This window comes from Typopeltis vanoorti, chromosome 3 (genome assembly GCF_054136105.1).
Source record: "Typopeltis vanoorti isolate ZY-2024b chromosome 3, IOZ_Tvanoo_1.0, whole genome shotgun sequence".
Taxonomy (NCBI): Eukaryota; Metazoa; Arthropoda; class Arachnida; order Uropygi; family Thelyphonidae; genus Typopeltis; species Typopeltis vanoorti.
In genome coordinates, this window is record NC_143551.1 from 136,025,649 (window position 1) to 136,280,000 (window position 254,352).

General features: G+C 35.6%; 1 protein-coding gene across 1 annotated transcript; it reads left to right on the forward strand.

Annotated features, from left to right (window-relative positions):
- Positions 1–8,256: 8,256 nt before the first annotated feature.
- LOC150108587 (leucine-rich repeat-containing protein 40-like) lies at positions 8,257–242,664 on the forward strand. The gene is made up of 15 exons (XM_090416034.1): positions 8,257–8,362; positions 30,915–31,094; positions 50,041–50,240; positions 53,613–53,686; positions 76,011–76,140; positions 85,599–85,722; positions 85,882–86,024; positions 146,536–146,708; positions 150,349–150,439; positions 171,099–171,271; positions 183,701–183,808; positions 201,014–201,124; positions 209,019–209,096; positions 217,209–217,394; positions 242,279–242,664. Exons 2-15 carry the CDS (start codon positions 30,917–30,919, stop codon positions 242,382–242,384), a joined length of 1,875 nt encoding a protein of 624 aa, XP_090272160.1. The 5' UTR covers positions 8,257–8,362; positions 30,915–30,916; the 3' UTR covers positions 242,385–242,664.
- The last annotated feature ends 11,688 nt before the right edge of the window (positions 242,665–254,352 follow it).

Here is a 254,352-nt window from a genome sequence, read left to right on the forward strand (position 1 = left end):
ATTTAAACTAATCAACCTAATTAGTTAACTTTTATCATCTCCTAAAAAAAATTATTCCTCAATTGTCGTTACCTAGTGCCTGCAAATTCCATGTGACTGCAGCTTCTCCTGTTTTGGACAAACATACCGATCCGTTTTAAAACGCATTTTAGAATATTAATATCATATTCAATTGATTAAACGGCACAGTTCAATTTATTAAACTAACCTTGCATGATGGGATTAACAACCAACCCTGTCTGCAGGATCCTTTGGAATGATGCAAAGTTACTACACAGAAGCATCTACAAATTCGATCGCCTCTTAAAAGAGATTGCCGAGGTTGTTTTGCATCGTCTCAACTTTAACCTCGATGATGGACTATCTATGTCCAAAATTTGTGAAAATGTGATTAGTAACTGTATGTCTTTAAAAAATAAATAAATAATCTGCATATCTTTAAAAAAAAAAGTAGTGCAATGAATTGCAACCTGGCCGTCATTGTTTACAGCACTAATTATAATCTATTGTATTTTACCGATCCTATTATAACATTCCATATCTCCGGTCTCTTGATTGAGGAGCGAATATGCTGTCAGTAGGTCAATCAGGCTTTTCGAGAAACAAAAAAGAAAAAAAAGAAAAGAAATATATTTCGGTGATTACACCACATTTTTTATTATTCAGTTATACAAAATACTGAAATAATAGTTCCCGACAAGTTTCGTAAATCATAGGATTTACATCTTCAGGGGATAAATAGTATAACTTAAAGTTTAAACAAGAGAATTAATAAATACAAATCATAACCGTATGGCTATTAATAAACTCAAATAACAGAATGCAGATAAAAAACGTTATTGACGTTGAACAATACTGGACGATGTCACGTGTTCTTTTTCTCCTTCATACAGTCCAAGCTCAGATAGAAGTAGATTTTTGATTAGAGCTGACCACACTTGATGGAGAATTAAACGTTGATTTTTATTGCATTGGGTTGGGTTTTTTAGTATATTAGCAGCTTCTTTAAATTTTCTTATATAACTGTTGTTTTCTATGTATGACATTGTGGTTTTTTGCCAGAGTACATTGTGTCCAGTGGAAGTGGTATGGAAAGCAAAACCTGTTTTTTGTTCTTTTTTGTATTGTACGTCTTTTTGGTGTTCAGCCATGCGTATTTTTCCAGATCTTCTGTCCTACGTAGCAAATCCGGCAAGAGAAATCGATTTTGTAGACTTCTGGTTTTTTAAGAGGATGATGGGGTGGTTTTGGTGGATGTAGGAATCTTGAGATTTTTTCCATAGGAAGGAAGGCTACTTTTATGTTGTGTTTGTTCATTAATTTGGCTAGCTTATCTGTAACATTTTTGATATAAGGAAGCGTGATTGCGTTTTTGTAATCCTGTTTTATTGTGTTGTTAGTTGGAGGCATTTTAAGGATTCTCTTGATGGTTTTTGTTTCATATCCATTCTGTTGCAGGATTTGTGTTAAGTATTTTAGTTCTTCATTACATCTTTCTTGTGTGCTGGAGATATTGTATGCTCTGTCTCAAAGAGTTTTAATTAAGATTATTATTATTATTTTTTTGTGAAGGATGGTGGTGTGAGGTTGCATTTAGAAATCTTCCAGTGTTTTTCGGCTTCCTATATACTGAGAAGAAGAGTTTACTTTCTTCATTAACTTCTAATAAAATATCGAGAAAAGGAAGTTTTTTATTTTCTTCTTGTTCTAAAGTGAATTTTATGGTGTTGTGCAAATTGTTGAGATAATCTTTGAAATTGATAAGTTCATCTGTTGTTCCACTGAATATGATGAAAATATCGTCCACATAGCGTAGCCATATTTTTGGTTTTTTATGGTAATTCTTAAGAGCATTGTTTTCAAATTTTTTTATAAATAGGTTTGCTAATACCAGTGATAATGATGAACCCATTGCCAATCCTTCTTTTTGTTCTCAGATTCTGTCTTGATAGGTGAGAAAAGTATTGTTTATACAATGTTTAAAAAGATGTCCGGAGGGAAGATGTCTTCTAGGAGATTCAAAATTTCTTGTCTCGGAACGTTTGTAAACAAGCTGATAATGTCTAAACTTGCTAAGATGTCTGTTGGACCAATATGTATATCTTTCACTTTTTCTATGAAATGTTTACTATTTGTTTATGAAGGAAGATGTTTTCCTATATGTTGTGAGATCATGTTGGTGAGGTATTTCGCCAAGTTGGAAGTCGGTGAATCTCTTCCATCTACTATTGGTCTTAAAGGTATATCCGTCTTATGGATTCAAGATTCCTATATCCACCAAAACCACCTCATCATCTTCTTAAAAAACCAGGAGTCTACAAAATCCATTGCTCTTGCGGGATTTGCTACGTAGGACAGACAGGAAGATCTGGAGAAATACGCATGGCTGAACACCAAAAAAACGTACAGTACAATACAAGAGAACAAAAAACGGGTCTTGCTTTCCATACCACTTCCACTGGACACGTTGTACTCTGGCAAAAAACGACGATGTCATACATAGAAAACAACAGTTATATAAGAAAATTTAAAGAATCTGCTAATATGCTAAAAAACCCAACCCAATGCAATAAAAATCAAGGTTTAATTCTCCATCAAGTGTGGTCAGCTCTAATAAAAAATCTACCTCAATCTGAACTCGGACTGTATGAAGGAGAAAAAGAACACGTGACATCGTCCAGTATTGTTCAACATCAATAACGTTTTTTATCTGCATTCTGTTATTTGAGTTTATTAATAGCCAGACGGTTATGATTTGTATTTATTAATTCTCTTGTTTAAACTTTAAGTTATACTATTCACCCCCTGAAGATGTAAATGCTACGATTTACGAAACTTGTTGGGAACTATTATTTCAGTATTTTGTATAACTGAATAATAAAAAATGTGGTGTAATCACCAAAATATATCTTTTGAAACAATTAGCCACAGAAGTCTACGCCTGCAAAAAAAAAAAAGAAGTTATTGTTTAATGATTTTTGGTTTCTGTACAATGTGCATGTACAAAAATATCGAAGTCATACGAAACGTTAGGTTCCAGACTGTCGTCGTATAGCGAATCACTGCTTTTTATTTATTTATTTATTTATTTTTTACACTTGTAGATGCATGTAATGGTTTAACAACATTTAAAAGCAGGCATATATGTGTGTAAATGACGTAAATAAACCATTTAAGTACGCCATATTTAGAATAATTTTCTCGAGGAAAAAAGTTATTCTGAATAACTCGGCTTAAAGAAATACGTCAACCAGTTTTGTTGTGAAATTACACCATTTAAAGTTTTTGCAGTTGGTACGTTAACGGATGGCTGTAGTATCAACTAGTGTAGCATTGTCACTTCACTATGAACTTTATCCTTGTTTTAAATAACTGTAACCACAGACGTCGTGAGGAAGTTTTGGCGCCTATGGCCAGGAAAGAAAATTGCGCCGTTCTAAAAAAAAAAAACTTTAAAAATCTGAATTTTTGCGTCTGTGTAAAATTATCGCCTATGGCCGGGGCCACATTGGCCATAGCCTCACTACGCCTCTGGTAACAGCAGTAGAGGAGGTAAGTTTAGTCTGAGGCCACTCTCAGTGCTCAGTACACTATCGTCACTAAATTTGATAATTTTAATCTTAGTATGTAATGTTTATTGGCTTACGCATTTTCTTTTCACTGGAAGCAACAACATCCTTACAAATATATTATTAACAACAATAAAATAAAATAAAATAAAATAGTTTATAATCCACAGTGAAACACCAAAAACACAGAGAAATCTAGCGAGCCAACTGCCCATCCGTTTTTTCAAGGCAGCATCATGTTGCTAAAACCCATCGTATGAACGGATCATCGAAAAGCAGAGTATTACTCCAACTGTACACAAATTATTCCAGATTGATTCTGGTTATACTATGGAACATTCTAATTTTTGTTTTTATCTGACGACTTGCAGCAGCATAATGGAGTAAAACGTGTCAAAATTATGTATTGCAACAACTGTATTCTCGATGGATAAAATTTGGGGTTTAAGGTATACACAAGAATAGTACCACGAGATTCAATCTCGGAGTATTTTTATTGGCAAAATGATTGTAACCGATATAAATAATTCCTTATACTGTTCAATCACGTAATATTGTAAATTTTGACACACACGTCGTATTCTTTTTTTAAAAAGTTTATAATTCTGTTTCTGCTGGTAAATATTTAACATACTGATAATATTTTTTAACTGTAATTAGACCATTTTAATACCAAAAGTGGGTAAAAGAAAATTCTTTATATGTACATATTTCAAAAAATCTACTCTGAAGCCCAGCTGTTCTGATAATTCATGATGTCATTGTATACTGATGAGATTATGAAACTCACCGTTTTATGAGTGCACGTGTTTCAATGTTGACACTCTAGGGAACACTTGCACGTTCAGAGAGAGAGAGAGAGAGAGAGAGACTTCCTATTGCCTTACTTTAGAAATTGATAATTCAAATTCAAATTATAACTTATAATTTGAATATATGAATATGAATAATATGAATATATAGAACTGATAAATAATTCAAATTCATTTGGTGATTATATATATATATAGAGAGTTCAAAGGTCTTCCTCAGCCAGAGCCAAGTTAGCCAGTCTTGGGCGTGGACAATGGTGTTTTTTATCCCGCAAAGCAGACAAACCAGCCTTGAGAACTCAACACTACGGACATAGGATACACCGGGGCGTAGTGCTGACCACCTTATCCTGTGAACGAAAAAAACACTAGAAAACACTAGTGTTTTTTCCTTTTTCTTTGGGGGAAGGGCCCCTTGTCCCCACCCCTCTGGGTGCGCCACTGGTGTTAATAATCTGTTTCAGTACAACTTATTTGACAAAACGATATCGTTCGCTAACGACACATTAATTTATTTGACTGGGAATGACGATGAGTCTTTAGAAAATTGCATTAATCATAATAACATGAAACTAAATAACTGCCTAAATAACTGATATTAAAATTAACACAGATAAAAATTAACAGAGATAACATAGATAAAAATCAAATATATATACAAAATGTATACTACTCTTCAACTTGACAGATAAAATAGATCACTATATAGGTAAAATCTGTAAGTACCTCTGTAGCGCTGTTGTAAGAAAGATGGAACATGGCACTATTCGCTTGGAAACGACCGATTTTCGATTCTTGTCAAGATGAGAGAAAACTTTATATCGACTTTTTCAGTTGAAGATAAGTTAGCAAATCTCATATGGAGGTAGTAGTATTTTTTTTATTTGTGTGTTTTTTATCCAGCATATCGGCAAATCCCAGAGAATGCACACAACTAAGTCAAGATTACATAGATTTGAGTGTGGGTTGTGTGGTGTTTTTCTTTGCGGGGGGGGGGCGCCAGCGCCACTGAAAGTTATGCACTTTAACATGACGCGATTTCCATCGGCATATTCTATTAGTGGGGAATGTGCTATCAGAAAATGATCAGGTTACGGATCTTCACGTTATGCGGGATAGGATTTTGAAGGTGAAAGATTGATATATACAACTTAGAATACAACGTAGAAGATAATTGCAATGTTGAAACGAACTTTAACATGACGATAAGAAGGTCATTTTTGCCTCTTTAAAGGTCTGATAAGTGCATCTGGATTGCCTTGTGCAGATTTAGTCTCCTGGGTTCCAAAGGAATAAAGAAGCTGTGGAAAGAGTGCAAAGAAGAGTTATAAAGCTTATATTGGGAGTATGTAAACTACAGACCCTGGTTAACAGGAGAGAGAGAGAGAGAGAGAGAAAACGGTGATATGATGAAGGTCTATAAACTTCTGAATGGGTGTTATAGAATATCGTCTGATGAAATGTTTCGTTGTATGGAAAGTGGGAAGAGAACACGGGGATCCATGGAAGTGATGTTTGTTTGCTGTTAAGAAAGAGGTGATATCTAGATTTTCCTCTCAAAGAGCAGTGAGTGAGTGGAAAATAGTATGCCTCTTGAAGGTGAACGCATCCGGTGTGAATGAATTTAAAAGAAGGTATGACAGCTGGTCTGGGTGATGTATAGTCTCCCTTGACGAGTCCTTAACTTCCTGAATTGTAATTTAAGAAAATCGACAGTAGAACTCACTTATCCCAAACAACAATATGAATCTTATAGTTTTAGACCACAAGATGGCGCAGTTGCCAATCCTACTTGATAGATGTGAGTTCAGTTATTGATGAATAAGGAAAGAGACTGGCTGTCAACTGATTTCTGATTAACTTTTAGGAAATTAATAAGCAACTACGTGTACTCCCTTGAGAAATATTAGGAATTAGAGGAGTTATTCAGCTAACTCTTTTTATTCCTTATAGGGCCAAGGCCTTTTAACCATGTCTAGCTTTTGGAGACCGAGTAGGCAGTTCATTCTCCACTGGAAGCCAATCAGAAATAGCTGGTCTAAGACTATCACTAATTATAAGTAGTAACCTATGAAGAGACTTGCAAACAAGTGCTGCCAACTATTGACACCTAAACCTAAGATGATATATTATTGTCTGAAATAGCATGGGTTTTATGGCCAATTTTCTTGAGTTTACAGGGTAAAAAATACAAGTTTTGGTGGGGGGAAGAAGGTCCTGGTCCACGGAACGACTAACTCGGGAACTGCTAGAGGAAATGCTTAGAAAAAGTTCCTTCAGTCTGTGACTAGACTTAAAGTTAAGTCTATCTCTGGGCACCCTATCGCAGAGGATGCAAACGTCACTTCGACGGAGCTACACAGGCCTTAGAGGATTTATTTAATTAATTTATTTATACAGTGCAATAATCCTTACTCTATTGTATTCATCACAGTGCTTGTGTAGTCCTGTGGAAGTGGCGTCTGCACGCAAAAGGGTTAAATTTTTTCAGGTAATGTCTGACAATATCTTGTAAGGAAGCCAATGAAATAATGTGGCCTATTGAAGAAACTTTTCTCAGTTCGATAACTAGTGCAACTTTTCCTAAATCTCTCTTCGACCGGTTTCTGAGTTAGTCGATCTCGGGCATGGGTAAGAAGTACAGGACGAAAAACTCAAATTTTTCGTCCTCTAAACTCAAGAAAATGGTCCATAAAACCTACACTACATCAAACAATAACATATCTTGTTAACGTTAGGTACCAAGAGATGGCAGCACTTCTTGCCAATCTCTTCATTGTTTGCCGCTTTTATTTAGTCATTGTCTAGGGCTGGCTATCTCTGATTGGCTACCAGTGAAAGTTGAACTGCTTCCTCAATTTTCAAAACCGACTTAAAACGGCCTCACCCATCCCTACAGGGGATGAAAAATATTAGCGGACATTTTAAAAGTTTTCGTAACACGAATACTAAAGAAGTACTAAATACTGAAGACCATAAATTGTTGAAACGATTCAAATAACTACCCAATGTTCTAAAGAAACACTAAATATACCTTATCACAATGTTCTAAAGAAACACTAAATGTACCTTATCAGTATTCAATAACATGAATACTGATAAGGTACAAATAATTAAATAGATATGTCATTACATCTTTTATAACAAAAAAAGACGTTGATAATTCACTGAAGTTGAACATCAGTGCTATCACTAGTTCAGAATATGACTCCTCACTGAATAAACTGAAGATGCAGCCTACAGTCTGCAGAAGCTGCTAACATTCAAGATATCGTCAATGCCTATTTCGAGCCACTGCATATCAATAACTGTCAGCACCATATGTGAAAAGATCACTCCAGAAGGTTGGCAAGCGAAGCGAACAGAGGAAGTAACTCTTCTACTGAAATATGAGCAATAATAATGATATTAATGAATAAGAATATTAATTATGCAATTCAGTTGGTAATTCTAATTACTTCTAATTATGAGATGGAAAAGAAGTACCTCTGTAGCTCAGTTGGAAGAACTAGATATGCAACTGTCAATCGGAAAAAGACTTGGGTTCGATTTTCTTCATGACGAGAGTAATCTTTATATGGGATTTTTCACTAAGTAGAGAATGATAGCAGTCTCAAACAATATAACTAGTTTTTTTTTTTTTTTCATCATGTAAATTTCGTTTTTTATTACACAAAACTATCAGAAAACACATATGCCATTATTACTGTGTAGTAGGGTGGACCATGTGGTGTGGTGTAGAGCGGCCTTTTGGATCATGAATCTTGGAAGTGTCATATGCGAAATATAATAATTTATTTTGTCATATTTGAACCACACTTGAAATGGACGCCCTCTTGTGCCTGAATATTTACAATGTTGAATGGCTGGAGACTAGAGATTTGATTAAGTTTTAGCCGAAGAAGATATCTTGCAATAGAGAGCGAGCGAAATAGATGATTACTTCTTAAACTAATAAAAACGTTTCCTTCCCCTTTTCTGGTGTGTATAAGTCTTTAAGGCATTTATAAGTTGAAAGTTGAAGAACTTGAACTGTTTTTCTCCCCCCCCCCCCCAAATCACTTTCGCCATCACATAATGATCTTTCTTTTTCAGTTGGCGATAATCAGTTTGCAGTTATAACCTTTATCAGAATCAACTGAAACAGATGGTAGATAATTTAAATAATATGGAATGCATTTAAACCAGTGCCACACCTTGGCGTTAACATGTTTTAACTGAATAGCATTTTCGCTTGCGATATTTCTGCATCCAGAAATGTAACTTTTCCGGTGCATTGACCTTTAATCATGTATTTCAGAGCCACGATGTTATTGTATATGAAGAACGATTCTTTGAGGAAATATAATTGGGAAAATCATATAGTACTGTTGAATCGGTGGGCCTCCCATGATGAGTCTGACTCCATGGAGGTGAGATGTTAATAATTGTGCACGTCCGGCAAAAGGAAATTCTGCTTCTTCCTTGAGAGTTATTTCTTTAAAAAACTTGCTAATCGTGAACACATTATTTCATTGGTTTCCTTACACGATCATGTTAGACATTACCTGAAAAATTTTAACCCTTTCGCGCGTGGGAATAGAGTAGGGGGAGATGTACCCATGGTTGCACCTAGTTATTTATGTGACCACAAGACATTTTTAAACCCATCATAAAACCTTAATTTGTGCAGTACTCCAGTGGACCAGCTTTTACTTAATTAATTTTTATTTTATTCAAAAATAGTGTTTTTGAACTGCATTCAAAATTGCATTCAAAAAATTAATAAATAACTAAAATAAAAATATTTTTAAACTCGGTTTTTATATATGTTTTCTGCCTTTGATTTTGTTCTTATTATTATTACATTGCACCTCTGGGGAGTCCAAAGACTCATCCAGAGAGGGTACCTACTCTACAACTCTGTCTCCACCCAGATCAGTTTGCCATTAGCCTTGCTGCAGTTATTGCACTGGGTCACCTGCCAGACTATGAAATAGAATGATTTTGTTGCATTCCTGCTTAGTTATGGGAAAATTGAGGATATCAGGATAATAATTGTAACATTATCCTGAAAATAATAACTACCCTTTGTTGTTCCTTGGAATATCCAGTATTTTGTTCCTACAACCATCCTTGCTAGTGCATTCCATATCTCCATTGCATTAGATGAATCTTGCAATGTTGTTCTTTCCATTGGGTGGTTGGAAATAGCTGCATTTGATTCCTATGGAACATGTGGAATGTTATCTAGGGTTTTCACTAGAGACTGAATTGTCAATCCCAAATGGAATAGGTTTTTCTCCTGCAAAACAAACTCATTAGAGAACACATGGTTAGCTTACAAAATACACTGATGTAACAAGCCTGACCTTAGTTGTCCAGGTTCTAGTTGGTCCATGTAAGAAACCATTTCTAACCCTCTTTATGAATTTCCTGTATAATTATGCTCATCATATTTCCAAACAGTAAATGCTGTATACTTGCAATTTAAATGAAAAAAGCAAGAATATAGGTATAGAGAGAAATGGTAAGAGTATTTACATATAATAGGAAGATATCAGTTACCAGAAGAAAAAAAGAGGAGTGGGTGGGAGAAGATCAATTGCAAGATGAAAAGACTGGTGATGCCAGAACAGGCAAATACCTACTCTTTGATGAAAAGAAGAAATGTAATGTAATCCCCCCCTCCTTTTATTTATATAAATAAACTAATATATGAGATATATGTTCTTGATATTATTTTGATAGCCTTTGAATATACCAGGGAAGTAACCAGAGGAAATTGCTGTCTTCTCCTTTAACATTAAAAACTACAAAAAATAATATTACTTTTACTGTTTTTAAATGATAATTGGTATATTGCTGTTTGAATCAGTAGATGGTTCAGTACATGGTTCTCATGTTCAGCATGCTTTAAAAAAATTCCATCCAACTTCCTTTTGCATATTCTGCACTGTTTCTTTATTTTTTGAAGTGGATAGAGAGAGGAGTATCATTAACTATTGTGTGAGGTTATTACTCATTCTCACACTCAGCATTTATAATAGGTAAAGTTTACAGAAATAATAATTAAATATCACTGTATAATAAATATTTGCTTTAAAAAAAAAAATTATGCAGTTTTCCATTTCATAATCCATTGGTCTGAATTATAAATGCAGTATTAAATTTATGCTTTTGTATTGTCATTTATGTCTTTTATTTTTATATCAAATATATTAATTCGTGTTTTATTAACATATTAATTGTTTCTTAATGATTATTATTATTATTAATACATTCATGTGATATTTGCATATTCAGTTTTGAGTGGATAATTCACAACTGAATATTGAATAAAAAAATGTTATCCATTTTAGGCTGGATGCTTTGGTACCTTTTTTTTTGTTACTATACTTTCGTTGAACAATCAAGTCAGAGGCATCCATGAATTCTTAGCACGTCATTTTGTCTCATTGCCTTATTCACATTAGATTTACTCGATATTTCTTATACCTCCAACTCACTAACTCAGTTCTCAGTACCTAACTTCTTTCCATTCTTGTGCTTTGACCAAATGACTCATATATAATATATCATTTAAAGATACTTGTTAATACGTTCATATTCGACTTTCTCTTTCTTATTTTATTTTTTTAGTCACTTTTCTAGCATGTACTTTAAGCTGATCCCTGTGGCATCATTCACCTGTTCCAGCTTCTGCATGGAAGGCTATTGCAGATCCCTGTCATATTAGAAATAGTGTGCACTACATGCCTCCTTTTGCCCATGGACCATCAGAAGAATCTTAATAACCCAAATACCATAATGTTTTCTTGACCTAATAGTGTCACCCCAGTTTTACTAACTGAAATTCATCCTGTATTGTCTGTTTTATTTTTTTTAACTTTTTTTTAATTCAGCTTGATATTTAGCCCATGGCACGGAAAGTAAAGCCTATATTCAATCCATTCCAAAAAAAGGAGATGAAAGTCTTCCATAGACTACTGACTCATTGTTTTCATCTCAGTGCTGTAAAATAATAGAGAAAGTCATCAACAGTCACCTTCTTTGATACCTGGAGACTCACTAGGTAATCAGTGACCACAATAAAAATAAAAATAAATAATTTATTGAGTTACTAATATATTGCTGGATTTCAAACCAGCATTTTCAGAGCATGCATTACAAGAATACAGCACTCGATTAGATTGTTGTAGACACAATTCAGATTGTAACTAAAAAGAACTAATGTCCTATCAAGGCACTCTCTAGAGTCTAGAGGCTGGATAAAAAATGAAGTTCAGAGAAGTCAAGCTAAATGTGATCTGAAATGATCTCCTAGATCTTAGACAAATTAATGCAGTCATACTTAATGAAATTAGGGTAGTATTTTATAGCTGATGCTAATTCTGAAAATAGTCTCTCAGATCCTTAGCAGCTTCAGTAGCACAGTAATCTTCTTTCATTTAATCCTGTGTGAAGTTTACCTAGAGCATGGTCTGCCAGTCCTGAATTGCTATACAGATGATCATGAAGTATTCATTAATGTTCTTCCAGGCAGATGTTAATAGATCTAATGGTGTGTACATAGTAGTTTAAGTTGCAGATTTGGAAGTAGATAATATAATATAGAAAGCTTAAATGGTGAGGAGTCAGTTGAGCAAATTGATATGAGATATGAAAAAAAATTAGCCAGAATGCCAAACTAGCAGCATAATAAGACAGTGTTGAAACCAATTTTTATTTGGGGATTTGGGAGTTGAGTTAAAAATAAAGAACTCGATCAAAGACTGGTGACCAAAAGAAAGTAATGAGAAAAAATAGCATCAGGGACAGGAAAATATGAAGCTATTAGGAAGGAACTTGATTCAAGAATGTGTAAGTAGAGTTAGTCTAAGGTGGTGTGGTTATTTAAAATAGGAGAGGAAACACTAACAAAACAGATATTTGATGCAGGTATTGCAGCAAAAAGATTGAGGAGATGACCCAGAACAAGATGCATTCATGAAGTTAGTAATTTTGGATTTGAGTATGTTGAACACTTAAGAAATAACTGATAAATTTGAGGAAAATTGTTGATAAGAAAATAGATATAATGCAGTTTTTTTTGTTTTTTTTTTTGGCTTGGTTATAAAGTAAATTATACTAAAAAGTTGTTATTTGGTCCTTTTTATTAAAATTGAAACAAACTATTTGATTTTTAAGACCATGGATTTAATAAGCATTTATACAAATCGTCTACTAGTTTTGCTGGTAGACTAGTAATGAGATGATTTGTATAAATGTTTATTAAATCTATGGTCTTAAAAATCAGAGTAGGAAATGATTGTCAGACATACAAAAATACAAAAAATAATACAAAAATACAAAAATATTTTGGGAAAATTTGGAGAAAAGAGCAAAGCTAATAATAATGGCACATACTTGTTGGATTTTCTGCTCAGGACATGGACTGGTTATTACTAACACCATGTTCCAACATAAAAATGTGCACAAATTCACATGGAGAGAAGAGGCAAGGAATAAGAAAAGTCTCATTGATTATGTTATTGATGCTAGTGATGTTTTCTCCCTGGTGCAGGACACCAGATTGTACAGAGGATTTGAAATTGGAAGCGATCACTATTTAATCTTGACAGGATAAAATTGAATTTCATATTGAAAAGAATAACATATAAGAAAGTTTTAAAGCGAATAAAAGTTGAACAGTTCTCAGATGTGAACTATAGACTAAAATACAGAAAGATTATTGAAAAAAAAATGAAAGAGTTTGAAAACAAGAACCAAACCTTGGAGATTCAGTGGCAAGCCTTGAAGAAAACCCTGATTGATTCAGCCACAGAGGCATGTGGTGAGGTTGTCTGCAAGGATAGAAAAATCAGAACTCCATAGTGGACACAGGAAGTTAAAGAAGCAGTGAAGGAAAAGAAGAAAGCATATCAAAAGTTCCTGGCAAATAAGTCAGCTTGTGCTGTTAGAGAATACAGAGACAAATATAAGAAAGCGAAACACTGTAAAACTAGCTAAACAAAAGTCATGGGAGGACTTTGGCAAGAATATAGCAAATAAATATCAAGAAGGTGGTAAGTTCTGGAGGGTTGTTGAAGAAGCTTAGAAATGGAGGAAAGAGTGCTGTAAAAGGAGTTAGAGATGATAAAGGTGACATGAAAACAGGAGAAAAAGATATCCTTGAAGTATGGAGTAATTACTTCGAAAAATTGCTAAATGAAACAAGCAGTGATAGCACAGTGGTAAAAACACTCAACAGGCATACAGTCAGGAATACATATCCATACTTGAAGTAGAAAAAGCCATCAAAGGCTTGAAATGTGGAAAGGCAGCAGGAGTAGATGATATTCTACCAGAAATGCTGAAGTATGGTGGTATAAAAGTCTTACAGTGGCTGCACTGCATAGTTCAGAAAGCCTGGACAGAGGGACGAATTCCCGATGATTGGAGTAGAGCTTTAATTGTACCCATATATAAAAAGGGAAATAAAGCTGAATGTGCGAATTACAGAGGTATTTCCCTACTGGGTGTTCCATGCAAGAGCTATGTAAGTATACTTGAGAAACGGTTGAGAAGAATTGTGGAAGAACAAGCTGGAATCAGGCCAAATAGAGGCTGTCAGGATCAGATCTTCACTTTACGACAAATAGTCGAGAAAGCATGAGAATATAACAAAGATCTGTAGTTGAGTTGTAAGTCGGCAGTTAGAATTGAAGGATGTACAGGAAGATGGCTTAATGTTAAATCTGGTGTGAGACAAGGATGTACATTATCCCCTCTTTTATTCATTATCTATATGGATCACATTATGAAAAGTGGTATTAAACATGATATCAGAATTGGAGATGTTAATGTCAGCTCTTTGCGTTATGCGGACGATGTTATACTTCTAAATGAATCTGCTACACATTTGCAAGATTCTCTGACTAAATTGAATAACTGTTGTAATAGATACGGTATGAAGGTCAGCATTAAAAAGACAATGAAAATAGATAAAATTGTTGAAAATGTCAACTGTGTTGTGAATGGGGAATCTGTGGAACAAGTAAGACATTTCAGCTACTTAGGCACGATTTTTATTGAAGATGGTAAATTAAATATGGAAATAGACAGCAGAATCAAGAAAGCTGGTATGGTAGGCAGTCAATTGAATAAATTCATATGGAATAAGAGAGAAATTAGTTTGAACACTAAATTACAGCTAAACTAGTCTTGACCAAAGACTAAACTAGTCTTTGGTCAAGTGTTCAAACCAATTTTAACTTATGGATATGAGAGCTGGGTCAGAAGTAAAACACTTGACCAAAGACTAGATACCGCAGATATGAGCATCTGAGAATTAGAGGCGTGAACAGATGGCATCAATGGCAATATCATATTAAAAATGAGGATATTAGGAAAGAACTTGACATTGTCAGCATCCAGGAAGGCGTTAGTAGAGTTAATCTCAGGTGGTATGGTCACTCAAACAGAATGGGTGAGGAAAGATTATCAAAACACGTGTTCTCTGCGAGGTTTTCAGGCAAACGACCCAGAGGAAGACCAAGATATAGGTGGATTGATACGGTACAAAGTGCCTTAGACAACAGAAATATATATTGGAAGAAAATTGTAGATAGGAAGTTAGTAATGATGTAAATTTTTCATGTAGTACTGTCATATCCTGTACACCCATTGAAGGTACATGTCAGGAATTTGATGATGATGATGGTCTTAAAAATCAAATAGTTTGTTTCAATTTTAAATTATACTTGATTAGAATGATATTGTTTTAATACTTTACCCAGGCATAAGTAAAACGTTTTCAATCAAAGAATCTTCACAACTTGGCTACCATAGTTAGTAGTTTAATCATGAAGATATTTTACATGCACACTTTGCTTATGCATGGGTGAAGGATTAAAGCAAGAATATAATTTATTTAATCACGTAGCATTCTCATAGTATCCTATATACCTGGAGAGGGTACATATCAGGAATTTGATGATTATTATGGAACTCCTTATTTTATGTCAGTACTTGTATTAAAAAAAAAAAATCTAATTGGAGAAGATGATTTTCGACAATGGTGAAGTGTACAAGCAGAGAAGGGAAGGACAGGTGAACCAGTATATCTCTCTTCCTTGCCTGTGCTCTTTTCATACACCTTTTAGGAATAGCCTTTTGTTTTATTCCTAACCTAGTGTTTTCCTCTCTCTGAATAATCTCTTTTGTATTAATTTATTAGACAACAAATGACCACTTTTCCTTTTTTTTTCAGAGACACTGAAGATAATATATCCCCATAGTCAGCATCCTAGTTTAAACATTACCTTAAAACACTTCTCTATGGCCTTGTCTAAAGTTTTTTTATCTCACTAAACTAGTTAACCAAATCTGTCAAAGTAGTGTTCTGACTAAGGTGTTCATACAGGCAGTGTTACTTAAAACATTCAAACTGCCACAGAATTGCATACTATAAGTGACATCGATATAATAAGAAAAAAAAAATGCTATATGAATAATTTTTCATAAGTTACAGAACAACTACACAATCCATGCTGAAATATCCACCACATTTTGCCTCTGCTGTTAGTCTTGAACAGAGTTTCTATTTTCTAGAATTTAGATATGGGATTGACAGTCATTAAGGTTAGAGCAGAATATCTTTACAATTTCTGTCTATTCTGTATTATTATTATTAACATCTGACCTCCATGGTGTTACAGACTCATCCTGGGAGGTATACACTAACACACACAAACTTGTCCAATTGTGTCTTAAATTGATTTAGTGTGTCTACATTCACAACACAGGCAATGCATTCCACTCACCAACTAGTCTCCATGCAAAGAACCGGCTCCTAACTACTCTTCTCACACCCTCCGTATATGGTTTCCAAGAATGGCCTGTAATTCTACCCCTTCTCCCATTCTATGAAAAATCTCTTCCATGTTAACCTGATAACAACCCTGACTAACTTTTATGTCTCGATCATATCTCCCCCCTTCTATTTATGAAGCTTTGTAGTTTACATTCTCTCAATCTGTCATTGTACTCCACATTCCAAGACCACTGACCACCTTTGTAAATCTTCTCTGGACCTTTCTAACATATCCTCATCACCATGAAAACCCATTGACCAAATCTGTATAAGGCCTGATCAGGGCCTTATACACTGGCATCATAAACTCTTTATTTCTGCATCCTCTGCATCATTGCCATTATCTGATGTGACATTTTCACAACTTTGTGCAATGTGGCCCCTGAATTTCAGGTTCTTGTCCACCACCACCATTCCCAGATCTTTCATCTTCTCTGCCTCTTTTAAAGTTTCCCCATGAAGTGTATACTTTGCGTCCCATCGTTGCTTACTAAATTTCAAAATCTTACTTTGCAATGTTGAATTGATAGTTCCACTTACCTGCCCATTCAAGTCCTCCTATAAGGCCACAACATCTCCTTGACTCTGCATTGCTCTCCCTAATTTTGCATCATCTTCAAACATTTGCATATTGCCAGTTAAACCCATCCCAATATCATTAATATACAAATTGAACAACAATGGCCCCCAATACAGATCCTTATGGCACACCACTAATAACTTTCCTCTTTTGGAATACTGCACCTCCATATACAGCTTTCTGATACCTATCTGACAGCCAGTCACAGATCCAACTTGTTAGCATATTATCCAATCCCATCCATCCATTTCAGTTTATTTAAATTTAACAGCTTGTGTGGCAGTCTATCAAAATCTTTTTCAAAATCTAAGTATACCACTGTATATGCATCTCCCTTGTCCAAGACATTTGTCACCATGTTATAGTACATAAGTAAGTTGATAAAATATGATCTACTTTAACAAACACATGCTGACAACTATAGAGAAGAATACTGTTATCAACCCATTTCTGTATTCTAGTTCTCACCAATCTTCTAGTACCTTGCCCATAAATCCAGATATATAGATTGTAAGTCTGGTTGGCTGAGCGGTTAGCATATCTGCTCTCCAGCCAAAAGGCCGTGTGTTTGAATCCCGTCGTGGGCATGAATGTTTGTGATTGTCTGTGGAAATACTAGTGGTGTAGTTGCAGTTAGTTGTAGTTGGTGGATTGAGTAGTGGAGACAGAGTTGTAGAGTGGGTGCCCTCCCTCGATGAGTCTTTGGACTCCCTCCCTGTGATGTCACATAATAATAATAATAATAGATTGGCTTATAATTTGTAGCCACAGCCTTATCATCACCTTTATGCAGTGGAACAAATTTACCTTCTTTCCACTATCTTGGAACCTCTGCTGTTGTAAGACTTATTTAACAGGCAAGCCAATTCTACTGCTCATTTCCTGGAATATTCCCTTAAGATACGTGATGATATGTCATCAAATCCTATCACCTTATTGACGTCAAGCTTAATTTTCTCATATACTTTCTACTCACTCACAAGTAAGCCATCCTCTCCTGTTTCCTCTACACTTGAACTTCTCATGATTTTGCCCTGGTGAGGATGAAATACCCATAACTGAATATCTTCTGCAGCAGTTACCATTCTACCATTTTCATCATTAACATTACTATACCATAATCATTCTTCCTTATACTTGCCAGATATATGAAAAACTCTATAGAAATTTTCTTGGCCTGATTTACTAATTTCTGCTCATGCTGTTCTTACCAACTAAGTCATCTTTCCGGTCTGCTCTTTATACTCCTCATGCAATTGATTACTAACATTATCCATCTTGTGCTGCTTCACAGTATTCTCTTCTTCCAAATTTCACACTTAAACCCTTTCTTCATCATTATTATTCTTGCAAGTTTTTGCTCTCCCTGATTTACAACAGCTATTTTTCAAAATCATCTTGAAAATATTTTGTATAGTTGAAAAATCACTTACCCAGACGTCTGCTTTGTGTATTCATTATTATTATTAACATTTGACCTCCATAGAGTCAGAGACTGATTGTGGGAGGTCACACTAATGCACTCAGTGCTCATCCAACACACGCTATTGCACACAATGCTCATCCAACCATGCCTTAAACTGATTCAATGTGTCTACACCCACAACACACTCAGGCAATGCATTCCACTTACCAACCACCCTCCATGCAAAGAACTTACTCCTTGCTCCTCTGTTCACATCCTCCTTTTGTAGTTTCCAGTGATGGCCCCTTGTTCTACTCCCCTCTCCCATTCTATGAAAAATTTCTTCCATGTCGACCTGATAACAACCTCTGACTAGCTTATATGTCTTAATAATATCTCACCCCTTCTTCCTCCAATTCACGAGGCTCTGCAACTTATATTCTCTCAGTCTGTCCTCATACTCCACATTCCAAAGACCGCTGACTACCCTTTGTGAATCTTCTCTGGACCCTTTCCAACACATCCTCGTCACTATGAAAACTCAGTGACCAAATCTGAGCAGAATAATCCATATCAGGCCTGATCAAGGCCTTATACAAAGGAATCATAACCTCTCTATTTCTGCATGTCAGGTTCCTCCACATCACTGCCATTATCCGATGTGATGTCTTCACTACTTGTGCAATGCAGTCCCTGAATTTCAAGTCCTTGACCGCCATCACTCCTAGATCTCTCATCTCCTCTACTTCCGTTAAAGTTTCTCCACCAAGTGTATACTTTGCATCCCATCATTGCTTACCAAATCTCAAAACCTTACGCTTTACAACATTGAACTGAAGTTCCACCTGCCTGCCCAATCATGCAATCTATCCAAGTCCTCTTGTAAGGCAATAACATCTGCTTGACTCTGCATTGCTCTCCCTAGTTTTGCATCATCTGCAAACAGCTGGATATCACTAGTTAAACCCAACCCAATATAATTAAAATACAAGTCGAACAACAATGGCCCCAAAACTGACCCCTGCAGCACACCGCTACTTGCCTTTCTCTTTCAGGATACTGCACCCTCATACACAACTTTCTGATACCTTTCTGACAGCCAGTCACTGAACGAACTCAGAAGTCTGTTATTCAATTCCATTTGTTTCAATTTATATAAGAGCTTATCGTGTGGCAGTCTATCAAAAGCCTTTGCAAAAATTTAAGTACACCACTGTATATGCATCTCCCCTGTCCAAGGTATTTGTTACTTTGTTATAGTGCATAAGTAAGTTAGTGAAACATGATCTCCCCTTAACAAACCCATGCTGATAATCACAGAGAATACTGCTGTTATCAACCCATTTCTGTATCCTACTTCTCACCAATCTCTCCATGACCTTCACCACAACTCCAGATATACAGCCCAGCCTATAATTCGAAGCTGAAGCCTTATCACAACCTTTCTGCTGTGGAACAATTTTACCCTGCTTCCACTCCCTTGAAACTTGTGCTGTTGTAAGACTCTTATTAAACAAGCATGCCAATGCTATTGCCAATTCCCTGGAACATTCCCTTAAGTTCCCTTAAGATGCATGGTGATATGTCAACAAATCCTGTTGCCTTATTGACATCAAGTTTATTTATTTCCTCAAATACCTCTTGCTCACTCAGTTAAGTCATCCTTTCCTATGTCCTCTACACTTAAGTTCCTCATGATTCTGCCCTGATCAGGATGAAATACCCTTATTTCATTCTGATTTGATATATTTCATCACTGAATACCTCAACAATGTCTTCTGCAGCAGTGATCATTCTACCACTTTCATCCTTTAACTTCATCTTACCATAATCATTCTTTCTTCTACTTGCCACATATCTTCTTTTTCCAGATTTTATGTTTAAGCTCCACATTCATCCATTTTACACATACCTTATTCAACCTCTTGGTCTTCGGAATATAGTCGTACATTGATGCTGTTATGTATATCTTTGTCAGTTCCCAAACAGCATTTATTTCCTTACCACTCAACTCCTCATTCCATGTTATAGCTCCAAGCTGTCTCCTAAGCTTGTCATAATCACCAGCCTTATAATTCCACATATATCCTTTCCTCTCAAAAGTCTGCATATGACTAGCCACAACACATGTCATTACTTCATGATTACTTTCACCAACTGGAGGAAAATGTGAAACCTCTCTAACAATTACATCATCTGATGAAATGATGGGATCGGACTCTTGATCCTCGTGTGCCCTTCTTTACATGCTTCCTGAGATAGTTATCTCTCAAGAACTTGTGAAATTCATTTTCCTTAATTCCCACATACTATCTCTTCATTCCAATCTATACCACCATAATTAAAATCACCCATAATAATTATCTTTCCTTTTTTCACTAATCCAAGTTGTTTATACATTTCTTCATCACCACGTTCCCAGGTCTATAACAACATCCAACTAAATATGTCTTCCTCTCAACCTCCACGTTACACCACACTGCCTCATAACCCTTTGCCACCATTTTCCCCCTTTCATATCTACCTCATGTGCACTTAATTCCCTTGCTATCATCAGCAGCAGCACTCCCCTTCCATTTTCCCCCTTTCTATCCTCGAGAAAAATACTGTACCTTCCATCTCTATTCCCGTTATGATATCATCTTCATTCAAACATGTTTCACTTATTCCAATGATTTGAGGACGAATAAACTCAATCACTGAAACCATTTCATCCCCTTTATTCCTGATACTTCTGGCATATTCTGGTATTCATGTTACACCATTTTTTTAAATACACATAAACAACCTTAACTGGAAATTTCATTCCTTTCCTTGACTGTTACACAGTGTTAAGCATTCTTTATGGAAAAATTACCATGTGGAGTAATCACTTTAATTTAAGAAAAAAGAAACTCAATAAGTAGATTTAACCTTCATATTAAGGTTATCATCTAGAGCCATGTTTTTCTACCTGTGGTCCGTGGACTGGTGCCAGTCCTTGGAAATTTCCTGGTGGCCCGCCAAAAATCCCCCCCCCCCCCAATCATGTAGCAGCTACATGATTTGGGCACTACATTGTTGCAGGGCAAGCGAGACGCTGCATGCGACAATGTAGTGCCCAAAGTATAGGCAAAGCATGTGGCCTTCAAATGCCAGTATTGCATCAGCTCGCCTGTCGACGATATGTCACAAAAATTCTTATTTTATTGCGCTCGTTTGTTTTGTTTTTGAATATTGTGTGTTGTGGTATTTCAGAAAACAAGTTATTTCTTTCGTAAAATTTGAAACCCTACAAAATGGAGACAAAAAAAAAAGTCAAACAGCAAAACCTTTTAACTTTCTTTAGTAGAGGCAAGGACAATATTCAGGAGAAAAGTAGTGATGGTACCGAAAGTATGCCAAGTACTAGTACTTCAAGTTTGGAAGAAACAAAGAAAAAGAAATATGTTGATACTTTGGAATGTGCAGTACAAACCAAAAAATGAAAACGAAACTTTGTTAGGTGTTTCGACAAGGACTATTTAAAGCTTTGTTTCATTGTAGCCCCTGGCAGTGAACTATCGCCACGGCCTTTGTGTGTAGTATGTTCCGAAATTCCATCAAATGATGCTAGGAAACCTTCCAAACTTGCTCGTCATTTGCATTCGAAGCATAGAGATTTTATTGATATGCCACTGGACTTTTTTCAAAGATTACGTGACCAGATGAAAAGTGAAATGAAAATGATGATGACTAGTGACAAGTTGCAGCTTTGAGCATCTTATTTAATTGCTCTTCGAATAGCTAAAACGAAAAAACCGTTTACTATTGGTGAGGAGTTAGTAAATCCTTGCATCTTAGATGTCATACAAGAAATTTTGAGTCCTCAAGCCACTAAAAAACTGGAGGCTATATCGCTTTCGGACACCACCATTCAGAGGAGAATTATTGATATGGCCACCAATATTGAAAAGCAAGTTGTGGAGGGGATAAAAAAATCGAGATGTTTTGCGATTCAACTTGATGAATCAATTGACATGAGTAACCATGCTATCCTACTTTGCTTTGTGAGGTATAGTGAAGACGAAGACTTAAGGGAAGAACTTCTTTGTTGCCTTGACTTACTTGGACGGACCACTAGTTCAGAGATATTTAATGCTCTTGATGGATATTTTCAAACACAGGGCTTAGACTGGAGCAGATGTGTTGGAATGTGTACGGACGGTGCTGCGAGCATGACTGGATGTCGCTCAGGAGTAGTTGCAAAAATAAAGGAAGTCGTGCACCCAGAAGTTTTGTCCACTCACTGTATGATCCACTGGGAGCACCTAGCTGCAAATAAGCTTTCTACTGAACTAAACACTGTGATGAATGACGCAGTGAAGATCATTAACGAAATTTGTAGTCGAGCTATGAACTCCAGGCTGTTCACGACACTGTGTGAGAGTATGGACTCACACCACCAACATCTCCATGCAGAAGTGAGTTGATTGTTGAGAGGAAGGATTCTTGCATGCCTTTTCGAACTGAGGGAAGAAGTAAAGCAGTTTCTGCAAGAGCGAAAATCTGACCTAGTAGAACGTTTGTTGAATGAGGAATGGATATGGATGGCTAAGTTTGCATATATGGTGGACATATTTAGCCTTCTTAATGAACTTAATATTTCTCTTCAGCAGTCTTGTACAAATATTTTTACACTGAGAAATAAAATGGAGGCGTTCAAAAAGAAGCTGGCTCTTTGGGATAGTCACGTTACAAGAGGAAGATATAGAAATGTTTCCACTTTTGGGAGAATTTTTGATTGCTGCTGATGTCAACAAGAAAGTCATAATCAACATAAGAAGTCAACATTTAAGGACGTTAGCTGAAAACTTTCATAATCATTTCCCTGAAAATGAGGATCCTTGTAAAGGTAACCTCTGGATTAATAATTCCTTCTTGGAAGATATAAAATCATGCGCACTTGATCCTCATGAAAAAGAAAAGCTGATTGAGTTGTCTTCTGATATCACTTTGGTGTCCAGACATAAAATGCAATCATTGTCTCAATTTTGGATATCAATCGAAAAAGAATATCTATCTCTGAGTTATAAAGCTATAAAGCTAAATTATTGGTCATTTTTTCGACTTCCTATTTGTGTGAAAAGACTTTTTCAGCCATGTCAGTAATAAACCAAACAGAGAAATCGAATGGATGTTATTGCAGTGTTTCGTCTCTCAGAAACAACACTCCAGCCACATATATCAAATTTTCTAACCTCTAAGCAGCAGCAGCAGATGTTGCACTAGCTAAAAATTGTAATTTTATAACAATGGATTTAATAAATAAAATACTATCTACATTGGCTTATGTTTCTGTCTTAGCCGTCAGCCAGTCTGCGAAATATTTCTCCTATTTTCCACGGTCCGCAGGTGTAAAAAGGACGAAGAACGCCCATCTAAAGCACACATATATGTATTATATTACACAGGAATGCATGCTGAATTAAATTTCATCACATATATATGTGATGACTATATATATATATATATATATATAGTCATCACACACACATATATATATATATGTTAAAGATACCAAGCTATTTTAAACCTGGTTTTACTCCATTTCCCAAGTAAGCAAACAGACAAACAAGTCAAGTTTGCGCCTGCAAGTGTTGCAAGTCTAGCTGATCCTACACGTAGTGCAAGACCAAGTCAACTCACTGTAAAAATAGAATAAGCTCTGATCGTTAATCTTAATATTTACCCTTAATGCAAAGCACATCTCCTGGAGGAGATGTATGATGCTTTGTATTAAAGGCAAGGGGGCCACTACCCAGCTTATTCTACTTTTACCATGAGTTGCCTTGGTCTTGCACTACATGTAGGATCAGCTAGACTTGCAACACTTGCAGGCGCAAACTTGACATGTCTGTTTGCTTACTTGGGAAATGGAGTAAAACCAGGTTTAAAATAGCTTGATATCTTTAACTATTATACCCAAGGTAAAATACTTTCTACTTTTATATCTCCTCCTGAGATTTTTATTTAATAAGGTTAAAACACCTTATGGTAACTTGTTCTGGTAAAATACTTATAAGCTCTGTGTTACTAAAATCTTGGTATTTTTCTAGCCTGGCTCCCACTGATGAGACCTCAATAAAGGTCGAAACCGGTCTGGGTAGTGACCCCCTTGCCATTAATACAAAACATCATACATCTCCTCCAGGAGATGTGCTTTGCATTAAGGGTAAATATTAAGATTAGTGATCAGAGCTTATTCTACTTTTACCATGAGTTGCCTTGGGCTTGCACTATGTGTAGGATCAGCTAGACTTGCAACACTTGCAGGCACAAACTTGACTTGTTTGTCTGTTTGCTTATTTGGGAAATGGAGTAAAACCAGGTTTAAAATAGCTTGGTATCTTTAACATTTATTATACCCAAGGTAAAATACTTTCTACTTACATATATATATATATATATATATATATATATATATATGTATATATATACATATATATATGTATATATATACACACACCACAGGATTAATAATTTTGTCTGCTGCTGACCATAGCCTGATCTCTGTTGAGAAAAAGATATTATATCATTAACTGAAATTCATTAGGATTAATTACTTGGACTCCTGGAATTTTATTATCAGCGAGTTCAGGTTTTGAAGGATACTGATTTAATGATGTTAGCATTTCTTTAGTTTGAAGTAGCCTATAATGATATTTTTATTTTGATATATGTACCTATTATATTGGTTTGAGAACTACCATAGTGGTGTCTGAGTACTGAACTTAAAGATTGCTGAGGATCTAAAGCCCTCATTTCCCTTAGCTGCAAATTGATTAACATAGAGTTCTTTCATTAATTATGGGATTGAGAACTCTTGTTTGGCATTTTCATAACTGTTGGTTGATCTAGGGTGCTTTCTTTTGATAAATTGTACTATCTGACTGGATCTCTTTGGAATTATATGGATTGATCATGTTTTGGAGATCTTGAGGCTATCATTTCTTTTGAAGTTAGGGTAGAAGATTAGCACGAGTTTGTACTGTGTAACGTTATTAGCAAGTTTTTGTACCGTGTAACAATTGAGGCTCTTTCAAGTCAGTCCTATTACTAATTTGATTTAAAGGAATATACTGAGCACATAATCTGAAAACTTGATCTTCAAAATTTATTAAATATGGTGTTTTTTTTTTTTTTTTTTGCCAAACAAGACAAGTTACAAATGTAGTGGATTTGGTACCCCCCCCCCCCCTTCTCCTCTGAGTCACTCAGAGGGGAAAAAGGGGATTAAGCTTTTAATTTTTTTTTTTTTAGGTGGGAGGTTTAACACAAAACACTAACGCAAAAACTCGGTGGTGATAGCTCCCTTTAATAATCAGCAAAACATTTTTTATTAATGGCTAAAAAACAAAAACCAGGCAATAACATTCTCAACAAAACATACACCCCTAAAAACATAATAAGGTCATAGCTGTTCTATATAAAAGGGATATCTTAAAGAATAAGAAAAATGTTTTACAAATGCAATCTTAATGTTATCTTTCACTCCTCCACAGAATTAAAAGGCTTATTCTAGGACTCCAAGGATACCTTTTCTCCCTTATTCCCTGGGGGATGTACCTGATCCAGTGCATTTATAATCTACCTTACATAGGTTACACAGGATGCTTAGTGGCAGTATAAACAGAAGCATACACAAATGACATATGATATTTAAGAAATATAGGAAATCTGGAGTTTTCATATTTTAAACTTAAGGAAGATGCTAATCAAATAACCCCCCCTCTCTTCCACCTCATTGGAAATTATGATCTGAAGATTTCCAGAATATGATCAGCCATGTTTTCAATCCAATAACCTCAATGAAACATCCAAATAATAGGACATTTTATCCCAATGTGATGCCATACCTGACTGTTTTGAAGACACCAAACAATAGTTTGCAATTTATATAGTTAATAGGACTGGAGATCAATCAGTTTACAATTAGAAGAGAGGACTTGAAGCACCAAATAGAGCAGTTCTCAAACTATATGGTGGATACAGATACCAGAATAAGGGTAAAGCTATAAGCTCTCACTGCTGTTTAATATCTCAGAACCTCTTGCCTCAGAACTTCTCCAGTTGAGAAGATCTGAGGCAGGATTTGAATCTGAAATCTGATTTTCTGATTAGTTGGCTATTGATTTTTTTTATGTAACTCCCACCCACGAAAGGTTATAAACCTATTATACAACATATCAGCATCATAGGTGGGCTTAGGATTTCTGTTTATTTTTATTAATTTTATATACTTTTTTGTATTTTTAAGATTTTTTTTTGCATAATCTTGAAATCCTACTGAAGAATCCAAATATGGAACTATTTCAAGTCATTTTAGTCCTCACCTTCCCAATGAGCAGAATAACAGTCTTATACCAAGTGACAAAATGAATCACCCATCTAAAGATAATCCAAAATATCCATGACCATGGCAGGATTTAAACCCATAGCATGTTAGTTGGAGAGTGGATACACTAACCATATCTGCTCTCCAGTTCAGCTGATTTAGAATTAGGTTGACAACAACATTTTATTTGATGGACAGCATGGATTTGCTAATGGAAAATAGTGTTTCAGCAGCCTAGTCACTTATAACAAGGTAACAGATGCATTGGACAAAGGAAATACATACACAATGATATGTTTAGATTTTGCTAAAGCCTTTGATAGAATGCCACATGACAAGCTGGTAATTAAACTGGAATAGAATGGGGTTGGATAGTAGATTAGAGTACTGGATTGGAGATTATTAGATCACTAGTGGTGTTTCCCAAGGGTCTGTTTTGAGATTATTGCTATTTAATTTGTATCTAAATGATATTGGGAAGGACTTGAATGGTGATATATAATTGTTTTGCAGATAATGCAAAGTTGGGAAGAACTATGAAGAGTAGAATGGGGTTGGATAGTAGATTAGAGTACTGGATTGGAGATTATTAGATCACTAGTGGTGTTTCCCAAGGGTCTGTTTTGAGATTATTGCTATTTAATTTGTATCTAAATGATATTGGGAAGGACTTGAATGGTGATATATAATTGTTTTGCAGATAATGCAAAGTTGGGAAGAACTATGAAGAGTAGAATGAATATTGTAGCCTTTCAAGTGTACTTGAATAGACTTTATGAATGGGTAAATGAATGGGACTACCAGTTCAACATTGGGGAGCATGTTTTTTAAGTTTGGGAAGCATAGATGGAATGCAGAGTATAAGATTGGTGGGGAATATCTTAGAGAAAATGAGGGATCTGGGATGTTGTTGGATAGGGACCTGAAATTTTGGGGACATTTTGCTAAAATTGTGAGGACAACACAGTGCATTATGGTTATGATGTGTAGATGATGCTTTGATCAGACCATGTATGGATTACTGTGCATAGATTTGGTCACCAGGTTTTTAACCGAATGAAGAGATGTCAGAAAGCATTCAGAGATGATTGATTATGGTGGTTTGCATTCTTTGGAACATTGTGTATGAAGACAGATTGAGAGAATGCAAATTGTAATCTAGTGAATAGAAGGAAGGGGGGGGGTGACATGATCAAGACATATAAGTTAGTAAAGATAACTGGTAATTAATTTACGGAATTAACAACGCATATAAAGTAAATTAATTAAAGATAACTTTAATGAATCACTTCTATATTTCGACAATGTCACATTGTCATCTTCAGGAACATAAAGATATGGTATGCGCACTACAGGAACTAACAAAGCAAATGAGGAAGAAATTAAGACACTAATTTTGTTCCTAAAGTCCTAATGGTGCCCTCTTGCGGGCTAATTTGGTAGTCTTGGCCGTTGGGCTGAAGTTCTCATAATGAAAGTCTCCCAAATTTGGGGCAGTTTCATGCACCCAAATTTGTTGAGGTTAGGAACGTTTTTTAGAGCTGCTGAAGATTCTTTGAATAATCTTTCGTATTTAAACTTGCTGCGATGGATTATTTTTGTCTTCTTCCAACGAATTTTATGGTGGGTATCTAAGGCATGGTCTGCCAGCCCAGAGCGGCTGTACTGGTGAAAACGGATGTAGTCTTGGTGTTCTGATATCCTGATATTTGTTGTTCTGCCTGTTTGGCCAAAGTAGGACAATTTGCAGCTGCAAGGGACCTGGTATACACCAGGTAGGTCTAGGGGAAGTGGTTGGTCTTTGGTAGAGCGGATAAGGGATGCCAACTTTTTATATGGTCTGTAACAGGAAGTAAGGTCATATTTCTTGAGGATATTAGTTATTTTTTCAGAGGTGCCCTGGATGTAGGGGATAGTGATGGACTTGGTGTAGTCTTTATTGTTGAGGGGGGGAGGGGGGTTGTGGTTTTCAGGTTTTAGTATTTTTTGGATTTTTTTGGGGTTATAGCCATTGGCTAAGAAAGTGTTGAGGATGTGGTTTAGTTCCATAGTCAGGGCCTTGTCATCTGAGCAGATTAATTTTGCCCTGTTATATAGTGTTTTTATCACCCCATATTGTTGTGAGGGGGGGTGGTGGGATTGCTGGTGAATGTATCTGCCAGTGTGGGTGGGTTTTCTGTAAACAGAGAAAACCAAAGATCCATCAAGCTGGCGGGTGATTAAAGTGTCTAGGAAGGGGAGGGTGTTGTTTTCCTCTTTTTCTAAGGTGAACTGGACTCTGAGATGTTGGTTGTTTAAGTGTGTTAGGAAGGAGTGGAGTGAGTCTGAGCCATGTGGCCAAATAGCAAACACATCATCCACATAACGAAGCCAAATAGTGGGTTTTTGTGGGGCGGAGTTTAAGGCTTTTTCTTCAAATGTCTCCATAAAGAAATTGGCCAAGGGTGAGGAAAGTGGTGAACCCATGGCTGTCCCCTCTATCTGTTTGTAGAACTTTCCTTGCCAAACGAAATAGCCTGAGTTCATTGTGAACTGAAATAGGGCTGAGATAGACCTTACTTCCTGTTACAGACCATATAAAAAGTTGGCATCCCTTATCCGCTCTACCAAAGACCAACCACTTCCCCTAGACCTACCTGGTGTATACCAGGTCCCTTGCAGCTGCAAATTGTCCTACTTTGGCCAAACAGGCAGAACAACAAATATCAGGATATCAGAACACCAAGACTACATCCGTTTTCACCAGTACAGCCGCTCTGGGCTGGCAGACCATGCCTTAGATACCCACCATAAAATTCGTTGGAAGAAGACAAAAATAATCCATCGCAGCAAGTTTAAATACGAAAGATTATTCAAAGAATCTTCAGCAGCTCTAAAAAACGTTCCTAACCTCAACAAATTTGGGTGCATGAAACTGCCCCAAATTTGGGAGACTTTCATTATGAGAACTTCAGCCCAACGGCCAAGACTACCAAATTAGGCCGCAAGAGGGCACCATTAGGACTTTAGGAACAAAATTAGTGTCTTAATTTCTTCCTCATTTGCTTTGTTAGTTCCTGTAGTGCGCATACCATATCTTTATGTTCCTGAAGATGACAATGTGACATTGTCGAAATATAGAAGTGATTCATTAAAGTTATCTTTAATTAATTTACTTTATATGCGTTGTTAATTCCGTAAATTAATTACCAGTTATGTCTAACCAACGTATAAGTCTTACCACTAGAAGTTAGTAAAGAGTTATTACCAGATTAATACGGAGGAGAAGATTTTTCATAGAATGTGTGAAGACAGTGGGGAGAACAAGAGGCTAATCCTAGAAGCTGTATAAGGAGGATGGGAGCAAGGGAGTGAGGAGTAGGGTTTTTGCATGGAGAGTTAGTTGGAGTGCTCCACCTGGAAGTGTGGAGGCAGTGAATGCCTTCAAGTTACATTATGATGAACTGTGATAGAGGACCTCCTGCATTGAGTCATTTGACTCCATGGAGGTCTGATAATAATATCCTGTAAACTATTTAGAGTACATATATCAGAAAATTTGATATATATATATATATATATATATATTTTTTTTTTTTTTTTTTTTTTTTTTTTCCCAATATAGAGTAATCAATAAATGCCATGTTCATTTTGTATTTGGAAATTTCATGACATGTATTTGATCTAACCAAATACAAGTAGGTCTGTAGTACAGTCTATCCCATAAGTCCCCATACCCCTAGATAATAATCAAGAAAATAAAATTCAGGTTCTTTTTATTATTATTATTATTATTATGTGACACCTCTAGTGAGTCCAAAGACTCATCAAGGGAGGGTACCTACTCTACAACTCTGTCCCCACCGCTCAGTTCACCAACATCATCACCACTAATATTTCTAGACAATCATAAACATCCATGCCCAAGGCAGGATTCGAACCTGCAGCCTTTTGCCTGGACAGCGGATACGCTAACCACTCAGCCAACCAGGCCAGCTTTTAATTAAATATTTACAAAACATATATTAAACAACAACAGGAACTGAAGCCATTCAACCACAGATATTAAGAAAAATTAATCATGAAACCTGGTAACATATTATAACATATGTTCTTGGTGCTACGTGCCAAGAACAGTGGTGTCCTTCCCAATGTTAATGACATTTGAGTTGTTATGAAATTGTGATATGATCGTGTAAATACTTTATTATAATAACCTGATTAAACTTCATATGCTTTTATTATGATTACCTGGGAGGGGCTTATGGGACAGATTGTATATGTTAATATATATATATATATATATCAAATTTTATTTATAATTAAAACTACACCAATTTTTAATAAACTGTTTCATTTGTTGTAATTTTGTGAAAGAAATGTCAAGAAAGCAAAGAAGTAGAATACCAGTTAATCAGGGTCAAAGGGGATTCATGTTCATTAACACCGAAGCCTGTTTTCATCATCAAAAGAAAGAACCACCTCTTCATCCTCATATAATTAAACAGGCACGAGCATCTGGACAGTTAAATCTTGTTAACAAAGGCCTGATTGAAGGTATGGTTATTGTTATATTTCCATATGCATGATTATTGTCATCATTATGATTATTGTTAGGATGTATCTAATGTATATATATATCTTCTGACCCAGTGTCAGAAACTTATTAGGTATCAATCTGCATACTAAATGAATCAGAGGTCTAACAGTTTGGAACGTAGCTAAATAAGTCATTCTATATCTGCATAAACCATACATACATAATGGTGAAAAAACATAATCATATATCATGCTAGGTGGGGGAGCATTGCTTAATTATACATAGTTCTTGTTTTTTTTCTTGGAGCAGCCAGGGTTAACAGTGATAAGTTAGGTTCTAGAACAGCCTCAGAACAGAATTGAAGATAAGAACAGTCACTATAAACAGGAGATATGTTAACATAATTTGTGTTTATCAAGACAAAAAAAAAAGGGGAGATGCTTCTGATAATAATATCTGTAAGATGATTTATTCAGTCTGTGATGATTAAGAAAAAGAAACAGTTACTATAATAATTCACTGCTAAACAAGATGATAAATTTCTTGAATGGCAGGCATTTCAGTTAAAGTAATTATATTTCAAAGGGGAGACAAAATTAGACAACATATTTATAATAGACTCACTGAAGTATATTAGCACAGCAATTCTTTAGACATGAGAGCGGAGTAGGCAGAAAACAAAGAAAAACTAGTTCTTGGCAGAAACTGTGAAACATTGGTGTAGGAATGGACATGAACCAGAAATTTGAAGAACAGGCAAAGTTAATTGGAATAGTAAATGCCTGTTGGATTTCTACTAAGGAATGGACTAGTCATTACTAACATGAGGAATGCTGCTGATGATAGCAGGGGAATTATATCCACATAAGGTTGACATGAAAGAGGGAAATATTGACAGTTGTTAGGAAGCAGTGTGGTGTGAGGTGGTGGTTGACAGGAACACATTTAATTGAAGAATGGAATTATACAGGCATGATGGATTACATTTAAATTGCTTTGGAATGAGTGAACTGGAGAAAGTATTACTAGATGGAAGTGCAATGTGTGATGCAAGCAAGAGATCAGAAGTAAGGGATGAAGTGAAAGGTCAGGAGATTGGTATTGAAGAGGCAGAAGTGCTTGGTAGTGGAAACAGTAATAGCATGAGCAATGAAGAGAGAACAGAATGCAAGACGAACAGGGAAACGTGTGGAGCCTGGGTGAACAGGGGAGACATGGCATAGAGAGAGAGTGGATGTTGAAAGTAGCAGTGAATGTGTGTATGGAGACAGAGTATATTGCAATGTGGGTGGGAAAGTTGAGACTGAATGGATATATGTGGTAAGTGGTGATAAAGGTGATTGGGCAAGGGTAGGTGAGGAAATCACAGCCAACAGGTGGCTTAGATAGGACTGGTTATAGACCTAAAAATGAATTGCTGTGTTTGTTTATAAATACCAGAAGTATCAAAAATAAGGGAGATGAAATGGTTTCACTGATTGAGTTTATTTGCCCCAAAATCATTGGAATAAGTGAAACATGGTTAAATGAAGATAATATCGTAACGGTAATAGAAATGGAAGGATATAGTCTATCCTTCCATTTTGAGGATAGAAAGCACAAGAAAGGAGGAGGAGTGCCGCATGCTAGCAGGGGAATTATGTCCACATAAGGTTGACATCAAAGAGGGAAATAGTGGCAGTGTGGCGTAACGTGAATGTTGAGAGGAAGACATTTAGTTAGATGTTGCAATAGGCCTGGGAACGTGGAAGGTGGTGATAAAGAAATGTATAAACAACTTGGATTAGTGAACAAAGGAAGGGTAATTATTATGGGTGATTTTAATTATGGTGGTATAGATTGGAATGAAGAGATAGCATGTGGGAATAAGGAAAATTAATTTCTCAAGATTTTGAGAGATAACTATCTCAGGAAGCATGTAAAGAATGGTACACGAGGATTAAGAGTTCTAGATCTCATAATTTTATCAGAGGATGTAATTGTTAGAGGGGGTTTCACATTTTCCTCCAGTTGGTGAAAGTGATCATGAAGTAATCACCTGTGTTGTGGCTAGTCATATGCAGACTTTTGTGATGAATGGATATATGTGAAATTATAAGGCTGGTGATTACGAGAAGCTTAGGAGACAGCTTGGAGCTATAATGTGGAATGAGGAGTTGAGTGGTAAGGAAATAAATGCTGCTTGGGAACTGACAAAGATATACATAACAGTATCAGTGTGTGAATGTATTCAGAAGGCCAAAATCTGAATAAGGTATATGTAAAATGAATAAATGAGAGGCTGAAGCATGAAATCTGGAACAAGAATAATGGTAATAATCAGTTACATGAAGAGTATAAAGAACAAGCCAGGCGAGTGACTCAGTTAGTAAGGAAAACAAAAGTGGAGTATGAGCAGAAATTGGCAAATCAGCCAAAGAAAAATCCTAGAGAGTTTTTTTTTTAGTTATGTGGCAAGTAGAAGGAAGAATGATTATACTAAAATGAGGTTAATGGATGAAAATGGAAGAATGGTAACTATTGCAGAAGACATTGTTGAGGTATTAAGTGAGTGATCAATTTATAAGGGTGTTTCATTCTGATCAGGGTGGAATCATGAGGAACTTAAGTGTAGAGGATATAGGAGAGGATAACTTAATTGTGAGTGAGCAGAAAGTATATGAGAAAATAAATAAGCTTGATGTCAATAAAGCAATAGGATTTGATGACATCACCACATGTCTTAAGGGAATGTTCCAGGGAATTGGCAGTAGCATTGGCATGCTTGTTTAATAAGAGTCTTACAACAGCACAAGTTTCAAGGAAGTGGAAGGAGGGTAAAATTGTTCCACAGCAGAAAGGTTGTGATAAGGCTGTAGCTTCGAATTATAGGGCTGTATATCTGGAGTTGTGGTGAAGGTCCTGGAGAGATTGGTGAGAAGTAGGATACAGAAATGGGTTGATAACAGCATTATTCTCTGTTGTTATCAGCATTGGTTTGTTAAAGGGAGATCATGTTTTACTCACTTTGTGCTATAGCAAGGTGACAAATACCTTGGACATGGGAGGCATATATCATCTTACGATATCATCAGTGGTGTACTTGGATTTTGCAAAAGCTTTTGATAGACTGCTACATGGTAAGCTGTTAAATAAATTGAAACAGATTGGATTGGATAACAGACTTCTGAGTTGGATCAGTGACTGGCTTGTGAGATAGGTATCAGAAAGTTGTATATGGCAGTGCAGTTTCTCAAAAGAGGAAAGTTACTAGTGGTGTACCATAGGGGTCTGATTTGGGGCCATTGTTGTTCAGTTTGTATATTAATGATATTGGGAAGGGTTATAAAACTAGTGATATGCAACTGTTTGCAGATAATGCAAAATTAGGAAAAGCGCTGCAGAGTCAAGAAGATGTTATGGCCTTACAGGAGGACTTGAATAGATTGCATGAATTGGCAAGTAAGTGGAACTGTCAGTTCAGTGTTGCAAAGTGTATGGTTTTGAAATTTGGTAAGCAGTGATGGGATGCAAGGTATATACTTAGTGGGGAAACTTTAAAGGTGTTAGAGGAGATGATCTGGGAGTGGTGGTGGACAAAGACCTGAAATTCAGGGGCCACATTGCACAAGTTGTGAAAGCATCACATTGGATCATGGCAATGATGCAGGGGACCCTGACAATCAGACACAAAGATTTCATGATACTATTGTATAAGGCCTTGAGTGGGGAGATTTGTCTCCCAAAGGAAACAAATCTCCCCCGTTTTATTTTTTTAAATTTATTTTTATTAATTTATTATTTTTTTTATGGTAACTCTGAATAAAGCGAAGATCATTTGATAGGGGTAGGTGAGCTCATAGCTCTAGTTATAATTCTAGATTTAAGGTAGTTTTAAGGGAGAGATTTAAGGTACTTTTATGAGAGATTCAAGGTACTTTTACAATATTTATGGTACTTTTAAGAGATATTTATGGTACTTTTTAAGAGAGATTTAAGTTAGGTTTTAGTTAGCATGTAAGCTAGTAAAATGAGGAATAATTTAGGGAAAGAAGAAATAAGTGGAGAGAAATTTAACAAAAGTCTAAATAATATAAGATAGGTATTGATTTTGCATTGGCGAGTATGACTAATAGTCATACTGTGGTAACTGCATGAACTGAATGACTTTAGGTTCATGTACCATGGAGCATTAAGGACTGAACGCCTTTAGGTCTTTAATGTGAGACAGGGGCACATTGCCAAGAGAGTCTAACCTGAGAATAAAGATAATTAAGTGAGGTTGAAAATAAAGATGGCAGGTTAGTTTTACCCTACTGATGACTAGTCGTTGCGATAGTAATCCTGCTCAGTATGAGAGAAACCGGAGGTTCGGACACTTGGTACGTGTTTGGTCGAGTGACCAGTCGTGCAAAGCTGCCATCTGTGGGATTATGACTGAATGCCTCTAAGTCAGAATTCCGTCTAGAAACTGCAACGATGCTGTTCGTGCCTTATGCGTTAAAAGGCAGCGCTAGCTGGACTAAAGAGAGAAGTTACTAGAGGGAGCCTAGTGAGTGCATAAAGCACACTTGATAATTCCTGGAGACAGCTCACTCCATACCAGGTTCGGCTGGCCTCACAGAGAGGTCCTGAAGGTGTATGCTCGAAGAGCAGCACTAACGTGGAGAAATGGCCTCAAAACGGTGTGCCTATGCTCACAAGTTTAAATGATGTCTTGAAGAGACATTATCTGGACATCACATGTCATTGGACACTCCAATGACATGAACCACAAGTCATTGGAGTGAGCCCATTGATAGCTGCTGGAAGTTTTTTTTTTAGTTTTTTATAATTCCTGCTAGAATGCTTATGCCAAAGCCAGGTCTGGCTGGCCTCATTTGGTGAGGAGTTGAAGGCAGTTGCTTGAGTCCTCTGCTATTAACTGGGAAATTTGCCACCCCCACCATTCACCTACGCACACGAGCTTTTTTGTAGGGAATTTTGGCTATCTGACTTTGCGGATTGTGGATCTCGCGAAGCATGATTCCTTGATAGGATTAGGTGAGCTCATAGTTATAGATTTAAATTGGATTTAAGGTAGTTTTAAGAGAGATTTAAGGTAGTTTTAAGAGGGATTTAAGGTACTTTTAAATCAGATTTAAGGTACTTTAAAGAGAGATTGACTCTCAATAGATTGCAGTAGAGTGGGTGCTCTTCTAAGTGTGACACCCAGACCAGTGGCAAGTCCAGCTAGCACTGCCTTTTAACGTGCGAGGCACGAACTGTATCGTTGCAGTGGCTAGACGGGATTCTGACTTAGAGGCGTTCAGTCATAATCCCACGGATGGTAGCTTCGCACCACTGGTCACTCAACCAAGCACATGTACCAAGTGTCTGAAATTGCGGTTCCTCTCATACTGAGCAGGATTACTATCGTAACGACTAGTCATCAGTAGGGTAAAACTAACCTGTCATCTTTATTATCAAACTCACTTAATTATCTTTATTCTCAGGTTAGAATCTCTTGGCAATGTGCCCCTGTCTCACATTAAAGACCTAAAGGCGTTCAGTCTTTAATGCTTTGTGGTACATGAACCTAAAGTCGTTCAGTTCATGCAGTTACCACAGTATCACTATTAGCCACACTCGCCAATGCAAAATCAATAGCTGTCTCGGGTTTTCATGGTGATGAGAATATGTTAGAAATGATCCAGAGAAGATTCACAAATTGGTCAGTGGTCTTTGGAATGTGGAGTATGAGGACAGATAGAGAGAATGTAAATTGCAAACCTCATGAAATAGAGGAGGAGGAGATTTTATATAGAGGAGATTTTTCATAGAATGGGAGGGGGGGTGTAGAACAAGAGGCCATCGCTGGAAATTGTATAAGGAAGGTGTGAGCAGAAGAGTGAGGATCAAGTTCTTTGCATAGAGAATGGTTCATAAGTGAAATGCATTGCCTGAGTGTGTTGTGAATGTAGACATATTGAATCAGTTTAAGGCCCAGTAGGATGAGCATTGTGTGCGATAGTGCATACCTTCCATGATGAGTCTCAGACTCCTTGGAGATCAGATATTAATAATAATAATAATAATATATGCAAATGATGAGATGCACAAGAAATAAGAAACATCTTTCTAATAGAAAAGCCTAGGCATTGAATGTTATTCATAACTTATTTGAATGGTATTACAGGGTGCTGAATTGTCATGAAATACCTCCTTCTGGTATGCCTGGGCGACGTCTTTGGCAGGTAAACTTTCACGACTATTGGGAGCTGAACCTGTCATTTTTTTGACCTCCTGGCTAATGTGTGCAAAATGAAAGGAAAGGTTAACAGGAAGAAACAAAGTAGACCATCGCGCAAAGGTTCCAAAACTGACCAAAAAATAAGGGAAACAGGATTCACCCCTACGGATGCTGCAAATTAATATAGAGGGTGCCTCCGAGCCAGAAGTGAACTACTTGTAAAAATCTGCAGGACAAATAACTTTGATGTAAACCCTGTCCAGGAACTACATATCAGCAAAGAAGATGAGATTACCACAAGAGCTAATATCACTGACTACAGGTCACTGGGCTATATCCTGTCACCAATATATGTTTCTGCCATCTACGTGTGAGAGAACATGGAAAACTGCAAAATAATATTTTTTTTTCTAATCATAATAACATCGAGATCATCACAGCAAAGGCAGCTGGCACAGCCATAGTGTCAGTTTACAAACTGCCAAAACAAATTTGGTCTACACCAGTTCTTCCTGCTCACCAACATCCAGCAGTCTATATAGGAGATTTTAACAGTCAGTATTACTCCAGGGGCTATTGTAGAAATGATATCGACAGTACGAGACTGATGGAATGGGCTGAAAGTCTTGGACTATCACTGGTTTTTGATGCAAAAGACTCTGGAACTTTTAAATCAGGTAAATGGAAGAAAGAGACTCAAACTCTTACCTTTGCTTTGTCACTTGCAACACTGAGGATAATCCTTTACCTACTGATAGGAAAGTACTTGAAACTTTCCATGATCTCAGCATAGACCTGTTATAGTCACTATAGGAACATAAATCCTGATTATCTGTGGAAAGACCAAGATGGAATATTTGCAAAGCTGACTGGGAACAGTACTCCAATCTAACATCCGTTGGGTCCAACCTGATGTAAAAAATTCCAAACGTTTTGTAGAAGTGCTGATAGGTGCTGCAAAACTATGTATACTAAGAGGATTCAGGAAACAGTACACCCCATGCTGGTCTCCTCAAACTGAGGAACTATTCAAAAAATACAAAAAAGATCCAGATCCTGATATTGGAAAAAGAATTTTAAAAATGCTTAATGAACAATGACAACAATGTTGAAAGACCACAACTGAAAATTTAGACTTCACCCACTCTTGCTGCAAGGCCTTGCTCCAAAAACTCGGAACTGCATCAGTTTCTAAGCAGAAAGTCACACAGATCACTCCTAAAGATATAGCAACTAGAATCCACCAAATATCTAACGACGTAAAGATTAGTGCATCCTATTCTAAAGAAATTAGGACCAAATATATCCATGTTTCTAGAAGTGTCAAACAAAATAACCACCTCGCAGTGCCATTCACTGAAAATGAACTGATTCAAGTATTTAAATCACTGAAAAATAACAAAGCAAGCCTGGATGGTATATGCCCTGAGTTCATTAAACATCTTGGAAGTGGCTTTTGCAGTTTTTCTGTAAAATTCTAGAAAAGCAGGAACATCCCAAAAGAATTCCTGAGAAGCAAAATTATAGCCATCTTTAAAACCTGGAAAACATCCTACTGATGCATCAAACTATTGACCAATATCTTTACTAAGTGTTACCTATAAACATTTTGAACGATTACTCTATAATCGAATTTATCCATTGATTAATGCCATGGTTCCAAATTAACAAGCCAAATTCAGAGACTCTCGCAGCTGCCAACCAAGTACTTACCCTTATATACATATAGAAGCTGGTTTCCAAAAAGGCCTTAAAACCTTTTTGGCCTTTTCAGTAGCATTCATAGATCTATCCACTACATACAACACAGTTTGGGTGAATGGGCTCATACTGAAATTTGCAACTGTAATACAAGACTCCAAGATGATTAAGATTCTAAAGTGCATGACATCAAAACGCAAATTCAAGGTAAAACTGAATGGTAAAAATAGATCCTTCATCATCATCATCATCAAATTCCTGCCATGTACCCTCAAGGGGTGTACAGGATATGACAGTACTACATGAAAAAATTACATCATTACTAACTTCCTATCTAGAATTTTCCTCCAAATCAGTCTGTTACTTGTCAAGACTCCAACATTATCAGATCTTATATTTCTATCGTCTAAGGCACTTTGTACCGTATCAATCCACCTATATCTTGGTCTTCCTCTGGGTCGTTTTCCTGCCAACCTGGCAGAGAACACTTGTTTTGCTAATCTTTCCTCTCCCATTCTATTTAAGTGACCATACCATCTGAGATTAGCTCTGCTAACGCATTCCTGGATGCTGACAATGTCAAGTTCTTTCCTAATATCCTCATTTTTAATATGATATTGCCATTGATGCCATCTGTTCATGCCTCTAATCTTTCTCAGGACTCTCATATCTGCGGTCTCTATTCTTTGGTCAAGTGTTTTACTTCTGACCCAGCTCTCAGATCCATAAGTTAAAACTGGTTTGAACACTGTCTTGTATACAGCTAATTTAGTGTTCCGACTAATTTCTCTCTTATTAAAAAATTTCTCTCTTATTAAATAGATCCTTTAAAGTACTAAAACATGGACCACCGCAGGGCTCTATGTTAGTTCTGCTCCTCTTTAATTTATACATTAGTGACATGCCACAAACCTTCTCCTGAAAGTTCATGTATGTAGATGATCTGGTGTTGGCAACTCAGACTAAACACCCGAAAGAGGCCAAACTGTGCTTAGTTCTGACCTTGAAGTTCTGTACACCTATTACACCAAATGCCGTCTTTGCTCAAATCCCTCTAAGACTGAAGTTTGCACATTTCACTTGAAGAATCATCAGCTGATAAACGGCTGAAAGTCTCATTCAGAGGGGAGACTTTGAAGCACAACCCCAACCCAAAATATGTCGGAGTCACCTTAGATCGCTCTTTAACCTTCAAGAAAGGTTAAAACCTGAAAAAAGGCTGCCGAAATCTAAAAACTAGGAATAATATCATCAGGAAGTTTGTGTGTTCGGGGGGGGGGGCTGGAGGAAGGAGCCAACACTTTAAAATCTCCTGTCCATGCCCTAGTGTATTCTTGTGCAGAACACTGTGTCCAGTGTGGTATTCGAGTCATCATGTCAGCAAGGTCGACATACAACTTAACAATACCATGAGAATCATCACGGGTTGCATAAAGTCTACACCTCTTGAGTGGCTACCAACACTCTCTAACATCATACCACCAAACATAAGGAGGAAAGCTGCTGCTAACAGAGAGTGGATAAAAATGTATGGGAAATAAGTTGCCCATCCATGAGGATCTTCAAAATCTACCACCTATTTGCTTAAAGTTCTACAACCTGATCTGGAAAAATCAGCAATCAGATACATATTCTCCTGAAACTGAATGAAAGAATCGCTAGCTTACTTTAACAATAAAAAATGGATACCTCATTACAGACCTCATAGCAGAAGCCCCCGACTTTGACCTGCCCAGATGTCAATGGAACACACTCAACTGCCTGAGGACAGACCATGACAGATGTGCTAACATGATGTGCAAGTGGGGCCTGTGTCAATCCCCAACATGTGGTGCTGATCAACAGACCATCAATCATATTATTCAGAACTGTGCACTGTGGAGTTTTCAGGGCACATTGACAGACCTGTTCCTGGCTACCCCGGAATGCAGTTCAATGGATTAGAGACAATTTGAACTTAAATTTGTGATTTATAGCATATAGTTTTAGTATACAGGCAGTCCCTGGGTTACAGATGAGATATATTCCTGAGAACATCTTTAAGTTGGATTTGTATGCAACTCGGATCCCTGATGAACAGCACATATATGAGGGTTGAAAAGTTTGGTAAAAAAATAAATTAAACACAATTTTTTGGAAAAAATCACCTTTATTTTTCAGCATAGTCTCCATCGAGGTCTACACATTTGGTCCAGTGAGTTTCCAATTTTTTTATCCCATCTAAAAAGCAGCATTTGTCAAATTATTCAAAATAGTCATTGTAAACCTTGATGACATCCTCATTCGAAGAAAATTTTTTCCCACATGGGCATTTTTGATGCAATAAGGTCATCATCATCAAGTCTTTCTGTGCCTAAGGCTGCAATGCTGGTTTTCCATCTTCCCCTGTCCCTTGCAGCTGCTCTTGCTTCTTCCCAACTCGCCCATCTTACCTCCTTCATTTCAGATTCCACCATTCTTCTCCAAGTTAATTTTGGGTGACCTCTAGAGCATCTCCCTTCTTGAGCTCAACTCAGTGCTACTTGGGGAATTCTGTTTATTCCCATGCGAAGAACATGTCTGGTCCATTTCCATGTGAATCTTCATCTATTGACTTGGAGAAGGTTTTCTTTAAAAGTTCCTTGTCAGTGATTGTATTTGGCCAAAAGCTTTTTAAAATTCTTCTTTGTTTCCAAAACATTTGTTTTCGAAAATGTCCAATTTATTATTTTGTGCTTTGGTAAGTTTCCAAGTTTCAGAGCCATATAGCAGTACTGCTCGCACAATAGATTTATAGATATTAATTTTCACTATAACTGTAATATTTGATGCTTTCCATAATTTATTTAATGACCTGAAACAATTTTGTGCTTTCGCAATTCTTTGTAAAATGTCTTCGTTGGTGCCTCCTTGTTTATTTATTACTGATCCAAGGTATGTAAAAGTATCAACATCTTCAATTGTTTCATTTTTTAACTTCATTTCTTGATTTGATTTTTCATTTATTCGCATGACCTTGGTTTTCTTCTTGCTTATATGAAGACCCACGGTTTCTGCACAGTGAGCAAAGTCATCAGTTTTTAGATGTAAGTCATTTAATTTGGAGGACAGAGCACTATGTCATCAGCAAAATCAAAGTCTTCCAGTGTGGATGTAAAGTTCCAACGTATGGGATGTAAAGTCCCAATGTTGATGATTGAGTTTTTCATAATCCAATCAATTAAAATTATAATAGACCAGATAGAACACAGCCCTGCCTAACTCCAGTTTCAATGATAAAGAAGTTCGTAAGTTTTCCATCTACTCCCACACAAGATTTGCTGCCATTATACATATTCTTAATAAACTTGAGAAATTTATTGGTATTCTGTATTCTTCTGATATTTCCCAAAGTTTCTCTCTATTTACCGAGTCAAATGCTTTACTAAAATCAATGAAGTTTAGGTCAAGCTGGGCTTGAAATTTTATATTGTTCAATTATATTTCTAAGAGTGAATATTTGTTGGATGGTTCCGCAACCAGGTCAGAAACTTGCCTGTTCTTCTCTTAATAAATTTTTGATTTATTTTTTTTAATCTATTAAAAATTTTTGTAGGAATTGAAAGCAAACTTATGCCTCTCCAATTTTCACACTTGGTCAAATCTCCTTTTTTGGGGATTTTTACAATTACTGCTTCTTCCATTGTTGAGGAATTTTTTCTGTCTTCCATATTTCGTTGTATAACCTTTGTAATAGTTGTGTTAAGATCAGCTTTTAACATTTCAGCATTGATATTATCATTTCTGCATGCTTTGTTACATTTTAGTGCCTTCAGGACATCTTTGACTTCACTCAATGAAATCTCGTTTTTGGAAATGTTCATAGTGGGTATTACACTAGTTGTAATATTGTGCACCTGTTGAGATCTTGTATCTACCTTTACATTGAAAGTTCCATCAATTCTCTCCATCTTGCTTCGATTTTGGAGTCAGTTGTCAATAACTTTCTTTGTTTGTCTCTAATGGAGGAAGGGATTGCTTTTTTTTTGTTACTATTGATTCATTTTATAATCTGATAAAGTTGTCTAATTTGTCATTTTCTACAGCATGTCGTTGTTGCTTCTTTTGCTAATTCATCAATATATTTTCTTTTGTCGGCTCTTGCAGCTCTCTCTTTATGTTTTTATTTAGTTCATTATAGTGATTTATGCTTTTATTTAGTTCATTATAGTGATTGCTATGTACTTTATATAATCGTTCTGAATTTGTATTGTTCATTAATGATTTAATATTTTTTCTCTCTTCAATGATCTTCCAAGTTTCTGCAGTTAACCATTCTTTATTTTACTTTTTTCTTCGTTTACCAATTACAACTTCATTGTAGGTATTCCTGAAGTTTTTCCAATATTCTTCATTGTTGTTTTCTACTGTTACATCTTAATTTTCCTCTATTTCTAATATATCGAATCTGTTATCTCCAAAGCAAACTTTTCTCTTGTTTCTTTATTTTTTAATTTTTCAATATCAAATGCAGTTCTTGAACTTTCTTAAGAAAGTTCAAGAAAAAAGTGTATTAAGACGTGAACTTGTTGACGGACAACAAGTCACGTCTTAATACACTTTGAAGTTTTAATTTCAACTTCATCGCTAACAAGAAGTGGTCAGAACCAATATTTGTGCCACCATGTTTGACTCTCACATCAAGCATGGATCTTACGAATTTACTATTGATAACAACATAATCAATTTGGTTTCTTGTACTGCCATTTGGTGCGATCCAAGTCAATTTATGTATTTTTTTATGCTTGAATTTACTTCTTCCAATAACAAAGTTGTTCATTTCACAAAAGGATACAAACATCATGCCATTTTCATTTCTGTCTCCCCAAGCCTCGAAACGTAAGGAGTTTTCTTCTGCACATGACGTTTTACCTGCTTTTGCATTAAGATTGCCAGTGAGTATTATCATATCATGTTTTGGAATAAAATTTATTACCTTTTGGAGTTGTTCATAAAAACATTCTTTTATTTCTTCATCTCATCATTAGTAGGTGCATAAACCTGCACAACAGAAAGTTTAATAAATTTGGAATAGAACCTGGCTTTTATAATTCTCTCATTTACTGGTTCCCATTCCATCACGATTTTAGTTACTTTTGGGTTCAATATTAGTGCAACTCCTTTTTCATGCTTCTCCTCTAATCCAGAGTACAATATTGTCTTGTTGTCTTTAGTTATGTGTGCCAAAACCAGTCCATCTGAGTTCACTGATGCCTAAAATGTCTAATTTGTAATTGTCCATTTCATTTGTTACCTGCCTAATTTTTCCTGGTACAGTGTTCTGACATTCCATGATCCAATTTTTAAAATTTTTTGTGGCTTCATAAGTGACTCTCTTAACAACAAGGCTTCCGAAAGGCTTTCCCCTTGGTATGTTATATACATTATCCACATCAGAGCAGGCTAGATAACCATCTTCTGGGTCTCGCAAGTCATGTCTGTCGCCAGGAGCATTTGTTCATCTAGATTTGCAGTTTCCATTATCAGATAATTTTTACAGGGAGTGGTGATTAGCCCTTTTCCCAACCCTCGAAGTGGACCCTGCTATATTTCTGGGGACTGGGTCTCCATTTATTGCCTCTTACGATACACAGGGGTGCAGCTGGGGTATTCTACTACCCACCCCAACACGGGGATGATGCAGTAAGGTAGGCTAACATTAATTGGAAGATGATGATGGAGATAGCTGTAGTTCAGATTGATTGAGAGAGAGGATCAAGTTTTTCCACGAACTGTTGAGAATTATACCCTGATTTCTGTTGAGGTTTCCGCCGGTTATTAGTACTATTGTGGCTTCCTTAAATACACAATGCCTGTAGTCGTCATCGAGATATGGCATGGAGCTATTTTGCCAATCTATCGTGTGGTTAGACGTGCAGAAATGATGTGCTAAGCCAGAAGAAATGCTTCTGTTGTGGTTTACATCACCAACATGTTCTTTTTGTCTAATTTCTAAACTTCGTGAAGTTTGTCCAATGTAGGCAAGACCACAGGAGCAGGGAATGTAATATACTCCTGGATATTTGTAGAACGGAACTTTATCTTTTGGAGATCCTAAAACTTGTCTGATGTTGGTGGTTGGTTTGAAGACCACTCTGATGTTGTTGGCTCTTAGTATTCTTGCTATTTGATAAGAAATTGACTTGATGAAAGGTATCACTACAGTAGAAACGTGCTGACGGTGGGATTCTTCTTGTCTGGGGTTGTTATTGTATAGATATTTTTTGATGATGTTTTGAGGGTATCCATTTTGTGATAATGTGTTGGCTATTAGTGAGAGTTCATTCTGTGTATCCTCCTCTTCTGATATAAACTTTTTGGCTCTATGTTTCAACATGTGGATAATACTCAGTTTGTGTGACTTGTGATGGTTTGAAGTATAGTGAAGATATCTTCCAGTATCTGTGGGCTTTCTGTAAATGGATAATTTGACACTGTTAGGTTGTTTTTTTATCAAAATATCTAAAAAATGCAGTTGGTTGTTGTTTTCTACTTCCAGAGTGAATTTTATCTTGCTATGTATTGAGTTGATTTTATCCACAAACGATTTAAGGTTGTCTAAGCTGTCTTGCCATATGATGAATATATCATCCACATATCTCCACCATGTAGATGGTTTCGGAGAGATTGCAGAGAGAATTTCTTTTTCAAGTTTTTCCATGAAAAGGTCTGCACAAGATGGTGATAGTGGGCTTCCCATTGCTAGGCCTTCTAATTGTTGGTATATGGTGTTGTTAACTTTGAAGAAATTAGATTGAAGGCAGTGTCTAAACATCTGTGTGATGTCTAGAGGAAAGAGGTCTTGGATGATGTTTATTACCTCTTCTACTGGAACATTGGTGAAAAGGGATACAACATCTAGGCTGGCTAGCATGTCAGTTGGTGCAATCGTAATGGAAGAGAAGCATTTCTTCCGGCTTAGCCCATCATTTCTGCACGTCTAACCACACGATAGATTGGCAAAACAGCTCCATGCCATATCTCGATGACGACTACAGGCATTGTGTATTTAAGGAAGCCACAATAGTACTAATAACCGGCGGAAACCTCAAAGAAATCAGGGTATAATTCTCAACAGTTCGTGGAAAAACTCGATCCTCTCTCTCAATCAATCTGAACTACAGCTAGCCAGTAATCACATTACAAGTCTACAACAAACACGCATGCGTGATAATGAATAAGAACAATAAGCCATCTTTGTCACGCGAAACGTGTAACCATAGATACTAGTTTGGTTTACAACGTTTTTTATGTTCCTTTTAATTTGCATTTACTTTCATATCTCCGTAATACCTTGAAAAAGCCAGACAGTTTGCTGGCGAAACTGGTAGGTTTTAATAAATGTTTATTTGTAAAATACTGGTCTGTATTAATAAAAGTGTATTTCTATCTATAAAAACGACCAAAAATGTATACCTTGAATCTTCAGAGCATGTTACATATTTCAATTAACACATGACAATGAAGAAGTGAAACAATTCAAATTGTAGCAGTCAATAGATCTAAAGTCCTATTCTGATGATCTCTAATGTTGTAAAAAAGAAGTATTACATCTATGTTGGGATTGATCTTAACATAACAGTCTCCCAAATTTTTAGCAAATTAATGACCATACTTGTTCAGGTTCGGAGAATGCTTTATAGTCATGGCTAACTAAAAATAATCTTTTTGACCTGTAATGACATCTGTAGAGCACATCAGTTTTCTTTTCCATCTAATCCTGTGTGAAGGAGGTCCAAAGCATGGTCTGCCAGTTCAGAGGTAGGAAATATATTTATTATGTTCTCTAAGGCAGATTTTAACAGATCTTCCTGTCTATTTCATAGTAGGCCAAGTCACAGTCACATAGAACTTCATTCACTCTAGTATATGCCCGGGGATAAAGTTTATTCTTAGGAGAGCAGATCAGAGTTGCTAACTTAAGGTTATTTTATTAGTACTTTGGCCATCTTTTCAGATGTGCCTCAGACATAAGGAATAGGAATAATGGTGTTGAGTTCTTGTATGTTTGAGGAGGGAGAAGTAAGATGGCCATGTAATATTTTATCTGTTTTGTAGGAGCTGTAGCCATTGGCTGTTTTATTATTACTTTGGCCATCTTTTTAGATGTACCTCAGACATATGGAATAAGAATAGTGGTGTTGAGTTCTTGTGTGTTTGAGGAAGGGGAAGTAAGAGTGTCATGTAATATTTTATCTGTTTTGTAGCAGCTGTAGCCATTGACAGGAAAGTATGGCAAAGATATTTAAGTTTAATGGAAAGAGCTGCATCATTAGAACAAATAGCCCTAGCTCTGTGAATACCATAGAATCCCATACTGTTGGCCGGTATTTTTTTTGTGCAGATCCAGTTTGTGTAGATATCTTCCTTGGTGGAATATATCTACAGAAACTAAAAGAGATTATATGGAATATCTACAGTACAGTATTAGTTTATTTATATCACTGGTTTTATAGTCCTGCTTTTACTTTTATGTCAGATTTATTAAAGATGACATAAATTGTAGTTAAATATGTGAGTATTAATTACATTATATAAAAAGTAAAACACTTCAATAAACATCTTCCAGTAGAACTCTGCTATTCAATTTTTATATGCATGATGTCAAATATAAACATTATTGTTGATTTTGCTGACAGTCATCTCACATATTCCATCATAACAACAGAACAGTGACAGAAAATATCCATGAACAATGCAGCCATGATTACGTTTCAGTATTGGAGACAGAAAAAACTGTGAGAAAAGCTGAGCCATGGGAAGGCAGCTAGAGTAGATTATCGTATTCAGTCAGAAATACTTGAATATGGAGGTGTAAATTTTTACGGTGGCTATACTACATAATTCTGAGGTCCTTGCCAAAAAAATTCAAGATGAATTCAGCCCAAGAAAACTGTTAAAGAAACACTTGAAAAAAAACAAGCTGGGTTCAAACTATATTGGGGTTATCAAGGTCATGTTTTTACATTGTTGCATATTCTCCCCCCCCCCCATTTTATTTTTCTGACAGAGCTGCTGCTACATGGGTGTAGACTCTATAAGACCTTTGCAAGTTGCAGGAGATATGCTGTATTACATCTGAATTGTTTCTCATAGATCTTGATAGAGTTATACTGGAAGAAGTGGAGGAGGGAAGGGATCTTGCGATGATTGTAGATAGAAATTTGAGGTTCGGAGGACATATTTCAAAGATTGTGAGACAATCTCAGAGAATTGTTGCAATATTGAACAGACTTGACCATCCATGAAAGATCAATAGTTGTGGGCCCATTGTATAAAGCTTTGATTAGACTACATCTGGATTTCTTTTCGTAGAGGGTACAGCATTCAATAATAAAATTATATCAGAACTGTACAGTGTTGGTTTTGTAGATAGACGGCATGCAGACTGCAGAGTTTAAGGTTATCATCAGATTAATACTGCAAAGGCTTTTCATATGGTAGAATGAGGGGAAGGGACAAGGAGCCATCCTGGGAAGTTACAAAAGGAAGTAGTGAGCAAAAGGGTAAGAAGTAAGTTTTTTTGAATGGAGTAGTAAGAGAATGGTATGCATTTCCTGAGATGCGGGTGAAAGTGCAAACAGTGGGTGAGTTTAAGGAGTGGTACGATAGACTTTGTATTGACTAGCATTGGCCTCCCACAATGATTCTTGTGACTCTGTGGAGATCAAGAAAAGAATATTGATAATCTATGAGTGTTTGGGGAAGAGGTTATGAACACCGGATCTTTCAATGCGTATAATCCGAAAGATGTTCTGTAGGATTCAAATTTGGTTTATTTGGTGTCCATGGTAACACACCTGGAATCTACTGTCATGTTCATCAGAGTACTTTCTCTCATGTTCCATCAGGATAATGTGCTGTCCCATATTGCTGGTATCACCTGCCATGCTATCATGACATACCACTGTCATGATGGCATAGAGGTGTTCCATGGGGAGGCAGTCACCATGAGGTTGACTATAATGACCCACAGTCAGCCATAGTGGATAGATAATGAATGTTAGGGCCCCCAAGAAATTCCCATTTACATCTTTCTAAGAAAGAAAGATGTAAATGATAACATTATAGGTTTAGATTGCATTCTGAATACAGACTGATCTAGTCTGGCTACCCATAACTTCTAATTGCGAAAACAAAATATATCTGCTATGGTTGTCCAGAGTCAGCATAGGACACAAAAATGCTATTCTTCATAAAACCCCAGAACTTAATTTGCTTTGCTCAAACAAGCTTATAATACAGTTTAATGGAATAACTAGAGCACGAAGAAAATATGTCTCTGTTACAGAGACATCATCAGGAATACAATGTTAAAATTGCTGTTACACACACACATATACAAGAAACAATAAGTGGAAGAAATGAAATTAGATTATATAAAGACTAAAGTCTTATGAGGGGCACCCTCTATGAGTGCTGTTGGACAGGAGGCCTAAAAATGTTAGCAGATTCTCTCATTCTGTCCATAATATGATAGATCGCAAGAATAAGAAACCTTGTAAACACATGGAACAAAGAGAGGAGGAAGTGGATCCTTAGGAGAATTCCTGAAGATGTCTCTATGACAGAGACAAAATATTGAAACAATTAAGCATGCTGTTTAATTATTTCTCTTTGTGCTATAGTGATTCGATTAAACTGTATTATTAGATTAAATTGTATTACTGAAGCCTAAATACTTGCTCAAACAAGCTGTTTGTGTTATTTTATTTTTATTTATTTATTTATTAATTTTTTTTATTGCATGCAGTGCAGAATTCTGTTAAAAATACTCTTAAGCCATCACTAATCAATTTCTGTTCTTTCCCTTCATTATTTTCTAGCTCTACTCTTTTATATATGATATTCATATTGTTAGTTAATTATATATAGTTTTATTCTATCCCTGATGAAGTGCTTAATATTCACATGGGAGCTCTCAGCTAAATTATTTTATTAAATATTTTTCTCATGTTCCATATACTGTGCTTAAAATAATTTATACAGTAGTAATAATTATCTTGAATTATAGTGTGATTTCTTCCTTTTAGTTCCAGAAGTGGTATGGAACTTAAACAGCTTAGCGCCTGAAGAGATTCAGTCATTGAGTTTATCAATGGATACATCAGAGGATGATGATGACGATCGATGGTGGGATCAGGTCGATCTTACCAAACTTGTACTGGCATCTAATCAGTTAACATCGATTTCTCGTGATATACAAAATCATCGTGCACTGACAACATTAGATGTAAGTATAAGCAATGTATATGTACTCCAATCCATCTTTCCTCATTCTGTAGATCTTTTTTTTTTAAAAAAAAAAAATTGCAAGTATTGCATGCTAATAAATGCCATCTGCATTTTAAAAACATCTTTATTTTTAAGAGAAACTATGATTTAAGTTCCAGGGATTATAGATGATATATTTCTTAGAACGTTTCAGTTTTGAAAATAGAAACCATCAGCATAAAGGAAATCAAACTTGCAGAAGAACTGGGAAAAGTACCATGTAGACAAAATTAATGTTACTGAGACAAAGATTTAAACAGGAGACTTATTCAGAACCTACTGAATAATAAATATAAGACGTTATATTTGGGCATTGTATACCAAGGAAAGGAAGGAAAAATGATAGCATTCAACATCCCAAAGATGTAGATAAATTTCTTGATTCAAAGGAAATTTCAAGTTGAGTTATGTGGATAACCTTTGAAATGGGGAAATGGATGATGAAACTTATATGTGCCTATGGTCCCAGAAAAAGTTTATCATAAGAAAGAAATGGAAGTATTTTTTGTCATTAGAGAAGTTAGCTCACATTAAGAACAAACAAACACAAAAAGCTGGTTATTGTTAGAGATTTAAGCAGAAGAGTAGGAAATGAATCTCACTAGGTATATAGAAGAGTTTTGGAAAAATTTGGAGGAAGTGGCAAGGTAATAATAATGGTTAGTTCCCACTGGATTCCTTTTCAGGATTACAGACCATTCACATGATGTTCCAACATAAAGATATGCACAAGTTCACAATGGAGAGAAGACATAAGAAATAAGAAAATTTCATTGTCTGTGTTATCGATGATAGCAATATTTGTTAGTAATGCTTCAGATTGAAAGTGATCATCAATTTTAAATATGATAAAAATGAATATCACATTGAAAAGAACAATATGTAAGAAGTGGCTTTTCAGGTGAACTGTAGACTCAGATATACAACCATTATTCAAGAAATAATGAAACAGTTTGAAAACAAGAAGCAGACCTTGGAGTCTCAGCAGCAAACTACTCTGAAGAAAACATTGATTGATTCAGCTAGGGATGCATATGGGGGGAAGTTGTTTAGAAGGACAGAAAAAGAACATAAGAGCACCAAGAAGTTAAAGATGCATCAGAAAAGAAGAAAGCATGCTGAAAATTTCTGGTAAATAAGTTGGAGATATCTTAAAAGAATATAGAGAAAAATGTAAGACAGCTAAACTATGTGTGAAAGTAACTAAACATAAGTTTGGTAAGAATATAGAAGATTCATGTGAGGAAGGTGGCAAAATGAAAAAATTTTGCTATTGAAAAAAAGCTTAGAAATGGAGGAAAGAGCACTGTAAAAAGAAATCAAAAGTGATGGAGGCATTAGGAAAACTGAAGATAAAAATATTCTAGATGTCTGGAATAATTACTTTGAAAGATTGCTAAATGAAACATGCAGTGACAGCATGATTTTAGAAAGAACTCAACAGGAATGCAGTCAGGAATACATATCAATACTTAGAGTAGGAAAAGCCATCAAAAACCTGAAATGTGGAAATGCAGCTGGAATAGATGACATTTGACCAGAAATGCTCAAATACAGAGGTATAAAGTTTTTGCAGTGGCTGCATTGCATAGCTCAAAAAGCCTGGTGAGAAGCTCAAATTCCAGATGTTTGGAATAGAGCTCTCTAGTTCTTATACATAAAAAAAGGGAAATAAAACTGAATGAGAATTACAGAGGAATTTTTCTACTAAGTTTTCTAGGTAAGATTTCAGTAAAGCCAAGGCAAGTATACTTGAAAAAAGGTTGAGAAAGATTGTGGAAGAGAAACTTGATGAAGAGCAAACTGGGTTCAGACTAAATAGAGGTCAAGATCAGATTTTCACTGTAAGGCAAATTGTTGAGAAATCATGAGAATATGACAAGGATCTGTACTTGAGTTTTGTAGACTTGGAAAAGGCATACACTAAGGTGTCCATAGGATAGCTTGTCAAAATGCTACAGTTATATGGGTAAATTGAGCATTGTACAGATCAGTAAATAGCCTCTATTTAAGTTCTATGTCAACTGTTAGAATTGAAGGAAACACAAGAATAGTTTGATGTAAAATCAGGTTGGATTGCATTATGAAAAAAAGTGGCATTAAACCTTATATTATAATCAGAGATATCAAACTTAACTCTCTGCTTTAGATGTACTACTAAACAAATCCATTGCAGGCCTCTAGGTTATTCTAACTAAATCAAATAACAACTATAACATATTTGGCATGAAAATCACCAATAAAAAGTCCAAAACTATGAAAATGGGCAGGAACTTAGAAAACTTCAACTGTCTTCTCAATGGAGAACTTATAGAACAAGTAAAATATTTCAGCTATTTTTTTTTAGTAATGATGGCAAAATAAATATGGAATAGACAACAGAATAAGCAAAGCTGGGATGGTGAGCTTGAATAAATTTATATGGAATAAGGGAGAAATTAGCAGGAAAAAAAAACAACTAAACTAGCAGTGTAGAAGGCAATGTTCAAATAATTTTTAAGTTATGAATCTTCTCTGAGCCTTCTGAGCAATCAGAGAAATTCCATCAGGACTGTGGGACTTATGGGTATACAGACTAGATGTGTCTAATTGACTTCTTCTTCTGCTGAAAAAAAAAAATCAAAAGTAGTAACGATTGCTATTTATTTGGAATGATAGAACATTTATCTAGATGATCAGAAGCAGTAATAGAAGGAAATGTAAAAAATGTCAGATCTGACTGTAATAATGGGTAAACATGGAAAATAAAAATCATTTGAAATTAAAAGTAAACAAATTTTGAAATGGGAGTCATTTTGTGCAATTGTATTCATTTTCTAACCCTTTACAGAATGACAACATTTCACATAATCAGTAACATATTCTGAAAAGGCTGACTTTTTCATTATTTGTATAAACAAATATTTTTTTCTCATCATGATTAAATGATCTCTAACTACAATAGGTAATTCAAAATTCTTAAAAACTTCCAATTTCAGAATTCTGAGTAAACACTGTATTATCTAGTTACAGATCATTTGTTCATGATTAAAAAAAAAATAAAATTAATCAGCCAACAAATTTTCAGAATTTTTGCTGGTTCTTTGAATTGCTTTTACTTTCTACCACTTCACACAATGTAAACATTTCTTAGAGCCACCAACAAATTTTTAAAAATGTTTGGCTGATTTTTTGCTTTTTTTCTTATCACAGACAAATAATCTCTAACTAGATAATTCAAAGTTTTAAAATCATTATCGTTATTATTAATTTATTATCGTCTTTATTAATTATTTTAGTGATGAACTATCCTGCTTATTATTAATAATTCACAAAAAAAAATGTTTTTCAGTTGCATGATAATCAGCTGACAACTTTGCCAGAAACTATCAAAGAGCTGTGTCTTCTTGTGAAATTAAACTTGAGGTTTGTTTTCATTTCATTTGTGTTTATTTCAACTTAATTGTTGAAAGAAATAATGTATATGTGTAGATATGTGTGTGTATATATCATCATCATCATCAAATTCCTGACATGTACCCTTAAGAGGTGTACAGGATATGATAGTACTACATGAAAACTTTACATCATTACTAATTCCTATCTACAATTTTCCTCCAGATCAGTCTGTTACTTATCAAGACTCCAATATTATCAGATCCTATATTTCTGTCGTCTAAGGCAATTTGTACCGTATCAATCCACCTATATCTTGGTCTTCCTCTGGATCGTTTTCCGGCCAACCTAGCAGAGAACACTTGTTTTGCCAATCTTTCCTCGCCTATTCTGTTTAAACGACCATACCACCTGAGATTAGCTCTGCTAACGCATTCCTGGATGCTGACAATGTCAAGTTCTTTCCTGTTATCCTCGTTTTTAATATGATATTGCCATTGATGCCATCTGTTCACGCCTCTAATCTTTCCCAGGACTCTCATATCTGCGGTCTAGTCTTTGGTCAAGTGTTTTACTTCTGACCTACCTCTCAGATCCATAAGTTAAAAATGGTTTGAACACTGTCTTGTATACAGCTAATTTAGTGTTCAAACTAATTTCTCTCTTATTCCATATGAATTTATTCAATTGACTTCCTACCATACCAGCTTTGTTGATTCTGTTGTCTATTTCCATATTTAATTTACCATCTTCACTAAAAATCGTGCCTAAGTAGCTGAAATGTTTTGCTTGTTCCACAGGTTCCCCGTTCACAACACAATTGATATTTTCAACAATTCTACCTATTATGTTTGTCTTTATAATGCTGACCTTCATACCATATCTATTACAACAGTTATTCAATTTAGTCAGGGATTCTTGCAAACTTGTAGCAGATTTATTTAGAAGTATAACATCGTCTGCATAAAGCAAAGAGCTGGCATTAACATCTCCAATTCTAGTATCATGTTTAATACCACTTTCCTTCATAATGTGATCCATATAGATAATGAATAACAGAGAGGATAATGTACATCCTTTGTAATATACACTGGATTTAACATTAAACCATCTTCCTGTACATCCTTCAATTCTAACTGCCTTACAACTCAAATACAGACTAAGTATTGCTTGATATAATGCCCCATTGACACCATATAACTGTAGTGTATTGAATAGCTTCTCTCTTGGCACCTTGTCATATGCCTTTTCCAGATCAACAAAAGTTAAATATAGATCTTTGTTATATTCTCATGCTTTCTCGACTATTTGTTGTAAAGTGAAGATCTGATCCTGACAGCCTTTATTTGACCTGAATCCAGCTTGTTCTTCACCAAGCTTTTCTTCCACGATTCTTCTCAACCGTTTCTCAAGTATACTTGCATAGATCTTGCCAGGAACACTCAGTAGGGAAATACCTCCATAATTCTCACATTCAGTTTTATTTCCCTTTTTATATGTGAGCACTATTAGAGCTCTACTCCAATCATCGGGAATTCATCATTCTGTAAAGGCTTTCTGAACTATGCAGTGCATCCACTGTAAGACTTTTATACCACCATACTTCAGCATTTCTGGTCTAATGTCATCTACTCCTGCAGCCTTTCCACATTTCAAGCCTTTGATGGCTATTTCTACTTCAAGTATGGATATGTATTCCTGACTGTATGCCTGTTGAGTGTTTTTTACCACTGTGCTATCACTGCTTGTTTCATTTAGCAATTTTTCGAAGTAATTACTCCATATTTCACGGATATCTTTTTGTTCTGTTTTCAAGTCACCTTTATCATCTGTAACTCCTTTTACAGTACTCTTTCTTCCATTTCTAAAGTTCTTCAACAACCTCCAGAATATCTTACCCTTCTTGATATTTATTTTCTATGTTCTTGCCAAAGTCCTCCCATGACTAGTTTTACACAGTGTTTTGCTTTCTTACATTTGTCTCTGTATTTTCTAAGAGCAAAAGCTGACTTGTTTGCAAGGAACTTTTGATATGATTTTTTCTTTTCCTTCACTGCCTCTTTAACTTCCTGTGTCCACCATGGAGTTCTGATTTTTCTATCCTTATAGACAACCTCACCACATGCCTCTCTGGCTGAATCAATCAGGTTTTCTTTAAGGCTTGCCACTGAATCACCAAGGTTTGGTTCCTATTCTCAAACTCTTTCAATTTTTCTTCTATAATCTTTGTGTATGTTAGTCTACAGTTCACATCTAAGAGCTGCTCAACTTTTATTCACTTTAAAACTTGCTTACATGTTATTCTTTTCAATATGTAATTCACTTTTATCCTGCTCAAGACTAAATAGAGGTCGCTTCCAATTTCAAATCCTCTGTATACTCTGGTGTCCTGCACCATGGAAAAAACATCACTATCAACAATAACATAGTCAATGAGACTTTTCTTATTTGTTGCCTCTTCTCTCCATGTGAATTTGTGCACATTTTTATGTTGGAACATGGTGTTAGTAATAACCAGTCCATGACCTGAGCAGAAATCCAACAAATATTTGCCATTATTATTAGTTTTGCTCTTTTCTCCAAATTTTCCCAATATATTTTTGTATGTCTGACAATCATTTCCCATTCTGTTATTCAGATCCCCAACAAAGACCAACTTTTCCTTTTTCATTGTTTCAGCTGCTTTTTCTAAAGCATCAAAAAATTCCTCCACTTCTACCTTAGTAGAACCTTCTGTGGGACCATAGGCACAAATAAGTCTCATTGTCCAGTTCCCCATTCTCATATTTTCCCACATCACTCTACTTGAGACTGACTGCCATTCAAGAAGATTAGTCTCGTATTTTGTGTTGAATACTATGGCTACTCCTTCTTTTCCTTGATTGTCATTGCCTGAATATAACATTTTGTATTTATTGCTCAGAAAGATCTCACCAGTTTTTGTTTTTTTTTTGTTTCAGTCACCCCTATTATGTTGATCTGGTACTTATCTAATTCCTCAGCCAACTCCATTTCTTTACCATTCAAACTTCTTATGTTGATAGTACCGATCTTTAACTCTGGTGATGTTGAGTTGGGGTGTGTTTTCAGATTTGTTCCAGTATCTGACTTTTCGCTGTTCGCCCTGGTTCCCTTGCGAAAACAACGGAGGCTTTGTTTAACCAGGAGACACCCCAGCAGGCATGAAATTTTGTGATGCTGTACTATCATTTTTTATTTTGGTTTATCTAATAAGAATACAATTTGGTCGGCTAAATCCCAAATTGCCAGCCCATCCTCGTTTGTTCAGTATCCAGGTAGATACCCAACAGGGTGCACCATGAGAAGTTGAGGATTGGACATTAGGTCAGAAGCCCTGGTCGGTTCTTTGCATTCCTTTAAAGGCTATGTGGAAATTTCCTCTCAGTTATACAGCTTTGATCCTTAAGCACCCCATGTGTGTGTGTGTGTGTGTGTGTGTGTGTGTGTGTGTATATATATATACACCGTGTGTGTGTGGGTGGGTGGGTGGGTGGAAGAGTTCATTTATCCTTTTTGAATAAAGGAATACTGCACATTAAACTTGATGAAAATATAATTAAAATACTTAGTACATTAAAGATTGATGTTATTTTAATCTGTACATCAGTAGTACAATAGGTAGAGTGAGTGTGGAAAATGAATGCATTGATTGATTTTGTATTGACATTACTTCCTCCTCCTCCTTCACCTTCTTTTGATCATCATATCTTAATTGGCAATGTTATTTGACTACTATAAGTGCATGACATAATTCTCCTCCTTTCTCCTTGCAAAATTTACTGAAATATTTCTATAATTCACCAAATGTATGAACTCATATATTAATGATCATTTTAATTATCCATGTTATTTTTCTTTATCATGTGTTAAATTATGGTTACCAATATGAGAGTCTCTCAAATGTAGCAAATGAAGAATAGGTGTCTTGAGTTACCTTACCTTATAGAACGAAGTTTAAAACTGGTAGCCGTTATGTGGCAATTATATCCAGGAGTAGGCCTAACTGAGTAGCTTTGTCAACAATCAACAAGTATAGACACAAAGATTAGTATAGAAATTGAATATTCACATCTTTTTAGTTATGAAGCTTGTCATTATAGCATGATGCATCATTTTCCCATGTGAAAGGAGTAGTACCATTAATGTGGAATTGCTGTTCCACGTTCAATACATGCTTATCTGTGGTCTCAGTGTTTAAGACTATACATCTGCTATATGATGCATGTCTATTTTAGGACTGCTGTTAAATTTGTAACATTTCCATAGTGCATTTGGAAGAATTATGAGACCTACACCCTTCAACTGTAATAGAATCTTTATATCTACTTTTTCAGTTGAAGGTGAATTAAACAGTCTCATATGGAAGGGAAGAGTTTATCCCTTCCAGAAAGTTGGATGTTTTTCATCTTAAATAACAAATAAATCACCAGGAGAACACACACAATTAACAGTCAAAAATGCTATATAGTGTAGAGGTAATGGACTATGATTATTGTGTAATTGTAGACTTGTGTAGAGTAGCCTTGCTTGATAAATCTTTGGATTCTGTGGAGATGTCTTGTAAAAATAATGATAATATTTCATTTGAAAGGATGTTCAAAGTGTGGTGCAGTAATTGCCAATAAATTAATATCATTTTCAGATCATACTGACTAATTATTATAAAAAACATGGAAATCTCGGACTTCATCATTCTCAAAATTTTTAACCTGCTTACTGCAGAGATGCATAGTTGACACTTGTTATTAAGATTGTATCTCTGGGAACTCATATTCTTTATATCACTGTTTCCCCAGTTGTGTTCCATGGAGCTGTAAAGTTCTGTATGGGGTTCTGTGAGCAAAAATTTTAATGCATGCTAATGATTGGGGATTCATTCATACAAGTTATGATCAGAGAAAACATACGATGCTCTATATGAAAATGGGTGTGCATTTATGTATGCAATGCTTCTTTTTTCATTATTTCATATTTTATTTTGTAATTCTAATAAATCCAGTTATCTGGTCTTTTATTTTCTTTCCATTACATATTTCAAATATTGTTCTTCAGATGGCTTATTTCTGCATTGGTCTGGTATAATATCAGTAGTCTTTAAATGTTTGTTTTTCAGCTGCTGCTCTGGTTCATTGTTATTGTATTTACTTTGCGCATTGTTAAATTGTGAATGAAGATATTTGAGAATTATAATAATTCATTCACATTTAACATAATCTACCATAACTTAAGCAACATTTGTAAATATTAGACATATGAAGAGCCAAAGGCTTCAATTCTGCGACATATAACTTGTTTAAGTTTAGGGAATGTATATCCCATATCGTTTCTTAGCCGAATGAGAAACTCGAGGATTTTCATGCCGAATATAGTAGAAACTATAAAAAGTTCGGCGATTTCAAGCGTAAGCAAATACCTGGATACTGCAGCAACTGACCCTTAAGATAGTGCAAGCTGAGGCAACTCATGTCTAAGGTGGAGCAAGCTCTGATCACTATTCTTGATATTTTCCCATAATGTGAACTTAGTTCCTAGGAGCTGTATTACTGTTCAACATTATGAGAGAAGGTCACTACCCAAGACTGGTTTCAACCTTTATTGAGGTCTCATCAGAGTAGGTAGACCTAATTAATATCAAGTTTGTAGCAAACAGAACTTACCACCCTTCTATGAGTATTGCCGAGAGGTGTCCTAATAAATTATTAGACATATGAAGAGCCAAAGGCTTCAATTCGGCAACATATAACTTGTTTCAGTTTAGGGAATATATATCCCATATCGTTTCTTAGCCGAATAAGAAACTCATGGAGTTTCATGCCGAATATAGTAGAAACTATATAAAGTTTGGCGATTCCTAAGCAAATACCTGGATACTGCAGCAACTGACCCTTAAGGTAGTGCAAGCTGAGGCAACTCATGTCTAAGGTGGAGCAAGCTCCGATCACTATTCTTGATATTTTCCCATAATGTGAACTTAGTTCCTAGGAGCTGTATTACTGTTCAACATTATGAGAGAAGGTCGCTACCAAGACTGGTTTCAACCTTTATTGAGGTCTCATCAGTGAGTAGGTAGACCTAGTTAATATCAAGTTTGTAGCGAACAGAACTTATCACCCTTCTATGAGTATTGCCGAGAGGTGTCCTAATAAATTATTAGACATATGAAGAGCCAAAGCTTCAATTTGGTGACATATAACTTGTTTAAGTTAAGGGAATATATATCTCATATCGTTTCTTAGCCGAATAAGAAACTCAAGGAGTTTCATGCCGATTATAGTAGAAACTATATAAAGATCGGCGATTCCAAGCGTAAGCAAATACTTGGATACTGCAGCAACTGACCCTTAGTCCAAGGTGGAGCTTGCTCCACCTTAGACATGAGTTGCCTCAGCTTGCACTAGAAACATGAGTTGCCTCAGCTTGCACTCAGCTTGCCTGGATACTGCAGCAACTGACCCTTAAGGGTCAGTTGCTACAGTATCCAGGTATTTGCTTACGCTTGGAATCGCCGAACTTTATATAGTTTCTACTATATTCGGCATGAAACTCCTTGAGTTTCTTATTCGGCTAAGAAACGATATGGGATATATATTCCCTAAACTTAAACAAGTTATATGTTGCCGAATTGAAGCCTTTGGCTTTTCATATGTCTAATAATTTATTAGGATACCTCTCGGCAATACTCATAGAAGGGTGGTAAGTTCTGTTCGCTACAAACCTGATATTAACTAGGTCTACCTACTCACTGATGAGACCTCAATAAAGGTGGAAACCAGTCTGGGTAGTGACCTTCTCTCATAATGTTGAACAGTAATACAGCTCCTAGGAGCTAAGTTCACATTATGGGAAAATATCAAGAATAGTGATCGGAGCTTGCTCCACCTTAGACATGAGTTGCCTCAGCCTGCACTACCTTAAGGGTCAGTTGCTGCAGTATCCAGGTATTTGCTTACGCTTGGTATCGCCGAACTTTATATAGTTTCTACTATATTCGGCTAAGAAATGATATGGGATATATATTCCCTAAACTTAAACAAATTTGTAAATATTGTTTGATGTTAATAATCTCTTGCTCGTAAATTAATATTCATATAATTACTTTGAGTTTGTTTATTATTATTTAATTATATAATTTTGGGATTTGTATTGCTAATGAAAAGACTCTGTATCAATATGTGATTCAGTTTATTTTATTTATTCCTATTAATATTATAAGAAGCTGTGTGTATGTGTGTGTGTGTATATATATATATATATATATATATATATATATATATTATAAGAATTTGCATTTATCATATTTAAATGTATTTTATATGAACTATGGATTATTTCTTTATTAGTTATTTCTGAAGGAGAATGTAAATATGTGGAATTCTGCTGATATGATTTCATGTAATTCTTCTGATTGAATCTGATTAGCTAGCAAAGGAGAAATGGAGTTGTTTTTAGTTAGCACGTGCTTACAACATGAATGGCTATGAAATGGAGAGAAGCCTGTAGATGTAAGCTGAACTGGCTAGAACCGGATTTTGGGTGGGAAGAATAAACGCAGTTAATTGGAAAACGAAAGTAAACAAGGAGAAAGCTTGGGGACAGTGAAGAGACTGGAAATGTAACGAAAGGCGAGTGGCGATATGCGGAAAAATCGACAAGGAAAGGACCGGGAATAAATAGGCATTAAAAACTACCTCTATGGAATTTTGATATTATAATAGATTCCTAATGATTAGAGGAAGAAAGTTGCAGAGCTGAAGTCAATACATAGTGTAAGATAAGGAATTAATACATGATGTAAATCTAATGTGTCAAGACTTATGTAGCTCAGTGTTTAATATTTCAGTTAACATAGTGAAGATTTCTTTGAATTTTGTTTTCTCACGATAATTAGGCACATTTTAAAATTCCTGTTAACTAAGTGAATTCAATGTGCTGAAGTTGTAACCCAGTAAGACTAATCCTGTTTACATCCAGTGTGAAGCAAATGTAAATTAGTTCCGCCTAATATATCTTAACCCTAGCTGTGGCATTTAACTTTAAATAGTCGAAAGAATGAAGCACTAAAGTGTTTCCCCCTTGAATTGATAACTGTCTTGTGATTCAATTAAGTGTTTATAGACTAGAAGTGAATTAGAGAACCGCAACTATAAAAATATTTATTGGAATTCTGGAACTTTGAATTGTGAGAACTATTTTCTATTAATTGGCAGAATATAGAGAACTGAGAGTTGAATGTTTGACACCTAATGCATTGTATCTATTCTAAGCACTAGAACTAAATTAATATGTAGATGATATGATTTGTCTCATAGAATAGAGACAGGTTGTGATAGAAATACTTATGTCATGAATAATAAGATCTAAGATTTTTGGCTTTAATCTTTAAACCTAACTGAATAGCTACCTGTATCTCAGAGATATTTTGGATTTGTTCAATTGCATTATCTTGTTTTGAAAATTATACTTAGATGTACATGTTATATAACTCTGCATTAAATGTTGAATTCAATTTGATGTTTGCCTGATTTTCTTTCATTGCACCGCTCATAAAAATTTATCGGACCTTGTGGAAGCCTTAAATGATAATATTAACCTCGGCACTTAGAAAAGTGAGATTGCAAACGTTAGTTGATGATTGATTCCTCTATATTATATAGACTAATCCGAATATAAGGTGGCGCAGGATAATATAAATTTCTTTATATTCGGATCAGTATCAATCAACATCTGACAAATAAAAAATGGAATTTAAACAAGTAAGGATAAGTTCAGCTAACCATCATTATTAGATCAGTAAGCAAGATAGGACGACACAACAAAATGGTGCACTTACCGGGTTACAACTTCAACACATTGAATTCACTTAGGCACATTTTAAAATTCCTGTTAACTAATTATCGTGAGGTAACAAAATTCAAAGAAATCTTCACTATGTTAACTGAAATATTAAACACTGAGCTACATAAGTCTTGACACATTAGATTTACATCATGTATTAATTCCTTATCTTACACTATGTATTGACTTCAGCTCTGCATCTTTCTTCCTCTAATCATTAGGAATCTATTATAATATCAAAATTCCATAGAGGTAGTTTTTAATGCCTTTTATTCCTGGTCCTTTCCTTGTCAATTTTTCCTCATATCTCCACTCGCCTTTCGTTACACACGTCCAGTCTCTTCACTGTCCCCAAGCTTTCTCCTTGTTTACTTTCGTTTTCCAATTAATGTGTTTATTCTTCCCGCCCAGAATCCGGTTCTAGCCAGTTCAGTTTACATCTACAGGCTTCTCTCCATATCATAGCCATTCACGTTCTAAGCACACACTAACTAAAAACAACTCCGTTTCTCCTTTACTAGCCAGTCAGATTCAATCAGAAGAATTACATAAAATCATATCAGCAGAATCCCACATATTTGCATTCTCTTTCAGAAATAACTAATAAAGAAATAATCCGTAGTTCACATAAAATACATTTAAATATGATAAATACAAATTCTTATAATATATATATATACACAGCTTCTTATAATATTAATGCAGAAATAAATAAAATAAATTGAATGACATATTGATAGTCTTTTCATTACCAATACAAATCCCAAAATTATATAATTAAACAATAATAAACAAACTCAAAGTAATTATATGAATATTAATTTACAAGCAAGAGATTAACATCAAACAATATTTACAAATGTTGCTTAAGTTATGGTAGATTATGTTAAATGTGAATGAAGTATTATAATTCTCAAATATCATCATTCACAATTTAACACCTGGCTTGTTTGTGAGAGCATAAAACTTGTGCTAAACTTTCTTTTGCCATTTTCACTCTCTCTCTCTCCCTTGCTACTAGAGTATGTCTAATAAGAGTTTTTGTGAATTTTTGATTTTTGTTCCTGCAATGCAGGGGAGCAGTAGGTGGGAAATAGAACATTTGCTGATAGCAGCAACATAGCTGCAAAACTGAAGCAAGAATCAAAATTATATATTAAATGTGAACAAAACCAGAAATAAAAATATGGAAAATGTCAGTGGTAATTGCATTTATATAAGTATTTCTGATTTTGAGTTTGTGAAGTAAATTTGCTAGTTTTGGTTGCTTTTCTTTATTAAGTTTTTCACATGCAGATGTCAACATGCTCCAGATTTTAAGGTCTTGTCGATGTAAATTTTTTCAGGTACATAAATAGTATGATTAGTTATCTAGATAATTTCCATGAAAGTATCTCTGTTTAGTATTTTCTTAGGTCTTTCTCTGAATAGAAGGAGGGTGTAACTTTTTTTTTATATAGCTGCTGACAACCAAGCTGGCCTGGTTGGCTGAGTGGTTAGCATGTCCGCTCTCCAGCCAAAAGGCTGAAGGTTCGAATCCTGCCACGGGCATGGATGTTTGTGATTATCTGTGAAAATACTAGTGGTGGACGGTAGATGGCGTTAGTGTAGTTGTGGTTCGTTGTAGTTGGTGGAGACAGAGTAGCTGTAGAGTAGGTGCCCTCCTTTGATAAGTCTTTGGACTTCCTGGAGGTGGCATGCAATAATAATAATAATAATAATTTTTCACTATATTGCGGTAATTTTCTGATTTCCTCTGTCAGTGTTGTCTATAATTTGTGGCTTGTAGAAAATCTGTGTTATAAAACATTTTCTCTGATAAAATAACTAAAATTTTATCTATTTGTAGTTGTTTTGGTATTTTCAGTGCTAATCAATATTACATATACATTAAAGTCAAACTAAATTAAAGTAAAATAGGCAGGTCACAAATTATCTTGTTATTTTACAGTATAACTTACTGTTCTAATCCAGTTCACATCCAGGAGTTAAGTCTTTAGTTGCAAGACACATATCATTATCTAATCAGCTTATTGAATGCCTAAGTGGCTTGAAAAGTTTTCTGTTTAGTCTCAAGAGCAGACATAGAACTCTTAGCTCACTTATGATACTAAAAATGTATGATTGGTTATGACCTTTTATAAGTCAGATTAATATTAAAAAATAAAAAAAAAATGAGGTATATATAGTTTTCTTAGAATGTTGTGCATTTCTATCACAATAAAAAAAAGAAGTTGTTTTCGTTAGATTTGAATCTGATCTGGGAGATGATTTTATAAGAGAAGTTCAGTTGTTTCACATAGAGATGACACAATTCTTCCCTCCCAGACACGTATTTTTACTCCTGCAAAACAGACAAACCAGCCAAAGAACACCTGCTGTTGATGGACATAATACAAGTGGTTCGTGTTATTAGTTGCCTCATCATAATAGTGCAATACAGTCGTCTATAGTTTTCTACAGTTTTATAGTATGACTAGCATCTTTTTTATCAGTGACAGAATGACTAAAACTCAACAGCCCTTATGGGAACTAACCCTCTTACACAATACCAGAGGGCCTCTCCTCTGTAAAAGAAGATCTTATTGCAAAAATGTGTAAAAAACAAAAATGTGATATTTTATGTCTACAGGAGATACACAGAGGACCTCAACAAGTCAGACCTAAAATTGCTGGAATGAAGCTCATAAAAGAAATACCACATAAAAAGTATGGAAGTGCTATCTTCGCTTGGCAGAAGCTCCAGGTTACAGGATGCCTAATCACAAACCAAAATAACATAGAAATCCTTGGAATAGACTTGGATAACATCAGTGTTTTTTCAGTATATAAACCACCTAGTATAACCTTTGCTTTTGAAATGTCCCAGTACTTGACACAAAGGAAATCTGCTATTATTATAGGCGACTTTAACAGTCATAGCACACAGTGGGGTTATAGTGAAACAAATGAGGATGGAGAGTTAGTTGAACAGTGGGCTGTTAATAATCAAATGAATCTTATACATGATCCTAAACAGCCATCATCATTTAACAGTGGAAGATGTAAAAGAGGTTATAACCCAGACCTTGGATTTGTTAGTAATAGAATAGCTAATTTGTACACTAAACAGGGTATACTTGCACCAATCCAAAGTTCACAACATAGACCAATAATGCTACAAGTTTTCCCACCAGTCCGACTTAAGGAGATCCCACTTAGAAGTGACGGCTGAACTGAATAGGGGTAATGGGTTTACAGTGATACTACTGGACCTTGCCAAGGCCTTTGATAGGATACCACATGGAACCCTAATCAGTAAACTGGAGCAGATGGGTATAGATATAGGGTTGGTGAGATGGATAAGAGGGTGGTTGAAGGAGAGATATCAAAGAGTGGTTTATTCAGGAGTGGAGTCTAAAAGACGTCTTGTGACTAGTGGAGTGCCACAGGGCTCTGTTCTTGGACCACTGCTTTTCAATTTGTTCATCAATGATATTGGAAAGGATCTGAGAGGAAGTGTTCACTTGTTTGCTGATGATGCAAAGTTGGGTAGAGCAATTGTGAGTGCACAGGATGTCAAAATTTTACAGGATGATTTGGATAGTTTGCAGGACTGGGCTAGGAAAAATGGATGTCAATTTAATGTGGCAAAGTGTAAGGTTATGCACTTTGGGGTGAAAAGAATAGCAGCAGTATATCGCATTGGTGGAACCATACTCCAGGAGATTGATGAGGCCAGGGATTTGGGAGTGTTGGTGGATAGGGAGTTGAAGTTTAGGGGGCACATTGCAAAAGTAACTAAAACAGCTCACCAAATCACTTGGCTTCTGAAAAATACTTTAACATGCAGAGACGAACAAGTTGTTGTTCCTCTGTATCGAGCCTTGATAAGACCCCATCTGGACTTCTGTGCCCAGCTATGGGCACCAGGGTTTCTTCGTGATGGGGAGGAAGTGGAGAGGGTCCAGAGACGAGTGACCAAGATGATAGCAGGTCTGTGGAATGAACCTTATGAGAATAGGTTGAAGATTTGTGGGTTGCAGAAATTGGACGATAGGCGAAGGAGGGGTGATATGATTGAGACATTCAAATTACTGAAGGGTTTTTATAAGATTGATCCAGAAGATATTTTTGAAAATATGACTGATGGTGGGAGGACTAGGGGCCATGCATGGAAGCTGGGCAAGAGCGTGGTTGACAAGGGTGTTAGAGCTAGGTTCTTTACTTGGAGAGTGGTAAATGAGTGGAATAAGCTTCCAGAGTCTGTTGTGGGTGCTACGACCGTGAATGAGTTTAAGGCAAGGTATGATAGATACTGTGTGAATGTTGAATAGTTCTTGACATGATGTTAGGGCCTCCCTCGATGAGTCTGTCGACTCCTTGGAGTTTCCCGGAACAATAATAATAATAATTTTAAAAAAAGCTAACTGGGAACAGTTCTCAAGAGAATTAGATATAACCTGACCAACATTTCACCCAGACCAGAAAATTATGGAAAGTTCATCAAAGCTATTAGACGATCTACTACCAGGCACATCCCAAGAAGTTGTAGAACATGTTTCATTCCAGGTTTTACAGAACACAACGTGGAAATATATGAAAGATATTGTGACCTATATGATAAAGATCCATTTTCATCAAAACATTTGATGCAGGAGAGGAACTTATAGCAGCACTGTCTGAAAAAAGAAGTCAACAATGGGCAGAGAAAATTAAAAGCTTAGATATGAAACACGGTAGCAGGAAAGCCTGGCTCTTACTCAAAAAATTATTGTGATCTCACAACAGCAGCAACCGAAGTTTATATAAATGCAAACCAAATTGCAACTCAGCTATCTCTGAATGGCAAACCAAGTACTGAAGGAAAAATACCTAAAGATTATATTAAAAAAGTTAGAGATTCAGAAATTAATCTCTTCAAAACACCATTTACCAAAGAGGAACTAGAAAATGCCCTAAAAGCCTTAAAACCAGGAAAAGCTACCAGTATAGGTGATATCAGAAACAAGATACTAAGGAATCTTGTAGAAAAGGCAACAGAGTGATTGTTAGAATTTTCAACTTTTGTTGGAAATTTGCTAAAATACCCAGCATATGGAGGCAAACGAAAGTAATACCTATCATGAAACCGGGTAAACCTGCCAAGGATCCAAAGAGCTACAGGCCTATAGCTCTCTTATGCACAAAAATGAAGCTGTATAAGAGGTTAATCTTGAACAGACAAAGTCCAGAAATAGAGAAAGTGCTGATAAAAGAACAGGCAGGATTTAGACCAGGAAGATCATGCACTGGACAAGTATTAAATTTAACACAGTTTATTGAAGATGGCTTTGAAAGGGGGGTTAACAACAGGAGCTGTATTTTATAGATTTGACAGCAGCAGATGACACACTAAATCTTAGAAAGCTTATAGTCAAAATTTACAGCATGACAAACAGCTATCAGTTAGTGGAGATATTTAGGTCGCTGCTGTTCAGCAGGAGATTTTTTTTTGATTTTCAAGGAAAAAAGTGCTAATGGTCTATCTCAGGGAAGTGTGAAAGTAATCCCCTCCTCTTCAATATATATACTTATGACGAACCTATAAATCCATGGTCAAGAACCTTCTTATATGCAGATGACCGGGCAATAGCTTATCAAGCAAAATCCTTTGATAACATTAAGAAGCAGCTCACACAAGAGCTAGAAACCCTTACAGTTTACTATAAGGAAAACCAACTGAAACCAAATCCCAGTAAAACCCAAATGTGTCTTTTCCATCTCAATAATAGGAAGGCAAGGAGAGAGTTAAATATAGAATGGAATGGTGGGAAACTGGCCAATTATCCAAATCCAACTTACCTAGGTGTTACACTAGATAGGACCCTAAATTATAAACAACACATAGAGAAGACAGCAGCTAAACCTCAAACACCTATTAATATTCTGCACCGATTAACATCATCATCATCGGCAATTAACATCTGCACACCTCTGCACTGGCACTTTGCTTTTTGACAGCCGAGTATGCTAGCCCTTTTTGGGAAAGATCATCACATTCAAAATTATTGATAAGGTTCTTAATGAAACATGTCGGTACATTACCGGCTGACTTAAGCCTACAAAAATTGACCATCTGTACTCACTGTCTGGTTATTGCACCTCCTCACATCAGGACTACACAGAGTAGATATGAGCGAAAACAACAACTAAATGATGAATGGCCCTTTGTATGGACATGTTGTCAAGATGTAAGCTGGAAGGAATAGATGGAAGACATTGAATATACTTCGTTCCGGAATAGGCAGAATCAAAGCAGAATATGGCCAGATGGGGCTACAGACAGTGACAGCTGCTCATGTGGTGAAACGCAAACCATGGATCATCTTCTGCAATGCTGCTTAATAGACATTAATAATATATGTGCCTGAGAAGATTTAATGCAGTGTAATGAAACAACTTTAAAAGTATATTAGTCACTGAATGAGTGAAATTTGACATTTTATGTTTTTATTTAATATTTCATGCAAGTGGCATTTTTGTCTTTTAATGTATGCTTTAAATTCCAATTCTTTTAATGTCTATTTCTTTAAATGTATGCTTTTAATCATTTATATGTATGCTTTTACATTTTCTGTAGTTCACACACGAAATAAATCAATCAATAAATCACCTTATGCAAGCCCTCTCTCCTACTTTCTTGGAAGAAGCAAAAGCCCCATATTTGATTTTTAGATTGTGATTTTCAGACTATTTAGTTATTGATTTGCTGATTTCATGAGTGGGATTGTCTTCAAACCTGCAGCCTACTAGTTGGAGAGTGGGTATGCTAACCACTCAGCTGCAGGTTTGAAGCTTGCCATGAACAATGATATTTGTGATCATCTTTAGGTGGGAGATGAATATCATCAGCTGGTGTGGGTCCACTTCCCCACTTATTGGAGACTTGAAGTGGCTTGAAAAAGTTCCATCAATTTTTATATTTTTTTGCATTTGTAATTTATTTTCTACATAGTCTGAAATCCTGCTGTAGAGACCAAACATCGAAATTTTTCAAGACACTTCAGGCCTCCAATAATTGGGGCAGTAGCTTCACACTGGGTGATGAAATTCATCTCCCACCTAAAGACAATCGCAAACATTCCTACCCATGCCAGGATTTGAACCTGCAAGGACTGAAGTTCTAAAGATGAGTGCTTCCAAGATTTGAGGTACAACCAAATTTGTTGATGTGCAGATAGTTCCTTAAGGCTGAGGCAGATTGTAGGAAAAGCCTTTCATACTTAAATTTGCACCTGTGTCGTAAGGTGGCCATTTTTCCATGTATATTGTAGTGGGTATTCAAGGCTTGGTCAGTAAGCCCTGAGTGGCTGTGGTAGCGGAACCAAGTGAAGTCCTTTTGTTCGACAATTCTGATGTTGGCTGTCCCAGTTTAGCCAAAACAAATAGCTTACAACTACAAGTAGCATATAGTTTTAAGATGTCCCTACTATGGCTAAACAGTGAATTGCTGTTTAGCCACAATAGGGACATCATCCAATTCCGCTGCTACAGCCACTGAGGACTTGGATAATGCCTTGAACACCTGCCCCAAGATATATTGAAAATAACACTACCTTACTCCATAGGAGAAAATTTAAATATGAAAGGCTTTTCCTGAAATCTGCCTTGGCATTAAAGAGCTACCTGAACCTCAACAAATTTGGTTATATGCCTCAAATCTGGGAGGCACTTATCCTTAGTACTTCGTGCTAGCACAACAGCTAAGAACACCCATCTCAGCCCTCTGTGGGATGGCACTGTTTAAGACTTTAGGCTTACCATTGTTCAGCTTCAGTCACACTTTTTCTATGTAATGTTTGCATGCACATATCAATTTGTGTTCATTGTGCTCCAATGATAGCAATTTGACTTTGCTGAAAAAAAATACTTAAGCTGTGTAAAAATAACTGTGAGTCATGAAATAGTTACTAAATAATAATTCTTGGAAGGTATAAAACTACACGTGTACAGCGTAACGCTGGTGGCAGTAGCATACATGGAACGTACTTTGACGCGAATTCTGTGAAAGTAAGAGCATAACAGCGTCAGGAGAGCAAGGGATGAACCCAAGGGGAGAAAAGAGATGGGTCGTGTGCAAAGGGGACTCCGAAAAAAAAGGGCACTCTATCGAAGAATATAAGGGGACAAGTGCCGTATTGGGATCTCTCTTGTCGTATCGTTTTCCTGTTTGGTGGCTCAGAAGTTAGCAGGAGTTTGCGTAAAAGGGGGGGGATGAAGCGTCTCTGCTAAGATAAGATATCGGACAGCAGGCTTTCTTGAAAATGGAGAAGGATTCTATGCAGAGCTGAAGGTAAAAATTTCCAGTCCTAGCAGAATCAAGCCGTCGCTGAGAAGTCCCATTGAGTTGTTCCTGAAACGCAAAGATTTTAGTCTGTTTTTGGCAGAAATAATGAAGATAGCATAACCCCTACGTTGGCATATGGACAGCCAATAGACAAGAAGTAACCAGACGTACACGTGGTGCTGAAAGACGCAGAAAAAGTTCGGTAAGGTAAAATTACTCTATTTTGTGTATAAAATTCATTAGAAGAGAGAAGATTGTTTGCGAATGTGAAATTAAGAACAGTATTCTAAAGAACTCTGTGGACAGTCTCTAATTACAAAGTTAACCTCCTTTGACAGAGTAAGAAGAATTGTTTGGAAGAGATCTTTTGTAATTGTATGCGATAGGATTAACTTAATGAGATCAGAATTGTGGATTTTAGTAACTGAGTAACATTAGAATGTTTGTTTATATTATGTTATGAATAGCATTACAGAAAGGAATTTTAGTTTAACTTCATATCATTTGCTATCTATTCCAATATGCAGTTATTGTGTTATGCATATATATCTTACCAGGAAACTCAATAGGGAAATACCTCTGTAATTCTCACACTCAGTTTTATTTCCAAAATATAGAATGATGGTACAACATGACAAAATTTCATGCCGGCTGGGGCATCGCCCGGTTAAACAAGGCCCCCGTTGTTTTCGCCAGGGAACCAGGGCGAACAGCGAAAAGTCAGCTACTGGAACAAATCTGAAAACACACCCCAACTCAACATCACCAGAGTTAAAGATAGGTACTATCAACGTAAGAAACCTGAATGGCAAAGAAATGGAGCTAGCTGAGGAATTAGATAAGTACCAGATCGACATAATAGGGGTGACTGAAACAAAAAAGACCAAAACTGGTGAGATCTTTCTGAGCAATAAATACAAAATGTTATATTCAGGCAATGACAATCAAGGAAAAGAAGGAGTAGCCATAGTATTCAACACAAAATACGAGTCTAATCTTCTTGAGTGGCAGTCAGTCTCAAGTAGAGTAATGTGGGCAAATATGAGAATGGGGAACTGGACAATGAGACTTATTTGTGCCTATGGTCCCACAGAAGGTTCTACTAAGGTAGAAGTGGAGGTATTTTTTGAGGCTTTAGAAAAAAGCAACTGACTCAATGAAAAATGAAAAGTTGGTCCTTGTTGGGGATCTAAATAGCAGAGTAGGAAATGATTGTGAGACATACAAAAATATTTTGGGAAAATTTGGAGAAAAGAGCAAAGCTAATAATAATGGCAAATATCTGTTGGATTTCTGCTCAGGACATGGACTGGTTATTACTAACACCATGTTCCAACATAAAAATGTGCACAAATTCACATGGAGAGAAGAGGCTAGGAATGAGAAAAGTCTCATTGACTATGTTATTGTTGATAGTGATGTTTTCTCCCCGGTGCAGGACACCAGAGTGTACAGAGGATTTGAAATTGGAAGTGATCACTATTTAGTCTTGAGCAGGATAAAATTGAATTTCATATTGAAAAGAAAAACATGTAAGAAAGTTTTAAAGCGAATAAAAGTTGAGCAGCTCTCAGATGTGAACTGTAGGCTAAAATACACAAAGATTATTGAAGAAAAAAAAAATGAAAGGGTTTGAGAACAGGACTCAAACCTTGGAGATTCAGTGGCAAACTCTGAAGAAAACATTGATTGATTCTGCCAGAGAGCCATGTGGTGAGGTTATCTGTAAGGATAAAAAAATCAGAACTCCCTGGTGGACACAGGAAGTTAAAGAGGAAGTGAAGGAAAAGAAGAAAGCATACCAAAAGTTCCTGTCAAATAAGTCAGCTTGTGCTCTTAGAGAATATAGAGACAAATGCAAGAATGCTAAACACTGTGTAAAACTAGCTAAACAAAAGTCATGGGAGGACTTTGGCAAGAATATAGAAAATAAATATCAAGAAGGTGGCAAAATATTCTGGAGGTTGTTGAAGAAGCTTAAGAATGGAGGAAAGAGTGCTGTAAAAGGAATTAGAGATGATAAAAGTGACATGAAAATGGGAGAAAAATATATCCTTGAAGTATGGAGTTATTACTTTGAAAAACTGCTAAATGAAACAAGCAGTGATAACAGCACAGTGGTAAAAAACACTGACCAGGCATGCAGTCAGGAATACATATCCATATTAGAAGTAGAAAAAGCCATCAAAGGCTTGAAATGTGGAAAGGCAGCAGGAGTAGATGATATACGACCAGAAATGCTGAAGTATGATGGTATAAAAGTCTTACAGTGGCTGCACTGCATAGTTCAGAAAGCCTGGACAGAGGAACGAATTCCTGATGATTGGAGTAGAGCTCTCATAGTACCCATATATAAAAAGGGAAATAAAACTGCCTGTGAGAATTACAGAGGTATTTCCCTACTGAGTGTTCCTGGCAAGATCTATGCAAGTATACTTGAGAAACGGTTGAGAAGAATTGTGGAAGAAAAGCTTGGTGAAGAACAAGCTGGATCCAAATAGAGGCTGTCAGGATCAGATCTTCACTTTACGACAAATAGTCGAGAAAGCATGGGAATATAACAAACATCTGTATTTAAGTTTTGTCGATCTGGAAAAGGCATATGACAAGGTGCCAAGAGAGAAGCTATTCAATACGCTTCAGTTATATGGTGTCAATGGAGCATTATATCAAGCAATACTTAGTCTTTATTTGAGTTGTAAGTCAGCAGTTAGAATTGAAGGAAGTACAGGAAGATGGTTTAATGTTAAATTTGGTGTGAGACAAGGATGTACATTATCCCCTCTGTTATTCATCATCTATATGGATCACATTATGAAGGAAAGTGGAATTAAACATGATATCAAAATTGGAGATGTTAATGTCAGCTCTTTGCTTTATGCGGATGATGTTATACTTCTAAATAAATCTGCTATAAGTCTGCAAGATTCTCTGACTAAATTGAATAGCTGTTGTAATAGATATGGTATGAAGGTCAGCAATAAAAAGACAAAGACAATGAAAATAGGCAGAATCATTGAAAATGTCAACTGTGTTGTGAATGCAGAACCTGTGGAACAAATAAAACATTTCAGCTATTTAGGCACGATTTTTACTGAAGATGGTAAATTAAATATAGAAATAGACAACAGAATCAGTTAAGCTGGTATGGTGGGAAGTCAATTGAATAAATTCATATGGAATAAGAGAGAAATCAGTCGGAACACTAAATTAGCTGTGTACAAGACAGTGTTCAAACCAGTTTTAACTTATGGATCTGAGAGCTGGGTCAGAAGTAAAACACTTGACCAAAGACTAGAGACCACAGATATGAGAGTCCTGAGAAAGATTATAGGCATGAACAGATGGCATCAATGGCAATATCATATTAAAAACGAGGATATTAGGAAAGAATTTGACATTCTCAGCATCCAGGAATGCGTTAGCAGAGCTAATCTTAGGTGGTATGGTCACTTAAACAGAATGGGCGAGGAAAGATTAGCAAAACAAATGTTCTCTGTCAGTTTGGCAGCAAAACGAACCAGAGGAAGACCAAGATATAGGTGGATTGATACCGTACAAAATGCTTTAGACGATAGAAATATAAGATCTGATAATGTTGGAGTCTTGACAAGTAACAGACTGATTTGGAGGAAAATTGTAGATAGGAAATTAATAATGATGTAATTTTTTTCATGTAGTACTATCATATCCTGTACACCCCTTGAGGGTACATGGCAGGAATTTGATGATGAGTTTTATTTCCCTTTTTATATATGGTACTATGAGAGCTCTACTCCAATCATTGGAAATTTGTCCTTTTGTCCAGGCCTTGTGAACTATGCAGTGCAGCCACTGCAAGACCTTTATACCACCATACTTCAGCATTTCTGGTCGAATATCATCTACTGCTGCTACCTTTCCACATTTTAAGCCTTTCATGGCTTTTTCTACTTCAAGTATGGATATGTATTCCTGAATGTATGCCTGTTGAGTGTTTTTTACCACTGTGCTATCACTGCTTGTTTCATTTAGCAATTTTTCGAAGTAATTACTCCATATTTCACGGATATCTTTTTGTTCTGTTTTTCATGTCACCTTTATCATCTGTAACTCCCTTTACAGTACTCTTTCCTCCATTTCTAAACTTCTTCAACAATCTCCAAAATATTTTGCCACCTTCTTGATATTTATTTTCTATGTTCTTGCCAAAGTCCACTCATGACTTTTGTTTAGCTAGTTTTACACAGTGTTTAGCTTTCTTACATTTGCCTCTGTATTCTCTAAGAGCACAAGCTGACTTATTTGCCAGGAACATTTGATATGCTTTCTTCTTTTCCTTCACTGCCTCTTTAACTTCCTGTGTCCACCATGGAGTTCTGATTTTTCTATCCTTGCAGACAACCTCACCACATGCCTCTCTGGCTGAATCAATCAAGGTTTTCTTCTAATCTTGCCACTGAATTTCTAAAGTTTGGTTCTTGTTCTCAAACTCTTTCATTTTTTCTTCAATAATTTTTGTGTATTTTAGTCTACAGTTCACATCTGAGAGCTGCTCAACTTTTATTCGTTTTAAATCTTTCTTAATTGTTATTCTTTTCAATATGAAATTCGATTTTATCCTACTTAAGACTGAATAGTGATCGCTTCCAATTTCAAATCCTCTTTACACTCTGGTGTCCTGCATCAGGGAGAAAGCATGACTATCAACAATAACATAGTCAATGAGACTTTTCTTATTTCTTGCCTCTTCTCTCTGTGTGAATTTGTGCACATTTTTATGTTGGAACATGGTGTTAGTAATAACCAGTCCATGTCCTGAGCAGAAATCCAACAGGTATTTGTCATTATTATTAGCTTTGCTCTTTTCTCCCAATTTTCCCAATATATTTTTGTATGTCTGACAATCTGAAATAAATACTGTAAATATTAATTAAAAGTTTTTCTAATGAATATATAGCATATGTTGTAATTTCTGTAAATAATATCATTATAAAAATCCAATTTATATGCCTTACCAGAATTACAATACTATATAATTCTCTAAAGTCCCCCCCTTCCCCCACCTTTATAGAGATTTTTTTCTAGTTTGAGTGTATTTTCATTGTATGATCAGTGTATTTTCTAGTTTGAGTTTAATTTTCTTTTATTAATGCCACATTAAAGTGTTGGCTTAAAATTTAGTTTGATAATTAATTCTGTTATTCACAGCCATAATAAGTTTGAGCAGATACCACCAAGCATTTTCGAATTGAAAGAATTGCATCAACTTTTAATGCACCACAATAAACTTACAGAACTGAGTGATGAAGTAGGAAATCTTTCTGTGCTTGAAGAATTGGTAAGTTTCACAAGACCATTCTAGTTTAAAAACTATATGACCTTAGAGCAGGAGTGTTCAACCCGTCGATCTCGGAGCAATTTTTGGTCGATATCTTGTGTATTCCTCCTTACTTACAAATTTAATTAAAACTGAAAACATAATATTTTATTTATCATTATTTTGTATTATTTTTAATTCGCTCTAAGTGTATTGCTATTGTTTATTTATTTTTCGTTAAAATTGTCAAATCAATAATTCAAAAAATCAATGAATTAATTTGGATCAGTGGAAGTCAAACAGCGAGTCCAATGAATATGATTATAAGCATAGTGTAAAAACTCGATTGTAGCTTAAGTATTAAATATTCCAAAGCACATTACATCGATTTTTTACTTAGGTTAAGTCCCATGTGAATATTGTAAAAAAATAAACTTTGTTTGTCTCGGTATAGTTTGTATTAGGTGATTTGTAAATAACTCTTTTGAAGCTAATGCATTTTTGGAAATTATGGAGACAACTACCGTGTTTGAATAAAAACTTTAGTTTACTATTACTAAAATTTTACAATTCGACGTTTTGACCTTTATGTCAAGGTCATCTTCTGGAGCGTACAAATATACACAAGAAACAAGCTATACTACAATCATACTGGTTCGTTAAAGACACTGACTAACTGCTACCACAATTGTTGGCCTGACCTCTGGTGAAAAAAAAAAAAAAAAAAAAAAAAATTATACATCAACGCTAGAGTCCTATTATTTGTGTTGTATACTATATACATATATTAACATCATTCCAGCCAGTTTGAGTGGAATGGTTTCTAATACTAGCAGATTGGCTAAAGTCCTGACTTATGTTGAATCTTTCATATTAGGTTGGCTGAATGTGTGCCATCCAGATCCTTGGAATTTTCATACCATCTTTATTGTTGATATTTGGGTGGTTTATCAGGATTTCGCAGGATTCTTTAAATTTTCTTTTGTACCATGTTTTTGTGCGGTGTAAGGAGCAGGTGCTTTTCCAGTTGATTTGGTGTAAGGTGTTAAGTGCATGGTCTGAGAGGCCTGCTTCACCATAATGGTTATATTTAATGTGTCTAATGTGTTCTTTCTTGCGTACGCAAGAAAGAACACATTAAATATAACCATTTAATGTGTCTAATGTTTTCTTTCTTGCTTACGCAAGAAAGAACACATTAAATATAACCATTATGGTGAAGCAGGCCTCTCAGACCATGCACTTAACACCTTACACCAAATCAACTGGAAAAGCACCTGCTCCTTACACTGCACAAAAACATGGTACGAAAGAAAATTTAAAGAATCCTGCGAAATCCTGATAAACCACCCAAATATCAACAATAAAGATGGTATGAAAATTCCAAGGATCTGGATGGCACACATTCAGCCAACCTAATATGAAAGATTCAACATAAGTCAGGACTTTAGCCAATCCGCTAGTATTAGAAACCATTCCACTCAAACTGGCTGGAACGATGTTAATATATGTATATAGTAGACAACACAAATAATAGGACTCTAGCATTGATGTATAATTTTTATTTTTTATTTTTTCACCAGAGGTCAGGCCAACAATTGTGGTAGCGGTTAGTCAGTGTCTTTAACGAACCAGTATGATTGTAGTATAGCTTGTTTCTTGTGTATATTTGTACGCTCCAGAAGATGACCTTGACAAGCTTCCGCTTTTAAACTTGTGTCTATTACTACTGATGGTGCTCCTGCAATGATAGGTAATAAATCAGGCTTCATTTCATTATGTAAAAACGATGACAAATATCCAGATTTTTTAACGTACCACTGTATTATTCACCAACAAGTACTGTGTAGTAAAAGATTAAACACAAAAGATGTTTTGGATATTACATTTAAAATTGTAAATTCTGTTCGAGGAAAAGCTCTACAACGGCAGTTATTTAAATTACAGCCAGATGATGATCGGGAACTTCTGTTGTACAATAACGTTCACTGGCTCAACAGAAGTTGATTTTTAGAAAGGTTTCTTGTATTAATTAATGATATAAAAAATTTTCTTGATGAAAAGGGAGATATTTATCCACAATTGAGTGATAAAAGATGGTTGTTACACTTATCATTATTAGTAGATTTCTGTACGAAATTAAGCAACTTAAATTTAGAGTTACAAGGTAGAGATAAAAATTTAATTGACATGTTAAGTTCTAAAGGGTCAAAGCTGTATAACTAAAAGGAGACATCCACATAACCTTTAAAGGAATGCGGAGAACCGACCAGGGTTTATGACCTAATGTCCAGTCCTCACCTTCTCGTGGTGCACCCTCTTGGGTATCTACCTGGATACTGCACAAACGAGGATGGGCTGGCAATTTGGGATTTAGCCGACCAAATTGTATTCTTATTGGCTTAAACCAATATAGAAAATGATGGTACAACATGACAAATTTTCATGCCGGCTGGGGCATCGCCCAGTTAAACAAGGGCCCCCGTTGTTTTTGTCAGGGAACCAGGGTGAACAGTGAAAAGTCAGCTACTGGAAAAAATCTGAAAGTACACCCCAACTCAACATCACCAGAGTTAAAGCTCGGTACTATCAACATAAGAAGCCTGAATGGCAAAGAAATGGAGCTAGCTGATGAATTAGATAAGTACCAGATGGACATGATAGGGGTGACTGAAACAAAAACGACAAAAACTGGTGAGATCTTTCTGAACAATAAATACAGAATGTCATATTCAGGAAATGACAATCAAGAAAAAGGAGTAGCCATAGTATTCAACACAAAATACTAGGCTAATCTTTTTGAATGGCAGGCAGTCACAAGTAGAGTGATGTGGGCAAATATCAGAATGGGGAATTGGACATGAGACTTATTTGTGCCTATGGTCCCACAGAAGATTCTACTAAGGTAGAAGTGGAGGAAATTTTTGAGGCTTTAGAAAAAGCAACTGACACAATGAAAAAGGAAAAGTTGGTCCTTGTTGGGGATCTAAATAGCAGAGTAGGAAATGATTGTGAGACATACAAAAATATTTTGGGAAAATTTGGAGAAAAGAGCAAAGCTAATAATAATGGCAAATATCTGTTGGATTTCTGCTCAGGACATGGACTGATTATTACTAACACCATGTTCCAACATTAAAATGTGCACAAATTCACATGGAGAGAAGAGGCTAGGAATAAGAAGTCTCATTGACTACATTGACTATGTTATTGTTGATAGTGATGTTTTCTCCCTGGTGCAGGACACCAGAGTGTACAGAGGATTTGAAATTGGAAGTGATCACTATTTAGTCTTAAGCAGGATAAAATTGAATTTCATATTGAAAAGAATAACATGTAAGAAAGTTTTAAAGCGAATAAAAGTTGAGCAGCTCTCAGATGTGAACTGTAGACTAAAATACACAAAGATTATTGAAGAAAAAATGAAAGAGTTTCAGAACAGGAATCAAACTTTGGAGATTCAGTGGCAAGCTGTGAAGAAAACCCTGATTGATTCAGCCAGAGAAGCATGTGGTGAGGTTCTCTGCAAGGATAGAAAAATCAGAACTCCATGGTGGATACAGGAAGTTAAAGAAGCAGTGAAGGAAAAGAAGAAAGCATATCAAAAGTTCCAGGCAAATAAGTCAGCTTGTGCTCTTAGAGAATATAGAGACAAATGTAAGAAAGCTAAACAGTGTGTAAAACTAGCTAAACAAAAGTCATGGGAGTAATTTGGCAAGAACATAGAAAATAAATATCAAGAAGGTGGTAAGATATTCTGGAGGTTGTTGAAGAAGCTTAGAAATGGAGGAAAGAGTGCTGTAAAAGGAGTTAAAGATGATCAAGGTGACATGAAAACAGTAGAAAAAGATATCCTTGAAGTATGGAGTAATTACTTCGAGAAATTGCTAAATGAAACAAGCAGTGATAGCACAGTGGTAAAAAACACTCAACAGGCATACAGTCAGGAATACATATCCATACTTGAGGTAGAAAAAGCCATCAAAGGGTTGAAATGTGGAAAGCCAGCAGGAGTAGATGATATTCGATCAGAAATGCTGAAGTATGGTGGTAGTCTTGCAGTGGCTGCACTGCATAGTTCAGAAAGCCTGGACAGTGGGATGAATTCCCGATGATTAGAGTAGAGCTCTAACAGTACCCATATATAAAAAGGGAAATAAAACTGAATGTGAGAATTACAGAGGTATTTCCCTACTGAGTGTACCCGGCAAGATCTATGCAAGCATACTTGAGAAACAGTTGAGAAGAATTGTGGAAGAAAAGCTTGGTGAAGAACGAGCTGGATTCAGGTCAAATAGAGGCTCTCAGGATCAGATCTTCACTTGACGACAAATAGTTGAAAAAGCATGGGAATATAACAAAGATCTGTATTTAAGTTTTGTCGATCTGGAAAAGACATATGACTTTTCCAGATCGACAAACGAGGAAAGATTAGCAAAACAAGTGTTCTTTGCCAGGTTGGCAGGAAAACGACCCAGAGGAAGACCAGGATATAGGTGGATTGATACTGTACAAATAAAATTCTGTCATGTTTCGGATCGACATACTTGTCAGAATCCACATATTTCAAATATGACTTTCGTAAAAAATCAATTATTAAACCAAATTACAAATGATCATTTGGATGATTGTCTGCGATTGACCACTTCTTCATATCAACTTGACTATGAAAATATTGCAAGCTCCAAACAGTGCCAAATTTCACATTAACTTTTTTTTTTTTTTTTTTTTTAATCAACCAGCATTTCCTGTAACTTGTGAGTTTGTAATCAATCTGTTGTTTTTTCTAACTTTGGTTTTCCAAAATAGAGAAATAAATATTTTATTCCGATATATTTGTTTTTTTTTTTGTTATATTAAAATAATTAAAGTGATAAATAAATTTTTAAATACACAAATAAAGTTTTTAGTTATGTATTTTTTTTTTTAGTTGTTTATATGTGCATAATCAGATATCAGGTTGGGGGAATGTGATCTATATAAGAGAGTAGATCGCCGAATAACTTTTTATAGAAAAGTAGCTTGCTTAGTAAAAAAGGTTGAACACCACTGCCTTAGAGCATAAATATCATTATCATGACTGCTTTTCTGTTTATGATATGACCAATCTCCAGTTATATAAAATTTATATAACCTCCAGTTGTATAAATTTGATTTTGTTAAGAATATTTTCATGTATTAGAAGCCAGTAATTCTAGCTACCTGTCTTCAGGAGGAAGTGAAACAGTTAATTCTTTATATAAAACACAAATACACGTTTGAAAAATAGAACTGGTATTAAAAGTCCATTACTGGATAGTTTACCTTCTTCTCTACTGTCCACCATGGACGTGGCAGTCAGCTAAATCATTGACTATACAATAATATAATAACATGGGTAAGAAATATTGGATATCATTTATCTCCAGTGTGAGGTATTATAATTCTGCATCCTCAAGAGAATACTTGATTTGATTGACTCACATTCAGTGACCAAAGAGTAAGTTTTACTAAAATCAAGAAATACATAGTGCCATACAATATGGGGTAGCTCTAATTTTAAATAGACATATTAGATAGGCTAAATGTATACAAGATACAGTATTTTTATATTTCTAGTCCTTTAATTTATAATTATATTTATTGTTGATGGCAGGAAAAATAAGACAGAAAAAAACATTGTTAATCAAAAACTTTGGACAAGATGATTACTTTCCTGAAACAGTTATGTTATAAATTAATTGTATATATTCAAGTCTTTTAAAAAAAAAAAAAGTTCACCATTTGTTCTGAATTCACTTTTGTTTATTCAAACAATGTTTATAATTTTTGTATTTTTTTCTTTATAGGAAACAAAATGCTTATAAATTAAATTAAAGATACCAAGTTTGTGCCTAAACTATTTTCAGGACTTGGGCAACTCTTATAAAGAATCTAATGACTTCACATCACTTGCCTTAGTATTCCATAATTCAAAGCACATCTCCTTGCACACATGTATAATGCTATGCATTATGGGAGGGACCACTACCCAGACCGGTTTTGACCTTTATTGAGGTCTCATCAGTGTCAGCCAGACCCAGAAGTGATACCAAAGTGGAAATAATGCAGAAGTCATATTTCCATATACAAGTAGTCAAAAGGTGTCACACCTTATTATTATTATTACCCTAAAACCCCATGTAGTCAGACTAAAGGACCTCCTAGACTCATCTAGGAGGTCCTTTTGTCATAGACACAGCTTATCATACCACACCTTAAACACTCAAATTCTCTGCAGATACATACCACCTGGGCATTCCAATCATTCACAACTCTGCATGCAAAGAACCTATTTCTGATTCCCCCCATTCAACTTCCTCCTTAAACAGCTTCCATGGATGACCTCTGGTTCTCTCCTGATCTCCCACCATTTTCTGTTTTCTTGTAGGTCTCTATCATATCACCCCTCTTCCTCCTATCCACTAGATTCTGTAAATTGTATCTTCTCAACTTTTCCTCATATTCGACATTCAAGTGATGAGAAACTACCTTAGTCAGTCACCTCTTGACCATTTTCAACATCTTTTTCATTCTTTATCCAAGTGTAAGCAAACAAAGCAAACAAAGTTTGCATGTGAAGTAATTTCATGACTGGGCTACTCGTATATAGAGGCTAATGACTTCACCTCAATTGCCTTAGTATTCCATAAATATGGACATGTATAATGCTATGCATTATGAGAAGGGCCACTACCTACACCAGTTTTGACCTTTATTGAGGTCTCATCAGAGGGAGTCAAACCCAAGTGACTTCATGTGGAGATGCTTCACAAGACCTCAGCAGATGTGCCCCACTTATCATGATGGGCTCTTTGATTGTCAAATCTGTGAAAGTGGGGTAAATTAATGTATTTGTTTTAGGATGTATTTAAACACAGTAAATAAGAAGAGTTCTATATTTGCATGGTATATTTGAATTGTTTAAAAAGTGTAAATATGTGAGCTCTGTGAGAATGGCAAATATAAGGGAGAAAAAGAACAGGTGTAAATAGAAATAGTTTCATTACTGGCAATGAATTATTAATACTTTTCATTAGAGATATTATGTGTGTGTCCTATAAGTTGTTTTGGGGAGTGAATAACATCTGATCCTATAAACTGTAGAAATGCATATATGCATTTATAATGAACATAATAATAATAATAATAAAAGAATAATTTAGGAGGAGAGAGAAACAGATATTTTTGGGAAATACAAATAACAAACAAATAATAAATAGTGCCTATATACATTTGGTAGCTCAGAACTAATCCCCATTTTACGTTGAATTCCAAGAAATCCATGTATAGCTAATTTCCAAGTTAAATTGCAAAATGCTATTTATATAACATTTTTTTGACTGTTTTTATTGATTGATTGATCTTTTTTTTCTCATGCAGTGCAGTGTACAAAAGTATATTATTTGTGTGTTGATCGATATTGATTTTTGATTTAAATTTTTAATCTTTGCAATTAACAAATTTTCCAATTCCCAGATGATTTCATTCTGTTTTTTTTTTTTTTTTTTTTTTTTTTTTTTTTTTTTTTTTTTTAAGTTTGTCTTCAAATCAATGAAATTTGAACTTACAGGATATGAGATGATATACTGGGTAATATGTGGCACATGCACACAAGTGTGTAACAATGTATAGACAGCGGTGTTACATGTATGTACACAGTGGTTTAAAAAAAAAACACATAAAAGTGAATCTGCATAAATCAGCAGGGGGAGTACCTATAAATGCTGGCCTAGTTAGCCAAGTGATTAGCATATCTGCTCTCCAACCTGCAGGTTTGAATCCTGAATTGGGCATGGATGTTTGTGAATTGTCTTTTATTTTACTGCCCTGTTAGTGCTTTGTTTATTGGAGATCTGAAGTGACTTGAAAAAGTTCAATGTTTTGCCTCTAGAGCAGAGTTTTTGCCTACATAAAAAGAAAAAAATAATAATAATAAATAAATAAAAATAGAAAAAAAGCATTTAGCCCACTCACAGTACAAATGTACTATAGGTTTACAAATATCCTTTCGTGGGTGGGAGCCACATAAAAAAATAATAATAATTATAGAGAGGACTAATTCAGTGATTCATCTAGAAGGGCAATGAACACGTGGGTTGATTGAGCAGCAAATCATCTTGTACAATTTGTTGTACTTTTTATATGTATTTATTTCTGTTTTATTTATATTTCACTTGGTGTATACTGATCATCAGTAATATTCACTGATGATCAATACACACTTTTTACACATTCATTATAACTTTTTTTTTCCTTTTGTGTCAGTGACTCAATAATAGCTATCTCATATATTATTCTAGTATTTTGTTGGAGATCAATGGACACATTGGATCCTCAACAGAGACTATACTGCAGAAGCAAAAAAAAACACAAGTAGTTTTATTGGATTACTAATAAGCACAGAGATATTTACAGTCTATGTACTATATTTATCAATAATCAGAGTAATTGGAGACAACTGGAATGATACTTCATAATGGAAAACAGGTACCCTCCCATATATATGCTATATTGCATGCATGCAAGCAAAACAGATTTATTGCAGCACCAAACATAGTATTTCACTAAACACATTCGTGCTAACGTCCTCTTTCAAATTTTCAGTTGCAAAAAATACGTGTAGCAACTTTTTATAATGCAGTCATTGTGTGCAGAAAGGAAACAATTTATGTAAAGCAAATTTTTTAAAGCAAATAAAGATGTATGTGCACATATATAACTTGAAATCAATTCAAAATGCATTTGAGATTTTTTATATCATTACGACAATCACAAATGCAAATTTTACAAATAGAATTTTATCAAAAAGGTTGTAACTAACATGCTGTATAAACTTTGTGAAAATGCCCGATCAGAAGTGACGAACATACAGGAAAGCTAGTTTCTGTGGGTGGTGCTACACCTGCATGCACTGGCATGAATGTGTTAAATAGTACAAACACAAAACATAGAAGGATGTAGCAGTGTGTATATAGTAGTTGTAATAAGTGCTAATGCTAATCTAGTGACTATTTGTAGAACATGCTTTTGATCCAATCTGTACTTTTGGTTAATAGGAAAGAATCATCTTTGTAGGAAGTTTTTTCACTTGGGTTATAAAGTAAATTATACTTGACAAAATTCTTCTGCATTAATTCATCCTTGAAATATAAAAGTTTGGGTAGTGACTCTTTCCATAATGCATAACAGCATATGTGTCTGAAAGGAAGTTTGCTTTCCATTATGAGATACCAAGGCAATTGATGTGAAGTTAACATCCTCTATATACAAGTGACCTAGTTGTGAAGATACTTCATATGCACTTTGTATGCTTACGGGATCAAACAAGAATATAATTTCATGTGAAGTATAATCATCTTTGTCTTTAGATATTAGTCATTTCCTTCCCTCCTTCCTTTTCTCTCTCTCTCTTTGTGTTTATATATATATATATATTTCTTTCTTTTTTCTTTTTTTAGGATCTCTCTCACAACAGTTTACACTATCTACCTCATACCATTGGGTTTCTTTCTCATATTAGGATACTGAATGTATCAGATAATGAAATGATATCTTTGCCACAAGAAATTGGTGATATGGCAGGTGAGCATGTTATATGCATATTAAGACAAATTCAAATTTTAAAATTAAAAAAAAAATCTGTTTTAATTGGTTTTAATATTACAGTAACATAGTGATCATTAATTTCAATTATATTCTGATTTTTTTTCTCTAAATTTATAGTGTAACTTATTAATTTAGCTTTACGAAGACTTGAAGCTGCACATAATAAAATCAAAGAGCTGCCTGAAGAAATAGGAAATTTGAGTCGCTTAGAGCAGTTTTACATCCAGCATAACAAACTTGACAAACTTCCTCTGTTTCAGAACTGTGTATCACTAAAGGTTAGTTCTTAAAATGCATTAGCAGAAACAGTTTGGTATGTAGACTTTTATGACATTCAATAGAAAATATACAACTGGGATGAGAGTTATTTAGAAACTTATTGTCAAGTAAAATTACAAATTTACTTCTTTTTTTTTTGAATTGAAACTATATTTTAATTGAAAGAAATTAGATTTTTTTTAATCTATGAAAAGAAGAATATAATTTCTTGTCAAATATCCCAGAAACTTGATATAACTATCTCTAATCCAGAATATTGTATTAACATGGTCATAACACCATTTTGCTACCTTCACATGGAAATATGAGTTCTATTCTACCATTCTGTTAGTTCTCAGTATTGCCATAAGACTAACTCCCAGTGATAAGACCTCACTTAAAGGTTGAAACCAGCTCAGATAGTAACTCTTCTCATAATGCATTGTAATATATAATACATTGCTATGAAGTAAATGTGCTTTGCATTATGTGATACTAGGACAACTTTACAGTTGCTGCAATAGCCCATGGAATGCAAAGGAAAATGCGAAAACAGAATACATTGGCAAATTACTACAAATGAGTTTGGGGCAAGTAATTATTATCAGGGAGGGATTTCATCAATGGGATAGGAAGGAGGAAAGATCACTTAGAAGTATGGAAGTAAGAAAATGGAATTTATATAGTTATTAAGAGATTATTACTTGAAACAGTACATTGGAGATTACCAGATTGTGCTGGTAATAGCACAATCTGGTAATAGCATTAGAGGTCCATAATATAGTTGCATTGCACCTGATTAGGGAGAATGATCATGTAATCTTGACCTGAAAAGTTGGTAGACATGGACTTTTCATTAAGAAGCGGTATATGTAGAACTACAGAGCAGTTGATTATAACAAACTTAGGCAGCAGCTCAAAGCAGTGCCATGCCATAAGAATCTGCAGAGGAATATTGTTAGTTAGCAGTATACAGGAAGTGGTCAATGGTGTTTGAAGGAACAGTACCAGACTATATACCCAAGGTGAAGAGAATAAATCAGGTAGAAATTAAATGGATGAGTAGCAGGATCTGCAAAAGAAAATGTTGTGGAGGGGTATCAGGAAAGAGGTGATCAGCAGGCTCACAAGAGTATAAAGTGCCAGCAAAAAGCATGACCAGTATGTTTAGGAAGGCCAAATAAGATTATGAGAGGAAATCCCAAAGAGTTCTTTTGCTGTATGGCAAGTAAATGGAAAAATAAATGTAGAAGAATAACTTTAATGAAGACTAATGGTAGGGAGATGACAGAAGCAGATGAATTATTTGAGTTACTGATTGATCACTTTACAAGTTAGGCAGAGATATTGCAGTGTTGGCTCTGACAGGGACTAATATGGAAATGAAAATAGGTGATGTGTGTTGGGGGGGGGGTGCACTTAGGATGTTGCAGAATCATGATATAAATATGACCATCACATTAGATGGAATATTGGCCCTCTACTCTGAGAATGTACAAGTGCATATTCTCATATATAGGGCTGGTATATCAGCCAGAGGCAGTTCCTCTGACTCGGCTATTTAATTTAAGTCTCAACTTTTGTGGCACCAGAGGTTTGGAAAGAAGACGCAATATTTTGCTGTCTCTGTCTTGGAGCTACCTTTATGTAAGAGAACTTTTATGATCTCTTTCCACTCCCTTGGAATCCTACCCAAGAGCCGAGACTTACACAGCTTGGTCAGAAGCACTGCCTCTAACCATACAGAATTCCCAAATTGGTGGATAGGAATATGATACTCTGTGGGAATCTGCACAGTTTTGTGAATGATAGTTCTTGCCTTATTAATTTACTCACTTTATATAATAAGATGACTGTTAATATGGATAAAGGAAATGGTTACATGATGATACTGCTGGACTTAGCAAAAACTTCAAACACCCTCTGACAGGCTATTGCATGAAACTATTGCATAAATTCAAGCAAATGAGGTTGGATAAGAAGCTGGTTTTATGGATAAGGGATAGTTTGTAGTAGGCGATCTGGCTGAGAGGGCCAACTATGAGTTATATATCTCTTAATTGCTGGACTTGCCTTTTTTGTGCAGCTGCAAGTATATTTGTAGTATATAAGCGTAACTAAGGATAATTTGCTTCTGGGAAGAGAACAAAAAATCAAGGCTGGCGTACATGAATTATTTTGTATGTACTGACGGATGTATGTATCTTCCATGCTACAGCATCATTCATTCATCAATACAGATATTTTTATCTGGTACGTAGTTTTGGCACATAATATTATTAAAATGATTCAATATCAGTCTTACGTTGTATAGTCTGTCGGAAGATGGTACTGAGTTATCAGCAAAGTGAAAATAATGCAATAACAACTGGAATCTATTTCGACTCATATATGATCACCAAAACATTATATCATAAAATGGGTTTCTACTCCAGTAATGCTTTATTGTTGGAAAAGAACAAGGGCTCATTTGTAATAAATAAAAGTCCAATAAAAACTTTCATTTCTGCAACACTGATGTCCTTCCATTGTGATGCCCTGTGAGATTTTCTTACTTGTGGAAGTTTTGAAATTTCTTGTTCAGCATATAAATTAGTTTGTTCAACCAGTAATGCAAGAAACTCTTCTGAAAAAAAGTAAGTCCATCAATGTTTGTACTGTAAAATGTACTGTGTCCAATTTCAAACCAACGTTCTCTTGGAAAACAAATTGTTCAAGATCTTGTTGTATTTCGGTCCACAAATTATCATTCATATTTGATATTGTTGCTTGGGAAGTATCAGGATTATCTTCAGGCTCGGGGACAACTTCATTCATAATCGCTACTGTCGTAACCTTCCTCGGCAAAAATATCATTAAATTCTGACTCACTTAGATTAGCATAGTACTCAAGTTCTTCTTGAGTCAGTGGTCTTTATTTATCCATATTGTGGGGTTATAAATATATATTATAATAATAATTATAAAACAAAATACTCAAGAAAGAAGTAAATGTAATGTACTCGACTAAGTTTGATTCACTACTGACGAATTTACACACATATCACTAACTCTACTTTAGCAAAACAATGACAAGTCGAAGCTTGTCTAAGTACGAATTAACTCGTAGTTGGCTACTACAAAAAACTTTCTGTTACATATGCCAACTACGAGATAACTCATGAGACCTTTTAGTAATCACCAAAAATACACATTCTGTATATTTTTTGGTGATTACTATTCATTATAATGAAGCGCCTCCGTAGCGCAGTTGGAAGAACAACGGTACATTGTGCCCTTCAATTGGAATAGGCCTAAGTTCAATTCTCGTCGCGACGGGAGGAATCTTTATCTGGACGATTTCAATCGAAGGTGAGTTAGCCGATCTCATACGGAGGTAGCAGGGTTTTTTCTCCCGAAACTCAGATTTTTCATCCCACATATAGACAAATCAGCCCTTCAGAACATACGCAATTTGCAGACAAAAAATACTAGTTGTGGTAGTGGTGGAGGTGGGCGGTAGATGGCATTGATGGAGATGATTCGTAGTAGAGGTTCGGTGTAGTGGTTGAGACAGTTGTAGGTGTCCTCCCACGATGAGTCTTCGGACTCCTTGGAGGTGTCACGAATAATAATAATTAGGGTTTTGAATAATATGATATGATTAAATCAAGTTGACTTCTGAGACCCAAATCCTGAAAATTGCCATGGCAGTCAACGTGTTAATGAACAGACCTAGTGAAGTAAAGGATAAATAAAATAATAACTAAGAAATATTTTTTTTAAAAAAAAGATTAAAATATTTTAATAAGGAAGTATAATGCTACAACATATACTGATGTATATATACTTAATCATCCTCAAAAAATATAAATAAAAGTAACTGCATATAATATAAAAATTTAAGAATGGTTATTGTGAATTGTTTAATATATGGATTGATTAATCCATATATTAATATATTTATATTAATATATACAATAACAATATATTTAATATATTGTTATTGTTTAGTATATGGGGGAAACAAGTGACCGGCGTTGCGACTCCGTACATTAGTGGCCAAATTACTCTGTTGTATTGGCTGCATTTGTTTAGTTTGTATATTAATGATTTAATAATTGATTTCATGGGCAATATCTAATTGTTTGCTGATGATGTCAGTAGGGAATTGTTAATAAAGATGATTTAATTAGACACTCAAACATCCCCTCTCAGATCTGGAGAAACCCACTCATGGAAAATTTGTGGAAAATCCCATGAACTTTACACCAGAGCAGAGTCGGCAAACCTTGATGCTGTCTGCATCCAAGAACACAAGTGGAGAAAGATTTTGAATGGAATGAAGTCACATCAAGTTGCAAAAAATGGACTTTTATCTACACATCAACCGACAAATTGGTAATTGAGAGATCAGAATCCTATTCAACAAAAGAATCTATAATCACATCTTATCCCTCTCCAAAGTCTCTGAGAGAATAATGGCCATAATTTTAAACTCAAACCCAAAAGCAACAATAACCTGTACCTATGCACTCACCAAGACTTCAGGTGAAAACTCCAAGAATTCTTTCTACATTCAACTCTCACACTTTCTCTACACTGTCCCAACACACAGTCTCCACATCATAGGGGGAGATTTTAATTCACAAATATGATCAGATGTTTCAAGAATCAAAAAATATAAGGCCTTTTATGTACTACAGGACAACAAATAAGAAGAATGAATATCTTCTAGTTAGTTGTCATTCACAGAGCACAAATTTCCACACAAACCTGGAAGAAATTGGACCAGGAAACATCCAAATTGAACAAGATCACAAATTGATCATATTTTAATCAATGAAAAGTTGGTGAGATAAGCTCAGACTTGCAGAGCTTACAATAGTATAGAACTAAATTCCGATCATAGAATCGTAAGTGCACACACAAAATTTTGTCAGTACTCTTAAACCTAAAACAAGAATAACAAATAAATATCACTGGAATGACCTAACTCTTCCTACCATACAAACTCAGCATAAAGTACGACACAAACTGTCGGAATGCTCGATGCCTGAAGAATCATCCCTAAGCTTTGTTCATATTGTGCAATCCATCTTTGGTCACCAAGACTTCTTCATCTTCTCAAAGAAAAATTGGATAACAAAACACCACTGAAGAATTGGTAAAGAAACACAATGATATTAAGCAACAATACAAGAATCAGAGGATGCTCAGTCTATATACTCAGTTAAAAGAACTAAATGATGAAGTATATATATCCTTTTGAAATGACAGTGAAAACCATATCCAGACTATCTGTCAAAAATTAGAACTCTATCAAAATACCCATAAAATAAGAGAAATGCTCCAGGTAGCTAATTTCTTATGCATCAAAGAGCAGAAGCCCAAAAAACTAAGAATAAAAGCTAAACATGGCAAGTTACCTGAAGATAGAAGTGAAGAATTCTTACTCTGGAAGAACCACTTCGAAAAACTATTGAATAATTCATCATTTAACTTCACTACAGATACCTTACCAGAAGTAGTAATCCAAAAATAACTTTCCATTATATGTAACAATTTTACAATGCAAGAATTTCAAACTGCATTAAAAACCCAGAAGAATGAGAAAGCACCTGGATTAAATGGTATAATTGCAGAAACTATTAAACATGGCAGAAAAGATCTTTGGAAACAACTTAAATATTTGTAATACAGCTCTAGCTACATACAACATTCTATTACAATGGAGAGAAGGCCTAATAATATCAGTACCCAAGAAAGGTAATCTGCACAACCCAGAAAATTACAGAGGTATCACACTACCTTCCATCACACTGAAAATCTATAACAGGATGCTTTAAACCATGAACCATATGTAACACCTCTTCTACTCAAATCTCAAGCAGTTTCCTGAAAAACAGAAGCACTTTTGAACATATCCACTGTCTTAGGTTGCTAGAAGCAGCAAGAGATAAAAAATCTTCCCTTGATCTTAAGCGTCATAAATTTCTCAAAAGCTTTCGATTCAATAAATAGACATCCATCCAATATTATCAGGGCTTTTTAATCAAACACTGAGTTAGCCACTCTCATATGGAGGAGGGTTTTTTTCCAAATTCTCAGTTGTTATTATGGCATACTGCTGAAAATAATCATAGCAATAGCAGAGCCATATCGGAATTATCATGCAGGGGTAATGGTATTAACCATTCTCCATTAGGAGAGATGACTGAGAGCTTTCTTATTTCTACTGGAGTTCTTCAAGGTGACTTTTTGGGACCATATCTTTCATTATTACCCTTGATTATATATTCAGACTTAAAGAATTCTTGAAGATTCAGCAGGACAAACCCACATTAGCGATCTGTTTTGTAGTTGATGTTGTGTTGATTGACTCTAACGTTTATACTGCCCAAAACCACATAGATAATTTATGTAAAAATGCAGCACTCATTGGATTGGCAGTCAGTAGCAGTAAAATTAAAGTCCTAAAGAGCAGAATATATGGAAATATTAGACTGAATGACTACATTCTTGAAGTAAATGATTTTCAGTACCTTAGTTCCTACATCGATACTCTGACATAGTGAAAAGTAAACACAAAGCTCTTCAGTTCCATAAAAGTTTAATATCTAGAAATTCACTCTCATCACCACAAATACCAAAATTCGTATGCACAAACCATATGTTGAGCCATATTTACATATGGTGCCCAGGCATTTAACATCACTACTCAGTGAGCAGTTAATGTTATCAATAGCTTTTGGGACAACATATCTTAGAACACTACTAGGTATAAATGGCAAGATCACATTCTCAGTAATATCATTCTCAAAGAAAGCCAGCAAAGATCCCTAACAGGAACAATTTAAAAAAAAAAAAAAAAAAAAAAAAAAAAAAAAAACATTAACTGAGATGATTGGGACACCAACTTTGACATTCACCCAATATTATCAGGACTTTTTGATCAAACACCGAGTTAGCCATTCTCATATGGAGGTGGAGGGTTTTTTCCCTCTCAGAAACTCAGGTTTTTTTCGTTCTTCAAAAGAGAGACTGGCTTCATTCTCTCTCTCTCTCTATCTATACAAACATAAACACTTACTGTTGGGCAAGGAAGGAAATGGGAAACCACCTTGTTTTATAATCACCCTTCTTTAGTTAAAGTAGCACTGCTACCCAACCATCTTTGGACTGATGCATCTGAGAAGAGAAAGATTATACAGTGGTACTTCGACTTACGAACTTTTTTCATATCCCATCTTGACCTCCAGATATGAACTTAGATTCAAGATATGAACCACGATGCTTTTCTTTTCAAATGAACTAAAGCCTATTTTACATTATACTTTTTTAAACTTTTTTATGCATGTTTTGCTGAGTATGTGCTGAACCATCTCTAGTTTAACTATTGTTGTTACTACTTCGTATTTATCTGAAATACGACAAACGCTGCACATATTTGATTTTTTGTGTATCTATTTCGGTATATGTGTAAACGAACGATACGCTTTGTAAAGATTTTTTTAGGTTTGTATTTATTATGTGTACTGTATGTATTTCTTTTTATAAGTGCCATGTTTTATTGTAGCTTCATGTTTATTTTCTGAATAATCTACCAGATAAAAGTCATTTCACTGATCAGCGTATTATTTTCAACATGGGGGGGGGCTAAAGAAGAGAAGAAGAAAATCACAATAGAAATTAAGGAAGAGATTGCGGGAAAATATGAGAAAGAAGTCAGGCAAAGTGATCTGATTTCTGTATGTAAGTTGTTACTAACTTCTCTAAAATGTTGACCATCACTTTAGAGATAGGTTAGTCATTTCATACATCATGTTTTGCACCAAATTGTAATTCTTATTGGCTTAAACCAAATTACAAAATGATGGTACAACATGACAAAATTTCATGCTGGCTGGGGTGTCGTCCAGTTAAACAAGGCCCCCATTGTTTACACCAGGGAACCAGGGTGAACAGCGAAAAGTCAGCTACTGGAACAAATCTGAAAACACACTCCAACTCAACATCACCAGAGTTAAAGATTGGTACTATCAACATAAGAAGCCTTAATGGCAAAGAAATGGAGCTAGCTGAGGAATTAGGTAAGTACCAGATCGACATAATAGGGGTGACTGAAACAAAAAAGACAAAAACTGGTGAGATCTTTCTGAGCAATAAATACAAAATGTTATATTCAGGCAATGACAATCAAGGAAAAGAAGGAGTAGCCATTGTATTCAACACTAAATACGAAGCTAATCTTCTTGAATGGTAGGCAGTCTCAAGTAGAGTGATGTGGGCAAATATCAGAATGGGGAGCTGGACAATGAGACTTATTTGTGTCTATGGTCCCACAGAAGGTTCTACTAAGGTAGAAGTGGAGGAATTTTTTGAGGATTTAGAGAAAGCATCTGACACAATGAAAAAGGAAAAGTTGGTCTTTGTTGGGGATCTGAATAGCAGAATGGGAAATGATTGTCAGACATACAAAAATATATTGGGAAAATTTGGAGAAAAGAGCAAAACTAATAATAATGGCAAATATTTGTTGGATTTCTGCTCAGGATATGGACTGGTTATTACTAACACCATGTTCCAACATAAAAATGTGCACAAATTCACATGGAGAAAAGAGGCAACAAATAAGAAAAGTCTCATTGACTATGTTATGTTGATAGTGATGTTTTCCCTCTTGTGCAGGATACCAGAGTGTACAGAGGATTTGAAATCGGAAGTAATCACTATTTAGTCTTGAGCAGGATAAAATTCAATTTCATATTGAAAAAAATAACATGTAAGAAAGTTTTAAAGCGAATAAAAGTGGAGCAGCTCTCTGATGTGAACTGTAGACTAAAATACACAAAGATTATTGAAAAAAAAAATGAAAGAGTTTGAGAACAGGAACCAAATTTTAGAGATTCAGTCGCAAGCCTAGAAGAAAACCTTGATTGATTCAGCCAGAGAGGCATGTGGTGAGGTTGTCTGCAAGGATAGAAAAATCAGAACTCCATGGTGGACACAGGAAGTTAAAGAGGCATTGAAGGAAAAGAAGAAAACATATCAAAAGTTCCAGGCAAATAAGTCAGCTTGTGCTCTTAGAGAATATAGAGACAAATGTAAGAAAGCTAAACACTGTGTAAAACTAGCTAAACAAAAGTCATGGGAGGACTTTGGCAAGAACATAGAAAATAAATATCCAGAAAGTGGTAAGATATTTTGGAGGTTGTTGAAGAAGCTTAGAAATGGAGGAAAGAGTGCTGTAAAAGGAGTTAAAGATGACAAAGGAGACATGAAAACGGTAGAAAGAGATATCCTTGAAGTATGGAGTAATTACTTCGAGAAATTGCTAAATGAAACAAGCAGTGATAGCACAGTGGTAAAAAACACTCAACAGGCATACAGTAAGGAATACATATTATTATTATTATTATTATTATTATTACTACGGGCTACTCCAGGAGTCCTTAGACTCATCGAGGGAGACCCTAAACATCATGTTCACGCAGCTGTTCAACATTCTCACAGTATCTATCATACCTTGCCTTGAACTCGCTCACCGTCATAGCACTCACAACAGACTCTGGCAGCTTATTCCACTCATTTACCACTCTAAAAGTAAAGAACACAGCTCTAACACCCCTGCTAACCACGCTCTTGCCCAGCTTCCATGGGTGTCCCCTAGTTCTCCCACCACCAGCCCTGATCTCAAAAATATCATCTGAATTAATCCTATAGAATCCTTTTAGCAATTTGAATGTCTCAATCATGTCTCCCCTTTTCCGCCTATCAACTAGTTTCTGCAACCCACAAATCTTCAACCTGTTCTCATATGGTTCATTCCATAGACCTGCTATCATCTTAGTCACTCGGCTCTGGATCCTCTCAACCTCCTCCCCATCAAGAAGGAACCGAGGTGACCAAATCTGGGCACAGTAGTCGAGATGAGGTCTTATCAGGGCTCGGTACAGAGGTACAATAACTTGTTTTTCTCTGCTCGTCAAGGTATTTTTCAACAACCAAGTGAGTTGATGTGCTGATTTAGCTACTTTCGCAATGTGCCCCCTAAACTTCATCTCCCTATCCACCAACACTCCCAAGTCCCTGGCCTCATCAATCTCTTGGAGTACAGTTCCACCAATGTGGTATACTGCTGCTAATCTTTTCACTCCGAAATGCATAACCTTACATTTTGTCACATTAAATTGACATCCATTCTCCTTAGTCCAGAACTCCAATCTATCTAAGTCATCTTGCAAGACTTTGACATCTTCTGCATTCACTATCGCCCTACCCAACTTTGCATTATCAGCGAACAAATGAACTGTCCCACTTAGACCCTTCCCTATATCGTTAATGAACAGATTAAACAGCAGTGGTCCAAGAACAGAACCCTGTGGCACACCACTAGTCACAGGCCGTTTTTTTGGACTCTACTCCTGAATAAACTACTCTTTGATATCTCTCCATCAACCACCCAGCTATCCATCTCACCAACCCTATATCCATTCCCATATATTGTAGTTTACGGATTAGAATTCCATGTGGTATCTTGTCAAACGCCTTTGCCAGGTCCAGCAGTATCACTGTAAACACAATTCCCTTATCCAGTTCAGCCGTCACTTGTTATAAAACTTGAGCAGGTTACTGAGGCATGATCTACCCTTCACAAATATCCATACTTGAAGTAGAAAAAGTCATCAAAGACTTGAAATGGGGAAAGACAACAGGAGTAGATGATATTCAACCAGAAATGCTGAAGTATGGTGGTATAAAAGTCTTGGAGTGGCTGCACTGCGTAGTCCAGAAGACCTGGACAGAGGGACGAATTCTCAATGATTGTAGTAGAGCTCTAATACAGTACCCATATATAAAGAGGGAAATAAAATTGAATGTGAGAATTACAGAGGTATTTCCCTACTGAGTGTTTCGGGCAAGATTTATGCCAGTATTTCTCAAGAAACAGTTGAGAAGAATTGTGGAAGAAAAGCTTGGTGAAGAACAAGCTGGATTCAGGTCAAATAGAGGCTGTCAGGATCAGATCTTCACTTTACGACAAATAGTTGAGAAAGTATGGGAATATAACAAAGATCTCTATTTGAGTTTTGTAGATCTGGAAAAGGCAGATGATAAGGTGCCAAGAAAGAAGCTATTCAATACGCTACAGTTATGTGGTGTCAATGGGGCATTATATCAAGCAATATTTAGTCTTTATTTGAGTTGCAAGTCAGCAGTTAGAATTGAAGGAAGTACAGCAAGATGGTTTAATGTTAAATCTGGTGTGAGACAATGATGTACATTATTCCCTCTGTTATTCATCAGCTGCATATGGATCACATTATGAAGGAAAGTGGTATTAAACATGGTATCAAAATTGGAGATGTTAATGTCAGCCCTTTGCTTTATGCGGACAACATTATACTTATCAATAAATCTGCTACGAGTCTGCAAGATTCCTTGACTAAATTGAATAACTGTTGTAATAGATATGGTATGAAGGTCAGCAATAAAAAGACAAAGACAATGAAAGTAGGCAGAATCTTTGAAAATGTCAACTGCATTGTGAACAGAGCACCTGTGGAACAAGTAAAACATTTCACCTTCTTAGGAACGATTTTTGGTGAAGATGGTAAATTAGATATGGAAATAGACAACAGAATCAATAAATCTGGTATAGTAGGACGTCAATTGAATAAATTCATATGGAATAAGAGAGAAATTAGTCATCATCATCATCATCATCAAATTCCTGCCATGTACCCTCAAGGGGTGTACAGGATATGACAGTACTACATGAAAAAATTACATCATTACTAACTTCCTATCTACAATTTTCCTCCAAATCAGTCTGTTACTTGTCAAGACTCCAACATTATCAGATCTTATATTTCTATCGTCTAAGGCACTTTGTACCGTATCAATCCACCTATATCTTGGTCTTCCTCTGGGTCGTTTTCCTGCCAACCTGGCAGAGAACACTTGTTTTGCTAATCTTTCCTCTCCCATTCTATTCAAGTGACCATACCATCTGAGATTAGCTCTGCTAACGCATTCCTGGATGCTGACAATGTCAAGTTCTTTCCTAATATCCTCATTTTTAATATGATATTGCCATTGATGCCATCTGTTCACGCCTCTAATCTTTCTCAGGACTCTCATATCTGCGGTCTCTAGTCTTTGGTCAAGTGTTTTACTTCTGACCCAGCTCTCAGATCCATAAGTTAAAATTGGTTTGAACACAGTCTTGTATACAGCTAATTTAGTGTTCCGACTAATTTCTTTCTTATTCCATATGAATTTATTCAATTGACTTCCCACGATACCAGCTTTGCTGATTCTGTTGTCTATTTCTATATTTAGTTTACCATCTTCAGTAAAAATTGTGCCTAAGTAGCTGAAATGTTTTACTTGTTCCACAGGTTCTCCATTCACAACACAGTTGACATTTTCAATGATTCTGCCTATTTTCATTGTCTTTGTCTTTTTATTGCTGACCTTCATACCATATCTATTACAACAGCTATTCAATTTCGTCAGAGAATCTTGCAGACTTGTAGCGGATTTATTTAGAAGTATAACATCATCCGCATAAAGCAAAGAGCTGACATTAACATCTCCAATTTTGATATCAGGTTTAATACCACATTCCTTCATAATGTGATCCATATAGATAATGAATAACAGAGGGGATAATGTACATCCTTGTCTCACACCAGATTTAACATTAAACCATGTTCCTGTACTTCCTTCAATTCTAACTGCTGACTCACAACTCAAATAAAGACTAAGTATTGCTTGATATAATGCCCCATTGACACCATATAACTGCAGCGTATTGAATAGCTTCTCTCTTGGCACCTTGTCATATGCCTTTTCCAAATCGACAAAACTTAAATACAGATCTTTGTTATATTCCCATGCTTTCTCGACTATTTGTCGTAAAGTGAAGATCTGATCCTGACAGCCTCTATTTGGCCTGAATCCAGCTTGTTCTTCACCAAGCTTTTCTTCCACAATTCTTCTCAACCGTTTCTCAAGTATACTTGCATAGATCTTGCCAGGAACACTCAGTAGGGAAATACCTCTGTAATTCTCACATTCAGTTTTATTTCCCTTTTTATATATGGGTACTATGAGAGCTCTACTCCAATCATCGGGAATTCGTCCCTGTCCAGGCTTTCTGAACTATGCAGTGCAGCCACTGTAAGACTCTTATACCACCACATTTCAGCATTTCTGGTCGAATATCATCTACTCCTGCTGCCTTTCCACATTTCAAGCCTTTGATGGCTTTTTCTACTTCAAGTATGGATATGTATTCCTGACTGCATGCCTGGTCAGTGCTTTTTACCACTGTGCTGTCATCACTGCTTGTTTCATTTAGCAGTTTTTCAAAGTAATTACTCCATACTTCAAGGATATCTTTTTCACCTGTTTTCATTTCACCTTTATCATCTCTAATTCCTTTTACAGCACTCTTTCCTCCATTCCTAAGCTTCTTCAACAACCTCCAGAATATTTTGCCACCTTCTTGATATTTATTTTCTATATTCTTGCCAAAGTCCTCCCATGACTTTTCTTTAGCTAGTTTTACACACTGTTTAGCTTTCCTACATTTGTCTCTGTATTCTGTAAGAGTAAAAGCTGACTTATTTGCCAGGAACTTTTGATATGCTTTCTTCTTTTCCTTCACTGCCTCTTTAACTTCCTGTGTCCACCAGGGAGTTCTGATTTTTTTATCCTTACAGATAACCTCACCACATGGCTCTCTGGCAGAATCAATCAATGTTTTCTTCAGAGTTTGCCACTGAATCTCCAAGGTTTGATTCCTGTTCTCAAACTCTTTCATTTTCTTTTCAATAATATTTCTGTATTTTAGTCTACAGTTCACATCTGAGAGCTGCTCAACTTTTATTCGCTTTAAAACTTTCTTACATGTTATTCTTTTCAATATGAAATTCAATTTTATCCTGCTCAAGACTAAATAGTGATCACTTCCAATTTCAAATCCTCTGTACACTCTGGTGTCCTGCACCAGGGAGAAAACATCACTATCAACAATAACGTAGTCAATGAGACTTTTCTTATTCCTAGCCTCTTCTCTCCATGTGAATTTGTGCACATTTTTATGTTGGAACATGGTGTTAGTAATAACCAGTCCATGTCCTGAGCAGAAATCCAACAGATATTTGCCATTATTATTAGCTTTGCTCTTTTCTCCAAATTTTCCCAAAATATTTTTGTATGTCTCACAATCATTTCCTACTCTACTATTTAGATCCCCAACAAGGACCAACTTTTCCTTTTTCATTGTGTCAGTTGCTTTTTCTAAAGCCTCAAAAAATTCCTCCACTTCTACCTTAGTAGAACCTTCTGTGGGACCATAGGCACAAATAAGTCTCATTGTTCAGTTCCCCATTCTCATATTTGCCCACATTACTCTACTTGAGACTGACTGCCATTCAAGAAGATTAGCCTCGTATTTTGTGTTGAATACTATGGCTACTCCTTCTTTTCCTTGATTGTTATTGCCTGAATATAACATTTTGTATTTATTGCTCAGAAAGATCTCACCAGTTTTGGTCTTTTTTGTTTCAGTCACCCCTATTATGTCGATCTGGTACTTAACTAATTTCTCAGCTAGCTCCATTTCTTTGCCATTCAGGCTTCTTACGTTGATAGTACCGATCTTTAACTCTGGTGATGTTGAGTTGGGGTTTGTTTTCAGATTTGTTCCAGTAGCTGACTTTTCGCTGTTCGCCCTGGTTCCCTGGCGAAAACAACGGGGGCCTTGTTTAACCGGGCGATGCCCCAGCCGGCATGAAATTTTGTCATGTTGTACCATCATTTTTTATTTTGTTTTAACCAATAAGAATACAATTTGGTCGGCTAAATCCCAAATTGCCAGCCCATCCTCGTTCGTTCAGTATCAAAGTAGATACCCAACAGGGTGCACCACGAGAAGGTGAGGATTGGACATTAGGTCAGAAGCCCTGGTCGGTTCTCCGCATTCCTTTAAAGGCTATGTGGAGGTCTCCTCTCAGTTATACAGCTTTGACCCTTAAGCACCCCAGAGAAATTAGTTTGAACACTAAATTAGCTGTATACAAGACAGTGTTCAAGCCAGTTTTAACTTATGGATCTGAGAGCTGGGTTAGAAGTAAAACACTTGACCAAAGACTAGAGACCTCAGATATGAGAATCCTGAGGAAGATTAGAGGCATGAACAGATGGCATCAATGGCAGTGTCATATTAAAAACAAGGATATTAGGAAAGAACTTTACATTGTCGGCATCCAGGAATGTGTTAACAGAGCTAATCTCAGGTGGTATGGTCATTTAAACAGAATGGGTGAGGAAAGATTGACAAAACAAGTATTCTTTGCCAGGTTGGCAGGAAAACGACCCAGAGGAACACCAAGATATAGGTGAATTGATACGGTACAAATTGCCTTAGACGACAGAAATATATGATCTGATAATGTTGGAGTCTTGACAAGTAACAGACTGATTTGGAGGAAAATTGTAGATAGGAAGTTAGTAATGGTGTAAATTTTTCATGTAGTACTATCATATCCTGTACACCCCTCGAGGGTACATGGCAGGAATTTGATGATGATGATGAAATCAGCGGTTTGATTGGAAGCAGAACTATGTATTCAATCAACTACACATCTTGCTTGCTGAAGGCTTATGGTACTCCTTCTCCCTCCCCCCCCCCAAAAAAAGTGCCATGCTTGGTCTCTAGAGCAGAGGTCTTGAATATTTATAATATAATCTTTATGCTTTCTGAAATTCAGTAAGATATATGACAATTTCAACTAATTAACTGAACTTCGACCTATTAGTAAAGTTAGAATTTTGTTCTAATAATGTAAAGGTCATAAGTTTATTTTCCTATAACAAGGTAACCACATCTTGGGCCTAAAAGATAGCTGTAGACATTTTTCTTGAAATAGTCATGATAGATATTATTGAGTGCTATGTATATGGTTAAACTTCGCTGTTTTAAGGATACTTGCGACATAAGACTGAATGATATACGCACGTAAACACAAGAAAGATATTTAATTAACCAAATATTTCGGTCTGAAAATAGCAGACCATCCTCAGTGGTATTACAAGAACAGTTTTAAAAAAATACAAGCTAGAATACTAACAATAGATTGTTAAAAATAGTTGATATAATGCCACGTGATGTTATATCACTAAGTATGAAATGGAATATTTTGAAGTAGAGACATGATTGAAAAAAAAAAAAAATTAATGAGTAATCTTGATTAGACTTTCCCAGATTTTTAATATAGTTATACAGTCATTACGATTCAGGTTGGGACGATGGAGCAAGGCCTCCACGCTTTCTTTGAACAAAAGTTCATACCTATAACAGGATCTATGCAAGAGACGAGTCCTGGACCAAAAGATGCTGTTGTCAGTTTCAATCCCGTGTTGAGCCAATCCAGAATGTGAAGAATGGAGAACATCAATCCATCATTCTTCACAACAAACCTGAAAAGTCTGGATTGGCTCAACACAGGATTGAAACTGACTACAGCATCTTTTGGTCCAGGACTTGCCTCTTTGCATAGATTTCGTTATAGGTTTGAACGTTTGTTCAAGGAAAGCGTAGAGGCCTTGCTCAATCGTCCCAACCTGAATCGTAATGACTGTATATCTATATCAAAAATCTGGGAAAGTCTAATCACGATTACTCATTAATTATTTTTTTTTTCAATCATGTCTCTACTTCAAAATATTCCGTTTCATACTTAGTGATATAACATCATGCGGCATGTTCTATTTTTAATGATCTATTGTTCGTATTCTAGCCTTGTATATTTTTTAAAACTGTTCTTGTAATACCACTGAGGATGGTCTGCTATTTCCAGACCAAAATATTTGGTTAATTAAATATCTTTCTTGTGTTTACGTGCATATATCATTTGGCTAAACTTCAGAAGTCTAAGACTGATGGAACTGATGTTTTGACACATACTGAATATCCTGAACTTTGGAGAAGTCTGATGGATCTGCAGTAAACCATATATTCTGCTTACAACTTCATATTGGTGGATTCATTTGTACTCTTGCAATATATCTACCAACCAATAGTTGTGACTATGCATTTCACCTAAGTCATGTTAAGTGAAATACATAGGCATTCTGATGTGGTACATGACACCACTTAGTGGTAAATGACTTCTATTGCCTGATGTAATACTACCATTTTGCTTATTAGAAACTTGAAGCCAAAGTTCATTTTTTCGAGAGAGCATTTACTTTTGGTTACTTTTTTTTGTCCAGCATGCAATATCAGTGATGCTTTCAGAATTATCATGGAGAGATCTTACATCTCTTCTTTTCAAGGGTGCAGCTTTAAAATGATTATTCCATAGACCAGCCACTATATAGTATACTGGACAGAACCTAATGGAAGGTTCCATTTCCATATTAGGTGTGCTAGCAAATAATCTTGTTACCACGATCTGTCAGCTGTGTTTGATGTAGTCAAGGTATTGGTATGTGGGGGGGGGGTCACTGCCAAGGTCACAAGTTGCCCAGGAGTTTATTAAAACTTTTAATGTGTATGGCTTACATTATTGCTTATTCCATGTTCCTCCCAATTTCAGCTCAACCTAAACAAGAACCATGAGAAGTTGAGAAGAGAGAAATTACCTGCAGCCTTTCATATTCACTTCGCAAATATATATAGTTGCAGAATGACATATTTTGTTTGATTTTGTTATAAGTTGGAGAATGTGGAGGGTGGTGGTGGTAACAAATTTATGAACAAATTGATGCTACAAATAAGAGAAGGGGAATCGTTATGAGTGATTTTAGTTATGATAATATGATTAGTATGTGGGAGGCCAAAAAAAAAAATAATAAAAATTACTAGAGCATTTTCAGCAAGTATACGGATTCTCAAATCTGAGGATATGCTCAGATTTGAGAATCCTGGATTTAATCATCTCTTGTCATCTCATCAGATGATGTTATTGTAAATGGGGTCAAATCTCCACTTCCAGTTGGTGGGAAGGACCGTTAGGTGATCCGTTGTGTGGTGACCAACCAACCATATTAGGTCTTCTGGAATGAAAGAATATATGTGAAACTACAAAGCTGGTGATGATGGAAAGCTCAGGAGACAGTTTAGAGCTGTAGCATGGAATGAGGAATTGGGTGGAAAGAAGACAATGATGCTTGGATGCTAATCAAAAACTTAAGCAGCAATGTGTGAATGTATTCCAAAAGTCAGGAGGTTAAATAAGATCATTATGAAATGGATGAATGATGAGATTAAGCATGCATGCATTCTGAAAGCACTATTTTGGGCTGTTTGGTGTTATGTCTGGAGCAGCTAAGTGCTGTGAGGATACTGTATTATGTCTGTTAATTGTGTGCCTTCTTCTGGCTGGTTTGTCTTCAGAAGAAAAACTTGAGTTTTTCAGAAGAAAAAAAAAATCCTGTCACCTCCATATGAGTGTATTCTAGAGGAAGAAATTATGGTTCATAACATAAGAGGAGTACAGAGAGCAGGCCAGGAAGGTGACTTGGTGGCAAGGATAGCATAAGTACAGTATATGAACAGCGGTTGGACAGTGAGGCTGATAAAAATCCTAAGAAATTCTTTTGATATATTGTCAATAGAAGAAAGAATTCTTATGGGAAGATATTAGTTCATGAAAATAGTAGAATGGTAATAATTGCAAAGGATATAGTTCAGCTATTAAATGAGCAATTCAGGGATTTCTTCCTCATGCATTACCTTGAAAGCTTGAATAGGGTGTGAAGGAGAAAATGGGACTGACAATTAGTGAATAGGGATTTTATGAGAAATAAGTAAACAATGTGAGTAAGGTGGGAGGACTTGATGCTTTAACTCTCTGTTTTTAAGGGAATGTTCCGGTATGTTAAAGATTGCTTTGACATATTTATTTAACAAAATTCTTGCAGTTGGACAAGTTCCTTTGTGAAATGGAACAATTTTGTTTTCTTGGAAAGAGAACAAAATTGTTCCATTTCACAAAGGAGGGAATGATTGAAGCATTCAGTTATATTCCAATCTATATGTGGATTTGTGACGAAGGTGTTGTTGAGGTTAGTGAAATCTAGGATCCAGAATAGGTCAGCGGCAATTTCATTTTGATGGGCAGCATGGGTTTACTAAACAGAGATAATGTTTTAGCAATCTTCTTATCTATTACAAAGTAACATGCACAAGAGAGAGAGATTTTCATGGTATATTCAGATTTTGAAAAAGCTTTTGGTATATTCAGATTTTGAAAAAGCTTTTGGTATATTCAGATTTTGAAAAAGGTTTTGATAGATTACTATATCACATATTGGTGATTAAATTAGAATGAATAGGGTTAGATAATAGAATAGTGTGATGGTTAGGAGAGTTTCTATCCAGTAGGTAACACAAGTTATATATATGGGATTGCAGTATCCTAGAAAAGGAAAGTCACTAGTGGGGATCAATTTTGAGGCCAATTGCTTTTTAACTTATATTTTGATGGTGGTTTTACAGGGTGATTTGAATAGACTCTGTGAGTGGATTTGCCAGTTGAGTGTTGCAAAGTGTAGGTCTTTAAAATTTGAAAAGAAAATATGGAGTGCAGAATATATAATTGATGGCATATCATGCAGGAAATAGAGGAGACAAAAAAGAACAGGAGATAATAATAGACAAACAGTTAAAGTTTATGGGACACGTTGCTAAAATTGTGAGGATATCACAATGGATTATGGCAATTGTGTGGAGGATATTGAAATGTAGAAGTAAGAAGATTATAGTTAATTATTCTGCTCAGATTTGGTCATGTTATTTTCAAGGGAGAAATGATTGTATAGTGGAAAGGATTCAGAAATGACTGGCTAAGGTGGTTATGTTGGATATGAATAAAATTTGAGTCATTACAATTTGCAGAGTCTCATGGATAGGAAAGAGGGGGAGTGATATCATTGAAACATAAGTTGATTAGAGGTGGTACTAGATTAAATTGCAAGAAATGTTTCATTGAATGGGATAATATAGGGAGGGAACAAGAGGCGATCCCTAGAAACTGTATAAGGAGGGTGTCAGCAGAGGATTGAATAGCAAGTATTTTTGCATATAGAGTGGAATGCACTGCTTAAGAGTATGTTGAGTGCAGAAACAGCAAATGAGTTTAATTTGTGGAGTCTTGTGGATAGGAGAGGGTGATATTGAGATATATGAGTTAGTTAAAATGGTGTTACTGGATTAATGTGCAAGAAAATTTTCGTGGAGTGAAATAGGGATAGAAGAGGCAGCTCTCAGTTCCTGGAAGCTTTGAGACCCTGTCTTCTATAAATTTTTAGTTTTACCCTTTGCAGCATTGGCATTTAACTTACTGCATTTTTCCAAAATAATAAAAAAGATGTATAATGAATCATTATCCTATTATGGGATAAAGGTTACCTATTACCATCATTTTTTTATTTTGGTTTAACCAATAAGAATACAATTTAGTCGTATAAATCCCAAATTGCCAGCCCATCCTCATTCATTCAGTATCCAGATAGATACCCAACAGGGAGCACCACGAGAAGGTGAGGATTGGACATTAGGTCAGAAGCCCTGGTCAGTCTCCGCATTCCTTTAAAAGCTATGTGGAGGTCTCCTCTCAGTTATACAGCTTTGACAGTTGGCAATATCATATTAAAAACGAGGATATTATGAAAGAACTTGAAACTTGACATTTTCAGCATCCAGGAATGCATTAGCAGAGCTAATCTCAGGTGGTATGTCACTTAAACAGAATGGGCGAGGAAAGATTAGCAAAACAAGTGTTCTCTGCCAGGTTGGCAGAAAAATGACCCAGAGGAAGACCAAGATATAGATGTATAATGAATCTATTATCCTATTATGGGATAAAGGTTACCTATTACCATCATTTTTTTATTTTGGTTTAACCAATAAGAATACAATTTAGTCGTATAAATCCCAAATTGCCAGCCCATCCTCATTCATTCAGTATCCAGATAGATACCCAACAGGGAGCACCACGAGAAGGTGAGGATTGGACATTAGGTCAGAAGCCCTGGTCAGTCTCTGCATTCCTTTAAAAGCTATGTGGAGGTCTCCTCTCAGTTATACAGCTTTGACAGTTGGCAATATCATATTAAAAACGAGGATATTATGAAAGAACTTGACATTTTCAGCATCCAAGAATGCATTAGCAGAGCTAATCTCAGGTGGTATGTCACTTAAACAGAATGGGCGAGGAAAGATTAGCAAAACAAGTGTTCTCTGCCAGGTTGGCAGAAAAACGACCCAGAGGAAGACCAAGATATAGGTGGATTGATACGGTACAATGTGCCTTAGATGATAGAAATATAGTATAATAAATTTAGTTTAATCCTTTATCCAAGTGTAAGCAAACAAAGTTTGCATCTGAAAGTATCTTTCAGAAGATACTTTTGAGGTTTTACAACACTTTTTTAAAGTGTTGTACCACCTTACTTCTGAAAGTAAGGTGGTACAACACCTGGGCAACTCCTTGCAAAGGTGGAGCAAGCTAACATCACTAGTATCTCAGTATCTCCCATAATGCAAAACACATTTCTTTGCGGATATGTCTAATGTTATGCATTAAGGAAAGGGCCACTACCCAGACTAGTTTCGACCTTTATTGAGGTCTTTTCAGTGGGAGCCAGGTCCAGGTGGAGATACCAGCCAGAAGCATTTGCAAGGTCATCTCTACCTATAGGAGTTGCCAAATGGTGTGTCACCTTTTTAATAAATTACTCTGGATTTAGAAAAATACTCCTATAGGTAGAGATGACCTTGCTAATGCTTCTGGCTGGTATCTCCACTTGGGCCTGGCTCCCACTGAAGAGACCTCGATAAAGGTCGAAACTAGATTAGCAAAAACATAACATTAGACATATCCGCAAGGAGATGTGTTATGCATTATGGGAGATACCGAGATAGGAGTGATGTTAGCTTGCTCCACCTTTGCAAGAAGTTGCCCTGGTTGTACCACCTTACCCCAGTCCTGAAGATACTGTCAGGCGCAAACTTTGTTTGCTCACACTTGAATAAAGGATTAAACTAAATTTATTATATTCTAACCAAGTGAAAAATAAACTTTCAACATCTTTCTCTAAATCCAGAGTAATTTATTAAAAAGGTGACACACCATTTGGCAACTTCTTTAGGTAGAGATGACCTTGCTAATGCTTCTGGCTGGTATCTCCACTTGGGCCTGACTCCCACTGAAGAGACTTCAATAAAGGTCGAAACTAGTCTGGGTAGTGGCCCTTCCCTTAATGCATAACATTAGACATATCCGCAAGGAGATGTGTTTTGCATTATGGGAAATACTGAAATAGAAGTATTGGTAGCTTGCTCCACCTTTGCAAGGAGTTGTCCTGGTGTTGTACTACCTTACCGCAGTCCTGAAGATACTTTAAGGTGCAAACTTTGTTTGCTCACACTTGGATAAAGGATTAAACTAAATTTATTATTAGATAGAAATATAAGATCTGATAATGATAATATTGGAGTCTTGACAAGTAATAGACTGATTTGGAGGAAAATTGTAGATAGGAAGTTAGTAATGATGTAAATTTCTCATGTAGTACTATCATATCCTGTACACCCCTTGAGGGTACATGTCAGGAATTTGATGATGATAATGTTGGAGTCTTGACAAGTAACAGACTGATTTGGAGGAAAATTGTAGATAGGAAGTTAGTAATGATGTAAATTTCTCATGTAGTACTATCATATCCTGTACACCTCTTGAGGGTACATGGCAGGAATTTGATGATGATGATGAGGATACCTATTATATTTAGAATCCAAAAAACTAGGAGTCCTTTTCTCCTCAAAACATTATTTCTCATTAGTACAACTTGAACTTTGTGTACCTTCCAAATCTACCCTGCCTTAGAATATCATTCTCACATATGGGGTGATCACAAAAACCTCTCTAAAGCTTGATGCTATTTCTACTTTGTGCCTCTTCTACAGGTATTTTTATGGGTAATGTTCCATCGAACTGAGCAGTATCATTCCTCCACTTTCTCTCAAACCCATAAACATATGAGCATCTGCTGGTCAACATCCATTAATGCCCAGATCCAACTTCAGATTACTTGTTCGCATATGATACTGATATACTATAGGCTTTGCAACTTCATGTGTAGGATTGATATTTAAAAAAAGAGATTATCTATCTCATTCCCATTTTGAGTCTGTTTTTGATTATGTATAAAGGGATCTTTTAGTCAGTATTAGATTGAGAGGCTTCTAATTGTTGATTAAGATATGATCTCTGTGGGTTTTGGAATGTGAATGGGATGGCTGTCTACAAATTGCCTGATATGTGACCATTTGAGAGGGAAAGATAAAAAGATTTGACGAGAATGAACAGAATAAAATGTCATGCCTTGTGGTTAAGTTCAGCCCATATACCATCTAGTCTTGAGGATTTCTAGCTAGTAAATTCAGCTGGTGTAATACTATGTTATATCTTAAATATGAACAAGAACTGTTGAGATACTGAGTGCTGGCTCAATGACTAAAGTAATATTTTCATGTACAGAGCAGAATGGTATATCACATATTGCTATTCTCCAGAATAGGGAGTTGAAGAAAGCTTTTCACTGCGAAAGAAAGTAAATTTTACTTGACAATAAATTATATTTTGTCTTTATTCTTATTTTAACCAAGTGTAGATATTCACATTAGTATTATTTCCAGGCCTTTGTGGAGTCAGAAGATTTGCTATGAGAAGCCACTCTACAGACTGCAATATTTGTCATACCATGTCATGAAAACATTCACTGTTGGAGTATTCTCCATCACCCCAGCAGTGTATTCCACTCATTTACTACCTACAATGCAAAAAATCTAACTTACATTTCCTTATTCAAACAACCTTTTTACAGTTTCCAGGGGGATGACCTCTCATTCTCCTACCACTACTTGTTACCATGTGTAATATTTCTCCTATATCTATCCAGTAGGTTTCTGTCACTGATTTATATCTCTCCATCTTATTACTGCATCTCCTGTCTGCTAAGCTGTGCAAAGCACATGCCCTTAATCTGCCTTCTTATTCAATATTCCAGAATCCTAAGACATTCATCACTCACTTTTATTCTCTTTGTTCTCTCTCTCTCTCTCTAATGTTTCCTTAGCACTCAGATATTGGTGACCAGATCATCTTGTGCAAACAAAAGTTTGCATGTGAAATATCTTTAAAAATAATCTCAGTGAAGGTTGAAAATAGTCTAAGTAGTGACTTTTTCCATAATGCATGATATTATATATGCCAGAGAAGGGAGGGTATTGTGGATAAGGGATGCTTAGGTAACTTGATGTGAAGTCAATTGCATCTGTATAGAAGTAGCTCTTTATAAAGCTGTTTCATGTGTAAATGTTTGCTTGCTTACATTGGGTAAAATAAAATCAAAAACAAAAATATAATTATTATTTTTACAGCTATTTTGCCTGTTTTCATTTAGGAGGGCCCCTTTTTTAATGTCATTGGCTTTTTACTCAAGAATTCTTATGGTGTTACTGATGTATTGTAGAGACAGAAATATGCAGAATATTAGAGGAAGAAAATTCGGACATACCTTTTTTGGATGTTGTTGGCTGGCTTCTTTCTCCGATATGAGTACTTCTAAAAGGAGGGGTTTCTTTTTTTGGAAAAAGTAGTGGGGTGAGTGAGTCCGCGTGGTTAGCCTAGTGGCTTTGCGCTTCGCAACCATATGCCTGGTGAAGGAGTGTCCTAGGTTCGATTCCCGTCTACGACGTGAGGAGCTTAAGGATCTTCCTCAGCCATAGCCAAGTTAGCCGGTCTTGGGCGTGGGCAGCAGGGTTTTTTCCCGCCAGTTTATCTGGGGTTTTTCATCCCGCAAGCAGGCAAACCGGCCCCGTGAACACACAGGTTACAGTCATAAATACTTACAGCAAGGAAGGCAACGGGAAACCACCTTGCTCATAATCATCTCTCCCTAGAATGGTAGCATATAACTACCCTCCCACGGCCGTATGGCAGATGGGAACCAGAAGAAGTGGGGTGAGGCAATGTGGGAGAATTAATTTGGTAAAAATGGGTTTTTTATAATATATATATATATATATAATATTATTATTGTTATTATTATTAGGGGTGTGCAGACTGCTTTTTTGAAAGGGGGGGGAGATGAAAAAAAAGGGGGGTATGGGAAAGGAGTCAGGGGAGGGGGTTAATGGGGGTTTTACCTGTGGAACAAGTAAAACATTTCAGCTACTTAGGCACGATTTTTAGTGAAGATGGTAAATTAAATATGGAAATAGACAACAGAATCAACAAAGCTGGTATGGTAGGAAGTCAATTGAATAAATTCATATGGAATAAAAGAGAAATTAGTTGGAACACTAAATTAGCTGTGTACAAGACAGTGTTCAAACCAGTTTTAACTTATGGATCTGAGAGCTGGGTCAGAAGTAAAACACTTGACCAAAGACTAGAGACTGCAGATATGAGAGTTCTGAGAAAGATTTGAGGCATGAACAGATGGCATCAATGGCAATATCATATTAAAAATGAGGATATTAGGAAAGAACTTGACATTGTCAGCATCCAGGAATGCGTTAGCAGAGCTAATCTCAGATGGTATGGTCACTTAAACAGAATGGGCAAGGAAAGATTAGCAAAACAAGTTTTCTCTGCCAGGTTGGCAGGAAAATGACCCAGAGGAAGACCAAGATATAGGTGGATTGATACGGTACAAAGTCCCTTAGACGATAAAAACATAAGATCTGATAATGTTGGAGTCTTGACAAGTAACAGACTGATTTGGAGGAAAATTGTAGATAAGAAGTTAGTAATGATGTAAATTTTTCATGTAGTACTATCATATCCTGTACACCCCTTGAGGGCAGATGTCAGGAATTTGATGATGATGATGGATTTGCAAAATAAATCGTTGCAAAAAAAGTATATTAATGATATTGGAGAGGGTTTTGTGTGTAATATTCAGTTATTTTCTGATGATGCTAAGTTAGGGAGAGTGTTTTAAGAATGGAGCTGATTCAGAATTCCTGTAGTCTGATTTGACATTTGTTATATGGGTAAATGACAATGGATTTCCCATTAATATAGCACTTTGCCTGTAATTTACTATTATACTTTGCCACTACTGGCAGAGCATTATATTAATGGGAATTTGTTGGAAGTACGCAATGAAAGTAAAGACTGGAGGTATCGTAGACAGTGAGTGAAAGTTTAGGAGAAGTTATGTTGCTAAGATGCTTAAGTCATTACATTAGATAACAGCATTAAAGAGAATTTTTGTAAGAATAAGGAAATTCTTCTCTCACTTCACTAACTTCGATAAGACCACATCTGGATTACTATATATAGGTATGTCACCTGGGTTCCGGTTAGATGGGGAGGCATTTGAAAATAGATTCATTGACAGGTAATCTATAAGAGCAGTTAAGCAGCTTAACAGCAATAAGGCACCAGGTGCAGATGAAATCCCAGGAGAGTTATTTAAGGCCACAGGGGATAGAGGTATAAGAGTGTTTCATAGATTGATTACAAGGAAATGGAGATAGCATCATGGCCTAGAGACTGGAAGAAGTCTGTTTTCTTACCACTACATAAGAAGATATGAAAGTTTGCAACAACTATAGAACTATTAGTTTAGCATCTCATGCAAGCAAAATTTTATTGAAGATCATGCTAAATAGGATTGAGGCAGAGATGTCCGAAGAACAAGCAGGTTTTTAGGAAAAGAAAGGGGCACCAGAGATCAGATCCTTTGCCTTAGACAGATCATAGAAAAATATAAAGAATTTAGACTTCCTCTGGTAATGCATTTTTTAGACTACTTTAAAGCTTTTGACTGTGTTCAGCATGTGAAACTGTGGGAATTAATGAAAAGAATTGGTTTCCTCAACACACTATCTGGTTGATAGCCAACTTGTACAGAAAGCAAGAAGAACAGGTGTTGGATTGACTGATTGTCTTCACGTTGGAAAAGGAGTAAAGCAAGGATGTTTACTTTCTCCTCACTTGTTTAGTATATATACGGAGGATATCATGCATGAAGCATTGGATAAGCTTAAGACAGGAATTAAGATAGGAGGTAGATTGATCAATAATCTGAGGTATGCTGATGATACAGTACCCCTTTGTAATGACATGGAAGAACTAGGACTAATTCTTGACAAAGTTAACAAGATCAGTAATAACAGAGGACTTCAACTCAATTCTAGCAAGACAAAGATCATGGTTCTCAAAGGAAAAACAAACAGAGAAGCTCTTGAGAAACAAATGTATCTTAATGGAGAAAGAATTGAGGAAGTCAGCAAGTTTGAGTACCTGGGATCCATTATTAATGTGAAGAATTGCTGTTCAGAAGACATCAGAAGAAGGTTAGGAATGAATGAAACAACAGTTAGGGACTTGTCTAAAATCTGGATGGATGGATCTATCTCCATGGGAACAAAGTTGAGGATTTTGGATGCAGTTGTTTTTCCAACAACGACTTATGGATGTGAGACTTGGAACCTAAAGTAGTCAGATAAGAAAAGGATATCTGCTTTTGAGATGTGGTGCTACAGAAGGCTGTCGAGGATATCATATACTGAAAGGCGTACAAATGAATGGGTGTTAGAAAAGATCAGTAGAACTTTACTTTAAGGCTCCTTAAGGATGCTGACAAAAGAAAGTTAAAATATTTTGGACACATTGAAAGGATGGAAGGAGGACTTCTCAGAATAGTAATAGAAGGTAAAGTTGCTGGCAAAAGAGGATGGGGGTAGACCATCAGTGAGATGGATGGATGGTGTGTGTGTGTGTGTGTGTGTGTGTAGCAACTAATCTTCAGAGAGTTGAAGTCTCCAGAAAAGCAAACAACAAGACTACATGGTGAGGCCTGGTGTGGCACATCACTGAGCATTGGAGTGACCATATGGCATCTGTGGATGTTCAGTGAACATATAGATAGAGACAAGTAATCAGTTGGTAAGAATAATCTTGCATTATACATTATAGATGCAAGTGAGATTTTCCAGCTTATGGATGGTGGAGGTAGAACTCAGAATCATTCCTGGAAGCTGGCTGGGGATGTTAGTAAGCATAAGCATGTGAGGTCTACATTCTTCTCTTGTGGTGTGGTGAATGTCTGAAATGTGCATCTTCACTATCTATTTCAGACATTCAAGACACCACAAGATCGAGTATTTAAGTATGAGCATCTGAAAGGGGAAGGGAGCTCTCTCTTTCTCTTTCAATGAGTCATTTTATGCCATGGATGTGTTTTTGTACTACTAATAAATTTTTACAAGTTGTAGGATTAATAAAGGGAATAAAGAACTCTTAATTAGTATAAAAAGAAACACATTTAAAAATATATGATATTTTCTTATTCACATTATTATATGGAAATGGAAATTATTTTTATTATTATCTCAAGCCCCCATGGAGTCAAAGACTCATCTAGGAGGTCCCTTTGTTATACACATAGTTCATCATACTGCGCCTTAAACACACTCAAATTCTCTGCAGACACCACACTCTCAGACAAGACATTCCAATCATTTACAACTCTGCATGCAAAAAATCTCTCTTCTCACTCCCCTACTCACCACCTCCTTATACAGCTTCCAGGGATGACCCCTTATCTCCTATCATTTTCTCTAAAATCTCTCCAACATTGATCCAATATAACAACTTCTTGCTAACGTGTAGGTCTCTATCATATCACCCCTCTTCCTCCTGTCCACTAGACTCTGTAAATTGCATCTTCTCAACCTTTCCTCATATTCAACATTCCAGAGATCAGAAACTACCTTAGTCAGTCACCTCTGGACCCTTTTCAACATCTCATTTGGTCACCTGAGCCCTATATTTGGCCAAAGCCCTATATAATGGAACAAGAATCTCCTTACTTCTACAAGTCAGTGTCCTCCGAATCGTTCACAGAATTCTTTGTGTTGTCCTCACAATTTTAGCAATGTATCCCCTAAATTTCAGATCCTTATCCACTATCACCCCAAGATCTCTTATTTCTTCCACCTCCAACAATATATATCTGCACCAAGCATAAATTCTACATGCCATCTTTGTTACCCAAATTTTAAAACCTTACATTTTGCAACACTGAACTCATTCTTGTGCCCATTCACTCAGTTTATTCAAGTCTTCTTGTAAGGCTACAACATCTTCTCTACTCTTCATAGTTTGTCCCTACTTTGCATCATCTGTAAACAATTGAATATCCCCATCCAAATCTTCACCAATATCATTAATATACAGGTTGAACAGCAATGGCCCTAAAAGACCCCCTGAGGCACACCACTAGTGACTTTCATCTTCCGGAATATTGCTTTCCCAACTTTCTAATACCTATCAGATAGCCAGTCTCCAATCCAATGCACTAATCTAATATCCTACCCCCATCTGCTCTAGTTAGCTTATCATGTGGTAATCTATCAAAAGCCTTTGCAAAATCTAAGTATACTACTGTGTATCCCTCTCCTCTCCAAGGAAGCCATCACCTTATTGTAATAAGTAAGTAGATTACTAAAACATGACCTTCCTTTAGCAAATCTGTGCTATCCATCAAAGATAATACCATTGTTGTGAACCCAATTCTGGATCCTAGTTCTCACCAGCTTCTCCAACAACTTAACCATAACACTTGATACACAGATAGGCCAATAATTTGATGCTTGAGTTCTATCACCTCCCTTATGAAGTGGCACAATCTTGTCCTCCTTCCACTCCTTTGGAATTCGACCCAGTGCAAGACTCACATTAAGAAATATGTTAAGGCAGATGTCAACTCCCTGGCACATTCTTCAGAATACTTGGTGATATATTATCAAGTCCCACAGCCTTGTTAACATCAAGTTTGCTCAATTCTCCATACACCTCTTGCTCACTTACAGTTATTCTCTCCTCCCCCATCATCAGTTGCTCTCAATCTCTCCATGATGTCACATTCACAAGAATGAAAACCCTTTATGAACTAGCCATTAAGTATCTCCACTATATCTTCCACAGCAGTTGTCCTTATACCATTTTCTCCAATCAATGTCATCCTGCCATAATCATTCTTTTCTTTTGCTGGCTACATATTGAAAGAACTCCCTAGCATTCTTTTTGGCTTCATTAGCTAACTGCTGCTCATACTTCACTTTTGCTTCCCTTACCAACCAAGTTACTCTCCTTGCCTGCTCTGTAATCCTCATGGAATTGGTTATTACCACTTCTACATGGAAAGCAACATGTCACAAAAAAAATTACTTATATAAGTATACATATAAATTACAACAAACCTGTATGGATAGTTGCCAACAGAAGTTAAAAAATTGCTTCGAGTCCAAAAGTTAGGGTTTGCTGAAAAACTAAGTGGGCTGAATGTGTGCCATCCAAATTCTTGGGATTTTTATGCCACCATTATTGTTAAGATTAGGGTGGTTAATCAAAATTTCACAGGATTTTTGCTATAGACATTATTTATAAATGTATTGCTGATAATTTTTAATTCTTGTTTAAGAGCTTGTTCATTAGAGCAAATTGTTATAGCTCTGTTTTTGAGGGTGTTAATGACTCCAAGTTTTTGCAAAAATGATTAGTAATGCATTTATAAATAATGGCTCGCAAAAATATACTATTAATAAAGTTCTTCATAAAATTTCCTCAAAATATAATATAGATTACAGTAAAACCATAGCTATCCCATACATTAAAGGGTTATCAGAAAAAATTAATAGAATTTTACACCATTATAATCTTAATGCCACTTTTAAACCACCTTTAAAATTAAAAAACATCTTCAACTCCTCTAAAGATCCTCTCCTCCCATTGGCACACTCTGGAGTTTTTTATTATTATTATTCAGGCCTCCATGGAGTCAAAAGACTCATTGCAGGAGGCCCTTTCTAGGAAACACAAAGTCTGTCATACCACTCCTTAAACTCATTGACCGTTCTTGCTCTCACCACTCTATCAAGCAATGCATTCCATGGCTCAACCACCCTCCATGCAAAGAAACCACTCCTCATTCTCTTGCTCACAGTTTTCTTCCATAACTTCCAGGGAAGGTCCCTTGTCACCCTCCTTCCCACTGTTCAACCAAGCAAAAGAACTCCCCAGTGTCAACCCTGTAACCACCTCTCAACAGTTTAAAAGTCTCAATCATACCGCCTCTCCTTCTTCTATCCACCAAACTCTGCAGTCAACATTCCCTCAGCTGATTCTTATAACTAACATTGTACAGTCCTGAAACCATCTTTGTTATCCGCCTTTGTACCCTTTCTGCAGTTAATTTATTCCTTTAAATCCTGGGGACCAGTAGTCTAAGTGTGGTCTGATCAGGGTCTTATACAACGGAATGATAACTCTTTTATCTGCAGGTCAGCATCCTTCTCATTATTGCAGCAATCCTCTGTTACCTTCACCACCTTTGCAATATGTCCCCTGAATTTCAGGTTTCTATCAATCATCAACCCCAGATTTCTTATCTCCCCTACTTCCTCCAGTGTATCTCCTCCAATAGAGTATGCAGCATCCCATCGATGTGTCCCAAACCTCAAGACCTTACATTTTGCTGCATTAAACCAATACCCCCCAGTCATTTTCCCATTTGTCTAGCTTATTCAAATCCTCTTGCAGGGCTACCACATCTGCACTATTACTAATAACCCTTCCCAGCTTCACATCATCTGCAAACAACTAAATATCCCCTTGCAAACCACTGACAATGTCATTGATATAAAGGTTAAACAATATAGGTCCCAGTATTGAGTCCTGTGGGACCCCACGTAACCCTCTGCCTCCTTGAAACTGCCCTACCATACACAACTGATACCTATCAGACAGCTAACCCTGAATCCAGTTGACCAACCTGACATCCATGTGCTGCAACTTAAATATCAGTTTATCATGTGGCACCCTGTCAAATGCCTTCGCTAAGTCCAAGAAAATGGCAGTATATGTTTTTCCCTTATCTACTGCTCTTGTAACTTTATTATAAAAGGTTAGCATATTACTAAAACAAGAGTGCCCCTTAACAAATCCATGTTGACTCTCACAGATAACATTACCTCATCTGCCCAATGCTGTATATGGTCCCTCACTAATTTCTCCAAGATCTTAACAACTACTGATGACACACAAACTGGCCTATAATTAGACACTTCCAGTCTGCTACTGCACTTATGCAATGGCACTATCTTACCTTCCTTCCATTCCCTGGGCACCTTTCCTGTAGCCAGACTTTCATTGAAAATACAGGTCAAAAGAGCTCTCAGTTCTTTAGCACATTCTCTCAAAACTTGTGGTGAAATACCATCCAGTCCCACAGCTTTACTGACATCCAGAGTACTCAGTGTTTGGAACACACTTTCCTCCTGCACCTCTAAACCTCGAACCTGCCCTATCCCTCTAGTATTAAAATTTACTCCTCCAGGATGAAATACTTCAATAAAGTGTTCATTGAGCAATTCCACTATGTCCTCTGGATCAGTCACACTATTCCCATTTTTATCCCACAATGTCATTCTTCCACAATCATTTCTCCTCCTACTGGCCACATAGCTAAAAAATTCCCTGGGATTTTCTTTGGATCTTAGGGCCAATCTCTTCTCATATTCCAGTTTTTGGCCTGTGTCTTATATTCTTCATGCATCTGTTCTTCACCTATCTCCTTATATCTCTTCCATAGCTCCTTCTTCACATGAAGGTTTTGTTTAATATTGTTTGTCATCCACTTTACACCAAATTGTGTCTTCTTCTTCACTTGTGGAATACGGTTTACTATTGCTGCTAACAAATATTCCTTCACAATTTCCCAAGCACTAATGATATCCCGGCCTTCCAATTCCTCCCTCTATGAAACTTCCCCAAGTTGATGTCTAAGACTATTATAATCACCTGCCTTATAATTCCACATACGTTCCCGTCTCTTTGATACTCCTGCATGTCTATTCATCTTCCAAGTCAAAACCACATGGTCTCTCTCTCTCCAACTGGTGGGAGAGATGTCATCTCAGTTGTTATCAACTCTTCTGATGCTATGACCAAATCCAAAACTCTTGAACCTCTTGTTCCCTCTATTACATGTTGTCTAAGACATTTATCCCTCAAGAATTCTAGAAATTCCATTCCCTTATTGCTACAATGCATCTTTAAATCGTTAAAATCTCCCATAACAATCATTCTTCTTGCACTTGCCAAGCTCAACTATCTAAACATCTCCTGGTGTGCTTTATTGCATCTATTGCACCTGTAACTTACCTTATATTGGGGGAAACTGGATTTACAATTCCTACCAGTAAAAAAGAACACAAATGACACATTAAATTTAACAATTTTGGTAAAGCAGGCCTCTCAGATCATGCTCTTAATATCCTACACCAAATTGAGTACTTGTTCTTTACGTCATACAAAAACTTGGTATGAACGGAAATTTAAAGAAGAGTCTGTGAAATTTTGATTAACTGCCCTAATGTTAATAACAATGGTGGCATAAAAATCCCAAGAATTTGGATGACACACATTCAGCAAACCCTGACTTTAGTACTCTAAGCAATATTTCAGCTTTTATTGGCTACTATCCACCAACCATCGAATACTTCTCTCACATATGGGGTGTCGGGCCCCCAAAAGCTCCCTCAAAATGCCCGATTCAGTACAGAGGAGAACAATCAGACTTATTAGTGACCCATCTCTTACCAACTTACTCCACCCACCCCCACTTTTGCACAGAGGTCGGTCTCTGCACTATGTGTTTTCTACAATTATTTCCATGGAAAATGTTCATCTGAAATAACATCAATAATTCTCCTACTTAGTACTATGCTCATTGGAACACATGCAGGTGCTTCTCAACACCCTACACAGTGCACCTTGAAAACCACAGAACAAGTTTCTTCTCCTCCTCCTTCATCCCTGCAACTGCTATACTATGGAACAGTCTTCCCCTTGTTGTGTTCCCTAAGGAATACAATATACAGTCATTCAAATCAAGTGTGAACAAGTACCTTCTTTCCCAACCCATAGATGGTACTAATGTGCTATAGATTGATCTACCAACCTCTCATGTATGGGCTCAATATAAAAAAAAAAAAATACATACTGGTTTGTTGTAATTTATATGTATACTTATATGAGTAATTTTTTTTGTGTGAACATGTTACTTTCCAACTTAATTTAATTTTGTAACCTAATTGATAATAATAATAATAGGACTCTAGCTTTGATGTAGTAAGTTTTTTTTTTTTTTTTTTTTTTTTTCATCAGAGGTCAGACTGATAGTTTTAACGGTTGATCAGTAACTTTAGCATACCACGTAGATTGTAGTGCAGTTTGTTTCTTTATATATATGTGTGTACTCCAGATGATGACCTTAATGTGAAGGTAGAAACATTGAGTGTTTATTTTGGTTTATATTAAAGTGTTACTCTAATGCGGTAGTTTCCATAATTTGCATGATGTATTCTGAACACCATGTAAGTATGGAGGAAAGGGTATTACCACTTCTCTTATGCTGCCTCCATAATGCCTTTTTTTCTCTGTATATATTTTTTTCTCTATATGCTTAATCTCTTCATTCATCCATTTCACACCTACCTTATTTAACCTTCTGACCCTTAGAATACATTTAGACATTGCTTCTACTAGATAGTTCTTGAATATCCCCCAAGCTGCATTGATCTCTTTTCCAGTTACCTCCTCATTCCATGCCACATCTGCAAGCTTTCTACTGAGCTCCTCATAGTCTCCAACCTTGTAGTTCCACATATACCCTTTTCTCACAGAGGTCCTCATACTACTGGCAACCACCCAGGTAATCACTTCATGGTCACTCTCACCAACTGCAGGGTGATTTGACACCTCATTTATTCAAATGCTAATTACATCCTCTGATGAGATGATGATCAAATCCAAGACCCTCAATCCTCATGTGCTCTCTGTTACATACTATCTGAGGTAGCCGTCCCTCAAAAACTCAAGAAACTCATTTTCTTTACTTTCAGTTGCTATCTCATTATCCCAGTTTATATTGCTATAATTAAAATCACCCATAATGATCACCCTTTTCTTATTTGCTTGGCTAATTTGATTATACATTTCACAGTCACTTCATCCACATTACCAAGTCTATAATAACATCCAACTAAGTATTTCATTCTATCACCTCAATCTCATACCGTACTGCCTCAAAACCACTGGCACTATTTCCCTCTTGCATCTCTACTTTGTATGGATATAACTCTTTCTTTATCATTAATAGCACTCCCCCTCCATTTTTACTTTTTCTCTCCTCACAAAACACATCATACCCTTCCATCTCTATTCCTGTCAGGATGTCGTCCTCATTCAACCATGTCTCAGTTATTCCAACAATTTTTGAGTGAATATCCTCAATTAATGCAACCATTTCATTTGCCTTGTTTCTTACACTTCCAGCATTTGTATATAAACACAGCAACTTATTTCTGGATCTATAGCTTCCACCGATGCCAATTATTTGATGTGACTTCTCCATGCTTAACTCGAGCCATTTCTTTTTCTCCTTATTCATCTTAGAACCTTCTTCAAATTCAACTGTTTTCTTTGATCCCAGGTCATCCCCTTCCCATATATCTAACAAGACAAAGAATAAAAAGAAGCAAAATAAAATTTATAAAAATAACTGCCAACTATATGCTATTTGACTGCAAAAGGAATGAAAAAGGAACAAAGTTAAAAAAAATTGAAAGCAAAATCAACAGAAGAATTAATAAATAAAAATAAATAATATCCGATAATATTTGATTGATGATGTCTAAGCTGAATGACAAATATTCATTATCCTAAACAAATATTCAATTATAAACCAAAAGGAAATAGAAGAAGAAAAGCAGTCTGGTTATTAAATGAAAGAAACCAGAACAACGAGAAGATTTGTATCCGTAATTATTGTTATGGTTAAAAGAATTGAAAGCAAAATCAACAGAAGAAAAAATAAATAATATTCAATAATATTCAATTTTTAGATAGATGATGTCTAAGCTGAATGACAAATATTCAATTATAAACCAAAAGGAAATTGAAGAAAAGCAGTCTGGTTATTAGATAAAAGAAACCAGAACAAATGAGAAGGTTTGTATCCATAATTATTGTTATGGTGATGATTTTCTATCTGTATGAATAATCCTACCTGTAATGAACCATGTGTGCAGTTAAACTGGGATTGCTGAATGTGTTTCAAACAGACTATTCTGAGATATTCTAGAATGGAAGTGTAAACAGAACTGGAAATTTTAAAGGGAGAGTTTGTGTTTATTGATCATACAAAATTTATAATATTAAGTAAAAGGCCATTTTTTATCCCAGAGGATTTAAAGTTTGAATTATTGGTGATATAAAAAAATCTGTTTAAGAATTGGTTAATAATACATATTTCTTTTCATTTGATAGGATTCATCTCAAAAGTAGAGTTTGAGGTATTTCTTTGCTCTTAAACTGCAATTTTGTATAATGAACATTTAATGACATATAAGGAAGTCATTAAAAAATCTGGGGTATATATGTATTTTACATTTATGTAATCTTACATTTATGGCAAAAGAAGAAGTCACAAAGAATTATTAACAGTGTTTTTTGTGAAGTGAATAGCAACTTCTGAAGTGGAAATATTTATAACATGAATAGCTGTTTTGCAGTCTAATGATGAAATCCCATTTAGTACAACTCTTTTCCTTGGTAATTCTACAGAGGTAGGACATTACTTATTTATTGGCATAAAACAATGATGAAATTGACATAAAAATAGTCTGTATTCTGTTTGATTATGGTAGAAAGGTGCTGAATTGATACTTTGTAATGGAGATCCCATCCTGAAGGAATCTTATTAAACTAGCTCTAAAGAAAGGGAATAGAAATTTTGTACGAAAAAAGTGGCATGTTTATATAGAATGATTCTTTCTTTTGTAGATGATGTATGGATTATTGTTGGCCTTGAAACCTTTGTACTATTAATCTGGCAGATATTTAGAGCCACGTGGAGTTTGATTCTTTTGGTGTTAATTTGTGTGACTGGGTTTGTGTGAAAGAATATTTTTTATTATATATCTGTATTTCTATGTTACGCATTTGCAGTTTTATTTTGTAAATGTATCATTTTTTTAAATGTCTCATTCATTTTCTTGAACAAAATTTAATTTAATAAGCCGAAAGGCTATTTTACCGGCGAACATGTTAATAGAAAGGGGGGTTGGTAAATCCCTTTATGTTTTAATAGCTGGGTACGAAACTCGGATCAAAATCCATAGAGTTTCAGCTGAAAAAAAAAAACTATCAGCAAGCCCAAGTATAAATGATCACTTGGATAGTACAACACCAGGGCAACTCCATGCAAAGGTGGAGCAAGCTCCCTCATTAACTTTAATCTTTCATAATGTAAAACCCAGCTCCTAAGAGATGTATATATATTGTTTTACATTATGAGAAGAGGTCACTACCCAGACCGGTTTCAACCTTTTTTGAGGTCTCATCAGTGAGTAGGTAGACCTGGAATATCAAGGTTTTAAGTGAACATGAACTTACATACCTCTACTAACGAATTGCCGAAGTGGTGTACTCCTATATTTAATGTTAATTACTAATTTAATAAGCCGAAAGGCTATTTTACTGGTGAACATGTTAATAGAAAGGGGGATGGTAAATCCCTTTATGTTTTAATAGCTGGGTACGAAACTCGGATCGAAATCCATAGAGTTTCAGCTGAAAAAAAATATCGGCAGGCCCAAGTATAAATGATCACTTGGCCGATAGTTTTTTTTCGGCATGAAACTCTATGGATTTCGATCCGAGTTTCGTACCCAGCTATTAAAACATAAAGGGATTTACCATCCCCCTTTCTATTAACATGTTCACCAGTAAAATAGCCTTTCGGCTTATTAAATTAGTAATTAACATTAAATATAGGAGTACACCACTTCGGCAATTCGTTAGTAGAGGTATGTAAGTTCATGTTCACTTAAAACCTTGATATTCCAGGTCTACCTACTCACTGATGAGACCTCAAAAAAGGTTGAAACCGGTCTGGGTAGTGACCTCTTCTCATAATGTAAAACAATATATATACATCTCTTAGGAGCTGGGTTTTACATTATGAAAGAATATTAATGTTAGTGAGGGAGCTTGCTCCACCTTTGCATGGAGTTGCCCTGATGTTGTACTATCCAAGTGATCATTTATACTTGGGCCTGCCGATAGTTTTTTTTGGATTGAAACTCTATGGATTTTGATGGATTTCGATCCGAATTTCGTACCCGGCTATTAAAACATAAAGGGATTTACCATCCCCCTTTCTATTAAAATTTAATTTGTTCATCTTATTCTTTAATAGCATAAACACACCAGAAATGAAAATTAAATCAAATTATTTATTAAGATGATTTTATTTCACTGGATTTTCAATCAGCATGTTATTATCACAAAAAACTTTAGGCAAGGTATATTACAATGCATGCTTGCTAATCCCAGAAGCATTAAGAATAAGAATGAATGTTTTTGGCATTGGTTAGTTTGAATTGGTCAAAAAAGTATATGCATAAGTGAGATGTTGATAGCAGAATGTATTTTAACAGGGATGGAATGTATGGGATACTGTATTTTCAGGTTGGATAGAGAGAGAGTTAGGAACGGAGTATTGCTAATGATACCATAAGAATTGCAATCAGCAAAAGCAGAAGTTCATCAGAGAGATTGAGGGAGGCAGTGCATTTGAAGCTATCTGATTTAAAGTAATAGGACAAGATGCAGTAAATAGTTATTGCTAGAGACTAAGGGGATGCAAAAGGAGATTTGGATGATGCACTAAAAAATGAGCTCAATGAGCATAGGATGAGTAATCATTTATAGCACCAACTATAGGGAGATAGATTTATGCAGTTACTTAAAATAGGATGTAATAGAAGGGACCCAGGGTATCGGAGTGTTGGATCTGTTGATATACCACAAAATTTATCCATAACCAAAGGTGACCACTTGATCTTCAGTTGGTGAGAATGATTTTGTGATCTTAACCTAGGAAGTGGCTCTACATATTACTTACTATTATAATAACGGAATTAACTCACGTAAAATGGCCTGGCCTGGTTGGCCGAGTGGTTAGCATATCCGCTCTCCAGCCAAAAGGCTGCAGGTTCGAATCCCACCGTGGGCATGGATGTTTGTGATTGTCTGTGAAAGCACTAGTGGTGGTAGTCAGTGGTAGATGACATTGGTGTTAGATGATGAAGGTTGGTGGAGTAGTGAGATGAAGAGTTGATGCCTTCCCTCGATAAGTCTTTGGACTCCCTGGAGGTGTGATATAATAATAATAAAATATTCTTTATTTGTAGAATTTTTTCCTGAGTATCACAGGCATCATCAGTACAGGTACAAAGTACAAAGGCTAATTAAACAATAACTGTTACATTCACACAGCGCCACCTAAGTAGCTAAGGTTAATTTTCTAAATTTATTTTTAAAAAAAATTATTTTATTTTATTTTATTATATACAGTAGAACTCGGTTATAACGATCATAGTTACAGTGAATTCACGTTTATAATGAATAATTTTGAAGGTATATTTGAATTACATTTGATTTAATGCATGTATTTCATGTTTATTACTAATTCATTTCACGGGAATAACGAACAAATAATACACGTTAGTCGTTACTGACATTTCGTACGTATGCATTTTCTGGTTATGGAAAAATGTTGGGAGTCAAACGGAAAATTTTTTTTTTTATCGGTTTCCGAAAAAGTAGAAATTATACGGGAGGTGGAAAGTGGCCAATCAAATCTGACAGTAGCAAAGAAGTATGGTTTGTCCTCATCTACAATATCAACAATTTGGAAGAATTGCGAGTTGACTCTGAAAACTTTTGAAAACAATTTATCGAAGTGTAAAAAACTTAATAAAAAAAATGTAATAAAAATGACGTTGACGAGGCACTTCTTTCGTGTAAAGTGCAAAGAACTGCTGGCTTATCTATTAGCAGACCAATTTTGAAAGTTCAAGCCGAAAAATTTGCTGTTCAACTTGGTTATAGCGATTTTAAATGCAACATTGGATGGATTGATCGCTTTAAGAACAGAAACAATATTGTCTACGCAAAAGTAAGTGGCGAGGTGTTGTCCATTGACAAAAATGTTTCTGACTGGATCAAGAATGTATAGCCGGACATCAAAAGAAGGTATGGATACAACAACGTTTATAATGCAGATGAAGCAGGTTTTTGTTATAATTTAATGCCTGATAAAACTTTTCAATTTAAAAACAAAAAGTGCATTGGCAGAAAACTTATCAACAATAGACTCACAGTTTTAGTTTGTGCGAACATGACCGGTAGCGATAAAAGAAAACTTCTTGTAATTGGAAAATCGGCAAAGCCTAGATGCTTTAAAAACATAAAGAAACTTCCTGTTGATTATACAGCGAATAAGAAGGCCTGGATGACATCTTGAATTTTCGAAAATGAAATTCACAAGTGGGATAAAAAATCTTCACGGTGAAAACCGGAAAATTTTGTTATTGATAGACAACTGTCCTGCCCATCCTGTAGTGACTAATTTAACAAACATAAAACTTGTTTTTTTGCCACCGAATGTGACATCTGTCTTGCAACCACTTGATCAAGGCGTAATTAGATATTTTAAATCCCATTTTCGTTGTCTGTTAGTCTTGGAACTGATAGAACGCAGAGAAAAATCTGCGGAAGATGCTCATGCTTACGACTCGAAGATCAGTGTACTTCACGCAATATGTTTAATGAGTGATGCTTGGAATTTGGTGTCATCATCTACGATACAAAACTGCTTTAAGAAAGCCGGTCTTGCAGAATATGAGTGCGAATCTGAAGAAGATGAAGAGGATAACTTGCCGTTATCAGCGTGGTTAAAAGCGCGAAACTCGGACAATTTTGAAACATGCGCAGAGATTGATAATTTTATAGACATTGATAATGGCGTTGCAACTTCGGGTATACTGACAGATGCTGACATCTTAAAACAAATCTGTCATACACCAGAAGAAGATAATAGTTAGTAGTGACTCCAAGGAAGAAAATAGCAATGATGAGAAAATCGTTACCTGGTGTGACGCAGAAAGTGCTTTACATATTTTAACAAGATTTATGGAATCGCGATCTGTAAGTTCGAGCATCTTAGTGGTATAAGGAACAATTTCAAACTTATGAAATATGCGTCTTGTGCAAAGCAAAGCACGCTTGATGATTTTTTATGTAAAAATGTGAAGTTTTAAAAATAAATTTTTGTTCTTTATATGTACGTATGTATGCAATATATATTTTTGTTACCCAATATGCCTATGCTGAGAAAAATCTGAAAACATTTTTAATTTGCTCAAATTATGACCTTCTTGGATATAACGAATAACGGTTATTACAAACAAATATATGCAGTCCCGTGGAATTCGTTATAACTGAGTTCTACTGTATATATATATATGTATGTATACAATTACAAATTAGGAAAGATTTGCTGATTTATAGAGTACTATCTCCCACAGGGGGGGAGGGAAGACGTAGACCATCGGATCTGTTTAGGTTAGGGGAGTGAAGTAACATTTCACACGTTTCTTTGTAAAGCCGTTCCATTAGGAATCGACTTTTGTCTTCTTCCACTGAACCCTATGTCTAGTGTTGATGCCATCTTGGAAGTGGTCAAGAGTATTTAAGGAAAGCAATATCAGAATTGTATACCCAAGGCTAGGAGGTTAAATCAAGTGGGAATTTAGTGGATAAGTAGCATCATAACAAACAAACTAAAAAAAAAAACACTGCAAAAAAAAAGTTGTGAAAGTATATAAGAAATGTGACCAATAGGCAAGAAGAATCACTAGCATATATTTTTTTTTTAATATATTGCCCCCCCCCCCCCCACAAAAGGTTATTAGTAAACTTGTAGTATATTTACGCTGTGGATGGGCTAAGGATTTTTTTCCCCATTTTTTATCAATTATATATATATATATTTATTTATTTTCACATATCAGCAAACCCTTCTCTAGAGATCAAATATGAAACTTTTTCAAGCCGCTTCAGACCTCTAGTAAGCAGGGTGGTGGTCTCATACCAGGCAATCAAATTCATTTCCCACTTAACATGGTTTAAGGTTAGGAAGGTAAAATAAGATTCTGAGCAGACCAAAGAAAATCCCTGAAAGTTCTTTTGTTGCATAGCAAGTCAAATGAAAAATATGTACGAATTATTTTAACAGATACTGATCATAGGGAGATGACAGAAGCAGAAGTAATAGTTGAATTATTAAGTGATTACTTTGCAAGTGGTTATTGTTCAGATGAAGAAAATCTATTGAGTGATATGGCAGGGATTGTAGTGAGAACAGAGGTAGATGAATTCGAGGTATTTGGAATACTAAGAAATCTCATTGTAAATGGAGCTATGCAATTGAAAAAAAAAAGGGTGCTGCCTAATATCAGGTATTGCTCCTAACCAGGTTGTTCAATTTAAATATTATTTTTGGAAATTTTCTGTGTTACTCCTCTAAAAATTATACTTATGGCTATTTTGTCTATTTTCATAAGGAGTACCATACCCCCTTGTATTATACCATTGGCTTTTTTACTCCAATTAAATTAAAACATCGATGATATGTATTTTAAAAACACAAATTAAAAGAAAAATAATATAAAAGGAATAATTTTTGACATACCTTTATAGATTCCTCAAGATTAACTTTTTATGGAGTGGTATCAGAAATATATTGGTAAAAAGGTAAATGTATAACTGAACTTTAGACCATTAAAATGAACTATAAACCATCTAGGACTATCATTTGAATAAATACATTAGAAGTTTTTTAAAAACAAAAGGGGGGGGGGGTAAAATAGCACTAAAAATATATGGAAATTAAAAATATGCAGACTAAAAACCAAAAAATATATACAGTGATTTCATAATGGTCTTGTATCAAGGATGAACAACAAAATTTTAAAAAAGAAGATAAAAAATAAGGTTATTTTTAAAAATATAGTTGCTGATATCCTTAACATTGTTTCATTATTCTGTATGTCTAACATGATGGTATTTTCAATTTTCAAGGTATGCTTCTGTTCAAGCACATGGATTGTGTTTTCTGTTTTGCTAGTATTTTGGTTTTTTACTCTTCTTATTTCTTAGATGCTCAGGAATTGATATATCACATTGGGTAGCTGATATGGAGTACTTGCAGAATGATTTGAATAGTGGAATTGTGGGCATTGGATTATGACTCTCAGTTCAATGTTAGTAAATGTAAAGTCATGCGCTTCAGTTAGATTAGATATCCAATGTCATATTATGTGGGCTTATGTTAGAAGAAACTGATCAGGCTAGGGATCTTGAAGTTTTAGTAGATAGGAAGTTGAAGTTCAGGGACCATGTAGCAAAGATTGCAAATACAACTCAAAGGATAATTGCAATGCTGAAACGAACGTTCACATGTAAAGATAAGGATGTCATTTTGTCTCTTCACAGGTGTCAAGAACAAGTGTGATAGATGGTGAGTGTTGTATTTGGCCTACCTTGATAAGTCCCTTACTCCCTGGAGATCTCTCTTAATAATAATTCATGTCAACCATCTATCATTTCATGTGAACCATACTGTCAACCACCACTCCCCGATTCACTTCATGCACTATGGTGCCATCAATATAGTACACAGTCTTATATTTCTGCACTCCAAAATGCAACACCTTGCACTTATTAATATCAAAACTACAACCTCACTTATTTATCCAAGTCAAAAGTCTATTCAAATCTTCCTGAAGGAAATTAACATCACTTGTGTTCCTTATAATTCTTTTGCATCATCATCAGAAAATAGCTGAGGATCCCCAGTCAATCAATATAAAATATCATTTACAAACAAGTTAAACAGTAGAGACCCAAGAACAGAACCTTGGGCACACCACTGATTGCTCTCCTTTTTTTGAGACTGCTCCATTGTACTCTACTTGCTGGTATTGTTCAGGGCCAGTCTCCAATCCCCAATCAATGCTATCCATATCGATACATCAATTCAATCCAGACACTGTCCATTCCTATCTTCTGCAGCTTGTACACTACCTTATCATGTGGTAACCTATCAACTGCTTTTGTAAAGTCCAAAAATATCACTGTACAGGGTGTTCGGGATAAATTTGACAGTTTCGTAAGGAAAAAGAAAATCTTCTTTGTATCTATTAAATTTAATGAATTGACAAAAAAACATTACAGGCAGAGTTAATTACAATACTATCAACAAGATTTACTCAAAATAACCACCATTAGCATCGATCACAGCTTCAATTCTGCTTCGGAACCTCGAACAAGCTGATGCTACAGTCTCCCTGGGAAGGGCCGCAAAAACTTTTAATTTTATCCATTAACTGGGCTTTTGTATTACTGGAAGTGCGATTGGTGTCTTTTTCAACTGCGCCCCATACAAAATAATCCATGGGGTTAAGGTCTGGGGAGTTTGGAGGCCAAACATTTGGACTGGTGAAGTCGTAGAAATTTTCAGACAACCATTTTTGACTTTTCCCAGAGGTGTGGCAAGGGGCCGAATCCTGCTGCCATACATACGGCCTACCATTGGCTACCCTTGTTATCCAGGGCTTGACTACAGTTAGCAACTCCACGAACAAAGCCCGAATTCCAATGCCAGGGTTCTTCAACACCTGTTCCTGCAGATTTGCGAGGAATTCTGCTGTACGAACGCAATCAGATCGTCTGCTAGGGATCTTTCTTCTTGCTACATCCTCGTAGTCACCATTGCAAGTCTCTAGTTCATGCCTGATTGTTTTTACTGTATTCGGGGAGCATTGGGCAGCAGTCGTAATATCCTTATTTTGATGGCGGGCACGAATCATCATGATACAAGTTATTCTCTTCCATGATTCAGGTGGGTTCCAGCTATCCATCCTTTCTGACATCTTGTATGTGAATGAAGAAGGGTCCAAACTTTTAAATGAAGAGAAGTGTGTGTTAATACATGTAACTTACGGAAAAATATAATTAATTATAAATATGTCAAATTTATCCCGAACACCCTGTATATGATTCTCTCTTATGTAATGCACTTGTTACCTTATCATAAAATTCAAGTAAATTGCTAAAACAAGACCTACCATTTACAAATATATTCTGACTATCATAAAGAATCCTATGTCCATCAACCCAATCCTGTATTCTATTCCTAACTAATCTCTCCAACTCCTTGACTAAAACTACAGTTATACAGACTTGTCGAATAAATCACGTTCCCGAGACACGCGTATTGTCTTGCACAACACTAATTTTTTGTATGAATTAGAACCATCAGTTATAACCTAGTCTGTTACCTCCATATAGCTTACTAATTTGTATTCCCTGAAGATGCCGATAGAAAAATTGGTGAAACATGTAGGACAATAAAATAAAAACTACTTGACTAACATTATAAAAAAAGTGTAATAGTTATATACATAATAGTAATCAAATAGTTATATACATAATAGTCAAATCTGTAATATTTGACTTAATTATTATAACATATTTCTCAGAAATGTGTATATAGTGCACCTACAATTATTTGTAGGATTTTAAATGCACCCCGACTTCACAAAGTTTGAGAACCACTGTTCTACATGCATATTGCATAGCATCATTTACACCAGTATGATATACACTGATGAAGTGCTCATTCAATATTTCCATTATATCCTTTGCAATGGTCACTATGCTATCATGACTTCCACCAATGTCAAATTGTCACAATTATTCTTCCTCTTGCTTTCCATATAGTGGAAGAATACCCTTGAATTATCCTTGGTTTGACCATCCAATCTCCTCTCATACCACACATTTTCTTTCTTTACCATGCTCATCACCTTCTGAGCCTGCACGTATAAGGGGGTCTGGAAAGTTCTGATAAACACCTAGAACAAAAATTATATTACAGCAACTGATATACTAGAAAGAACATACTAGTAGCAGAGTTATGAAGGTAACTTATGTTCTTATATTCTTATATCCTCGTATGTTCTTTCTTTTGGTTATATCAGTTGCTTTAATATCATTTTTATTCTAGGTGTTTATCAGAACTTTCCAGACTCCCCCCCCCCTCCGTATACTCTTAATGGATCTGATCGCTACTTCCATAACATTTTCTTTTCCAACACAGCTTGCTTGATTTTGCTGTTCACCCATTTCACTCCTACTCTATTTATTCATTTAACTCTGGATATGCAGTTATACATTGCTTGTGTCAGATACTGCCTTATGAATTCCCATACACTATCAACATCTTTTCAGCTCATTTACCCAGTGTGTTGATACTGGTTGAGTATACAGAGCTTCTGATAATCATCTACTTTATAGTTTCACATATATCCTTTTTTTTTTTTTTTGACCGCAACCTTTTCTTGCTTCACCACTTCTCAAACAAGTCCTTCATGATCACCCTGTCCAACTGGTTGTTGTATTAATGCCTGATTAACAACCACATCTTGTGAAGATATCACCAAATCCTACATTCTAAAACCTCAAGTTGCTTCTGTCACATGTTCCTTAAGATAGTTATCCCTCGCTCTTCTTGTTCCCATACACCATCAACGTTCCTATAACTAACATCTCCAACCAGGATCAAATCCTTATTTTTTTTTTTACATGCTACCACATTTGCCTAAACATTTCACAATCAGTATTCTCTACATTCCTTAGTCTATAACATCATCATATCAGATATACTAGTCTGTTAATTTCATCTTCGACACATTATAGACACAATTCCTTTGCAATTATTAACAGTACTTCCCCTCTTTTCACCTTCCTATCTTTCCAGAAAACTATATATCCTTCCATTTCTACTCCCAACAACACATCATCCTCAGATGACTAAGTTTCACTTACACCGATTATTTTTGGATGTCCTGACTCAATCATTGCAACAAACTCAGCTCCCTTATTTCAAATACTCCTTACATTTGTATACAAACATAACAGTCCCCTATTTTTGAGACCATTCCACCAGCACCAACATTCTCTGCTCTAACTGTTATGCTATGCCCTTCTCTTCAGTCTGACCACTCCCATGTCCCTGATTGTGACTCGGATTGCATTTATAGCTGTCTCATCCTCATCTTTATTCAATACATTGCCTTGTCCTGCCACAATCACATCTTTCAACCTTGCTGTCTTACAGCTTCTTTGGCTGTGCTATCCTGCTTAACAACCACCCTTTGATCATTACCTACACTAACTTCTTGTTTCTCTGCCTTCTCAGAAAACAGTACTTTTTCTAAATACGCAATACCAAACTCATTTAATTGTAATCCATCAACTTTAAACCATTTCAACTTCCCTTCAAATTCACTCCACAGATTCACAAACTGTGAATCCCCTTGGCCTCATTCAACTCAATCATCTTGCTATTCATTTTTTTTGCTCTCCTCCTCAGCTCACTATTATCGTATCTGGGCAACACACTAACAACTTTTTCAACAACACTATTATCCTTTACCTCCAACAACAACTTCCTTAAGTCTCTCAACAACTTTTTTCACCATCTACATCATTCATGTTCACAACTACCACTAATTCTGAATCCTTCTCTTTCCTTATCTGCAAAATGTCGGTTATTTGTTTCAGTGTTCTACCAGCAAAGCTTGTTTTGTGTACTTTATTATTTATTACACTTCTAATACTCACTTTCATGGGAAATAGTTACATCATGATATTGGCAGACTTTGCAAAGGCATTCAAACATATCCTACATATTACATTAGTTGAAGCAAATAATGATGGACATAAATGTGGAGAAATGGATAAAGGATATGAAGAAGGGCCTGATTTGAGATATTAGAATGCAGCTGACCATTGGGCCACAGGATAATTATTGGACATCTCTTGTTTTGTTTGTACATTATTAATATCAGGAATGATTTTAGGAGTAATATTCAGTTTATCAATGATGTTAAGCCAGAGTAGAAATCTGAATAGACTGACAATGTGGCAAACGATAATGGGTACCAGTTTAATTTGGCAAAGTATAAGGTGCTGTATGGATTGCAAGCTGTATATTATATAGATAGGTTTGTTTATAAAAAATATATATTATGTAGATGAGATTGTATATAAAATATTATTTTTGTATGTTCAACACAACTAATATTATAGGACTGACTTTAATATGAATAGGAAAATCACTAAAGAATGTACATGACTATAACAAAGAAGGATTAGTGGTATTCAAACAGTCTCTATGCATGTTAGAATTGTAAGGCTTGTGCATGAAGTTTTGACTTTGTAAAAGCTCTATCATTGCTAAATAACTTAAACTGAAGTTAAGAAAGGCCAAATAAATCAAAGTTACGGAGGATCAGTGCTAATGTTCTTGTTTAGATTCTGCAGTTGAGTAAAGGTCCAGTGGACTTAAATCTCTCTCTCTCTCTCTCTGTCTCTAGATAATATCAGTGTGAAAATTTGGGAAACATTCCACAGCACTTGATGTGTAGTGAACTGAACTGGTCGATATCATTATTAATACATATTATGATAAAGCTGTAACATTAAGCCTCTTGTGGGTAATGTGTCTAACCTGTCCTGCAGTGCATTCCTGTATTGCCTTTTCTGCTGGGCCTGATTTGGGACATTGTAGTCATGCCAAAGATGGTAATCCTCTGGAAACTTAAAGTACCATTTATGAATTACACTGAATGGAAGAGAGAACATAATTTAACCTTTGAGTGGTGAGTTAAAAATATATCTCACCTTCAATAGTTTACAAAGACATGAAAAAAAAAATTGGGAAGGTTCAATAATCAGCTCCTTTACACATTTTCTTAATATTGTACTTTATTTGATATTCTTTCTCCCTCACCTTCATTGTGCAATCCATTGATTTTACTGTGCTATTGTCAAATAAGCACTAATGTCATGAATGGTTTCATAGGAAACTGGTGTTTTTGACTATTAAAATTGATAATCTATTTCAATTTTAACTTCTTTTTTTTAAAATCATTATTACTAGTTAATGTAACAAATTAATTTGTTTGATTAAATAAAATTAATTTCTTTAATTATATTTAAAAATTGAAATACTTATTTTATTTTATTTATTTTTGAAGCTGTTAGCAGTGTAAATATTTGATATTAATATCAATCCAATGCACTAAGCATTGGCATTAGAACACAAACAGAATTCTTGAGCAAAATGTTTGATCGTGTTATACAAACAGTAGTAATAATAATATTATTATACTGGCAATCATGGAGTCTAAAGACTCATCTTGAGAGACCCCGCTAATCACAATGCCAGTCATGCCTATCCTTAAACTTGTTCATGAACAAAGTACTCATGGCTGCTGCTGGCAATCCATTTCACTTATTCTCTTCTCTCCATGAAAAAAAAAAAAAAAAAAAAATATATATATATATATATATATTTATATGTATATATTTTCAGAATTCATTTTTACTCGTTTGGAATATTATGAAAAAGCTTTAATGACTGATACTGAGAGATCAGTCATTAAAGCTTTTTCATATGTATATATATATATATATATATATAAGTCCTCACTTGCTTGCTAACTATACCTTATGCATCCATCATGGGTGACCATTCCCCCCCCCTTGTTCTATCCCATCAAGTCATTACTGAAAAATTTCTTCAGCATCTATAAAATCCTTTTAGTAAACTAGTGATCGATCTGTTACTAATATTTCCTATCCTTTCTATCAGCTAAACTCTGTAATTCACAAACTGTCAGTCTGTCCTCATAAGAAGCACAAATAAACCAGTTGCCATTTTGTTCATTGCTTTGTGAGTGCTCTTTCTTTGAATCTTCACCACTGATTCCACATCTCCAAGAACCTCAGGTGACTAAATGTTATGTGCAGTAGTTTAGATGTTGTATCAAATCGATATAAAAAGTAATAATAATAATAATATTCCTTATCTCTGCTTGGGAGAGTGTGTTTCTTAACATCCAAGTGATATACGAGGGCTGTTCAATAAATAATAAGACTAATTTTACTGTCGCGAAACCACTCATCACAATATTAATTTCTGTGGAATAAAGAAATGTTGCTGTCTGTATTAACAAAAGAGGTTGATAGATGGCGTATACGGGTTGGTGTGCCAGAGTGTCACGTGACTAAACGCAAGCTTGTTTCGGTGTGCCTACGAAGCGTCCTTGGAACAGCGTTATGCGATTAAATTTTGTGTGCGTTTGCAAAAATTGGCATCGGACACTTTTAACATGATACGCGAAGCTTTCAAGCAATGTCGAGGGCAAGTGTTTTTCGCTGGCATGAAACTTTTAAGGAAGGAAGGCAAAATGTGGAAGATCTTGAACGTGAGGGAAGACCTTCAACGTCCATCACAGAGACAATGATCAACACAGCAGCGATTATCATCAAGGAGGATCGCAGAATTACAGTACGCCAGCTGCACGTTGTCCTGAATATTTCTGTGGGAAGTGTTCACCCAATCATGGCTGAACATTTGGGACTGAAATGTGTTTGCGCCCGATGGATTCCCAAACTCTTGACACTGGAGCAAATGCAGCATCGAGTGGATGTGTGCACAGAATGGAAAGAAAGACTGGAACAAGAACAAGATGGATTCCCAAACTCTTGACACCGGAGCAAATGCAGCATCGAGTGGATGTGTGCACAGAATGGAAAGAAAGACTGGAACAAGAAGGCGACAACTTCTTAAAATGCATCATTACAGCAGATTAAGCTTGGTTGTATCACTATGACCCTACAATGAAACAACAAATCAGTGAATGGAAGCATCCGTCCTCGCCTACCCCCAAGAAAGCAAAAACTGTAAAATCGGCTGGTAAAGTTATGACCATAATGTTTTTGACTACGAAGGCATTGTTTACCAACACGCTGTAGAACCCAGGAATACTGTAAATGGCTCATACGATGCAGATGTTTTACTGACAATGGTACAGCACGTCAAAAGGAAGCGTCCTTTGCTGAAGAATGGCTTCTTATTGCACCACGATAATGCAAGGCCACATATTGCTGGTGGTGTAGGGGATGTTTTGCAGAAGAACAACATAGATATCCTACCACACCCTCCATACAGTCCTGATCTCGCACCGTGCGATTTGTGGCTGTTTCCTCAGCTCAAGAAACCACTAAGAGGCCGCCATTTCGAAAGCAACAAAGCATGTGTAAAAGCTGTGGAGGCGGTTTTGAAAGAACTCTCAAAAAACGGACTTTCACATGTATTTAAGAAGTGGACGCAACTTTGGGACAAATGCATCGCATTTCACGGTAGTTACTTCGAAAAAGACCATGTAAATGATGACGATTAAAGGTATTCTGTTTTCTGTATAAATATAGTCTTATAACTTATTGAACAGCCTATATATATTGAGCTATTTTTGTCCACTTTTGTGACATTTCCCTTGACTTTCAAGGGAAATGTCACAAAATCACTTTCTTGAAGTGCATTCTCATTAATATAATTTAGCTTGTAATCTCTTCAGCTTGAAGTGCACTTTGGGGATCCCTTATCTTATCCATCAACCAGGATAAAATGAGGCAGGGGGGGTTTGGTCTTTACTTTGACTTTTCCAATACCTTAATCACCAACTCTTCTACCTTAACCACTATTCCTAAGATACTAATTGGTCTTTAATTTTGGACCCCTCTCTCTCTCTCTCTCTCTCTCACACACACACACACACACACACACACACACACACACACACACACACACACACACACACACACACACACACACACACACACACACACACACACACACACACACACACACACACACACACACACACACAGAGTCTCCTTATCTTGTCCTCTTTCCATTCCCTTGAGATTCCACCAATAATGGTAGACTTAAAATGAACAAGCTGATTAGTGACTGCCATTTCTCTTGCACTTTTCCATAACTTGTAAGCTGATATCCTGTAATTTGATTGTCGTCTTCGGATAACATTAAACATTCTTGTAGAGTTTTTTGGTGTGTGAGCATCATCCCAGGGAATACTACTTATGCATATTACAACTATTAAAATAATAATAATATTAAATAAATAAATAATTGAAAATAAAAGTATTGTACCTAAGTAAATAAAATAACCATTTTCCATAAAACAATTGTACCTAAAAGTACAAGGAGTATCAGTTCACCAAATTAATGTTTTCCAAAATACTTGTTTTAGTCCTCATTAAATCTGTTTCAAGTATCTGCTTCTATAATGCTTTTCAGAAGTTTATTCTTGTGGTTGACTATTCTTTCACTAAAATAATAATTTAAGTCTGTCATAGAGCAACACTATATCCTGTTATATGTCAATATACGAATAAAACTATCCTTATAATTCAACTAGTTTCTTTCCTTAACAGCTTTATAGATTTCAATCAGACCTCTTATTCATTTTCTGTCTGAAGTTTGTAACCCACAAAATTCAAGTCTTTCTTCATAAGCATGACTACTCATTTCAAATATTAATATGGTCACTCTGTTCGGTACTTTCTCCATCATATTGATATCCTTTCTGAGCATAGGCCATCCGTACTGTAGCACATCACTGAAAATTAATCCTAACCATTGTTTTGTATAGGAGAATAATTACATCTTTCTGCTCACTAATTTATTTGAAATGATAATAGAGTTGCATTGTTGCATTCTGGCCAATTTGCTATATTATTTAAAAAATTCATAATCAACTGCACTATTATTTGTAGGTTCTTTTCATCATCTACAATTTTGAGTTTATCCTTACGCAAATAGTAGATTACCTTTGATTTTTGTGCCTCTGGTGAAGGCCTTTATATTTTCAGCTCTTAATTGTCATTTCTCAGGCCAACAAAATATCCCATTAAAGTCTTATCTGAAACAATATCCCTTGCTCTTCTATCATTGAACTTTAGTTAGATGAACAGTATCATTGATAAAAATTCAGCCACTTCATTGCCTTACCTTTAATGCTATATTTCTTCATTTTTGAAATTACGGATTCTACAACTGTGTTAAAATAACTCTTTTTATTATCCCAACTTTTCAATCTTCATATCAAGATCATCATCTGGAGCATACATAAATATACAAGACAAGCTGTGTTATATTTCAAACCGTAAGCTAGAGAAACAATGATTTGATCACATGCTACTCACTGACATGACCTCTAATGAAAAAAATAAAATAAATAAAATAAAATAAAAATCACATCAAGCTAGATTTAATTTATGATTACATGAATAAACATTCTTGCTTACAGATGGTTTTCCTTCCAGTAACAGTGATTTCCTATTTCTATTATTACATTTGTTATTTTTGATTAAAAAAATAAAACATAAAATAAAATAAAATTATTTATGAATTACAACATGAATAAACATTCTTCTTATAGATTTTTTTCTTTAACAGTGATGTCCTATTTTTTAGTATTAAAGTTGTTATTTTAGATTTAGGATCCTGGATTTTCTACAGTCAGTCCTGTTTATAGTTGTTCTTAGAGAGGAAGGATTCGTGGGAGGAATATATACCTTCATATATATGGGATTTTTAGACCATCATTATTGTTTAGATTGGGATGGTTTAAGGAAGCTTATGAGATAATAATCTCATAAGCTTCCTTAAATTTGCATTCATACCATGTTTTGGTGTGATGTAGACAACTAGTGCTTTTCCAGTCAATTCTATGTAAGGTGTTCAGGGCATGATCAGAAAGGCCAGCTTCACCATAATTATCATATTTGATGTGTCGTTTATGTTCTTTTTGTCTGATCAGAATTGTGCGTCCTGTTCCTCCTATGTATGGTATGTTGCAGGTGCAGTAAATACGGTATACTTCAGGGTGGGCTGGCAGAGGGAGTGGGTCTTTGGATGAGTTGAGTAAGCTTTTTAATTTTGAAGGAGGTTTAAAGGTGGCTTTGAGGTTGTATTTTTGTAGTACTCTGTTTATTTTGTCTGATGCCCCTTTAATGAAGGGAATGGTTATAGTTTTACTGTAGTCTGGTTTGTCTTTGTTTTTTTATTGAGATCTTGTAGAGAATTTTCTTAATAGTGTTTTGGCTGTATCCATTTTTTTGAAAAGTATTGCTGATCGCTTTTAATTTGTTCACTGGAGCAGTGAACAAATTAAAACAAACAAATTAAAGTGCCTGTTCACTGGAGCAGATCTTCAGAGCCCTGTTTTTTAGGGTATGGGTATTGATGACACCTAGTTTCTGTGTTGGGTGGTGGTAGGAGTTTATGTGTATATATTGGTCAGTATGTGTCAGTTTCTGGTAAACAGTGAAGGAAAGATTGCCCAAGGGAAGAGGTGTGACAAGTATATCTAGAAACAGCAGTGTGTTATGTTTTTCAATCTCAGTTGTGAACTGCATGCGTTTGTGTTGCTTGTTTAGGTGACTAAGGAATGTGTCTAGTGTCTGGCGGCCATGAGACCAGATCGCGAAAACATCATCAACATATCTAAGCCAGACTTTGGGTTTTAAAGGGGAGGAACCTAAAGCAACTTGTTCAAAATGTTCCATATAAAAGTTAGCAATCGGGGGGGGGGGGGGATAATGGCGAGCTCATGGCTGTGCCTTCTTTTTGTAGGTAGAAAGCGTTTTGCCATACAAAATAACCAGAACGTAATACATGCGCAAAGAGCGCCGTGATATCTGGAGGAAATTTCTTCTGTAAAAGAAGAATGGTGTCATTGATTGGGACATTCATAAAGAGGGCAGAGACATCAAAACTGATTAATAGATCATCTTTTTCTAATGTAATGTCTTTGACGATGCTTATGAAGTGTTGTGTGTTTTTGATATTGGAGTAGGAATGACCTACCAGCTCCTTGAGTGTTGCTGCTAATTTTTTGGCTAAGTAATAAGTCAAGCTATCAATCCCTTCGACTATAGGCCTTAGCGGTGTGTTTTCTTTGTGAATTTTCGGTACCCCATAAATTCTCGTTGGACGAGCATAGTGTGGAAATAGTTTTTTTACTGTATCTTCGGGCCATGTGGTAATTGACAGTAGATTCTCTGTTTTCTTTTTTTTTATTCTATTAGTTGGGTTATAGTTAACTAATTGGTATGTGTTATTGTCCGAGACCAGCAGATTCATTTTTTCCACATAAGTGGGTTGGTTTAAGATAACGGTGGCACTTCCTTTATCTGCTCTGGTTATTAAGATGTTTGGATTTGACTTTAGTGATTTTATTGCTGTTAATTTGTGTTGAGTTAGGTTGCTTGTTATTATTTTGTTATGATTTAAAATGTTGGCGGTTTCTAAACGTATTTTTTCTGCCATGTTATTTTGGATGAATCTTAGGCCTCTTTCAATATTACAAATAAATTCAAGTTTGTTTATCGATTTGGGTGCTATGGAAAAATTTAAACCTTTGTTAAGTATCGAGATTTCATCTTTGTAGTACTCTGTTTATTTTGTCTGATGTCCCTTTAATGTAGGGAATGGTTATAGTTTTACTGTAGCCAGGTTTGTCTTTGTTTTTTATTAAGATCTTGTAGAGAATTTTATTAATAGTGCTTTGGCTATATCCATTTTTTTTGAAAAGTGTTGCTGATCACTTTAAATTCGTTTTTCAGTGCCTGTTCACTGGAACAGATCTTCAGAGCCCTGTTTTTTAGAGTATTGATGACACCTATTTTTTGTGTTGTTTGGTGGTAGGAGTTTATGTGTATATATTAGCCAGTATAAAAAACAAAGACAAACCAGACTACAGTAAAACTATAACCATTCCCTTCATTAAAGGGACATCAGACAAAATAAACAGAGTACTACAAAAATACACCTCAAAGTCACGTTTAAACCTCCTGCAAAATTAAAAAGCTTACTCAACTCATTGAAAGACCCACTCCCTCCTCTGGCCCATCCTGGAGTATACCGTATTTACTGCAACTGACATAACATACATAGGAGGAACAGGACACACAATTCCGATCAGACAAAAAGAACATAAACGACACATCAAATATGATAATTATGGTGAAGCTGGCATTTCTGATCATGCCCTGAACACCTTACATAGAACTGACTGGAAAAGCACTAGTTGTCTACAACACACCAAAACATGGTATGAATGCAAATTTAAGGAAGTTTGTGAGATTATTATCAACCACTCCAATCTAAACAATAATGATGGTCTAAAATTCCCATACATATGGAAGGCATATATTCGTCCTACGAATCCTTCCTCTCTAAGAACAACTATAAACAGGACTGACCGTAGAAAATCTTGGATCCTAAATCTAAAATAACAACTTTAATACTAAAAAATAGGACATCACTGTTAAAGAAAAAATCTATAAGGAAGAATGTTTATTCATGTTGTAATTCATAAATAATTTTATTTATTTATTTTTTAATCAAAAATGACAAATGTAATAATAGAAATAGGAAAATCACTGTTACTGGAAGGAAAACCATCTGTAAGCAAGAATGTTTATTTATGTAATCATAAATTAAATCTAGCTTGATGTGATTTTTATTTTATTTTATTTATTTATTTATTTTTTCATTAGAGGTCATGCCAGTGAGTAGCATGTGATGAAATCATTGTTTCTCTAGCTTACGGTTTGAAATGTAATGCAGCTTGTCTTGTATATTTATGTATGCTCCAGATGATGATCTTGATATGAAGATTGAAACGTTGGGATAATAAAAAGAGTTATTTTAACACAGTTGTAGAATCCATAATTTCAAAAATGAATGCTGATCACAGTGTAACACTAAAAGAAAGGAGTATGATAATTCATGGAGTTTCGACCCACAAACAATGCAATCAATATGGCAAACTGAAGAATCAGGTTTCTAATTTGATACAATCGACTGGCTTTTTTAAAACGATGTAGGAAAGCAATATCATTCCGAATTGCATCAGGTTAAAAAGAAAATTCACCTCAGCAAAAGCGCAATGAATATACTTCTGCATGGAGAAACACTTCTCTGAGAACAAATCCAAGCTTCCAGAAAGAATTTAGCCACTACAAAAGGAAAAAACGGAACTTTCAAGCTACGTAAACGCAGATATCTGGATGATCCTGGAAAAGATTACTGACAGCACGGTGAACTACTTCCTTCAAACGAAGAAAGAAAATCTAATTTCCAAATTCCAAAGATTAAAAGATCGAAAGAACCAACCGCCATATTCAAATTTCTCCATAATGAACAATGACAACCAACCAGAAGCAAGAAACAACAGGAGCCACCAATCGCCTACAGGTAACAGTAATATAGTTAACCTATCCAAGCATGCTTTAAACAAAGACAAAATCTCGATACTTAACAAAGGTTTAAATTTTGCCATAGCACCCAAATCGATAAACAAACTTGAATTTATTTGTAATATTGAAAGAGGCCTAAGATTCATCCGAAATAACATGGCAGAAAAAATACGTTTAGAAACCGCCAGCATTTTAAATCATAACGAAATAATAACAAGCAACCTAACTCAACACGAATTAACAGCGATAAAATCACTAAAGTCAAATCCGAACATCTTAATAACCAGAGCAGATAAAGGAAGTGCCACCGTTATCTTAAACTGAACCACTTATGTGGAAAAAAATGAATCTGCTGGTCTCGGACAATAACACATACCAATTAGTTAACTACAACCCAACTAATAGAATAAAAAAGAAAACAGAGAATCTACTTAAGTCAATTACCACATGGCCCAAAGATACGATCAAAAAACTATTTCCATACTATGCTTGTCCAACGAGAATTTATGGGCTACCGAAAATTCATAAAGAAAACACACTGCTAAGGCCTATAGTTGAAGGGATTGATAGCTCGACTTATTACTTAGCCAAAAAATTAGCAGCAACACTCAAGGATCTTAACAATCTTAACAACACTTAACAATCTTCCACACAACTTAAAACACCAAAATAATTATCAAACACTAAAACGAACTATAAAAATTGAACTAACACAATTAGCACAACACATCCCTAGAACCGAAAGTCTACACAGGATCAGTTGTCTAGCAGCCTAAAAGCAAAAATATTTATATATACAACAAAATACAAACACAGTAAATAAATAATAATTCTACTGTTTTCACAAAAGCTAAATCTAGCTTTGTGAATTACCACAAATTAACATCCAGATCACATTACTTTAACTAATATCATCTATAGAATATCATTCCTGTACTTGATCCTTAATATTACTTATTTAGAATGAGTGTCATTCTTGGTTATATACACTTCACTCCTTGTGCATATGATAAGATTATTTTTGTCTTAGTCCACACTATAAGTGTTCTTTATAACTAAACTTATCATTAGCAATTTATTAACACCTAATTTTATCGCTGTTTGTCAGTTTATTTAATAATAATAAATTATTACTACTGCTGCTACTACTATTGCTGGTGGTATGTATATTATTATTATTAAGAGAAACCTCCAGGGAGTCAGGGATACCAAGGAAAGCTACATACTACATGCGCCAGTTGTCATACTTATTCTTGAATTCATTCACACTACTTGCACACACAACATCCAATGGTAATCCCTTCTAATCATGCACCACTCTATGAGAGAATTCTGTATCAGAGTTACTTTGGAAACAAGGAGACCAGACCTGAGTGTAATAGTCCAAGTGAAGTCTTTTCAAGGCGTTGTATAGAGGCAAAATGACATCCTTATCTCTACATATCAAAGTTTGTTTCAGCATTGCAATTATTTGTGAGTTGTATTTGCAATCTTTGCTATATGACCCTTAAACTTCAACTTCCTATCTACTAAAACGCATGCATAATCTGAAACTCTTTGAGTTTCTTTTTCAATTACTGCATGTTGCATTTTCCTATCACTAATCATTTCTTTGGAGGAGCCTTCCCACCAGGAAAATTCTGATTTGGAACCTCCTCCACTAAGGCATGAAGTTGAAAGAGCAGTTAAGCAGCTTACCAGCAATAAGATGGAATCCCAGCAGAGTTAATTAAGGCCACAGGGGATGGATGGATAAGAGTGTTTCATAGATTGATTACAAGGATATGGGAGACAGGATCATGACCTAGAGACTGAAAGAAGTCCATTTTCATACCACTACATAAGACGGGAGATATGAAGGCTTGCAAGAACTATAGAACTATTAGCTTAATATCTCATGCAAGCAAAATTTTATTGAAAATTATGCTAAATAGGATTGAGGCCAAAGTTGAGGTAGAGATGCCCGAAGAACAAGCAGGTTTTTAGGAAAAGAAAGGGCACCAGAGATCAGAGCCTTTACCTTAGACAGATCACAGAAAAATATAAAGAATTTAGACTCCCTCTGGTAATGCATTTCTTAGACTACTTTAAAGCTTTTGACTGTGTTCAGCATGTGAAACTGTGGAAATTAATGAAAAGAATGAGTTTCCTCAACACACTATCTGGTTGATAGCCAACTTGTACAGGGAGCAAGAAGCCCATGGTAAGAACAGGTGTTGGATTAACTGATTGGCTCAGGTTGGAAAGGGAGTCACAAAGATGTTTACTTTCTTCTCACTTGTTTAGCATATATGCTGAGGACATCATGCATGAAGCATTGGATGAGCTCAAGACAGGAATTAGAATAGGTGGTAGATTGATCAGTAATGTGAGGTATGCTGATGATACTGTACTCATCTGTAATGATAAGGAAGAACTAGGACAAACTCTTGATAAAGTTAACAAGATCAGTAATAACAGAGGACTTCAACTCAATTCAAGCAAAACAAATATTATGGTTCTCAATGGAAATACAAAATGGAAGCTCTTGAGAATCAAGTGTACCTTAATGGAGAAAGAATTGAGGAAGTCAGCAGGTTTGAGTACCTGGGATCCATTATTAATGGGACAAATTGCTGTTCAGAAGAAGATTAGGAATGGTTAAAACAACAGTCAGATACTTGTCTAAAATCTGGAAGGATGGATCTATCTCCATTTGAACAAAGGGCATACAAATGAATGGGTGTTAGAAAAGATCAGTAGAACTTTAAGACTCTTGACAGAAGAAAGTTAAAATATTTTAGACACATTGAAAGGATGGAAGGAGCTTCTGAGAACAGTAATAGAAGATAATGTTCCTGAAAAAAAGAGAAGGGAGAGACTGTCAATGAGATGGATGGATGGTGTGTACAGAGTCACTGATCTTCAGAGAGTTGAAGCCTCCAGAAAATCATACAACAGGACTACGTGGCGAAGTCTGGTGTAGCACATCACCAAACATCGGAGTGACCATATGGCATCTGTGGATACCCAGTGAACAGATGAGATAATGAATCATTTCTTCATAAAAATAGGCAGAAATCATTTACATCATTTTGACTCATCTTGTATTTCCACCAGGAAAAATTCCACATGTTGAATATGTAAAAAAAAAAAGTGTATTTGGCACAACACAATTGCTGACTAAATGAATACTAATAATGTAATTGAATGCTGTAACTGTGGGGATATGAAGTATTAAATAATGAAATGTAAAAATATTTGTGTATTTCTGATAAACTTTTAAAAAAAAAAAAAAGTGTCTTCATGTAATTTTTAATGAGATTATGTGCTTTTTTATTATTAGGAGCTTCATGCTGGCAACAACAACATTATAGAAATCTCTTCTGAGTTAATAGAATCATTGTCACCTGTCAAATTACTAGATCTTAGAGATAACAAGATCAGTTCTATTCCAGATAATATAATATGGATACAAGGACTGGAACGGCTCGAGCTTAGCAATAACAATTTGTCCACGTAAGTACCCGCATTAAATTGTTTAAAAAAACTTTAATGTTTTTTTTAAATTTGCTTTAAGTAATTTTAAGTTTTTAAATATTTAAACATGCATTAAATTTTATAATCTTTTTTATAATTTTAGATTTTAAATGAAAAAAAACCATCATCAAAATCCTGGTATATACCCTCAAGGGGTGTACAGGAGATGATAGTACTACATGAAAAATTTACATCATTACTAACTTCCTATCTACAATTTTCCTCCAAATCAGTCTGTTACCTGTCAAGATTCCAATATTATCAGATCTTATATTTCTGTCTTCTAAGGCACTTTTTACTGTATCAATCCACCTATATCTTGGTCTTCCTGTGGGTCGTTTTCCTGCCAACCTGGCAGAGAACACTTGTTTTGCTAATCTTTCCTCTCCCATTCTGTTTAAGTCACCATACCCCCTGAGATTAGCTCTGCTAATGCTAATGAAAAAAAAATTATATAGCCATTAATTTATTTCATTTTTTTTCTCATTTTCTTGTTTTAGATTTATTGAATTAGCAGTTTTGTTATTGTTGTTATTATTATTCAGGATCTCCATGAAATGATAAGATTCATTGTATGAGGTTTATCATAGACAAATTTATTATACCACTTCTTATAACCATTTGCTGTCTGCATTTTAACCATCATCTCAAGCACCTGTCACCCACCATGCAGAAAAAAAAAGGCTACTTCTCACCCACTTCTATTTGCAACTTCCAGGAATGACCTTTTTACCTTATTGTGTTTCCTCATTCTATCACATGAAAAATCTCCCTAGAAATTGTGCCTGACAGCATTAGGGCCTGACTGCTATTTGAGCATGAGGCAAGCTTTTTTTTGCATATGGCTGCTATGAATTTTGCTTCGGAGTTGTTGATGATTTGTTTTAGTTATTTTGGGCTGTACTATAGACTGAGTAAGAAGTTAGAATATTTGAATTGAGCCATTGAATATACTAAATTTTTATCTTGAACTGCTTTGGCACACTTATAGAGAGCCAGAAACTTGAAAGAGGGGGGGGGGTCAGCATTTTGGGCAGAGTGGGAAATGCTTGGCCCCATGTTCGTGCATTGTTTGAATACAGAGACTACAAACAGCAACAGACATAAATAAGAAGCATAGAAATGAAAATCCTGGAAGTCATTCCATTTGTCATCATTGTGCCATTGAATAAGAGGCTGAGATTGAATGGAAGGTCCAGCTGATGACAAAGAAATATGATCAACGTTATGTGCTTGCCCATAGAACAACAATCTCTCTCTCTCTCTCCAACCGCTGTAGCCTTCTGTGTTCATGGGCAATTCATCACTTGCTTACTGCTCTCTTCTGTCCTGAAATACACTCGAAGCATAAAGTGCTCAAGAATTTCTTGGAATTTAAAGCCCATACCATGCCAGAGGTTGCAAATTTCACCAAACGTTTCATGCATTCTTTATCAAATGCTTCTTGCTTAAGATGCCAAACATGTATCCCATTGATAACTATGAGACATACAAAACATACTTTCATCACTAAAAAGTACCCTTTTCCAGTTTTCTTGACTCTACAACAGTCTTTGCTTACACTATCGCACTCTAGCTGCCTTTTGCTTGGAAGTCATAAGGGGCTTCTTAGGTGCACGCGATTTAAAACCCAATTTGTGAAGTCATCTCAAGATTGTAGATTTAGACACATTCACACCTATCTCCTGTGAAAATTCCTTACACTTCAGAAGCAGTTTTTCTTCCTGATATTCTTCAATCTCCTCTCATCTCTTGGTATAGTTATTATCTTTCAACCCCCTACTACAGTGATTATTTTGAGAACTCCAGTTATTAGAATAACCAGAGTTTTTCTGTCTCAATACTCTACTCACACTTGAGAACATTTCAATTCTTTAGCTATAAACTATTGAGTTTAGCCTTCTTTGTGTAGAGACACCATACAAAACTTCTTAGTTTCTGATACGTCACTCGGTCAACCCATGTTTAGCAAATGATTAATTGAAATCCACGCACAAATGATTCCTCACATGAGTCAGTCAGTCCTGCAGCTACTGAAATACATGCTATTTCTATGCTTTCCTCAAAATCAATAGGACAAAATTTGAAATATTCTAATATTTTGAACCACATTAAAAATTATTCTAATTTTGTGAATGTTTTCAAATAACAGTTTTCTTATAATTTATATAAATTTTTATGTGTTTACATGGTTATATAATCTACAAAGTACGTAGATTTAGATTATGCTAATTCATATTTGGTAGTAATTATTTTTATTTTCTATGCAATAAATTAGAATTGCGAATCATTCAACACATTTTCTTTGATTATTCTAATTTTTTGATTTGGAGGTGTACAATCTCTTTACTGAATGTGTCATGCATGATGTGAATGTTTTATTCTATTCTCACAAATGATTTCTGTCTACACATCTTTATCTATTTCATGTCTATATGCAACCATTTCAGCAGTTTTATTTCAAGAAGTAGTAAAATTTCTTTCCTTAGCTCAGTCACTTTTACAGGGTGTTGTATTCTGCATACTTTTGCAAGTCTTTACTAATGATAATATCTTTCACAGTTGACCATGGTGCACATCTATTTCTACTCTAAGTGCAACCTCTTGACTGAGAGTGCACATGCAACTACAGAATGTTTTATGGTACATCTTTTGTGCTTTGGTGCTGTCTGCACAATATATCTTGTTATACTGCATGGCCAGGTGAAAATGCAACTTTTTCTTTTTCTCTGACTAACTGGAAGCAAAAACAAATCTTTAACTAATACATAAATGTGAAGTACACATTTCTATTTAATATTTATTTTATGAGATGGCATCTTTTAGGTCACATGTTTTGCTTCCATGTACATACTGTTTACTAATAGGCAGCATGAGAGTTACTTACCAGCCCTGTAATTCCATATATCATATATCATCATAATTGAAAATTCCACACATTTAATCATCTCCCAGGTCAAGACCATATGATATAGCCAATAGTTTATAGTGATACCTGCTAGGTGGGCTTCCTTTAGTACTGTAAGCTTCACACTTCCTGTTTCTTGTATCAGACTTTCTTATTATGTAGTGCCTGCATCTGCATATTTATATAGCTCTGTATTATTATTGTTCTTTGATGTTGCCAGTTTTGCTTTGGTAGAAATAGAAAATACCAATTAAAATGATTATATTTCATAGAGTTTAAGATCACGAAAATTATGGCAATCGTCTGCCATATTCTCTCCCCCTCCTGAAAAGCCTTGATTCATTGATAGCTTTATCTCACTGTCAGTGAAAACTGAAGACTGGCTGTCCATCTATCTTCAGAAAGTTAATTAGGACTAAAGGAGTCCTGTCTATTCCTGTTGGAAATAAAAGGTGTTTGCAGATTTATTTCATTTTATATGTTTTATATTATATATATTTTCATATAATTCATAAAAATTGCTCACGTGATTGAAATGCTAATTGTATTGGATCACATAGTATCTGCTAACTCTTTGAGGCAACATACCAGAAAATGTCATTGATAATTCTGAATTAAAATAAAAAAGTAGAATTATTTTGTTGTTTAAAGTTTCTAGGAACACTATTTTCACTATTAAAAGTGTTTTTTTTTTTTCTTTTGGATTTCTAGCTTGCCATATACATTAGGTACATTATCTCACTTGAAGTCTTTGGGTATTGATGGAAATCCTTTGAGAACTATTCGTCGAGACATAATTCAGGTAAACTTCAAGATAATTAATTTTTAAATTTTTTTTTAAACTTATACTGTAATGTACTCTTTATCTGACCTTCTAAATGATAATTCTTCAATAAACAGGCCCTTACATGTCAACTTACCTCAGGTGCAGCACCACTTAATTGTACTTCAATTATCAGAGCAGCAAATTGCCTTCTGATGTGGTCGATATATGGTAGATTACTATATATAACTTGTATGTATATTATCTAGGATAGATTCAACTATTTGATAATTATTGTGCTGTTATCTACTAATATACCATCAGTTAGTAAATAGAAAAATTCAATGATAGAAAATTTTGACAAAATCACACTGATAAATTGCACATTGTCCTATTTTGTATAAATTCTTTCATCCTCCTCAGCAATTTAAATGCTTGTGGACTTGCTTCTGATACACCACTGACTTGCATATCCATATACCATTTGTTTACTCTGGTGATGTTAGTTGTGAGATTCCTTGACTTTCCCCATAAGGTTATCAAAAAGTTTGTAATTTATCTTGCATGTTAACATGCCAGATAAATTACAGACTTGCCCAACATTAAAAGCTGAACAGCCCTGCCACAATTCTAAGCTAGTTATCACAATTTTATTCTGAGATTTGTTTTGCTATAAGGGCTGCTAAGTATAAGGCTATTGGGAAACAACTCTGGAAAAGATAAGTGCTATTATATATAGTAATTGGCGACATTGACTACTTATTAATAGAATCTTATTTAATGAGATTATGGAAGCAAAAGAAAGTAGGAATAAGAAAACAACAAAAAAAAAAACATCAAAACAAGAGGGAAATGAAACTGCAGGAGTGATAGGAAGTGATATTGCTGGGATGCAAGATTTGAAAAATGAGTTTATCAGAATGAGAAAAAAAATGAGGAATGTGTGCAGAGTGTAATCAGAGGCTTGATAGAAAGTAACGAAAGAGTGCAAATGGATAGAATGAAGGAAAGTAGAGAAAAAGAGGTGATGATGATTGACTCGAAAATAGCAGTGTCTAGATTCCATTATTAACGTGTAGTGAATGGAGTCCATACACTGTGTTTTCCAGGGGAGAGAGAGAGAAAGAGAATGAGCAAGATAATTGATGCCTTGGATATGAGACGTAAATGAACAAGGGAGGGAGTTAGTGGTCAGACACAGATGATTTGGTTGGACATAAGGAGAATGTAAGGATGAATATCAGGAATTTATTGAGGAGTGAGAGATAACAATGTGCTAGGAAAGATTGTTGGTGTGTTTGTCAAGGTGTGACAATGATGAGTTGAAATGGCAAACAAGAATTATGAATGGTATGCTGGCAGAGCTGTGCGATGACGAAGTGTAATGAGTAATGGGACCAAGAGTACAGAGGAAATAAGAGGTGAGTGAACTTTTTTATTAAAAAAAAAAAAATCATGAAAAACATTCCATCCTCAATGAATGCTATACTGCATAACCAAGAAAAAGTAGCTTTGTTTATCATTAAATACAGTTCAGAGACATTTGCAGTCTAGGTCCTATATTTAGCAACAATAAGTGTAATTAGAGACAACTGGAATAACGCTTCATAATCAAAACATCTTCTCTCCCCACAGACTATGCTGCTTGCATGTAAGCAAAATAGATTTATTGTATCACTAAACATAGCAGCTAACTAAACACATTTGGCCTAACATCCTCTTTCAAATTTTTAGTTCCAGAAAATACATATAACAGCTGTTTATAATGCTTTCATTGGATACAGAAAGCACACAATTTATTTAAAGCAAAAAGATAAGCATGAGAATATACTGTATATATAACTAGAAATTAGTTTGAATTATACAGATATTCGCAAATCAAGATACTTCACAAATGCTAATTTTAGAAATAAAATTCTACCAATAAAATTCTTCCATGCGGTTAGCCTAGTGGCTGTGCACTTCGCAACCTGGGGAAGGAGTGTCCTAGGTTCGATTTCCATCGGTGACATGAGGAGCTAAAGGATCTTCCTCAGCCATAGCCAAGTTAGTCAGTCTTGGACATGGACAGTAGGTTTTTTTCCCCAGTTTATCCTGGGGTTATTCATCCTGCAAACTGGCCTTGAGAACTCAACGCTGTGGATATAGTGTGTAGGATATACTGGGACATAGGGCTGACCACCTTATCCTGTGAACGGTTTGAGGTCTGATGATTAATAAACCCCACCGCAAGGTAAAAGAGGGTAAAAGGAAAATGAGAAATTCTACCAAAAAAAAAAAATTGCAACTAACATGCCATATAAGCTTTGTGGAAATGTGACTGCTCAACGTGGAAGCAGCATACACATGCTAAAGCTAGTTCTGCCAGTGTCTATACACATATGCAGACACTGCTCAGCATGAACGTGTTAAGGGAATATTCCAAGGAGTTAGCATCAGTCTAGGTTTACCCGTGACAAGCCTTGCAAAATTATAATGAAGATAAAATTATTTCACTTCACAAAAGTGGTGATAAGGTTGAGGCTACTAAGTATAGGCCAATTTGTTGTAATTAAGTTGTTTGAAAGGTTGGTGAGAGCTAGGATATAGAAGTGGGTTGATAGCATTATTCTGTGTTGAAAGATTTTCACTTAGTTACAAATTAAATTAAACTTGCTAAGAATTTGTATTCTTGTTTTATTCTTTATCCAAGTGCAAGCAAGCAAAGTTTTCATATGAAATATCTTCACAACTAGGCTACTTGTATATACCTGCTGATGACTTCACATCAGTTGCCTTAGTATCTCATAATGCAAAATACACTTCCTTTTGGACATGCATAATGGGGAGGGCTACTACTCAGATCAGTTTCGACCGTTATTGAGGTCCAGATAACAGAAGAGATAACAAGGATGAATTAATGCAGAAGTCATATATTTTTTCCATGTACAAATAGTAAAAAAGGTGTATCACCGGAATTTTATAATCATATGATTATATGATTATACAATGCAACATCACCGGAAGTGATGTCATGTGATCAAAACACCACCACATGTAAGATTATGAATGCATGTACTACCACTGAAAAATAGAAATCATTCCATGAGAAATTTGGAAAACATCAAATTTCAAAAAGGAAACAAGCCAAGTAATACCTGGAAAAAATGCCATATAATCATTACAAAGATCTCAATAAAACAAAAACTTTTCTATGATACTTTTATTTGTTCATAACAGTTTCACTTTCATTATTTGTAATCTATGAATCATTAGTTTTGCTCAGAATATAATAAATGAATATATATTAGCATTTCTTTTTCTTCTTCAAACAATGATCAGTTATTCACTAACTTTGAATAATTATATGATATTTGTCTGTTTTTTGTTGCAGCAAAGAAATTCAAAGTTCTCTAAGTTTATTTCCACCTATGCTTGTCATTGTTTACATCATGCAAATTAAAAGTTGAAGTTGAAAATGTTGAAAGTTTATTTTTCACTTGGTCAGACTATAATAAATTTAGTTTAATCCTTTATCCAAGTGTGCGCAAACAAAGTTTGCGCCTGAAGGTATCTTCAGGACTGGGGTAAAGTGGTACAACACCGGGTGACTCCTTGCAAAGGTGGAGAAAGCGACCAACACTCCTATCTCAGTATCTTCCATAATGCAAAACACATCTCCTTGCGGATATGTATAATGTTATGCATTAAGGGAAGGGCCACTACCCAGACTAGTTTTGATCTTTATTGAGGTCTCTTCAGTGGGAGCCAGGCCCAAGTGGAGATACCAAGGCAGAAGCATTAGCAAGGTCATCTCCTCCTATAGGAGCTGCCAAACGGTGTGCCACTTTTACCACTTTACCCCAGTCCTGAAGATACTTTCAGGTGCAAACTTTGTTTGCACACACTTGGATAAAGGATTAAACTAAATTTATTATTGAAGTTGAAAAATTTATCATTATCCAGGTGAAGACTAATCAGTTGTATTGCATGCTGTATATTCTTGTGTTACAGTGACTGTCTATTAACTTAAATCATGTCATTAATAAAGATGTTACTGGTAGTATTTCTTCACTTCCAGTGATGAAACTTAACATCCTATTTATTAAAAGGTGCAGTGTTGGATTTTTCTTGATGTGGAAATATCAGCTGTTATTTCTTTCAAATTACATTGAACACCAAATTAATATACCATGGTGGGTATAAAGCTGAGCAGATGCATTTTGGCTTATATTGATTGTTTGGTCCACTAAAACTGACACTAGTTTCACAACCACAAAATTAATCCAAGAAAGGAAAACACCGCTCATGTCAAATGAACCCAAAACTTTTGTACTAGTGTTTGATACTTGTTGGCTGCATTTCTAGTATTAGATTTTTCATGTCTTTGGGTGTTTTTTTTTTTTTTTGTTTGTTTATATTGAAGTGGTGATTTATTAGTTTCAGTGACTTTAAATGATCAGGTTATCTCTCGAAGGCCAGGTTTCAGTCCGCGAGATGGGATTGGATATTAGGTTAGTGAATTGGATAGCTGATTATCTATCAGATGGGTATCAGCAAGTTGTGTATGGAGAGATGTACTATGCTGAAAGAGAAAAGTCACTAATTAGCATGCCACATAGGTGGGTAACCAAGATAATGACAGATCTCTGGAATGCTCCCCATTATGATAGATAAAATTTGTAACTAGAGAATAACATGTAGTTATGGATACTCTACAGGTGTCATCATACAAGTATGATAAGATTTGTGGATTACAAAAATTTAGTTAAATTTATTTCGTATGGGTTGTGTTTGTGCAAATAGAAAGATAAAAATAGAAAAAGTAAATATATATATATATATATGTACTAAAACAATATGCTAATAATCACAAATTTAAGTTCAAATTGTCTCTAATCCATTGGATTGCATTCGGGGTAGCCTGAAACAGATCCACTGTGCCCTAAAAACTCCATAGTGGACAGTCCTGAATAATATGATGGCCTGTTGGTCAGCACTACAGTCACATGTTAGAGATTGATGCAGGCCCCACTTGTACATCATGGTAGCACATCTGGCATGGCCTATCTTCAGAGGTTTTAGTGTGCTCCATTGCCATCTGGCAGGTCAAAGCCAGGGGCCTCTATCATAGGGTCTGTAATGAGATGTCCATTTTTTATTGTTGAAGTAAGCCAGCATTTCTTCCATTCAGTTTCAGGAGAATATGTATCTGGTTGCTGATTTTTCCAGATCGGGTTGCAGGACTTTAAGCAAAGAGATGGTAGATCTTGGAGGTCTTCATGGATGGGTAAGTTGTCATCATCATCAAATTCCTGCCATGTACCCTCAAGGGATGTACAGGATATGACAGTACTACATGAAAAAATTACATCATTACTAACTTCCTATTTATAATTTTCCTCCAAATCAGTCTGTTACTTGTCAAGACTCCAACATTATCAGATCATATATTTCTATCGTCTAAGGCACTTTGTACCATATCAATCCACCTATATCTTGGTCTTCCTCTGTTTCGTTTTCCTGCCAACCTGGCAGAGAACACTTGTTTTGCTAATCTTTCCTCTCCCATTCTATTTAAGTGATTACCACCTGAGATTAGCAGGTGGTATGGCCACTTGTGTTAGCATCCAGGAATGCTAACACATTCCTGGATGCTGACAATGTCAAGTTCTTTCCTAATATCCTCATTTTTAATATGATATTGCCATTGATGCCATCTGTTCATGCCTCTAATCTTTCTCAGGACTCTCATATCTGTGGTCTCTAGTCTTTGGTCAAGTGTTTTACTTCTGACCCAGCTCTCAGATCCATAAGTTAAAACTGGTTTGAACACTGTCTTGTATATAGCTAATTTAGTGTTCCGACTAATTTCTCTCTTATTCCATATGAATTTATTCAATTGACTTCCCACCATACCAACTTTGCTGATTCTGTTGTCTATTTCTATATTTAATTTACCATCTTCAGTAAAAATCGTGCCTAAGTAGCTGAAATGTTTTACTTGTTCCACAGGTTCTCCATTCACAACACAGTTGACATTTTCAATGATTCTGCCTATTTTCATTGTCTTTGTCTTTTTATTGCTGACCTTCATACCATATCTATTACAATAGCTATTCAATTTAGTCAGAGAATCTTGCATACTTATAGCAGATTTATTTAGAAGTATAACATCATCCGCATAAAGCAAAGAGCTGACATTAACATCTCCAATTTTGATATCAGGTTTAATACCACTTTCCTTCATAATGTGATCCATATAGATAATGAATAACAGAGGGGATAATGTACATCCTTGTCTCACACCAGATTTAACATTAAACCATGTTCCTGTACTACCTTCAATTCTAACTGCTGACTTACAACTCAAATAAAGACTAAGTATTGCTTGATATAATGCCCCATTGACACCATATAACTGCAGCGTATTGAATAGCTTCTCTCTTGGCACCTAGTCATATGCCTTTTCCAAATCGACAAAACTTAAATACAGATCTTTGTTATATTCCCATGCTTTCTCGACTATTTGTCGTAAAGTGAAGATCTGATCCTGACAGCCTCTATTTCGCCTGAATCCAGCTTGTTCTTCAAGCTTTTCTTCCACAATTCTTCTCAACCGTTTCTCAAGTATACTTGCATAGATCTTGCCAGGAACACTCACTAGGGAAATACCTCTGTAATTCTCACATTCAGTTTTATTTCCCTTTTTATATATGGGTGCAATGAGAGCTCTACTCCAATCATCGGGAATTCGTCCCTCTGTCCAGGCTTTCTGAACTATGCAGTGCAGCCACTGTAAGACTTTTATACCACCATACTTCAGCATTTCTGGTCGAATATCATCTACGCCTGCCGCCTTTCCACATTTCAAGTCTTTCATGGCTTTTTCTACTTCAAGTATGGATATGTATTCCTGTCTGCATGCCTGGTCAGTGTTTTTTATCACTGTGCTGTCATCACTGCTTGTTTCATTTAGCAGTTTTTCAAAGTAATTACTCCATACTTCAAGGATATCTTTTTCTCCTGTTTTCGTGTCACCTTTATCATCTCTAACTTCTTTTACAGCACTCTTTCCTCCATTCCTAAGCTTCTCCAACAACCTCCAGAATATTTTGCCACCCTCTTGATATTTATTTTCTATATTCTTGCCAAAATGTTCCCATGACTTTTGTTTAGCTAGTTTTACTCACTGTTTAGCTTTCTTATATTTGTCTCTGTATTCTGTAAGAGTAAAAGCTGACTTATTTGCCAGGAACTTTTGATATGCTTTCTTCTTTTCCTTCACTGCCTCTTTGACTTCCTGTGTCCACCAGGGAGTTCTGATTTTTTTATCCTTGCACACAACCTCACCACATGCCTCTCTGGCAGAATCAATCAATGTTTTCTTCAGAGTTTGCCACTGAATCTCCAAGGTTTGATTCCTGTTCTCAAACTCTTTCATTTTCTTTTCAATAATCTTTCTGTATTTTAGTCTACAGTTCACATCAGAGAGCTGCTCCACTTTTATTCGCTTTAAAACTTTCTTATATGTTATTTTTTTCAATATGAAATTTAATTTTATCCTGCTCAAGACTAAATAGTGATCACTTCCAATTTCAAATCCTCTGTACACTCTGGTGTCTTGCACCAGGGAGAAAACATCACTATCAACAATAACATAGTCAATGAGACTTTTCCTATTCCTAGCCTCTTCTCTCCAGGTGAGTTTGTGCACATTTTTATGTTGGAACATGGTGTTAGTAATAACCAGTCCATGTCCTGAGCAGAAATCCAACAGATATTTACCATTATTATTAGCTTTGCTCTTTTCTCCAAATTTTCCCAAAATATTTTTATGTCTCACAATCATTTCCTACTCTGCTATTTAGATCCCCAACAAGGACCAACTTTTCCTTTTTCATTGTATCAGTTGCTTTTTCTAAAGCGTCAAAAAATTCTTCCACTTCTACCTTAGTAGAACTTTCTGTGAGACCATAGGCACAAATAAGTCTCATTGTCCAGTTCCCCATTCTCATATTTGCCCACATTACTCTCCTTGAGACTGACTGCTATTCAAGAAGATTAGCCTCGTATTTTGTGTTGAATACTATGGCTACTCCTTCTTTTCCTTGATTGTCATTGCCTGAATATAACATTTTGTATTTACTGCTCAGAAAGATCTCACCAGTTTTGGTCTTTTTTGTTTCAGTCACCCCTATTATGTCGATCTGGTACTTATCTAATTCCTCAGCTAGCTCCATTTCTTTGCCATTCAGGCTTCTTATGTTGATAGTACCGATCTTTAACTCTGACGATGTTGAGTTGGGGTTTGTTTTCAGATTTGTTCCGGTAGCTGACTTTTCGCTGTTCGCCCTGGTTCCCTGGCGAAAACAACGGGGGCCTTGTTTAACCAGGCGACACCCCAGCTGGCATGAAATTTTGTCATGTTGTACCATCATTTTTTATTTTGTTTTAATCAATAAGAATACAATTTGGTCGGCTAAATCCCAAATTGCCAGCCCATCCTCGTTCGTTCAGTATCAAAGTAGATACCCAACAGGGTGCACCACGAGAAGGTGAGGATTGGACATTAGGTCAGAAGCCCTGGTCGATTCTCCGAATTCCTTTAAAGGCTATGTGGAGGTCTCCTCTCAGTTATACAGCTTTGACCCTTAAGCACCCTGTTTCTAAAATTTTTGGCCAAATTCTAGGTATTTATTCTACTGTGAATTCTAATAACAAAAGGTCATATAATCAAGGCCAGAAATGATTTACAGAGATATAAATGTGATGCAGCTATATCTCCAATAGCATGCTGTTGGTGATATATCTGCATCACATTCCAGTGTATGGTGTATCTGTGATCATCAGCAACAGTTATTACCATGTGCAATTAATGGCAGATTTTCCCACTCTAGTCAGTTTTGCTCAATAGCTTTCAAGGTTGCAGTGAACGTGGTTCTCTCTCTAGTATGCTTTTTTTATGAATGCATCAATTCACCGAAGATGGCATAAATAACTTTCACCACATGCATCACTTGGTGTGGGTTGATCTATGGTCAGGTCAGCCTGGAATAAGCAAAAGTTCCACATGCATATTTGGATTGCATTGTTGGAGATCACCTCGTCAGTCTCAGTTGTTCTTGCCACTGATGCTCAATAGTTATTTGGTACAGCACATTTAGGAGTATGTGTGATCAGCAGTATGTTAGCACATTTTCATCTAACAGTGGATTGTTGTATGACAATGTAGAATACTCATGAGAGATTCGTTTATATACAGGAGGAAAGGCAGAGCACTTAGGTGCTCTCCCTTGGTGAGAAAATCTGTGAAACTAAATGAGATATAGTGAATAACCAGAGAGGAACTTGGCAATTCAAATGCAAGGAGTGAGGCATACACAATAAGATGGTACTTTGTGCCAGACCTGATCAAATGTCCTGGAGATGTCAAGAGGAACAATAAGTTTCTCAAAACTCGTTTCTAGTTTGTGCTAAAAGGTGGTTGATGTTGAGAAGATCTACTGTAGATTAACAGTGAGAATCCATACTGGTAGTTATGAATAATCACTAGGCAATGAAGAAATTGACTACTGATGATTTTTCTCAGGGACGGCAATGAGATATTTGATGGCTTTCTCTCTTTCTTTTGTGGAATGGGATGAATAATCACTGCTTTCAAGATATAGAATGATAGATGTGGGTTAAATATGAAAGTGATGTTATAGGATGGATGGATATTAACTCTGGAAATGAAAACTGGGAGGATATCCAAGTCATCTGAAGATTCAGATCTTTCTGATAAAAATGAATACACTTTCAACATGTAAACACAAGAAAAGATAGTAACATTTTATTTACAAATATTTCAGCATAAGTGATGGCTAAGGAGAATGAGACTCCCATATTTTTGGTAAATACACACATTCATTTCAATTTAATATGGGCAGTGTACTAAGGCTTTGGCACTTTCCTGAAATAAATGTTTTGGAGTTGTTGTTTTTTTATCAGCAATGTTATGAATTATTCATGAGACTTTCTATGGTTGAGGAGTTAAGGAGTAAGGGCATAACTTCTGAACTCCTCAAATTGGTCTTGCAGGATAATGCGACATCTCACACTGGACTGAACCTGATTGTAGAGAAAACTCTTAATGGTAATACACTAGTTTTTTCCAACCTGCCAGTGAATAACCCAGCTGCAACCTACTTTACTAGATTGCACCTGGAGGGAGTTCAAGTTTGGGGAAATACTGTCCAAGTAGCCATTCACATTTGATAAGGAATATCTGTTGAGTGGCCTAATCCTGCAAGGCCAATTTCAGGAGATCAGAAGTTATGTCTCTATTCCTTAATTCCTAGCAGCTGACCATGGAAATGAAAGGTGGGATTGGCTAGGGAACCACTTTAATGCTGTATCCTCAAATGGATGTTGGGTCTCCACAGTGCATGTGCAATACTCTTAAAGCATGTCACATTCATTGTGCATAAGATGGGAAGAACAAACTAGAGATCAAACATGGCAACTGCTACATCAGGCTCCCAACAAGCAATGTGGCAGCGCTTCACTAAATCATGAAAATCATTTACCAACTAGTGGTATAGTTTGAATTCAACTAGTTAATACATGCTTTTATAAGAGCATATTCATGAAGTTTACCAGATTCTGTTTGTGGAAACAGGCCACGTTGTGGGTAGGTGGGGGTTGGCTTAAATGTAAGAAGTTAACATTACACATTAACAGCCTGCCAGTGGGGAAAAACTTGATCCACTGAGGTAGATGGAAATTTGTGAGGCACTAATTGACAACACACATAAAAAAGAAGTTAATCATTTCCCCAGCAGTTTGTTATGCATGTCTCTGGCTGGTTTGTCTGTTTTTCAAAAAAGAAATACAATCTATGTATCACACATGTCAACTCATGTTCAGTAGGAAAACATTTATAAAAATGCTAATGCTTTCCAATTGAAAATGAGTTGATTGGGATCTGGTATCTAACTATCTGGTTTTAAAACTAGAAGCTGCAAGCTATAGTTAAATATTCTGCAAAAAAATTTTAGCAGGTAGAGTAACTGAGTGTCCCAATTCTTACTATTCAGATATAATCTGCAAGAACTTCGTTAGGATTTCCAAGTGGAAGAGAGCTCAATCAAATACTTACACTTATTTCAATTTATAACGAGGAAACTGTATGCCAAGTCTGGTGGTCATGATTCATTCACTGGTGTAAGAGGTGACCAACCACATCCTTATAAACAGAGGAAGCCATAGATCAAATTGTAAACATTTTCTCCTTATCGTAAATGAAGTTGCACTTCATCCTTATTGAAAATTAATGAATTTAAACAGTTATGAGTTCAGTGTTTTCTTGGTACCACCTCATGTATATTGCTGGTTTGAAATGGCTTAGTTTCAAAACTAGAGTTCTTAAATTATTTAACCTCTAGCCACTATTTTGAAAGTGACTTGTTATTTATTATTATTATTATTATGTGACACCTCCAGGGAGTCCAAAGACTCATCGAGGGAGAGTGTTCCAACTACTAACCGCGCTCAAACTTGCTTAACTTTTTGCGTGAGCCATTAGTAGCAGAGGCTCTACCAATCGACCAACCTTTGCTGGATCCCATACATTTTATCCACTCTCTGTTAGCAGCAGCTTTCCTCCTTATGTTTGGTGGTATGATGTTAGAGAGTGTTGAGTTAGGGAGCCACTGACCGGTGTAGACTTTATGCAACCCTTAATGATTCTCATGGTATCATTAAGTTTCACGTTGAGCTTGCTGACATGATGATTCGAATACCATACTGGACACAGTATTCTGCAAGAGTACACTAGGGCATGGGCAGATTTTATTGACTCCAGCCCGAACATACAAGCTTCCTGATGATGATATTCCTAGTTTTTAGCTTTTGGAAGACATTTTCCAGGTATTTCTTGAAGGTTAAAGAGCAATCTAAAGTGACTACGAGATAGTTTTGGTTGGAGTTGTGCTTCAAAGTCTCCTCTCTGAATGAGACCTTCAGCTGTTTATCAGCTTGATGATTGTTCAAGTGAAATGTGCAAACTTCGGTCTTAGAGGGATTTGGACAAAGACACCATTATTTGGTGTAATAGGTATGGAAGGCACGAGGGTTGTTTGAAAAGTTTGGTAAATTTCCAATAGACGGTGACACAATTTGTTCATTCATACCAGTGTCAGCACATATCATCTTTTTCATGACCCCCTGGCAAAATTTCAGCCACATGCAATGTGTAGTTCTTGTTTGGCAAACATTTAAAATGACCGTGTTTGCATTTTTCATAAAAATGAAGAAAAATGAGTTTCGTTCAGTGATAAAACACTTTTATTTGAAGAAGTGGACAGCCGTGCAGATCAAAGCCGAGTTAGATGCAGTTCATGGAGACTCTGCACCAGCATTAAGGACTATTTATTTTTGGATAAATGAGTTTAAACATGGTCATAAGTCCATTGAAGATGAAGTACACTCCGGACACCCAACTGAGGTCACTATGAAGAAAATGATTGACAAAATCCATGGTATCATTATTGAAGACTTCCGAGTGAAAGTGCGTGAGACTGCTGAGATTGTAGGCATCACAGCTGAAGGGATGTATGATATCCTGCATGAAAAAGCTGTGTGTGCAATGGGTGCTGTGATTGTTGACTGTCGATCAAAAATGCATGCGAAAAGACATTTCAATGCAGTGTTTGGCGATGTTTAATCACAATTCGCAGGATTTTTTTGCATCGATTCGTGAATGTACGAAACTTGGATCCACTACTACACACCACCTGAGTCCAAGCAGCAGTCAAAACAGTGGACAGTGCCTGGTGAAAGAGCACCGAAAAAAGCGAAGACCATTTTGTCAGCTTGGAAGGTGATGGTTACTGTTTTTTGGGATTCCCAAGGAATTATTATGATATCCTATTTGGAAAAGGATAAGACAATAACAGGAGTCTATTATGCGTCATTGTTGGACCATTCATAAGAAGAACCAAGAAAAAACAACCAAGATTGGCACACAAAAAAGTACTCTTTCATCGAGACAATGCACCCTCCCACACATCGGCCATCGCAATGGCAAAATTGCACAAACTGAGGTTTGAATTGGTTCCACATCGACCATATTCTCTGAACTTGTCCCCATGTGACTTCTTGTTCTTAAACTTAAAAATTTTACTCGGTGGGAAAAACTTTTCCTCGGACAAGGATGTCATCAAGGCTGTCAATGATTATTTTGCACAATTTGACAAATCCTACTTTTTAGATGAGATGAAAAAATTGGAAACTTGCTGGACCAAATGTGTAGACCTCGATTGAGACTATGTCGAGAAATGACGATGATATTTTCCAAAAAAAAGGTCCTTATTTTTTTACCAAACTTTTCAAAAACCCTCGTATACAAAGAGAAGGGTGACCAGCAAACTCATGAACAGTAGAAGAAGCTCAGGCAAGAAAGGTGACCAGCATGGCAAGGAAGCAAAATCAGATTATGAGATGAATTTAGCCGAGTAGGCAAAAGGAAATCCCAAAGAGTTCTTTCATTATGTGGCAAGTAAGAGGAAGAATGACTATGGAAGATTAACCTTAATGAGTGATGATGGTCACCAGGAGATGGAAGTGGATAAAATAGTTGAGTTACTGAGTGACCACTTTTTGAGCATATCTTCCTAGTGAGGTTACTGCATTAACCCTATGTGACAGACACTATTATAGGAACAGAGGTGGATGAATTGGAGGTCCTTATGCTATTTCAGAATCTCAATATAAATACAGCTGTGGGATTAGATAGGATATCAGCTAGGGTTTTTGTGAGAATGTGCAAGAGAACTGGCAATGCTTTTGACTAAGCTAGTTAATTTAAGTCTCAGCTCTGGTAGAGTTCCAAGGAAGTGGAAAGAGGACAAAATTATTCCTTTGTGTAAGGTACGTTCTAAGACGACAGTATCAAATTATGGACCAATCAGTATCTCAGGCATGCTGGTAAAAGTATTAGAAAAATTGGTAAAAAAGAGAATTCAAGAATGGGTAGATAAAAATTGGATACTGTATGATGGTCACCATGTCTTTATGAAGGGTTGGTCATACCACTTAGTAATTTACTAACTTTTTATGATAGAGTTTGCAAAATCCAGCAAAATCATCATGTAGCCATTTCCTTTATCCTGAGTCGTATAAAGGAAATGGCTACATGATGATTTTGCTGGATTTTGCAATGGCATTTGACAGAATACTACATGAAGCACTGTTACACAAATTAGAACAAATGGGGATGGGTATGACACTGGTTAAGTGGATGAAAGGATGGCTGCTCGACAGATATCAAAAAGTGGTATATCGAGGGGAAAAATTGAGGGATAACCAGGTGACTAGTGGTGTGCCACAAGGTTCAGTGCTGGGACCATTGCTGTTTAATTTATACATAAATGATACAGGAAATAACCTGAAAGGAAATATTCATTTGTTTGCTGATGATGCAAAATTAGGTAGATTTCACGGTAGTTAATCAAGGCGATGTAGGGAGCCTGCAGGATGATTTAAATAGGCTGTCAGTATGGGCAAAAGTTAATGGGTGTCGGTTTAATGTTGAGAAATGTAAAGTTATGCACTTTGGGATAAATAGATTACAAGTCATTTATCACATTGATGGCACTGTACTCCAGGAAATAGATGAAGCTAGAGATTTAGGAGTGGTGATAAACAGAGAGTTAAAGTTTAGAAGACATATTGCTAAGTTAGCACATAAGATTATTTGGCTATTGAAGAATACGTTAACAGGAAGTTAACGAATACGTTAACAGGAGGAAGTTGTAATTCCTCTTTATAAGGCTTTGATATGCCAACATCTGGATTAATGTGCTCAAGTCTGGTCCCCTGGATTTCTTGGGGATGTGGAAGCGGTGGAGAGGATTCAGAGGCAAGTGGCCAAGATTGTGAGCGGCCTGTAGAATGTGCCCTATGAGGATAGATTGAGGTGTGTGGATTGCAGAATTTGGTTGATAGGAGAAAGAAAGGGGATATGATAGAAACATTTAATTTGCTTAAAGGATTTTATTGGATAGATCCAGGGAAAATGTTTCAGCATTTGGCTAGAGGGACCAGAACAAGGGGTCATCTGAGTTGAATAAAGGTGTGGTCAGTAGGGGTGTAAGGACTAGATTTTTTTGCTTGGAGAGTGGTGAATGAGTGGAATCAGTTGCCAGAGTCAGTTGTGAGTGCTTTTTCTATTAATGTATTCAAGGAAAGGTATGATAGATTGAGTCTCTCGCAGTGAGTCTTCGGACTTCGTGGAGTTGTCCGTATAATAATAATAGGTGTACAGAACTTCAAGGTTGGAACTGAGCATAGCCTCGGCCTCTCTCAGTGTTTAGTCTGAGTTGATAATGCCAGATCGTCTGCATATGCGAACTTTTGGGAGGAGGTTTGTGGCATTCACTAATGTATAAATTAAAGAGGAGTGGTGCTAACACAGAGCCCTGTGATAGTCCATTTTTTAGTACTTTAAAGCAGTGCTTCCCAAACTTATGGATGTAAAGGCCCGCTTGGAAAAATTTAAATATTTCACTTCCCTCATTGGAAAAAAAAAAATCGTAATACAGGCATATTATTATAATATTTATTGTATTTATATTCAATACAAAACATACACAGCGAATATTGCAGAAATCAAATGCAATTATTACATTTTTATCTTACATACACATTTGACATGGCAGACTAAGTCTTAAAACATTTAAAATTTGTTTTCATTATTTCACCCCCCCCTCAACAAAACTAATGGCCCCCAAGGGGGCTGCGGCTCACAGTTTGGGAAGCGCTGCTTTAAAGGGGCTATTTTTACCATTCAGTTGTATCTTGAATTTGCGCTTTAGAATCTTAATCATTGTTGGGTCTTGTATTACAGTTGCAAATTTCAGTATGAATTCATTTACTTAAACTGTGTCATATGCAGCAGACAGATTTTTGAATGCTACTGAAGTTTTAAGCCCTTTTTGGAAACCAGCTTCTCTATGTGTAGGTCAAGTACTTGGTTGCAGCAGCTGCAAGAGTCTCTGAATCCAGCTTGTTCATTTGGTACTATGGCATTAATCAATGGGTAAATTCGATTATAGAGTAATCATTCAAAACTTTTATAGGGAATACTTAGTAAAGATATTGGTTGATAGTTTGCTGCATCAGTAGACTCTTTTCCAGGTTTTTAGGATGGCTATAACTTTGCTTCTCAGGAATTCCTTTGGAATGTTCCTGCTTTCTAGAGTTTTACAGGAAAACTGCAAAAGCCATTTACAAGCGTTACTTCCAAGATGTTTAATGAACTCAGGGTATATTCCATCCAGGCCTGCTGTTTTCAGTGATTTAAATGCTTGAATCAGTAGTTCGTTTTCAGTGAATGGCATTGAGAGGTATTTATTTTGTTTGACACTTCTATAAACATGGATATATTTGGTGATAAGTTCTTTAGAATAGGATGCACTACTCTTTACGTTGTTAGATGTTTGCTTGATTCTAGTTGCTATGTCTTTAGGAGTGATCTGCACAACTTTCTGCTTAGAAACTGATGCAGTTCTGAGTTTCTGGAGCAATTAATAGTGGGTGAAGTCTAAATTTTCAGTTGTGGTTTTTCAACATTGCCTTTGTTGTTCGTTAAGCATTTCTAAAATTCTTTTTCCCATTTCAGGATCTGGATCTTTTTTTGTATTTTTTGAATAGTTCCTCAGTTTCAGGAGACCAGCATAGGGTGTACTGTTTCTGGAAATCTCTTGGTATACGTCGTTTTGCAGCACTTATCAGTACTCCTACAAAATGTTTGTAATTTTCAACTTCAGGTTGGATCCAATGGATGTTAGATTCAGTTTGTTTAGAGTACTGTTCCCAGTTAGCTTTGCAAAAATTCTATCTTGATCTTTCCACAGATTGTATAATTGGGATTTGTGTTCCTATAGTGACTATAACAGGTCTATGTTGAGATCAGATAGTATACGTCGTTTTGCAGCACTTATCAGTACTCCTACAAAATGTTTGTAATTTTCAACTTCAGGTTGGATCCAATGGATGTTAGATTCAGTTTGTTTAGAGTACTGTTCCCAGTTAGCTTTGCAAAAATTCTATCTTGATCTTTCCACAGATTGTATAATTGGGATTTGTGTTCCTATAGTGACTATAACAGGTCTATGTTGAGATCAGATAGAAAAGTACTTTACCCACTTGCAACACCGAGGATAAGAATTATCCTCCGTGTTGCAAGTGACAAAGCAGAGATCAGGATTTGAGTCTTTCTTCCATCTACCTGATTTAAAAGTTCTAGAGTCTTTTGCATCAGAAACCAGTGATAGCCGAAGGCTTTCAGCCCATTCCATCCATCTAGTACTGTTGATATCATTTCTGCAATAGCCCCAGAGTAATGTTAACTGCTAAAATCTCCTATGTAGACTGCTGGATGTTGGTGAGCAGGAAGAACTGGGATAGATGAAATTTATTTTGGTGGTTTGTAAACTGACACTATGGTTGTGCCAGCTGCCTTTGCTGTGATGATCTCGGTGTTGTTATAATTAGAAAAAGATATTATTTTGCAATTTTCCATGTTCTCCTGCATGTAGATAGCAGAACCATATATCGGTGACAGAAAATGTAGCCCAATCCTGTAGCCAGTGATAATCTCATCTTCTTTGCTGATATGTATTTCCTGGACAGAGATTACATTGATATTATTTGTCCTGTAGATTTTTCCAAGTAGTTCACTTTTGTCTTTGGAGGCATCCTCTGTATTAATTTGCAGGATCTGTAGGATGAATTCAGTTTCCCTTATTGTTTGGTCTGTTTTAGAACCTTTTTGAAAAGGTCTACTTTGTTTCTTTCTGTTGCACTTTACTTTCATTTTGCACATATTAGTTGGGAGGTCAAAAAAATGATGGATTCTGCTCCCAATAGTCGTGAAAGTTTAGCTGCCAAAGACGTCGCCCAGAGTACACCACAAGGAGGCGTTTCATGACAATTCAGCACCCACAAAATTTAACTGATAGGTGGAAAGGAGAGGGTATGAGAAAAACATGTGCCTGCAAATTGAGATGTGTCATTACGGAGCTCCTGAAGATTGGTGATTTTTTTTCATTTATGAGTGTATTGTTTATTTTATCTTAAGTTCCCATGAAGATGGCAACATGATGTTGCCGAAATATTGGAAGTATATATTAAAGTTTGATTTAATTTATATTCTAGTATACGCTGTCAATTCCTTAAGTATTTAATAATCCTGTTTAACCAGCATATAAGCCTTTCTACAAGAAAAATGTAATAGAGAAACAGAAAAGAAAAATAAAAAGAGATGATAGCTTGTTGGAACTAATGATTCAAATAGCAACAAACACAGTATGAAAGGATATAAAGGACTGTTGGACGAAGCGAGGAAGAAAAGTGAGAGAGTGAAAATTGTTGGTTTATTACTGAGAAATTTCAGTACTCAGTTATGAAGGAGCAGACACAAATGATTCATTGCATAGGCTATGTAGAAAAAATGGGTGTGAGTTTTGTGGATGTGTAGAGTGAGTTTGATGGTAGAAAAGACTAGCATAAGGAGGATGGCCTGCACTTGAATGGATTTGACATCAGGAGCCTGGAGAAATTACTTATTGGGATGAGATGTAATGCAGAGAGTCAGGAAAGATAGATCAACATGGCAAGAATAGTAAATTTACAAGTTCATGTGTAATTCAGCTCTGGTATGTAAACATAATAATGATATGAATGCCATTGTGAATGGTTATTTATCTAGCACAGTGGTGGAATTGAGCACTTTTCCCTCTCTAGAGGGAAAAGTGCTCACTTACACTAGGAGTGAGTGTAAGTGAGGATTGAGTTTATTGCTTTGGTGTATACATTGTAGCCTAAGATTATGAGTATTAGTGAAATCTGGCCTATCAGAGACAGATGGAACTGTGATGAAGGGCAAAAGATATAGTATTTTTAGGAAAGACAAAACAGATATGAGAGGGTGGGTTGGGGGGGGTATTACTAATGATATCTGATGATCTGAGTCGAGAGTAGAAATGCATGAAAGCAATAATAGCAATAATGTCCCATGTAGCAGTGAGATTGAGGATATCTCGTGTGAAATGGAGGCTAACAAGATGAATTATATGGTGAGGTGTTATTACAGACCTAGTGGTTCATTTGCTGGGGACAGTGAAATGCATTGCCAAATTATCCTAATTGATCTAAGCACCAAAAGGTGAACAGTTGGTTTACCAATTAAAAATGGTAGCCATGGCTAGAAATCAATATTAAAAACAATCATTAATTATTTTTGATATGTACATGAGATGAGAATCTCCCAAACTTGGGAGGGGGGGGCGAAGAGATAGACAATCATTTTGATTCAGGTTATGCCAACATAAAAGGGCTTCATAACTCTCTTTGAAAAGGCATTCATATTTAAAACTGTTTCTATCTAGAAAATGAGCTTCATCTCACAAGATACTGTGCTTAGTGTCAATGTTATACTGTGCTAGACCTGACTTTTTGAGATTTCATGTATTCAATGTAGTATTGATTTTCCTTAATTCCTTTTTTTTTTTTTTTTCCCCACAGAATGGCCTGTCTGCTCAGACTATGTCAAATTACATTCACGAGGGATCTGGTAAACACCAGCTAATGAAAGATGCAACAGTTTATCTTTTGTAGCTGGTAATAGATGAGAAATTTTGTTGATAGAAAAATATGTGAGATTAAGATGAAACATTCTCATAATTCTACCAATAGGTTCAGAGATACCAGTAATACAGTATGGTGGAAAAAAAAAAAAAAACAGTACTGAATATGGTATATACCATTATACTGCATATCTCATAGTGTATGTACCGAGGGGGGGGGATGTCAAAGTTCAGTCCAATTTTTTTTGCACCATACCATACAAGCAGTTGGAAAACCTGCAGTCTGTCGAAGAATCCTTAGGTGTTGGAAAATAGAAGTCAGTTATCTTTTGGATTTGATGAAGGTTGTAACCATTTAATTCCACTAAAGTTTTAATAGTGAGAATTTCTTGTTGCCAGCTTGAGGAAGCACATATTATGTGCTCTATTAATTAATGACTTAACAACACCAATTTTTTGGGAGGCATGATGAGCAGACATTTTCATTAAAGTTCATTACTGTGGTTATTATAATTTTTATTTTCTCTAGTTATGTCACAGGCACCTTTAAAAATTAAACATATGAACTATTGACTTGGATGTGGATGTTTGATGGACAGATATCAGAAAGTATATCTGGTGGGTTCGAATTTGCCAGATATAAGATGACCAGTGGCTGTAAGAATTATTCCTTGGGTTGTTGTTGTTGTTCATTCTGTGCATTAATGAAAAGGATTAACTTACCTTAAAATAATGGAGACAAAAAAGAAAATCCTGTTGCATATTACCTGTTACATATTTGTTGTAACATTGTCTTATATGATTAAACAAATTGTGTGTGAACAGTAGACTGCAGCACATTATAGTAGTATTCTAATGATGTGTGTATATATATAAGAAGGAACATTACTTTCAGTAGAACCTGTAATATCTTTTCTTGTTTTCTCCATGGGTTGCATTCTTGTTGAGTGCACTGTACTTTCAAAAATAATTAAATTAATGTTATATAATATTAAAGATCTAACTGAATTGAGTTTAAGAAATCTTAATATCTTTAATTATGGCTTTCTAAAAATTATTTTAACTTTTTTTTCTTTCATTTTCAGAGAGGTACAGTACATCTGCTAAGATGGTTAAGAAGTCGCATTGAAGACCCAAATAAATTAAAGGAATTTCCCTCAAGTAGACCAAATAGTGCTGACATGGGAAATTTTAAAGATGATATTCCACCTTATGTTGACAAATTTATGTTGCGATCATCAAGAACTCTTAATTATAGGTGCTTTGTTTATTTGTTTTAATTTGATTTCAAAATACTCTGTTTACAAAAATTATACAGTTTACTAATGACAAACCACATGGCATAGCAAGGTATAAAGGCGAGACAAAGTAATGTATGCTAAATAATTTGTGTTCAGTATTGGAACTGTGGTATAGTTTAGAATTTTACATCATTCCTATACAGGAGAGGTTGCAGAACATATAGCAGGCATAGTGGCATTTGTGGAATGGAAGTTGGGAAGAGAGAAGAAACCTGCATTAATATTTTTTGATAACATGAAAAAGGCATTTCTAGAAACTAAATGGAATAAAAGAGAAGAGAAGCTGGTTCTATATGTTTCTAGCTAAATGTGAATGAAAGTTGATTAGCTTATGACTGAGTTCTTACAGGTTTAGAGAAAAGTGGAGGATGATGGATGCTAGTCCAAGGGAACAGTCCTTGTGTGTGGAATCCATACGTGGTCACTGATCATTTGGTGGGCTTTCAGTTTGCGAGATTGATTTTTGACTTTTTGCTGTTTTGGAGAGAACTGAGGTATGGAGAAATGGGTTGATAACAAACTTTTATTATCCTAGAATTAACTGAATATAGGTTTGCATCCATGATCAATCATGGATGAAATAAGTAAATACTGTGTATTTACTTATTTCTAAATTTCTTGATATAAGAAAATAGTAAAAAAAAGTTTGGAAAGTATTGAAAAGTTTTTCATTCTTTCCATTGTGCATCAATACATTATAAATTTTCTCAACTAGGTGATCAAGTTGTTGTTAGAGATTTCACCATAACATTATCTACTGAACTCCTTAGCCTCAGGTTCTGTGGAGGGATAGTGGGTGGGGGCTGTTAAGAAAAACCAATCATTATCCCAAAATAATGCTCAGATTTCTTGCATAGTGCAGAAATAACCGCAATTAGAAAGAAGTTTGGAAAGATGTAGTACAGAGATGAATATTAATACACCGTCTTCAAATCATATGACTGTTTTGAGTATGTCACTTACCAGAAAAACTTTAACATAGTGTTTTAACAAAGCTGGAATGATCAATATGATCAACTTAGGAGAATACTATCTTTGGTCCCATGGTATCAGTTACTGAATGGATAAAATGTCAGCAATGCATGGGAATCTTTGAAAAAGCTTGAATGAGGTGGTATCTGAATGTATCCCTAGTGTTCGAAGAATAAATAGGTTGGGAGTGAAATGGATGTGCAACATTATTAAGCAGGAGATCCACAAGAAGAAGATGATGTGGAAAGAATATCGTGAGAATAAGAGTGAGAGGAGTTACGAAATATATAAAGCTTAGGCCAGAAAAGTAACGAGTATTGTGAGGAAAGCTAAAACAGAGTATGAAAAAAAATTGGCCATGCAAGCTAAAGGCAATCCAAAAGAATTTTATCATTATGTCGCAAGCAAAAGAAAGAATGAATGTGGAAGAATAACTTTATTGAATGCAGATGATACATGAGTGTTGGAAGCTAATGAGATTGTTCAATTAATGAGTGTTCACTTTGCTAAGATATATCAACCAGGTGTATGTAACATGGTGCACAGTGCTACTGCTACGTTGGATGAAGAGTTAGAGGTTCGTGAAAATGAGGTTGAAGAGCTGTTGCATAACTTGGATAAGAATTGGTCAATAGGGACAGATGGAATATCAGCCCATTTGCTAAAGAAATGTTCAGCCGAATTGGCTAGCCCTTTTACACATTTGTATAACTTGAGTATCAGCTCAGGAATGATACCACAGGAATGGAAGTAATGTATGATAGTCCCATTGTAGAAGGATGATGCAAAAATTGATATGTCTAACTACTGACCTATTAGTATCTTTGGTGTGGTAGTGAAGATTTTAGAGAAGTTGGTAAGAACTCATATACAGAAATGGGTAGACAAACATGCTATGCTCTGCAAGGAACAGCATGGGTTTACTAAAGGAAGATCATGTTTTAGCAATTTGCTCATATTTTATAACAATATTATGACTGAGTTGGATAAAGGGAATGAATACACTATGATAATGTTGGATTTTTCTAAGGCATTTGATAGGATACCACATGAAAGGCTGTTGCGTAAACTGGAGAATATGGGATTGGAATATAATATCTTGACTTGGATCAGGAGATGATTGACAGACAGATATCAAAAAGTGGTATACAGTGGGTGTGAATCTCCCAGATTTAAGGTAACCTGTGGTGTACCTCAGGGTTCAGTCCTTGGGCCATTATTGTTCAATCTATACATTAATGACATCAAGCAGGGGGTCTACCATCAGATGTGCAATTGTTTGCCAATGATGCTAAGATAGGCAGGGCAATCAGGGATGCTACTGATATTCAGCAATTGCAAAATGATAAACTGGAAATCTGGGCAAACGAAAATGGCTGTCAGTTTAATGTTTGTAAGTGTAAAGTTATGCACTTTGGCGTGATTAGAGTTCCAGTGGCATATTATATTAGCGGAGTTATGCTACAAGAAACTGAAGAGGCAAGGGATTTCGGCATATTGGTGGATAGGAATTTGAAGTTCAAAGGTCACATAACAAAAGTTCCAAATATAACTCAGAGGATAATTGCGATGTTGAAGTGAACCTCGAACATGTAAGGATAAGGAAGTCATTTAGTCTCTTTATAAGGCTTTGATAAGGTTATACCTGGATTATTGTGTGCAGATTTGGTCTCCCGGGTTCCAAAGGGATAAAGAAGCTGTGAAAAGGGGTCAAAGAAGAGTTACAAAGATTATATCCAGATTATGGGATTTAGATTATTAGGACAGATTGCGAGTATGTGGATCGCAGACTAACAGGAGAAAGAGGGGTGATATGATAGAGGTCTATAAACTTTTGAATGGGTGTTATAGCATTTCAACTGATGAAATTTTTCGTTATATGGAAGGCGGGGAGAGAACACGGGGCAGCATCCATAGAAGTTAAGGTTGTTCACAGTCAAGAAAGAGGTAAGAGCTAGGTTTTTCTCACAGAGAACAGTGAGTGAGTGGAATAATTTGCCCTTAGGGGGTAGTGAGTGCATCTAGTGTAAATGAATTTAAGGGAAGGTATGATAGCTGGTTTGGATGATTTATAGCCTCCCTCAATAAGTCCTTGACTCCCTGGAGGTCTCAGATAATAATGATAATGTGTAATAGTCTATGAATGCTTACTCTGTGGAGATTGTCCTATAGAAAAGTCCAACGAGTGTCATCATAATAATGCACCTTGTCAAATGTTAGACTAGCTAGCACAGAGTCTTGCACTTTAGTGCATCCATGTGAAGAATTTGGATGTTGGTTGAAGGCTTAAACAACATGTTCATCTTCATTACAAGACAGCCATTTCAGAAGTGGCATCTGGACAGTTGATGTTCTTTTTTGATGAGTGGTATATGGAGATTCATGAAGATGACTATATTTTTTTTGACAATCAGTATATAGTCATACCCCGACTTACGCTACCAACTTACATGAATCCGAAGTTGCGCAGTTTCTTGTATGTACATATTCTCGTCCCAAAAGACTGGTTTGGTCACTACTTCATACCTGAAGTTAAACATTATTGCCAGTTTAAAAAAATTCTGTTTAAAGTTATGCTCATTATTGATAATGCACCTGGTCACCCTCCTGCAACTTTAATTGATTTTGATCCATGTGTAAAAGTTGTTTTCTTGTCACCAAATACAACCAGCTTGCTTCAACTGATGAACCAAGGAGTTATCAAAAAACATTCAAAGCATACTACACAAGGCATTCGTTTGCAAGTCTGAATGAAGCTATGAGGCAAAATGAGCAACTGTCTGTTAAAGAGTTTTGGAAACATTTTAATGTTTTAGATGCTGTAAGGATTATCGGAGATTCTTGGGGTGAAATTTCCCAAAAAATCTTGAATGGTGTCTGGAAAAAACTTTGTCCATCCTTTTTTAAATGCGAAACGGAAATGTTGCCAGAAACTATCAAGTTACTGAGGCAATAGAAGAAGTTGTCAACCTTGCAAGGCAATTAGATTTAGAAGTCGACACTGAAGATGTCAGTGAGCTGTTAGTCTCACATAACAAGGAGCTTACAATCGACGAGCTGCCTCATAGAGATGCGTGAGCAAAGCACTACTGAAGAGACCTAAACCTAAGATCCAGTTCTACCAGAAAAGCACATGACAATTTCAAAATTAACAGACGGTCTCAGCTTGATTAAGAAAGGTTTACAGATTTTGGAGGACATAGATTCTAACGAGGAACGAATTGTAGACACAAGGCAAGGAATAAAAAGATCATTGACTTGCTATGAAGTGACAAGAAAAAAAGACATTATGCCGTCAGACGAATCTATTAGATTTTATGAAACCATTGACATTGAAATAACTTTCTTTTTTTTTATGTATGAAAAACTACAATTATGATTATATTTCTTTAAAAAAATATAGGTGGATATATTTTTGTATACCTTTGGTCCCAATTAACTAATATTTTGTATGTGTGTATATATAAATTACATGTTAAATTATACCCCGAGTTATGCGAATTCGATTCATGTGCTTTTTGTTAGTCCCACCTACCGCGTAACTTCGGGGTATGACTGTATTTACTTTATGTTAAATATAATGAAATGTGATCTGCTGTATATATTGGGGAAAAAATATACTGAAAATTTGAAACAGCATCATCATCAGATTCCTGACATGTACCCTCAAGGGGTATACAGGATATTATGATAGTACTATATGAAGACATCATTACTAACTTCCTATCAACAATTTTCCTCCAAATTAATCTGTTCCTTTTTCCTACTCTGTTGCAATCATTTCCTACTCTGCTATTTAGATCTCCAACAAGGACCAACTTTTCTTTTTTCATTGTGTCAGTAGCTTTCTCTAGAGCCTCAAAAAATTCCTCCACTTCTACCTTAGTAGAGTCTTCTGTGGGACCATAGGCACAAATAAGTCTCATTGTCCAGTTTCCCATTCTGATATTTGCCCACATCACTCTACTTGATATTGCCTGCATGCAAGAAAATTAGCCTCGTATTTAGTGTTGAATACTATAGCTACTCCTTCTTTTCCCTAATCACCAATTCCTCAGCCAGCTTTCTTTTCCATTTTTTCATTTTTCATACCACCATAATGGCAGTATAATGACATTATGGTGTTTCATTCTTTTCCTTTGTATATCATTATGAAAGATGTGGATACCCATATTTTTCTTCATGTTATGTTCAGTGTATTCATATTTGCACATGAAGTCACTTCATGAAATATATTTACATTTAGCTATTGCAGTATTCCTTATTATTATTGTTATTAGTAATAGTAGTATTATTACATGGGTATCTCCATAGATTCAGAAGACTCATCACCAGAGACTTGCACTAACCATTATTCGCACAGTGCCTATTGTACCTCTACTTAAACTTATTCACCATTCAACCTCTGGCAATCCATCCGTTCATTCACCACTTTACCAGGCAAAGAACCTAGTCTGCACGCCTTTATTAACCACACTCTTACACAACTTTCATGGGTGATTCCTTGTTCTACCCTAACCCTTATGTATTGAAAATTTTCTTTTGTGTCAGTCTTATAGAATCTCTTTAGTAATTTATAAGTTTCTATCATGTCCCTTTTGTAGCCCATAATGCAGTCTAAATTGGTGAAAAATCACTTGACTAAGAAATTTGCTACATTCAAAACACCATTGACAAGTGTTTATAATCCCTTCTAATCAGTAGAATATTAACTCATCATTTACACCTCGTCATCTACTTAGCACAGATGACAACAGATCTGTATGCTTATTATATATGTCTATCGATCCTCAGAAAAGATGATGGAACTCCTTAGGAAGGCTAGCTCCAACTAGGATCAACCATCTCCAGCTATCCAACATTTGTAGGACTAGCTAGACTAAGTATTAGAATCTCTAAACATGAAGATTTTATCTGATTATCACTATTGCTGTGTAGGCTTCACTGATTTTTCCATAGATACTCAGTACAGAATAAATTGGAAGAAAGCCTCCATACTATTTTTTTATGTCAATCCCATCCAGAAAAAAAATTTACTCAAGAAACTTGCATGGAGCTTTTCTAATCATGCCTCGAATAGAAGCAAATATAACTATAATACAAAAAAGTATATGAGCAGATATAAATATGAAACACTCAAAATTATCCTCATCTCAAACAAATTTAGTTGCATGAGACCCATACCTTGAGACTCATGCTCAGACATTCAGCATGGTGGCCAGGAAGCTAGCTTTAAGATTATAGACTACTTTTTTCCCTTTTGTGTATGTTTATTTTTCAGACTTACATCATATCTGTGTATTGGTGCCCGATGATGCCAATTTGACTTGGATGAGATATCAGAAATATTAATTTGTTATCCTCTGTGTTGTTATTTCTCTATTAAAATACCAAAATTATTACTGAAAAAGCATATTTTTTTGCACAAGAATTCTAGAAATTATTGAAAACAATGAGTTTAGACTTTCATATTAATACCACACATGCAGAAAAATTCAGAAAAGATTGCTTCCATAAATGTTTGTTTTTTCTTTTAATCTCAGTCACACCCATTAAAGGCTGTAAACCTAATAGTAAATTTTGAATGGTAGATTGAGGATTAGATGATCTGGAATCCTTGCTCTAGTGACTAAATATGATATTTTCTCACACTGCCCCAGGCCTTCAGTAATCAGGATAATGGTTTCACCAAGTATGAATATAAATAGGTGGTTTCACCATCTATTTATATTCATTTTCAGTTTCAAAATTATTATTATTATTATTTTTTTTTTTTGCTTATTGATTATTTTTTTCTGTTTTATGAGAAACATTTAACTTATTAACTTATTTGTGCAGCATGGTGGTGGCCAAAAGTGTGAAGTCAGAAAATGGCTTGAAAAAAAAAAAAAGTTCCATACTTGGTTTCTAGGGCAGGATTTTTCTCAGATTATCTTAATCTGTAGCCCACCTATGATACTAAATGTACAACATGTTTACAACCTTTTCTACATTTCTGGGTAGTATGCACATTAATTGAATATATCACAACATATTCTCTGTTTGTTTGTTTTTATTTGGAAAGAATTTTTATTTTAGCTTTTCTAAAAATGAAAGAAAGATGAACTCTAAATTATTAAAATAAGCAAATTGAATTAAATTTTCACAGAAATTATATTCTTATTTAATCCTTTATTGGATTGTAAGCAAACAAAGTTTTCACATGAAGTATCTTAAGAATTAGACTATTGTATATAGAGGCTGATGACTTCACACTAGTTGCCTTAATATCCCATAATGCAAAGCACACTTGAACCAAGTTGAAAAACTTTCTACAACTATCTCTGATCCAGAGTACTTTAATAATGAGGTGATACACCTTTTTACTACTTGTATGTAGGAAATATATGACTTCAGCATTAATGCAACCTTGGTATGTCTTCTGGTCAGGCTCCCACTGATGAGACTGCAATAAAGTTTAAAACTTGTCTGGGTAGTGTTCCTTACCATAATGCATACATGTCCACAAGGAGGTGTGCTTTGCATTATGGAATACTAATATTAAGTCAGTAGTCTCTATATGCTAGTAATGCGACTACTTTTACATGTATATCTTATATATATATAAATATATGAAGGGTGTCCAGAAAGTAAGTTCCAATGGACTGTCAGAGAAACAAAAAAAACTTTATTGGAAATTAAAGTAGACATCTTTCACTACTTTTCTACATAATTTCTGCCATTGTTCAAGCACTTATCATAATGGGGCACCAAGAGTTGTATAACTTTGTCGTAGAAGGTTGCCGCCTGTGCTGCAAACCACGTGTTGACTGCTTCTTTGACCTCGTCATCGTCTTGAAACCGCCGGCCACCAAGGAAAGATTTCAGATGATTGAACAGGTGAAAGTTGTTTGGCACGAGGTCAGGACTATATGGGGGATGATGGAATTGTTTCCAGCCAAAGGTGGTGAGAAGTTGTGTTATGTCAGCAGTGTGTGGGCGGGCATTATCATGAATCAAAACTATGCCCCTCGTAAGCATGCCACATTGTTTATTCTGGATTGCACGATGCAGTCCAGAATAAAGTCCTCGGATAACTAACCTAATTTCACATGTGGCGGGCGATTCGAATTTCTTAAACATTATAAACACACTCCAAGAAGCATACACACTGCGAGAATGTATGAAAATGGCACCACCACCTTGCTAACGAATCAACAAACTCAGCATGCATGCGCACCATTGTGATCGCAGTTCTGAAGTGAAAATATTTAAAACCAGAACTTACTTTCTGGATGTCCCTCGTATTTGGAGCTATACTCTGGGAAGGACCATGGCTCCAAATTAAGGAATTAATTTGGAGCCATGTATATCTGTATATCTTTTCCTTAATCTTAGTTTCAGTGGGAGGAATCAGTGGCTTTTTCCTCAGAGGCTTCTGAATATATATTTGCCAATATAGGAGATAAAAAGTTGCCCATTGCCAAGCTGAGGTTCTGTTTGTAAATAGTGTTTTTAAATAGGAAGTAACCAGAATTTATACAATGAATCAGGAGTGGCATAACATTTTTAGATAACTTATCTTTTCAAAGGTGCCTGGGTTGTAGCTCAGTGGAAGTGGCATGTGCCTTCTTCAGCACTAAATTGCCCAAAGAGAGAGCATCATAAGTTCAATTCTAGTTGCCGACTAGAGGAACTTTAACTAAGTTTTTTTTACTAGTTCCTGAGTTAGTCGATCTGGTTTTTGCCCCATAAATTAAAGAAAATCAATTGTAGAACTCACACTATTTTCAGTAAACATAGTGTTAGGATTAAGGATCACGAGATGGCAACACTTGTCATTCGTGTCTATTCACTGGATGCCATGTATAATTAGTGATATTCTTGGGCCAGCTACCTCTGATTGGCTACTGGTGGAGGTTGAACTTCCACTCGGTTCCCAAAAGTTAGATAGGGCTAAAACAGTCTTGCATACTCCCGATACGGAAATAGGAAGTAGGTGATGGAGCACATTAGTAAAGAGGGAAATTATGTCAAAACTGGCCATAATTTCATCTCTTTGAAGATGTTTATCTTTAATAATAATAAAAAAAATGTTTAGAATTATAACACGATGGGTTTTAGTAGAGGATTTCCTTATGTACGTATATTAGGGACAGCATATAGTCTCAACATATATGATGAAGTGAATGTAGAGATAATCTTAAATCTCTAGGATATTCCATACTGATCCTGAGGAGATTGTACAGTTGTGGAGCTCACAAGTTGGATCTCTTTTAAGAATCAAATAAGTATCTGTGTGTAGTAATTGTGACAGTTTTTTTTTTTTTTTCCTTCTTCTATATCTAAGATAACAGTTGCATTTCTATAACAGGAACATGTGGTATACAGATGTGCCACATATAGAAATTATATGTGATAATTTTTTCAGATTTACCTAGTATGCAAATAAGTTTAGTTAATTAATGAAATTTACATTTTTCACTATGTCTGTTATTAAGATATTTGCTATATAATTTTTTTAATACTTACTACACACTTTTTTATATTTGCTAAATAACATTTTTATTAAAATTGTATAAATTTTACCTATTTTTTGTGGCCTTATGTGACCTAAGATTGTTGGCATTAGTGAAACCTAGCTATCAGAATCAGATAGGGCAACTGGGATCAATTTATATTATTATTTATAGTTATATTATTTTCAGTTGCAGGGGACAAAGAAATGCATTGCCAATTTAGCCTTATGAGTACTAAACCAGTGATCATTATGGGTGACTTTAATTATCCCAACATTTCTTGAGTAGCAATGAAATTTCCTGATAAGAATAAAGAGGAATTTATTGAATTCTTGCTAGACTACTTCCTCAAGCAGCAGATTGTGAAAGAAGGAACTCAAAGTTGACCTGGTTGGCCGAGTGGTTAGCATATCCACTCTCCCGCCAAAAGGCTGCTGGTTTGAATCCCGCTGTGGGCATGGATGTTTGTGATTGTCTGTGAAGATACCAGTGTTGGTGGAGATAATGAAGGTACTTGCAGTTGGTGGAGACAGAGAGTTGTAGAGTAGATACCCTCCCTTGATGAGTCCTTGGATTTCCTGGAGGGGTTATGTAATAATAATAATAATAAAAAGTCAATGAGTGTTAGATTGGTTCATAGTGTCAGAAGGGGTCTCTGATAAGAATATGACTATTTTACCACCAGTTGGTGAAATTATATATATATAATTATGTATATATATATAGATATATATATATATATATATATATAAAACAACTCACTTATGGAAAATAAAAATTTCAAAGAGGAGATTCCATGGGTCCCTGAGGGTTTGCACTTTTTTTTTGGTTCTGCCTGGTTCATCGATGAAAACAACGTATCAAAAGAGCTGACAGGTCAGCAGGACCTTTAAGTAAAAGCACTAACAAAGGTGAATCCATGGGTTCCTGGGCAGAATTTGTTTTCTTCCAGGTATTGCAATATCAATGCAGACTTCATTGCCTAAGGTTGTATCTTTTAAGCTCTCTGTCACTGTTAGAATTTTTTTTAGTTTCAGTAGTAAATACTGTTTTGTCATTTGCTATAAAATAATAATGGATATGTATTATCCCTTTTAATATTGTTTGATGACAAATGAAACCATATGGGTATTTTTCTTTCTGTATTTACATTTGAAGCAGCATTTAAATTTATATAATTAATTTAAATTCATTTCATAGTTGTAATATTCTCCTTTCAAGTTAATTGATATCCTTGAAGTTGTTACTTGTGTTAATGTTATATACACCAGAAGATTATTATTATTATTTTAGCCACCTCTTTGGAGTCAGATGACTTATTGCAGAAAGCATACACTAACCATCATTCAGATGATACCTATCATATGTTCCTTAAACTCATTCACTGTCAGTACACTCACATATCCCAATTTGGCATCCATTCCAACATTCACCATTCTCCAAGCAAAAAATCTAGTCCTCAAACCCTTACTACCCACACTCTTACACAGCTTCAGTGGGTAATCCCTAGTTCTTGTCTTGTATCCAATAATTTCTTTTGCATCAATCTTATAGAAACCCTTTAGTGACACTATGAGTTTTTATCATGCTCCTTGTTTTTTGATGTCAACTAAACTTTGCAATCCACACACACACACCTTCAAACTTTCCTTATAGGGAGTATTCCACGGACCTGTCCATTTTGGTTACTCATCTCTGTTTATTCTTCACCGCCTCCTAATTCTCCAGAAACTCAGGTTACCAAATCTCTGAATGGTAGTCAAGATGTGGCTGTATTCTAGCCTCATATCTACTTGCCAATGATTTTTAACATTCAAGTAATCCTTTGAACTGCTTTGTCAACTTTTTGCAACTTGTGTCTTCTGAACTTCTGCTCTCTATCTACTATCTCTAAATTCCTAGCCACATCAATTGCCTCGATCCAGTATCATCAACATTATACACATTGTGTAATCTTTTTATCCTGAGCTGCATCAATGTTTGTGATTTTTCATTTTGCCTCATTAGACTGACAGCAATTATCCTTTGTCCACTCCACCAATTTATTTACATTATCCTGCAGGATCTGTACATCTCCTTTATCAACTGTTGTTCTCCCCAGTTTTGTATCATCAGCAAACAGTTGAATATCCCCCTCCCCAAAAAAAATAATAATTTCCTATATCATTAATATACAAATTAACAGTAGTGGCACTAGTGAACTTCATTCTCCTGTCTATTCCACCATATACTACATTCTGGTGTCTGTTGATCAGCTCCACACCTATTCATGCCCAACTTCATATCCATCCCCATTTGCTCCAACTTATGTAATAGTTTTCCAAATGGTATTCTGTGAAATACCTTTGAAAAATCCACTAATATCATGGTGTTGCTGTTTCCCTTATCCAACTCACCTGTCACTTTATTATAAAATGTAAGTGAATTACTGAGGCAGGACCTAACCTTCACGAAGCCATGCTGTCTACCATGGAGTAACATGTTCCTATTCACCCATTCCTGAATTTTTTTATTACTAGGATGTGTTTTCATATTAGTTTCCATTTTCATTATAACAATGAAGCTTAAAGTGTGTGTTTATAATTAATAATTTCTCATTTATTCTCTGAAACCCAATAGACTGATTTTAGATTTCAAATGAGTGTCTCCTATCCAGTGGCGGCCCATGAAGTTTTAAGTGCTGCCTATACAAAATTAAAAAAAAATCATTCTTTTTTTCCTAATCAGTAACCAATTTATTAATAAATAAATCTGTAGATTTATTTATTAATAAATTGGTTACTGATTAGGAAAAAAATATTTTTTTTAAAATTATTTTCTATAGGCAGCACCCCTACTTAAAACTTCACGGGCCGCTACTGCTCCTATCACTTGCTATTAAAGAGTTTCATTATTGATTGTTTCTTCTCTTTTTAGTAATAATGGAGTATATACTGTTCCAAAGGAATTAGTTGATATGGCTATTGAGGCAGATGTAAATATTGTTGATTTAAGCAAAAATGCTCTTTCATCTGTGCCTGAATGGTAAGTTAATATTTATTGCAACTATTATATTGCTGAGAATCTTTATACTAACATTCTCATAAAATTAGTTGATTTGTTTAAATAAACTTTAAAAAATGACTTCACATTATTTTAATTGTTATTGTTTTCTGTGTCTATTGTTTACAAGCTGCCTCATTGTAACTGAGGGGTGACACTGGACAGAACAACCAAAGCACTTCAGGAGTATACATATATATGCCCTTGGTAGGGTCACCATAGGCATGAAGGTTGTTCCACTGTGTGCAGCTAAATGCTTGCAGGCAAAGATAGGAGAGGAGATAGGTACCACCTGTCCTTAATTACCCACTATTTGGATATGAAGAAAGCCTTACAGAATGTCATGCTGGCTCAGTTGTAGCCCTAACAAACAAGGACTGCATCATATTTTGAAGACATCAGGAGAGATGGTGAAAAATGTGTTACTGGTAATAATGACTTTTCCATAAATATAAAACTATTTAAATGTGAATTTCATCTGAGAAACAGATTTATGATCAGAACATGGAATGTTATATCATTATATCAATGTGGGTCAACTCAGTATTCTGCAACAAGAATTAGCAAGCTATATGTTAAAGATACTAAGCTATTTTATATATATAAACTTGGTTTTAATCCTATTTCCCAAGTAAGCAAACAGATAAGTTAGTCAAGTTTACGCCTGCACGTAGTGCAAGTCTGGGCGACTCCACACGTAGTGCAAGTCTGAGACAACTCGTGGTAAAGGTGGAATAAGCTCTGATCACTGTTCTTAGTATTTACCCCTAATGCAAAGCACATTTCTTTGCGGAGATGTATGATGCTATCCATTAAAGGCAAGGGCCACTAATCCAGACCGGTTTTGACCTTTATTGAGGTCTCATCAGTGAGAACCAGGCTTAGAAATACCAAGGTTTAAGTAATACAGTGCTTAAAATTTTACTAAAATAAATTGCCATAAGGTGCGCTTATTCCACCTTTACCACAAGTTACCTCAGACTTGCACTACGTGCAGAGTTGCCCAGACTTGCACTACATGCAGGCGCAGACTTGACTTACTTGTCTGTTTGCTTACTTGCGAAATAGGATTAAAACCAAGTTTATATATGTGTGGACAGACTTATTTGTTCGTCGAACATGTTGTTTATTATTTTAACGGTATAATAGAACACAGAAACTAAGTAAATAATTAATTTATTAACTTGATGCTGATATTTCGCTGGTATTATAACCAGCATCTTCAGAGCACAAAAACACTGTTTGTCACAATACGCGAGACTAAAACAACATGGTGTACTTAAACAAAATTGTAGCAGCAACACAAAGACTAAAGTCCTGATTTTGGCACCCTCTATCTGAAAAAAAAAAAAAAACTATCATATATTACTAGAGTCCTAGAAAAGTGCTAGTTTTTTCTTAATATGACTGTCTTCCAGATCTTCGGCAAGTTAATACAGCCATATTTTTTGAGATTTGGAGTGTGTTTTAGGGCTTCTGTCGCCTCTAAGAACAATCTTTCTGATTTATACGGGTTTCTGTGTAGTACTTTTGTGTTTTTCCAGTTGATCCTGTGTGCAGGGGTATCCAGAGCATGGTCTGCTAGGCCCGACTTCCCATAATGATAATTCCGGACGTATCGTTTATGTTCGCTGATGCGGATATTCACAGTTCTTCCTGTTTGACCGTAGTAGGCTTGATTGCATGAGCAGGGTACTTGGTAGACTCCTGGATGTGATAAAGGAGGAATGCTGTCCTTGGGTGAGCGGATGAGGGTGGCTAATTTGCTACATGGTCTGAATGTAGTGCGTAGTTTATGTTTATTGAGAATTCTTGAGATCTTTTCGGATGTGCCTTTAATGTAAGGGATGGTGACTGTTTTGTTGTAGTTCTCTGTGGTGGATGGTGGGAGGGGTTTCTTAGGAGTGTTTAGTATTTTGTTTATTTTATGTGGATTGTAGCCGTTGGCCAAGAAGGTGTGGCGTAAGTGAGTCAGTTCAGCAGTAAGAGCCTTGTCATTGGAACAGATTGCTCTCGCTCTATGGGTTAGCGTTTTTAATATGCCATATTGTTGAGAAGGATGATGGTGTGATTGTTTGTGTAAGTATCTGCCTGTATGTGTGGGTTTTCTAAAAACTGAAAATGATAAGGAACCATCTGGGAGATGTGTGATGAGTGTATCCAGGAAGGGCAGACAGTTGTTGGCTTCCAGTTCCATAGTAAAGTGGATTTTTGGATGTTGGCTATTTAAATGTGCTAAGAATGTTTTCAATGTCTCAGGGCCATGTGGCCAAATAGCAAGCACATCATCAACATAGCGTAGCCAAAGTGTTGGTTTGAGAGTGGCTGTATTGATTGCTTGTTTTTCCAGGTGTTCTATGTAAAAGTTGGCTGAGGGGGAGGGGGGGGGGCCCATGGCTGTCCCATCAATTTGTTTGTATATTTTCCCTTTCCATTTGAAATATCCTGCATGTATTGTGAATTTGAATAGTTCAAATATATCAGGGGGGAAGTGTGACTTCAGTAGATTGAGGGTTTCTATTAGTGGTACATTTGTGAATAGTGAAGTGATGTCAAAGCTTACTATTAAGTCTGAGCTTTTTAGGGTAAGGTGTTGTAAGATGCTTTTTAGGTGTGCTGAATTTTTGACAAAGGAGGGAGAATTGTTAGTGAGAGTGGCTAGTAGCTTCGCTAAATGTCTAGCCAGTTTGTATGTGGGACTATTTATACTGTCCACAATTGGGCGTAGGGGTGTGTCTTAAGTACACCATGTTGTTTTAGTCTCGTGTGACAAACAGTGTTTTTGTGCTCTGAAGATGCTGGTTATAATACCAGCGAAATATCAGCATCAAGTTAATAAATTAATTATTTACTTAGTTTCTGTGTTCTATTATACCGTTAAAATAATAAACAACAAGTTTATATATATAAAATAGCTTGGTATCTTAAACGTATATTATACCCAAGGTAAAAAAAACTTTCTACACATATAAGACAAAATGCCTCAGCAGCAATGCTTCACTGCACTGCTCTTGGTCTCGTTTACTCTGCAGTTGAATACTGCTCACCCATATGGCTGAACAGTGCCCATATGTATTTGGTTGATACTCAGCTTAACACCACTATGCGCCTTATTTCTCAAACAGTGAAATCAACTCCAACCTACTGACTTCCAGTGCTAAACAACATCCCACTTCCACACATCCGCAGATCCTACTTTCTTCTACATGAATACAGCCAAATCATGGAAATCCAAAATCTTCCAATCCATGAAGATATCCCACCCCTAGAAATAAACAGGCTAAAGTCAAGACGCCCTCCAATCTTAACAGCAAAAAATCTTGCAGAGACAAGTTTCAACATGAAGGAGAAGTGGAAAGAGTGCTAGTGTAACACTTCAACAGGGGAGTTCCATGAATTAGTGGACGGTCTACCCTTGACCGAATCTGCACCAATCATGGCTGATGTGCAAGGCCACCTTTACAAATGGGGCGTGATTACCTCACCCAGGTGCGACTGTGGATTACCCTACCAGACAATTAATCATATTACAGTAGAATGTGTGTGCCCAATGTGCATACAGTGGAAACCTGTCGGACTTCATCCATGCTACACCAAGTGCAGTTGACTGGATAATCAACCTAGACATACAGTTGTAGCCTATTCTTGAGTGTCTCTTTTTTGACTGTATTATGTCTTATTATTGTACATATGTCTATTATTATGTTTATATATATTAAGGATTAATGTGATGTAACTTTTCATGTGTGAGCCATATGCTAAATAAATAAATATATATGAGACAAGATGGCCAGAATCTGGAAGATTCTGGTATTCTGAAGGACTCCAGAAGGAGGGCAAGAATAAGTTAGTTTCTTGATCCAAAAGAATATTTAACACTGTGTCATAGACTTTAAATCTGTGAATAGTAGACTTGCAATAGTAAGATTAAAGGGTAAGCCACTAAATATATCTATTATACAAATATATGCATCAACAACCTCATATGATTAGGAAGTGGATCTCTTTTATGACCAATAACCTGATCCGTGAAGCACCCAAGAAAGACTTTCTGTAAATTAAAGTTGCCAAGAAATTATATTCTTGGTTTAATCCTTCATTGAAGTGTAAGCAAACAAAGTTTGCACATGAAGTATCTTCATAACTGGGCTACTTGTATATAAGGTATTGTTCCCAATCTGCCAAATTAGTCATAATCTTCTCTGAAGATCACAAAGCTATAATATTTCGTGGATAATTTAAGGTTTATTAATACTGCATTTTCTTCCTAGGATATTTTCAGTGGCTTCAATGACTGTCCTTGAAAACTGTTTAAAAGGCATCAGGATCAAGGGAGAGAGTGAACAGGGATTTCAGAAAGAGCAGAAGCAAGATTTGTTTTAAATAACTCTTTAGTGGTATTTGATTTGAAGTGTGTTGTTGATATCCATATTTCGACATAAATGTTGTTATTGCTAAATTATGGTCACTTTCAATGTCAGCCTGGGAAAGATCTAGTTCTTGCTGAGTTTATACAGGTTTTATATTTAGTTTTCATAAGTATATAATCAGTTAGGAAGTTATTTACCCTGGTTCTGTTATGCATTAAAGATACCAAGATATTATATACTTGGTTTTAATCCTTTACCCAAGGAAGCAAAGCAATGTTTTGCATGTGAAATACATTCATGTCTGGGCTAATTGTATATAGAAGCTAATGACATCACATTACTTGTCTTAGTATGAATCCAATAATGCAATGCACACACCCTTTTGGACATGTAAAATGCTATGCATAATGGAAGGGCCACTACCCAGACAGGTTTCAACCTTCATTGAGGTTTCATCAATGGGAGCCAGACCCAGGAGAGATACCAAGGTTGAAGTAATGCAGAAATCATTTATATTTCATATACAAGTAGCCAAAAGGTGCTAGACCTTATTAATAAAAATCTCTGGATGAGAGAAAGATGTTAAAAGTTTTTCACTTTGGTTCTATTATACATTAAAGATACCAAGATATTATATACTTGGATTTAATCGTTTACCCAAGGAAGCAAAGCAATGTTTTGTGCATGAAATATATTCACATCTGAGCTACTTTTATATAGAGGCTAATGACTTTACATCACTTGCCTTAGTATGAATCTCATAATGCAAAGCACATATTAGCACATATAGAAGCACAAACTTCTAACATCTATCTCTAATCCAGAGTATTTTAGTAATAAGGTATGACACCTTTTGGCTACTCATTATGGAAATATGACATGCATTACTTCAACCTTGGTATCACTTCTGTGTCTGGCTCCCACTGATGAGACCTCAATAAAGATTGAAACTGGTCTGGGTGGTGACTCTTCTCATAATTCACAGCATTATACATGTCTGTAAGGATATGTGCTTCATATTATGGGATACTAAGGCAAGTGATATGAAGTCATTAGCCTTTATATGCGAGTTGCCCAGTCCTGAAGTTACTTTAGGCACAAACTTTGTTTGCTTACACTTGGATAAATGATTTAATGAAGAATATAATTTCTTGGCATCTTTAATTTATAATGCATCTATTCTGGTATACATGAATGGCAGCATGAAAAAAATGAAATATGTATGAATTGCAAAAAAAAAAAAAAAAAAATTGGTGTGTGTACGGGGGTGGGGGGGTCACAGTTATGTAAAGGTTGGGAAATACTGCTCTAGACAGTTCTAGTAAGTGCATTAACCTGTCTGAATGTTTTCTCGCCATTGGAGGTGACAGGACGCTGAGTATTCAGTTTACTTACCTAACTATGGATGTGATAAATTTTATTTTTATTTAATTATTTTTTTAAATGATTTCATTTTCACCAGATATCAGACTGGAGTCAGCATTTGGATAAATCAGTTATTCTGTGGTTTGCCATGGAGCCTTTTTAGCTCTTCAGTATTGGCATTATATTTTGGTTGGAAAGACCCAGGATATCCTGTCTAAGACATGAAGAACAAAAGTTCTTTGATAAGGACTTTTAACTGAAGGCAAATTAACCTTCCATAAGGAAATGGCAGGGTTTTTACTTACAGAAATTTGAGTTTTTCATCTCTGTGCAGCCAAACAAGCTAGAAAAATACTTTGCAATTTATAAACAAAATCTTTCTCCTATATATACACATACATACATTAGCTTTACTCACTAACCACGTCTATTACTAGCTTTGCTGATAGAACACTCATGCACTAGTACATTGCATGCCTTTTCTTCTTCATTTGGCAAACCTCGATGGACAGTCATTCCAAACTTCAATCTCCTTGCCATTCTTGAATGGGAAACATCCTTGTGAATTTCAATGCTACCAAAACACAGACCCATGTTGTTTCTCATAAGAAAAATCTCACTTCCTCCTGTCATAATACTTAGATTAGATCTCATAATTAATTTTAATGGAATGAAAAAAGCACAGTGAAATAATTAAGCACAGGTTTGATAGTCCCAATAGTTCATGAAGACATCATTTGCGATGCAATATAAAAATTCTAATAACACGCAAACAGGAAGTTAAGATATTAGACTAGAAGCCTAAAGTTCTAAAAGATGGACATCCTCTACGAGGACTGGTAGCTAGTCTTGGCTGTTTGGCTGGAGATCTAAAAATTAATGTTTCCCAAATCTTGGGAAGTTTAACACAACCATATTTATTTAGATTTAATTGGATTTTATATCTTCTGTTGATTCAGAAAAACTTTTTTTTTTCCATTTGATTCTCTGAAAGGTATCTGAGGCATAACCCCAAAACTAGGCCTGACCGACTATAGATTTGGGGATAGATGTATTTCTTGTTTTCAAGGCACATGTTCATAGATTTCCAGTTTCTCCAAAAAATGACAAGATGCAAGAACAAGAATCGTATTCACTTGGAACAGAGACAGGAGGGAGGTTGATCATTAGGAGAGGGGGGGGGTTAAGAGCAGCCTGCTTCATATGTTTGAAAGCAGTGCAGAATTATATTCTGAGATGCCCAGGATATAGGAAATAGTAATAGTGACAAATATAGTATAAGAGAGAGGATATGAAAGGTCTATTGGAAGAAGCAAGAAAGAAATGTGTGAGAGAGTATAAATTATAGTTTTGCTACCCAGAAATGACAGTACTGAGTTAAGAAGGAGGGCAAGGATAACAAATGATTCCATTTGTATGGAATCATTTGCAATTGATACGAGTTTTTAGATGTGTGGAGTGTGTTTGATGGCAGAAAAGAGGGACGGCTTGTACATCAATTCATTTGGTATCAGGAGCCTGGAAAAATCACTTATTGTGATGAGACCTAATGCAGAGAGTCAGAGAAACTAGATTATCAAAGGAGGAATGTGATAAATGTGTGTGTAAATTCATCTATGGTATGCAGACGTGATAAAGATGTGAATGGCTTCGAGCATGGTTATATGTCTAGTGAAGGGGTGGAAATATAAGCTTTGGATTCGGACCTTTTGAGTATGTCTGGAGAGGAAACAGAGAAAGTTCTACAACAAAGCCAAATAGATTGCATATCTAATTATAAGAATAGGCAAGCTGGTAATTTATGTCTACATACAAATGCCAGGAGCATAAAAAACAAAGGGGGTTGAGTTTGTTGCTTTATTGAATACTATGTGGCCTAAGATTGTTGACATTAGTGAAACCTGGCTATCAGAATCAGATATGGTAACTGGGATTGAGTGTAATGGGTATATTATTTTTAGGAATGAATGACAGAAGAGATGGGAGAGGAAGAGGTGGGGGTACTACTAATGATATCAGACAACTTAAGTCCAGCTAGGGTAGAACATTCTTACCAGTGATGGTAAGAATATTCTATGTAATGGTGAGATTGAGGTCATCTGGAGGATAACAGAATGAAAGATATGGTGAGATGTTGCTATAGACTTGGCAGCTCAGTTGCAGAGGACTCAAAAAATGTATCACGAGTTTAGCCCTATGAGTACAACTAAACCAGTGATTGTTATGGGTGACTAATTATCCTAGAATTTCTTGAGTAGAAGAGAAATTTCCTGATAAAAATAAAGAGGAATTTATTGAATTCTTGTGATATAACTTTCTCAAGCAGCAGATTGTGAAAGAAGGAACTCAAGGTCAAAGATTATTGGATTTGTTCATAGAATATGACTATCTTACCACCAGTTGGTGACAGTGATCATGCTGTACTTTCTCAGGAATTATCTAATTATATTGATGTTCCCATTAGAACAGGTTACATGCTGACTACAAAGCTGGAAATTATGATCAACTTAGGAGAATACTATCTTTGGTCCCATGGTATCAGTTACTAAATGGGAAAAATGTCAGCAGTTGGAATGGGAATCTTTGATAAAGCTTAAATGAGGCAGTGTTTGAAGAATAAATAGGTTGGGAATGAAATGGATGTGGAATCTTATTAAGCAAGAGATTCACAAGAAAAAGGTGATGTGGAAAGAATATTGTGAGAATAAGAGTGGAAGGAGGTATGAATATATAAAGTGCAGGCAAGAAAAGTAACGAGTATTGTGCGTTAAGCTAAATCAGATTATGAAAAGAACTTGATTTTGGAAGAATAATTTTACTGAATGCAGATGGTAATAAGAAACTTGACAATAGAGTAATAAGTCTTCCTTATTACTCTATTGTCAAAAGGTCATGAAATTGTTCAATTAAGATATATCAACCAAGTATGTCATGGTGCACACTGCTATTCTGTTTCCTGATAGTCTGTTCATCTAGGAGATGAACAGAATTTCAGGAAAACAAACAGAAGAGAAATAGAAAAAATTGTCCAGAATTACTAAAGTAAGCTTTACTTATCCATACAAAATGTCACTCCAGTAGAGTTAACTGTGTATAAAGAAGCACCAAAAATACTGCCAGTAGGATTGATAGAGCACCAGGAACAGATGAGATAAGAATAGAAGATGTCAAGGCAGAAGGAATACTCATTATAAAGCTCTAGCAACAGGGTTCACTTGGTATATAAATGAAGGTAGAATACCTGATGAATGGAAATCATCTAAAACAATCCTTATCCATAAAAAAGAAGAGAATATTGACAGATATAGACTAATACATCTCCTGTCCCACCTCTATAAAATATTCACAAGAACCATACCAAATATAATCAGAAATACTCTATATGTAGCAGCAAAAAGCAAGCAGAATTTTAAAAATGATTTTTCACAATAGAGCATATACATACAATAAGCCAGCTAAGTGAAAAATGCAGAGAATATCATCTTCCCCTTTGTCTGCTATTTATCAATTATAAAAAAGCTTATGATACAGTAGAATATAATGCATTTTTCCAGGCACTGTATGATCAAGGCATTGAACAATCATATATCAGGTTAATACAAAACATATATATGGGCAGCAAACTTCAATTACTCTTTAAAAAAAATCTCTAGAAATAACTTGGGAGAGGAATATGATAAGATTTTATCTCACCCAGTCTCTTTATAGCTGCTCTGAAAAACATTCAAAAACACAAACCTGGATGGATGTTTAAATATAGATGGAGAAAATCTTAAAATACCCCTGTTTGCTGATGATGTGGTTCTAGTATCTCATCAGCCATCTGAACTAGAAATAATATTGAATGAAACAGATTTGCATTGTAGACTAGCAGGATTACAAATACACCCTGCCAAGACAAATGGATAAAAAAACATATAGTGTCATAACCATTAAATTAAGTTGCAAAATAAAGTCATATACAAAATATAGAGCTACATTTGCTTAGGATCAGCAATCAAAATGGACAGTGATATATCAGATGAAATAAATAGATTCAAAAAGACTGCTTGGAAAGCTTTTAACCAGATAATCACCAACCCAATATTAGATATCAAAATAAGATCAAACATTTTTAACAGTATTATTCTATCAGCAAATGACCTATAGCAGCAAGACATGGAACACAACAAAAAAAGGAAGAACAAAGACTAATAACAACCCAAATAACAATAGAAAGAGGAGTATAATACTAGCAAGAAAGATCATACAAGACACTATAAGGAAATATCTGGATTTAAAGATGTCATAGAAGCTATGTATAAAAAAAAAAAAAAAGAATGACAGGACATATAATTTTTGAAATTATGGCCTCTACAACCATGTTAAAATAACTCTTTTTATTATCCCGATGTTTCGATCTTCATATCAAGATCATCATCTGGAGCATACATAGATATACAAGACAAGCTGCGTTACATTTCAAACCGTAAGCTAGAGAAACAATGATTTGATCACATGCTACTCACTGGCATGACCTCTAGTGAAAAAAAAAAAAAATTACATCAAGCTAGATTTAATTTATGATTACATTAATCAACATTCTTGCTTATAGATGGTTTTCCTTCCAGTAACAGTGATCTCCTATTTCTATTATTGCAATTATTTTGATTAAAAAAAATATATATTTATAAATTACATGAATAAACATTCTTTCTTATAGATTTTTTTTTTTTAATAGTGATGTCCTATTTTTTAGTATTAAAGTTATTTTAGATTTAGGATCCTGGATTTTTTACAGTCCTGTTTATGGTTCTTAGAGAGGAAGGATTCGTGGGACGAATATATGCCTTCCATACATATGGAAGGCATATATTTGTCCCACGGAAGAAATATATTCGTCCCACGAATCCTTCCTCTCTAAGAACTATAAACAGAACTAGAAAATCCAGGATCCTAAATCTAAAATAACTTTAATACTAAAAAATAGGACATCACTGTTAATAATAAATAAAAATCTGTAAGAAAGAATATTCATGTTGTAATTTATAAATAATTTATTTATTTTTATTTTTAAATTTTATTTTTTTATTTTTAAATCAAAAATAATTGTAATAATAGAAATAGGAGATCACTGTTACTGGAAGGAAAACCATCTGTAAACAAGAATGTTTATTCATGTAATCATAAATCAAAAAATCTAGCTTGATGTAAATTTTTTTTTTCCACTAGAGGTCATGCCAGTAAGTAGCATGTGATCAAATCATTGTTTCTCTAGCTTACGGTTTGAAATGTAACACAGCTTGTCTTGTATATCTATGCTCCAGATGATGATCTTGATATGAAGATCAAAAACGTCGGGATAATAAAAAGAGTTATTTTAGCACGGTTGTAGAGTCCATAATTTCAAAAATGAATGCTGATAACCGTGTAACACTAAAAGAAAGGAAGGACATATAACACTCATGAAAGACAGTAGATGGACTTCAAAAATAACAGACTGGTATCCCAAACATAGGGCAATCCTATATTAAAGTCAATAAGAAGGAAATTGAGGTGATTGGCTAAGGATAGAGAAAGCTGGCATCTTTGTGACCTAGTCATGGAGAAACCATGACTGAGAAGACAGATACATCGTGGAGGTGGGGGGGGGAGAATAGAAATGGGAAAGTTTGTGTATGTACCAACCTGTGTGGGTAGATTTACTGAGAAAGAAAGAAAGAGTGTTCTCGGGAAAATGTTGATTAGAGTGTTTAGAAAAGAAAGACTATTTTCATTTTCCATTTCTATCATGAAAGGGTTCATGGGTGCTTGTTTGAAGTGGAGGAAAGAGGCTAATGTGTCTGGACCATCTGGCCAATAAAGAGCACATTGTCAGAGTATCTTAGCCAGATATAAGGTTTGAGAATAGCAGTATCAGGAGCATGTTTTTCAGATTGCTCCATACAGAAATTGACTAGAGGAGGAGGGGTCAAAACCCATGGCTGTATCCTCTATCTGTTTTTTATGTGATTGCCTTTTATAATAAAGTAACAAGAGTGGTTGATGAGGGAAAGGCATATACTGCCTTTTTTGGATTTTACAAAAGGCATTTGCCAGCATACCACATGATAAGTTGATATTTAAGTTACAGCACATGGATTTAGATGTCAAGTTAGAGAATTGGATGGGAATTGAATGTCTGATAGCTATCAGAGATTTATGTATGAAGGAGATGTATCAAGGAAGCAGAAGATTACAAGTGGGTCCTGCAGGGCTTAGTACTGGATATGTATTGTTTAACCTTTATATCAGGTGACATTGTCAATGGATTGCAGGGGTATATTCAGTTGTTTGCAGATGATGTGAAGTTGGGAGGGGTTATTAGTAATAGCAGAGAATTGCTGCAATACTGAGGATGCTGACTAGAGAGAGATAGAAGGGTTGCAATTTCATTCCATTGTATAAAACCCTGATCAGATTATTGTGCTCAGATTTGGTCCCCAGGATAGATATGGAGGGGATAAATTAACTCTGGAAAGAGGTTCAAAGGTAGATGATGAAATTGATATCTGGAATGATGTACAATATTAGTTATTAGGATAGACTAGGTGAATATGGACTGAAAAGTTTGGTAGATAATGGTAGAACAAGTGGCCATCCCTGGAAGTTGCAAAAGGTAGTCATGAGCAACGGGGTGAGGAATGGTTTCTTTGCATGGAGGTATCAGGTAGGAGTTAGATGAATGAGTAGTATCATTAAGCATGAGCTGCAAAAGAAGAAAATGATGTGGAGGATATATAAGGAGAAAGATGACCAGCAAACTCATGAGCAACACAAGGCTCAGGCAAGAAAGGTGACTAGCATGGCAAGGAAGGCACAATCAGATTACGAGAAGAATCTCGCCAAGCAAGCCAAAGGAATTCCCAAAGAATTCTTTTGTTACGTTGTAAATAAGAGGAAGGATGACTATGGAAGATTAACCTTAATGACTGATGATTGTCACAAGGTGATAGAAACAGATAAAATAGTTGAGTTATCCAAGTGAGGTTACTGCTGTAACATATGTGACAGACACTAATGTGGAAACAGAGGTGGATGAATTAAAGGTTTTTGGTATATTGCAGAATTTCAATGTAAATACAGCTGTAGGATTAGATGTGATATCAGTCCAGGTGTTGTAAGAATATGCAGGGGGTGTGAGGACTAGATTTTTTGCTTAAGTAGTGAATGAATGAAATGGATTGTGAGCTCTTTGTCTGTTAATGAGTTAAAGAAGTATGATAGATTGCGCAGATAGTTTGGGTCTCCAGCAATGAGTCTTTGCACTCCATGAAGGTGCCTGTACAATAATAATAATATTAGAAAGGGGGATATTGGTGAATAAAGAAGGTGATGTCGAAACAACCATGATATCAATGCCATTTAAGACTAAATTTTGGATTAGAGATTTGAAGGGAATGTAATTTTTTATATAAGATGAAGTATGGCCATTGAAGGCAGGGGGGGGGATTAAAGATGGGTTGTTTGACTAGTTTAAAGGAGGGCTATGTATTGCAAGTAAACCATATATTCTTAGGGGAGGAGGAGAACTAAAAGGTTTGAGTTTTGTAACTACCAAGTTGTGATATTTTTATGAGGTCTTCGTGATGGTTTTTTTTCTTCTTCTTCTGATCATAATCTAGAGCAGGGCTATCCAAAGCACTGATCCTGGGCCGCATGCGGCCTGTGGTGCGATTTTGTGTAGCCTGCCTGTGGGTTTTGATTTTCACAAGCGAAAAATTAAAATAACAATTTGAATCGAATGCGTATTAGATATTTTAATTCTGTCACTAATCTCAATGTTGATCATTTTATTTGGTGTTTTTACATCACTATTTACCCACGTGTTTTTCAAATATTAGATGTGTCAAAGAAGCATTCTTACACTTTGTTCCAATGCACATGCTCCAGGCACTCATAGGGAACGTGAGTGCGCAATTAGTGTTGTTCGTTTGTTCAGCTTTCGAGGTTGTGTCACTGCTGCTCACCAAATTACTAGATATGCATTGTGATGCAGCCCTCGGATAAATTTTTTTTTTTCTAACGTGGCCCTCGGATTATCTAAGGTTGGATAGCCCTGATCTAGAGGTCTGTAAGTGATGCCATCTCTGAGCAACACATTCATTTTTCAGTTGTATTCTCTTCTTGAGCTAACTTACCTTTAGTCTTTTCCTGACACAAACATATATCTATAGCCTCTTGATCTTCAAAATAAACTGTGTGTGTTCGTGTGACACTGCTTCTCCCGGTGCAACCATTAACACTGTATAAAACCAAATCTGTCAAACCTTAGAATAATGTGCTGATATGTAGTGGGGCGCATCAAAATTCTTCCTCAAAACATTTAATTTCACACGCAATAGGGTAGTCTAGTAAATTTACATCTTACACGTATTCATTCCAGTTACTTTGTTAGATATTATTTGTTGTTTATTATTTTCACGGTATAATAGAACACAGAAACTAAGTAAATAATTAATTTATTAACTTGATGCTGATATTTCGCTGGTATTATAACCAGCATCTTCAGAGCACAAAAACCACTGTTTGTCACAATACGCTAGACTAAAACAACATGGTGTACTTAAAATTGTAGCAGCAACACAAAGACTAGAGTCCTGATTTTGGCGCCCTCAACAATTTTAAGTACACCATGTTGTTTTAGTCTAGCGTATTGTGACAAACAGTGGTTTTTGTGCTCTGAAGATGCTGGTTATAATACCAGCGAAATATCAGCATCAAGTTAATAAATTAATTATTTACTTAGTTTCTGTGTTCTATTATACCGTTAAAATAATAAACAACATGTTCGACGAACACATGAGTCTGTCCACACGTTTGTTAGATATTATGTTTTTTTCCTACGTATTTCCATGGCAACATGAAAATTTCTACAGAAGAACATAGGCTATAAGGTATGGACATGCATAACAGAATATTTGCAGTGTTCAGCAGAACTTCGACAATATTCTTCTGAGCTGGCCATCATCGCCTTCAGTGTCATATATAGGCTCTGAGCACCCAAGGCAGCTTCTGATCAAATCCATATTCTGTTTGACTCCAAAGGTATTGAGCCAGTTTTCATCCTTCTCTTGCATTCCATCTACCTCTGTTCTTTGAACTGCCTTCTGCATTGACCTCCAGATATTCATGCTGTGCTATATGTTTTATATTCTATCATGTGTGAGATTGATATAAAGATACACACACACACACCTGATATTGCTTAGGTCAAAATTCCTGATAGAGAATTCACAGCAGTAACAGACATGAAAATTTAAAGGATGACTGTTAAATGAATAAGGAAAATTTGCATCACAGAAAAAAACACATTCAGAAAATTCACATTATTATTATTATTGCACTTCCATGGAAGCCCAGGACTCGTTACTGAAAATCACTCACTCCACACTTCTATTGCATGCCACAGAAATCTACATTATGTGGCACCTACTATCTCCATATGAATCTGGTTAGCTCACCTTCAACCAGTGGTGAGCTATAAGGGGCTCACACGAGCCCTTTGTTTAAAATTTTTCTCAAATTTGCGAGCACCTTGTTCTTCTTGTTTACTTTTTTATTTTTTCAGAAAAAAAATTTTTTTTGAAACATATTAAGCGACAAACTCATATGGTAACCTAACAAAAATTAGTCTATTCGGCAGTATATAGATTATTTTGAATTATTGTTTCAACTCCTCTATAATGAATGAACCCAAGTTTGAAAATAATATAAGCTATCTTTACCCCTTCTGGTAGCCAATCGTATGGTAAAACCAGTAGCTGCAAATATTTCATGTTTAGATCATGAAATATTTGTTTAAAAATGTGTTTAAAAATTGCACCTAGCCTTTAGAGGTTGATTGTCCTCTCATACTTTTTGATTGGAATTTGTACACGAGCTGTATTAATAAGTTTTTGTGTGAAATACGGCTTTTTTTTTTTTTTTTTTTTTTTTTTTTTTTTATTTATTTTGCTCGACGATGCAAGCCCTTTGTTAAAATTTCCACAGCTCACCACTGCCTTCAACTAAATCTTTGTAAAGATTCTTTGCAACATAATTCTCTTTGAATTCTCCTGTGCAGAATTCAAATCCACTTTCCAACCAAAGGATATCATCATTATTACCAGTTGAGCTATAATAGAGACAAAAAAAAAAAAAAAGAAAGAAAGAAAAAGATTTTGGCAATGAAATAATGACTATATGAAAATTTTTATAGTATGTCATTCAGGATTGGATTCATAGACCATGACATTCAAATTGGCTATAAATGCTCTGGAAGAAAAATATCCACAGAACAAAGTACAGGCTGGAAAGATTTTTCAAGGAGTTGATAGAAACTGCAATCTCTCAACCAACTTTGAATAGGAATGATCACTGATATATCTAATACCATTAATACAGGGGGTACCCAAAAATAACTGGAATTATTTTTAAAAAAAATTATTAAAGTTTATAATACCATATTATAGTCTCCTTCAAAGTATTCTCCATGTGAGTTAATGCACTTGTCCCAATATTTTTTCCATTGTTGGAAACAGTTCTGAAACTGTTTAACTGGAATACTGTTTATGAGCTCAAGCAACTTTTCTTTCACTTCATCCACATCACTGAATCGCTACCCTTTCATGGTTTTCTTTATCAATAGGAATAAAAACAAGTCACATGCAGTCACAAACATTCACATGCTTTTTTTTTTTTTTTTTTTTTTTTTTTTTCCCCAAGGCACAAATTTAGGAGACACGTGTTTCATTTGCAAATCTCTGTTAAAATTTGCTGGCATGAACTCCATGACAAATTCGTCTCTTCAGAAACTTGCTCAGGTCTTTCGACAATCTTCATTGATTATCGAAAGATCATTTCTGCTTGTTGAAGGTTGGCCAGATTGTCATTGGTCTTCAACTGACATGTTCCCATTTTTGAAAAGGGAAAATTACTCGTAGATAAAACTGCAGTTTTACCCAAAAGAAAACAATTCACGCACGCTCTCTGTTTCTTGTGGTCACCCATCACAAAATCGGCAAACTTGCTTGTAAACACTAACAAAAAAGCATCCAGAACAATGAACCAATTCACACACGTTGATGCTACCTGCCAGAAAACTGCACTCACAATGCCTAGCTGCGGCATCATCCGTAACTAGAAAATGCTTGCATGCCAAGTTCAAATTTTGGTTAATTTTGGATATCCACAACAACAGTGCATCAGGGAAAGTTCTGTGCAGTTCATGCAGTTGTGGGATCATCAACGTTGAGTCTGTTGTCAACATATTGGATACTGTGCTCTTTTTAATAGTATGACAAAACATTGAAATGCCTGTAATTAAAAGTTTTCACATTTCATTTCCATAGTTTCTTTTATTATGTGAGTTGTATAAACCATAAATAAGTTAATTTCACATGGACACCCAAATACTGGTTATTCATTTGTATATATTTATATTTTCTTCTAGCATTGAAGGATTGTCATCTAAGTTATCTGAACTTAATTTAAGCTTTAATAGGTTATCTATTGTGCCTTCATTCCTGGGTTTATGTCCTCATCTAGCATATTTGGATCTTAGGTTAGTATTTTATTGCTGTGTTATATTTCCTTTACTGAATATTGTCACAATACCTTGTGACAATAATGTCACAATACATTACTGTTTTTTTAAAAAAATATATATAATACATCCTTTTTTATCAGTATAATGGACCAAAACAAAATTGGGGTTACTTTTATTTTTTAATTTTTTGCTATTTATATATATGAATCAATATTAAAATTTGCAAAAACAAAAATGTTTTTGCAAATTATACATACACACGATTGATTTTGATGTTGAAATTAATATTGCTTTTTATGTTAATAAATATACCCTGTTAATATACTGCATTTTCTAATTACTTCAGAAATTCTAAATAAAATTTTTTGATTTAACTTACTTTTTAGTCATTGCTTTTATATTAATTTTTATTTCACTTGCATTTTAAATGTCTTAAAGTGCTTATTTTATATTACAAAATTTCAACTGTGTGTAAGACAGCTGTCTGAAGAAACAGCCACTCCTATTCAGAAGCATATCTGCATAAATAGCCCAAAGATAAACTAAATAAAAGAAAAAAGAAGCGTTCTTTAAGGAAGCCAATCTCACTTTTATTTTGAAAATTCCCTCTATTAATTTAATAACCTGTTTTTTATAAAATAATTCAAATGAGAAATGAAATAGGAAAGAGAAAAAGGAAACAATAACAAATAGAAATACCCATAGAGCTTGGTTACTTCACAAACAACTTGAATTATGTATGGTTCAAGAAAATACTAATTACTGTGAATACACAATTTTGGAATTGTAATATTTCCATCTACTTTTGTTTTCCCCTTTTGCAGTTTTATTTCTAAATTAAATTATGTTTTTAAAATGACATAGAGGATATTAGATTAATAGTGAAAATAGTGCAGTTTAAAAATTCTGACTTTCTGAGTGGGTTAAAATCTATCACTTCCACATAAGATCAGTTAACTCACCTTCATTTGAAGAGACTTGAAAAGGTTTATCACATTCTGGATGTGATTCAAACTTAAATCTTCCATCTGAAGGATAAATGTCAATTCATGGTTGCAGCTGCAATAAGGAGATTGTCCCTAATAGTAAAACAGGATACACTGTTCTGATCAGAGTGAACAAAAATTATTTTAAATTCATATAGTGCAACTTGTCAGGAATCTTCATTATCATTGTACTTTAAGATAAGTTTGCATTATTACTAGCTCTCTGTTGCACTTTTCCTCCAAATAAGTTTATTTGACAGGCAACAATTGTAGTATGCGAGAAGATAATGAAAATAATGATAATGAAAAAAATGAACAGTTGCTGACACAAGTAAATAAGAAGAGTGAGAGAGTAACGATTAGCAGTCTGTTGCCATGATATTGTATGCCCACACTTTGTAGAACCGACCTTGGCTTTGTGCCAAGAATAGTCAATTCATGCTGAAGGGGGAGAAAGAAATAAAGGATATATGAATTGGTCACCGACACGCGAAGTCACGTACTTTATACATAAATTTTCCAACTGTTGTATAAGCAAAATAGTTACCACTTTAAGAACTAGAAATTTCATAAAAGAAAAGCTAATTTTCCAACGTACAATAATAAATACTCATCCCATGAAATGCATTAATTACCCTAATATTGGAATGGATTCTCCTTCTTTTGACATGCGCAGAAGTGTTGAAAGGTCTCACATCTGTGGGCGTACAGTATGTTATACACACAAATTGAGAAGAAGGGCCATTATTGCAAATGATCTGATGTTAGGTTGTGCAGAAGGAATGGTATGGAGTGAGTTTGTTAGATTAAATGACTTATAAAATGCTGATAGTTTGCATTTGAATGGATTTGGAGTTAGTATCTTGAGAAAGTGTTGTTCAATAAGAGTTTGAATGTGAAGAGGTTATGGGGGGAGGGATGCAACCATGCAAAAGTGTGTGTGTACATGATGATGCTGAATGCAACGCTTCAGGTTCTGAAATTGAGTGAGATAGACAACATAAGGTGTGAGAGGTTGGAGACTGAAGGTGATACTGCAGTTTATGTTTATGTATACTAATGCCAGAAGCATTAGTATACATAAACTTCAAGGAAAGAAATGGCATTTATACAGCTACTAAAAGATAATTACTTTAGTTAGCATGTAATGGTGGGGATTCAAAATGTAAGAGTGCTGGATCCGGTGATAGTATCAGAGAACTTGGCAGTAACCAGTGTGGCAACATTACTTCTGAATGGGGAGAGGGATTGCTGGACATGTGCAATTTTCAGTTAAGAAAGATGTATGTAGATTTAAAAAAGCAATTGATTATGCTTGGAGCAGTGCCATGACATAGGAATCTAGAAGAGAGAGATGTTAGGAGTTCATAGAAGATAATCAGAGGGTTTTTGAAAACAGCAGATGATATGCTCACAGTCAGGAAGATGAACTGGGTAGGAGTTGGATGGATGAATATCATTGATAAATGCAGAAAAAGTTATGGAGAACATATAAAGAAAAGGCGTTGCTCATGAGTAGCAATGGCACAGGCAAGAAGGGTGACCAGTATGGTAAGAAAATCAGATTGAGAGGAGGCTAGCTGAGCAGGCCAAAGAAAATCCCAGAGTTGTTTAACTATGTGGGGAGTAAAAGGAAAAACAACTATTGAAGGATAATATTAACAAGTCCTGATGATAGGGAGGCAAGTGAAGCAGACAAAATAGTTGAGTTAATGAATAATCATTTTGCAAGGATGTTCTATCCAAGTAGAGATATAGCAATGCCTGTTATAAAGAATTGACGTAAAAGAATTGGAGGTGCTTGGCAGTGGGTTAAATAGAATCTACCCATATATCACAAGAATGCACAAGTAAATTGGTAGCTCCTTTAACCAAGCAGTATAAGTCTTAGCCCTGTAAAGGTCCTATAGGAGTGAAAAGAGGACTAAAATAGTACCATTGCAAAAAGGAGGCCCCAAAGAGGTAGCAAATTACAGACCAATCAATATCTCAGCAATGGCAGTGTTAACGTAATGAAGAACTTAGTAAAAGACAGTTGGGAATGGATGGATGGACAGGAAAATGATACTGTATGCAGGTCATGGTTTTGTGCAAGGTGGGTCTTGCCTTAGTAATTTGCTCACATTTTATAAATAAAACGATGCTTGAGTTGAATAAACTTGGATTGCACAAAGGTGGACAAAGTTATACAAAAATATAACTTTGTCCACTAATGGGATAATGAATAGGATCCATAGATTGCGACAGAATCTGTCCTCATAGGAATTCCCAATGAGGACAGATTGAAGATCTGTGGGTCATGCTCATTGATAGGCAGATAAGGGGAATATGAGAAACATATAAGTTATCAAATTTGTTTTAAATTGACACAGAAGACTTTTTTTGTAATACATGGCAGGAAGTGAGGGATCATAGAGTCACCCTTCCTAGAAATTATGTAAGGATGTGGTTAGCAAAGATATGAGAACTATGGTTGTTGCTTGAAGATGGAAAGGATTTCCAGAGGCTGTTGGGTACTTTGTTAGTGAGTAAGTTCAATGAGTGGTACTAGGTTTACTACTAGCTCTACTCCAATCATCTTGAATTTGTCTGTCTGACTGTATCTTCTGAATTATGCAGTGCAGCCACTATAAAACTTTTATCATCATCATCAAATTCCTCACATGTACCCTCAAGGGGAATACAGGATATGATAGTATTACATGAAGAATTTACATCATTACTAACTTCCTATCTACAATTTTCCTCCAAATCAGTCTATTACTTGTCAAGACTCCAACATTATCAAATCTTATATTTCTATCGTCTAAGGCATTTTGTACCATATCAATCCACCTATATCTTGGTGTTCCTCTGGGTCGTTTTCCTGCCAACCTGGCAGAGAACACTTGTTTTGCTAATCTTTCCTCGCCCATTCTGTTTAAGTGACCATACCACCTGAGATTAGCTCTGCTAATGCATTCCTGGATGCTGACAATGTCAAGTTCTTTCCTAATATCCTCGTTTTTAATATGATATTGCCATTGATGCCATCTGTTCACGCCTCTAATCTTTCTCAGCACTCTCATATCTGCGGTCTCTAGTCTTTGGTCAAGTGTTTTACTTCTGACCCAGCTCTCAGATCCATAAGTTAAAACTGGTTTGAACACTGTCTTGTATACAGCTAATTTAGTATTCCGATTAATTTCTCTCTTATTCCATATGAATTTATTCAGTTGACTGCCTGCTATACCAGCTTTGTTGATTCTGTTGTCTATTTCTATATTTAATTTACCATCTTCAGTAAAAATCGTGCCTAAGTAGCTGAAATGTTTTACTTGTTCCACAGGTTCCCCATTCACAACAAGGTTGACATTTTCAGCAATTCTACCTATTTTCATTGTCTTTGTCTTTTTAATACTGACCTTCATACCATATCTATTACAACAGTTATTAAATATAGTCAGGGAATCTTGCAAACTTGTAGCGGATTTATTTAGAAGTATAACATCGTCCGCATAAAGCAAAGAGCTGACATTAACATCTCCAATTCTGATATCATGTTTAATACCACTTTCCTTCATAATGTGATCCATATAGATAATGAATAACAGAGGGGATAATGTACATCCTTGTCTCACACCAGATTTAACATTAAACCATCTTCCTGTACTTCCTTCAATTCTAACTGCTGACTTACAACTCAAATAAAGACTAAATATTGCTTGATATAATGCCCCATTGACACAATATAACTGTAACGTATTGAATAGCTTCTCTCTTGGCACCTTGTCATATGCCTTTTCCAGATCGACAAAACTTAAATACATATCTTTGTTATATTCCCATGCTTTCTCAACTGTTTGTCGTAAAGTGAAGATCTGATCCTGACAGCCCCTATTTGGCCTGAATCCAGCTTGTTATTCACCAAGCTTTTCTTCTACAATTCTTCTCAAACGTTTCTCAAGTATACTTGCATAGATCTTCCCAGGAACACTCAGTAGGGAAATACCTCTGTAATTCTCGCATTCAGTTTTATTTCCCTTTTTATATATCGGTCTATTACAGCTCTACTCCAATCATCGGGAATTCGTCCCTCTGTCCAGGCTTTCTGAACTATGCAGTGCAGCCACTGTAAAACTTTTATACCACCATACTTCACCATTACTGGTCGAATATCAACTACTCCTGCTGCCTTTCACACATTTCAAGCCTTTGATGGCTTTTTCTACCTGAAGTATGGATATGTATTCCTGACTGTATGCCTGTTGATTGTTTTTTACCACTGTGCTATCACTGCTTGTTTCATTTAGCAATTTTTCGAAGTAATTACTCCATACTTCAAGGATATCTTTTTCTCCTGTTTTCATGTCACCTTTATCACTCTGACTCTTTTTACAGCACTCTTTCCTCCATTTCTAAGCTTCAACAACCTCCAGAATATCTTACCACCTTCTTGATATTTATTTTCTATGTTCTTGCCAAAGTCCTCCCATGACTTTTGTTTAGCTAGTTTTACACCGTGTTTCACTTTCTTACATTCATCTAAGATTCTCTAAGACCAAAAGCTGACTTGTTTGCCATGAACTTTTGATATGCTTTATTCTTTTCCTTCACTGCCTCTTTAACTTCCTGTGTCCACCATGGAGTTCTGATTTTTCTATCCTTGCAGACAACCTCACCACATGTCTCTCTGGGTGAATCAATCAGAGTTTTCTTCAAGGCTTGCCACTGAATCTCCAAAGTTTGGTTCCTGTTCTCAAACTCTTTCATTTTTTCTTCAATAATATTTGTGTATTTTAGTCTACAGTTAACACCTGAGAGCTGCTCAACTTTTATTGGCTTTAAAACTTTGTTACATGGTATTCTTTTCAATATGAAATTCGGTTTTATCCTACTTAAGACTAAATAGTGATTGCTTCCAATTTCAAATCCTCTGTATACTCTGGTGTCCTGCACCAAGGAGAAAACATCACTATCAACAATAACATAGTCAATGAGACTTTTCTTATTTGTTGCCTCTTCTCTCAATGTGAATTTGTGCACATTTTTATGTGGGAACACGGTGTTGGTAATAACCAGTCCATGTCCTGAGCAGAAATCCAACAGGTATTTGCCATTATTATTAGCTTTGCTCTTTTCTCCAAATTTTCCCAAAATATTTTTGTTTGTCTGACAATCATTTCCTACTCTGCTATTTAGATCCTCAACAAGGACCAACTTTTCCTTTTTCATTATGTCAGTTGCTTTTTCTAAAGCATCAAAAAATTCCGCCACTTCTACCTTAGTAGAACCTTCTGTGGGACCATAGGCACAAATAAGTCTCATTGTCCAATTCCCCATGATATTTGCTGCATCACTCTACTTGAGACTGCCTGCCATTCAAGAAGATTAGCTTCGTATTTTATGTTGAATACTATGGCTACTCCTTCTTTTCCTTGATTGTCATTGCCTGAATATAACATTTTGTATTTTTTCCTCAGAAAGATCTCACCAGTTTTTGTCTTTTTTGTTTCAGTCACCCCTATTATGTCGATCTGGTACTTATTTAATTCTTCAGCTAGCTCCATTTCTTTGCCATTCAGGCTTCTTATGTTGATAGTACCAGTCTTTAACTCTGATGATGGTGAGTTGGGGTGTGCTTTCAGATTTGTTCCTTTTCGCTGTTCGCCCTGGTTCCCTGGCAAAAACAGCGGGGGGGGGGGGGCTTGTTTAACCAGGCGATGCCCCAGCCGTCATGAAATTTTGTCATGTTGTACCATCATTTTGTATATTGGTTTAAGCCAATAAGAATTCGATTTGGTCGGCTAAATCCCAAATTACCAGGCCATCCTCGTTCGTTCAGTATCCAGGTAGATACCCAAGAGGGTGCACCACGAGAAGGTGAGGATTGGACATTGTCAGAAGCCTTGGTCGGTTCTCCACATTCCTTTAAAGGCTATGTGGAATTCTCCTCTCAGTTATACAGCTTTGACCCTTAAGTACCCCTTAAAACTTTTATAACTCCATATTTAAGCATTTCTGGTTGAAAATTATCATCTGTCTCCAGCTGTCTTTCCATATTTCAGCTATTTATGATGACCTTTTTTTTCCTACTTCCAGTATGGATACATGCTCCTGATTGTATTCTCTTGAATGATTTCTATGACTATTCTGTCATAGAAATCATTCAAGTCATTGATTATTTTTAACATTCTTTCAACATAATTTTTCCATCTAAAATTATATAATTATAGATGGAAAAAGAGGTAGACCCAGGAGAATGTGATTTGAAGATATTAAGGGCTGGGTTGGCTTGAATTACCGTAAATGTTCCACAGCAGCAAAAGAAAGAAAAAAAGTTCCTTGGGGAGAATTGGATTATCTATGAAAGTTACATTCGTGCACATATAAGAAAGGGGTAGAGTTTTCTCTCACAGAGCAGTGAGTGAATGGAACAGTTTATATACTGATTTTTAGTGCACCTAGTGTGAATCAGTTGAAGAGAAAGTATGACCGCTTGTTTGGGTGATATTTAGCCTCTCATGCTTTATTGGATTAATAATTACTTTTCTTGGTCTCATACAAGGTTGCATTTTTAAGAAGGTCAGATAGAGGCTAATTAAGGTCCACCTCTCTATTATCTACTTTTGTACAACAGCAGTAAATATGTGTTCTACCAAAATTATCCTAATATAGGAATTAAAATGTCTAACTTACCATTTTTTTTTTATCCTACTGCACTGTTTTGTCTCTACAAATGCAACAGCATGTATAACAAGCAACAACTCTTACAAACAGAGATCTCTTGCCTTAGTCTTAATAGATGATCACGTGTTTTTTTTTGTTGTTGTTTTGTTTTGTTTTGTTGGCTTTCAAAAAGTCTTTCAACTTTTCACAAAGACATAATTAACAGAGGATGATTCCCAAGTTATTCATCTAAAAAATGTTTGCTTTTTTTATAGGAATAACCAGCTATCCAATTTACCTTCAGAATTATCTACCATGAAGGCTCTAAGAGAGATAAATTTGTCCTTTAACAGGTAAGGATATATGCTTATTATACAATATATCTTTATATTAAATATGCAGGTAATTGTTACTATAGCAAACTCTGAGGGACCAATGGAATAGTTTCTTACTGTGGATTGTTTGTTATAGTGAATTTCTTTAGAACTGCACTGTGGAACTTTTATGAGATATTCAATAGTTTGCTATAGTGAAGGTTGTCTTTGTATACAAAGTCATAATTGACAGATGCTGGTATTGGTATTTAAAACTCTCTGTAATATAATTTTATGGAATGAAAACAACAGCTGAATTCTGATCCATTAATTTCTATTCCTATACATTTTTTTTTTTTGTCTTTTAGAATAAAAAAAAAAAATAATAATCTTTGGAATATGCTGCCAGGTGTGGTAAGTGAATTACATGCTACATTCAACAGCCACTACTTATTAAAGATTCTGTCCATATGTAATCTCAATGTTGAATTGGTCAAGTTATAATGAATGTCTGGAAAGTCCCAGAATTTTCTCTTCTTTGAAGGTCATACAGATTAAAATAAATCTGCAAATTATTCATTAGATACAGGGTGGCCATAAAATAACTTTCCCTCTTGGAGGCATCTGTAGCTAAAACCAATAAATAGGATGAGACCAATAAAGAGCCAAGAGGTTATTTTTCCGGCGACGTAAATTAAGTTAAGGGAATAATAATCCCCTTAATTTTACCTTCAATTTTACCTTTTACCTTCTTTCCACTTAACTTAATTTACGCTGCCGGAAAAATAGCCTCTTGGCTCTTTATTGTAGTAATAATAATATATGGGTACACCGCTCTGGCAATTCGTTAGTGGGGGGTATGGGGATATATATATGTAAGATCGGTTCACTTAAACCTTGGTATCCAGGTCTACCTATTCACTGATGAGACCTCAATAAAGGTCAAAACTGGTCTAGGTAGTGACCTCTCCTCATAATGTAAAACAGTAATACATGTCCTAGGAGCTGCATTTTATGTTATGAGAAAATATTAAGGATAGTGCGGAGCTTGCTTCACCTTTGCAAGGAGTTGCCCTAGTGTTGTACTACCCAAGTGATCACTTATAGTATCCTTCCCCCTTCCTCCTTTGCAATTACACTCCAAAGACCACTGACAACCTTTGTGAATCTTCTCTGGACCCTTTCCAACAAATCATCGTCATCACAAAACCCGGTGACCAGATCTGTGCAAAATAATCCATTTGAGGCCTGATCAAGGCCTCATCCAGTAGCATAATAACCTTTTCTGCATGTCAGGGTCCTCAGCATCATTGCCGTTATCCGATGTAATATCTTCACAACTTGTGCAATATGGCCGCTGAATTTCAGGTCCTTGTTCACCACCACTCCTAGATCTCTCATTTCCTCTACCTCCTTTAAAGTTTCCCCACCAAGTGTGTACTTTGCATCCATCATTGCTTACCATATTTCAAAACCTTACACTTTGCAACATTAAAGTTCCACTTGCCTGTCCATTCATGCAATCTATTCAAGTCCTCCCACAAGACCATAACATCTCTTTGACTGTATTACTCTCCCCAATTTTTCATCATCTGCAAACAGCTGCATATCACTAGTTAAACCCATCCCAATATCATTAACATACAAAATGAACAACAATGGTCCTAAAACTGATCCCCATGTTACACCACTAGCGTACCATGGGGATCACCTTCTTCTTCTTACGGGATACCTCACCCCCATATACAACTTTCTGATACCTATCTGACAGCCAGTACACTCATGCAACTCAGAGGTCAATTTATTTAATAGTTTGTCATGTGGGAGCCTATCAAAAGCTTTTGCAAATCTAAGTACACCACTGTATATGCATTTCCCTCTGTCCAAGGTATTTGTCACCTTGTTATAGTACATTAGTAAGTTAGTAAAACATGACCCCCCCCCCCTTTAACAAACCCATGCTGACAAACCACAAAGAATACTGCTGTTTTTCAACCCAATTCTGTATCCTACTTCTCACCAATCTCCCAGTAACTTAACCACAAATCCAGATATACAGATTAGCCTATAATTTCTAGCCACAGCCTTATCGCCACCTTTATGCAGTGGAACAATTTTACCTTCTTTCCACTATCTTGGAACCTCTGATGTTGTAAGACTTATTTAACAGGCATGCCAATGCTACTGCTAATTCCCTGGAACATTCCTTTAAGACACGTGGTGATATATCATCAAATCCTATCACCTCATTGGCATCAGTCTTATTTATTTTCTCATATACTTTCTGTTCGCTGATAATTAAGCCATCCTCTCTTATGTCCTCTACATTTAAGTTCCTCATGATTCTATCCTTATCAGGATGAAACACCCTTATAAATTGATCACTGAATACCTCAACAGTATCTTCTGCAGAAGTACCATTTTCATCCAGTAACATCATCTTACCATGATCATTCTTCCTTCTACTTGCTACATATCTAAAAACTCTCTAGAGTTTTTCTTTGAGTTTTTGCCAATTCCTGCTCATACTGCACTTTTGTTTTCTTTACTAACTGAGTCACTCTCCTGGCTTGTTCTTTATACTCAATGAAACTGATTATTTTATACTTAATGAAACTGATTATTACCATTATTCATCTTGTACAGTTTTGCCTCTTCTAACGACTCCTTTACATCCTCCCTCATAGAATACATTTTGCCTCTCGAATCATTGATACCACCCAAGACAATCATTTCCTTCAACTTACCTTTTTGCATCTGGATGGCATGGCTAATGTCGTGAATTTTTGCGCCTGGGAAACATGATTTTGTCATATACTTTCGTTAAGTACAAGGGTAGTCTGAAAAAGTTCTCGGCCTTGATCATAGAGGACAACACTATTGTCAAGATTTTTTTTTTTTTCTAAGTTGGTACACCTGTCATAAGCATCCTGTGAAATTGTAAGTCATTCTATCAAGTAGTTTGTTTTATACAGCTGTCTGAAGCAAAAGTGTTGTCTGTATCTCTTGAAATGGATAAAATTGAGTATCGTGCAGTTATAAAATTCTTTATAAAAGAAGGTTTAATGCCAAAAGAAATTCATTTGAAGTTCATTAAAGCTTATGGGCACTCTTCTCCTTTGTTTTTGACAATTAAGAAATGGGTCACCAAGTTTAAATGTGGCCGTACCAGCCTTGAAGATGATCCATGTGAAGGATGTCCAAAAAGTGTAATAACAACACCAGAAATCATTGATCAGTGCACGATATGGTATTGGATGACCGGCGAGTCGAAGTGCGTGAAATTGCTGAGACTATAGGCATTTCAAAAGAACATGTAGGATACATTTTTCCATTAAGAATTGCAAATGAAAAAGTTTTTTCATTTGCAATTCATTTGCAAGATGGGTGCCATGCTTGGAGTGTTTTAGCAAGAATAAAACTGATTTTGTGCATCGATTTATTATTATGGATGAGACTTGGATTCACCAGTACACACCAGAATCCAAACAGTGGACAGAAGCTGGTTGTTCAGTGCCAAAGAAGGCAAGGTCATAGTGTTTTAGAATGCTAAAGGCATTTTGTTTATTAATTATCTTGAAAAGAGTAAAAGAATAACCAGGGAATATTATTCCGATCTTTTAAACAGACTAGACAAAAAAATTCGTGAGAAAAGACCTGGTTTGCAGAAGAAAAAAATCATCTTTCATCAGGACAATGTAACTGCCCACAAAGGTGTTTTGGCAATATGAAAATTATGGGATATGCACTATGAATTGTTGGAACATCCACCCTATTATCCAGATTTGGCTCCTTCTGACTTCTGTCTCTTCCCAAAACTAAAACTCTTCCTTGCTGGTCAGCATATTTCTTTGAATCAAGAGGTGATTGCAGCTGTAGAGGGGTATTTTGCAGATCTTACTGAGAACCACTACATGGATGGGATAATGGTGCCGGAACATCACTGGAATAAATGTATTAGTCTTAAGGGAAATTATGTTGAAAAATAAAAATAATTTTGAAATTATAAATTCATTTTTTCATTGTTAGGCTGAGGATGTTTCAGACCACCCTCGTACTCCCCTGATCATTGAGTCTCTATTTATAATTTTCTCCTTCACTTGTTTTTCTTGTTTGTTCGGTCAGTCATTATTATTCCTTCGGATCACCTGCTGCTTTCTTTTTTCAGTCCTGCTTAACTCTTGCTGATTCTACAATTTTTCAATTTCATACTTTGTCCTATTGAGGGATAACATTTAAGTCTGCTATATCTTTATTAATATCCATTTTGTTGTCCTTTTCCATGGCCTTTATGGCCCTCACGTTCGACATTAATAACATCATTTTCCATCTTACTGTCGGTATTTGTGCATTCTCGTCACCTAACAGACACTCACTTTTGAAACACTTGATACTTGCTCTCTTCAGTTTCAGTTTCCTTCCTCATATTCTTTAATTTTCTCAACAAATACATTTCACACACACACTGCACTGAATAATATCCTACAATTTCAAATCACCAGACAATGTGATCTTTGCAGTCATTGTTTGTCACGTTGGTACCATGATGACAATATCACAATAAACACGTTATAAAGATACTAAGTACACTAAAATGCTAAAATCTACACTAATACACTATAATAGACTAATTTTCTGAGTCAAAAACACAATAAAACAGATAAAAATGACTAATTTCACACGAGTGCTAAATTACACGAACAATCACAATATAACCTCAAACCAATCTTCTCAATTTATATATATATATATATATATATATATATATGTATGTAAATCATCAACAGACTAGTGTTCTTAAAAAGATGCAAGTTCCATTCAATCATTCCTAAGTTCTTACAATTTAAAGAGTCCATCCATACAAAACGAGCATATATTATTTACTGCAAGGCCAAACTAGAACATTTAGCAGAAAGGATTATGGATACCAACATAGTTTAGCTTCTTTGTTCTCAAAAAAAAAGGTACGTTAGAAAACAGCCTAGTGACTTCATTAGACAATATATCTTGGAATTAGACTAAATCTATTAGTGCACTTTTTGCTGCTAGAACCCAGAACATCAATAAATATAAACTGATTAGGAAATTTGATTTCCTCAAACATAAACAAGACTGTTTATTCTCTAATATTGCTTCACACACTCTTAACAATGGACATTTATGAACAACATGTTGTTGTTCATAAATCTTCACATATTCTTACAACGCAGAAATAAATGTACTCTCCAATTGGCTTAATTTTGTCCCATTGCCTAGATCTATTCCTAAAGAACTTTTTCTTACGAAAATAGAAAAAACTACCTCTACTCTACCAACACAGGATGCAAACCTACTTAGGATAGAAGCTAAATTTGCATTCAACAACAGTAGACCCCCCCCACACACACACACTGACAGTGTCTCCCGTTTTGAGAGAAAAGCTATTCATCAACTGCGAAATAATAAAGATATAATCATTTTTTCAGCTGACAAAGGGAACTCCACTGTCATCCTGAATAGAACCGATTATCGCCTCAAGATCTGTGAATTATTAGATTGCAATATTTACTCTGAACTTCAAAGCGCTCCCACGAGAGAACTACATAATCAGACAATTAATTTTCTCAAATCCTCCTCGGAATTACCTAGGAATATCTCTCTATCACTTTGCTCTCTTCATCCAGTTATTCCTTGTTTATATGGTCTTCCAAAGATCCATGAAGAAAACACTCCTTTAAGACCAATAGGTGAAGGCATTGACTCCCTTATATACAATCTCTTGAAATATCTCGCTTCCTCCTTGAAACATCGCACAGGGAAATCCTTTTCATATATCAAGAATTTGGCTGATTTTGCCTCAAAGATCAAGAACGTCCAACTTAACGAAGCAGACAGAATGGTCAGCTTCGACATAGTCTCATTGTTCACCAATGTTCCAACTCAGGAAGGCCTTGTCTTTTAAAAAAACAAGTTATCTAAGAAGATTTTCACCTTACTTGTTCATTGTGTGGATTCAGGCTACTTCTTATTTGAAGACAAGATCTACAAACAGAACAGCAGTTTGGCCATGGGTAGTCCATTGTCTCCAGTGCTAGCCAGTGTTTTACTTGAAGATTTTGAGGAAAAACCATTTCCTCAGTGACACTGAAACTCAAAATCTGGCTGCGTTATATGGACGACATTTTCCTAATTTGGGAGCATGGCCCAGAAAACTTACAAACCTCTCTGGATCACTTAAACAATTTTCATTGAAATATAAACTTCGCATCCAAACCAGAAGTTATTGGTGTTCTGGCTTTTCTAGATATAAAACTTACTAGAACAACTGATGGTCTCAAGATTTCTATCTCTAGGAAGCCAACACACACACACATCGATAGATACCTACATGCTTCGTCTCACTACTACCTCCCTCAAAAATTAGGAATTATTTCCACACTTATGCATTAGGAACTTCAACATGAACTTAGTTACCTTAAAAGGACTTTCTTAAATAACGGTTACTCTCCTAAAAGTATCTATAATTGTCTTAGTGAACGTCATCAACAAAGTAATGAAGATAACTCAAACCCTACAGCCTACACCTCCTTACCGTATATCAGTTCTCTTTCTCTTAAACTGATGAAAAATAAGAAATTTAATGTTAAAACATATTTCTCCACCTTACCAAAACTCTGATCTTGCTGAAGTAAAACACAACTTTCTTCAGTTCCCAGGAGTCAGAAAAATCATTTGCAGTTGCAGCAGACCATATTATGGCCAGACAGTAAAGTCCATCTCTCTCTCTCTTTCCGCCTAGAAGAATATTAACGTTACATTTCCTACAACAGAACCCGTGCTAGTGTCCTATCCAGCCATGTTTTATTCTCTGCTAACACCAGTGTTGAAGGACAACAGCATCAAATAGACTGGAAGTTAACTTCAAACATCCATAAATGCTCCGAAGAATTAGAGAGACGTATCTTGGAATCCAAAGAAATAGCTCTCGACCCTGCCCATCTAAACAGCAATCTCAGTTATAACCTACCAGATTCACATAGCACTGTCATCCAGTTTTGGTGTACTCGTGATATCTTTCACACGCAACATGCTTCACTCCAGAACTAATACTCAGACTCCATTTCAAACACAACTACTATTTGTTCTAAACTCTGCGTGTTAAAGTACAATATATTTTAAAGATGTTATTTACTCTTTGATACTGTATTCATCTGATGAAGTTGGCATTTCCAATGAAACTAGTAGTGAAATCTTATTAAATCTCTTATATTTTTTGTTTTCTTGGTGTTTAAGTCAGTTAATAAAATTATTAACTAAACAAATTTTAAATTTGTATATTTTATATACGAGGGCTGTTCAATAAGTAATAAGACTAATTTTACTGCGCAAAACCACTCATTACAATATTAATTTCTGTGAAATAAAAAATGTTGCTGTCTGTATTAACAAAAGAGGTTGATAGATGGCGTATACGGCTGATGTGCCAGAATGTCACATGACTAAACACAAGCTTGTTTCAACGCGCCTACGAAGCATCCTTGGAACAGCGTTATGCAATTAAATTTTGTGTGCGTTTGCAAAAATCGGCGTCGGACACCGTTAGCATGATATGCGAAGCTTTCCACCATGAAGCAATGTCGAGGGCAAGTGTTTTTCGCTGGCATAAATCTTTTAAGGAAGGAAGGCAAAATGTGGAAGATCTTCAACGTCCATCACAGAGACAATGATCAACACAGCAGTGCTTATCATCAAGGAGGATGGCAGAATTACAATACGCCAGCTGCATGTTGTCCTGAATATTTCTATGGGAAGTGTTCACTTCCCATAGAAATATTCAGGACAGTGTCCGATGACGATTTTTGCAAATGCACACAAAATTTAATCACATAACGCTGTTCCAAGGATGCTTCGTAGGCACACCGAAACAAGCTTGCGTTTAGTCACGTGACACTCTGGCACACCAGCCCATATACGCCATCTATCAACCTCTTTTGTTAATACAGACAGCAACATTTCTTTATTCCACAGAAATTAATATTGTGATGAGTGGTTTCGCGACAGTAAAATTAGTCTTATTACTTATTGAACAGCCTACGTATTTTAATTTATAAATAAATATATATATTTATATTTTTTATTTTAAATTTTATATATAATTTATTTGTCTTCAAGGTTATGCTCTATGCCTGAAGTGCTCTATGAGATACCCAAACTTGAAATTATCTTTGCATCTGATAACTCAATCCAGTCAATAGATGCTTCTGGACTAATGAAATTACCAGTAATAGCAACATTGGATCTGCGTAACAACGACATCAGACAAGTTCCGCCAGAACTTGGAAACGTAACTCAGCTGAGGTTTGAAACTTATATGCAGAGATTTACTTTTATAACGAAGCTGATTTTTTTTTAATCGAATCTTATAATAATCGTATAGTTCAGGGGTAAGAGTGTGTGCTGATATTGGTAGATTTATAAAAAAATTTTGTTGGATGCCAATAATAACAATTTATTTTTGTTTTATTTATTTTTCATATGCAGCAAATTCTTTATCTACCAAATATTTGTTTTTTATTTCTGAAAAAAATTTTCAAAAATGTAATAAAAATTTTTTAAAAAATGCAAGAAGGGTGAACAGCATGGAATGGGAAGACAAAATCAGTATGTGAGAGGAAATTAGCAAAGCAGACATAGTTCTTTCACATTTGAGTGAGTAAAAAGAAGAATGTTTATAAGATGAAAAACTTTAATTGATGCTAATAGTAGGCAGGTGACAGAACGAGAAGAAATAACTAAAAATACTGAGTGATTACTTGCAAGGATATAGATGGAGATACTGCAATGACATGTGTGATAGGAACTGATGGCGAAATTAGAGATAGATGAACTGGAAGTGTTTGCAATACAATCCTACAGCAGAATCTCAAAGTGAATATTGCTGTAGGATTAGATGAGATATCAACTCATGTATTACATGAAAGTGCAAGAGAATTGGCATTGCGACTGATTAGGCTGTTGAAATTAAGTCTCACTTCTAGCACACTTCCAAGGTGGGGGGGGGGTAGAAAGAGAATAAGACAATTCTGTTAAATAAAAGAGTCTTCAAGATTAGCATGAGAAATTATAGATGGACTACTTTCTTAGGAGCTGTGTTAAGACTGAAAAAGTTGGTAAAGGATAGAATAAAGGAATGGATGGACAGGAATATGATATTCTATAGGAAGGCTGCACACCTTTATGAAGGGGGGGTGGGGCTTGTGTTAGTAATTTACTAATTTTTTTTTTACAATAAAATGACAGTCAAGTTTGGTAAAGAAATGGCTACACAGTGATACTGCTGGACTTACAAATTGACAAGATACTACATGGAACTCTAGTACCTAAATTGGGGCAGATGAGGATTGATGTGAAGCTGGTGACATGGATTAGAGGATTACTGATGGACAGAAACCAAAAAATAGCATATAGTGGATTTGAATCAAAGAGAAAACAGGTGATCAGTGGTGTGGTGCAGAGTTCTGCAATTGAGTTATATTATTTTTGGTACACTAATGATATATGATGGGGAATGATATAAGGAGTAGTGGGGGGGGGGGATATTAGGTAGTCTGTTCATGTTACAAAGCTTAGGAAGGCAGCAGTTTATAACAATGATGAAGAGATCCTGCATGATGATTTAAATAGACCGACAGTGTGGGCAAAGCTATCGTTTGGTTTCATCTAAAAATTCATAACTTTTGGATGAAAGATTACAAAATTTATGTTTCATTGATGGAACTGGACTGAAAGAAAAAATATATATGTTAAAATAAAAGATATTAGAAACATTTGTTAGAAAGATGTATGACTCTTTAAACACACATATTTAAAAAATTCTAACGTGGATGTTTAAAGAGTCATACATCTTTACTGCTACTTTATTATTATGATTACGTGACACCTTAAACATGAAACATCTGAACATATACAACACAAAACATCTAAAAATTGTCAGTTTGTACAAAACTAACAGTTTTTATTTCTCTAAATATACCACTAATAATGTAATTTGTTCATTACAGCATTCAAGATACAATACTATGGATTAGAAATTCACCAACACCATCAGAATCTTCCCATTATCATTATTTTAACTTGTTTCAACATTTTCTCCTACTTCTCTTATAAACAACAACAACATGTGGGCTGTTCACACATTGCATATAATAGATTATATTTTTAAGTATAAAGAAGAGAATATGAATCATTTGTTGCCAATAACTTTAAATATTAGAATTGAACATTAACTAATATGTTTGTTTGTTTCTACTTATGTTCTTTGCAGTATTACGACAGATATCTTAATTCCATTAAACAAAACATTAATTCAGAATATTCTGTACATTAATATGCTGAAATATTTTATACAGGATACACCTTTTCGTATACTCATTATCATCAGATGCCTGACATGTATCCTCAAGGGGTGTACAGGATATTATGATAGCACTACATGAAAAACTTACATCATTACTAACTTCCTATCAACAATTTTCCTCCAAATCAATCTGTTATCTGTCAAGACTCCAACATTATCAGATCTTATATTTCTCTCTTCTAAGGCATTTTACTGTATCAGTCCACCTATATCTTGGGTCTTTTCCTGCTCACTTGGCAGAAAACATTTATTTTGCTAATCTTTCCTCTCCAATTCTGTTTAAGTGACCATACCACCTGAGATTAGCTCTGCTAACACATTCTTGGATGCTAACAATGTTAAGTTCTTTCCTAATGTCCTTGTTTTTTAATATGATATTGACATTGATGCAATCTGTTCATGCCACTAATCTTCCTCAGGCAGGACTCTCATATCTGTGGTCTCTAGTCTTTGCTCAAGTGTTTTATTTCTAACTCAGCTCTCAGATCCATAAGTTAAAATTGGTTTGAACGCCATTTTTTACAGCTAATCTAGTGTTTTGACTAATCTCTTTCTTATTCCATATAAAATTATTCAGCTACCATACTAGTTTTATTAATTCTGTTGTCTATTTTCATATTTAATTTGCCATCTTTAATAAAAAAACTGTGCCTAAATAGCTGGAATATTTTTCTTGTTCTATAGGTTCTCTATTCAGAATGCAGTTGATATTTTCAATGCTTCTCCCTATTTTCATTGTCTTGTTATTACTGATTTTCATACCAATTTATTACAACATTTATTCAATTTAGTCATGGAATCTTGCAGACTTGTACTGGATTTATTTCAAGTATAACATCATCTGCATAAATTAAAGAGCTGAGATCAACATCTCCAATTTTGATGTCAGGTATAATACTGCTTTCCTTCATAACGTCCATATAGATCCATATAGATAATGAATAACAGAGGGGATAATGTACGTCCTTGTCCTTGACCAGATTTAACATCAAACTATCTTCCTGTACTTTCTTCAGTTCTAACTGCTGACTTACAACTTAAATAAAGACTAAGTATGGTATATTCCATACTGAGTGTGGGATACTCCATTAGTAGTTATCTACCTAAGTTTTTTATTTATTTATTTTTTGTTTTTTATAATGTGGCTTTTACCTGTGAAAGATTATTGCAAACCTATTGTACATTCATACCATGTGTGGACTAAGGACTTTTTTTTTCATTTTTATTAATATTATATATTTTTTATTCATTTTTTTACCAAATTCAGAAACTGTACCATAGGAACCCTACAAGAAAGAAATTTTATTATTATTGGGAATCCCAACTATTATTGGACCTGGACCCAACACCACTAACAGAGCTCTGGTATTCACTTCAGAACCCTGGTCAGGAGAAGTGTATATGCAACAACTACAGCAAAGATGCCACTACTGCAACAACAGAAATTACCCCGAGTCCTGCAATGCGCACACTCACCTTTCTACAGCGGCAGTAAGGCACCAAGTGAGGCCAGGGGTGCTAAGAATCTCACAGATGAAAACAGGCCACCTCTTAAATCTATGAAAATGGCATTCGGTATCCTCAATCCTCGAACTTTGGCAAGAGACTACAGAATAGATTTATTAATCAAAGAATTAACCAATATCAACTTGGATAACATGCTAGTGAATAAAACAAAAAGATTGAAAGAACTGACAACAAGATGGTATGATGGCTCACAGATACTCCTTGGAGCATCCTCAAACAATGGCAAACAATGTGGAGTGAACTTCATTGTTAAATCTAAGCTCACCAATTTGATCCTTTCTTGTAACATCATATCTGAAAGAATAGGTGTACTCCTAATTGGAATAGAGAACAATATAACAATAAAATTAATATCCTGCTACGTTCTAACATCTGTAGCTGATAATCAAGAAATAGAAAATTTTTACATGAATCTTGAAAAGGCATTAAATTACAAGTCAACATACACGTTCATTGATGGTGACTTTAATGGCAAAATAGGAAGTGGAAAAGAAAACGAAAAGTTTATAGGTCCAAATGGCTTGGGAGAAAGAAATAGAAGAGGAGATAGATTAGCTGAATTTGCTGCAGCTGAAGAACTTTTTATCATGAACACTTTTTTTTTTTCAACAAACGCCCAGGAAGAAGATGGACGTGACAATTACTGAATGGAAACACAAAAAATGAAATTGATTACATTTTAACACACTGTAAAAGACTGGTACAAAATGTTGATACAATAAGCGAAGCGAAATGTACTTCAACATAGATTCTGACCACAAACGTCTCAGAGCCATTATAAGAATAGACCACAAAAAAGAACAACATATCAGGGCAACATCAAACCACAAAAGACAACCCAAACAAATAGGTTTGGGTTGTCTTTTGTCTAAACCCAAACTATGTACTTCCTGAACTACCACAAGTTCAGGAAGTACATAGAAGAGACTGAATGGACTATTAAGAATTGTTACATAAACGATGACTATATTGACTTTATTGATAAATTTAACGAGTGCAAGAAATAATCAGAAATTCCTGTGAAACAAAAGAAAAGAGACCAACTCTCACTTCAAACTATAGAACTACTGAAAAAGAGAAAAGAACTGAAGAAATCTGAAGGAAATTTTCTAGAACACAAAATTATCTATAAGTTACTAAGGAAAAGAATTCCAGAAGGTTACAAAGGTCTATTTTTCTAAGCTTTCAGGATACAAAAATCAAGAGAAGTACTGCAGGCAAAAACCAGCCTGAAAAAAATAGAGAAAAACTTAAATTTTAAACAGTCAATTCCATCTGCTTTACAGGATCAAAATGGAGAAAAACATACTCAGAAAAAGGATAGAAGAAATTGTGCAGAATTTTTATAATGATCTTTATGCAACTAAGTGCCAAGTCTCAGAACCTATCATTCCCAAACCAAGCAGTATATACCAGATGTACTTCCAGAAGAAATAGAACATGCCCTTAAGAAAATGAGTAAAGGTAAAGCCTCAGGACTTTATCATGTTAAGGCTGAAGAAATCCAGGAAGGTGGACCAGTTATTTTCAAAGCCTTGGCTGCCAGATTCACATGGCACTTTAAAGAAAGAAAGAAAGATTCCAGAGGAATGAAAGACCTCAAAAACCATACTTCTGTTCAAAAAAGAGAACAAGGAAGACATAAAAAAAACTATTGTCCAATCTGTCTACTTTCTCACATATATAAAATCATGAACAGACTAATACTGAACAGAATCCAAAATGCTCTCAAAGACATCTCCAGTAGAGAGTAGGCAGGATTCAGAAGAGGCTTCACAATAGATCATATCCATGTCATTTCACAACTAACAGCAAATGCAGAGAATACCAAATTCCTCTATGTTACCATAGAACACAATGCAGTCATCAGTGCCTTACTGGAAGTAAATGTGGATCCTACTTACATCCACATGATAAAAGAAATTAACAAAAATCAGAACACTCAAATAACCCTATATGATCAACCTATAAATATAGATATAAAGAGAGGGGTCTGCCAAGGCATGTGATCTCCCCAAATCTATTTACCAGCACTTTAGAATACATTCTGAAAAAAATAGACCTAAATGGAGGAATAAGCATAGAAGGTGAAAAATTACAAACCCTTATGTTTACCGATGATCTAGTACTAATATCCCACAATCCAAAAAGACCTAGAAGAAATGAGTGAAAAAATATACACAAACAGCAGTAAAATAGACTTAGAAATGAATCTAGAAAAAACAAAATGGAACAAAAACATCTACACAAGTGACAGTCACCTATGTATTAATAACATTCCTATAGAACAAGTTAACTCCTACAGTTACTTTGGACAAACAATAAAAATGAATAACAATTTATCTGAAGAACTAGCAAAAAGAAAGAAAGCTGCATGGCTATCATTCAACAGACTAAAAGAAACACTTACTGATCCAAATCTTTCCATCTCTGCAAAGGCAAAACTATTTAATAGTGACATTCTTCCATCACTCACATATGGATCACAAACACAGAACATGACAAAAAAAGAAGAAGAGACTCTCAAAATAACTCAGGGTGCAATAGAATGTAGGATTTGTAGCATCAGCAAAATGAAACACACAAGAAACGCGGAACTAAGAAAGAGGTCAGGCATAAAAGATGTGGTAACTGCAGTATATGAAAGCAAGATGAGATGGGCAGGTCACATAGCTAGACTCAGGGATAACAGATGGACATATAGAATACTCAACTGGCAACTAAGAATAAAGAGAAAACCAGGAAGACCACTTACAAGATGGGAAGATCCACTAGTGAAATCTATGGGTATAACATGGAAGAGAGAAGCTCAAGATCAAGATTGTTGGAGGCATCTTTGTGACCTGCACTCATGGAGAAATCCTGAGTGAAACACAGGTCCATCAAGGTAATATGTTATCTCCATTATACTAGAGACAGAACACAGAAATGGTTCAAGTGGAAGAATTGTTTTATATAACCTGTCAAGTCAGAATGCATGTTTTCAGAAGCAAAGTAAATCTTATAAAAAAAAATGTTCATCAAAAAACTGCCCACAACTGATATCAACCAGCCCTATAGCTATATTGTATCAACAGTGCATGAGTTGATAATGCAATGCCATAATCCTAAACTTCCACACTTGAAAGTAATGAAACATGGGTTGGCATCACCAAACTAAACAAAAACTTTGGTTTTGTTCTTCAGATGCCACCATTTCAGGCCCACAAACAGAAGAAGAAATGGAACAAACTTTCCCTGATTAGTGAAAGTAACCTGTGACACAGCACCAAGCACATCACAATTAATGGTAGCTTGAACAACATGCACTTCTCCTTAGTCATGAAATATGAGCCCAGCCTGACCTTACCTTCAGACAGCATGAGCAAGGACATCAACTTTATCAACAAACCGGAAGAAAAATGACGAAGCAGCAATGAAATATTGAACATCGACTACAAAAGTGGAATTCTAGTGTGGAAATTTAGTGCTGCTAATAGCCATCTTTGGAACCAAATGATTGAGCTTCAATCTCAACAGTGTCCATTCCAATCTGCAAATCCCCACCTGCTTCTCCTAACAAAAACTAAAATTTCAGCCTCTCCAAGCACTACCCATATCAACTTTCCCAAGTACTCAACTCCTTTCTATTCAAGGGTGTTTGTGCTTAAATTCACTCTGACATATCATGCCAGTGAGCATCCAGTTTAGAATCCCCTGACAATGATCTTTGGCTGAAAATCTCTCTGTCCAATTTATATGTTGTCTCCATTGCTCCTCCAGTGCCATCAATGACTGATTTTATTTTTTTTTTTTTTTTGTGTTCCTCTCTTTAAATGTCAATGTCCTTCAGTTCAACTTTCCCATTAGTGAGGAGTTTATCTTCCTCCAAGACTTTAATGTTCACAAGTACCAAGTTTCCTTCTCAAACTTCATAAGCCAAGCAGGTAGAGATGTTGAGTCATTTGTCATCATGAATGTCATTACAAAGATTCTTCACATGCCTACCAGACACTAGATAACCCAAACTACTCTGCAAACACTCTGTATCTCTTCCTTGTTAGTGACCTCTCCAGGTATACTGTGAACATTAAAGTCCCTTAGGTAATTCAAACCACAACCTTGTGCTTATCTCTTTTCCTACAATGCTAACATAGCTATTCCCAACCAAGAGTTATCTGGTATTATAAGAATGTCAAGCAGAATGACCTCTGTAACTTATATTCTTTATTCCCTTGGTTGGATTACTACCTCCGTCACTGGTATAGAAGCATATATTCCCCATTCCTTGCTCAATTCCCATCTCCTGATGTTAGCCTTGGTTCTCCAAAAGTTGTTTCAAGGCTATAAAAAATGAAGACTCGAACATACCACAACTGATTCTCATCAAGAATTCTATCTTCCCTTGCTGCATACACCAAAGCCTGAAACACCTGCAAGAAGATCATCAGTGTGTCAAAATGTGATTACCAAAGAGACAAAAGCAAAAAACTTGCATCATGCCCAAATGTCAGTTGTACTTTTTTGGTCTCTTGCCAAAGTAATTGGCCACAGTTTTTGCTCAAGACTGCTCTCACTATTACTGTACCTAGATAGCTTTATTGTATCATCATCATCCACAGAAAAAGCCAGTCTTCTTGCATCATACTTCCCTTCAAATGCATGCATTGATAATTTTGATAAATATCCCCAAACTATTCCAAACACCCAACACTCAACGTCCCCTATAACCATTCATCAGAAAAATCCTGTCCAAATTAGATAACAAAAAGTCCTCTGGTCCTGATGGCACTCCTTTGATTGCCCTGAAGAATTGCACTTCAGTTGACTCGTGTTTTGTGTCACCTTTTTATGCTTATTCCACTGGTATCTACCCTATACTGCAGAGACTAGTCCAAGTACTACCCATTCCTTAACAGGTCTCACCTGTTTAGTCACAGGGTGATGAATCCTTATCATTTGAATACTGCCCAATCTCTCACCTCAGTCCTTTCCAAAGTAATAGAAAGAATCATCAGCACCCAACTCTTGTGTTGTTCAATTAATAAATGACCACCAGTATGGATTCCATTAGTGCTGATCAACAGGGGATCTACTCACCTATGTCACCCACCTCTGGATAACTACTATGGAAAAGTTTATGAATTCCAAATGATTGCACTTGATATGTGCAATCATATTGCGATGCTTTTTGACTGGATCTGCACGAGTCTGTTAAGTAAGTGTCTATCATTTGGTTTATCCTATAACTTCTTACTTGATGCATATTGCACATGAAGGTGGATGGTTCTAACCAGGGGCGGCTCATGCATAGGCACTGCGGAACTGTAGCACCCCCAATTTTTCTCGATATATAAATATATTTATTAATTTATTTATATTTGCTTATAATATTTAATTTTATCATCAATAATCCTATACAATTCTCTTATAAAAAATAATAAAAATCCATCTTGTAGCGTTTAGGAGGGCAAAGGACGCTAGCAGCACTGTGTTTATCACAGTGTCATATTGCTACACACGCAAGCATGTGCACGTCATAGTGAGATGCAAGCTATTAGCTTTAATGTGGCACTGTCTGTCGCGCAGTTCCAGTGTTGTTTATATGCAGTTTGCACCAGTAGTGGAGTGTTCGTAGTGCTTATCGTGTTTACTCCGTCTCTTTAAATATTTAGACATTACAATTAAAGACATAACATTTGTTTGTTTTTATTTTAGAACATTATTGGGGTTATAATAATATATTTTATTTTTAAGTAATTTTGAATTATACCAAACTGTATAATTTTATCGATAATAAACAATATTTTTTCGTGTTGAAATTTTTTAAAAATTTTTACCATAATTTTGATATTTTATCCAAACACGTATACACTGTACTTACAGTGTGTATGTATATTTTGAAAGTTGCAGCACCCCCACGATTTCAAGCCATGAGCCACCACTGGTTCTAACTATGCAACTAACTGGGATCCTACTAGGTTCTGTCTTTCTTCTATACATAATGACAACTGATTCTCATCAAGAATTCTATCTTCCCTTGCTGCATACACCAAAGCCTGAAACACCTGCAAGAAGATCATCAGTGTGTCAAAATGTGATTACCAAAGAGACAAAAGCAAAAAACTTGCATCCTGCCCAAATGTCAGTTGTACTTTTTTGGTCTCTTGCCAAAGTAATTGGCCACAGTTTTTGCTCAAGACTGCTCTCACTATTACTGTACCTAGATAGCTTTATTGTATCATCATCATCCACAGAAAAAGCCAGTCTTCTTGCATCATACTTCCCTTCAAATGCATGCATTGATAATTTTGATAAATATCCCCAAACTATTCCAAACACCCAACACTCAACGTCCCCTATAACCATTCATCAGAAAAATCCTGTCCAAATTAGATAACAAAAAGTCCTCTGGTCCTGATGGCACTCCTTTGATTGCCCTGAAGAATTGCACTTCAGTTGACTCGTGTTTTGTGTCACCTTTTTATGCTTATTCCACTGGTATGTACCCTATACTGCAGAGACTAGCCCAAGTACTACCCATTCCTTAACAGGTCTCACCTGTTTAGTCACAGGGTGATGAATCCTTATCATTTGAATACTGCCCAATCTCTCACCTCAGTCCTTTCCAAAGTAATAGAAAGAATCATCAGCACCCAACTCTTGTGTTGTTCAATTAATAAATGACCACCAGTATGGATTCCATTAGTGCTGATCAACAGGGGATCTACTCACCTATGTCACCCACCTCTGGATAACTACTATGGAAAAGTTTATGAATTCCAAATGATTGCACTTGATATGTGCAATCATATTGCGATGCTTTTTGACTGGATCTGCACGAGTCTGTTAAGTAAGTGTCCATCATTTGGTTTATCCTATAACTTCTTACTTGATGCATATTGCACATGAAGGTGGATGGTTCTAACCAGGGGCGGCTCATGCATAGGCACTGCGGAACTGTAGCACCCCAATTTTTCTCGATATATAAATATATTTATTAATTTATTTATATTTGCTTATAATATTTAATTTTATCATCAATAATCCTATACAATTCTCTTATAAAAAATAATAAAAATCCATCTTGTAGCGTTTAGGAGGGCGAAGGACGCTAGCAGCACTGTGTTTATCACAGTGTCATATTGCTACACACGCAAGCATGTGCACGTCATAGTGAGATGCAAGCTATTAGCTTTAATGTGGCACTGTCTGTCGCGCAGTTCCAGTGTTGTTTATATGCAGTTTGCACCAGTAGTGGAGTGTTCGTAGTGCTTATCGTGTTTACTCCGTCTCTTTAAATATTTAGACATTACAATTAAAGACATAACATTTGTTTGTTTTTATTTTAGAACATTATTGGGGTTATAATAATATATTTTATTTTTAAGTAATTTTGAATTATACCAAACTGTATAATTTTATCGATAATAAACAATATTTTTTCGTGTTGAAATTTTTTTAAAATTTTTACCATAATTTTGATATTTTATCCAAACACGTATACACTGTACTTACAGTGTGTATGTATATTTTGAAAGTTGCAGCACCCCCACGATTTCAAGCCATGAGCCACCACTGGTTCTAACTATGCAACTAACTGGGATCCTACTAGGTTCTGTCTTTCTTCTATACATAATGACTTGCTCTAGTTGACCACCAATCTGATACACAGTTTTGTTGATGATATAGCACACTACATTCTTCTTTCTTACTTGACAAACCTTGCACCACACAAACCACCACAACGTACAGAGTAAGAGCCTCTGCAACCCTAAATTCTGATCTCCAAACCATTCTTTAATGGGACTCAGGTAATCTTCAGCAGTGTTCTTCCCAGAAATTTTTACCAGCTGGGTGGAATGAAGCATTAGCCGGGCATACAAAAATTTTGAATGAGTTAAGAAAGACCCTTTTTCATAACAAATTAAAATAGTAATTTTATTAAGAAATTACTTCAAACAAGGATAATATTTTATATAGTAATTATATAAAATAAAAGAAATAAGAAAAGTCAAACAAGACTTTTCTTATTTCTTTTCTTATTATTTTCTCATTAAGTAATGAAAAATCTTGTAATGCTCACAGCTTAAAATTCTATAGATTAATTCTTCTCTTCTTCTTAGAAGCCCAGTTGTCAACAGCTTTTTTGTAATTAAAATCTGTTGGATCTAGTCCCTCCAGTGAAATCAGCATCAAATTATTTAGAGTGTTCTGACATGCGATTCCTCATACAGGTTTTTATCCTTTTTAATGAAGAGAAATCCCTTTCACATTCAGCTGTGCTCATGTATGGCCAGTCCAACAGCAGCTAGTTTTGCTAAATTTGGAAAAGACTCTTTGAGCTCAGATGTTGTTGCTAATTTCAGCATTATTTGTGTTGGATCTAGATGTTTGTATAACTGTCTATTAATCATTTTTGATGCAACTGTCCATTCTAGTTTAGTACTTTCATAGTTTAAAACTGCAGGACTTCCACTTCTAGAATAATAATCTAAAAGAATCTCAGAAGCCTCATGTTGATCATGACATTCTGCATTGAAAAGTAGGAAATGATTGACATATCTGGAAATTAGCTTCTAGGTGTTTAATAACTGTGCCTAGGTATTTATCATATATTGTAGTCTTACATGTTGAATATGTAGTCTTATATATTCAACATTAGAATCTTGAATAATCAATGTGAAGGTCTGACCATTCACCTGAAAGATGCTGATGAAAATTTTGAAAATGATTGCCAGGAGTGTCTTTCATTCCATGATGGATAGTTTTCTGGCTTCTAAGACTGGCTCTATTTCAGTTAAGTCAACATCTTGCCTTTGCCATGATCTAGACAAGTTAGATAAATGCAGTAACACATCTGAAAGCATCATTAGTTAAGCTATGAAATTGTATATTCTGATATATTTACTTAAACCTTCAGCTGTGATATCATTTCGTTCAGTGGCCTCTCTTTCCAATGTAGCTATAACATTCACCATGCATTCTCTTAGAGACTGTATTGCAGAAACATGAAACAGTCCTCAAATTAAACTTAAAATGGCTAGTGACACCATCTAGTGTCACTAGCCATTTTAAGTTTAATTTGAGGACTGTTCAGTATATTTTGGATTTGGGTTAAACCAGCCATCCTGACTGAGGAATTTTGGAAGAAGAAAAACAATTGCCTTAAGATATCATTAAACATGACTAAATAAGGCACTTCAGCAGCTGCTTGGGCACTAGCAAGAGCCAGTCAGTGGTTTACACAATGACAGTTGACCATGAGTCCATCTGTTTTATCTTTGAGCAGTTTTGCAACTCCCTTTTGCTTTCCAATCATGACAGCTGCTCCTTCAGATCCTAGACCCACCAGATTACAATTTTTAAGCCTAGACTGTCAAGGGTTTCAATTACTTTGTTAGTTATAGTCTCAGCTTTGCCATCAATGGTTAGTTGATACAAAACGAACCCTGACCTGTTTTCTAAGTTGACAAACATATTTAATGTACACAATCAGCTGTTTTAAAACTGAGATGTCTGTAGTTTCATCACATAAAACACTGAAATAATCTGCAGAATGTATATTTTTCAATATTTCAGATCTAATTTCTGATGCTAAAATATCAATCAACTCTTGCATTATTCTTTCTGAGGTATTATTATTATTATGTGACACCTCCAGGGAGTCCAAAGACTCATCGAGGGAGAGTATGCCAACAGAATCGAACGATTGTGTCTCTTCCAACTACTAACCATGCTCAAACTTCCTTAACTTTTTGCGAGCCATTAGTAGCAGAGACTCTACCAATCGACCAACCTTTGCTGTGTATTTTTACTAGTGTTAAGATGGTCTAAGTAGGAACAGCCCATAACCTTGCAATGCTCAAGTAATTTTTCAAATAATGTATGTGGTAACTCATTTTTCGCTAACCAATACAAAGATCTTAAAGCTCCCAGAAAAGCATATCTCTGCAAGTTATTCAAAATTGAAATTGATTTTTCAATTTGCCCTATTCCAGTTTCTTCTAGTATACGTTTTTCAATTATATCTGAACAAGAATCAGTGTGTAACTTGCTTTGTTCATGGTCAACCAAGCTTTCTTTTTGAAGTCTTGTGCATGGCATAGTTACCCAAGTCATTTCCTAGTTTGTGGGTCATCTCTTTCCTTATTTTATACATGTGGAACACATCATTCCATTATTTTTCACTAACCAATGGAATTTTTTAAACCACTCACTGTTAATACCCGATAAGTGGTGTTTAGATGCACGTTTTACATTTGAAAGAGACTCTGCAGAAATCGACGATTCTGTTGTTGGTTTGTTGTCTTCACTACTATGCTTATCAGTTTCATCTTTCTTAAAATAACTTAAGTGTGGTTTTCTGACTTGACTTGACTTTTTACTCATTATGGGGTAATTTAATAAATACAAAATATCATTGTTGTTAAATTAATCAGAACAAATCACTGAATTGTGCACTGACAGTAATACCTGAGACACATAATGCGCATTATGTCGCAATTTTACTATTTTTAAGTATTAATTACTAGGAAAGGGAATTGGTATCACTCGAGACTGACATCACAGTCTTCTAGAGTTTCGAGAATTCCACAAGATCACATATTTTCACAACTATATTTGATGCGTAGGCCTATTTTCTTTTATAAAATAAAATATTAAATACTTGACTCATGATCTTTGGAAAAACCATTATTAAGAAAAATAAATGTAGATTTTTAACATCAATTTTTGCCTTCGATTCGTATTCGCTCAATTTTCACAATTGCTTTCAAACATCAAAATTATGTCTCTTTTGCAAAAGATCTTCTTTGCAACCAATACTGTTGTGTTCGAGATCCCGATTTTTGTCTTCTTCAGTGTACGGATTGGTGTGCATCAAAGTGAATATCTGAAGCTCTCGAGATTGACTTGTAATGCAAGAAATTGAGCTGTCTCAAGAGTATCGAGACTCTCCTGTTGATTTCTCATCACCATTAATTAAAAAATGTCTTAAAATTATTTTTCCATTCTTGCTCATTATTTAGCCATGTCAGTTCACATCATCATTAATTAGCCGGGCAGTCAGTAAAACCAGCCAGGTGGTTTGCCCATTCAAAAGGTCCTGGGGAGAACATAGCTTCAGTGCTTGTAAAACACAGTTATGCCTCCTTTCTTACAAAAAAGAATCATATTCTCCCAGCCTTACCTTTGACAACACTCAGCTCTCTAGGCAAGACAAGATTTCTCTCTTTGGTATCACCCTGACATCAAGCTTCTCTTGGCATAAATACATTAAAACCATTTCCATCTCAGTGTCTAAAAAATTAGGATTCCTCTGTCACTCAAGACTTTACTTTACCTCTGAATAGCTGTTAATCCTGCAAATCTTCCCAGCCATCGATTACACATTTGATGTGGTGCCCCAGATTTCCCTAAAAATACCCTATACAATACAGAAGAGAGCAGTCAGCCTGATTAATGACCCATCTCTGACCAATTCACTTCAACTACTTTTGTATAGGTGGTTAGTATCTGCTGCAAGCATCTTCTATAAATATTTCCACGACAGATGTTCATTAGAATTAACATCAATAATTCCCTCTCTCTCTCTAACAAATCCATTGAAATGCATCCAACTGCCACCCAGCATCCCTTCACAGTCTAACTTCTAACTCACAGAAGAAGAAGTTTCTCCTCCTCCTATGTGTTTCCCAAGGAATACAATGCATAGGCTTTCAAACGAGAAGGCACTAGAGTCGCAGAAGAACATGGCAGTAGATTTGAGCTGTGCTAAAGAAAAAGTTTTTAATCAGTATATTGTGTGGCTTTTGTCACAAATTGCGCTACATTTTTTCAGTGATACAAGTGTCCTTTAGTGGTATTGCTTTTGGAGTTTAGTTGTTGTGTATATATTGTGTTTATTTTTGGTTTATTCTTACCGAGAGGGTGAGGTTAGAGTTGGAAGTGTTCTGCAGTAGAAGAGAAGAAAGAGATAAGTTTTCGTTATTTAGTATACTATAGTTTATAGTTAAGTATAGTTTATACTTATAGTATAGCTTATAGTAGAGCATTTAGTTTAGTTGTTGTAGTTCCTAGTACTCAGTATTATTTGAATGATGGCAGCAGCCGCAGCTCAAATTATGAATAGCATGTCACCAAGTCCTCCCCCATTTAAGGGCTATATTTTGTATAGCATACTACAGGATTTTGTGGTATGCAGCGTGTATGTACGCATCCCGGCAGTTTGGTATGTGGCAGGTGAGAGATAGGGGAGTATATATATGCATAAAATATAGGAAATGGGAAGAACTTTGTGAGTTAGAGATTACCATAACTGACCTCGGCAGTGTTGAGTCAGAGGCAGGAGAATATCGACCTATAGAGACGAGTAGTGTGATAGAGGGTGAGAATAAGGAGGGAAATATAAATGAAAAAATAAGAGTGGAGAGTGTGGAAAGTTTGAACAATATTGAAGTTTTTGGAAATGGTCTTAATTGGAAGGATGAATGGCAAGCAAGAGTGGGTAGCTTGCAGAGAGAGATAAATGAACTGAAAGAGGAGGTGGAATGAGTTGGGAAGTGTGAAAGATGAGATTCAGCGAATGGAAGAGATGAATGCAAGGCGAATTAGAGTAGGAGTGAGAGAGAGAGTGTTATGGGAATGATAGAAGAGGACAAAATAGAAACAGTAGGAGCGAAAGAATGAGAATGCAAGGGAATCTTGGAACCAGGAAAGAGAGAGAGATGCCAAGATGGCAGGTAAGTAGGGGAGCACAGAGAGAAAGTGTTAGAGGGGGAGAAAGAGAGAGAGAGTGAGGGATGCAGGTGAGAAATCAAGGAACAGAGTGGTAAGAGGTGTGATGTATGGAGACTCAATGATCTGTGGTGTGCAAGATCCAGAAGTGTTTGCCTGGAGGATTGATAGAAAGTGTGGCTATGGCAATTAAGTGGGGTGGATGAGATGATTGTGGGCACGACTGACTCAAGAGGCAGTGTAAATCGGGTGGCGAGAGATCTGAGATTCATGCTTGAAGTTGTACAAAAGAAAACTCAGAGGGAAGATAGTGTGTTGCCCAAGTATGATAATGATGAGCTGAGTAGAAGAGCATTAAAAATGAATAGCATGATAGCCAGAATGCATCAGAAGAGAGGCTTGGAATATGTGGATGCTTGGAGGGCATTTGAGGACAGAAAAGAACTGTATGCAAGAGATCGCTTGCATTTGAATAAGGCAGGATGTAGGCATCTGGAGAGATTGCTGTTCTCTGAACAAGATATGTGTCAATGTAGGGAAACTAGAATTACCAGGGTGGATGATAGCAAAGGTGGCCTCTTGTGGGAATAGGTGCTTGAGAGAAGGGGGGAATACATCAGGTAATGCTGAGTCCAGTGGAGTTGGGGGGATAATGATAGGTATAGAAACAGTGACATTTTTATGCTTTACACTAATGCCAGGAGTATCCAGAATAAAGGAGATGAATTGGTGGCACTGATAGCATCAGCCTGTCCAAAGATTATTGGGATCTCTGAGATGTGGTTGATGGAAGATGATATAATAAGAGGAATAGAAGTATTAGGGTACAGCATTTTTTGAAAGGATAGGAAGGGAAAATGCGATGATGGAATACTGCTTATGATAAGTGATGGCTTATGTCCTCTTGGAGTGGAGGCATTGGAGGACAGTGACACTAATTCTTTTGAAAACATATGGTGAGAGGTAGAGGTGGGCAAGACAGGATATTTAATGGGGGGGGAGGTTGCTACAAGCCAAGGAGTACAGAGGGTGAGGACCACAAGATGTTTAGGCAGTTGAGCACGGAAAGTGCAAGAAGAATGATTGTTATGGGAGATTTTAACTACGGCAGTATAAATTGGGAAGAGGAAAATTCATGTAGTAATAAGGGAATGGAATTTCTAGAATTCTTGAAGGACAAATGTCTTAGGCAACATGTAATAGAAGCAACACGAGGTTCAAGAGTTTTGGATTTGGTCATAGCATCAGAAGAGCTGATTATAACTGAGATGGCATCTCTTCTCCAGTTGGAGAGAGTAGCCATGTAGTTTTGACTTGGAAGATGAATAGACATGCAGGTATATCAAAGAGAAGGGAATATATGTGGAATTATAATGCGGGTGATTATATTAGTCCTAGATATCAACTTGGGGCGGTTCCATGGAGGGAGGAATTGGAAGGGTGAGATATCATTAGTGCTTGGGAAATTGTGAAGGAATATTTGTTAGAAGCAATAGTAAGCTAACAAATATTCCTTCCACTTTGACACCAAATTGTGCCCTCTTCTTCACGAGTGAAGAAGAAGACACAATTTGGTGTCAAAAGTGGATGAAAAATAATATCAAACAGGAACTGCATGTGAAAAGAGGTTATGGAAGAGATATAAAGAGAAGGGTGGAGAGCAGATGCATGAAGAATATAAGACTCAGGCTAGAAGAGTGACAAGTATGGTAAGGAAGGAAAAACTGGAATATGAGAAGAGATTAGCCATAAGATCCAAAGAAAATCCTAGAGAATTTTTTAGCTGTGTGGCCAGTAGGAGGAGAAATGATTGTGGAAAAACATTGTTGGATAAAAATTAGAATAGAGTGACTGATGCAGAGGACATAGTGGAGTTGTTCAATGAACACTTTATTGGAGTATTTCATTCTGGAGAAACAGGTTTTAATACTACAGGGATAGGACAGCTTCGAGGTTTAGAAGTGCAGGAGGAAAGTGTGTTTCAAATACTGAGTACTCTAGTTGTTAATAAAGCTGTGGGACTGGATGGAATTTTGCCATGGGTTTTGAGAGAAAATGTGCTAAAGAACTGACAACTCCCTTGACCTGTCTTTTCAATGAAAGTCTACAGGAAATTCACAATTTCCCATAGACTTCCCCTGCAGCATTGGGCAGATGAGGATAATGTTATCTGTGAGTCGACATGGATTTGTTTAGGGGCACTCTTGCTTTAGTAATATAATAGTCTTTTATAATAACATGACAAGAGCAGCTGATGAGGGAAAGGCATATTCTGCCATTTTTTTGGATTTTACAAAGACATTTGACAGGGTGCCACATGATAAGCTGATATTAAGTTGCAGCACATGGGTTTAGATGTCAGGATAGTCAACTGGATTCAGGATCGGTGCTATCTGATAGATATCAGAGAGTTGTGTATGGTGGGGCAATATCAAGGAGGCAGAAGGGTACAAGTGGGGTCCCACAGGGCTCAGTACTGGGACCTATATTGTTTAACCTTTATATCAATGATATTGTCAGTGGATTGCAGGGGGATATTCAGTTATTTGCAGATGATGTGAAGCTAGGAAGGGTTATTAGTAATAGTGATGTGGCAGGCCTGCAAGAGGATTTGATTAAACTGAACAGATGGCCAAATGAATGCGGTGTCAGTTTAATGCAGCAAAATGTAAAGTCTTGAAGTTTGGGCTACATCGATGGGAGGCAGTTACTCTGTTGGAGGAGCTGTACTGGAGGTAGTAGGAGAGACAAGAGATCTGTGGGTGATCAAAAAAAAAAAAAATCAGCTAACGCCTTTTTATTCCCGTATATACGGGAGTAGGCGAGGCCATTTAGCCCTATCTAACTTTTGGAGACTGAGTGGGCAGTTCAATCTCCACTGGTACCCATCAGAGACAGATGGCCCAAGGCTATCACTAATTAAGCGGTACGCAGTGAAGAGAGACGGCTCAAATGTGCCGCCATCTCGTGGTCTCTAACCCTAACACAATATATTTAATGTCTGAAATACTGTGGGTTCTACGGTCGATTTTCTTGAGTTTACAGGACGAAAAACCCGAGTTTCCGGGAGGAAAAACCTGCTTGCCCGTGCCAGAGATCGACTAACTCGGGAACCGGTCGAAAAAAGGCTTAGAAAAATTTCCTCTAGTCGCCGACTAGACTCGAAACCAAGACTTCCTTCGTGCGGCCTAGCGCGGTGGTGTGCAAACGCCACATCCACTGAGCTACACAGGCTCTGTGGGTGATGATTGATAGAAACCTAAAATTCAGGGAACATATTGCAATAGTTGTTAAGGTAACCCAGAGGATTGCTGCAATACTGAGAAGGACACTAACCTGCAGAAATAAGAGTTGTCATTCCATTGTATAAAGCCATGATCAGACCACACTTGGACTAATGTTCTCAAATTTGGTCCCCAGGATTTGAATGGGATAAATAAACTGTGGAAAAGGTACAGAGGCAGGTAACAAAGATGGTTTCAGGACTATACAATGTTGGTTATGAGGATTGACTGAGGAAATGTGGACTGCAGAGTTTGCTAGATAGAAGGAGAGGTGATATGATTGAGACTTTTAAACTGTTGAGAGGTAGTTACAGAGTTGACACTGGGAAGAGTTCTTTCACTTGGTGGAACACAGGGAAGGAACAAGGACAAGGGTAATCCCTGGAAGGTTATGAAAGGAAGCTGTGAACAAGAAGGTGAGGAGTGATTTCTTTGCATTGAGGGTGGTTGAACCATGGAATGCATTGTCTGATAGAGTGGAGAGAGAGCATGAACAGTCGATGAGTTCAAGGAGTGGTATGATAGGCTTTGTGTTTTCTAGGAAGGACCTCCCATGATAGGAAGAACCTCCCATTCAGGCCTCCATGGAGGCCTGAATGCTAATCATCATATAATAATAATAAAATCTAATGTGAACAAGTTCCTTGTTACTCAGACATTTTCCTATACACAGTGCTAATGTTCTATAGGTTGACCAACCAACCTCTTTTATATAGGTCTAACAGTAAAAATAAATAAATAAAACTATGCCATTAGGCACATGTATTCACATCTAATTTTCTAGCAATTTTGTACTTAGTTCTTGTTGGCTTTTCATATCGGTGAGCAAAAAAAGGTTAGAAAAACTCTGCTAAATGCAGGAAACTTATAAGTATTGAAGAGAATTAAGCATAATGGAAAATCAAAGAATATATGCATGGCTTTCCTTTGAGATTGCATTCACAAGTATCCACAATAATTTTGCAGGGGAAAAAAATTAAAGAATAATTTACAATATCTAATAATAAATTATTATATACAGCCAACTCACCCTATAGCATACACTGATATAAAAAAGTTGCTCGCTGTAACAAACTATTGAAAAGTCCCAACCGAAATCTCAGAGGCACAGTGTTATACTTAAAATTCACTACAGCAAACTGTTCCCTACAACAAATTATTTCTGTGGTCCTTGAGTTTGCTATAGTTAGTGGCAACTGTATTATACATTAAAGCTCCTGTATCTCTGTCAATATCAGTATTGTCATTTATTGGAAAGATCTAGGTGATTCAGAGAATACATTAACAGACATAGCAGTTTTTATCAAGTGATATCATTAATTAGGTTTCTACAAAGCTGTGTTATGCAACTGGCTTGTGTCATTTATGTGATGGTATTAGTTCTCTTGTACTTATATACTATTGTTCCTGCACTTATACTAAGTGCAGGAATGATTGTGAAGAACTGGATGCAGTTTCCCAGGTTTCAAATCTGAATGGGCTGGTAATGACATTATGTAAGGGTAACTGTGGGCCCAAGGGGATATTGAGATGCATGTACACAAATACCCGAAGTATCAGAAATAAAGAAGAGGAGTTTTTAGCATTGGTGAGCTTGACTTGGCCCCAAACTATTAGCTTCAGCGAGATCTGGTTGTCAGAGAATGATATAGTTACAGGGATAAAATGTAATGAATATTGTATTTTCAGAGGAGACAGAGGAAATAGGGTAAGAGAAGGAGGGGTATTATTAATGATAGCTGAAGAACTTCGATCTACAAAAATAGAAGTTGAGGAAGATTGTAGATCTGAGGGAAATGGTTCATTTGAGGTAGTTTGGCATGAGACAGAGGCCAGTAGGTCAAAATATATTGTTGGTTACTGATATAGACCTGGGGGGGGGGGGTCCAGAAGAAGATGTGGACAACATGCATCAGCAGATTATCACAGTGAGTGCAGGCCAAGCAATTATCATGGGAGACTTGTTCACTATGATGATATAGACTGGAAGGAGGAAAGGGAACATGGCAAATGGAAATGGAATTTATACAGTTACTAAGAGATAATTACCTGAAACAGCATGTGATAGAGGGGGAACCAGGGGTTTGAGAGTGTTGGATCTGGTAATAACATCAGAAGATCTATCTATAACTACAGTGGCAACCCTACCTTCATCAGGGAAAGTGATCATGCAGTCTTGTCCTTGGAGGTTGCTCAACATGTGAAAATTTCAGTTAAGGAAGAGTTTATGCAGAACTGCAAAGCTACTGATTATGACAAACTTAGAAGGCACCTTAGAGCAGTGCCATAGCATAAGAATTTGCATGCAATGAATGTTATTAGTGCACAGGAAGCTGTCAACAATTGTTTGAGTGAGGCAATATCTGAGTGCATACCTAGGTTCAGGAGGATAAACCAATTAGGGATTAAGTGGATGAGTAGCAATATAATGCGTAGTGCCAAAAAAAAGAAAGTATTGTGGAAGGAATATAAACAAAAAGTTGTTTGGCATGCCATGAACAAAATAAAGTGCAAGCAAGAAGGGTAACTAGTATAGGGAGGAAGGCTAAATCAGATGTCGAGAGAAAATTAGGTAAGCAGGCCAAAGTAAATCCACAAGCATTTTTTTGCGAGGTAGCAAGTAAGAGAAAGAATGATTATGGAAAGATAACTTTACTCAGTGCCGATGGTAGGAAAGTGAAAGAAGCAGAGGAAATAGTTCAGTTACTAAGCAATCACTTTGCAAGGATATATAATCCAGGTGGGGACTTTGTAGTTACTGAGGTTACAGAGACTGATGTGAACATTGAGATAGATGAACTGGAGATACTCAGCATATTGAAAACATCAATGTGAATATAGCAGTCAGCCTGTCAGCTCGTGTGTTTAATCTAAGTCTCAGCTCTGACAAGGTTCTGAGGAAGTGGAAATATGGTAAGATAGTTCCATTACATAAACATTGCTTCAAGACAGAAGTAGGAAATTACAGACCAGTTGGTATCTCTGGAGTGGTGATTAAAGTATTGAAAAAGTTGATTAAAAGTAAAAAATTCAGAATTGGATGGATAGGAATGTGATACTCCACAGGGACAGTATGGCTTTGCAAAAGGTAGGTCCTACCTCATTAATTTATTCATGTTTTATAATAAGGTGACAGTGGAATTAAATAAAGGAAATGGCTATACCATGATTCTGCTGGACTTTGCAAAGGCATCTGACAGAATACTGCATGGAAAACTATTACATAAGTTGGAGCAAATGGGAATGAATATGAGGCTGGTAGCATAGTTGGGGGGGTACTGATTGATAGATATCAGAAGGCGGTGTATGGTGGATTGGAATCAAGATGAATGAAGGTGGGGAGCTTGTGGAGTGCCCCAGAGCTCTGTACTAGGACCACTGCTCTTTAATTTGGACATTAATGGTATAGCAGAAGATTTGAGGGAAATATTCAGTTGTTTACTGATGATGCAAAACTAAAGGGGGCAGTATTTGATAAAGGTGATGTAGATATCTTATAGGATGATTTAAATAAATTAGCAGTGTGGGCAAAGTACAATGATTGTCAATTTAATGTTGTAAAATGTAAGGTAATGCACTTTGGGATGAAAAGATTACATGCTTCTTATCATATGATAGTACTAGTTTATAGAACATTAATGAGACTAGAGATCTGTGATGGTGGATAGAGATTTGAAATTCAGAGGACATATTGCAAGCGTTTGCAAAAAAAAAGCTCAGTGTATTACTTGAATGTTGAAGAACACATTGATAAGTAAAAGATAGGGAGATTAATATCCCTCTTTATAAGGCTATGATTCAGCCACATGTTGACTACTTGTGCACAGATTTGGTCACCTGCATTTTTTGGGGATTTGGAAGGTGGTGAAGAGTATTCAGAAATGAGGGACGTTAAGCTAGTGACAGGTCTGTGGAATGTTCCCAATGAGAATAGATTGAAGGTGTGTCGATTGCAGAGTTTAGTTGACAGGCAAAGAAGAGGGGGAGGGGATATGATGGAAACTTATAAGTTACTAAAGGATTCTATAACATTGACATAAAATAAATTTTTCAATACACAAGGCAAAAGTCAACAGTTCTTTCTGTATGTTCACAGTAAGCCGAGTCACAAGTACAGAACACTTCATATACTCCAGAATGTGATAAAGGAAAGAGTTTGTCCTTAGGTGAATGGATTAGAGGTGCCAATTTGGTATATATGGTTTAAATGTGGTGCAGAGCTTATATTTATTATTTATCTTTTTACTAAAGCAGACATAGATAATACAACTGTGATTAAGAATGTAACAGAATATGTAAACAAAATGCATATACTTTTACAAGATCAGTCTACATACCAAATCATAGATCGTGATCCTTCTAACTCACAAAAGAATAAAGTTCATAAATTACCGAAGCAAGTCACTTCCTGGCCAAAAGAAATGGTAAACAAACTCAAGCCTTTTCATGTGAAAACATCCAGAATATATGGAGCACCTAAAATAAATTCACAAACAAGTTATACCCCTATGCCCAATTGTGGATGGTATAAACAGTTGTGCATACAAACTTGCTAAACATATGGCTAAATTACTAGCCTCCTTCACAGGTAATTCTTCCTCCTTTGTTAATAATGCTGTTCACCTAAAATGTGTATTAAAAGACCATATTTTAAAAAGTTATTAGTTTTGATATTACTTCACCATTTACCAGTGTGCCATTAATTCAAAACGTGGATTTGCTAAAGTCACATCCCCCCCCCAAGGTGAAAGTGAGACAATGAAATAAATACATTATCACTAAATCTCTATGGAGTTAAGAATATATAAATTTTCTTTATATTATTTTTTATTTTTTATATTATTTTATATTTATTTAAGAAGAAAATATCATTTTTTTTTTAACACATTCGAAATTGTACCTTTAACTCACTGTTTCTCTGCACTCACTATATCCTCAGTCAATGCATTCCATTCACCTACTACTCTTCCAGCAGAAACTTTGACTTCTGGGAATAGCCTCTTTTTTCTGTTGTCTTAACCACATACTCAACATTTCAGAGACCTGACACTCCTTTCTGGACTTCTCCAAAATCTCATCTCCTCATAACCCAAACTGTTATGTTTGGGTTATGAGGAGATGTTTATTTCTACATTTTGATGTTCTCTTCACCATTACTAATCTATTGTGGATAGGTTTGCAATAATGCTCATAAATTTCAGGTCCTTTTCTACCATCACCTTGTTATTTTAAATATTTTATATTTTTTTTCTGGAGATATTTAAAGAAAATTTCTTTTCTTTCTTTTTTTTTATCAGGTCTCTTCATTTGGAAGGAAATCCATTCCGTAATCCTCGTCCTGCTGTACTAGCCAAAGGAACTGCTTCACTACTGGAATATCTCCGTGGAAGAATTATTTCATGAAGTATCTGAAGAAAGCCAAGTTTTTTTGTTGGCTTGTATGCTTATTTGTTTCTTTGTATATGACTTTTCATTTTGTATAGCACAGATGTAAATTTAAGTATAGTCACAGGTGTATACTGAATATGCAGTGTACTCGTTGTATATACAATATTGTATATTATATATACAGTATTCTTCAGTTTATCCTATTTATTTTATCATTGTATTTAAAATAAGAAAAACTCCATGAAAGAAACAAAAATAACACCAATTTTTTTATTATTTATAGGAGTAATTAAGTCACTTTCGAGATGTCTTTTGTGCACAATGAAAACATTATCTTTTGAATCATTGGTTTAATATGCATTGAATTTAATGCAATTTACTGTGATTTGTGATAATGGATACATTTTGTATTTTCTGAAAATTCTTAGCACACTTACTTTGTGATTATTTTTTGAAAAGGGATAATTGTTGTTGTTGTTTTTTAATTTTTATTATTGTTCTTATTTTTTTTTTAAGATTTGTATAAGAAAAGTTGGAACTTTATAGGTTATCTTTTTTTACAGTTTTATACATATATCTTTTTATGTTATAACTGTAAGAAAATTCCTAGAAAACAAGAGGAAAATAATGATCTTGAAGTCTTGAAAGGACTTACAAAAAAGATATTTTGAAATAGCAAGTACGAAAAAAAAAAAAAAAAGGAAATGCAGAAAAATAGTTGATAGTAGTATTTCCTGTAGATATAAGGGGTACTTCTGTTATTTAACTTATGGATATCCAAGGGCAAACTTTTGTGTATCTTTCTTGTCTGAAATATATATACAAATAAATACATTTTTATTCTCCTATCTTTAAAAATATTGAATTAATTTGCATATAAATTTAAATGGCTCTTTCACACATCTGGATGTTTTGTTTTTATTATTATTACATTTACTAGAGATTATTGTTATAAAGTAAACCAACTGTTTTTGCAATTAATTTACTTGGAATTATTATTCAATGGAAATTGGATCATCTGGTGTTTCCTTTCCCTTTTGAATAATACAGCTCTGTGGTCATTTGTTTTCATTTCTTTTATTTCTTGATTTTTTAAAAAAAGCTTGTTTTCCTAAGAAATGAAAATAAAATAAATAAAAAAGCAAAGTTTCAATGACGACATTCTGTTAGAGATATGGACTATTTTTCTGTCCTAAAACTTATCTTTTTGATCAATAATTACGTTATTATTATTATTATTAATTAAATATCACTACTTTCAGTTTTAAGGATACTTGTGACATAAGACTAAATGATATATGCACTAAACACAAGAAAGATATTTAATTAACCAAATATTTCGGTCTGGAAATAGCAGACCATCCTCAGTGGTATTACAAGAACAGTTCTAAAAAAAATACAAGCTAGAATACTAACAATAGATCGTTAAAAACAGAACACGCCGTGTGATGTTATATCACTAAGTATGAAACGGAATATTTTGAAGTAGAGACATGATCAAAAAAAAAAAATTAATGAGTAATCTTGATTAGACTTTCCCAGATTTTTGATATGGTTATACAGTCATTACGATTCAGGTTGGGACGATGGAGCAAGGCCTCCACGCTTTCCTTGAACAAATGTTCAAGGAAAGTTTATCTCTTCCTGGAGTTTATCAAATTCCTTGCAACTGTGATCTCTCCTATTTTGGACAGACTGGACGTTCTCTTGAAAAAAGAATCCAAGAACATCAATCCTCCATTCTTCACAACAAACCTGAAAAATCTGGATTGGCTCAACACGGGATTGAAACTGACCACAGCATCTTTTAGTCCAGAACTCGCCTCTTGCATAGATCCCGTTATAGGTTTTGAACATTTGTTCAAGGAAAGTGTGAAGGCCCTTGCTCCATCGTCCCAACCTGAATCGTAATGACTGTATATCTATATCAAAAATCTGGGAAAGTCTAATCAAGATTACTCATTAATTTTTTTTTTTTTTTCAATCATGTCTCTACTTCAAAATATTCAGTTTCATACTTAGTGATGTAACACCACGCGGCATGTTCTATTTTTAACGATCTATTGTTAGTATTCTAGCTTGTATTTTTTTTAAAACTGTTCTTGTAATACCACTGAGGATGGTCTGCTATTTCCAGACCGAAATATTTGGTTAATTAAATATCTTTCTTGTGTTTATATGCATATATCATTCACTACCTTCAGTGTAGAATTTAGCTGTTAGTTTTGAGTTACTCTCAGTTTCAATGATTAAGATAGCATCTAACTGAAACTGTGCGTGTGTGTGTGTGTGTGTGAGAGAGAGAGAGTGATTTGAAAAAACCTTAAGCTCTATATATTCAACATTTTATATCTCATACTATAGTTGCATACCTTTAATTGAGTTGTATATAATTTTAAATATTTTAAAAAGTAACTTTTTGTAACTGGTTTGAATATTTTAAATCTTTTTTATAGATATATTCGTTCTGTTATGTACTTAAATGGGATACAATTCTGTATCATTTCTAATTCAATAATTATTATAATCTTTTTTGAGACATGCAAATATAGTTATTTCTCATTGAGTTTTGCTCAGTTACATATATATACAGACTCCAGAGTCAATTTAAGCTAATCTGGGATATTTTGTTTGCACTAGTGTAAAATTAATGGACTCATGAGATTCATTACATTGTAGTTGTTAACATTGAATACACATGCTTGGATCTGTTAACAAAACAAATAAACATCAGGTGATCTATCTGGTTGTAATCTTTTCCTTTCTTCCACAGCATATATATGTGTGTGTGTGTGTGTGTGTGTGTACGTATGCTCTAAATGGATCTTTGACAAATATTATTATTATTACACCCTCCTTGGTGTCAGCAGACTCATCATAGGAGGTTCATTCAACTGACAATGTATTTATCATACTGAATCTTAAAGTTCTCAACACTCCCTGCATTAACAATATATTCTGATAATATGTTCCATTCACTCACAATTCTCCATGTAGAAAATTTACTCCTCACACCCCTTTAAACCACACTCTTACATAACTTCCAGGGATGGCCTGCGGTTCTTACCCTCTTGCCTTCTACTATAATCCCCACTGAATTAATCCCATAAAATCCCCTTACTAACTTAAATGTCTCTATCATATCATCTCTTTTCCACCTATTCACTAAACTCTGCAGTCCACATTTCTTCAACCTCTCTCTATAGCCAGCATTCCAGAGTCCTGATGTTGTCTTGGTCATCTCATTTGTTTCCACATCACAATGAAAACCAGGTCACCAAATCTGAACACAATAGTCAAAGTATGGTCTGATCAGAGGATGCAAGAACAGAACCTTCAAGCATGCCACCAGTTCCCCTCCCTTTTTTTGAGACACTGCTCCATCATACACAACTTGCTGGTATTGTTCAGAGAGCCAATCCATCTAACCAATATGACATCTGTTACCATCCTCTGCAGCTTATACATCAACTTATCATGTGATGATCTATCAAACGCTTTTGTAAAGTCCATAAAGAAGCATATGCTATTCTTAACTGATTGCTCCAACACCTTGACTACAACTGCAGTTATATAGACTGGTCTGTAATTGGACACTTCTGTCCTAGAACCATGTTTACGGAGTGGTACTATTGCCTTCTTTCCACTCCTTAGAAACCTACTCAAAGAGTTTCATTAAATAACCAGATCAAGGGCATAGCTAACTGTTGTGCACAGTCTTTAAAAAGTACCTGGTAATATGTCATCCATTCCTGCAGTCTTATTAACATCCATCCTAATTAACACCTGATCTCTTGATTCTTTCACTTCCAGTTCTCCTAATACTTGTCTCCCTTCTACATATCACACAGCATCATTTACACCAGTATGATATATATTGATAAACTCTTCATTCAATAATTTCACTATATCCTTTGCAACAGTCACTCTGCTGTCATGACTTTACAACAGTATCAATCTGCCATAATTATTCTTTCTCTTGCTTCTCATATAGTGGAAGAATTCCCTTGAATTAATCTTGGCCTGACCGGCAAATTTCCTGTCATATTTCACCTTTTCTTTCTTTACCATGCTCATCACCTTCCTAGCCTGCACTTTATACTCCTCATGGATCTGATTGCCACCAACTGTCTTGTACCTCCTCCATAACATTTTCTTTTCCAACACAGTTTGCTTGATTTTACTGTTCATCCATTTCACTCTTACTCTATTTACTTACTTAACTCTTGGTATGCAGTTATACATTGCTTGTGTCAGATACTCTCTTATGAGTTGCCATGTGCAGTCAACATCTTTTCTTTACAGCTAATCTACTCAACATATGGATGCTAGTTGACTACAAAGCTTTCCTTAATCACCCACCTTATAATTCCACAAATATCCTTGTTTGGCAGTAATCTTTACTTGTTTCTCATTTCCCAAACTAGTACCTTGTTATCACTCTCAACAACTGGCAACAGTGTTAATATCTCATTAACAAGTACATCTTCTGATGTTATCACTAAAATCCATGTGTTAAAGCTTAAGTACTGGGAAAAAGTCATGATAAGTGTTTAATGGAGTGAAATAGCACTAGAAAACTGTTAAAAATTTGTATTTAATGCTTCTAGTATTTCATTTCAGTTACAGAAACATTATCAGGGAGTACAAAATGAGTCGTAACACACACACACAAAAAGGCAGCACAAAACTAACTGAAACGTGTATGAGACTAGAGTCCTAACTAGTTAGGTGTGTCCTCTATGGATATCTGTTGGCAGCCTAGGATGTAAACTGGGATCTTGAAGTATTAGTGTTTTCCATATTTTGGGAAGTTTTATGTAACCTTATTTATTCAAATTAAGCAGATTTTTATATGCAGCATGAGATTCTAAACACAATCATTCTCTTCTAAATTTACTGTGATGGAGCATGATGGTCTTTTCCAATTGATTTTGTGAGCTGTATCCAAAGCATGGTCTACAAGGCCAGATTGACCATAGTAATGACTGCAGATGAATTTTTTATGTTCTTCCATCCAGATGGTAGCTGACCTTCCTGTCTATCAATAGTAGGCCAACTTGCAGGAACAAGAAACTATATACACCTGTAACTGAGAGGAGGAGAGGGAGTTTGTCTTGACTGGAGGAAATAAAGGTAGCTAGTTTTTGGTGGCTTGAAAGTGGTGCAAAGATTGGATTTCTTTAAGATACTAAAATCTTTCTGAAGAGAAAGTTTGGATTTTTAGAAGGATTGTTTTTTTTTGATATTGTAGGAACTGTAGCCATTAGATAGAAAAGTGTGGTGTATATGATTGAGTTCTGCTGCAAGAGAGGTCTCATTGGAACAAAGGTTATAAGCTCTATGGGTTAGTGTTTTTATGACACCATATTGTTGAGTGTAGAGGGTGATGGGAAAGTTTGTGAAATGTATCTGCCTTTGTGAGTGGGTTTCTTATAAACTGAAAAGGTCAGGTTACCATAGGTGGCTGACCAAGGTATCTAGAAAGGCTAGACTAGTATTAGCTTTCTTTTCCATTGTAAATTGGATTCTAGGGTGAAGACTATTGAAGTGACAGAGAAAAGTGTCTAATATGTCTAGACCATAAGACCAGATAGAAAATACATCATCTACATATCATAACCAGATAGAAGGTTTGTGAGAGGGGCTGAGTCAAGGGCTTGTGTTTCAAAATCTTCCATAAAAAAATTGGCAAGAAGGGGGGGGGGTGAGAGGGGGAAACCCCATAGAGGTACTCACTGTTTATAAATTGTGTTCTTCCAAGAGAATGGATAGCAAAGGAAAAGAGATCAGTGATATCAAGGGGGAAAAACCTTTTTTAAAAGCAATCAGGTATCACTTAAGGGAATGTTAGCAAACAATGAAGTGATGTCAAAGCCCACTAGGATATCAGAATCACTAACAATTATATTTTCAATGGAGCTTTCAAAATGGGAAGAGTTTTTTTTTATATATGATGCTGTATGACCAGTAAAGGGGATAAGAGATTTTGCTAACTGTTTAGATAATTTATAGCAGGGAGAATCAGTGGTATTTACTATAGAGTCTTAAGGGGGAATTGGGTTTATGAATTTTAGATAAGCCATATATCTGGGGGAGAGGATGGCAGCTGAGGGGTTTTGAGTTTTTTTGTGAAGTCAAGAGGCCAGAAGAAACTTTTTTGAGTAGGCTTTTTAATTTCTTGATTTGTGATTTAGTGGGATTGTAATCTAATGGTCTGTAGGTGGAGCAGTCTCTAAGAATGATATCTATTTACTCATTGTATTCATTGGCATTGAGGATAATGGTAGCATATCCCTTGTCAGACCTAGTGATGATTATGCTGTTATCTATATGTAGTTTATTGGGTCTGGCCTTTCTAGACACCTTGCTCACCTGATGGTAACCTGTCCTTTTCAATTTATAAGAAACCTACTCACACAGGCAGATACCTTCACAAACTTTCCAGTCTCCCCCCCCCAACAATATGGTGCTGTAAAAACACTAAACCATAGAGCTTATAACTTTTGTTCCAAAGTGACCTCTCTCTTGCAGCAGAACTCAATCATATTACTAAAAGGTTTTTATAAGATTGATGCAGGGGAAATGTTTCATCTGTGTGATAGTGATGGAAGAACAAGAGGTCATCCCTGGAAATTAAAGAAAAGTGTGGTCAACAAGGGTGTGAGAATGAGGTTTTTTTTTTCCTGGAGGGTGGCGAATGAGTGGAATTCATTGCCAGACTCAGTTGTGAGTTCTTCGTCTGTAAATGAATTCAAGAAGAGATATGATAGATATTGTTTTACTAGTTTGGGTCTCCCACGATGAGTCTACCGACTCCATGGAGATACCTGTAATAATATACATTACATTTTTCTATCTAATGACTACAGTTCCCATAATATAAAAAAAAAAACTAATCCTATCCCTCATTCCCCTGTGTCCAAGGTACATCAGAAAAATATCCAGAATCTTAAAGGAATGCAATCTTTGCACCACTTTCAAGCCATACTTAAAACTAGCTACCCTTGTCTACTTCCTCCCCTCTCAGTTCCAGGTGTATATTGAGTTCCTCGTTCCTACTATGGACAGGAAGATTGGCTACCATCTGGATGGAAGGACATAAAATATACATCTGCAGTCATGACTGTTCAATCTGACCTTAATGACCGTGTTTTGGATACAGCTCACAGAATCAATTGAAAAAAGACCATCATGCTCCATCACAGTACATTTGGAAGAGAAAGACTGTGTTTAGAATTTCATGCTGCTCCTAAAAATCAGCTTAATTTGAATAAATATAGTTGCATAAAACTTCCCAAAATATGGGAAACTAATACTTCGAGATCCCAGTTTATATCCTAGGCTGCCAACAGGTCTCCATAGAGGGCACCCCCACCTAGTTAGGACTAGTCTTTCACACACACATTTCAGTTAGTTTTGTGCTACCTTTGTGTGTGAGTGTGTGGGTGTGTGGGTGTGTGTGTTATAAGTCTCAGTTTGTACTCCCTGACAATGTCTATGTAACTAAGATGAAATATTGGAAGCATTAAATACAATATTTCATCATTTCTTAGTGCTGTTTCACTCCATTAAACTTTTCATGAGTTATCACTAAATGGGAAACATTAAAACCTCTAGTGCTTTGATCACATTTTACTTAAGATATTTATCCTTCAGAAATTCAACAAACTCACTCTTCTTGTTCCTGTACACTATCTTCTCCTTCCATTCTATATTCTTGTAATTAAAGTCCCCCATCAGGATCACTTTCATTTTATATGTCCAACCAGTTTGACTTAACATTTCACAATGATTATTCTCTACATTCCCTGGTCTATATTAGCACCCTTTGGGCATACTGACTCAATCAATGCAACAAACTAAGCTCTCTTATTTCAAATACTTCTTACATTTGTATACAAACATAGTTCCTGTGTCACTTTCCAAAATATCTAAGCTAGTTTTTATGCTGTTTCACATAATGTATTTCCACCTACTATACTCCTAACTCTTCTTACTTGCCATTCAGGATCAGACATTAAAAATTCCTTTAATATCATGTTTAAAATGAGGATTCTAAAGTAAATCATTTTGAAATCATGTTTGGTTTTGACATCACTTCTCTTTTTACCAGTATAACTTTGACAGACACATTTTGGAATTTTTATCAGATGATTTCCATATAGATATATTTTCAAGTATGCCATACAAACAAGTTATTGCCCCTGTAAAAATCAAAATCTATAAACAGTTTGAAAGAAATATTTGCAAGTTTTAATTTTAATCTCTTCATCTTCAGCCTTGTGACTTTTTATGAATTTTAGATAAGCCATATATTTGGGGGAGAGGATGGATACCTTGTGAACACAGTTTGAACATAATTTTTTCAAACTGTGTTCATAGTTTGACTACGTTCAAAGAACTCAAGATTTTTTCTTGCAAAATATCAACTGGCTTCAATCTAAATAATTTTTATCTTGAAAATGAATTTGGAAGTGTGTTATTTACTCTTGATATCAGCATCCAGTGTGAAACTGATGGCTCTCATCCCTGCACATTACCCTTTTGAATGGAGCAGGTTATCAAGAAAATACTAACCAGAGTTCATAATATCTGTTCCTCTGAGGATTTACTTCAACTAAAAATTTTCAAAATCAGGAACAGCCATTTTCTTGAATACTAATGGTTATAATCCTAGCATCTTGTAAAAAATTTCAGACATGCTTCCTCTACTTTCTCTGATGTATGAAATGTGTCATTTACTTATGTTAAAGTACTGGAGAACCTATTCTGAAAAAATTCAGTACAACAATCCAATTTATGCTGCCAATTGTTAACCATCTCTCAAAGATAAATAAACAACACTTATCCAGTTTCCTGTTCTTGGCTTCTATGTTACTTGGGTCAAATCGGATGGTTGACAGAGAAAAAAGTTACAGAGCACTACAATTTGGGCAGGCTCATAAGTTGATCCTGTAACAATATTAAGTGAACACGTTGTTTTAGTCTCTATCCTATGCATGCTGACATATGATAATAATCATTGTTCGTAATCATCAAAATGCTGTTGTCACACACTGTTTATGTCTAATTTATTTTAAATGTTTACTTCTTAATTCACAATGATGATACAGTATGAGATATATAACAAAAAAAATGTGTGCTTTTATTTAGTTATTATTATTATATCGGCATATTTATGGAGTCTAAAGACTCATTGTAGAAGGCATACACTAACTATTATTTATGCTATACCTGTCATACCTTTTCCTCTCTCATTCTCCTTAAGCTCATTCACTGACAAAATGCTCATGATCAGACATAGCAACTCATTCCAATGCATTCACTGCTCTTCAAGCATCAAAATCTAGTCCACATGCCTTTGCTAACACTGTTACACAATTTCCAGGGTGATCTCTTGTTCTTTTTCTTCTTGTTGTGTGGTGACAAATTTCTTCTGCATCAAATAGAAGATGCTTTTAGTAATTTATATGTTTCTATCATGTTATCCTCTCTTTTTCACATATCCACTAAATTTTGAACCATCAAATCTTCATTCTCACCTTATATGGAGCAATCCACACACCTCTTAATCCTCACCACTTTCTTATCCCCCCCCCCTAAGAAATCAAGGCAACCAGTTCTGTACAAAATAAATTAATGATTATTTTAACATAAAAAAATCTCACACATTTAATTCAGTAATGTACATGATGTAATTAAATGAGTGGAGTTATGTTAAAAAAAAGATATGTTTTATGTCATTACAGTTGTTCTGCTAATAATTCTTGGTCATCCCTTGCATGTAAGGGAGTTCAAAAATGAATTTAAATTTGCTATACATTATCAAGGTTCTTAATATAATTTGATTGGCTTTTGCTTTATTTCAGGTATATTTTGCAAAAAAAAAAAAAAAAAAAAAGTGCATGTACCTATTAATGTTTTGATATTTGTATTATATTATTATATCCATTTGTTTTATATCTTAACGTTTGTGAGATCATCTCAATTTTGGTTATAATCAGACTGTTCTTATGACATAATAAATAATAACTGCACTCTCTCTCCCTCTCTCTCTCTTTGGATAGAATACACTGAAATGTCGCCTAATTGGACCATTTTTAATGGAAATAAGAAGATAGAATTATATGTTACAAATGACAATAAATAAACTGGAATGTATCTGTTCATTTGTTATATTGTGCAATTTGTAGTACACAATAAACCAAAAAAAAAACAGTTCTCAATCAAATTATTTTAATAATAAATTATGTTGTTATACATGAATTGTATTGAAAAACATACATCTTTATGATTTTCTAGGATTGACTTATTTTATAAATACCAAGGATAATTTTTATTGTATGCATCTTTTATAGATATTGAAAATTTATCACAGATTAACAAAATATCAAATTCGGCCATTTATAAAAGGAATATTAAAATACAAAAAAAAAATATTTTTGTGTATTCTTATCTACCTTTAAAAATAAATTCATTTGCATTTTTGCATTTTATCAGCCCAATATTCAGTATTCCCTGGTTTCATGTTCTCCTTTATCTTCTTCTCTTCTGTCTAAGACAGGTTGAGTTTTCCCTTGAGTAGGATCTTCCAGTCTTTTCTATTCCTTGCTGTTCGAAAAAGTTCCTTATAAGTTCTGCATCCCAAAATGTTCTTTATTAATTTCAGCCAGGTAATTCTTGGTCTTTCAGGTCTTCTTTTTTCAGTTGGAAAAGTATTGATTGGGACATTAGGTAGTCTGTCTGCGTCCATGCGTATAGCGTGGCCAAACCATCTCAGTTGTTTTCTAATTTTTTCTATTATTGTCGTTTTATACAATAATTCTGACTGTGCTATTTGTTTTCTTTTCTATCCAACTTGTTCTATTTCCTCCTTTATACCCACATATATATTCCTCATTGACAAGATATGCGAGAGAAGGGACATCACTTAAAATTAATAGCTTGCTTTTCATGAACCCCCCCCCCTCCATGGATTTCAGTGGAACCTCAAATCAGCTGAATAGAATTATTATTACTGACAAGTCTCTATAGAGACAGAAAATTTACCACTGGAGGTTTTACTGTGATATGCTATACTGTATCAAGCATCATTATTACAAATACCATTTAGTTGGAATGAACTAGGTTCAACTCTTGTGGATATGCTGCAGTACAGTGATTTTCAGGCAGATTTAAAACTCATTGACCGGTTTTAAAATTACTGCATCATGTTCTGTAGTGCAGTAATTTTCGGTTTCATGTTAAAGATTCATTGATGGACAGTTGTTTCCTATATTTATTTGATCATATGTTGTAATGCAGTAATTTTTCAGCATTATATAAATCTTTAGTTTAAATACTGGTTGTTGAAAGATTCTTTGGAAGTGGTATTCCATATGAGGAACCTAACAAGTGATGAGATGCAGGAACAGGGGGGGGGGGGGGTCTCTTGTAGGGCCATTCTTGTTTGAATTGTCTGTTAATGGTATTAAAAAAGGTTTCTATTACATTTGAATCATTCCTCTTTAAATGCAAAACATAGCATATAAGGCAATTTCTTACCTTTCAATGATAACAGCGCAATTCATAGAAATTGGCGCTAGTTATTTGTTTTTGAATGAATCCGTTTCCAAAATCAGACTCTTTCCCTTTCAACGGGCGGTTCGTTACCATGGCAGTCTATGGGAGACCGGAGCGGATGCATTTTTATGTGAGAGGTACCCTGTGTTCCTTTGCAACCGGGTGTGACGTCACCAGAAGGGGGATGAAACCAGAAGTTATGCCAAGTTGACGTCGCCGTGATGTGCAGCACGGGAACTTGCGGCAGACCGTTGGTTAGGTTAGGCTACATTCCAGTGAGATGCTTTCCTCCTAACCTATCCTACCTAACCTAAACTAACCGAACCAAATCAAATGTAATTTATCTACTCAACTGTAATCGATGGTTAGGTTAGGAGGAAAGCATCTCACCGGAACGTAACCTAACCTAACCAACGGT

Bases quoted from the DNA above. Each gene is read 5' to 3' on its own strand.
- LOC150108587 (XM_090416034.1), top strand. From the start codon at position 30,917: ATGTCAAGAAAGCAAAGAAGTAGAATACCAGTTAATCAGGGTCAAAGG. The intron at 31,095-50,040 runs GTATGGTTATTG...TCTTCCTTTTAG, and splicing joins TAACAAAGGCCTGATTGAAG to TTCCAGAAGTGGTATGGAAC. The intron at 146,709-150,348 runs GTAAGTACCCGC...TTGGATTTCTAG, and splicing joins AGCAATAACAATTTGTCCAC to CTTGCCATATACATTAGGTA.